The sequence below is a fragment of the Caretta caretta genome, chromosome 9 (assembly GCF_965140235.1).
Source record: "Caretta caretta isolate rCarCar2 chromosome 9, rCarCar1.hap1, whole genome shotgun sequence".
Lineage (NCBI taxonomy): Eukaryota > Metazoa > Chordata > Testudines > Cheloniidae > Caretta > Caretta caretta.
Window position 1 is genome coordinate 34470428 of NC_134214.1, and position 237405 is coordinate 34707832.

General features: G+C 42.4%; 5 protein-coding genes and 1 long non-coding RNA gene across 14 annotated transcripts; 2 read left to right on the top strand and 4 right to left on the bottom strand.

Moving 5' to 3' along the window:
- Positions 1-16073: 16073 nt before the first annotated feature.
- On the top strand, positions 16074-123101 carry SPHKAP (SPHK1 interactor, AKAP domain containing). 7 transcript variants are annotated; one of them, XM_048865132.2, is made up of 13 exons: positions 16094-16210; positions 34566-34737; positions 43562-43664; positions 63063-63173; positions 93381-93440; positions 96969-97103; positions 102766-103021; positions 103314-107121; positions 112781-112960; positions 115915-116001; positions 118041-118093; positions 118173-118372; positions 120868-123101. In XM_048865132.2, the coding sequence occupies exons 3-13, from the start codon at positions 43581-43583 to the stop codon at positions 121009-121011; spliced, it is 5118 nt and encodes a 1705-aa protein (XP_048721089.2). In that variant the 5' UTR covers positions 16094-16210; positions 34566-34737; positions 43562-43580; the 3' UTR covers positions 121012-123101. The 7 variants fall into 7 exon arrangements, with proteins under 7 accessions (XP_048721086.2, XP_048721088.2, XP_048721091.2 ...); XM_075132213.1 differs by lacking the exon at positions 34566-34737 and adding an exon at positions 28344-28459 and having other exon boundaries at positions 16098-16210; XM_048865129.2 differs by lacking the exon at positions 34566-34737 and having other exon boundaries at positions 16074-16210.
- LOC125643070 (uncharacterized) lies at positions 98198-109493 on the bottom strand. Its single transcript, XR_007358571.2, has 3 exons — positions 109182-109493; positions 100338-100429; positions 98198-98273 (listed from the first exon to the last, which is right to left on the bottom strand). It is a non-coding gene; the product is annotated as an uncharacterized LOC125643070 (long non-coding RNA).
- Positions 123102-126905: 3804 nt separating the features above from the next.
- DAW1 (dynein assembly factor with WD repeats 1) lies at positions 126906-160760 on the bottom strand. 2 transcript variants are annotated; one of them, XM_048865156.2, is made up of 14 exons: positions 160556-160760; positions 158362-158434; positions 154126-154270; positions 147733-147791; positions 146655-146777; positions 144535-144634; positions 140275-140382; positions 138971-139077; positions 133410-133512; positions 131634-131748; positions 130074-130150; positions 127976-128138; positions 127278-127323; positions 126906-127178 (listed from the first exon to the last, which is right to left on the bottom strand). In XM_048865156.2, exons 1-13 carry the CDS (start codon positions 160593-160595, stop codon positions 127289-127291), a joined length of 1248 nt encoding a protein of 415 aa, XP_048721113.2. In that variant the 5' UTR covers positions 160596-160760; the 3' UTR covers positions 126906-127178; positions 127278-127288. The 2 variants fall into 2 exon arrangements, with proteins under 2 accessions (XP_048721113.2, XP_048721112.2); XM_048865155.2 differs by having other exon boundaries at positions 126906-127323.
- Positions 160761-171048: 10288 nt separating this feature from the next.
- Positions 171049-173302, bottom strand: LOC125643067 (C-C motif chemokine 20). Its single transcript, XM_048865164.2, has 4 exons — positions 173173-173302; positions 172511-172625; positions 171887-171964; positions 171049-171435 (listed from the first exon to the last, which is right to left on the bottom strand). The coding sequence occupies exons 1-4, from the start codon at positions 173246-173248 to the stop codon at positions 171408-171410; spliced, it is 297 nt and encodes a 98-aa protein (XP_048721121.1). The 5' UTR covers positions 173249-173302; the 3' UTR covers positions 171049-171407.
- Positions 173303-177702: 4400 nt separating this feature from the next.
- Positions 177703-182052, bottom strand: LOC125643066 (C-C motif chemokine 20-like). Its single transcript, XM_048865163.2, has 4 exons — positions 179911-182052; positions 179520-179634; positions 178573-178650; positions 177703-178230 (listed from the first exon to the last, which is right to left on the bottom strand). Exons 1-4 carry the CDS (start codon positions 179990-179992, stop codon positions 178203-178205), a joined length of 303 nt encoding a protein of 100 aa, XP_048721120.1. The 5' UTR covers positions 179993-182052; the 3' UTR covers positions 177703-178202.
- A 33982-nt stretch (positions 182053-216034) lies between these two features.
- Positions 216035-235988, top strand: SLC19A3 (solute carrier family 19 member 3). Of its 2 annotated transcripts, none has more exons than XM_048865153.2 (6): positions 216035-216184; positions 220073-220233; positions 220662-221478; positions 227729-227859; positions 231171-231312; positions 234219-234353. In XM_048865153.2, exons 2-5 carry the CDS (start codon positions 220084-220086, stop codon positions 231276-231278), a joined length of 1206 nt encoding a protein of 401 aa, XP_048721110.1. In that variant the 5' UTR covers positions 216035-216184; positions 220073-220083; the 3' UTR covers positions 231279-231312; positions 234219-234353. The 2 variants fall into 2 exon arrangements, with proteins under 2 accessions (XP_048721110.1, XP_048721109.1); XM_048865152.2 differs by having other exon boundaries at positions 216037-216184; positions 227729-227921; positions 234219-235988.
- Positions 235989-237405: the final 1417 nt, after the last annotated feature.

The following is a 237405-nucleotide window of genomic DNA, read 5'->3' on the forward strand; positions in this document are numbered from 1 at the left end:
GGACGGTTGGTTGAATCCAAGCCTGAGTTGGTAGGCACCACAAGTGCTTACTGTCTGATGACTATTGGGTGATTTATTAAATGAATTGTCCTCAGTTTGTTCCCTGCTGGACTCAGTCCATCTCCAATGGACATCACAAAAAGGGATTTTCACAACTGACAACCTTATTGGCATCCTGAGCAGATATAAAATTCCGTATAAAGATACAGAGTTCAGCTACATTAGAGTAGCAGTGTGGCGAAGATTGCATGGCTGCTGACTGGGCTCTACCTGTTAGGTGGAAACATATTTCAATTTAAAAACTGGCTTTTATTATCACACACACACACACACACACACACACACACACACACACACACACAGCTATGTCCCCATTTCCACAGGTTTCCATTTGTAATTTACCTGCAGAAGGCACCAAAAGTATGTATCAAAACTTTCCCAGTTTGTGAAGACCTTCCTACGGCTACTGAGTTGATGAACTCAGAACAAGAAAGGTAATTGCTTCCACATGCAATTAAACCCTTTTGACTTGCATACGTGTTGCTGGCTTTTCATTGTTTCCTTGACAGTTTAGCAAGGTAAATCCAAAATTAGATCAAAGAGCATGTAGCATTGTACACTCAAGAAAAGAATTAAAAATGTGAATAACTCCTGCCCCTGATCTTTTCACACATCAGGAGTTGATTTTCAGTATATTAGATCATACAAACAGATTTCATTAACAACCCCTTGGTCATCTCATCTCATCTCATGAACACATAATGCACCTGGAAAATAAACACAAAAAATTAAATATGGGCTTGTAATAGTATAAAAAATTAAAGCAATTTCCTTTCAACTTTAATAGTATGTTCTATCTAGGTATTTATAATGTGTGACAAAGCTCTGTCCTTGTCTCCGTGGGTCCCACATTTCCTGGCAGATTTCGCTAGCCTCAGAGGCTCACTGTGACCCTCCACATAACCCTTCTCTCTCTAGAGACAAGGGTCACAGTCTACTGAGCCATTTTCATCATAAGCCAGCGAGGGAGGTGAGGAGAAGCTATCCTCCCTTGCACAGTCTCTGTTGTCTCCCAGTCTCAGTGATTAATCCGGGGTGGGACGGACGAAAGGGGGGAGCCCAGGCTCGCCCTCTACTCCAGGCTCCAGCCCAGGGACCCTAATAGTATCAGCTATGGTAGCTGACCTTTTAGAAATATGACACGTATAATTCCCTGGGCTACTTCCCCACAGCAACCCCCACTTCCTCAAGCTCCACTTCACCCTTACCTCAGGGCCTCCTTCTTTGTGTCTGATATGGTGTGTACTGCTCAGTCTCTCCAACAGCACAACTTCCTCCCTCAGCTCCTGACATCCACACCTACCTGACTAACCGGGAGGCTTTTAACTAGTTTCAGCCAGTCCCTGATTGGCTTCAGGTGTCCCAATCAACCTAGCGTTCTCCCTGCCTTCTGGAAAGTTCTTAATTGGCCCCAGGTGTCTTAATTGACCTGGAGCAGCTGCCATTTAACTTATCCTGGTACCAGGGATTTGTTTAGCCTATCTCCCACTACTTTTCTATAGCCATCTGACCTTTCCCAGTCACAAATGCCTCAATCACTATTTTAAGAAGGCACAGAATACATGTTTTTAGGACTGCAAAGAAATGGTCCAAACTGGATTCTCCTCTCTGCGCTTCAAATAGCTACTGTTCCTACATTTCCTCATCTACTTTTCTCTCTCCTCCTTCTCTTCTCTTCTTTCTACTTAGTTTTAGAAATGAGGAGGGCTGGGTAGTTGTTCAACTCAGTTAATGTTCACAAATTGATGTATTTTGATACATTCTCTGAACTTGTTCGTGGATGGATTCCATCTGAGCTTTTCTTCTAACAAGCTCCATAATTGAAGTCCTTCTACAGAGAATAATTTGCCTCCAGCATCTAGAGATTTCACCCCAGAGAACAGTCAAAATTACCATCCCTGATGAAGGCAGCTATTTTGGAGGATCACAGACAGACACTAAGGATAAAACTTTCAAGTGCTCCTAGGTAACTTAAGAGCCAAAGCCCCAATGTCTTTCAATGAGACTGAGGATTCCAAGTGCCTAAATCCCATTTTCAAAAATGATTGGAGACTACAGATAAAACTTTCCTAATATAGACAGACCAGAATCCCCTTATTGATAAGGCCCAACACCTTGAACTAATTCTAGGGTACATTTACACTGCAATCAGAGATGTGACTGTAACACATATGGACATACCTGAGCTAGATTTTATCTAGCTAGCTTGAAAAAGAATAGCAGTGAAGGTCTGGGGGCATCAGTAAACACAAGCTAGCTGCTTGAGTACATAACCAGGGTCCTGGGCAGGCTTGCAGATCCTGCGCCACCACAGCTTCAATGCTATCATCATCTGTGCTAGCTAGATCAAACCTAGCTTAGCTACATCCCTAGAATCACATAGAAGGCAAATGGAGCTTGCAGTGCACCTGTGTGATGTGTTCTCGTTGCTCATAAACAGGACCAGATTAAGGCCTCGACAAACTAGGTGTGATATATAGCAAGTTCATGTAATTTCCTTAAAAAACCTTATTGAATTAAGTTTAATTATCTTTGGAGTCCATTGTATTGAATACAAAGTTTATGTAGTACTGTGAACCTTGAGAAGTGTTGTGAACATCAAAGGACTATTTTGAACAATGGGCCAGACATGAATGGACTTTTGGAACAAACCATGTTAAGTGGTTTTTCTGGGAATCTCTACGTTCCCCACCTCTGGTTATGCAAAACCCCAGCCTTTTGAAGCTACACCTTGAATCATAGAATCATAGACTATCAGGGTTGGAAGGGACCTCAGGAGGTCATCTAGTCCAACCCCCTGCTCAAAGCAGGACCGATCCCCAATTAAATCATCCCAGCCAGGGCTTTGTCAAGCCTAACCTTAAAAATAACTAAGGAAGGAGATTCCACCACCTCCCTAGGTAACGCGTTCAGTGTTTCACCAACCTCCTAGTAAAAAAGTTTTTCCTGATATCCAACCTAAATCTCCCCCACTGCAACTTGAGACCATTACTCCTTGTTATGTCATCTGCTACCACTGAGAACAGTCTAGAGCCATCCTCTTTGGAACCCCCTTTCAGGTAGTTGAAAGCAGCTATCAAATCCCCCCTCATTCTTCTCTTCCGTAGACTAAACATCCCCAGTTCCCTCAGCCTCTCCTCATAACTCATGTGTTCCAGTCCCCTAATCATTTTTGTTGCCCTCCGCTGGACTCTTTCCAATTTTTCCACATCCTTCTTGTAGTGTGAGGCCCAAAACTGGACACAGTACTCCAGATGAGGCCTCACCAGTGTCGAATAAAGGGGAACGATCACGTCCCTCGATCTGCTGGCAATGCCCCTACTTATACATCCCAAAATGCCATTGGCCTTCTTGGGAACAAGGGCATACTGTTGACTCATATCCAGCTTCTCATCCACTGTAACCCCTAGGTCCTTTTCTGCAGAACTGCTGCTGAGCCATTCGGTCCCTAGTCTGTAGCTGTGCATTGGATTCTTCCGTCCTAAGTGCAGGACTCTGCACTTGTCCTTGCTGAACTTCATCAGATTTCTTTTGGCCCAATCCTCCAATTTGTTTAGGTCCCTCTGTATCCTATCGCTACCCTCCAGCGTATTTACCTCTCCTCCCAGTTTAGTGTCATCTGCAAACTTGCTGAGGGTGCAATCCACACCATCCTCCAGATCATTTATGAAGATATTGAACAAAACTGGCCCCAGGACCGACCCTTGGGGCACTCCACTTGATACCAGCTGCCAACTAGACATGGAGCCATTGATCACTACCCGTTGAGCCCGACAATCTAGCCAGCTTTCTATCCACCTTATAGTCCATTCATCCAGCCCATACTTCTTTAACTTGCTGGCAAGAATACTATGGGAGACAGTGTCAAAAGCTTTGCTTAAGTCAAGGAACAACATGTCCACTGCTTTTCCTTCATCCACAGAGCCAGTTATCTCGTCACAGAAGGCAATTAGATTAGTCAGGCATGACTCGCCCTTGGTGAATCCATGCTGGCTGTTCCTGATCACTTTCCTCTCCTCTAAGTGCTTCAGAATTGATTCCTTGAGGACCTGCTCCATGATTTTTCCAGGGACTGAGGTGAGGCTGACTGGCCTGTAGTTCCCAGGATCCTCCTTCTTTCCTTTTTTCAAAGATGGGCACTACATTAGCCTTTTTCCAGTCGTCCGGGACCTCTCCCGATCGCCATGAGTTTTACAGGATAATGGCCAATGGCTCTGCAATCACATCTGCCAACTCCTTTAGCAGGCTCGGATGCAACGTATCCGGCCCCATGGACTTGTGCACGTCCAGCTTTTCTAAATAGTCCCAAACCACTTCTTTCTCCACAGAGGGCTGGTCACCTCCTCCCCATGCTGTGCTGCCCAGTGCAGTAGTCTGGGAGCTGACCTTCTTCATGAAGACAGAGGCAAAAAAAGTATTGAGTACATTAGCTTTTTCCACATCCTCTGTCACTAGGTTGCCTCCCTCATTCAGTAAGGGGCACACACTTTCCTTGACTTTCTTCTTGTTGCTAACATACCTGAAGAAACCCTTCTTGTTACTCTTAACATCTCTTGCTAGCTGCAACTCCAGGTGTGATTTGGCCTTCCTAATTTCACTCCTGCATGCCCGAGCAATATTTTTATACTCATCCCTGGTCATTTGTCCAATCTTCCACTTCTTGTAAGCTTCTTTTTTGTGATTAAGATCAGCAAGGATTTCACTGTTAAGCCAAGCTGGTCGCCTGCCATATTTACTATTCTTTCTACACATCGGGATGGTTTGTCCTTGTAACCTCAATAAGGATTCATTAAAATAGGGACCTTTTTTGAGGAAGGGACCTTTTTCTACTGCCTACCTGTTCTTGAAGTCTCAATATCAAAGGCCCAAACTGCATAAAGGAAAGACTGAACTATTCATGGTTGTGCTAAGTATGAACTTATAACTACAGAAAAATACCAGTTGAAGGATTGATTCCTACCAGAGCCCTTGCTGGAGTTGGGGGCGATTTTTGGTAAGCTTATTATCATGCATGTAGGTTCTTTATTGTTTTTAATATGTTTTCTCTGTAATGCTTTCATCTTAAGAATAAATGTGCTTGCTTAGAAAGAGCTTTGTGGTAACTTGTTACTGCTGGCAATTATAGGTTTTAGGACTATGAGCAGTGCCCTGAGCAGCAGCAGGCTGAGGAGCTGGTTCAGAAGCATCCATAGCATGGCCATGATGAGTGTACCACACAGCTGTTTGTCATTATTCATAAGAAAGTAGGGGCCCATACATGTATTTTGCCTAGGGCCCTCTAATGCTTAATCTGGCTCTGCTTATAGGGCAAGCAAAATCTTGTAAGCTTGGTGGCTCAGAGGACAGTGATAGCCAAAAATGCTTTTCAATCACATATGCTTTGCCGAGAGATTGCGAACTTTTCTTTAAGATGCAGAACTCACCACAACAAATTCATGCCTTTGTCACCTCCCGTCTGGATTACTGCCATATGCTCTACATGGCACCTTACGACCCCTTGGACATTTCAGGTACTGCAGCACGTGCAGCTAATGCAGCTCTTTTGCGTGGCAGCACATTACACCAGCACTCCCTGATCTGCACTGTCTTCCAGTTCAATTCTAGGTGCAATTTCATGTGTTGTTTTTGACCTATAAGATCCTAATAAATGGTTTAATTCTTGTTTACTGAAGAAATACTATCATTATTTGTTTCAGAGGAACAGCCGTGTTAGTCTGTATTCGCAAAAAGAAAAGGAGTACTTGTGGCACCTTAGAGACTAACCAATTTATTTGAGCATGAGCTTTCGTGAGCTACAGCTCACTTCATCAGATGTGAGCTGTAGCTCATGAAAGCTCATGCTCAAATAAATTGGTTAGTCTCTAAGGTGCCACAAGTCCTCCTTTTCTTTTTATCATTATTTGTATTACTCTAGCAACTAGGAGCCCCAGTCATGGACCCGAACCGTGTTGTCCTAGGTGCTGTACAAACACAGAACAAAAAGAGAGTCTCTGCCCCAAAAAGCTTTCCATCTAAGAAGTTTTTGTCCCTGTGGAATACTACAGTAGTTGAGATCAGCTGAAAGATTCAATGTAACAGACCCCTATTTAGTCAGGAAGGCCGTGGAGGCAGAACATTTCCAGTGAAGAGTCCTCAACCCTGGAAATGGCTTGGTTGGTCTGCTGGAGTCCAAATGTAAGGTCTAGCTGCAAAGTTCATCTTTTTCCCCAGGCCTCTTCTGGGGAATGTGGATAGGCTGAGGGTAGAGTACTAGTGTGGGAGGATTTTTTTTCATTGGGCCTAATTTTGTATGTTTAATATTAAAATTGTATACATTCACCCAGAGATTTGGAAGATCTTATTTTAGGAGAAGTTGAAATATCTATCAATATGGGTACAGATGAGTGTAAGAGAGAACAACATGTACACCAACACACCATGGACAGAGTAGTGATCCGTATGTATTAAATTATGGAACCATATGATGCATTGCAGAGGGATGTGATAAATCATATGGATCTTTCTCCTTTGACTCTACCCATCTGTTTCAGATCACTTTCTTCTGAAGATGCCACTATCAGCGACAAGATACTAGACTAGATGGTTAACTTGTCTGTTCCCACAGGGATTGCCTTATGTAACACTTGCTTCCTTTAGTAATATGAATTTGATGGCACGGTGTAATTCCTATTAATGAATGTACAACGTATACACTATGGACAAAATCCACAACCAAATGAAGTCAAAAGAAAGGCTTCCAGTGATTTCAACTGAATTTTGAATCAGACACCAATAACTGCATGAAATGGGATAAGCACAATTATATATAGTGAGCGTGTGTCTGTCTGTCTGTCTATCTACATCTGGAGTATACTAAACATATCAAAACTAAAACTAACTCTTGTCCTACACACTTAACCTTAACCAGCAGAGTGTAACTTCACTAGTAACATACACTTAAAAAATTAGTAAAATATGCATATCTGTCTATACCATGTCAGAACTCAACAGCTGTAGCATCCAACTAAATAAAGGGAAATTACAAAACCTGATTAATAAATTCTGCAAACATCTGAAGTAATAAATTGTGCCTGGCAATCAACTACATATGCAAACACGAAACTACAATATCTGCAGCAGTAATCAAACATTTAATGAATACTGAACAAGACCTGGATCAACTTTGTCCATTTAATTTAAAATAGTTAATTAAAAAATTTAAAATAGTTAATTAAAATTAAGTGGGTAAGGTAAAATCTTTTATTGGCCCAACTTCTGTTGGTGAAAGAGACAAGCTTTCAAGCTACATGGAACTCTTCTTCAGGTCCATTTTTTAAACGGACTTTTATATTTTAAATTTGTATAGCTCCTCTGGTGCATTTTTTTGCAATTTCATTTGGAAGTTGAATTATTGCTGTTGTGTGGAAATTGCTACATAAGCATCAAGTTAGTAATTTGCATGCACACTTTATGGTAATTGCACAAGCAAAATGTAGGCAAAAAATTGCATCTGCAAAAGTCTACACAGATTGATTATTATTTAAATCATGGTAGTGGCCAAAGGCCCTGATCCGCATTGGTGTTTCATTGTGCTAGACACTGCATATTATGTATATAGTTCCTTACCCAAAGATTTTACAAAGTAAGGTCTGCTTCTGGAAACATTATGCACAACCTTGACTTTATACATAGACAGTACTATTAAATACAATGCTAAGCTCGAACTTGTCTAAGCTCTTCCTTTTTTAGGCCCCAAGCTTGCAAACACTTACCATGTGCTTCACATTACACCTTGCAGTAGTCTCATTTAGTAAAATGGTTCTGTAACAGAGCTGCTGTCATAAAAATAAAGGGAAGGGTAACCACCTTTCTGTACACAGTGCTATAAAATCCCTCCTGGCCAGAAGCAAAACACTTTCACCTGTAAAGGGTTAAGAAGCTAAGATAACCTCACTGGCACCTGACCCAAAATGACCAATGAGGGGACAAGATACTTTCAAATCTGGAGAGGGGAGAACAAAGGGTTTGTCTGTCTGTCTGATTCTTTTGCCAGGAACATATCAGGAATGCAGCCTTACAACTCCTGTTAAGTTAGTAAGTAATGTAGCTAGAAATGCATCAGATTTCCTTTTGTTTAATGGCTATTAAAATAAGCTGTGCTGTTTTTTTGTAACTTAAGGTTTTGCCAAAAAGGATTCTCTGTGTTTTGAATCTGATTACCTTGTAAGGTATTTACCATTCTGATTTTACAGAGGTGATTCTTTTACTTTTTCTTTAATTAAAATTCTTCTTTTAAGAACCTGATTGATTTTTCATTGTTCTTAAAATCCAAGGGTTTGGGTCTGTGTTCACCTGTACACATTGGTGAGGATTCTTATCAAGCCTTCCTCAGGAAAGTGGGTGTAGGGCTTGAGGGGATATTTTGGGGAAAGACGTCTCCAAGTGGTCTCTTTCCCTGTTCTTTGTTTAAAATGCTTGGTGGTGGCAGCATACGGTTCAAGGGCAACTCAAAGTTTGTACCTGGGGGAAGTTTTTAACCTAAGCTGGTAAGAATAAGCTTAGGGGGTCTTTCATGCAGGTCCCCACATCTGTACCCTAGAGTTCAGAGTGGGGAAGGAACCTTGACAGCTGCTCAGAAGACAAGCAAGGGGACCTCATTTTGAAAACACCATCCAGTATTGGGACCCACATGGACTAGTCCCCATCTAGATAGGCCTGCCAAGACATGTCTGACTGAACTGGAGTCATGCTTAAGCACAGCTTTCAAAGATAGTTCTTTGCCTAGAATGGGCAAGGCTTTGGTATCAAGTCAAGCTCCTGATGTAAGCCTTGTTCCCTCTGCCTTTTCAAGAATCATTGCCACATTTTCTGATATGGCAGCTACCGGGAAAGGGTCAACACGTCTTTTGATGCTGTTGTTTCAGTCTTTCTTTGCCAGCTCGAACTGACAGCATTGCAGCAGCTTACTCTATCAAACCTATCTTTCCAACCAGAAGGGCTACAATTTTTTTTTTAATGAAAGCTTAGATATTATAAACTGGCAAAATCCTCAGAATATGCATACATTCTATGTCCATGAATTTCCATTATCCCTAATGATGACTGTGTCCTAGACTGATGTGGTAAATGCAGATGGAGCTGGCTTTCCTGACATAACAATGTTTTTGCTGTTGCCTATTCAGATCTGGAAGCTATGGGGAAGATATGCTATGGATGACATACAGCTCTGAATGAAAAGGCAATGAGTGACAGTAATCAGTTTTGAGCTGTCATGTGGGGACCTGGGAAAGGAAGAGATTTTTAGCTTGCTTATTAACACTCTCAAACTACTGGACAGAAAAAGGCAAAGGGACAAGCCAGGCACTGCTACCTGCTTTAGAATACAGAGTTCAGAGAGTAGTTGATTTGGCTACCTGCACAATAAAAGAATGAGTCAAGAGTAGATTGTGAGGATGTTAATAATAGATTGAGAGAGAGAGAGAGAGAATAAGTAAATGGTGCTCTAACAGAGGGAATGAGTGAGAGAGAGAGAGAGAGAGAGAGAGATGCTGTCAGGGATGGATGATGGGGAGATGGAACCAGTGATTGTGCCAGTCAGAATCTTGAAGCAGTGTTTTCACAGGGTGACAAAGCCAAATAATAAGAGAATGACAAACTGCTGTCTAATACAATAAGAAAAAGGAGAAGAAAATCAAATTATTGGTTAGGAATGAGAGGGTTTGAAATTGGTTCTTAGGATGTGTTAAAAATCAAATAGTGTAATCTCAAAGCAATCTACTGGAGTAAGAGAGGGATGAGCGGCAGTCTGTGTGATAGAAAGCAGCATTTGAGATAACATCTTCTAGAACAGAGGCTAAAATAGAGGGGAGCCTGGGCACAGCAGAGGAAGAATTCTTCCCCCTTTCTCAGATTTAGGGGAGCTTTGCTGCTCCAGAGCTATCACTCCTCCCTGGCTCACCAGTGATAACACACCAGGGCAGAGACTCTGAAATGAAAGAAGCAGGAGAAACTGGCTGAGGAACTTCTGGTGCCCCCAGCTTTCAGGTCAGCAGATGAAGCCACAGCAGCCCCACCTGACTGGCAGTAAAAAAGATGGTAATAGGAAGATTTGTCCCTCTGCTGAGTCTCCCTCCCCCTAGGGGGTTAGGCAAAACCTCCCTGCTGATCCATGAAGCCCAGACACAGGAATGTGGAAGCTGTGGATAAAAATTCATGACTTCTGAGAGGTGAAAGAATGACAGTAGAAAAGCTGAAAGAGTGGGAATGACAGAGGGAGATGCAAGAAGGAGTAAAGAGAGAGGCAAACAAGCACGGTAGAGGTACAAGAACTGAGGAAAGCAATACACATTTATTTATGGAAAGGAGAGCATGATGGATGGACTTAAGGGGAAGACAGTCTGAAATAATCAAACAGATTGAGAATGGCCTTAGGCAAGTTTGAGTCTTATTTCTCACCCACCCCACATCTGTAAAAGGGGGGTGGGGAAGGTGTATAAAATATAATTCATAGCTCACTGGGCTTTCAGGGTGCTAAGTGAATGTTTAAGGCATTATTTTAACAAAATCAGAGAGGCTTAAAAGTGATTATTGTACAGAATGTCAAGGAAGTGAATGAGGGACAAATAGAAGGAAGAATACAAGAGTCATAGAAGTATGCATCTGAGGGAGTGTACCTGGAAGTTAATGCCACTGGAAGTTCAGGAGAGTATTAAGGAGGAGTTTTACAGATGATCACTGTTTGTAAGCGGAGGATGTTTGGAAAATAAGAGACAGATGGGGATAATATCAGTGTATGGAAGAGTCAAAGAGTGGAGGACTCAAACTTTGGGATTACAGAGGCGGTCTTGGGGACAGAAGGAAAGCCAGAGTAGAGAGAGAAGGAAGGGAAAGAGTGAGAAAGTTAGAGAGACAGAGGAACAGGAGAGATACTGAGTGCAGAAGAATGTAGGAAAGGTTAAGGAGTACAGCTGGTGACTAGAGAAGCACAGAGGCAGGGAAGACAGGATTAGGGGAAACTTAAAATACAGAGCAGGATCGCTGATGCAAAGTCAAAAACTAGGAGACTTAAAGAGGAGTTAGAGGGAGGGATGCAGTTGATGGGAGATATGAGATTTGGAAGCAGGGGTTATGGGGGAGATTTGAGGGGTGAGAGTGAATGTTGGAGAGTTGAAAAAATACTCAGGCAAGGAGAGACACTAGGGCTGGGAGTCAGCACTGGAAGCAGGGAATGTGTGTGGAGAATCAGGAGGGACATATGAGGGAGGGGCTTGTTTGAAGTGATTTGGGGGAATGAAGTGAGAGAGTGCTGAAGGGGCTCAGAAGAAGAAGACCATGAGATGGTCTTGGGGAAGTAAGAAAGGGCTTGTAGGAAAAGGCAGGAGGACATGAAGTGCTGAAGGCAATGGGAGTAAAAGCTGGATCTTGCCAAAAACTATTGGATCCTGCCAAATTTAATTCCAACCCTGCAAATTCCAGCACCTAACTAGAGAACACCAGCTGCACCCACTGCATCAAAGATCCAATGCACCCCAGAACATGAGCACTGCAAACACATGGTTCCTGCACCTGGATCCTTCTGGGAAGATCAAGTCCCTATCTTCTTAATGCCAAAGTACAGACCAAATCTAGCCATTCCTACTGCACCAAAAAATTCTGGACCCTCATGCATGAGTGCAACAAAACCCTGGATTCAACACATTCAGTATTGTCAAAGCTAGGGCTTTGGAGCGGAGCCCAGAGCTGGAGCACGGAGCAGCTCCGGAGCAGTGGAACTGCAGGTTTTTGCCTGGAGCTGGAGCGGAGCCAGAGCACAACTCCAAAGCCCTGGTCAAAGCCAAGCATTCAAAAAAACCAACCAAACAAAAAAACCAACCACTATATAAAAATAACCCCATACTATTGTCTTAAAAAACATGAGATTAAAAAAAAGTTGGGTTCCTTTTAAACGTTTTGAATTCTGAGACTTTAGAGTTCACATTTGTCAAAATATCTCCTTATTTGTGCGGACTAGAAACCTTTTTAAAAAAAATTCTTATTTCAATCACATAATTCCAGGAGTTGGGACTTCAAGAAGACACACTAAAATATTGTGTGAGTCGCAATAAAATCATGAGCTGGCAACACTACATGGATCCTGTTGGAACCACATAGTGTTTAGTTTCCACCTCCAAATTCTATGGCATGAACACAGAACAAGTATTGCAGCACCTTGTGCACCAAAAATGTGGACCCTGATGTAGTGATCCTTTTACATCAGATAAATCTGCAACCAATACACTGTTTCAGGGAATCCACAGTAATTCCGATCTGATGTCTTGATTTTTTAAATACAGCTAAATTTCATATCATAACACTGAACTTTTGCAGTGGAAGTGGTTTAGTAGATGTGAATGATCACATCCTCCTAGCTGATCAGGAGGAATTGGTGCATGAAGCACAGAAACAATAACAGAAATATCAAAAACACAAGACATAGTATTAACGGGAGATGTTAACTACCCAGACATCTGTTGGAAAAATAATATGGCAAAACTCAATTTCCAATAAGTTCTTGGAATACATCGGGGACAACTTTTTTCTTTCAGAAATTAGAGGAGGTAACCATGGGGACATGGTTTTAGACTTGATTCTAACTAACAGGCAGGAATTGGTTGTGAATCTGAAGGCTGAAGCCAATTGGGGTGAAAGTGATCATGAAATTATACATTTTATTAGCCCAAGGAAAGGAAGGAGTGATTAATGAGAATGGACTTTTAAAAAAGCAGACTTTAAGAAACTCAGAGAACTGGTAAATAAGGTTCCATGGAAAGAAAATCTAAGGGAAACAGAAGGTCAGGGGAGCTGGCAGTTTCTCAAAGAGGCAATACTAAAGGCACAACAGCAAACTATCCTGATGAGTTGCAAAGATAGAAAGAATAGTAAGAGGTCAATAGGAGCTCTTCAGTTAACTCAAAATCCAAAAGGAATCCTACTAAAAGTGGAAACATGGGCAAATTACTAAGGATGAGTCCAAAAGAATAGCACAGACATGTAGGGACAAAAATCAGAAAGGCTAAGACACAAAAATGAGTTCCACCCAGCTAGGAACATAAAAGAAAATAAAAGAGGGTCTATAAATATATTAGGAGCAAGGGAAAGACAAAGGAAAGTGTAAGTTCTCTGCTTAGCAGGGAAGGAAACCTAACAACAGATGCCATCAAGAAGGTTAAGGAGTTAAATGTCTATTTTGCTTCAGCCTTCACTAAAAAGATACATTTGACCTGATACCCAAACACAATTAATATTAACAGGGGGAAGGACTGCAAGCCAAAATAGGGAAAGAACAGGTTAAAGAATATTTAGATGAGTTAGATGTACTCAAGTCAGCAGTGTCTAAAGGTATTCATCCTATTGTACTTAAGGAACTACCTGAAGCAATAAGAACCAGTAGTAATTGTCTTTGAGAACTCATGGAGGACGGATGAGAACCCAGCAGACTGGAGATGGGCAAACATAGTACCTGTCTTTAAAATAAAGATAAATAAAGGGAATAAAGAGGACCTGGGGAATTACAGATCAGTCAGCCTAATTTCAATAGCTGGAAAGATAATGGAACAAATTATTAAACAATTGGTAAGCTCCAAGAAGATAACAGAGTTTTAAGGAATAGCAAGCACAGATTTGTTAAGAACAAATCATGCCAAACCAACTTAATTTCCTTCTTTTACAGGGTTACTAGCTTAGTGGATAGAGGTGAAAGAGTCGAGGTGATATATCTTGATTTTAGTAAGGCTTTTGATGAAGCCCCACATGACATTCTCATAAGCAAACTAGGGAAATAGGGTCTAGATAGTACCATTAGGTGGGTGCACAACTGGTGGAAAGACTGTACTCAAAAAGTAGTCATGGATGGTTTGCTGTTAAACTGGGAGAACGTCCCTGGTCCAGTACTATTCAATATTTTCATTCATGACTTAGATAATGCAGTGGACAGTATGCTTATAACTTTTGCATATGACACCAAGCTCAGAGTGGTTGCTAGCACTTTGAAAGACAGAATTAGAATTCAAAATGACATTGACCAACTGGAGAATTGGTCTGAAATCAACCAGATGAAATTCAACAAAGACAAATACAAAATTCTGCACTTAGGAAGAAAAAAGCAAATGCACAACTACAAAATGGGGAATAACTGGCTAGGCAGTAATATTATTGAAAGGGATTTGGGGATTACAGTGGATCACAAATTGAATGGAAGTCAACAATGTGATATGCAGTGTTGCTGTAGCTGTGTCGTTCCCAGGATATTAGAGAGACAAGGTGGGTGAGGTAATATCTTTTATTGAACTAACTTCTGCTGATGGGAGAGAGAAGCTTTTGAGCTATCCAGAGCTCTTCATCCGTTCAGACCTGATGAAGGTCAGGGCAAGTCAGACGTGAGGAAGAGCTTTCCATAGCTCGAAAGCTTGTTTCTCCCACCAACAGAGGTTGGTCCACTAAAAGATATTACCTCATCCACCTTGTCTCTCAAAAATGTGAGACAGTTGAAAAAAGGCTAATATTCTGGGGTGTATTAACAGGAATGTTTTATATGACACAGGAATTGTTCTGTTCCACTTGGCACTGGTGAGGCCTCAGCTGTATCCAGTTCTGGGCACCACACTTTAGGAAAGAGGCGGACAAACTGGAATAATCCAGAGGAGAGCACCAAAAATGATAAAAGGTCAGGTTTTCTAAACCTATGAGGAAAGTTTAAAAAAACTGGGCATATTTAGTCTTGAGAAAAGAAGACTAAAGGAAGGATCTGTTAGTTTTCAAATAAAAGGTCTGTTAGAAAGAGGACAGTGATCAATTGCTCTATATGTCCATTGAAGATAGGACAAGAAGTAATGAGCTTAATCTGCAGCAAGAGAGATTTAGGTTAGATAGTTGGAAAACTTTCTAACCATAAGGACAAGTAAGCACTGGAACTAGTTTTCAAGGGAGATTATAGAATCCCAGTCATTGGAGGCTTTTAAGAACAGGTTAGACAAACCTTTCAGGAAGGTTTATTTGGTCCCTTCCAGCCCTACATTTCTGATTCTGTGATCTCATGACAGAGATCGTCAAAGCAATCTAAGGGATTTATACTTGTATTTGGATAGTGCTCTGTGCCAGGATGCACCAGTGTTCAGATTTTTATAACAGACTAAGAGCAGCCACATTTGGACTCTACACAGGAGAAGACAGGAGTCCCTGGCCCGAAGTTTACGCTGGCAAGATTGAAATGCTCTTGCACTGGAACTTGTGGAAGCCTGGATTCTTCTGGTCATGTAGAAGTAGCAGCATCTGTTGTCTATTTTAATTGTACTATTTGAGAAGATAGGGGGCCAAAACGTGGTAGGATCCAGAAGGATCAGTGTTTTTATGGTGTTTACAACAGAGATGCATTGATGTCCTAAAACTGCAGCATCTGCACTTCCCTTTTACCACGTTTGAGTTTGTGCTCAGAAAAATTAGCTGGATTGCAGAGGATCCTGGTACCAAATACCACTTTTTGCAGTGCCAGCTTACAACACAGTTTGGATATTTTGGTACATCAAGGGCTACTGTTTATTTAGTGGAATTGGGGGAGAACTGGAGTTAAAAATCGGCAAGCTTCAGATGTGTTTTTTCCAGTGCTACTGGCTTGGGATGTATCAGGGGCAGATTTATCCACAGGAGGAGGAACAGCTAGCTACTCCTATTTTCACACAGATTGTACAATTCGGGGCTTGGGGCGAGATACACGTGTCAGAGCCCAGGTTTTGTGGCACTGGCATGCCAGGAGGCATGGAGGTCCGGAATCTTTTGGTGCAGTGAGAGCAACTCCATGGACTCTCTGACCTTGCCGTGAAAGTTGGGGCAGCAGCAGGGCCAAGGAGCAGCCGGGTGCAGGTGGCGGATTCCGGTTTCCGTGGCACCAGGGCTCGGGATTTAGGGGGCCGCCGGGGCCCGAACTCAGCGGGCGGCGGCGGCTCCGGCCTGCGCCCTTCTCCCGGGGGCGGGAGCGGGAGCGGGGGGAGGAGCGAGGCAGAGGGCGGCGCGTAGCCGGCCTGGAGCGGTGCGATGGCAGCGGCGGAGCGCCCTGCGCCCTCGCTCTTCCCCTGACACCGCCAGAGCCGGGGGCTCGTCTCCTCGCCATGGCCGGCCATTCTCTGCTGACCGTTCCCAGGTAGGAGCCGGGCTGCCCCCGGGTGGGACCGCGGGCCCCTGGCTCTGCTCGCCGGACACCTGCCAACGCCCCTGGGGCGAGGAGCGAGCCGGCTGCGGAGGGGGAGCTCTGGCCGGCGATTTGGGGCGCAGACTCCCCTCCTGCCTGCGGACTGTGGAGCGAAGCGCTCCGGGCGCGCCGCTGTAAACGGGCTGCCGGGGCAAGGGGACTGGGAGCAGGCTAGTGAGACAGCGAACGAGGAGAAGGAGCGGGGAGCTCGGGGCTGCCAGCTGCCCAGTTAAGTACTGCCCAACACGCAGCCCCCTTGGCTTGTGGAGCTTCCTGACCCCTAGCACGAAGGGGGCTAAGCTCATAGGAACCTGTAGCCACCCTCCCTCGGGTGACTTTCTCCAGAGAGCCCAGCGGAACGGCTGGCAGGTGCTCAGTGCCTCGCAAAAACTTTTGCTGTGAAGGGTCCTAGTTAACCTTCATAATAATTAACAGCAAAGCCGTGAGGGAACTCTGATTCATGGGGGATTTAAAATCTCTCCCCTCTTTGCCAGAGCAACACTGTCTCTGTAAAAATAGTGATACAGATCTTGAAAATTAACAGCTCTAAAGCAAGGATAGGGTATTAGGATGGCTTTGTAGTAGAGAAAAATCTTGCTGGGCAGTAGAGAAAGTGGGATTTCTGATAAATGAAAAGTGGGACATTAGAAAATTACATTTCATCCTAAATGTTCAGTGAGATGTAGGATTGTTTAACTAGCAGTTGTTTACTTTTAATATCTGCATCCAGCAGATTCTCTCTCTTAGAACATGATGTTCAGCCCCTTGTAATATAGTGTTGATTTCGCTTTGGCACAATATCATTTCTGTAGCAGTAGTGTAAAACTAAGTGCTATAAAAATGAAATGGCAGATCTTATCATGGCTTTCATGCTGATTAAGAAAATAACAGGTTGGGGCAAAAACAGTAAATAAAAGGTGTAGCATATAGCAGTGAATATGAATTGTGCATATGAATGTGCTAAGTGTAACTATGTGAAGCAGCAGTAGTTACATTTGCGGATTTGTTTTTTAAGCTAGTAATATTCTCTCAGATTTGGAGCGGTCTGCATTTATTTCACTAGTACACATCAGTCAGAGAGGCACTGCAGAAGAGAAGTATGCTTTTTTGAACAAATAATCATTTCATATATTGTGAAAACTGTTGAAGTAAAACAGTGGTGTCTAGAGTTTTAAAGAAATAGACCAGATAATGCATAATTTAGGAAGAGCAGAATATGGGTAGAAATCACTGTATGCAAAACTGTTATTAAATTGTATTTTAACACTGTACTTAGCATGTGATGGAATGTACTTTTACATTTTTCTGAATACATTTGTGTATATGCAAAAATAAAATCTAGAGATCAGCAAGATAAAGGGCTTTTAAAAAAAGCTGTGAATGTGGTAGTTTTGGATTTAAGTTAAAACATTAGAAATAAAAAAAACATTTAGGGGGCTTAAACACTGAACAGAAAATAAACATTAAAAACCAATCCGAATAAGGTTATTGGTTTTTCAGGAAAGCAATTAAAAAAAAATATCCTTGAGGCTTTTTCATCCCTTCTCACCGGACAGCCTGTGTGTGTCAACCGCACTCATTTTATAGTAATAGAGCAAAATGCAAGTACACCCTTCTTGGCTGTCTCAGTTCTATAGGTTTCAGAGTAGCAGCCGTGTTAGATGTAGATAAGGCATTTTTGAACAGCTGATCGTGTAAATGAGAGAATTTCCTTTTTAAGAGAAAATTGATGCCAAAAGGAAAATATTAAGGGTTGTTACAACAGGCTTCTCAGAGTAATCTTCAAAATGCAGTTTACTTTTGATTCTTGACAACAGATATTGTTTACTACTAGAGATCAAGGCATCTTATGTTTTAGCAGTGGATACAATGGGGTTTTTTTTGGCCTCTAGTAAGGCACTCTAAACAGAACTAAAATTAATGCTGATGTTAAGCATGCCTGCGGTTAAAAAGAGGGAAAATACATAGTGATAACTGACATGTGGAAGGTGCAGAGTTATCTCAGCTTCCAGTGGCTTTAATGGGAACACTTAGTGAATAGTAGTTGCAAGATAAGGGCTTTTGCCTTTATTTTAGTAGAGAAGACTGAAGAAAACTTGCTCATGTGTTTCTTATAAGAAACCCCAAAAGAAGGGTGCTGCTTTGCTTGGCAACATAACATTTCCTGGCAATTATTCAGTCTCCCCTCCCCCAACCTTGTGGGTAGCATCCCTACTGCATGTTGTTAAGCTTGTGACTTGGCTGCCCTGAAGATAGCCCTTCCTCTCCTCCATCAGGATGCAGTTGCAGGATCAGATCCTAAAATACACAAGTGAACTTAAAAAAAAAATCTATATAGTTTTCAAACATTGACTAGAGAGCTGTTTTTACAGTCTACCCTCATAACCAAAATCTGTCTTAAATTGAAAGGGATTCATTCTAATGGCCAGAAGGACCATTAGATCAGCTACTCTGACCTCTTGCGTGTCAGAGGCCATTACATTTCACCAGTTACCCCTGTATTGAGCCTATTAACTTATGTTTAACTAAAGCATATCTTCCAGAAAGGAATCCAGTTTTGATCTGAAGACTAAGATGTAGAATCTACCACTTACTTCCCGTGGTAGGTTGCTCTAAAGGTTAGTCACCCTCACTACTTAAAAAAAAAAAGTTGTGTTTAATTTCCAATTTGAATTTGTCTGGCTTCAGCTTCCAACCATTGGATCTTGTTATGCCTTTCAGTACCCAGTATATTCTGCCTGTGAAGGTACTTATACACCATAAATGAGTCACCTCTTGAATCTTTTTGTTGAAGCAGATTGAGCTTTAAGTCTCTCATGCTAAAGAGATTTTCTCCAGCCCTGAAGTCAGCTGTGGCTCTTTTCTGCCCCCTCTCCAGTTTTTCCAACAACTTCTTTAAAATTTTGACATTGATATTGTAATGCTGCATACAACTCCAGTATCACTAGTACCATATGCAGAGGTGATTTTCACCACTCTACTCCAGCTCACTACTGCCCTGTTTATACGTACAAGGAATGCATTATTAGACCTTTTAGCTACAGCCAGCACCACACAGGGAGCTCATGTTCATTTCCTTTTCTACTATGATCGCTAGAGTTTTTTTGAGAATCACTGCTTTCCAGGATGTAGTTCCCCATTCTGTAAGCATTGTGAGCACCCCTTGTTCATAGAGGTATGACCTTGCATTTGGTTGTATTAAAACTCATTGTTTGAATGCCCCCCCCCATCTTACCAAGTGATCAAAATAGCTTTGTATGGCTGCCTTGTCATTATTTTGCCAAGTTTGTGTCATCCAGAAATTTTATATTTACTATCAGGTAATTGATATAAGTGTTGATTAGTATTGGCTTTAGTACTGATCCTTTGGAGCCCTACTAGAAACACCCCCATTCAAAGAGGATTCCACATTAATAACTACTTGAAAACAGTTAGCCACTACTTAAACCATTTAATGTGTGCTTTGATGCTGTACGGTTCTAATGTTTTCAATCAGAACACCATTTGGTACTAAGTCAAAGACCTTACAAAAGTTTAAGTTTATTACACCAATGCAGTTATTGTTATTAACCAAAAAGTCAAAATAATAATAAAATCATGTTGCCAAACATTAAAGAATGAAAGGGTATGAGATTTAAATTATACTCCTAACAGCTATTCCATTATTTTACCCAATGTTGAGATCAAGCTCGTTACTCTGTGGTTATCTGGGTCATTTCACCTAACCTATCTCAAAACAACAAACAGTCTTCTAGAATTTCCCCAGTATTCCAAGATTTAATAAATATGAACATCACTATGCCAGCGATCTCCTACACCAGCTCTTTTTGAATTCTTGGATGCGCCTTATCCAGGGCTGCTGATTTAAAAATGCTTATCCCTGGTAGATACTGTTTAACATCATCCTTGTTTACTACTGGACTGGAAGGTACTTCATCATCCTAATGTGACACAAGTCTTTCATCTTGTTTCTTTCCAAATGCAGAACACTAGGTCTTTTCTGCATCATTAACAGTTTTACCATCTCCATCTACTATTGCGCCTATACTGTGATAGAATCTCTTTTGTTCCTAACATGGGGGGGGGGGGGGAATTCCTTAATTCCTCCCACCCCATAAGGTCTTTAGATTCTCTTAGCAATTTTTCATTTCATTTCTAATTTAGATTGCTTACTGTCAGTTTCATTCCCCCCTACCCCACCTCACCCCTTACAGGTTGCTTCCTCCCCCCCACCCCCACTTACTGCCTTCATTTCACCACTGAACCTGGATGGGCTTTTAGCCAGATTTGTTCTCTTGCTTGATTATGGAATCATGGCTTTTTGGTCATCTAATAAACTCTTCTTAAAGGGATTCTAATTTTCATCCCCCTGTTTCTATCTAGTGATTGAAAAAGAATAAAGATTCATCCTTTTAAATGCTTGATAAAACTTCATTTGGATTCAGGAGTTAAGAAATATACTTTAAAAAGAGAAAAACCACACACACACCTTGTGGTAAAGTCATTTAGAACCAGCTGCTGTAGTTCTTAAGCAAGTAAATTCCCAGCTGGTGAAATTCACTACTGTTCAGAGAGACAGCACAAGACCTGTGCATGCTTAAGCTGTCCCACAAGTCTTCAAAATAGGGGTTAAGTAAAGCTTGGGTGTGCCCAAGCCCACTCATGCATTTACACTGGCTAGTAGGGGACTATTCCAACAGTTTTTGTTTAGAGTTATTTTCTACTAGTTTTTATTTATTTAAAAACTTGCAGGACAGTTGAGATCATTGAACTGAGCACACTTTATACTGCATGTACTTGGATGACCACATATCCATGGAGAACAGAAGCACTTAGGTTATAACATGCATCTGTCACAAGGGTGTTGTGGGGATTAGTTAGCTAGTGGGCTCAATCCTTTAACTGGTTAATCAGTGAAATTCTCCATGCAGAGAGTCAGCACAGGGCCTGTGTGCTCCACTTAAGTCTGGAAAATGCAAGTGTAACTGTGCTGGCCCTCTACAGAAGCATGACTTTCACCCCATTCATGGGACTCCCATTGAAGTCAAAGAATGTTCCAGGCATTGAGCAGACACAGAATGTGCACATGCTTTGAAGATGCACTTTTTGAAATTTTTAGTCATAATTATGACTTTAAATGTAAGCCAGCTTCTTTATTTTTACACTACCAATGAAACAATCTTCATAGGTTGCGTATAGAGTAGTTGCACAGAAGATCAGAGGGAAATTTTATATTAGAATAGACTAAACAGTTCTGCAGTGTATTCAGAATGGTCTTAATCTCTTTCAATTTTACATGGTCTGTGCTATTTCAGTTCCTAGTGGAAAGACATCAGATTAGTGGGGAAATGGTCTAACATGCCTAAAAAATCAGCTTGTACATACACCGACAGTTTTATGCTACTATTGGCTTGTAGATGTGCCACCCTCTTAGTGCTAATGTAAGAAAGTTAATTGTTCTACCGATGTTGTTTACCTCTTCCGAATAAATTGTTCTAATGTTTATTAAAGGAAAAGACTGCTCTGCTAGTAACATCTGGATAGAAAGCTTGCAATCTGAAAAGAACTCTGAAATACAACACAGCCCTCCCCCAGCCCATAAAAAGTGGTGTCTTAGATTATCAAGAACTACAAAATTGTAACAATGTATTTGTTAAAAGGAGTTAGATTAAAAGGTCATGTAGTCTTTACCTCACATTATATACTGTGGTAATTATGAGCTTTTACACACACACACAATATAAATCAAGTGAAATTCAATGCAGTGTTGTTCATTTGTTTTCAAAAGCAAGTACCATGTTTGAACTATGCCAGTAGTGTGTGTGAAGTTGCAATCTACTGGATGTGAAATTGATTAGCATTTTAGAGTAGCACAGCCCTGGTTACAGAAATTACTCAAGCCATCCAGTGTGTGTTCCGGGGGTTGTTAAACGTTAAACAATACTAAGGCATGGGTTTGCATTCTATCAGCAGCTTGTTTTGGTTTAAAGTAATGGAAATGGAGTCTACATATTATGTAGTCTAAAGATATTTATATTTGTAACCGAATAAAATGGCTGTTTTTCACTCTTGGGAGACATGACCTGTGAGCATCTTAGGATAGGGTGCTTAGAATACAGTGTATTTTACATAGGGACTAATCGTAATCTGTACAAGAGTTTGACTATTAAAAAAAAAAGACTGTCATTAGAAGAATGTATTTTTTAAAAGAGGCCAGATTCCAATACCCTCCCCCACTGAGCGCCAAGTTAGTCCACAGCTAGAGTCCCCTGAAGTTGGGGGGTCAGGGAGTGAGGGTTAGTCATGGAGTAAGGTAGTACTTGTTGTGAATAAGGATATTGGGATCTGGCCTGAGGAGGACCTTGCTAACGGAGGCATTTCTCTCCCTGCCCCGCTCCATTTCATCTAGCTAAAAATTCAAAAAAGAAAGGAAGAAATGTGTTAGTCATTAAGGTCACATCTACATAGCATTTTGAGCCCGCCAGAGCGAGCCTCCCAGGCTGGTGGCTAGACTTCTGCTAGCGGGGGCTCATGCTCGTGCTCTGACAATAGCGATTTACACAAAACTTTGAAGTTGTGACTTAGGCTGGAGCTCAGGCTCTGAACCACCACCCCATCACCCACAGGCTTCGCAGCCCAGGCTGCAACTTCAAAGCCCTGGCTACACCGCTAATGTTAGAGCACTAGCCCCACTAACCCAAGTCAGTCAACTCAGGCTGGGATGCCTGCTCCCAGGGGCTCCCAAATACTGCACAGAAACCCTAAAATGGCTGTCAAAGTGTTTCAAGCTGATGCTCACTATTTGGTATATTAACAGGGCATTTCACAGGTAAGCAGTGAATTATAGTCAGGAGTTCTTGTTATTACTTGGCAATTGAAGAGTGCAATGGGACTACTTGTGTAAGTACCACAGAACAGAAGGAAGAAAGAAAAATTGGGCTCTAGGTTCTGACCCTGTAATTCTTGTGCAGACAAAACTCCCACTTGATTTCCCCATAACCTCTTACTACCTAAGAATTCTGGTTGACATTAGTCTTTTATATATACACATAATTTCTCCCTTAGAGTATAATAGTGTTCTTGTAATTCACTGAGTAGCTGAGTCATTCCTCTAAGGTATGAAAGCGATCCTTTGCCCAGAAATCAGCCTGAATAGCCAGGCTGGGCTCAGGTATGAGGGGTGAGAAAAAGGGCAAATACCCACCAACCAAGCACAAAAAACAGTTTCACAGCTGCTCCATGAAATATACTGCAGCCTAGTGGCTGGAATAACTCTTCAGTTATCAGAACAAGCTCATGCTCTGGCATGAGGAGAGAAAGTGAGGATCTTTAGCTCACCCTTCACCTTGAGCTGCTCCCAATTCATCCTGTGCATACTACCGAGAAAGTTCACTTTCAGCTGGGTTCCATGAAGTAGAGCTCCATGCACACCTCTCGTTATGCCACAGAAACGACTTTTTCTACTGCTACTGGGCCTTTGAGGAGGACACTGAATTTTACCCAAAATCTTTATTATGAAAGTTAAGATCTCAGTGATTTGACTATGTACCGTTGGGTTTAGTGATCTGTACAGTTAGGAACAGTGAATTTTAGTGTTTTTAGGAGAGAAACGGAGGATCGCTCTTACCAATGGTTTGTTGGCCCAGTTCCCGATTGCCTCCTGCCCTCTGTAGTCTTGTATATCTGTGCAAAATGAATGTAAGTCACCATCAAATCAGGCTGCTAGTGTTTTCACGCCAACTTTGCTCTGGTATGAAACAAACAGCAAGGCAATAGAGGATCGATCATTAGAAAAAGAGGAGCCCTGATACAAGCAAAGCACTAGGGAAGAAAAGCCAGGATTGCTGGGCTCTTGCTCTGGATACATGTGGTCTGGTGTAAACAAAGCTAAGATGATCACATGACTGAATGATACTATGCTACCAAAGGGATTAATAGTACTGAGCTGCCCTAACAAGGGGAGTAAAAGTTTTTCAGAAGTGATTTTAGAGCCTTGTTTGCTTTAGAAAGCACCACAGATTTTTGATCAATGAATAGTTAACTTCATATTGTCAGCAATGAAAATGATTGAATTCGTGTTTCTCTAGGATATCAGAAGGGAAATAGAGCTTCATTCCTACAGAGGAACTGAAAGTACCAGTCTCATGTAAATTTTTAAGAGAGATTTTCTATGAGCAAGTGATGACAGAATATAGTCTTTAGCGTCAAAATGATCACAGATTGTTCCTATACAATTTAGCTAACAGCTTAGTATAGTTTAGGAGCAGATCTGCATGTGGTCATAGAAACAGTCTCATTAGAGCAGTTGGAACTTCTGAATATAAATTAGATGCAAAGGCTCAATTTAGACCATTTTACTTTATCATTCCCTTAGATCAGAAATCATATCAGCTCACGTCAGTTCGTAATCAAATACTATGGAAGGCATCCATCTACTGCTTGAGAGTCAGGTTGTCCTTCCTTAGGGCCAAATGTGCTGTTACATGTTCAGTGGGAATTGCACCCATGGAATTTGGCTTTTTGTGGAATCAAGATTAGTGGCTATTGCTTAATTAAGTGTAACACAAACAAAATCTTACAGATAATCTTCCACCAGCTTTAGATTTGTAACAGAGTTAGATTCAGTGTGTGTTAGTTGCTCTGTGTGCTCAACTTTTAAGGTTGTACCTGATCAGAATAGGTGGTTTTATTTACCATAAGTAACTTGACTTACTGTCTCTTCCCCCTCCCCCCCAATAGCATCTTCTGTTAAGGATTTAGATCTCTCACCAGTTTTATATTTGTGAGATTCCATTTACTTCAGTAAAGTTATTGCTGACTTTATGCCACTGTAAGAGAAAGAAAAGGAGTACTTGTGGCACCTTAGAGACTAACCAATTTATTTGAGCATGAGCTTTTGTGAGCTACAGCTCACTTCATCAGTGAGCTGTAGCTTACGAAAGCTCATGCTCAAATAAATTGGTTAGTCTGTATTTGCAAAAAGAAAAGGAGTACTTGTGGCACCTTAGAGACTAACCAATTTATTTGAGCATGAGCTTTCGTAAGCTACAGCTCACTGATGAAGTGAGCTGTAGCTCACAAAAGCTCATGCTCAAATAAATTGGTTAGTCTCTAAGGTGCCACAAGTACTCCTTTTCTTTTTGCAAATACAGACTAACACGGCTGTTCCTCTGAAACCTGTAAGAGAAAGGTGATGAAGCCTTGTGTACAGAAATTGGAATATGTTATCAGTAACTTAACTGATGTAAAATTATTAGTGTATAGGATATTTTCTTACCATATACATGCCCTAAAGTTGATTCCAGTGTAACCGGATATAGTGACTGGAGTAGCATTAAAGTGGTTTGCAATTTCAATCACGGTGAACCTCTCTACAGATGTTACTGTCATTCTGTGACAATGAAGACTTCCCTATAAGTGTACTGTGTAAATCAGCTTTTAAAATTTGAAAGCTAGTAAAATTGTGTGTTAAACCATAGTCAATTCAGGCACTATTTCTGATAACTTAAGAGTCAAAAACATATTTTCTGTCTTTTAATAAAGGGACCAAGATCCAGAACTGGATGGAACAAAGAATAAATTTAGCAGATAACATTTTCTAGAAGAGTGGTTTTCAAACTGCGGGTCACAGTGAATGTAAGGCACTGGGTCACGGTGGCTCTGGTCAGCACCACTAACCAGGCTGTAAAAAATCCCGGCAGTGGTGCTGCGTGGCTAAGGCAGACTAGTCCCTACCTGTTCTGACACTGTGCTGCACCCCAGAAGCAGCCATCAGCAGGTCTGGCTCCTAGGCACGGGGGGCTCTGCGTGCTGCCCCCGCCCCAAGCACTAGCTTGAGCTGGGGGGGGGCAGTGCCTGCAGGTGAGAGACACATGAAGCTGCTTGTGTGCCTCCACCTAGGAGCCAGACCTGCTGCTGGCCACTTCCGTGGAGGACACAGCTTGGTCTGCACTGCCAGGACAGGCAAAAAGCCTGCCTTAGCACCCCCGCTGCGCTGCTGCCTGGGAGCCGCCTGAGGTAAGTCGGTGCCCCAATCCCCTGCCCCAGACCCCCCACCAAACCTGGAGCCCCTGCCTGCACCCCAAACCTCTCAACAATTTTCTTCAACTGGGTTGCCAGAAAAGAAGTTTGAAAACCACTGGTCTAGAACAGCCTTCTGTCCCACTGATAAATCACATTGATGCTCTGAATGTAGCAAATTGCATTACATTATACAGAGAATTTAGCAAAACAGGAACTGTGTCAACTTCCATTTTTAATATCAATTGAGTACAGATTTGCTATGCAGGAGATCAGCATTAGGTCTTGTAATTAGATAGGAAGTTCAACCAATTGTTTTGTGAAGATTTAAGTGAATTGCCAAAACCAACCCACATAGTGACCTGTGATAGAGAACTGAATGCTACCGAAGGTTATGAATGAAGTCTCAATAAGCTTGTGAGAGATGTTTTCACACTTAATTTTGCATTGGATAGTACTTATTTCTGGAAAGGAGGGGAAAAAAAGCTTGCTTAAAATCCAGCAGAATTAAAGCCTGATAGAATTCTAAACAACTGGTCATCCGAATTTGTTTTGGTAGTGTGCACCAAACTATGTCAGGCGAAGCCTGCTGATAAAGAGATCTTGGCACCCCAAGTATAAATTGTTGTAGGGATATAAGCCTAGACTATACATTGCAGGGAGATTGGGGTGGGGGAGGGGGAAGAGAGAAGACATGGCTGGGCCAGATCCTGAAGTCCTTATGCATCCATAATACAATAGGAATCTCGCTGACTCCAGATTCATTGAAGTCAAGCCGGGAGGGATTTTGGATGTTCAGCAACTCCAGGAGCAGGCCCAGATGTGTCAGCTACTATTAGCAGTCTAACTGAGGTCAGCGACAGATTGTCCCAGGCACTGTGCAAAGAAGGAAGCACTCTGAAGAGCCTAAAGTCTGCAAAGGCAAGAGAACGGGGAATTAGCTAGATGCATTATTGTTTTAAGTTGCCCCTCAAGAATAGACCACTTCAAAAGTGTTAACAAAAAAGGGGCCATTTACCATACGCTATGCCATGCCAGCCAGACACATTCAGGGGCATAAGATTTTATCAGTATTTAAGATATCTGGGGAGGGACAGGTCAACAAATTATTACCAGGCATTGCTGCTTCATCTGCCTTTTTGTAGCTCTAGTAGCAGTATTAATAGAGTTTCATTTAGGATTTCTGTAAGCAACCTTTGCTCATCATTACATGATTATTTTCACCTCTACATTTTCCATATTTCCTTTTCTATGGTTATTTTATTTAATATTGAGCACAGATCCGCATTTTATATCAATTCCATGCTGTGTGTGAGGTTTTACTATATGAAGGGGAGGATTTAGGCCCCGATCCTGCAAACATTTATGTATATACTTAACTTCAGGTGTGTGGGTAACCCCACTGATTTCAATTAAACTACTCATGTGAGTAAAGTTAAACATGTAACTAAGTGTTTGCAGGATCAGGTCTTACATTTATAACAGAAGTCTGCATAGTCCCTCCCTGGCACCATGCCCCCCCCTATTTTTAACTCTTCCCATCTCTCAGTGACAGCACTGGTGTTTTGTGAAGCCCACGGTTAGACAGGAAAGCTTAAAACAAAGTCACTTCCTGGTAGTGATTGCTCAAGCACTTATTGAATCTGGTCTCCCTTCAACCAGTTTTACACTGGTATAACCCCATTAGGCCCTTGACAGCTGCTTCTGATTTATATCAGAATCAGGCCCTATGTATGTAAACATGGTTATCCTTATTTTAGGAATCATCACCAAATAAAAGATAGGAGGAGATTTCCAAGGATACAGCATGTTTTTCAGTGTAACTTGCAGTTAAGTGGGGGGTGTTCTCCAGTAGTTTTTTTTTTAAATCCTGTTTTACAAATAAGGTTGAACATCATTAATGCCCACAATAAAGGCTTCCTGATTTTGAATAGAATTATTGCATTTGAGGAAGTGATGGCATGTGAGATCTGAAAATAAAACAGGTGCTTAGTGAACTTTGCTTTTTTTTTTTTTTTAAAGTGCATAAAACTAGCAGTATATCTTTTACTCATTTGCTTTATAGATCATATCAGCCTCCAGACCAGATTGAGGGGAGGTGGTCAGCACCCTCAATTCCCAGTGAAATCAATAGAAGTGGAGGGAGCTGCATAGCTTTTGAAGGCCCTTAGCACTGTACAGGTCAGACTTAGATGTTGTCCCATTACATTATGCATGGGTCCCACCTCCATAACAAAAACACCCACACATTTGTTCAAGGTATTTATAGATTATCTGTTTGACTAGCCATCTGTGCTCTGATTGAAGTACACACGTCAAGACTGATCAAAACGAGTTGTGTTAGAATAGTAATTTCAACAGCATCTAATCTACAGCTGTCACTGTAGAGTGACTATATTGACCCTTTTACATGCAAAGTTAAATTTTAAAACAGGGTACAAAATTCAGCAGATACCAGCAGCATTGGAAGGGCAGCAGGAGTAGTCTGTCTGTTAGGTTCTGGTTCAGAAAAGATTAAGTGAGGTAGGGCCTTACTTCCTTGGATGGTTGAACAACAGCTGTTGACTATCTACCCCTAAACTATGATCCCGCCATTGAACAGACAGCTATAGGAACTTGAAAATTCCATGTAACAGTTTTTAACTATCCCAGGGATGTTAAAAGCTTTTTACAAATGACAAGTGATTCTTAAATACTGTTTATTGGGATTTTTTGCAAAGCTTAAAAAAGTCTTTAAAAAGGCATTTAATTACTCCTCTTTGTATACTTCGATACTTACATGTATGATAATTTTGATAGTTCGCAACCTTTTGTCAGAGAGATAAAGCTTAAATGAAGCTCTGAGCACAAGATACCATAGTGTTTGGATTCATTTAAAAAAAACAAAACACATAGATGGGGCCATTATGCATATTGAATGTAGTAGTAGCAATGGGATAGTAAAGGGTGAATGATTGCTCTTGATGATACATTTTGGCTGACTGCTGGCAACAGCTCATTTATTCCTCTCTTGGTAGCCCCCATGGGGTACTATTCTCCTCTTGTACATTACACTTTTATAATGAAACCCAGTAATTTAAGTATGAATATTCTAAAGTTGCAAATAAGCCACTGGCACAAAGCCAGTGGTCTCTGTTGTGATGTTACATTGTGGAGCTGCACCCTCCCACTGGAAGCAACAGGAAATATTGCATCTCAGAGCTCCTAGGCATACCATGGGAATGCACCCACTGCTGCATCTCTTCAGGTGTGTAACATACACTCATTTGCATGTCCATCCAACTCCTTTGGAGTGTCTGCAAAAACACTAGCTCGCAGTCTCTGTCCTTAGGAGGATAAAAGAACAAAGACTATGGTCAGCCCCTGCTCTAGGGGTATAAAGTGGCTTAAATCCTTCTCTTGGGTACCTGCGCAGGGTCTAGTCACAGTCTGACCCAAAGAAAATAAAATTAGAATTACTACTAAAAGATGCTGAAAAACTAAGAAGTGATGTATTATCACAGGAGGCCAAAGGAATTCGGGTCTCTCTGGGTATGTCTACACTGCAATTAAAAGCCCATGTCTGGCCCAGGTCAGCTGATTTGGGCTAACGGGCTGTTTAATTGTGGCATAGATGTTCAGGTGTGGCTAGTGCCCAGCTCTAGGACCCTGCCAGGTAGTTTCCTTTATTCCCAAAATTTCCTATATTTATTAATGCAATAACTAATTTTTGGGAGCGGCTAAAACTCTCAGTTGTCTACACCCAGGAACATGAGATTTCCGAGAAACACTTAGATGCTGCAAAGGCAGGCTGGCAGTTTAGTAGCTGGCAGCCTTCCATCTGAATCACTGCTGGCAAATAAATAAGTAAATAAATAAAAACAGTTCTGGGTTAGGGAGGATTGTGTAAATGCCATCTTTTACCTAAGACGGGAAACTGAGGTGATAGAATCATAGAAATGATGACTTCTAGGGTCCCTTCCAGACCTACAAGTCTAGCCCCTTACCCTGTGGCAAGACCAAGTAAACTTGGACCATCTCTGACAGGTGTTTCTCCAACCTATTTTCTAAAAACCTCTAGTGATGCAAATGCCACAGCCTCCCTTAGAAACCTATTAATAAGGCTAACGACCCTTATCATTAGAAGGTTCTTCCTAAAATCTAGGCCATTACTTCTTATCCTATCTTCAATGGACATGGAAGACAACTGTCCTCTTTATAACAGCACTTAACATATTTGAAGACTTATCAGGTCCACCCATCAATCTTCTTTCCTCAAGACAAAACATGCCCAGTTTTTTTTAAAAAAATGTTTTCTCCTAGGTCAAGGTAATGGAGTTCTCTACTCACCCCTGGGGCATCTCCTTGTGGCTGCATCTGGGAAATAGTTCCACCCTGTCTGACACCCCCTTCTGTTGCCCATTCATTCTGTAGCCCCCTTCTTATGCTCCTGGAGTTGTAGTTCTGCCTCTTCGTTAGTTAGAATGCTCCTTCTTTGTACTTAGCCCTCTAGCCAGGTTACTATAGTTTTCCCCTTCCGGGGTATAAATCACATCACTGGACTAGTTTACCAGATATTCTGGTAGTCCCCCAGTTTAAAGCTATGCTCCTCTACTATGCCAGTGGCTATTAGAGGAACCATTCCTTCTGAGCCAGGATCCTAGGTCTTCTGCTCATCCTCTGGATCTTCCCTATGGTTTCTCTAAGCCTAGAGAGTAACTACAGGTTTTTATGCTACAAGCCCCTTCTTCTCTCGCTTCCTGGCTTTATACAAGCCCCCACCTATTCCAGCCCAGATGAGCTCCATCTTCAATTAGGGCTTGACAGTGAAGCCTAAATCTACCTCCATGTGCACTCTACCAGGTTAATTATCCCCTTCTGAGCCACTTTAACCCTTTCAGGGGTGATGTGGGGTGAACATCCCATTACAGTCAGGTTTTCTAAATGTTTTGTTATTTTCATAGCTCTCCTCTGGACTCCAATTTGTCAACATCTTTCCTAAAGTGTTGGACAGAACTGGACACAGTACTCCAGCTGAAGCCTTACCATTGCCAAGTAAAGCAGGACAATTACCTCACATGTATTACTTATGACAGACTTGTTAATACACCTGAGAATGATATTAGTCTTTTTCACAGCTGCATCACATCGTTGAGTCATTCAGTTTACAATCCACTATAACCTCCAGATCATTTTCAGCAGTACTAGCCCCTATCCAGTTACTCCCCATTTTGTGGTTGTGCATTTGTTTTTCCCCTTCCTTAGTGAAATACTTCTTTGCACTTGTCTTTATTGAATTCATCTTGTTGAATTCAGACCAATTCTCCAATTGGTCAAGATCATTTTGAAGTCTAAGCCTGTCCGTCAAAGCACTTACAACCCCTCTCAGTTTGTATCATATGCAGATTTTGTAAGCAAACTGTTTACTCCATATTGACTAGTACTTGACCTGGGATTGACCCATATGGAACCCCACTAGATACACCCTCCCAGTTTGATAGCAAGCCACTGATGACTCTGAGTACAGTCTTTCAACCACTTGTTCACCCACTTTATAGTAATTTTATCTACATCACATTTCCCTAGCTTGCTTAAGAGACTATGGGACTATATCAAAAGCCTTACTAAAATCAAGATATTACATCTACTCCTCCCCTCCCCCACTCCAGTTCCCAATCTACTAGGCCAGTAACCCTGTCAAAAAGGAAAGTAGGTTGGTTTGGCATGATTTGTTCTTGACAAATCCATGGGGGCTATTCCTTATAATTCTATTATCTTCTAGGTGCTTACACCTATATTGTTTAAGAATTTGTTCAGTATCTTTTGAGGTATCAAAGTTTGACTTGTTGGTCTAGAATGCCCTAGGATCTTTTTGTTCCTCTTTTTAAAGGCAATTACTATGTTTGCCCTTCTCCATTCCTCTGGAATCTCACTCGTCCTCCATGAGGTTCTCAAAGATAATTGCTAATGGTTCTTAGATTGCTTCAGATAGTTCCTTAAGTAGCATAGGGTGAATTTCATTAGGCCCTACTGATTTGCATATATCTAACTTATCTAAATATTCTTTAGCCAGTTTTTTCCCTATTTTGGCTTGTGTTCCTTCCCCCTTGTTGTTCATGTTTATTGTGTTGAGTATTTGGTCACCCTTAACCCTTTTAGTGAAAACTGAAGCAAAATATGCCTTAAACTCCTCAGCTTTCAGTCATCAGTTCTTTGATTTTTTTTTTTAGACCTACACTGACCTTCTTTCTCTCAGTCCTTATATGTTTAAAGAACCTCTTCTTATTGCCTTTTATAGCCCTTCCTCAATGTAACTCATTTTGTGTCTTAGCCTTTCTGAGTTGATTCCTACACGCTTAGGCTAATTTTTCGTACTCCTCCCTAGCAATTTGTCCATGCTTCCACTTTTTGTAGGATTCAGGTCATTGAAGAGCTCCGTATGGAGCCATATTGGCCTCTTACTATTCTCTCAAGCTTTCCAGAATAGTTTGCAGTTGTGCTTTTAGTGTAGTCTTCTTGAGAAACTGTCGGCTCTCCATTTTCTCTTAGATTTGCTTCCCATAGGACCTTAAACTCAGAGAGCTAGTAGGTAAAGTCTGTATATCTGAAGCCCCTGGTCTTTATTCTGCTGCTCTCACTCTTTCTTTCTCTTAGAATCTTAAAATCTATCATGTCATGATCACTTTCACCCAAATTGCCTTCCACCTTCAGATTCACTACCCATTACTCCCTGTTAGCCAGACTCAAGTCTAAAATGGCTGTCCCCCCATTACTTCCTCCACTTTCTGGTACAAAAAGTTGACCCAATAAATTCCAAGAACGTAATGGCAGTTTTGTGTTTTGCTGTATTACTTTTCCAACAGACATCTAGGTAGTTAAAAAGTCCCCTATTAGTACAAGCTCTTGTGTGTTGGATATTTGTTATTTCTTCTGGAACTGCCTCATCTACCTCCTCTTCCTGATTTGGTGGTCTATAGTAGATCACCTTCATGACATCAACCCTTTTTATCTTTACCCAGAGACTCACAACAGGTCTGCCACTCACCTTCTACTGGAGCTCAGAACAAGTGTATATATTGTGGATGCATAATGCAACACCTCATCCCTTTTTACCCTGTCTGTCCTTCCTGAACAAGACATACTCCTTTATACCAATATTCCAGTCATGAGACTTAGCCCACCACATCTCTATGGCAATTGTCATAATTTAGCTTAGGTATGAATACTTCCAGCTCTTCCTGTTTTATCACCCCATACTCTTTACTTTTGTTTATAGATATTGAAAATTGTTATCAGATTACCGCAATGATTTCCCTCTTGTTGTTGTTGTGATCCTATTGTGATCCCTGATCTCAACATCTAACCCTCTGTTGAGGTCACCTTTTGTATACCTATCTGTGTGCTTTTGGTATCTGCCCCCTTTGAACCTAGTTTAAGCCCTCCTCACTAGGTTGGATGTTGGTGTGCATAGATGTTCTTTCCTTTCTTGGTCAGATGGTCCCCATCTCGTCCCAGCATCCCTTCTTCTCAGAACAGCCCCTGGGCAAGGAAGTCAAAACCCTCCTGCCCACCTCATTTGAGCAGGCAAGTATTCATCTCCATGATGTGTCTCCTTGCCTGGGTTCTTATGGCTACTTATGTTCATTATAGTTTCTATGGTATTCTCCATAAATGTAGGTATATTATATAACATGGGTGTCATCGCTAAAGTCCAAGTTGTATTGTATTATGCTTCTCTAAGATCTCCCTGAAATTTTGATAAGAAGAGATATCTTTCACTTACTGTGCAAAACTGTTGGCTAGAGTTGCTATATACTACTGAACAGTTACTATATTGCACCCTCAAAGATGGTGGATGAAGTGATCCCTGTTTGTAAAGTGCTTTCGGATCCTTCTGGGTGCAAAGTGAAAGTAAGATCATGATCCTTTGACAGCTGGATCCCCAGAATGAAGTCAGAGGGACAAATTGAACCTGGGCTTATGTTAACACTAACAGATTTAGTAATGGATTTAAGTTACAAACAGATTCAAGTTTATTTATTGGGATATTTAAAGTTTTAAATTACTTTCAAAGTGACAAAGTTCCAGGTAGCAATAGGCACACATTGATTAGGGGCATGGAGGGGGGGTGGGGGGGGGACAACTAGGTCAAACACTAAATTATGCTCAACTGTTGCCTGGATTTAGGGAAATACCACTCTGACTTCTAATAATGCCTCTCTCTGACTACTCTGCCAAATTCAAGAAAGGGTTTAATCAGGTCTGGAAGTCTCTTCTCAGTTGCTGGTGGTCTCCATCTCTACCCTAGACTCAGAGGAAGACCATACAAGCTGAGGTTCCTCCTACCTTGCCAAGGAAGAGCGGTGAGATTTTGAAGACTTACCCAACATGGACTAGAAAAAAAAGTTGAAACCACAGAACATATGCAGCAAATGTTGGCGTCAGGAAGGAAAGAGACAGGCATAAGGAAGCATAAAAGGGTAATGGGAGTCATTGGGGTTGAGGGCAGGGGATTGTGTGTGGTTGGTCAGTGGGTGTGCGAGTATGAGAGTGAGAAATGAAGTCAGCCAGAGAGCTGATCAGGAGGCAGCGTTCAGGCGAAGTTTGGGTTAGGAGGAGAGGTGGGATAATGAGTAAAACAGTGGACAAAAGCTTCTAATGTTTTGATCAATTTTGGATTAAGTGTAGAAATCAGAAATATACGATTGGGAGGGACCTCGATACATCATCTAGTCCAGTCCCCTGCACTAAGTCAGAGCTAAATATTATCTTGACCACATCAGACAGGTGTTTGTCTAACCTGTTCTTCAAACCCCCAATGACAGATTCCACAGCCTCCCTAGGTAATTTGTTCCAGTACTTAACTATCCTTACAATTAGGAAGTTTTTCCTAATATCCAACTTAAATCTCCCTTGCTGCAATTTGAACCAATTACTACTTAGCCACAGAGAACAGGAGAACAGTTATCACCCTCCTCTTTATAACAATCTTTTATGGTCTTCAAGTCTTTTCCAGACTAAACAAACCCAATTTAAAAAAAAAAAGTTCCTTGTAGGTCATGTTTCCTAGACCTTTCGTCATTTTTGTTGCTCTCCTCTTGACTTTCTCCAATTTGTCCATGTTTTTTTCATGAAGTGTGGTGCCCAGAAGTGAACACAATACTCCACATGAGGTCTTATCAGTGCTTAGTAGAGTGGAAGAATTACTTGTGTCTTGCTTGCAACACTCCTGCTAATACATCCCTGGATGATGTTCACTTCTTTTGCAACAGTATTACATTGTTGACTCATCTAGTTTCTGATCCACTATAACCTGCAGGTCCTTTTCTACAGTACTCCTTCCTATGCAGTTATTTCCTACTTTGTAGTTGTGAAATTGATTGTTCCTTCCTAAGTATAGTACTTTGCATCTGTCCATATTGAATTTCATCCTATTTCAGACCATTTCTCCAGTTTGTCAAGATCATTTTGAATTCTAATCCTGTCCTCCAAAGCACTTGCAAAATACTATCTAAACTTTGATAGGCGTTTCTCAGAACTTTGAGGCTGCTGGCCCTCCAGTGTGGTACAGCTTGGAATTCTAATTCAGGATTCTTTTACTATCCATTTTTGCTAGTTTTCAGTTTCATCATCAACAGAACATTAGGAACATTGTATGCCATAGCTGGAATTTAATTGCACTAAAAAACTTCACTGCATTTATTCAATTCACTTACTATAACAAAGATTATCTTCTTTCATGGATCAGCATTCTGTACGTTCAAAGTGTTGAGATTAAGGATCATAATGAAAAGATGAAAAGCAGTAGGCTTTTATTGTACTAATCCTATTAAGAACTGTAATGGGCACTTAGTATTTATTGAACATGTTCCTTAAATAGGAACAATTACTGATCATCAGCGTGTTTTTGGAAGCTCAAGATGGTAGAAAATTGAAGTTTGTTGATACTGTTTCACAAGATTAATTTTCTTTAGCGATAACCTGGGGAATTCTTTAAATTACATCTACTTGTGTGATGTGTAGCACCATCTGCCAGTTCTGCAAGGAAGACAATTATTTTTAGGAGCAGATGTGTTTTTTGATTAAGCCTTGAGTCATCAAGGTCACTATTTTTGACATATTCAGTACAGCAAAATAGAAGCAATCATTTCACATTTTGGCCCATTATTTAAAAAAGAATGTGTTTTATTACTGCTAGCACTTTGATTCCTTGCAATTGCTTCCTGTACTCTCATGGAGGTAGCTATAATTTCTGAGTAGTTGACTTGCCTTCTCAGTGGAAGCATTATGGGATTTAGAACAGTCTTATTCATAGTCAATAGGGCAAGGTTTTTGGCAGACAAGCAGCCCCTGACAGACTCCTTGTGTCTTCCAGAGAGAGAAGTAGCGTATGACTTGCCTCTTCTCATCTCTAGTGTCTTCCGGTTAATTCCCTAGCTTTATTTTTAAAGGTAGCTTGCAGGGAAGGCAGTTTCACGATCCTCAAAGTCAAAGGAAGGTTCTTTCAGTGGGAAAGTGGTTGACACATCCTTCTCCTCCCCCATAGTCTTCTACAACAGGACCTAAGATACCTATTAGATTTTATGGTTGCACTGCAGCTTCAGTTCAGTAAGCAGTGAACATACTTCAATGCCAGCAGAATTCCTGGAAGAGGAATTCTAACACTGCACAGTCTGGGGTGTGTCATGGTAGACCAAAAGGGCTCTAAATCCAAACGTGTAGCAGCAGCTTACTCCAGGAGGCATTAAGATACAGGTGCTGCTTCAGTTTTGCCAAGGCTGTTTAGCAGACTTGCAGTTTGCTGGTAACATGGTCACCCAGCCAAAGCAAGAGAGTTTCCTATTGGAAGGAGGAGACAAGACACTGATGCCAACTTGTGATTTTAATCACAAAATTTCATGATAATTGGCATTTTCCCCTCAAACTCCAGTTTCTGGATTCTTGTAGTACCATGAGAATCTCAGCTTTCATTAAAAAAAATTCTAGCCCTCATGCTTGCAGAGGAAAAAAAGCTTGGAAAATGTGACAAGCATACCCTACTTTGTCAAAGTGGAAGGCAAATAAAATGAATCCCAAAATTGTTTCTAGAATCTCATGACTTAAGCCAAACCTATGATTTTTTGAATGCTTGGGAATTGACAATATTGCAAGTGTCCAAACAAACCCAACCTTTTAGCCCTTTCGTGGGCTCAGAATTCTTTCTTCAGCCCTACTGCACCACCTCTCTAGATGGCTCCATAGGATGGCCCATGCCCCCTTTCTGTGTAAAATCCCAGGATTTAAACCTTAAATTGTGGGCAACTATCTGCACTAAACCCATAACCATTCTGCTCTATAGCCTACAATGCCTGCTACTCTTGCTTCTTCTTCACACAGACTTTCCTAGGTTCCTTCTCCAGCTCCCTCTTAACAGGGAACCACTTTTGAGATTTCCACTGATCCCAGAAAGCTCCCCAGGACAGTACTGCTCCTACCAGCTAATCCCTTATGCTGAGACATGGTTGCCTCATATTTCCCAGCAGGCTTGCTCTCAGGTGCCTCCTCTTGGGTATATGAGTCCAGTGCAGGAGAGAAACCATGCACAGTTCAGAGCTAGGATTTGAACCTCTTAAAAACCCAGCTCATCCTGTGACCGAGTGCAAAAGGCCCTGGTCTAAATCCTGCACAGGATGTCATTGAGGCCTTGAAATTTATGGCACCTTTAAATTAAACTCTCAAGTGAATCATAGAATATCAGGGTTGGAAGGGACCTCAGGAGGTCATCTTGTCCAACCCCCTGCTCAAAGCAGGACCAATCCCCAACTAAATCATCCCAGCCAGGGCTTTGTCAAGCCTGATCTTAAAAACTTCTAAGGAAGGAGATTCCACCACCTCCCTGGGTAACGCATTCCAGTGTTTCACCACCCTCCTAGTGAAAAAGTTTTTCCTAATATATTGATATTGATGAGCACAGTGTGAGCGTGGGAATGGAACAGAAAGGCCAACTGGGGTAATGCGACTGTGCGGCTGCAGGAGAACCCTTTTGGATCTCGCTGCTGAAGAGCTGAGAAGGGCAGACAAGCTATGCACGCCCCAGAAGATTTTTCCTGGAAAGACTGTCCAGCTGGCTTTGCCACAGAATGAAGGTGGGAGAGCTGAAGAGCCTGAGGAGGGTGTCAGCCATCTGCTTCCTGTGTTGGGATGTAAAGCTCAAAAGGGAGCCCATAAGATTAAAAGGAGAACCAAAAAAAACCCACCACACTCAGAATTTTGAGGGATGAGGAGATCTTACAGAGGAGGTGAGCTAGCCTAATCTGACCCCATATTGAAAGAAAGATTTGTGAACCTCAGGAAACAGAGGCTGAGTTTCAGCAAAATCTGACCTCTTGGGAACTTTACTTTGATTTTGTTACTCTTTTAGGCTCTAGATCTTCTTTGACATGGGATGACCTACTTGAAGCAGCTTACTGGAAATGAGCCTGCACATGTGCATGTGCTAATGTGCACCTGCTTCACGTGCAGACTGCACTGACGGTGTACACAATGGCTAAATGGGGACCCACATACTATAGCCAATATGGGGATGTGCACTGTGTATCCAGTAGTGCATGGACAAAGTTAGTCATTGTCTTACTTATACAAAAGGCACATCCACAAGCTTACTGAAAACTAGGCATTAGAATCCTGAAGTTTTTGCCAAACCTTCTTTGTTGTAGCTGCCATGTTTGATCACCCTTTAAATAAGTCAACCAATCTGACCAATCCAGCAACTGACCAATCCAGATGAGTGATTCAGTACAGTTACTTATACCTAGGACCCTACCAAATTCAGGACCATGAAAAATGTGTGATGGACTGTGAAATCTGGTCTTTTATGTACTTTTACCCTGCACTATACAGATTTCACCAGCATTTTTCAAACTGGGAGTCCCAACACAAAAGGATCACAGTGGGGAGGAGGGTAGCAAAGTTATTGTAAGGGGATCGTGGTATTGCCACCCTTACTTTTGTGCTGTCTTTAGACCTGGGCGGCCAGAGAGTGGCGGCTGCTGGGCCACAGAGGACCCAGCTCTGCAGTCAGCAGCGCAGAAGTAAGGGTGACAATACCATACCATGCCATCCTTACTTCTGCGCTGCTGCTGGCAGTGGTTCTGCCTTCAGTGCTGGGCTCTCCAGGCACCCAGCTCTGCAGGCAGAACCACTGCCAACAGTAGCACAGAAGTAAGGGTAGCAATACCAGGACCCCCACTACAATAGTCTTGCAACCCCTCCCCCCCACAACTGCCTTTTGGGTCAGGACCCCAATTTCATCATCATGAAATTTCATATTTAAATAGCTGAAATTATGAAATTTTCAGGGTCATAAGATTTTTTTTAAATTGTAATTGACCAAAATGGACTGTGAATTAGGTAGGGCCCTACTTACTTATGCCTAACACTTACTCCTATGTTGGTACGACATGCAGCTCGATTTTAAAGTGTTCTGCTCTAATACCTCTGGAGACCAAGAACAGACACTTCAACACTTACAGCTTCATGTTCATTCTCAAATACTCCCAAGTATACTGTCAGATGTCTTCTAAAATCACTGCTATGCTGTCCCATGTGCACAAACTATCCAGTCTTACAAGGTTCACAGCTATAAACTTCTGAGTGTCTGACATTAGACATTAGCTCTTATCAGTCTCCAGTGACCTCAATGACAAGTGCTCCAAGTCTTTGAACTTCAGTCTGTGTTGTAGCCTGTTCTGTCTGATATAATTCATAACACACAGTGGCATTCTATTTCACTCAACACAGCTCCAGCAAGCCTTTCCATATTTGTACATGAAGATATTTTCCCTTTCACTTTAACCCTGTTTTCTTCTGGAAAATGTTGGAGAACTTTTGCCTTATGTGGTTGAAAAGACTGGTGTTGTGTACTATATCGGACTATGACCTGATCATATATTCAAAGGGAACAGATTTGTTAGTGTGCCATAAATATAACTCCAGGACTAGTTTTCCACATATACATTTTACAAATGGAGAAGTAGAACATCAAGTCCAATAAGTTCTTTGGTTTGTGGTCACGTTTATTGTTTGTTGATTTTTAGACTCCTCACGTGAACCCACCACAATGTGTCTGATTACATGCAGAACATACTGTAACAGATGATATTATCAGTGCATCAGCTTTCTCTAGTGTTAAACTGTACATAAGCCCCACAGTTATCTCCTCAGTTAAAAAGGTGAGCATATAGATGCTCTTGCACTCATACCTGAAATTCAGACTTTGACTTGAACCTTAGTTCTAAATTGTGAAAATGCACATAGCCTATAATAAGGGGCAATACAGCTGCAAACAGACTAGATAAATCCTGATCTTAATCCTCAGTTTAAGAGTAGAGACCACTTTAGATGCACAAATATGCCCATATATACATGCAGGGAAAACCTGGTTTAGTAAAGTCTTTCATCCAAACTTCACCACAAAATTCTTTACAGAACTAAAGAAAAAGGTTCTACAGTTAAAATTAAGACTAGAGAAATTAAAATGGCATAAAATGCACATTTTCTATCCATTTGAAGAAGTGGTGAAAGTCATATCCACGTGCATTAGGTTTGCCATCAATATGACATGAGATGTAAAATGGAAAGTCAAAATGAATGCTATAGCTGGTACAAGTGTGGCTTTAATTTTTATTTGGGGGGGGGGGGGGCTGAGATAGAGATCAGAATCTCACTGATTTAACTAACACTGAGAAACCAGAGAGACTCCACTGACTTTCATGGGGATACTCCACTTTTCCACCAGTGGATGATCAGAATCCATCCCATACTTTGTCTCGAGTTACAGAGGCATCCCCTATAATAATGCAATTTTTCCTTGCTGAATTCCAAGGAAATTGACCACAGATGTTCAAGTGTTTAAGGCTATTGATCCTTTGCATAGATTAGACAGGTGAAGAAAAGGCTGAAGATTGAGAACATTAAATGATGGTGTCACAAGGGAAAGGGGCATTCCAGCACTCCCCAGCAGGAGCATTGTGCTCAGCACCTCCTCATGTTCTTCTCAATTTCCCAGACTACACTGGTTCAAAACGTGCATCCACTTCATGAGGTCTCATTTATTAAGTCTTGCTACAAAATGAAACTCGCTTCATTAGTCACCCTAGTTCACATCCACTGAGTCCATATAAAAAAGAGTCCTGGTCAACTTCCTTGTCCCTGTTCAGGATGCCTCTCAGCCCCCTCCCTGGAGCTGGGATTTACTCTAAACAGTCACTCTGTTCCCTCCACCAGCTGGGAATCCCCAGCACTCCTCCTTGGAGCAAGCATTGTAACTTATGCCAGCTGTAAGGCCTCAGCCAGCTTCTCTTTCAGGTAGTCCCTTCTCCCCAGGGAGTCCTCAGCGGGTTCAGCAGACAGCCTTCTCCTGCAGGTGGCTGCCCTGCTATGTGGGAGGAGGCAGCATACCCACTAGTTCCCTTCTCCCAGCTCATCCACGATTGCTCGCTCGGGTGAGAGGGAAGTCTTGTCCTGTCTACTATGCAAGGCTCCTGGTCCAGTCCCTTAAAGAAACAGTAACCGACTTTCTCCCAAAGGCTACTTATTCCGAGGTCCACTTCCTCTCCAAAAGTACCTCTTATGTGTTTGTGTATATCAGAGCCTCCCACAATCTTAAAGGGTCATGCCATGTGATGCGGGGTGGTCTTACCCCTATACACCACTATGCTTAAGTAGTCAGTGATCATGCATGTCAGGTGAACCCAACTATTTAAGGATATTTGTGTGTTTACTGCATCTGTATTAATTCACTGTACTTCTATGCAATAAATACATTTATTAAAAATTACTTTAGCCTTAAATTTTCTTAATTAGCTATTTTAAATTCACTGTATTTAGACAATACTTTTTTTTTATTAATTATGGATCAGCTTCTGATACCCTTACACTAACTGAGTGGGTCCAGACCTCACTCAACAAATAGTCCCACTAACTGTAAGTCCCTGTTTGCAAATAAGTTCCCTGTTCTTACTCTCACTAAATAGCAGCAGCATCTGGCCCTGCACAGTATCAAGTAAAACATGTAAATATTCTGAGAAAACATGAACTCTTTAACCTATGAGATAGTGCAAATCCTACATTTGTGGCACACCATTTGACTGTACCTTGACTTAGTTCAGAGTTTTGGATGTGTAAGGAATGGAGGATCAAGTTCTCTATTTTGAAGATTTTCTATATTTTAATATGGGATACGCTTTCAGCTTGCCTCTCAGGAAACTGGACGCACAGCTCTGAAAGGGTACTGAGAACTGCGCTGAATTCACTAGGCAATAACCTGAAAACATATGACACTTATAAACTTCATCTAGTTAATACTGAAGTAATGATAATTTAGGGCCTAGTTCTGCAAACAAACACTTAAAACCAGGTGTAATGGGACACTTAATACACAGTGTAATGTTTACTATGGTGAGTAATGTTTGCAGGAATGGGCCTTTAGGGCTGTATGATCTTTAGGAACTCTGAAATCATGCATAAAGAGAGATGCAGGCTTATTTAGCTGAATTTACCTTGCTATAATTTGATTATTAATTATTTAGTTAGCAGTCTTTCTTCTATGTAAGAAATAATTACGCAAATCCAAAAGCAATGCTTTAGGATCGGTATCAGCTGCGCGTATAAATACTGTGACTGGAAGTCTGATTTGCATGACTTCATGAGAGGAAGATGCAGATGTGAAGGATAAATACAATTCAGCAGCACGCACACAACATTCAATACAGGGTGTGTGCGCAATTCTCATTTCTTAGTCTGCAATTATAAAGCTACATTGCCTGGGCTTTTGAGTTCAGTCACTCCCACTGTTTTCTTTGTGCTTTAATGACGACTATTCAACTCACTTCCCAGATCCCAGGCAGGCAATAGAGAGGATGAAGTACAGTATGAATTTTCTTTTATACTGGTGTCTACCAAGCTCAATCAACGTAGTGAGGATGGCATTTACTGCTCAAGACTGCTTGCTTAAGAAGAAAAGCTAGTACCACATTTTAGTATATTATTAAAGACAGGCAGACATAACTAGGTCCAGCTAAGTGCTATATTCTAGTCTTTAAAAGGCAGCAGTCTGCTATTTTGTATTCATTATAGGATAGTCCTCCAGAAATGGGGAAATTGGGGTAATCAACAGAATGGAAACATCAGCTAGGGAAAGTGGAGAGAGGTTGGTGCAATTTGAGTTAAGATGCATTTCTTTAAATTGAGCTGTATTTTTGGCATCATTTCATGTATTTATGTAGATGAGTCATTGGAAGGATTTTTGTTGTTCTCTTTCTTCAGCAACTTTGAATCCCCACTGATGTATGAAGTCTCAGAGCACCAACTCAGCGGCACAGACAGTTCAGAAAGCAGTTTGGGGAGCTCTGTCACAGCATGTAAGAAGGTAACTTCTCTCTAATCTTATTTTATTTTCCAAGGCAGATCTAGCTCTGCTTTAACTCATGCCTTAATGGGGATTATAAAAATCAATACATACACAAAACAAAGTCAATGATATGGAAACAGTATTAAAAGCTGAATGGTCTGGGTATTTTTCAGTTTTATTTGATTAGCCTGTGTTTGCCAATGATTTGACACAACACATGTTAAGTGTAGCAGTGATCACTTTCATAGGCAGTTTTCCCACTTTTCCCTTCTTACCAAAGCAGTAGACAGTGTATGAACAGTCTCACAATTGTGTTATAATAAGTTGTCAGGTTCTAGGACCTCACATAGAGGTCCAGAGCTCTTCTGCCTATTCTGGTGTGACTTAATGGGATTTTTAGTCCAAAAATCATAAAAGTGAGCGTTATTTTGAGGCAAATGGGTCAAGGGAGACAACCCTAGGAACAGCTAAGGTCAGAGAAAAGCTTAGACTAAGGTTTATGTTTAATTAGATAAGTTAAGGGTAAATTTTGACTAGAATGTGTATATACAGTTGACTAGTATGTGTCTATACACACACGGTATTAGGAGCAGGACAAACATTTATATGTACACTTTTTCACTGTGACTGAATATACCACTAAAGAATTTCTAACCTTAGTAGCATACATTCCGTGTACTACAGGGCCAGGTTGTGGCTGTTTCTTGTGTAGGAGCAGAAAAGGGGGAGAACTAGCAGAGCCTTTGAAGAGGTATGGGAGAGGAAGGGTCACAGCTCTGATCGCATTTTGCAACATGCGGGAGTGCTCTGGGGAGCTTTAAGAGAAATTGTGCTAAGCAGAGGCACAATATTAGAGCCGGTCCAAAAAAAGAAGTTATTTTTCCACAGGAAATTTAGCAAAATTCTCAGATTACTTTTTTTTTTTATGAACCCCCACCTCAAAAAGGTTAGTTTTCCATAACACTTTGTTTTTTTAAAAAACGACTGAAATTTGCTGAAAAGAATTTCATTCGTCAAATTCTGTTTTGGTCAAAGAGCTTAACTAGCCCTACCCCCAGCCAATGCTTTTGTTCTAGGGCAGTTCTAGCTCACTTCAGTGGGAGGCAGTAGCTAAGAGACACACTTAAGAGTGAACTGAAATGTTTCGTTTATTCAGGAGTGTGCTTATTTGCTTTTAAGAAAATAGAGCCAACAAATGAAAGGACAAGTAACTGGAACCTGACAGGCACTCCCTGTGTTTCTCCTCCTTATAATGAAAATATTAAGGGTAAAATGTTCCGTGACATTGGTTCCTCATGATTCTCTATTTACTCTTTGCTTCACATCAGCTTGTGGCACACTGGCAGATTCGCGAGGGGAAGATCATGTAGCCAATTGTATCTAATACAGAAGGCTTCACCTTTGGGGTGGGTCAACCTTGCACCTTCACAAACACCAGGTTAACGTTAAGAAGTTTTAAAGGAGGACACCACACCAGTAACTCAGAGCTGTTCCAGCTGCCTGGACCCTTACAGTTAAGATTTTAATAGTAAAGTATGACAATCAACTTCTAATACATCTGTACAATCAAAATTGAGCAATTCACTTCTGCATTTTGCCAACAGCAAAACATTTTGGGCACATTTGAGGAATTGTTACAGGATGTTTTAACATTGCTTTTAGCCACACAAAACCATACAGAAAGATCAGGTCAGTCCACCACCTTCTTTTATATTACATTCATGAAAAATAAGTTTAATTAAGATTTATAATTGCTGTTGGATTGGAGCCACCTTGGTCTCCCATTGGCAGGGAATGGTTTAAGCATTCCAGCTGATTCACTTGCCAATTTGAAGAGCTATTTTTATCATGAACAGCTACTGTCAGGCAGCATCTCTCATGGTGCCTGTTACTTCACAGACCAATCTGAATGAATGCAAGAGATGTGCCCCTTGATATCTCATCTTATTCTGCATGTACCTCTTTCATATCTTTTTGAAAAGTGGTAATTAACCAAAACAATTAACATGATCAGTCATAAACATGCAGATGTCTTGTTTGTAGAGCAGAGCCTCAGTGTTGTATGTATTGTAAATACATTTACTATATATTAATGTCTCAGAGCAGGAAGCTGTTACACTGAACTTGTGTGAAGTTTTTTTCCTCTGGGAAGGAGTGACTTTTCCACTCCACATTGTGCTAGAGGGTGATTTAGTTCATTGATTCACCACACACTGAGTAATGCTGACAGTTAAGTCTAGATGCAAGTGGAAAAACTTTTTTTAGAACCATGAATTACTGCTGATTTCACATTTAATGCATGATGCAGATTCATCCTGAATTATTTAAAATATGATTTCCACTGAGTACCCAATATATATCGGATGCATCTGATGAAGTGAGCTGTAGCTCACGGAAGCTTATGCTCAAATAAATTTGTTAGTCTCTAAGGTGCCACAAGTCCTCCTTTTCTTTTTACAGTTACACAATTGTAAGTCTGAAGTAACTTCATGGACTTCAGCAAAATATTATGGATGTACGTCAGAGGAACTTGAGCAAAATTTGGTTCAATACGTAATCATTCTGAGTATGAAGAAGTCTACAAGATTTTAGAGAAGGGAGAACCTATTTTGAAATGGACAGTATACAACAGGGGTGGGCAAACTTTTTGGCCCAAGGGCCACATCAGAGAATAGAAATTGTATGGTGGGCCATGAATGCTCACAAAATTAGGGTTGGTGTGTGGGCTGGGATGAGGAGTTTGGGGTGTAGGAGGGTGCTCTGAGCTGGCATTGAAGGGTTCAGAGGGTGGGAGGGGGATTAGAGCTGGGGCAGGGGTGCAGGTTTCAGCTGGGGGTGCAGGCTCTGGGTTGGGGCTGGGGATGAGAGGTTTGGGATGCAGGAGAGTGCTCTGGGCTGGGATCAAGGGGTTTGGAGAGCGGGAGGGGGAATCAGGGCTGGGGAAGAGGCTCGGGGTGCTCAGAGTGGTGCTTACCTCAAGCGTGGTGTGGCCTGACCCTGTGCCCCAGCTGGAGTGCCAGAGCGGGGCCAAGCTGCGTGGTCCAGCCCCTGACCCAGCTCCCCGGCTGGAGTGCTGCTGAGCCACTGGTGAGGCCCCCGACCTAGCGCCCCAGCCTTAGGTCCGGGGCAGGGCCGAGCCACATCATGCGGCTCGCAGGCCAGTTTAAAACGGCTCGTGGGCCGTAGTTTGCCCACCTCTGGTATAGAATGTACTGAATGACTGGTAACGTACACATTCACATTACTCATTACAGGTGTGCATTTGCTATATTGCAATGGATATAATCAATTGGTCCTTCTTCACAAACTTTCAAATACACTGCTGAAGCTACTAGCCTAAGAAGCAGGTGCGTCCAAATTACATTTGACAAACTAACTAGTGCCATGTAGAACTTGATCCTGCAAATTTATACACGTGTGGCTGAGATTCCTTATCCTCACAGCCACATGTTTGCAGGGAGAAGATTATATCTCAAAAATTAAATAAGATTCTAGGAAATGTAAGAGTATTTTGACCATATATTATCAGCATAGAGATATTATCTTGGGACATTGACATCCTAGGACAAACCTGCAATATTCCTTGCAAATGAAGGGAAAGTGGCCTTTCAGATATCATGTGACAACCTTTAACTTCTATTTATCAAGAAGTCCAACTGTTCATGCATTTTCTGTCTCTACATTACTGCATACGTAGCTATATACTAGTTACCTTTAGTCAACATTACCCTTAGATACCAAACAATGGTCCAGATTATCCCTTTCCATAGAAAAAATAATAGGAGGGGAGTTCTGAGCGAGAAGATAATATCCACCAGGATTCTGTTGCAGAGATTCCCTCCCTCGTATTGTTCATACGTGGCATAGAGTTTGCCCCTACCCCAAGGAAGAGTCTCTAGCAACTTCCATGCTCCCCCCACAGACTGGCATATTCTCCTACCCCCACACCACTCAGATCCATGGGAGGCCCAGGGCATCTGCATGGAAGCCCCCCATGCCTCCACATCAACTCTCTTTGCTACTAATTTCCACAGGTTTCAGAGGGGACGATGGGCCCACTCCTTCCCCTGGCCTGACCAATTTCCACCCCTTTCCTCAGCATTGACTCTGGAAAAGCCTCTAGAATATCTGAACTGACCGAGGGATGCCATAAAAATGGCAGAGCTCCCTTCCATGTAGGGCAGGGGGAATCCAGGCATGGATTTGGAGTGGAGAAACAGGGTGAACTGAGCTAGTGGTACTTCAGACCACATGATTATTTCTTATGGAGAAACGATTAACAATCCCCCCACCACCACACACACACACACCCTTACCTATTCATTAAATGACAAAAATCACACCACGGAGGTCATGCATTGCAGTGCTAACAGACCTTGGTCATCATCTGCTGGGATCAAACCTGGGACTTCCGGAGCTTAATATATAAGCCTCTATCACCTGAGCTAGAAGACACCTCTTAGCCAGGCTGTATCAGGCTCAACAATCTCTAGCTGGCCTAGCTGCCATTAAAGGGGAGCAGAGCGCTACAGCAAGCAGGCATGGATTACACATAAAATAGACAGACCTTTGTACTGCTTCAGAGTGACAACAAATGGGCTGTATGCTGGCTGGATCCAAGCCATAGTAGCTATGTTGGGAGTGTGGCCAGAATGCTGCTGCACCTTAGCTGTACTCAGCTGCCAGAGCAGGCCTTTGAGACCACTAATGTCAAGAATAGCATAGAACAGCCATGAGGCTGCTCTCAACTGCACTGGGGGCTGAACTGGTCATCAGGTGACTCAGGAATCCAGGAAGCAAAAAGGTAGCTTAAAGCCACCTTTGTCCCCTTCCCCAGGTGCAGTACCAAACAGTTTGGCTGCATCTGTGAATTGGAGGCATTGCATTAAGCATTATACAACAAAACAAGAGCAAACCATTGAAGCCAAAGGGAACAGCAAATCATCTGACTCTTTCCTCCTTGCTTTTGTCTTAGATGAGAAGCATTTATGCTGAAAATGTCATTTGTAAGGGAGGCCAGCTAGCATCATGATCCGCAACAAGTGAGAAGCAACCTCGAGCGGTTTATCAGTATTTCACCCAAAATTTTATTCTGGTCAGCCTCTCTCCCTCATGCAATCCAAACTGCCTCACTAATAGCAGTGATCTCAGGCCTCCTTCTACAACAGGAAGGAGAGTTAATCTTTGAGACTAGTTCTAGAAGTGGGCAAAAGCACCTGCATGTTGTACCCTTCTCTGCACTTCCGAAGCCTGGGCTAAATTCTGCCCTCAGATACATGCATACAACTCCAGTGGGAACTATGCATATCAGAGAGCAGAATCTGGCTAAGTGAGATCATCCCACTGATGCAATTTGCTCATAGCCAGCCTGAGGAGATAGAGTCCCGAGCTTGCTTCCCAACCAGCCTCCCATGTGATGGTGTCGGCTTTCTACTTGGTCATAGAGTTCACTCACCATTGGGTGCCTCCTTGTGGTTATTTCTAGGGACTCTCCATTCAGGTCAGATACTTCCCTCCTCACTCTCCAGGAGTCATGAAGTTCCCTCCAGCCAGGTCACTATAGTTTTCTCCTTCTGGGGTATCAAAATCCCACTGGGTCAACTGTCTTTATGCTGTTCCAGTCTTCTACTCCCAGGCCAGGTCCTATGCCACTATTCTGGGTTCCAGCTATTTTCCTAAACTCCTTCCTGCACCTCTCTGGGTTTACAAGCCAAAACACTCTCCTCCCAGGGAGTAACTGTAGACTACTCTCTTCTTTGGTTTCTTACCAGACTCTGTAACCAAGTACAAGACCCTTCCCCCAAAAAGCAACTACAGATTACTGTCCTTATAGCCCTCTTCTAGGCTCAGCTTGCTGGCTTTATACAAACTCAGCTTGCCCCTGCCCAGCTGGGCTTTGTTTGGCTCTCCCACAGATGCAGCCTATCATGTTAATTGTCCTAATAACCTGCTCTGCCTTGTGTGGAGGGACACCCATTACACAGCCTCATCCCCAAATTCTGTCATGAAAAGAATTATAAAAACAAACAAGTTGAATATACGTGAATAGACTCCTTGAATAGACAAGTTCATTAGACACCTGAACTATCCACTCATCCTGAGCCATCCTGTCCATGCCCTCAGGCCTAACGCATGTGACCTTTTCAAGCATTCATTCAGGAGCATTACCTATGATCATCATATGCTTTCACTTAAAACAGGGTTCCCTAAAAGGGGATGGAAGAATCATGTGCTCATTCACTAGCAGAGGGTTGGGTATGAGTGGAGCTTTAGGTCCCTAGCTCACTTTTTTGGGTTACTAAATTCATAAATGTTGCCACAATCCACAACTATTTTGTCACTAAAGGTGGGAAGCTACCCCTGGGGAATTTGGGGTGGGGGCAAGTGGGGGAAGAGGAGGAGTATATCCTGAAGCCCTAATTAGAACCTTGTTAGAAGGCAAGTCAGGGGTGCACTGGCTGTTGTTAAAGAATAAGAATAGCTCTTATCCAGTGCTTTTCATCCATAGATTACAGATTGCTTACGTATATACAGATGGCGCTACTGAATTATGGAAAGTTGAAATAACTTGCCCAAGATCACTTAGCAAGTCTGTGGCAGGGCAGGGTCAGGCCTTCTAATTCTGAGTTCCACACACTGTCCCCTAGGTTCTGAAAGAGGGGCTGAGTTAAGGGGAAGAAAGATCCAAAGTGATCAAATCTGAAATAGCATTAGCCATGATTTTAAAGGAAATTCAAAAAGAAAGTATGTCAGTTTACCTCTTGCAGGGCTGTTTAAGCTCAAAGAGGCAATTTCAGATGCACAGGAGAGTATCTCTGACAGGAGTTAGAACTTTAGTTCCTGCGGACAAGAAGTTGTAGAAATGGAAGAATTCTACAACCTATTACATAAGATACAAAAAAATTAAAAATAATGTATCTTGAAGAAAGACTTAGAAAATAGGAATAGAAAGTCAGGAATGTGTACACTGCAATTAAACACTCATGGTTGGCCCATGTCAGCTGAATTGGGCTTGTAGGCTCAGGCTGTGGGGCTGTAAATTTGCAGTGTAGACAGTTGGGCTCATCTGGAGCTCGAGCTGACATGGGCCTGCCACGAGTGTTTAATTGCAGTTTACACATACTCATTAATTGCTGTAATTTCTGATGACTCTGCAAAGGTGAATATGATTGACTTTGCCTTGGATTTTACTGAGTAATTTAGAGATAAAGATGGTGTCCTTTTCCCAGCTACGTCTAGCTTTGAGCAGGATCATAGCGTTCCCTTGGGTTACTCTGTATTGGCAACAGTCTAAGATCTAGAGTGGTGACCGTTTTAAAATAAAGAGGTTCCAGGGGGAAGAAACATTCTTTCAACAGCAATAAGATCTCTTTATTTCAAGATTTCAGCACAAATATATCAAAAAATGACTAACACTTTGCAAGAGGAGATGTGCTTCTGTGGCGTGCATGATGTTTTAGTTTATGCATCTAGTCTGAGTTAATTATGGTAGCAGGACTCTATTTTCACTGAGGCAGAAGGTATGGCATTTATCAAGTGCAGAGTCAATGAACTGATAAACAAGAGTAGGCAGCATTCCCCAAGGAAGGGATTGTTTTAAAATTCAAGGCTTTGCCATTCTCCGTACAAAGTCTTTGGTCACATTGGTGTATTTGTGATCACTAAACACACTTGTTTGAAGGTATTTGGCATAGATCTGTATTCCAGGGTCTGGATAGTCTTCTAGAGATTAGCATGTGGAAGGCCCCCTCCACAAACTAGATATTCCCCCTTTCTGCATGGTAGAGAGAAGGACCAGTACTTCTAAAGTACCATTCCACTCTATCCGGCCCAACATGAATGCCCCTCCCATAGATGTCTGTAAACAAGAGGCCTTGCAGAAGGCACTGTGACCTTCATGGCACTATGGTTTCTGTGTGGGGATTTAGGTGGGAGCTAATATCGGTAGGAGCTATATTATCTGGCTGCCTAGCTCAGTGTTATGATTGCTGGCTTATGGTAGTAAAGGTTACGGCCCCAGTCCCCATAGGGTAATAATAAGTAGTCTTCTAACTTCCCTCTGCAGCTTCATTGGGACCTAGCCAGTGGCAGCTTGGTTCTGTGAAGGGATCCTTGAACAGTTTTCCCCTTAGCTACTTCTAATGGGTTGTCCCCTAGAAAGATGATCTCGTCTCATTTTGTGGTTTGCACAATTTTCTTTTCTCAGTAAATATTCTGACGTAGTGAATTCTCACTTCTGCCATTGAATAGTAGTTCTGGGCTCTAGGCAGAATAACATGTTCCTTTTCTTTGCATCGCTTAGTCCCACCATCCTCATTCTATTTCTAGTTATATCTTGTAATTGAACTGTGGTGCTTATTGCCACAGGAATTGTTGAGGCCAAGAATTTAAGATTCAGAAAAAGGATTGGACATTTATATGGATAAAGACTACCCAAAGTTGTCATAATTAATTATATCACATTTTGGAAGGACATTTAGCCTTGTGCTTGAGGCTTTAAGCCAATCTCTCTTAGAAATCAGGATGAGACCTAATGTGGGAGAAAATTATTTCACATCTTCCTCTGAATAATCTGGTGTTGGCCACTGTCAGCCCTGGTCTACACTAGGACTTTAGGTCGAATTTAGCAGCATTAAATCGATGTAAACCTGCACCCGTCCTTATGATGAAGCCCTTTATTTCGACTTAGAGGGCTCTTAAAATCGATTTCCTTACTCCACCCCTGACAAGTGGATTAGCGCTTAAATCAGCCTTGCCGGCTCGAATTTGGGGTACTGTGGACACAATTCGACGGTATTGGCCTCCGGGAGCTATCTCAGAGTGCTCCATTGTGACCGCTTGGACAGCACTCTCAACTCAGATGCACTGGCCAAGTAGACAGGAAAAGAACCGCGAACTTTTGAATCTCATTTCCTGTTTGGCCACCGTGGCAAGCTGCAGGTGACCATGCAGAGCTCATCAGCAGAGGTGACCATGATGGAGTCCCAGAATCGCAAAAGAGCTCCAGCATGGACCGAACAGGAGGTACGGGATCTGATCGCTGTATGGGGAGAGGAATCCGTGCTATCAGAACTCCGTTCCAGTTTTCGAAATGCCAAAACCTTTGTCAAAATCTCCCAGGGCATGAAGGACAGAGGCCATAACAGGGACCCGAAGCAGTGCCGCGTGAAACTGAAGGAGCTGAGGCAAGCCTACCAGAAAACCAGAGAGGCGAACGGCCGCTCCGGGTCAGAGCCCCAAACATGCCGCTTCTATGATGAGCTGCATGCCATTTTAGGGGGTTCAGCCGCCACTACCCCAGCCGTGTTGTTTGACTCCTTCAATGGAGATGGAGGCAATACGGAAGCAGGTTTTGGGGACAAAGAAGATGATGATGATGATGAGGTTGTAGACAGCTCACAGCAAGCAAGCGGAGAAACCGGTTTTCCCAACAGCCAGGAACTGTTTCTCACCCTGGACCTGGAGCCAGTACCCCCCGAACCCACCCAAGGCTGCCTCCTGGACCCAGCAGGCGGAGAAGGGACCTCCGGTGAGTGTACCTTTTAAAATACTATACATGGTTTAAAAGCAAGCATGTGAAAGGATTACTTTGCCCTGGCATTCGCGGCTCTCCTGGATGTACTCCCAAAGCCTTTGCAAAAGGTTTCTGGGGAGGGCAGCCTTATTGCGTCCTTCATGGTAGGACACTTTACCACTCCAGGCCAGTAACACGTACTCGGGAATCATTGTACAACAAAGCATTGCAGTGTATGTTTGCTGGCGTTCAAACAACATCCGTTCTTTATCTCTCTGTGTTATCCTCAGGAGAGTGAGATATAATTCATGGTCACCTGGTTGAAATAGAGTGCTTTTCTTCAGGGGACACTCAGAGGAGCCCATTCCTGCTGGGCTGTTTGCCTGTGGCTAAACAGAAATGTTCCCCGCTGTTAGCCACAGGGAGGGGGGAAGGTTGAGGGGGTAGCCACGTGGTGGGGGGAGGCAAAATGCGACCTTGTAACGAAAGCACATGTGCTATGTATGTAATGTTAACAGCAAGGTTTACCCTGAAAGAGTGTAGCCACTGTTTTATAAAATGTGTCTTTTTAAATACCGCTGTCCCTTTTTTTTTCTCCACCAGCTGCATGTGTTTCAATGATCACAGGATCTTCTCCTTCCCAGAGGCTAGTGAAGCTTAGAAAGAAAAAAAAATGCACTCGCGATGAAATGTTCTCCGAGCTCATGCTGTCCTCCCACACAGACAGAGCACAGACGAATGCCTGGAGGCAAATAATGTCAGAGTGCAGAAAAGCACAAAATGACCGGGAGGAGAGGTGGCAGGCTGAAGAGAGTAAGTGGCGGGCTGAAGAGAGTAAGTGGCGGGCTGAAGACAGGGCTGAAGTTCAAATGTGGCGGCAGCGTGATGAGAGGAGGCAGGATTCAATGCTGAGGCTGCTGGAGGACCAAACCAGTATGCTCCAGTGTATGGTTGAGCTGCAGCAAAGGCAGATGGAGCACAGACTGCCACTACAGCCCCTGTGTAACCAACCGCCCTCCTCCCCAAGTTTCATAGCCTCCACACCCAGATGCCCAAGAATGCGGTGGGGGGGCCACTGGCCAACCAGCCACTCCGCCACAGAGGATTGCCCAAAAAAAAGAAGGCTGGCATTCAATAAATTTTAAAGTTGTAAACTTTTAAAGTGCTGTGTGGCATTTTCCTTCCCTCCTCCACCACCCCTCCTGGGCTACCTTGGTAGTCATCCCCCTATTTGTGTGATGAATGAATAAAGAATGCATGAATGTGAAGCAACAATGACTTTATTGCCTCTGCAAGCGGTGATTGAAGGGAGGAGGGGCGGGTGGTTAGCTTGCAGGGAAGTAGAGTGAACCAAGGGGCGGGGGGTTTCATCAAGGAGAAACAAACAGAACTTTCACACCGTAGCCTGGCCAGTCATGAAACTGGTTTTCAAAGCTTCTCTGAGGCGTACCGCGCCCTCCTGTGCTCTTCTAACCGCCCTGGTGTCTGGCTGCGCGTAACCAGCAGCCAGGTAATTTGCCTCAACCTCCCACCCCGCCATAAATGTCTCCCCCTTACTCTCACAGATATTGTGGAGCACACGGCAAGCAGTAATAACAGTGGGAATATTGGTTTTGCTGAGGTCTAAGCGAGTCAGTAAACTGCGCCAGCGTGCCTTTAAACATCCAAATGCACATTCTACCACCATTCTGCACTTGCTCAGCCTGTAGTTGAACAGCTCCTGACTACTGTCCAGGCTGCCTGTGTACGGCTTCATGAGCCATGGCATTAAGGGGTAGGCTGGGTCCCCAAGGATACATATAGGCATTTCAACATCCCCAACAGTTATTTTCTGGTCTGGGAATAAAGTCCCTTCCTGCAGCTTTTGAAACAGACCAGAGTTCCTGAAGATGCGAGCGTCATGTACCTTTCCCGGCCATCCCACGTTGATGTTAGTGAAACGTCCCTTGTGATCCACCAGAGCTTGCAGCACTATTGAAAAGTACCCCTTGCGGTTTATGTACTCGGCGACTTGGTGCTCCGGTGCCAAGATAGGGATATGGGTTCCGTCTATGGCCCCACCACAGTTAGGGAATCCCATTGCAGCAAAGCCATCCACTATGACCTGCACATTTCCCAGAGTCACTACCCTTGATATCAGCAGATCTTTGATTGCGTGGGCTACTTGCATCACAGCAGCCCCAACAGTAGATTTGCCCACTCCAAATTGATTCCCAACTGACCGGTAGCTGTCTGGCATTGCAAGCTTCCACAGGGCTATCGCCACTCGCATCTCAACTGTGAGGGCTGCTCTCATCTTGGTATTCATGCGCCTCAGGGCAGGGGAAAGCAAGTCACAAAGTTCCATGAAAGTGCCCTTACGCATGCGAAAGTTTCACAGCCACTGGGAATCGTCCCAGACCCGCAACACTATGCGGTCCCACCAGTCTGTGCTCGTTTCCCGAGCCCAGAATCGGCGTTCCACAGCATGAACCTGCCCCATTAGCACCATGATGCATGCATTGGCAGGGCCCATGCTTTCAGAGAAATCTGTGTCCATGTCCTGATCACTCACGTGACCGCGCTGACGTCGCCTCCTCGCCCGGTATCGCTCTGCCAGGTTCTGGTGCTGCATATACTGCTGGATAATGCGTGTGGTGTTTAATGTGCTCCTAATTGCCAAAGTGAGCTGAGCGGCCTCCATGCTTGCCTTGGTATGGCATCCGCACAGAAAAAAGGCACGGAACGATTGTCTGCCGTTGCTCTGATGGAGGGAGGGGTGACTGACGACACGGCTTACAGGGTTGGCTTCAGGGAGCTCAAATCAACAAAGGAGGTGGCTTTACATCAAGGAGTATTTCAGGCAGGACTTCACAGAGGGTTCCAATAAGAAATGGTGCACCTAAGTTATTGTTCTTATTGGAACAAGGAGGTTAGCCTGGCCTTTGATTGATACAAGGCTAGATTTACCTCGCTGCACCTTCTCTGTGAGTGACTGCAGTGTGACCTAGAGGAATGAGTCCCCTAGACAGGGGAGGAGGCAAATGAGTACAAAAACAGATCTGGTCTGTTTCTTGTTTTGATCCACTCCATCTATCTTTTACATCTTTGGCTGACAGCAGACGGTGCAGTAGGACTGCTAGCCATCCTCATCTCTTGCCTGCCCGGCAGAAGATGATGCAATAGGACTGCTAGCAATCCGTATCACCTGCCTGCTCACCATAAGACAGTTCAATAGGACTGACTGCAGGACTAAAGAGAATGACCTGGTCAAGTCACTCCAAATTTAGTCCCTGCACCAATGTCTGCCCAGGCGCTCCCAGCCGAGGTGGCCAGGAGCACCTCGCACATGATGAGGACGGCTACCAGTCATACTGTACCATCTGCTGCCAGAAGGCAATGGGTTGCTGCTACTGTGTAGCAATGCCGTACCGCGTCTGCCAGCACCCAGGAGACATATGGTGACGGTTACCTGAGCGGGCTCCATGCTTGCCGTGGTATGGCGTCTGCACAGGTAACTCAGGAAAAAAGGCGCGAAACGATTGTCTGCCCTTGCTTTCACGGAGGGAGGGAGGGAACGGGGGCCTGACAATATGTACCCAGAACCACCCGCGACAATGTTTTAGCCCCATCAGAGTGCTCCATTGTGACTGCTCTGGACAGCACTCTCAACTCAGATGCACGATTGTTTGCCGTTGCTCTGACGCAGGGAGGGGCGACTGAGGACACGGCTTACAGGGTTGGCTTCAGGGAGCTAAAATTAACAAAGGAGGTGTCTTTACATCAAGGAGTATTTCAGGCAGGACTTCACGGAGGGTTCCAATAAGAAATGGTGCACCTAAGTTATTGTTCTTATTGGAACAAGGAGGTTAGCCTGGCCTCTGATTGATACATGGCTAGATTTACCTCGCTGCACTTTCTCTGTGAGTGACTGCAGTGTGACCTAGAGGAATGAGTCCCCTAGATGGGGGGAGGGGGGGAAGCAAATGAATACAAAACAAATCTGGTCTATTTCTTGTTTTGATCCACTCCATCTATCTTTTACATCTTTCGCTGGCAGCAGACGGTGCAGAAGGACTGCATGCCATCCACATCTCATGGCTGCTCGGCAGAAGATAGTACAGTACGACTGCTAGCCATCCTCATCTCTTGCCTGCCCGGCAGAAGATGGTACAGTACGACTGCTAGCAATACGTATTGCCTGCCTGCTCACCATAAGACGGTTCAATAGGACTGACTGCAGGACTAAAGAGAATGACCTGGTCAAGTCACTCCAAATTTAGTCCCTGCGCCCATGTCTGCCCAGGCGCTCCCAGCCGACGTGGCCAGGAGCACCTCGGACACAACGAGAACGGCTACCAGTCGTACTGCACCGTCTGCTGCCAGAAGGCAATGGGTTGCTGCTACTGTGTAGCAATGCCGTACTGCGTCTGCCAGCACCCAGGAGACATATGGTGACGGTTACCTGAGCGGGCTCCATGCTTGCCGTGGTATGGCGTCTGCACAGGTAACTCAGGAAAAAAGGCATGAAGCAATTGTCTGCCCTTGCTTTCACGGAGGGAGGGAAGGAAGGGGGGCCTGACGATATGTACCCAGAACCACCCACGACAATGTTTTAGCCCCATCAGACATTGGGATCTCAACCCAGAATTCCAATGGGCAGCGGAGACTGCGGGAGCTGTGGGATAGCTATCCACAGTGCAACTCTCCGGAAGTTGACTCTAGCCTCGGTACTGTGGAAGCGCTCCGCCGAGTTAATGCACTTAATGCACTTAGAGCATTTTCTGTGGGGACACACACACTCGAATATATAAAACCGATTTCTAAAAAACCGACTTCTATAAATTCGACCTTATTCCATAGTGTAGACATACCCTTAGAGACAGGGTAGTGGACTAAATGAACCTTACATCTGATCCATTTTGGCCGTTCCTGTGTTCCTAGTTAGTTACTGGACCATTCGTAATTGCCCATAAATGTAGTTAAACTTTTTTTACCCTCTTATCTATTGTCTTGTCATGCCAATCAATTTTCTTCACGACTTCCCCCTTGTATTTTCCTAATCTCACACATATTCTGCTGCTTGTGGCCATTATTATTTTATCCAATTTATTTTCTTTGCTTTTCTGTAGAAATCTGTATTTTGGAAAAGCAGACCGACCACCTTTTTGATATTAGGGAAGGATATCTGCTTTCTGTGACTCTATCCCAGAAAAAGTGGCCTTAGAGGGCACAAGGAAAGTTTCTCTATGGATTTAAGATTCCTTATACTTCAGGTATAGGTATTTTGAAGGCCAGGATTTCTTGTGAAGTTTGGACACACTTACTTCTTCATTCCCCTTTCCTGGACAGACCAAAGACTCCCAACTATTTGGCCTCTTTTGCCATAGAGGTAGCTCTTACTTTACGCTCTTCTCTCTGCTAAAAACATGAGGAAGTGTTATCTGTTGTTTTCATAAACCAATATCAAATGGAAAGGGTGAAGTTAATATCCCTGTGTTTTGGAAGCCAGGAACCTTTTATGTAAATATATTTTTTCCTGAAGAACTTGACTGGATTGCTAAATATAGTGTCCAGTCTTCAGATGTAAAATCAGCATTTGCACCTTGAAGGAGCAGTCTATAAAGCCTGTACATACCCCCCGACCCCAGTGCCTTACATCTAGTGTAATCGTTTACAGCTGTATGAAGGAGACAGACTGTTACCAAATTCAGAATGGGAGCATTTTACACCTGCTAAGCATGTGCTATGTGTATGCAAGTGACTATCCAGAGTGCAAGAAAAGCAATGGAGAATCAGGCTCAGAAGGTTTTAATTGTATCATCTAATTTAAAATGTAACATCCTTGAGATTTCAGAGGAACAGCCGTGTTAGTCTGTATTCGCAAAAAGAAAAGGAGTACTTGTGGCACCTTAGAGACTAACCAATTTATTTGAGCATGAGCTTTCGTGAGCTACAGCTCACTTCATCAGATGTGATACATCTGTCATACATCTGATGTCATACATCTGATGAAGTGAGCTGTAGCTCACGAAAGCTCATGCTCAAATAAATTGGTTAGTCTCTAAGGTGCCACAAGTACTCCTTTTCTTTTTATCCTTGAGATTGTGACCACATCATAGCCACAGTATACAGCACTGAGCACAAGGAAGACTAATACTCTCTTCAGTAAAATGGAGGTGAATAACAACAACCACTCAGTCTCTCAGTGGTGTTGCCCGGGCTCACATAAAGAACTGAATTTGGCTTTCAGAGTCTAGTTATCAGAGGCAGTTTTGTATTTATTCCTCCCCTCTATCTGCCCCTGAGTCAAACAAGTAAGTGGAGTCTTCTCAGTGGACAGTAGCTACTATAGGCCAATATCAATTAAGAGCATGTGTCCTCCGTGCTGCCCCCATGCAGAGCCCCCCTGAAGTCACTGGGGCTCCATGTGGGTGCAACAGGCTGCCTGCTTGCTAACAAGTGCATGATATTGGCCACAGGTAGGAGTTCTGGTAGTGTGGTGTCATACTGCCCAAGACTACTTCAGTGAGGCTGTTGCAGACACATGGAAAGCATTCCAGGGACCATTCACAACATATGGAGGGGACATTTTACTTAAGCAAAGCATAGTCCCGAAAACCTCCCAGCCTACATGAAGACAACCCTCTAGTTGCCACTTAGTGAATGTTGTCAGTTGAGTATCATTTGGAATTGCTTGTTACCAAGTGATTTTTGTAATTGAATTATTGATGTATTTGCAATACAGATAAGCACAGTTCATCACAGAGACGAGTCTTGCTTTTGACTCTCTCCAGGGTGACTTTTTGTAAACAAATATACAGCATACTCACCATATCCAGTAGTACAGTACCTGCCTACGACCTTCTTTTTGTCTTTAGTGGGGCATCAATATAAAAGGCTACACAATAATGACAGAAGCTATTAGAGCTCAGAGATAGCTCTTGTTTCCCACTGAAAGAGTATTATTAGAGCAGAATTCACAAGGTTCATACCCAATAAGGTTGAAAGTCAAGCACTGTTTTATAATTTTATCCCAGCACAGTGATAAAGCAAGATACTTGCATTTTGATTACTTGAAACATGGTAGTAAATGTATGGTTTTAAAACATGGCACTTCATTGTTTCATAAACAAGAGTGAGGAGAAGTTAGTGCATAGTTCGTGTTATGCAAGAATTGTAAGAAATCAGAATGAAACATAAATCCATTTCACAAAAATGCTTTCTGATATCCCTACAGGGTGAAGATGATTAACCACACAAAGTGGTTTATAGCTAGTGTCACTTCTTGCTATTCTTATTCCTGCAATTGTCCAATCCTTGTTAAAGTATTACGGCCAGATCATCCTTTTCCATGGAAAAATCTGCAGATGGGGAAGTGTACCAGGTTGATGGAGCAGGAAATTGCATGCATGCTCTAGTATAGGCATTTTCTATGTGAGGGATTCTTCCCACACTATGCCCCAGTATTCTGCTGCAGCAGCATATAAAGGATGAGGAAGGACCTCAGCCAGCTGGGAAGAACTCCTGCTTGCAAGCAGTGTGCAAAACTGCTGTAGACAGCTGTACTCAGGCCCCTCACAAGCACCATTGTAGGAGTGTAGCTAGGGATGAAAGGAGAGTTCCCACAGGTCATCTCACCAGGATGATTGACCGCTCCATCTTGTGGAGCAGCATGAGCAGTGCAGGCACCAGCCCCAAATCCAGAGGGTGCAAATGTATCTACCTGGGTTGTGTATTGTGTGCTGCATCTCCAGGACTGAGAACAACAGAAATGTGGTGGTAGCCTAGAATAACGATTCAGCCCCATTTTTAAAGGTAATTGAAAAGTCTCCTGCTTTCTCATTATTATTTGCCAGGCTGGCCACATTTAAAGCATTGGCAAACGAATTAATCCATCCTGCTACTCAGAAATCCTAGCCTATTTTAAATAGTAATAACAGCGTTTACCCAGATAGAAGCCACCACCATCCTCCTGTGCTGTGGGAGAAATGGAGCTAGGCAACTTATGGTATAGTCTGTGCATAGATGACGAACATATGAAAAATTGTCATGATATAATTCTCCAGTGCATGTGATATCTTTGTGTTCTTGCTAATGAATTTTATGTTGTTTTGTGTCTATTTCCTCCTATATTTCACCTATAAAATCCAGAGTATCCATGTAAAACAAGTGCTCACAACAGTTATCCCAGTCCTTCCTTTTAAACAGAGTTTTATTATGTTGCCAGGAAGTTCTCATAGGTACTGTATGCATAAGGAGTGCAGTATCTCTAGCATGAGATCAATCTTCCCAAGGAAGTTTTGTGTCTGCTATTACTGAAATATCTGAATGGGAGGTAGGAAAGTGCTATTATCCCCATTTTACAGATTGGGAACTGAGGCACAGAACGACTAATTGACTTGTCCAAGATAACATAGACTTGCTATGGCAGTGAGAAATAGGACTCAGTTCTCGTGCATCCCAGGCTACGACCCATGCTGCAGGACCGTTCTTTCTCCCTAGATGGAGCATGTATCATGTGGTTTGTTCTGTTCCCTTTCCATGGAAGAGTGACTGGAGATCCCGCACATTTTCAGCCACTCCCCCAGTTTATGTTAGGATACTTTCTGCAGCTAGCCAGTAAGCTTACTGCAGTATCAGTCCACCTATTTTCAAATATAGCTATTTTGGCCCACACAAAGTGTGAAGCAAATGAGAACATACTCCTAAACACATACTGGTGCAATTCTTTGGCACAATCAGCATGTGTAATGTGAGTCACAGTTTCAAAACAATTTCAGTCTTACAAATCTGAGGCATTTCAATAAATTATGTCATGCCACATTCAGAAAGAAAATACCCTTTTTTGTTATGCTAAGTGTAATAGCTTGCAAATCTGTTGTAGTAATGAAAATACATAATATAGCAGAGATTTCTTTATCAAAAAGATTATTTGGCTCTGTTGGACATTGTGTTCCACAGATTTGTCAAGGAATAGCAACATAAGGGATTAAATTACTTCTAGAGGCTGCACCACCCACCTTGTAAGATTGTAGACTAGAAAGAGTCAAAGCCAAACATTGGAAGTGGTCTTTAGTGACGGGGCAAAGATAGGAAGAAGAGGCACAGTAACTTGGTCTTTACTTTGCCAAAACTCCTAATGGGGACCATGGGTCTGAGTAAGGGCTGCAGTGTTGAACTCATAAGGGGAACTCTTAGGGTATGTCTTCACTACCCGCCGGATTGGTGGGCGGGGATCGATTTATTGCATCTAGTTTAGACGCAATAAATCGATCCCCGAGCACTCTCCTATTGACTCCTGTACTCTAGCACTGCGAGAGGCGCAGGCAGAGTCCACGGGGGAGTGGCAGCAGTCACCTCACTTCGGTGGAGACACCACGTTAGTCTTATTGGAGTCAATGGCAAAACCCTCACTGACTTCAACAAACACAGGAGTGAGTTCAATATTGACTAAAATGATACTTAACTACTTCCAACTTCTCAAGTGAGCACTCAGATATGAAAATGATATGCATGGTACACTGGCAGCCTCCAGCCCTGAGACCGCCAGTAGAATTAAAATGGTATGTTACTTCCCTCTAAAGGCCTTTTTTTCAAATTCATTTTTTGCTATTCATGTCCACCAGTTTAAAGCCCCCGCATCTGTATTCCAGTAAAAATGTGGGTGTTTGATAGTCAAAAAATATCTTCAAATATCTTCAAGGCCTTCACTTCCGAAGTGAACATGATACGACTTTGAGGGAGGTGTAAATTTCTGTAATCTCATTTTGATTAAGTATATATTTTTCCAAAAGGAACAAAAGTCTCAATATTGTCCCAAATGAAACTCACTAGCAAGACTCCCATTTACTTAAAAGAGTGAAAATCCAGGCCATTATTTCAAGCAAATCAGAACTAAGTAAATTCATCTATTTTAACAGGTTCTCTGCAGCAACAGTCTACTAGAGTCAACTGACTACTGGCTACAGAATCAGAGGACACCATGCCGAATTGGCTTTGTGGAAGACAAATCAGAAAACAAATGTGCTTCAGTAAGTACACAGAAGCATTACACCCATGTGGGGAAAAGTGAGGGAAGGGAGTTGTCTCAATGAAGGCACAAATTAATCAGCCATTAAAAAAATATCACTGCGTGGTAGCAGAAAAAATATGTAATCAGTTACTTAATCTAAAACTGGAAATCCTAAACTTCAATCTGGATTAAGACAGTTAAATAAACAGGCAAAGCAAGAATACAGGCATAGATTTGTATACAATAGACACTGAAAAGATCACTTTGGAAGTTTGCCTACAGACTTAGGACAATCATATTGGTCATCATATGGACCATCATAGTCCACAGCAGAAAGATAAAGCTAAAAAATAAGCATACAGAGAATTCTTCCATGTTTTAAATGAAATTTCCATCTCAATATTGCATTCTCAACCATTCCATGCTAAGGGTCTGATCCTGCAAGGTACTGAGTTCCCTCAACTCCCATTTCAGTCAAGGGGAGCTGGGCTTTCAACATCTCTCAGAACTGGCCACTAAGAAATATACCATTTTAGGGTAAGTCCACACTGCAAAAAAAGCCCTGCAGCAGCAAGTCACATAGAGTGGGGAAGCTGACTTGGGATCGCCCTAGAGGGCTAAAAATAGCAGTGTAGACTTTCCTGCTGGGGCTGGAGCCTGGGCTCTGAGAGCCTCCCCTTCACTGCACATGCCCAAGGCAGTTGACCCAGGCTCTGAGACTGTCTCCTGCATTTTTTGTTTTGTTTTGGCTGTGTAGTTGTCCCCTTTGAGTAATAGAAACTCATTGTAAGTCTGCTGTTCTGAGGCACACACCCCACCAAATTCTTGTGTAAACGTGCAACTGACCAAAGTTGCTACTGCAGCCTTGATGCTGCAAAACTCTGCAATGCCCCAATCCCTCCTTTCTTGGGAGGAGGCTATTAGGATCCTTCAGCCCTGCCCTGTTCTTCTTATGGCATACTCTTGCCCACCCTGCATGACAGGTCCCCTATAGAATAGAGGCATGACCCTTGCCCCCTTCCCTCCCATCTCTGCACAGAAGAAGCTTTTGCAGCCTGCATAGTAGAATCTTGGTGCCTAGCTGATATTCATTGTGCAAGAAAAACGGAGAAGGGGGGGAAGCAATTCCATTGAGTTGTGGCTTGATTGTTCAAAAAAAAAAAAAAGCTACCCTTTAAATAATACTCACTATTATTAGACATGGAAACAACTTTATACTCATGAGGGATAAATTGTGTATACCTAATTTTAGAAGCTCTTTCAAATACAATAGTTAATGCTAGAAAACAAAAGCAAAAGCTTACTTCTGTGATGGCCCAGAATCTTAGGTCAGCTTAAATTTTAGAAGGTGGCATTAAATCTTGCTACTGAAATGTTTTAGTTATGATGCTGATATAAGCAGAATTGAAGTTTTGTTTATATACCTGATTGACATACTCCTAAAAAAGCATAGGCCAGAGTTTCAAATGTTGTTGCCTAAAGTTAGGCAATTAATTTAGGTGCCCAAGTATGGGTACCTAACTTTAGGCAACCATTTTCCAAAGTTTTTGTCTTAGTATTCAAACTTTGAAGTGGGACAGAGAATTTAAATTACCGGTAATAGTGTTTGTTTAAGGTGCCCTCCCCACTGAGTTACCTCAGCAAGATTGTGTTTGGTCCTACAGAGGTTCACCAGTGTGATAAGGGAACACAACAAAACTGCACTTGGATGCAAAGAATGAGCATGATCCCAGCACACATGCCAAAGGAGTGCAAAGAATCTCGCCTTGTGCCACTGGCATGACAGACATTCCAAAAATAGTGGAGGACTTGGGGAGTGGGACAGAGACATGAGGATGCCCTCCTCCATGTCCTCCATTAACCAGTGGAGTAGATCCTACTTAGGAGAGAGTACATACTACCCTCTTGCAAAGAGGGGAGGAGAAGCTGCTCTTCCCAGTGCTCTGAGCGGTACTGTGTCTGCTTTAAGCACACTGCCTTTGCCCTAGTGGGAGCTTCCAATGTCCCACTGAATGCAGCTTGTGTCTGTAAAACCACTATGGTCTTTTGTATTTAATACACTCTTGTTATTGTTTGCTTTTACCAAAGGCAGACGGTAATATTTTTACCTATTGAGTATTCAACTTTCCTTTGAATGAATGAGTTTTCATTTTAGGTGTCTGTGGTCTATGGTGTCTGGTTGTTAATACCCACAGCTCATCTCAAAATTGTCTTCCATGAATATTGGTTGCTGTCATCACATCCCATTATGGATTAGCACAGTTAGTACAAATAAAAATAGATGTGTGGCTGCCCTACATATGCTGGCAAGTACATTAACATTAATCTTTTTAACTAAACTGTGACAGGCTTCCTGCTCACAGAGAGACAACGAGAATGATTAAACAGAATTGGTCTTTCTGATATATGTGGGACCCCATTATTTTTTAAAGTGGGTTAAAAAAAAACTTTCACACAAAGGTTTTTCTTCCTTACTCTAAATGAGAGATTGTGAACTCTTGTGTGGACCAGTGTTGTAAACGCTAGGAGGTCTGCTGATTCCTAGCATACCCTGTACCAGGTACCCTCATTTAAGCTTGTTTCCATCAAGCCATCATTTGCTTTGAAAATTTGTGTAGGAGGCTTGTGCAATTGCAAAATAAATGGAACCTGCAACATCCTGCAGGCTGCCTGTCTAAATCCAGGCTTGCCTTACTTGAACCTTGTATGAGTGGTCGAACCATCTGAGAGCAAGCAAGGTGTGTAGATAGTCATTGGAGGATCTGTTCACTATGATCATCTACAATAGTTGGTGTGTACAGGAATCACAGCTAGAAGTATATCACTGCTGTCCATTCTCTGGTTATATGGTGACTTTTCATTCAGCTGACAGGTAGACAACCAATGGACATAAATTACCTCACATAACTTCATGCTAAAGTCTATTGTTGTGGTCCTGTAGAATAGGATGTAGTGGCAGTTCATATAAAACAGGGGAGGGTGAACTATGGATTGACAGCCGCATGGTGCAGTGGGGCTAAGGCAGGGTCCCTGCATGCCCTGACCCTGCGCTGCTCCAGGAAGCAGCCGGCACCAGTCCATGTGGCTCCTGGGGGAGAGGAGGGAGAGGGCTCTGTGCGCTGTCCTTGCCTGCAGGCACTGCCCCCTGCAGCTCCCATTGGCCGGGAAGTTTGCCCACCCCTGATATAAAATCTTTCATCTTTAAAGAAAATTTGAACAATAGCACTGACACTAAATTAAACCTAGCTTGATCAATAGTGATTTGTTTTGTAGTGGTTTCCAAATGGATTAGAAATAAAGTAATATGTAGCTTTGCCATAATGTTGAATTTTAGCAGTGTAAATTAGAAAGTGTAGCTAATTACAGAAAGCCTTTATTTTTTGGCAAGGAATGAAGAACTAGTCAAAAGCCATCATACAATAAAATATATGGATTCATTGGGTGCATCTTGTGAATGAGCAGCTCAAATTACTATAAAAATATACTGAACTTTAATGAGAATGTCTATAATGTTGCTGACTTGAAAAGATTAATGAGCTCTGTTTAACCACACACCTCTTTCCCTCTGTGGGGTGGTGATAGCCATCTGATAAAGGGCATTTGTCAAAAAACCTTTGACCACTCTACCATCTTCCTCTGCAGGACTACATCTAATATTACCAACATTGGAACAGTTTCCAAACAAACCCTGGTTAGAAACAGAAACCTGAAGAGTTTCCTTCTCTCCCTCCACCACTTAAATTACACTGACTGCAGACCTAGGGTGGATAATTTTCAGTGTTGAACCTGCGATTGGTTTGTTATATCATAGAATCTCAGGGTTGGAAGGGACCTCAGGAGGTCATCTAGTCCAACCCCCTGCTCAAAGCAGGACCAATCCCCAATTTTTGCCCCAGATCCCTAAATGGCCCCCTCAAGGATTGAACTCACAACTCTGGGTTTAGCCGGTCAATGCTCACTGAGCTATCCCTCCCCCCCATATCTTTAAGAAGGAAGCAAGCTGCCTCTAGCCCTGGAAGCTCCTGAAACATAGGACCTTAATATCATAACATTATGCAGAGGAAAGACATTTTAGGAAACTTTTTGGAGGTTTCTAAACCATTACTCGGAATTTTTCTCCTACCTTCAAGGCCTGTACAGTTAGATTCTTGAATCTAAGGGCTTTACTACCAAAGGGACACAAAAGAATCTCAACAGGATTTTTAAGAACTCTCCACATTATTTCTAAATATATTTTTTTTAAAAGAGGGAGGTGGAGGTGTAAAACAAGATATGTGATGCTATTGTGCAAAGGATTAATCAGCGCTCATTTATCATAAGCTGCATAAATCACACATGATTTTCCCACTTGAAGTAATGAGGCTTTCTACAGGTACCATTTATTTATTCATTAAATTGTCTTGCCTGAGAAATATTCCCCTTCTTTTTCCAAGCACAGGCCAATGTGTTTTTCCAATGGGGGGTGAGAGGATTCCAGTATAGGTAAAATTAAGCCCTGGACCAGGGACTGCTTTTCTAGACATAAAACACTGTATATTTAAGGTCAGGTATTTTCTGGCCCTGCAGGACTAGACACAGAAGTTGTATACCATTGAGAAAGGGGGTTGGAAGCATTTCCCCGCTTCCCTATACCACCCCCTCCCCCCGCCCCCCCCCGTACTCATTTCTAACTTTAAAGTCATGGCACAATGTATAGAAAAGCTCTTTTTAAGGTCATTTAAAGAGTATTTATGGCTCCTTCAGAGACCTATACGGTCAGACAGGACATTCAGATACCTGGCTTTATAGGTAGTGGGTTGTGGGAACAGTTTCAGTACAACGTTTAAAAATGTAACCAATCCTGAAGCAGTTTTTCTGCAACATATACTGAACTCACAGACTACGTGATGGTGTAGGCAGTTTAAATGGTTTAGCAGTACTCTTTTTGGGAGTACATTTTCAATTCATCCAAGTTTCATAGAATCATAGAATCATAGAATATCAGGGTTGGAAGGGACCCCAGAAGGTCATCTAGTCCAACCCCCTGCTCAAAGCAGGACCAATTCCCAGTTAAATCATCCCAGCCAGGGCTTTGTCAAGCCTGACCTTAAAAACCTCTAAGGAAGGAGATTCTACCACCTCCCTAGGTAACCCATTCCAGTGTTTCACCACCCTCTTAGTGAAAAAGTTTTTCCTAATATCCAATCTAAACCTCCCCCACTGCTACTTGAGACCATTACTCCTCGTTCTGTCATCTGCTACCATTGAGAACAGTCTAGAGCCATCCTCTTTGGAACCCCCTTTCAGGTAGTTGAAAGCAGCTAACAAATCCCCCCTCATTCTTCTCTTCTGCAGGCTAAACAATCCCAGCTCCCTCAGCCTCTCCTCATAACTCATGTGTTCCAGTCCCCTAATCATTTTTGTTGCCCTTCGCTGGACTCTCTCCAATTTATCCACATCCTTCTTGAAGTGTGGGGCCCAAAACTGGACACAGTACTCCAGATGAGGCCTCACCAATGTCGAATAGAGGGGAACGATCACGTCCCTCGATCTGCTCGCTATGCCCCTACTTATACATCCCAAAATGCCATTGGCCTTCTTGGCAACAAGGGCACACTGCTGACTCATATCCAGCTTCTCGTCCACTGTCACCCCTAGGTCCTTTTCCGCAGAACTGCTGCCTAGCCATTCGGTCCCTAGTCTGTAGCTGTGCATTGGGTTCTTCCGTCCTAAGTGCAGGACCCTGCACTTATCCTTATTGAACCTCATCAGATTTCTTTTGGCCCAATCCTCCAATTTGTCTAGGTCTTTCTGTATCCTATCCCTCCCCTCCAGCGTATCTACCACTCCTCCTAGTTTAGTATCATCCGCAAATTTGCTGAGAGTGCAATCCACACCATCCTCCAGATCATTTATGAAGATATTGAACAAAACCGGCCCAAGGACCGACCCTTGGGGTACTCCACTTGATACCGGCTGCCAACTAGATATGGAGCCATTGATCACTACCCGTTGAGCCCGACAATCTAGCCAGCTTTCTACCCACCTTGTAGTGCATTCATCCAGCCCATACTTCCTTAACTTGCTGACAAGAATACTGTGGGAGACTGTGTCAAAAGCTTTGCTAAAGTCAAGAAACAATACATCCACTGCTTTCCCTTCATCCACAGAACCAGTAATCTCATCATAAAAGGCGATTAGATTAGTCAGGCATGACCTTCCCTTGGTGAATCCATGCTGGCTGTTCCTGATCACTTTCCTCTCATGCAAGTGCTTCAGGATTGATTCTTTGAGGACCTGCTCCATGATTTTTCCAGGGACTGAAGTGAGGCTGACTGGCCTGTAGTTCCCAGGATCCTCCTTCTTCCCTTTTTTAAAGATTGGCACTACATTAGCCTTTTTCCAGTCATCCGGGACTTCCCCGGTTCGCCACGAGTTTTCAAAGATAATGGCCAATGGCTCTGCAATCACAGCCGCCAATTCCTTCAGCACTCTCGGATGCAACTCGTCCGGCCCCATGGACTTGTGCACGTCCAGCTTTTCTAAATAGTCCCTAACCACCTCTATCTCCACAGAGGGCTGGCCATCTCTTCCCCATTTTGTGATGCCCAGCGTAGCAGTCTGGGAGCTGACCTTGTTAGTGAAAACAGAGGCAAAAAAAGCATTGAGTACATTAGCTTTTTCCACATCCTCTGTCACTAGTTTGCCTCCCTCATTCAGTAAGGGGCCCACACATTCCTTGGCTTTCTTCTTGTTGCCAACATATCTGAAGAAACCCTTCTTGTTACTCTTGACATCTCTGGCTAGCTGCAGCTCCAGGTGCGATTTGGCCCTCCTGATAACATTCCTACATGCCCGAGCAATATTTTTATACTCTTCCCTGGTCATATGTCCAACCTTCCACTTCTTGTAAGCTTCTTTTTTATGTTTAAGATCCGCTAAGATTTCACCATTAAGCCAAGCTGGTCGCCTGCCATATTTACTATTCTTTCGACTCATCGGGATGGTTTGTCCCTGTAACCTCAACAGGGATTCCTTGAAATACAGCCAAAAAGTTTTTGCCATTAGGGATGAAGTAATACACCCCTCCGATAGTGATGCTGAAAAAATGTTTATATATACTACATCATCATGTGTGTATATAAGTTCAGGTGTGTACATAGACACATGTGAATGGTAAAAGATATTATGGATGTTTTTGAGCAGCAACATTCAGAAAAATCCATAAGTGTAATCTATATGGTTCATAGCTAAAGAAGCCATTTTGTTGTGATATTTTTAAATGAAAGTTAACAGTTTGATCATAGTAAAATGGGAAAAATCCACTTTATGCATTTGTAGAATTCGTAGCAGCTTTGTTTAGGCAGCCCTAAACGTTATGCACATGTACAGCTTTACTCCTACAATTGGGCATCTAGACTGGGAATTAGGAGAGTGTGTTTATTTTACCTTTCAGTCCCATGGTTATTTGAGCATTTTACAGAACAGCATTATATCTTTCACAAATTGAAATCCAGCCTTCGTTTTCCAGACCTAAGCCATAATTAGCAGGGGTATTTTTAGTCCTAAGCCCTATCTTACTGTTCAGTTTGACAATACCTTAATTATATCTTGACAAGGAATAGGAATCAACAGCTGAGGGCTCAGTTGTGGCATAAAACCACAGTCCTGTCTTGGAGGACGTTGTCACACTGCCTCAGTAGGGAAGCAAAGGGCCTCCTAGACGGCCAGGGATCATGCCACTCTTAAAGGGGTGCAAGGTGAGGCTTCACCCCTCCATGATGGGCGTGGAAAGATAGGACCACCAAACCCATTCCAGCTCATATCCTCCTCCGTGATTCCTCTGATCTTTTTAAGGTAATTTTAAGTGTATTTATGGCTCCCTTTGAGACCTATACAATCAGACAGGTCACTCAGATACCTGGCTTTATAGGTAGCGGGTTGTGGGAACAGTTTCAGTACAATGTTTAAAAATGTAACCATTCCTGAAACAATTTTTCTGCAACATATACTGAATACACAGACTACATGATGGTGTAGGCAGTGTAGTTTAAATGGTTTAGCAGTACTCTTTTGGGAGTGAATTTTCAATTAATCCAAGTTTTTGCCATTAGGAACAGAAGAAATATACCCCTCTGATAGTGATGCTGAAAAAATGTTTATATATACTAAATCATCGTGTTTGTATATAATTTAAGGTGTGTAAAGAAACACCAGAGATTCCAGTGAATCAGTAGCTCTATGTGGATTAAGTGATTCACTGAAATCTCTGGTGTTTCTTTATGCATGGTCCAGTTATACTTTATGCTGAAAGTATATGGAAAATCATCTGCAGCACAAAGGGAAGTGTTAATACCATTATACAAAGCGCTGGTAAAGACCTCATCTGGAATACTGTGTGCAATTCTGGTCTCCCATGTTTAAGAAAGATTAATTCAAACTTGAACAGATGCAGAGAAGGGCTACTAGGAGAATTCGAGGAATGGGAAACCTGCTTTATGAACAAAGACTCAAAGAGCTTGGCTTGTTTAGCCTAACCAAAAGAAGGCTGAGGGGAGAGATTATTGCTCTCTATAAATACTAGAAAGATAAACACCAGGGAGGAAAAGGAGTTATTTAAGTTAAGCAGCAATGTGGACACAAGAACAAATGCATATAAACTGGCCATCAACAAGTTTAGGCTTGAAATTAGATGAAGGTTTCTAACCATTAGAGGAGTGACATACTGGAACAGCCTTCCAAGGGAAGCAGTGGGGGCAAAAAACCTAACTGGCTTCAAGGCTGAGCTTGATAAATTTATGGAGGGGATGGTATGATGAGACCTCCTACAATGGCATGTAGCCTATCTGTGACTGCTAGCAGCAAATATCTCCAATTGCTGATGATGGGACACTAGATGGGGAGGGCTCTGAGTTACTACAGAGAATTCTTTCCCAGGTGTCTGGCTGGTGGGCCTTGCCCTTGCCCACATGCTCAGAGTCTAACTGATCACCATATTTGGGGTCAGGAATGAATTTTCCCCCTGGTCAGATTGACAGAGATCCTGGGGGGTCTTCCTCTTCCTCTGCAGCATGGGGCACGGGTCGCTTACAGGTATACAATAGGTAAATGGCAGATTCTCTGTAACTTGAAGTCTTCAAATCATGATTTGAGGACTTCAGTAACTCAGCCAGAGGTTACGGGTCTAATACAAGAGTGGGTAGGTGAGGTTCTGTGGCCTGCAATGTGCAGGAGGTCAGACTAGATGATCATGATAGTCCCTTCTGACCTTAAAGTCTGTAGGTCAAGATCTTCCTTTATGTACTGATCTTGCATGCATTTGCTTTCAGAAGGAATTACCATCGTATTTAACTGCTGTCTTTATATTGGCTTTGTACACTTGCTAAACATTTGTTTGTCAGCGCTTTCTAACCAGCGCTACACTCATTTTTATACAGAGCCCAGAATTCTTTTGGTAATCTTTTTTGTGGGGAAAGAAGAGACTGACACTAAACTTTGGATTTTAACATCTGGTTTGGTTACCCTCTGGGTCTTCAACCTGGAGCTGCCATCTTCTCTTATCCCCTGTGATCCACCCACCTAACTTACCACACAGTAAAAATAATAGCAGTTCTTGCATACCTATCAGTGGAAGAATTGAGCCCATCTCTGGCAATGCTATAAATACTGCTCCAAAGAGCTGGGAGGTTTATGTGTAGCAGTACAGCCAATGTCCCCCTCAGGATCTTAAGATGTCACTTTCATAAAGCACCAAGATCTAGTTCCTTAAGAAATGGGAAACCTGATGTTACTTCCAAAACAAACCTCTTGCCCAGGTCTATGATAATTTCCTGCTGTCATAACCACAGGGCTCACTGTAACATAAATTACAGCGTGAGGTGAACAGAAATGTGTTAAACTAATTATTAACATATTTTATATACAGGACAGCAAAAGGGAGCAGATGGCACACATGGCATAAATATTTATTGGCATATTTTCTTTAAGTATAAATCATAAGTGACAATTAATTACATCAAAACCAAAAGGAATAACCCTTAATGAGAAGAAAACAGTCACAGCTGTCGCTGAAGCTGTGAAATATGGAGACAGGACTCTGGCTGATTCACAGATGCAGCCATGCCATTAAAATAAGGGCAGTCTTTAACATATCAACCCATGGTTGGTATAAACCCACCAAGATATCTGAGTTATGGACCTTCTCAAATATAATTAGGACCAAATTTCAGATGTATTTTTTCATCAGCTCTTGCCAAAGTGCACTAAGGCCTCTTAGTACCATAAACACATGTTTTGAAGGGATTTAAGTTTGAGGGGAAGAGAACAGCTATTGAAGGCCATATCCTGGGCCCAGTTCACATGAACGGGAGGGAATCAGAAGACTCAGGAGGTCATGGAAGTGATCTGTACTGTGGGCTGACTGCTCCTGGGGACAGTCAGCTACAGTCAAGGGGAGCAGCGGAAACCTTCATCTGCTCCATTGGCAGCACTGTGGAGCTACATGGGGTGGGGTGGGGGGATCCCACGTAAATGAGCTTCCTGAACACTGTATGCAGACAGGAAGAACACTCCCCTTCAGGGAGAGAGGTTATTCCACATTCCTGTTGATTGATTGCAGAGAGCAAATATTTATACCGACAACCCTCTTGCCTCTGATTGCCTGAGAGTTTACAGTTATCAGGTGGGTGGGTTGTCATGGGCTATGTGGCCCATTCAGTCAACACATAACACATTAAGAACACAAAAGTGGTAACTATATAACATACTGGCCACCTACGCCCAGCTGCTTTGTAGCTGGTGCAGAGGATGGCCATCAGCAGCTGCTCCTAACTGTTGAGATACTCCTTGAATTCAAGTGGTAGAGGTTTGTGCTTTCAGGTTCAGTCCCTACTGACAACTTGCACAGGGTTGTTAGAAGAGGTGGTTCATTTTGAAGATCTGAACTATTGAGGATCTAAGCTACTGAGGTGTGCAAAAGCTGTACATGTTATAGGACATTGGGGGAGGGCAGAGAATTTTTAAAAAGCCACTGAACTGAAAACCTTACTCAGACATTTTGCATTAATTTGAAAGGGGTTGTTAACAATAGAGAATCATGTCTCAGTGAGTTACTGAACTATAAGGGTAAATGGTTTGTACCGTACAGCACTCCGATGAAGCTCCATATAAGTGTCTGAAGAAGGGAGCTATTCTCTTCTTAGTGGGGATGTTTATTTTTCTATAGTTGCTATGTTTTAAGTGAAGTTAAAATGAAAAGATAAATACAAAATGAAGAAAAGAGAATGCTCTTTACTGTTCTTTTGCTCCCTGTATCTATTGTCCTTACAACAGCCCTCTGCCACAAGAACGTAAGCACAGCACAGGATGCCAGGAAACCATAGTTCTAATCCCACTGCTTAATCTCTGTTTCCCCATTTGTACAAAGGAGATAATACCTATCTCACAGGCAACTGTGAGGATTAGTTAGCTCATGTTTGTGTTTCACCCTGAAGATACACAGCACTAAGTATTGTTTTTACATCAGCAAAAAAACAAACAAAAACCCCTTTTCCACTCCTGCCCCAAACCAGAAGGATATTATTCAAGTAGTAATTGCCCATCTCAAGATGAATCTGACTGTATATCAGATGAGTGAGGCAGAGAAATAAGATAGGTCCATTGACATTAATGAGTTATACATGCACACTGAACAGAATGAGACCCTGGGTATTTGAGAACCTGACAGGGCTAACAGATTATTTACATGGCCCCAAGCTAACAAAGATTGAGGTAGAGGAGAGGGAAAGCAAGTGTCTAATTGCCTTCCACTCTCACGCCCAGAAGAGGGCAATTGTCACTTTCTCCAGTCCTGTGGATAACTGAGGAGAAAGGGAAGGATCATGCTAGCTTTGAAGTTGCTGTGTCCCCACAGGGCTCTCCATCTTTGCTGATTTGCGTGGACTTTAAGGCCAATGCTGAATTCTGCTGTTGATAGTGGAGCCTTCATGCAAACTAGTGAACTCCATTGACTACAGAGGAGATGCTCATGATTTACATTAGTACAAGCGAGAGCTAAGTAAGGCCAGAGAAGTACCCACTGCAAGTATGTATTAGACATAGGGCTGGCCAAAAAGCAAGAATTCCACTGAGTGAAAAATTGAGGTTTCAGAATCATTTTTTTGTTCCACATTGAAATGAAACTAAGGCCTTTGCAAAATTGGTGAAAAATCAGGAGAGAAAGGATAGTCAATTGCACGGTGCTTAGGGTGCTCACGTGAGCAAGTCCATGATCTGAATCAGGCAGTGTAGGAACATGAACCTGAGTCTCTCACATCCCCAGTGAACATCCTGACCTTCAGGCTATTGACACACATCTCTCTTCTCTCCCCGTGACTTCTTCCAATGGATAAGGCCAAAGCATTCTTCTTCATATTTCCACTTATCTCATCCTGCATCCACTTCTTTAGAAAATCAAACACCTTCCGCCCAGCATTCTCATTTCTACATTTTACAGCTGGTTTCTCTGCCAAAGGCATGTTGGCAAGTATGGAATTTAAACACAAGCAGCACTACATTTAAATTTGTATGGATAATTAGTTCAAGTACCTTCCAAAAGCAAGTCATTTTTATTCTGTGTAAATAACCTGCTATTCCAAATACTTCACTTGCTACACTCAGTTTCACATCTCCTTTAATCATTAACTATTAAGGAACAAATTCTGCCATGTATGGGGTGAGCAGGGGTGCTTAGTGGAGTTGGGCCCTACAATGCTACTGTCATCAATACATAATCATAACTCTTAATGACATTAATGGGAGTGATGAGAATCAATATCCGGAAAATCAGCCTAAATTCTGCCAAAATTAAGATTATGACAAAAGATGATACATCTAAATGCAAATAATTTTTCCATTTCTGAGTTGCCTTCTTCCAAGAATCTCCAAGCGCTTTACAAAGATTACTGTGTTAATCCTCATAATACCCTGTGAAGTAAGGAAGGCATTATCTCTAGATACAGATGGGAACACTGAGGCACATTGAGATTATGTGATTTACACACACGCCACAAGATGGCTCAGCAAATCGGTAGTAGAGCAGGGAACAGAACCCAGAGTTCCCGAATGCAAGCCTCATGCTTTGAATACTGTCCTGTGCTACTGCTGAGATGGAACCACATGGACATATCATAGAATCATAGAATATCAGGGTTGGAAGGGACCTCAGGAGGTCATCTAGTCCAACCCCCTGCTCAAAGCAGGACCAATCCCCCATTTTTGCCCCAGATCCCTAAATGGCCCCCCTCAAGGATTGAACTCACAACCCTGGGTTTAGCAGGCCAATGCTCAAACCACTGAGCTATCCCTCCCCCCCCCGCCATGGGCAAAGCAAACATTATTAGTCAAGAAAATCAGGTGAAAACTCCCCAAAAGATTTCCTTTTACACTGAATATATTTGAGTTGGCAATTTATGTTGGGTACAGTCAAGGTCTGTCTCGAAACACCACCAGGAAATGTACTTTTTCTTTCTACCAGCCTGCTGAAATGTCACAAGCCTCACCTCCTCAGCATGAAGACATTCATAAGGAATTAAGTTAAAAAGATCATCCCTTGAAAAGGAAGAATTGAATGGGGGGGGGAAGGAATGTGTTAACTATTATCAAACTGTGGCGAGGGGTGAGCCAGACGTAATGACACAGACATCAATTCTGTTACTCTGTTCTGGTTCTGTAGTTCAGTGATCTATTGGCTGCAAAAATAAGCTTCTGTCTATCTAGTAACAGTCTGTAATCAAATATATATATATATATACACACACACACATGCCCGATAAGAGGTTTAGATACAGTATAAGTGGGACAATAGGAAAGAAAATGTTACTATTGAAACCTAGCCGCCTCTCTGCGGAAAAAGCCAGCAGCAGAACTTCTCCCCATGACTGTGCCTCAAATAAACCAATGCAGTATTTCAGGGGCTGTAGAAAACTGGGCTTTTCCTCTCTCTTTAAACTAGAGGTGCATATAACAATAGTACTCAGAACAAATATAGCACCCTTCAGTCAGGAATTGGCATACCCTACAAAGCTGGCTATTATCATTCCCATTTTACAGACATGGAAGTGACGTCCAGAGGTCACTACAGAAGTCACTGGCAGAGTTAGGAACAGAAGCCACAACTCCTGGTTCTCCCAATCCATTCACTAAATACTAGGGTAGGCTGCCCATTCCTGCCACCACCCTTTCAATACTGTCAATTAGAATCAGTCCTCTATCTACCAGATATTGTCCAGCTAGCCATTACAGTTTGCATTGCTTTGGCTGGCTCATTACCCCAATCTAGTTTGACAGAGGTCTACAACAGAATAGTATATAGTGGCTCTGTCCAGTGGATAGGGCACTGGCTTAGGAGTTAGTAGACTCAAATTCTCTTCCTGGCTTTCATATTGACAACCTTTGGGACATTAGGCAAGTAATTTCACTTCTGTACTTCACTTCCCTCCTCTGTAAAATGGGATTGGTACCATCCTTTGTAAAGCATCTTGAAATATGTGGATGAAAAAATATTTAAGGGCTAGGTATCATTAAATGTAAAGTCTTCAGATGGGGTAAGTGAATGAAAAAATGCCAGGAAAACAGAGATGTAGACTGCTTTCCTGAAACCATAGGAGCTAGAATCATAAAGTACTTCCTGGAGAATCTAATCCCTCTTGCTATACTAGTGCAGGGCAGTCCTCTGCCCCAACCGCTAAAACATTTACAGTATGGATCCTGGCTTCAGATGTCAGCAACATAGCCTCTGCTTGAAGCTGGGCATGCATATCTTGATACAAAATCTTGCCCTGTTTGGTCTGGCCAGCTTTTAAATATCTACAGATCTTGCATATGCAAAGTACTGTTTTTGTCATTTTACACATGAGATTCATTACTACTACTATCCACACGTTGTCTGCTTTATGGCTGTATTATTTGTATACAATATCTTCTAGTTCAGCTACTTCTCGTGCTTATCTTATTAAGAAGCTGTCACCCTCTACCAAGAGAGGTGCTTGAAAAGTGCTTTGTTTTGAAAACCTCAATAAGAGATTACTAAGAAGATATGCTTCGTTCCAGATAAATATGAATTCAATTTATATATTACCTCATGTAAACACCATGGTCTTGGCCTAATAATTTCAGGCTTTTGCTAAAGCAGTGCAAAAATAAATCTAAGTAATGGGAACAGCAGATAAAGAAAAAAAAATAATTTCAAGGTGCAGCCATGCCTCCCTTCCTAATTATGCAGTGGCATTTAGGGTTTCGAGTGCATATATTTAAGATGTCAAATTGACTGAATTGATGAATCTTTCTAATGCAGCTGTACAACAAGTTCTATGAGCATTGGAGTGCTGGTGATTCATGATTTCATTTTCAAGCAAATGTATGGGATCAGAGAGGTGCCTTTTGCCATTCCTTTACAAATCCACTGAAATCTGGCCAAGCCTCTGGAAATAGTCACTGCTTGCACATGCTCAGCAGAAGTTTTTTACTACATTATCCAAAGAATCCATCTGTGCTCAGCAGGGTTCCAAAGCCTAGGGCAGAGCAGGACTTTTCCAGGCAATTGCATAGGGAGACATTTTCTCCTATACCCCCCTTCTACCCCAGGAAGAAACAGCCTGGCCCCAGCGCCCAGGGATGAGGAAGAGCCAGGGACAGGCTGGGGCGAGGGACCTTAATTCTGCTTTCCCAACTTTTGGGTGCTTGATTTTGCACCCTTATTCTTGTTTGTATATAATAGTGAACATTTATCTTACAATGAGCCCAGACAAAGCCCTCAGACCTCCAGGTTTCCCAGGGTTTTTCCTTTTTAGGTTTCTGCCTCCTTTCTCTCAGAGAAATGAACTTGCCATTCAAGGCTTACACTCTAGCCAATCTCTTTTATTTTCTTTAAAAAGAGGACTTGTCCTAAACAAAGCATGCATAGGACCCAGTCCTGCAGCCCCTTTTCCCTGGAGTAGGAAGTGGAATAATTTGCCTCACAGTAGCCCCATAATAGTGTTGATGCTCCTTCCTCGTTTTTTCAGCTCTTCACTCTTAACTGGAAATCCCAGCATATGACCCTGAAAAGCTGCAGCTGATAAAACTATTTATTTATATTCTTGTATCAGGGAGTTGAAGAGCTAAATGTTGTCGTTTGGTTTTCCTGGAGGAAAAGATATTGTGGTGCCACCTACACATTGTATTCTCTTATTCCAAATCTGTGCCACCCTAAAAATTAAGGAAGTATAATATAAACCATTCCTGTCATGGAAGCCATCAGTTATCCCCATACTGCCACATTATACTCTGGAATATTGGTTCTCAACCTTTAGGGAACTTTACCAGTGTAGTCTACTGCAACTACCATTTCCCACTCATTTCTACATGTAGTAGCCCACAATGAAGATTTCGAAGTAGGGCTGTTGATTAATTGCAGTTAACTCATGCGATTAACTCAAAAAAATTAATCATGATTAAAAAAATTAATTGCAATGAATCGCACTGTTAAACAGTAGAATACCAATTGAAATGTATTCAATATTTTTGGATGTTTTTCTACATTTTCAAATATATCAATTTCAATTACAAAACAGAATACAAAGAGTACAGGGCTCACTTTATATTATTTTTTATTACAAATATTTGCACTGTAAAAATGATAAACAAAAGAAATAGTATTTTTCAATTCACCTCATACAAGTATAATAGTGCAATCTCTTTATCATGAAAGTGCAAGTTACAAATGTAGTTTTTTTGGTACATAACTGCACTCAAAAACAAAACAATATAAAACTTTAGAGCCTATATGTCCACACACTTCTTGTTCAGCCAATTCCTCAGACAAACAAGTTTGTTTACATTTACAGAAGATAAGGATGCCTGCTTCTTGTTTACAAGTCACCTGAAAGTGAGAACAGGCATTCACACGGTACTGTTGTAGCCGGCGTCACAAGATATTTACATGCCAAATGCGCTAAAGATTCATATGCCTCCTCATGCTTCGGCCATCATTCCAGAGGACAGGTTCCATGCTGATTATGCTTGTTAAAAAAATAATGTGTTAATTAAATTTGGGACTGAACTCCTTGGGGGAAAATTGTATGTCTCCTGCTCTATTTTAGCATAATTCTGCCATATATTTCATGTTATAGTAGTCTCAGATGATGACTCAGCACATGTTCAATGCTGCAGATTTGACAAAACACAAAGAAGGTACCAATGTGAGTTTTCTAAAGATAGCTACAACACTTGACCCAAGGTTTAAGAATCTGAAGAGCCTGCTTTCAGAAGTCTTAAAAGAGCGACACTCTGATGCGGAAACTACAGAACCCGAACCAACAAAAAAGAAAATCAACTGTCTGCTGGTGGCATCTGACTCAGATGATGAAAATGAACATGCGTCGGTCCTCACTGCTTTGGATCATTATCAAGCAGAACCCATCATCAGCATGGACGCATGTCCTCTGGAACGGTGGTTGAAGCATGAAGGGACATATGAATCTTTAGCACATCTGGCACATAAATATCTTGCGACACCGGCTACAACAGTGCCATGTGAACGCCTGTTCTCACTTTCAGGTGACTTGTAAACAAGAAGCAGGCATCCTTATCTTCTGTAAATGTAAACAAACTTGTTTGTCTGAGCAATTGGCTGAACAAGAAGTAGGACTGAATGGACTTGTAGGCTCTAAAGTTTCACATTGTTTTATTTTTGAATTCAAGGTTTTTTTGTACATAATTCTACATTTGTAAGTTCAACTTTCATGATAAAGAGATTGCACTACTGTACTTGTATTAGGTGAATTGAAAATTACTATTTCTTTTGTTTTTTACAGTCCAAATATTTGTAATCAAAAATAAATATAAAGTGAGCACTGTACAGTTTGTATTCTGTGTTGTAATTGAAATCAATATATTTGAAAATGTAGAAAACATCCAAAAATATTTAAATAATGGTATTCTATTGTTTAATCGTGTGATTAATGTTTTTAATCGCTTGTCAGCCCTACTTCTAAGCTCAGTGGCCAGGGCTTCCAACCATCCCAACTCCACTGAGTGAGAGGATACAAAATTGAATAGGAGATGCATGTCAGTGTTATGTTAGGAAGGAGAAGCAGCTTGGAGTATCAGTTCTGGAAGTCTAAAGTGTACTTGTAATTGCATGACCACTGGTTGGGAGGTACTACTATATAGCAGAAGTGCGCTGGGAGAATGGCACTCTTGTAACCTTTCTGAGATAGTCACACTTTAACTTCAGATGCAAAGGCACAAGTATAATGCAGCACCTCGTGTTTCCATCCAGCTGAAGTATGTGCTTATGCTTTGTTACCACTTACTTATGCACACTGGAGAACCAAAAGAGCTTGAGGTTATTCAACATCCCTGCCTGCCAGTGTGTTGGAATGTTTTCCCTTGACATCTTTGTTTAGTGAAATCATTAGCATAAAATTAGGCTTAACATTTATTCCGTCATTCTTTTGAGTTCTAAAAATGCTGTTAGTGCACTGTAAAACTATTTAATATGCACAGATAAGGGGGACGGATTTAAATACTTATTTTTTTTAATTATCTTCCTTTGCCTCTCCATGACTGTTGCTAATGTTTTTTTATTTGTAGTAAATTATAATTTAATTTATTTATAATAGTTTAGAGCAGCACTTCATAATCTATGACAGGTGAGAATCTATGACATTTTCATAATATTTGAACCCAAAGAGGGAAATTTCAAAAATTTCCACAAAATCTTCCCTCTGTTTTTTCAGCCATATGGAAGCATTTTAAACTTTGGACACATTTGCATGAAGTCTCCTGGATGGTTAACTTATTGTAGATCAGATCTGCCAAGAGTCTTGATGTTTATGTTGTAGGATGAGGGAGGAACCATAATACCATAGAGATCAGGGGAGCCAAGAGGACCCTCAACGGATCTCAGATCTAAACTCATTCCTGCTCTTTCTGTTGAGAAGCCAGCTCCTCTGTGACCCCAACACACTATGAAACAATCAGAGGAAGACAAAAAAGTTTCCAGCACATGGGTTTTCCATGGCAACAGTCTGGCCCTTTTTTTAGTGTAAGCTTCTGTATAACTAGGAAGAGGAAGACGTTTGGAGATAAAATTAATGTTAAAGTTAAGTGGTCGCATCTTCTTTTGCGCCAGCATTGGTTCAGTTCAGCCAACATCATATTGAGAGTGGCCCAGGAATGAGATTTATTGGTTTTGTTAAACATCATAGATAAATTATTTAGTCTCCAGAGACTGCACTTGACATTTAAATGGTTACAGAAGAAAGTCAGTAGGTAGAAGGGCCCACAATTGAGTCATTTGAGCAGAAATGGGTAATATAGACATAAGCTTTTATAAAGAATTATATTAACATGATAACCAAGTTTCAGTAATAAGTCAGAAATAATAAAAGGGGAAACAAAATTAAATACTAAAAGTTTATCAGAAGTATTCCATGAAAGAGTGGACATAGGGAGATAGGTCAGTTGGTGCTACTCAAATGAATAGTGCATTTGGTTTCAGTTGTTTTCTGTAATAATTTTCTTGTCTTCATTCCTGACTGCATTATTTTAATAAAAAACAGTGTTTGACTTTCAATGCCTGACCTAGATAGTGTTTTACTTCTATAATGCTAGCCAGATGTGCATAAAAAAAGTTGTTTCTTGCAGTTGGCATGGGTCTGAGCCATGCAAAGCTCATTGAATTAGAAAGTCTCCCTTCGAAATAACTCCAATTTAAATCAATGGGCTTTGAGTCAAGCCTCAGGTTGCTAGGGCTCCAATCCTGCAACTTCTAGAACAGGAATGGACTGAGACACAGAGCCCCATGACCCACAGTGGAGCCCTGATTGGTCTGTTGGGCACAGAAATAAGGAGTAACCAGTACTGCCAACTCTGATTATTTTATTATGACTTTTGGAGTATTTTTTACTTGTCTCATGAAAATGTGATGAAAGACTGATAAATCACCAGGTTTCCCTTATTCAAAATTGTCACCATCTCCTATTACTGTCAGTGGGGTTGAAGCCAGCAAGGCCACCATTCCCTTACTATCTATCTGCATGTGGAAGTGAGGCTGCCCTTGATAAAGTTGGCTGCCACATTCCACTGTTTTCACTGAGATTGAAGCCATGCCCACAGGCAAAATGGCTGCCACTTTATAATGGGGAGGAGGGCTAGTCAGGACCCAGGGACTGAGAGGAGTAACAGAGATGCTGTGAAAGGCAAATGGGGAGAATGAGGGAGAGCAGAAGGCAGATTTAGTATTTGCAAGGGAATGGGATGCAGAGGGCAGGAGGGAGGCTGAGGGGTGGGAGATGGAGGAGATAGAATGGCATCTCCCCGAGCCTGGGGGTAGTGGTAGGTACAGGGAGTCCTCTCTGAGCAGCCAGCGAAAGGCAATGTTGCCAACTCTCAGTAATTGATCATGAGTCATGGGATTTTGGCACCTGTAGGAGGAGTTCTAATGATAATGGAAGAAGCTCCTCCAGTCCCTTGGTTTTCAGTACATGGGCAGAGCTCTGCACAAGAGCCTTGGGGATGAGGACACAGATCAGCCCCGACTTCATGTATGGCCCTAGAGTACAAAGAGGATCCTGGGGCAGTGGGAGGCTGAGACACGTTGCTGTTGGATCAAGACAGTAATAGGTAATAAATGACAGTTCCGCCTTTTCAGGGATAAGGGGCTGGGGGCAAACAGGAAGATTCATGCATTTTTATGTGCATTAAAGGTCAACTTTTTAACCTGAAATTATCACACCACACACACACACACACCCCTACAACAGTAGAGAGGAGTTGTAGAGTCAAAAAATTCAAATCATGTTTTTTAGTGTTTTTTTAAAATATTTGGGGAGGGGCAGTATCATTATTTTTTCTCTCTTGAGTTTGGCAATACTGAGCAACTGTTTCAATCATATTCCTAGATTTATTTATGTGGTAATGTTGACATAAGGCATTAATTTTGAAAGCTTTGCTTTTGTTGGAGGTTGTGGTGAACTGAGCAAGACCACAGATCCCCCAGTAAGATCCATATGGGTAGGCCCTTATGCCCGTTCAGAAAAGGCATAGTCCAGGGGTGGGAAAACTTTTTGGGCCAAGGGCCACATCTGGGTGGGAAAATTGAATGCAGGAGCAGGGTAGGGGGTTGGGGTAAAGGAGGGAGTGTGGGAGTGGGGGCGGTGTGCAGGAACGGGCTCAGGGCAAGGGATTGGGGCAGAGGAGGGGTACGTGGTGTATGAGGGGGCTCAGGGAAGGGGGTTGGGGTGCAGGAGGAGTGCGGGGTGCAGAAGGGGGCTCAGGGCAGGGGTTTGGGGTACAGGAGGGGTGCAGGGTGCCACAGGGGGCTTAGAGCAGGGAGTTGGGGGGCAGGGTGCAGGAGGAGTTTGAGCTCCGGCCCAGCGCCACTTACCTAAAGCGGCTCCGGGGTGGCAGCGGCGTGCACTGGGGCCAGGTCAGGCTCCCTGCAAGCCTGCCCTGGCCCCATGCCGCGCCGCTCCGGGAAGCGGCCGGCACCACGTCCCTGCGCGGCCCCTGGGGGAGGGGTGGGCACAGGGCTCCTCGCGCTGCCCTTGCCACACCTCCAGGTGCCTCCCCCGAAGCTCCCATTGGCTGCGGTTCCCCGTTCCCAGCCAATGGAAGCTGCAGGGGGCGGTGCCTGGAGGCAAGGGCAATGCATGGAGTCCTCTGCCCCCCGCCCCAGGGACGGGGTGCCAGCTGCTTCTGAGAGCGCCTGCGGCACCACGGGGGGCAATCCCGCTGGCCAGATCCAAAGCCCTGAGGGGCCGGATCCGGGCCATAATTTGCCCATCCTTGGTGTAGTCAGTATTGCCAGCCCCAAATGTTTAAAAAAAGAAAATCAGGAGATTAACTTAAAAAAACATCATACCTTTTAGGTTTGGGGTTCTTTGTATGTGTCTTTTTTTTTCTCCTTTTAAGCCTTAAGAGTACACTCATGTTACATTTTAAAGCTCTTCTCCACAATCATGAAAGCTAAAATTTTGTTTTGTCATGAAAGCTGAAATTCTCATGTAATCACGTCTCCAGAAGCTGGAGTTTTAAGAAGATATACCGAATTCAAGAATCACTCCAAAAATCACAAGAGTTAGCAGCACTGCCTAGGGGGTCCATGCAGGAAGGCATATACTGCCTATTAGGTCCCTGAGTGTTTGGCATCTAAATGTTACTTTAAATTGGCAGAAATCTTTCAAGTAGAAACAATGCAAGTTTCTATTTAGAAGCTTTGTGAATCAGCATTTTGATGACCATCAAAAACAAATGATCCTGCCATAGAGACAGAAAAATCAGATGTCTGCATTGTTTGAATCAGCTGAAAAAGGCATTTTATTCTAGTCTAATAGAAGTCAGAAATATGTAGATGTAGTTGACCATTTTCAAAGACACAAAGCTTAAAACAAAATTTCTGGGGAAAGTTTGCCATATTGCTTTTCCTTTAATATTTCCTATGGGTTACATTTTGCTCTGTCTCAAAGATATATAAAGTGATTTTTTTTCCTTTAGGCTTTATCTAACTTCAGCTCCCAAGGGAGACTGACATGCAGCTGTATATTTATATCATCCTACTGAGTGAAGGCTTTGAGTAGTTATATTTGGTTATTGTGCTATGCGAAAATTATGGTGATTTAAACCATCTTTCCTAAAGACAGATGGAGATTCTGATCTCACTTGCACCACTAAAAATTGGGAGTAACTCCATTGTTATTCCATATTTGCACTAACAAAACTAGATCAGAACGTGGCTCAATATTCTGAAAATTGCTATCACATGAGAATATTATTCCTGAGGGCAAAAATGAATGAGGAGAGACACTATATGAGATTGTTTTAAAACATTTTTGACTCCATTAAAAATCTTTACAAGTGACTTTGCAAGTAATTAAAGTGATCATGGAATTATATATTGCCTACAACCGTAACTTTACAGTTTTGCTTTTACAAGTAGACAAAACCGTTAGTGGTTAGCACTAGAATACTTAACACACCAGAAATCATAATAGGCTTTCTAGAATCAGCAATTCTCCTTACAGTACAATATGAAAGAATATGGGGAGAATACACATGGGTAATCTTCAGTATACTAATAATCTTAGCATGAAGTGCTTCCCTGAACAATTACAATATTATTAATGACAGGTTACAGAGTAGCAGCCATGTTAGTCTGTATCCACAAAAAGAAAAGGAGTACTTGTGGCACCTTAGAGACTAACAAATTTATTTGAGCATAAGCTTTCGTGAGCTACAGCTCACTTCATCGGATGCATGAAGCTCACAAAAGCTTATGCTCAAATAAATTTGTTAGTCTCTAAGGTGCTACAAATAATATTAATGCATACCACAAGGTCCATGCTTCATAGTGCACAATGAGCAAGAAAAGGTACAAACAATGTACTCATTGAACATTAAAAGGTGTCATAATTGCATCATCCTGGCTAGGGCACAGCTGCAATGGCCAACCCATACCTCTCTAATCCTGTCACCCATGTAGACTTCTTTCCCACTCCATATGCTGGACTTCTAGAAGAGTAAAGCATTAGTTGGAAGACTTTTAACACAATAATTGCTTACCAGCAGCACAAGAGATCTCCAGTAAAAGGGACAGCATAGTACTAGCTGGCCACTCCACACCATGGAGATGCAGTCACAGGCTTAATTTTTCCCCTTCTCAAGGGCATTTCCAGGCTGGTAGACTGGTTTTGGGTTTAACTATTTGACCAAACACATTAAGAGACCTCGCCTTTCAGGGTAAGCAGAATTCCAAACACAAAACAACCTTCAGCCTTTCCCTAGGCTCAGTAGTCCATCAGCCCCCCCTAAGGCAAACAAACATGGGCCTACCCAGCTTGGGTAGCTTAACTAGCTCTTTCTCCCAGGGTCTGTGTTCTGTCTGCTCCCAGGTCTTTTCCACAGCTCCTCCTGGGTCTGGGGCTGAGTGCTTCTCTAACCGCCCTGGGTGGAAAGCCTTACATCAGTTTGGGGGGCAGCAAGCAATTACTATCCCCCACATTTTGACGTAGGCTGATGAAAGGCTGGCCTTTATATGTCCCAGAAGGCCTGGCTCTTAGTTACCTGCTCTCTCAGTTATGTGATTGGAAGAGAGTGGGAGGGAACCAGGCATAGGCCAGAGCTGGGACTTGAACCCCTTAAAGGCCCAGCTTACTCTGTTAGAGACTGTATTTACATTTTAGCAGTCAAGCATATTTATAAAAGCCCCCCTTTGTGGGTTGGTACTATGGGTGAAAATCACCTGCACAGAGAGGGCACACAGGTCGAATGCATCAATTAAGCCTAACTAAGGGCTTAATTAGAACTTAACAGGTTTCATGCTGACCCTCTACATAGGTGAATTTCAGATTTCATATGTTTTAAAAGTTCTATATTGGCTCCGTTGCAATAAGTTACACATTGTGCACAGTGTCCTTAGAGGCAGTGAAAATGTGAATACACAGCTCCTGGAGAGAGACTTTAGCTTTGCTGGAAAGGTAATACATAGTTAAAGTCCAAGGTACATTCAACCTGGGTTTTTTTTAATTATTGTTTTTATTTCATAGGAAGCTCTACATCTTTTTGCCAAAGTTGACAAATAACTGAAAAGAACCTCACAGTAGCATTCATATATGTCACCTCTCTGGCTTGTATATACAAAAAATATACAAAATATACAAAAAAAAAACTACATTACCATAAGAGAACATCAAGACTGCATAGTTAAGCTCCTAAAGCAGTGGAACAGCAAAGTTACGGTTTTCCATGCAACTGGAACTCTGTCCCACCTCCCCTTGTGCATTAACAAGCTTTAAAAATATGATCATAGGTTATTAAGTCTTACAGTCAGGGATCCTGTAGGGGGAAAAAACATTAATATAATTAACAACTATATTTTAATGCATATCCACAAGAGGGCTGAATTAAGGTCGCACAAGCAACTGTATATCAAGCATTTCCTAATTTTCAGGTGCTTGCCTTTACAACCAAAATAACATTCTTGTATTAAAGATTTTATTCATGTATTTTTCTAGTGTTTTAGAAGGAAAAGACAAAACATACTCTTTGTGTGCAACTGTAACAATTTCCATTATGAATCTTCAGCAGGTTTTGAATCCTGAATTTTCAGGATGGCAGCACAGCCTGCTACCACTTAAGCTACAGGTACTTTACAAGTACTTTAGCTAGCCGCAAGAGAAGGCTGTAATCCCAGAGAATGGTTGGGCTGGTGGGTGCAGTGTGCTGAAGATGGTTGGTGGGTGGGGTGAGGAGTTCAGCTTGTCTCAGTGCAACTCTTGCTCTTCCACTATAGGTTGGGAGAGCTCCAGCCCCATGTGTCACCCTGAAAAGGCCATTTAATGGGGGTGGGGAACCCAACCTCTCTCTCTTCCCCTTTCCCCCATAACTGCTAGGGCAGTTCCCAGGTTTTCCCAGAAAGGTGTCAGCAACAGCCAGAGCAGCTGCAATGTTGGTCAGCCTAAGCTTAGAATGATTGTGTTTAGTTATTATTTTGGCAGGCTGCCAGAATTGGCCTTAGGAACACAAGCAACAGAAGGTAAATGGTGAGTTTTAACAATTTTTTTCTCAGCAAAAGCTGAACAGAATTTCATGGGACAAAGAAAAGGCAATTCCTTAGCCCAAGGGATTTCCCTTGCCAAATACCAAAGGTCTGCTGAAAACAATGGCGGTATTAGAGCTTCTCAAAGAAAAGGTCACAAGAATACCTTATAATGTAAAGTGCTAGGAAAGCTAAATATAGGGGTTGCTACTAGGTCACCCTATTGTATATAATTAGGAAAAGGTTACATAATTTGAACAAGGGGAGAAAAGAATTAATGTACAAGGTAGAAGGATGAAGAGTGTCTGGTACAATATCTTTGTTAATATCAATCATTAAGCTTTTCTCTTTAGGGGGCATTAAGTACTGTCTATGTCAATTTTGGTTTACATACCCTGTAACAGAACAATGAAGCAAATGTAGGTACTAATACGATCCTTATTTACTAAGCTGTTTGCTAGTGTCAGCACCATAAAGCACTCTGAAATTGTTTGACTGTTCCAAGGTGTGAAAATAAAAAGTGTTATGCTTACAGCAATTCCCTGAATTTAGCATTCCATCTGTTAATAAATAAAATAAGTAGAAATATGTATATAATGCATTATCTCTTCAAAGGACTTATAAGCATAAACAAATTATTGTCATAACATGTAAATTTACTAAGTATCGTTATTCCTGTTTTACAGATGGCAGGCGGGGGGAGGGGGGAGAGCATGCGAGATAAAGGCATTTGCCCAAGGGCTACAGTGTGAGAGCCAGGATTAGATTCAGGAGTTTCTGGCTCCTTGACACTGTTTTCCTTGAAAATTTCCTTTACAGTGTTTTCCTTTCTTTCCCCCTTCCCCCAAGCAGTTCCAGTAATAAGCATTAGAGAGGATATGAAGTCTACCTCATTTCTTCTGCGAGCCATGGAGACTAAAAATCCTTCAATGTCAAGTTTAGCATGCTAGTGGGCCAGTTCTGTTTGATGATGCACACAGGGATCAGTCTGAAGAACCTGCCCCAACAAACATCATAAAAGGGTACCATGAGGTAGGGCCTGTAGGAATAACTGGCAACGAGGCAGAAATAAGGATGGTGTGTAAGGGAGGTGCACACAGGAGCAGTTTGGTATCTAGAAGTATTGGGGTGCTCCCACATTGAGCTGAAGTTGGAGTTAGGCTATAAGGTCTTGCTAAATTATAGTTAAAGGTATTAACCTGCACCTACATTAGAGAAAAGTTCATGGTTAAATTGGGGTTAGCTAACACCAACCTAACTTCAATCTCTTTTCCTAATCTGTACAGTTAAAACATTTTTTTTCAAATTATCAATTATACCTCAGTGTCCGTTTACTATATTATGACAGAGGTCTCTCAGTGATAACAGTCATATGCTTATCAACCAATATAAGTCAATGCACCTAATATATTTCATTAATATCAGGCAAGCCGAAAACCATGAGTGATTTTTAGATTCAGTTTTCTCCTTTCATGTCCGTTAAATTGAACAGATATACTCTTAATGGGTCTCCTAGAATCTGGCAGTACTTTGGGGCCAGTTAAAATAGCAAAAAATCAAGCAAATTCAAGCAAATACATTTCAATAACCACTGGGGCACAACATTTATCTTTGCAGTAGTTGCCTATAGCTTCACATCTGAAAAGTCCACGCAAGTGCAGAATTCCAGGAGATTTCAGTAATAAGGCAATGTAATAAATCAGTTTCTATGAAATTTGCACCTGTCAGTGTATTCAGATATATAGGATAAAGTACTGCTTTAGGCATATATATAATAAATGCATTTGGATATCAAATTAAAAAAATAACAAGAAAACAAGCTGTGACTTTAAATAATGCATATACCTGCACATGATTCTACTTCTTCTACTGAGGCATAAAAGAGCTAAATATATACCATCCGCTCCACATGAAATGGAACTGACGATTTCACCGCGTGCTTGGTAGAGGCATATTTTAAGTTGGCAGCTGATGTCACTGTTACAAGAGACAATAGATATTTCAGGTCAATCATGTGCAGCACCACATCAGTATTCAGGCATGCAGTAAATTACAAAAACAAGGATTATTGGAAAATAATGTCTTTGAGTAACACTGTATGTATGTATGTGCATACATACATAGAGAGAGAGCAGAGCCAGACTTTTTTGGGTTTTTTTGGCACATAAAAAACTCCCATTGAATCCAGTTTTGGGATAGAGCCAAAATGGCGTTAAGAAATAAAGCACCTTTTCCTTAAGTCCCAGAGTAAAATTTTCAAAAGCACTTAAAGTGCAGGCACTTAAAAGCCCAAATCACATCTTATCTCTCAGAACAGGAGCTGAAGCATGCTTGAGAAGATAAAAAAATGGAGGTATACATTTTCACCAGGTTTTCAAAATGTCTCCTGACATCTATGCTGAATTCATTATGGCCATTCACCTATGTATATGTATGTGTGTATATATATATATATATATATATATATAAACATACCCATACACACACACATTTATATGGTTAGGAACATATTATCATTGTGGACACTTGCAAAATTCAAAGTTGTATGTGCTAAACAAAATCTGGCACCAATATTTTCTAATGGTTTGTTGTATACACCATCTGCCTCCGTAATATACAACTCCTAAGAATCAACTAAAAGAAAGGGAGATTTTGTTCCTCTGTACAATTAACTATAACAGGCTCAGGAAATTATGTAACTATAGTATGTATTGCTAAAGGGTATTTTTATTACTTTATGGATTTGACATGTCCATTTCCTAATAAGTACATCTTAAAAGTTAGCCATGCATAAAACCCTGGTGACAGTGACACATTCTTCTGGCTGACATCCTCAAGCACAGAAATACTTTTCTTTGAAGTGTAATGGTGGAAAATATGTTTTTGTATTGGTGTAAAGAAGTTACATTATTAAAATAAAATAAACTCTTTTAAAGAGCAAAAAGTATTCTTCTTTGCACTTTTTTTGGTTCACACTGGGAGGGCTGAGTCTTTCCATCTGCTATGCTTGCTGTTACTACAGATGGTCATAATCTGTACATATGGTATGTACATATATAAGCTGAAATGAGTGCTACGTTAGGGTGGAACTGACATATAATATGCAGCAGAATGTCTAACTTCAGTATATTGGTGAAATGTACCATTTTCATTTTTTTAAAACTTTATACCTTTCTAAGTGAGTTTTACAGCTTATGGAAGTGAAGTAATATTGTCTAAGCCTAATGATAATGTGAGCAGGTGCTGAGAAAGCATTTCCCAAAGAGTCCTTCATGATCTAGGATAATCAAGTCCTTTGACTTCTGTTGGAAAAAAGAAAATGTTTTGTCTGTTGTAATTCATCCAGCCATGTTAGCATTCAAAAGATGTCAATGTTCAGCCAGTTACTGTATTTTTTTTGTCTAAGAAGCCAGTGCCGTATGAGGTTTGAGCAGTCTTCCTGCGAGGTGCTACTCCCATTGACTGCAACAAAAGTTGAGGCACATAGGTCTTCAGTTGAATCAGACAGGGAATTTGTTCCTCCTCTGATTATTACAGAGCAATTGGCTGAGCAAATGAAGTTTGGCGCTAAACCTGGGGATTAAAGGTTAGTGTAGGATTTGGACTCTACCCTGAATCTGGACTGGAGTTTAGGTCAAGATGTATCAGCATTTAAATCTCAGACTGTTCTTCTGAGATTTCTGCCACATCCAAAAATAGGAGCAAGTCCAGTTTTGGGGCTTTTGCCTTGAATGCAGCTTACCACCAAAGCGGAGGATTCAGAATTGGCTCTCTTCTCCCCCACAAAAAATCCCCAAATTAAAAAAGGGTTGGATTTGGGGTTCCTGTTTTGGCCAATCTCTAGTATTCTACAGTGCCAAGTACGCTGTTGTTGCTTAAACAGATGATGATCAGAGCTGGTCAGACAATGGAAAAAAATACCCCTCTTTTCACCGTGAAACTGGCACTTTCCACAGAACCACGTCTAAAATTACCAGATGTTTTACTAATTCTGGCAGCTGCAGTGCCTGGTTAAGGCTACAGAGAGCCCTTGAGTACCATTGGTTTATGAACCCTCTTCCCAAGATAAAAATATTCAGTTTCCATAAAGTTATTAGGTTCGTCTGGACATGCTAGAATCCTTTTGAGCCATGTGATCTTAAACCCATACACCACAAACTTAACCTGTTCCCAGCTGGTTGATTACAAATGTTTAATTTCCATTAGTTTCCCTTTTCCAACCTTCCAGCTTTCTAGTAAATGAACTAAAGCTACATGCTGTAATAGGAAGAATTATATCTTACCTAATAGTAGTTGCTATGTAGTGCAAGGTGTCCTGTGTTGTGGCCGTGGGAGTCATGCGGCAGGCAATGTGGAGGAGCATCATTACGCTAGCCGTTGCCAGATTTCCTCTCTGTTTTCCCATATCCATTACATTCTAGTGTAATGGCTACATTTGGCAATTTGACAAAGAGAATTTGTGTTGGAAAGATACAATGATTGCTCTTAATTCTCTTGCCTTTTCTTCTCCCATTTTAATGTCAGTACATTACTCCCATTTGACCTTATGACAGTTCTTTTTGTGTGATGAAAAGGTGCCATATCCAGCTACAAGTGTAGGAAATGTATTTATATTAATTACCTTTAAATTGTTTGCTAAATTTCTTAAGAAACCTTAGACTACCTTTTTTCTCTCTTTTTTTATTACAGGTTTGCTTTGTGAATGTAGATGCAAACAAAGATGACTGCAGTGATGAGCACTTAAAACAGGTATCAAATTAGGAAAGGCCTAATAATGTGCACAATACATATGTTCATGTTATTCACAGGATGGTGTGATGAGAACGAGAGAGAGAGGCCCAAACCATATTCCTCGGCCCTATTCTCTCTTGTCCCCTCTCAAACTTTGCCAGGATTTGAAACCTAAACATGGATCTAAATTTTACAAATGGACACTCATTTTAATGTGGGCTGAATCAAAACTCTGGATTTGAAACCCCTCAAACAACAGTGTTTGAAATTCAGATTTGGATACAGTTCTACACGTGTGGCTTTATGCCCAACTCGGATGCCAGCTACTAGAATTTTGTGGTCTAAATTCACAATGCCTGTTTTGTAAGTGGAGTTTCTGCTAAGTCTTGGTTTTATAAAAGAAGTGTTTGTACATGTGTAGTAGTTGTAGTAGTTTATCTTGACACTGCAGTTCATAAAATAGTCTCATGACGTCTTTTCCTCCTATCATCAAGCAAATCTTGAGGCCCTTTTACTCAGTTATTTACGTTTTACTCAGCTGCTCAGTCTTATTCAGGCAAACTCCAGACTTTGGAGACTTTAGAGACTGGTTAAAAAAAATGTTTAAGGGCCTAAGGATTTGACTCATTGGATTTCTGCTTATTTACTGAGCAGAAAACCAGGACACTCTTTAGCAATTCATAAAACCAGCTGCACAGCTGGACATACAACTGAAAATGTGTGAAAATCCTCCTGAAATGCTCAAGTCAGTGGTTATGGGAAGAAGGGACATTTTGAAAGCGTGGCACAAAAATGAGCTTTTATATAGGGCCACAGAATGGAAGCTTAAACCTTCCCTTACTGCCTCCATCATCCCATGCTGGCATCAGAAATACATGACAAGTGAACACATTGAAGGAGGGGGGTTATTGGCCATACTCAAAGTGTTCCTCAGTGAAATACTGAAATTTGTTTGCTGGGGCCATTCTCAGTTCAGTTGAGAACTGCCACATTATTTTCCTAACTGCCGTCTGCCAGTGATTCGCGAGAAGGAAGTCTTTCTACAAGCAGCTGTCGATAGCCTCAAGCTGTGGAAACTTAAACATCAAAAATATATACAGCTTCCATAGGCAAATGGATTTTTCTGTTGAATCAGTTGGTTAAGTGTGGATGCCAGATTGAAAGTTTAACTTCACTGAATCCACAGAAGTACTAAATTATTTTATTTATTTATTTACAACCTCAGTATTGTTTTTTAAAGAACTGATGCTATGTCAGGTCATGGGGATTGATTAATGAGCAAGAGAGCCTTGATAAAGGCCAGATCCTGACACCTGCACAAAACCCAAGTAAATGAGCTTTACGCAGCACATATTTGCAAAGGGCTAGAGTTAGAATCCTCTCCCACAAGCACAAATCACCATTGGAGACTCCTCACAGCAACATGGGGTTTGACCCATAGATCTACGTAGTGGTGCCTTCACTGGCCACGTCCCTAAGCTATCCACAGGCCCCTCCAGTACAATGGTACAGAGAGAGTGGAACCTTACTTTGCAACATTCCCTCTCTCCTTGCATGGCCCCTCCACATCTGGGATACCCCATGCACTGAAAAATGCCAGGTCTGTTACCTCAGAGGCCCTACATATGTGGCCTTACATATGTTGCCTTTCTACAGACCACAGGATTTAGCCTTCTAGAAATAGAGTTACCAGTACGTAGTCTGAATGTTTCTTAGGTATAAGTGAAAACTAGTGGGTTTTCCTCTGTGGTTAATGAACATTTTAAAATATGTGCCACCAAGATAAAAGTTTATATATTATCTAACAGCCTCTAAAAGGAAGATCGGTCTGTATGCCTTTCTTTGTATAATTTACAATGACTGTAAAATCTACTTTTGACACTATGGATTTAAACAACATGCTAGTGCAGTGAAAATATTTAATAGAAGTATATAAAAGATCTTGGCATAACTGTGAGGCACAAAAATGTTTATATAAGTTGTACAGTGCCATGTGTTACATATTGGTGCTGTCTGTTAGCATTTCAAATCATCCTTTTGTCACCTATAAAATAGAGTCTATACTGTGCTATAGAATATGTTACAAGGGTTTCTTGGTTACAAATTTAAGAACATTCTTCCCAGACCTTTCCCTTTGATTCCAAGCAGGGGGAAAAAAAAAAGATATTTAAAATGTCATGGTTTTCCAGCCTAAGTAATCTGATAAATATGGTAATTTAAGCAAGAGAAAATACAGAGAAAACACTATGATAACAGAAAAATTATCATGAAAAAAAGACAAGTACTTTTTGGGTACTAGACTAAAAATGTCAAAATGAATTGAAGCACCGAATTTAAGTTTTATATCAAATATTAATACTTGGTCATATCTGCAGATCAATGTACTGAGAAGTAGATTGTTCCCCGTAACTGAATTAGGTTTGCCAAGCCAGCCATTGGTATTAAGTCTAATTTAAATCAGTGTAAGGAGAAATGTCAGTACTGTAACCTTATCATTTTGAAGATAAAGAGGGGGGAAATGAAGTATCTTTGAACTGTATTGTAGTTAAAGCACAGGACTGGGTGTCAAGGTTCTGGATTCTTTTCATGGCTATGCCACTGATGTGCTGTACTTGGTCATGTATAAAGTGGAGATAATAATGGTTACGTGTCTCAGAGACACTGTGATGTTTAATTACTTATTGTTCATACAGCACGTTAAGAGCTTTAGGTAAGCTCTTTGGGGCAGGGAGTCTTATTTTGTTCTGCATTTGTACAGCACCTAGCACAGCAGGGTCCTGATCCATGGCAGGGGCTCCCAGGCGCCACTGCTATACAAATATTATAACAACAGAGCAACGTATCATCATCATTAGTAGTTTATCTTTGTTCAAATGTACTGTGCATATATGTAAAACACATGCCATATAGAAAGTTACTCTGTTTTCACATCACAAATGATAGGTTATGAAACCAAAGTATCTACAGAGTATATTAAATCTAAGAAATGGATGTTTAATTCAAATGGTGTATTGAATACATCATTGTAAATATAGATTTAAAACGGAATTAATTTCATAGGGCAAAATCCAGCAGATCTTTTTCCAGTAAAACTCCTTTTGATTTCTTGTTAATCATAAGCCTGAGTAGGAACTACAAGATTTAGCCCATACCAATAATTATTTAATCCTTTTGTATTTTACATATTAACATTGTGTACACAGTAGTTCCGTTCACTCAGGAGCTATTCATAGTACAAAGGCCAAGACTTTTTATGGGCATGGGGACTGAACTGACCTCTGATCCCTAATGCTGTCATATTTCTAGGGCAGTGTGGGGACATTTGCACTGCCATTGCTGTAATTGTTTGGTACATAAATAGAGGACCTGCATTTTCAGTGCTGCCAATTCTAGTTCTGGTATGTTCTGAGAATTGAGTTCATTTTTAAAATGCATTTAAAAGGAATGCCTACCAAGTGTCCTTTAAATATTTACGGATGCAACAGGGTAACTCTGACCGGGGTGAAGTAGAGTGGTGTTATCTCAGCCATAATTTTCTTATTGCAGAGATTGATGAGTGTCTCTCCAAATCTCCCAAAACTTATCAGCTCTATGAATGTACAACCACCAAAAGAAAACGAAATAGTCCTGCTGAGTGGATTAACTTCAGGAAATCTACAGGCTGATTTTGAAGTTTCTCAGGTAGGCACTATTCATTTATCTTTAGGAACACATCGCAGCCATCAAGGATAGTGTATGCAATCTGAAAGAAAAGAATCTGCAAGCACAGAGCCAAGTGCTGGCTTGAGAACTACACAGGTATGTACACATAAAAAGAACAAGCTTAGCTGTTTAAACACCATTTATGCAGCTACATAGTTAAAAGTCCAAATCAGGGGGGAATTGGGGGCTGAGCTGAGATAGGAAGGGGTGGAGCCAGGGATCAGCCTGTTCCCCTCCAGATCCTATGGCTATCTAGGTGAGAGTTAATACTGCCGTAAGCATATTCACTCAAACTCTCATTCAGGACCCCTAATAGCTACTTCTGTGCAGCATCCTGAGAAAGCAGCCAATGGTGGCATAGCTCATTCAGGATCCTGCTTCCAGAGACAGTCGGGGCAGAAGGGCAGCATGGACAGGCAGGGGAGAGGATTTAATGCTTTGGATTCATGGGGGAGAGGGGGAGGGTGGGGCGTTAGAGCAGAGCTGCTGCAGATTCCCTTTTAAGTAAGGTCTTGCTCCTTCTTCCCACTGGCCAGCCTGCTCTAGCAATCCTCCCTGTCTCCATCCCCGGCCATACTGGCCTCATTAGGCACCTTTGAAAGGAATTCATGATGGTGCTTTAATATCCCTTGGGCTAAATTGTCTCGGGAATTCATTTGCCTGTGGGTACATTTAATTGCAGAATGGAAGAGCCTGAGAGCTATTAACCCCGTCAACGCTTGTCCCTGCTTTATTCTGCAACAGTAAAACTAATTGATTACTTTCTCCAACTAAGATACAAAAGTAAAGATTAGCATCCAACCCCTTCACTCCGATAGCTCTGGAATGCTCCAATGGCAGCAATGACTTGCATGCCAAGAATTCCCAACTTCCAGCACCACATATAGATAGGAAGCAAATGTTAAATGGTAAATTAAAACAATTTTTAAACATAGATTTTAAAAGTGTAGCTGCTTGTTAGAGTGACAAATTTTTTGTGGCTCTATGTTATTTCATAAGACTTTGTGCCTTTACATTCATACCTGTGCCAAGGGGAAAGGATGAAAATAGCTCCGTTTATTGGGCCTGATTCTGATCTCATTTATCCATGTGTAAATCAGGAGCAACTTCCTTAAATCCGTAGAGCTACACAGCAGGTGTAAAGCCTGTCTAAGTAAGATTAAAATCAGAACAGGTTATCTTCACTAGCAATGAGCAGCAGGGCCTGTGCACCCCTGTGAAATTAATTTGTGCACATAAATCTTTGTGAGAGTGCCCTGTAATCTCTGTTACGAAGATCATTGCATTTTATGTCCTACTAATGTGCTACTTTTTAAAGACAAAATTGGTTGTTTATTGAGTTTACTTGCTATTTATACCTAATGGCTGCATTTAAAAAACATAAATAATGGCATGGTGCATTTTAAATACCAAAGAGCTCCATTGCACCAGTAAGGAGCAACGAACAGCCACACCACTTCATAGTTGCTCCAGAAGGCGCAGGAGATCTGATGTCTGTTTGATGTCTCTGTGGAGATAGAGGTGGTTAGGGACTATTTAGAAAAGCTGGACGTGCACAAGTCCATGGGGCCGGACGAGTTGCATCCGAGAGTGCTGAAGGAACTGGCGGCTGTGATTGCAGAGCCATTGGCCATTATCTTTGAAAACTCGTGGCGAACCGGGGAAGTCCCGGATGACTGGAAAAAGGCTAATGTAGTGCCAATCTTTAAAAAAGGGAAGAAGGAGGATCCTGGGAACTACAGGACAGTCAGCCTCACTTCAGTCCCTGGAAAAATCATGGAGCAGGTCCTCAAAGAATCAATCCTGAAGCACTTGCATGAGAGGAAAGTGATCAGGAACAGCCAGCATGGATTCACCAAGGGAAGGTCATGCCTGACTAATCTAATCGCCTTTTATGATGAGATTACTGGTTCTGTGGATGAAGGGAAAGCAGTGGATGTATTGTTTCTTGACTTTAGCAAAGCTTTTGACACGGTCTCCCACAGTATTCTTGTCAGCAAGTTAAGGAAGTATGGGCTGGATGAATGGACTATAAGGTGGATAGAAAGTTGGCTAGATTGTCGGGCTCAACGGGTAGTTATCAATGGCTCCATGTCTAGTTGGCAGCCGGTATCAAGTGGAGTGCCCCAAGGGTCGGTCCTGGGGCCGGTTTTGTTCAATATCTTCATAAATGATCTGGAGGATGGTGTGGATTGCACTCTCAGCAAATTTGCGGATGATACTAAACTGGGAGGAGTGGTAGATACGCTGGAGGGGAGGGATAGGATACAGAAGGACCTAGACAAATTGGAGGATTGGGCCAAAAGAAATCTGATGAGGTTCAATAAGGATAAATGCAGGGTCCTGCACTTAGGACGGAAGAACCCAATGCACAGCTACAGACTAGGGACCGAATGGCTAGGCAGCAGTTCTGCAGAAAAGGACCTAGGGGTGACAGTGGACGAGAAGCTGGATATGAGTCAGCAGTGTGCCCTTGTTGCCAAGAAGGCCAATGGCATTTTGGGATGTATAAGTAGGGGCATAGCGAGCAGATCGAGGGACGTGATCGTTCCCCTCTATTCGACATTGGTGAGGCCTCATCTGGAGTACTGTGTCCAGTTTTGGGCCCCACACTTCAAGAAGGATGTGGATAAATTGGAGAGAGTCCAGCGAAGGGCAACAAAAATGATTAGGGGGCTGGAACACATGAGTTATGAGGAGAGGCTGAGGGAGCTGGGATTGTTTAGCCTGCAGAAGAGAAGAATGAGGGGGGATTTGATAGCTGCTTTCAGCTACCTGAAAGGGGGTTCCAAAGAGGATGGCTCTAGACTGTTCTCAAAGAGTAATGGTCTCAAGCTGCAGTGGGGGAGGTTTAGATTGGATATTAGGAAAAACTTTTTCACTAAGAGGGTGGTGAAACACTGGAATGCGTTACCTAGGGAGGTGGTAGAATCTCCTTCCTTAGAGGTTTTTAAGGTCAGGCTTGACAAAGCCCTGGCTGGGATGATTTAACTGGGAATTGGTCCTGCTTTGAGCAGGGGGTTGGACTAGATGACCTTCTGGGGTCCCTTCCAACCCTTATATTCTATGATTCTATGATGGCCTGTGAGTTTGGTGATCTCAATCCATTCTTCAGGATCCCAGTAAACAAGCGTTCATATCACAAAAAAACACAGCTCCCTTGCTGGGAGGTCAGGACTGAAACAGAAATGGAAGCTGACCTAAACTTCTCACCTGAGAGGTGCTCTCTCCATGTCAGGATGAGGTGAAATAGCATTGGCATCAGGAAGCATTGTGCTAATTCGGTCCTTGTCATATTTGTCTATCTAGAAAAAGAATTTCAGGGATGTCATTCTTTTCACGTGCATTAAATTCACACACACACACCTACCTCATTTTCACTTTGGTTCTACTCTGTTTCATTTCCTGACCCTTAAACACTAATAAAAAGAACGAGGAGTACTTGTGGCACCTTAGAGACTAACAAATTTATTTGGGCATAAGCTTTTGAGGGCTAAAACCCACTTCATCGGATGCATGCAGTGGAAAATACAGTAGGAAGATAGATAGATATATATACACACACACAGAGAGAACATGAAAAAATGGGGGTTGCCATACCAATTCTAATGAGTCTAATCAATCAAGGTGGGCTATTCTCAGCAGGAGGAAAAAAAACTTTTGTAGTGATAATCAGGATGGCCCATTTCAAACAGTTGACAAGAAGGTGTGAGTAACAGTTGGAGAAAAATTAGCATGGGGAAATAGTTTTACTTTGTGTAATGACCCATCCACTCCCAGTCTTTATTCAAGCTTAATTTAATGGTGTCCAGTTTGCAAATTAATTCCAGTTCTGCAGTTTCTCGTTGGAGTCTATTTTTGAAGTTTTTTTGTTGAAGAATTGTGACTTTTAGGTCTGTAATTGAGTGTCCAGGGAGGCTGAAGTGTTTTAGCCCATGAAAGCTTATGCCCAAATAAATTTGTTAGTCTCTAAGGTGCCACAAGTACTCCTCGTTCTTTTTGCTGATACAGACTAACATGGCTACCACTCGGAAACCTTAAACACTAATGTAACACTGCAGATTGTGTACTGGGACATTTGCAGAGGAATGTTTATATCTAAACATACACCTGGTTTTATTGATTTTTTTGCTGTGTAAATTTCAGGAAAACGTATTACATTTTCAATCTAAAACTTACATTTTCAATCAAAGCTGACAGCGTCCTAATGAAGTAATACATACGTCTTTTCTTCATATTTTTATATTTTGAAGTAATACAAATTGACTCTCATTCACTGTTTCACATTACTTTATTATTTTGCATTTTTTCATAGTACTCTTTGTACTAAATTGGAATTCAATGGTAGCTTCTTAGCGACAAGTAATCTCAAAGCCTGTCAATCTTGTGCCCTCTCAGGTGCTAACAAATTTATTCATGCAGTTTTTCCACTCAAACATATTGTGTAGCTCGAAGGGGAAAACAGACCAGTTAAATGTGCTGTTACAGTATAACACTAATCCCAAGACTTTTACACTTAGATACTTATCTTACAGTGGCACCCAAAGGCGAGTCAGGACAGGGCTGTAATGTTCTGTACAAACCCATAGAAAGACACAGATACAGCTCTGAAGAGCTTTCAGTCTAAGGTCCCACTCCTGCAATCAGAGCTACACAGGCTGACTCCTTCACTCACATGAATAATTCACTCCAACTGAAGTCAGAAGAGAGGACGGAGGGTCTTGTTGTTAAGGCATGTGGATGGGGACTTGAGAGCTGGCTTCACATTTTAGCTCTGCCACAAACTCTGTATATGAGCTGGAGCAAGTTAGTTAGACCCAGCCCTCAACGTTATTTTGGTACTTAACTCCCATTAGGCATCTAAATATCTATGAGGATCTGGGCCTTAATCTCGCTGGACCTTAGTTTCCCACTGTACTTTCTTTCTCCCATCCTTTGTCTTTGGCTTCCATGGTAAAGCTCTTCACTGTCTCTTACTATGTAGTACTTAACAAATCTCATTTGGGGTTCCTAGGTGCTAGTGTAATATAAATAATTAATAATGGTGCTTTGCACAGGCACAAGGCTAAGGGAAAGGAATACAGAGTATATACAGTTTTAAAATATTGTATTTTAATATTATAATAGGTAAATAGCCCCATCCCTAACTACCTTGCAAACTAGTCATCCACAAGGCTGATTTGTTATACGCATCACAGTAGAAATGGTCTTGAAGAAGAATGTAGAACCTACACAAACCATTCCTTAAATAGCTTAATAACATTCAGAAACACGTGTATGTTAATAATGGAGAGGGTTGCTAACTTCGACAGAGCCAAAGGCAAGTAGAACAATATGCCATTAAAAGGACAAGAAACTGAATTAAGGGTAAGCGATTTGGTAACTTTAAAAAAAAAAAGTAGTCTGACTACAGCAGAGTGCTTTCTTACACCCGATTTACGTAAAACACTTTTGTAACTGAAAATGTCATGTCAAACAGTCTCATATTTGGCATAAATGTAACTGCACAGTATGTTGAAAACATCTAATTCACAAGTTTTATTGCTTCTTTACAACAGACTGTCCTGTATAATTATAAGGGGAAAAGGGAAAAAAAATCATTTTCAATTAAATAACTGTTTGATATTATTTTTCCCTCTAGTGTCCTTGGCTGGCAGATGTATGTTTGGTTCAGTGTGCAAGGGGGAACAGAAAAAACAGCATAGGCTGCATCATCTTTGAAATAAACAAGTTTCTGATTGGACTGGAGCTTGTGCAGGAGAGACAGCTGCAGATAGAAACTAATATCTTAAAGCCTGAGGATGATACAAACTGTTCAGTGTCCTCAATAGAAGAAGATTTTCTCACAGCATCTGAGCACCTTGAAGATGAGAATGAGGCTGATGAATATAAAAATGGTAAAAGCAATGTAACTGACCATAAGTTTGTTATTGTTAAGTACTGCAAAATACTTCGGGTAATGCCCATATAAATTGCACTTGACATTAATTGATGCATACATTTAATTGCAGTATAGAAGAGGGATAATTGGAGAGATAAAAGTCATTTATTTTTTTTAAATTTTTGCTCAAGAGATAGGGAACATGGTATTTGTATGCTAATTGTACAGTACAACACATTAATACAATCACCTTTTAGAAAATGACAGCTGGTTATCTAAAGGCTAATGTGTCATTTTTATTTGTACAGGTCATGAAAATGTACATCTCACAGAACCTGCATCAGATATCAGAAAGCATAAAGGAAAGGGACTTGAGCACCTACATTATAGGAAGACCACGCTGCCATTTGCCCTTGATGACAACTGCTTTAATAAAGAAAACTTAACTTCTGCTAAAAACTCTGCTGATTCAGAAGACGCACTGAATATTGTGGCTGAAGACAGCATCTTACAAACTGTGGATAAGTCCATCCAGCAACTACAGTGGAAGAATGATTTAGCTGGAAGAGTTAGGTCATCCCCTAATACTAATAGCCTGGAAAGATCCCTTACAGATAAGACTGAAAATTCCTATCCAGTATGCACTTCAGAAGGTGTATCTTTGACCAGAATGGCTAAGGAAGAACAAGCTTCTCAGTGTGTCACAATAGCAAAACAAAACAATAAGCTAGACACAGAGGAGCATACGGGTGAAAGGAAACCTCATCTTCCTTTGCAAAATGAGCAAGCAACGACAGGTCAATATGCTACAAATTTAGCAGAGTCTGTTCTGCAAGATGCATTTATTAGATTGTCCCAATCTCAACCTACTTTTACCAAGGAGGCTGCTATTAGCATCTCTGTAGGAAACTCCTTAAGTTCAGCAACTTGTACAACAGAAGACATAACTTCCCAATCATGGAATGAACTTCCAAAAATTGTCATAGTTCAAAGTCCAGACAGCTGTGAAAATACATCAGAATGGCCTGGGTCTGGTTTCCCAAATCTGTGCCATTGGTCTGAGTCAGAAAGTTCTGCTGAAATTTCAGATTACCTGCAGGAAGAGAATTCCAAAGGACACACCCAGAGTGCACTGGAAGTAGCTTTGGCTTGTGCAGCCACAGTTATTGGAACCATTTCAAGCCCCCACGCTGCAGAAAGACTCAAAAGAGAACAAGAAGCCACAGACTCTAAAACCAAAACAGTTGATAATGAAGAGGAACAGATAAAATCTTCACGAGTACTTGATAACTGTGCAGATACAGAATATTCATTTCCATCTGCTTTGTGTGGTATGACTCAAGTAGCAAGTGCTGTAGCAGTCTGTGGTCTTGGTGAAACAAAGGAAGATAAATACCCTGCAACTTCAAGTGGACTCTTATCTGCAGCTGAGACTTCTGCAGCTGTTACCCTTCATTGTAGTATAGCCATAGGAAGCAGCATGGAGAAGTTGAACAAGAGCATTGCAGAGGCATTGCTCAAAGAGGCATCCATGATTTTGACAAAGCCCAATATATACAGAAATGTAGGGGACTTTATTGAGTCCGTAAATGGAAAAATTATTGAAACAGCAACAAGGCCTCGGATTTCACCCTTAGATGAAGTAATTTGCGATGAACTCTCACAAAATGTATCAAATGTTATTCTGCGGCATTCTATGGAAGAAGTTAGGAAGAAAAGACAGCTACATCCTGGTTCAGACAATAACTCAGACTTCAGTGCACACGACATGTTTATGGAGACTGCCAATGAACTGCTTTTTAATGTGATATATTTCACTTGCAAGAAGATGAGAGAGATTGCACAGGTTGGTGAGTGTTCACTTCTCTTCTCTGAGGACAAAGACAGATGGAGGGTAACAGAAACAGAAAGCCACGCAACACAGACAACAGCTACTCAACCATCACAGCAAGCCCCAGATCACACCAGTGAACCACTTAGTACTTTTTACAGTGCTAATGCTGGCAAAGATCTTGTAAATTTGACAAATACAAAGAAAGATAAGGAGGAAGGCGTGCCAAATACCATGGAAAGTGCCACACTGCATTCAGACCTGCTGTGTAGTGTCAGTGGGCATAACTCACTGGTTGTCAAAACATCCCCCAAGAAAAGATATCTGAAAAGAGCCACAAGAGATTGCTACAGATCCCTATATCAAAGCAAGACTGACCTCAGGTCTTTTTCAGACAGAGAAAATACACTTACAATCAATGAATGCAGACATGGTTTTCAAGAGCAGTTATCTTCTGATGTTATTGTGAACACAGAAAACCAGAGCAAACATAAGTGTGATACTGTGCTAAATAATGAAGTCCAAGTTAGTGTGTCTTTATTAGGTAATCACATCTTGCTTCCTTCTCAGCCTGTGCTACAGGTAAAACATCCAAGGGATACATACTGTGTAACAGATTTTGCAGAAGAATTAGCAGAAACCGTGGTCTCCATGGCAACAGAAATAGCTGCCATTTGTCTTGAAAACTCAAATGGTAAGCAACCTTGGTTCTGTGCATGGAAAAGAGGAAATGAATATCTGGTGACCCAGAGTTTATCATGCAGAACTATAAAAAGGAAGAAGGAATCGCAGCCCAATGGCTCAGTTGTTAGGAAGCACAGGCCACCTAGACTGAGTGAGATCAAAAGGAAAACAGATGAGCATCCAGAACTAAAGGAAAGACTGATGAACAGAGTAGTGGATGAATCCATCAACCTTGAAGATACTCCAGAATCTGTCAGTATCTTTGCAAATGAAGTGGCTGCTAAAATTATGAACCTAACCGAGCTATCCATGGTTGATAATGTCTGGCAGGGTCCAAACCATCCCAGAAACAGGTTGCACTGTGAAAGATGGGGCCGTGCCAAGGGGTCCAGCTGTGAGAGCATACCAGAAGAGGATTCAGATTCCAAAAGATCTATAAATACTTTGGGCCCAATTAATATTTTAAGTCAGCCGGGAAGCCAGACTAGTTCTGTCTCTAAGCAGTCTAGTTGTGAAAGTATTACAGATGAATTTTCAAGATTTATGGTGAACCAGATGGAAAATGAAGGGAGAGGGTTTGATTTATTACTGGACTACTATGCAGGAAAAAATGCAAGCAGCATTCTAACTTCTGCCTTGCAACAGGTATGCAGGAAAAACGGCCACCTCAACGTGAGACCAAGCTGCCCATCCAAACAGTCTAGCACAGAAAGCATCACAGAAGAGTTTTATAGGTATATGCTAAGGGAAATAGAAAAGGAAAATAAAGATGACGCTTCTTCCATCAGGAGTTCAAAGGAGTGGAGTGGAAGCTTGTTACCACCTTCTCCACGATCACCATTTTGTTTTAGACAATCCTCTATGCCTGACAGCAGATCATCTAGTTCCAGGCTAACAGTGAATGCACCAATCAAAGCAAAATCTTTAGATGGCTTTGCTCACAACAGCCACCAGGATTCCTTAAGTGTACAGCAGGTCAGCACTGTGTCTTCTTCAGGTCTTTGCAAGTCAGACTCATGCCTATACCAAAGATGTAGGACTGACCAGGTGACAGACATGCTGATTCATGAGACGTGGGCAAGCTCAATTGAATCTCTAATGCGTAAGAACAAGATTATAGGGGATGAGGCAGAGGTTACAGATGCTGATCAATTCCCCAGTGATTCCCCACTGCATGTAGAACAATATGCAAACAGACTGGCTGCAAATATTGTTGAAAGTGGGAAAACATTAATTGTCATCCATCAAGATTCCTTTGACTATACAAACCAGGAACATGTAGCAGAAGGCAGATCTCTCCCAAGTGTGACTCAAAGTCAGTCTAAACCCACAAGGGACAGAATAAATTTAGATGGGAAAAAAGAACAACTCACAACCCATGGATCCCTCCAGGGAAGCCATATAGGCTCTTCTGCTTTCCTGAGGGAAGTGCCTTTGATTCAGATAGAAACTGATCAAAGAGAAGAGCTGAATAAAGACTTAGAGCCCTTAACTTCTAGTATCATCCCCACTGGGGAAACAAAGGAGCATCTGAACAAAGAAAAACCTCCAGCAGCATATTCTGGGAAGCACATGGTTTCAAGCTCTGTGATAAATACCAGGTAAGTGACAGAAAAAGACAAGTCAAGACACTGCTTTGTTTTTAAACTTTAACAGTATACAGTGGTTTCCGGGAGGGGTCTGGTGGGAGGAACTTAGCTTTTTGAAATATATTGGAGTTAATTTCCTATTACAGCAAACCTAATGAGGGAAACAAATTGAAATACTATTAATTGCCAAAAAAGACCTGTGTGTACAAGGACAGTAATTATATTACTGAGGTGCGCTTCTAACACCACAGGACACATAGAGCTGAACTCTGACTGTGAAATGGTTTATGCCTGAAAACCGAAGGTGGGAGGGAGTAAAAGGCTTAAACTATTTCAGCCTGGTTTGCACTGCTCTCCAGACCCATAGAGTTGACATTGTCCATGTCCTCTATGTTTTGAGTCACAGACAAGGCCAGATCTAGGAATGTGTGTTTTAGTGTGGACCTTATTGGTTCACCTGATGCCACTCTGCCTTCTCTCCTGTACCGATTAATCCTGCCTTGGCAAAAATCATCTTCACAGGTAACCATGTGGACATGCACAGCTGGCTAACACCTAGGCTTAAACTAATGCTGCTTTTGTAAAAACAAAGAGAGCAGAATTTGGCCTTGAACTGTCTGTTCTGTTCATTCACATAACTAGTTACTTGTGTGCCTGGAAAGAAGAATTAGACCTCTTACAACTAGATAGTCAGCTCTGTGATTACATCTGTAGGGATGGGTATCTTGACAAACCTTGAGCAGGAAACAGGCCTCATTGAGCTGCAGCTCTTCTGTAGTGAAATGAAAAGCTTGGCTTCTTTGGTTCAAAGCATGGTTTTTCCTCTATTGAAGAATGCTAAATCTGCTTCTGACATGGTTTAGGAAAAATACAAGTCCTGCTATCTTGTAGCACAATCCAAAGGTAGAGAGCCTAATTTTAGTGTGTGTTGATCCTAGTTTCCACTGGCAATAAAGCAGCTGTATACTTTTACCAGTAACTGCCCACACAAACAGGTGATTCTGTGGCAGGAGTGGAGACAGTGTGCAAATGTGGGTTGCACTCACTCAGTTACCACTGCATAGTTCACAAAAGCACAACTTGAAACCTGGTTTTTGCAAACTTAGCCCTAAATAAAGTCTTACAATGGAAGACCTAATTATTTTCTTGGCTGTCCAGAAACAAAAGATAAGAGTTAGTCACTCATATGAGTCAGCAGAATTTTGCAAGGCTGTCTTGATGTAACTTGACATAACAATTGAATGATGAATTGGATGCTCAAGAGTTGCTGAATAGAGGGGATTTTCATCCACTGAATTGGCTCTGGATTTCAGGAAACTCAGAATACCCAGAAGCCTGTAGTTTTGGAGATTAACTTCAGAGGGAGTAAATTCAGGGTCTGGTTGAATGTAGTTACATATTTATTGTTATAGAGTTTTAACACCCAGTTTTCTGCAATGGGTAATCCTATGTTTTGACCAACTCTATCTGAACTGCTCCTTCTGTACAGTACAGAGATTTAAAGCACTAGACACTGAACTATTATGAATATCTTGGTGGACAATCCACTCAGCAAATGTGTGCCTGCTTCTGATGTGGTTAAAGATACTGTTTGCTCTTTCCTCAGGATGAAACCTGAGTTTTGTAAGGTTCTCCATGAAGACAGATGTGGGAATTTTGTGACTTATGTAGCTCATCTGTGGTTATAACAGGACTTGTTAATGGAGAAAGGAATAAGAGACCTTGACTGAAATCCTGGATCCATTAAAGTAGATGAAAAAATTCCCATTGACTTCAGTGAGGCCAGGATTTCACTCCTTGTCACTGTGGGCAGAGGAGATCAGTAAGCTTCCAAAGCATAGAGATGCAGGGGTCGGTCATGCAGAGCTCACCACACAGGCAGGTGGGCCCCATATTTTTCTTTCTTGGTATGTAGAGTGGGTGGGGAGAAGATACCACTGGAGCTGGGGAAAGGAAGATGACAGAGCAAAGCTGTATGCATCTGCACACTTTACATATGCTTGGGGGTGAATTCCGTTTGTGTGCAGAAAGTTTACATGTAGGTAGGTGAATTGAATGATGAGTTGACTTACCTGCTGTAGTCAGACAAATATGCCCTGGTTCATCTGTGCCTTTGGTGAACAATTCTTGATGTGGCCATGTGAAATGTACTGTCGTGGTACTGATGAAACAGTGTGGTTCAGTAACCGATTGATACACACGTTTCAGCCCAGATACCCCACCAGAACACCGAGTAGCATGTTCTCGTTGCCAAGAAATACAAGCTGTACAATACAGACCTTGAATGAGCCTCTGCAAAAGGAAATGATAGAAAAGCTGAGGTTATATTACTGAAGTATTCCTCTTTCAAGTCTACTTCTGTTTTGTTTAAAAGCAGCTAAAAGAATGTCATTGTTTCGCTAACATTTAGCACTTGATATAACTCTTTAACAATATCTTGTTTCACTTTTGGTTAGTTAATACAGCAATGGAGAGAGAAAATAGTTGGAAGAGAAATGTAACGTATGAGAAGCTGGGGGTGGTAGGGAGCTCCTATGTAGGGAATACATTGGTCCCAATGCTGATCCACACAGAAAACTCCTAGTGATTCTAATGGACTTTGTGTGTGTGAGGATCAGGACCACATGGAAAGACTGGTCAGGCTGGGAAATTGCACTTGCAGTATCTAATTGGTTAATGGCTCTAAAAGAAAATGAAACACTTTATAAACCCAGAAAGCTACTGTTTCACCTTGGGTTAATTGTAATTCAGTTCTTGTAGCTGTTTCATTGCTCTTTCTTATCATGCATTCATTTGAGGTCTCTTTTACGGTCCTTATAAAACAGAGTCTCCATGTAGAGTAGATACCACAGTGCCCAGGGCAATTCTCTTAAAGTTCAGTTCTGCTCAGAAAAGTGAGTCCCTAAAAATGTCATTGTGGGGGTCCACATTATTGTTCCTTAGGAACTCCACATCAAGTATGCAGAGTTTTAAGAAAAAACATTTTTTTCTAATCACCAGTGCTCCAAGCTCAATTTGGGTTCAGGGAGTCAAGCTGCGTTCATTCCATCTCATGTACAATCACCAAAAAAAAAAAAAAGTCCTTCATGCCTAATTAGTCCTCCAGGGTATGTCTACACTGCCTCTGGGAGCAAGCCTCCTGGCCTGGGCCTACAGACTCGCCGTAGCGTAAAAATAACTACAGTAGAACCTCAGAGTTATGAATTGACCCGTCAACCACACACCTCACTTGGAACTGGACATACACAATCAGCAGCAGCTGAGACCAATAAAAAAAGCAAATACTATACAGTGCTGTGTTAAATGTAAACTATTTTTTAAAAAAAGGGAAAGTTTAAAAAACAACTTGACAAGGTAAAGAAACTTTCTCTGCTTGTTTCATTTAAATTAAGAGGGTTAAAAGCAACATTTTTCTTCTACACAGTAAAGTTTCAAAGCTGTATTAAGTCATTGTTCAGTTGTAAACTTTTGAAAGAACCACCATAACGTTTTGTTCAGAGTTATGAACCACCTCCATTCCCGAGGTGTTCCTAACTCTGAGGTTCTACTGTAACTTTGTAGATGCTGGAGCTCGGGCTCTCAAGTCCACCCCCCTCAGCCCCAAGCTTAAGAGCCCAAGCTCCAACAGAGCTGCAATGTCTATGCAGCTATTTTTAGTGCACTAGCATGAGCCCTGCTAGCACAGGTCTGTGGACCCAGACTGGGAGGCTTGATCCCAGATGCAGTGTGGACATATTCACAGTGGCTTGTGCAACCACATAGTCTTCAGTGGCATTATGCTTATGCAAGTGAGGGCCAAATCTTTGCCTTATAATTAATCTATTGATGCATAAACTAGAATACTACCCAGCTCACCCTTCCTACATTCTGTTGGCTCTGCAGTGCTAGCAGGAATACAAGGAGTAAAAGCATGTTTAATCTATGGAGCTATATGACTGGATACACACATGGAGCAGTTCTGTAAGATGCAGCATTTCAAAGACATGTTTCAGAGTACAGCTGCACTTTGAGAATAAGGATCTGACACAGCATCCTTGGGAAAAATGTCCTCTTACTTTCTGTTGTGCCGTCACCCCATCTGTCCAACCAAAAGATAGCTGGATTTCAATGGTAGCGTGAATAAACAGTTAGGGAAGCACTTTGTAATCCTTCATGATGAAAGGTGCTATTGTTTATTTTATTTCCTCTTTTCATTTCCTAGGAATAGATTTAATGTTGCCTTAAAGGTTGAATGTTAGATTTTTGCATGTCATTTTGAAATAGCCAAATTTTGGTCAACAGCTATTGAAAATTTGCTGGCTGCATTTTGAGTTTTTTAAGCAGGGTGTTTGCATTGTAAATAATTCAGACACTTTTTCATTAAACATGAAAGAGAACTTTGGGGAGTAGCACAGTCAGTAGCTAGAATGTGTATGAGATGGCTTTGCACAAAGCACCTGTATTTTCAGTGGCAGAATGGACTAGGGAAAGAATGCGTGTATCACATACGAACATATGCCTTTTCCAATTAGAGGTCCTCCAGAGACATTTAAGATGAAATGGGACCCACATTTGAGCATAAATTTGGTATGTTTCACTTCTAAATATGTTTATAGTGTTTTTTTTATCATGTGTGCACTACACTTCTTTTCAGGGATTTTTATTTGACTCAGATATGTATCTCGTTTTTAATACTTTTTGATGTCTAACACAATTTATTTTTTACTGTTGCACTTTAAGAAATTTAACACCTCTGTTATGCAACTGGAAATACAAAAAGAATAAGCATCCTTAAAATACTTATTGATAACAGGATTAATTTGTTTATATTTTCAAACCACTATACAAACAAAAAGTGCTGTCCCATATAATTGCTAAGAATTATTGGTATTCTAAGGGCATACAAAGAGATGAGTCCCTTTCCTCAGGTGATGCCTGGAGTGGATTTTATCTGATACCTCTTTCCCAATCCCTACTCAGCCAAAGGACATATTTTTACATGTGTGGGTTTAAACATCCAATTGCAATTAAGTCATGATACAGGCCCATAATTTGTCAGTTTGAACATTTATGTGATGTGGCATTCCCAAAATAATGGAAAGCCTCATTTGTTTTGTTTTTATATAATAAAAGCCATTTTAAAGAGAATCTTAGACCAGATATTTAACTGGATTTTGTGTAACATGAAATGGTCTAGATTCTGATCCTGCACCATTTTTACTGCTGAACATTACAGTGATAAATTCATGGAGGAGGATAGGTCCATCAATGGCTATTAGCCAGGATGGTGTCCCTAACCTCTGTTTGCCAGAAGCTGGGAATGAGCAAGAAGCGATGGATCACTTGATGATTACCTGTTCTGTTCGTTCCCTCTGGGCACCTGGCATTGGCCACTGTCAGAAGACAGGATACTGGGTTAGATATACCTTTGGTCTGACCCAGTATGGCCATTCTTTATTGACTTCAGTGGATTTGCCCTAAATTTACAGTGAATGGGAAATGAATCAGTCCCCACAAGTATCCCCACTATAGCACAGCCAGAAATTGTAATACAAAACTTGAAGCTGACTAAAGTGTCCTGCTGCTATTTGGCTCTTTGGAAATCAAGCTTTCCACTGCCTGAAGGTTGGAGACTCTAGTTTAAACTCCTACATTTTTTCACTTACCATATCAATAATGCCTTTTCTTGCAGTGTTGATACTAGAAGCAAACCAGATGCTGAAATCATGGTGGAAACAAAAACAGCTGAAGACTTTCCGAATCCTCTCAACAGCAGCGATGAAAGCACAGGCAGCTGGTCCCAGCTAGTTAATGATGAGGACAATCCTGATGATACAAGTAGCTACTTGCAACTCAGTGAGAGATCCATGAGGTATCTGCATTCTGTTTGTGTCTGATGTACAATAGGGACTAATCACCAAGCTAAAGGTTTGATGATTGTTTGTCAGGAACATGAGAGACACGCAAGGTATAATCAGAATGTACAGAAACAGAACTAGCTACAAAACGTGTCTTTCATTTTTCAATGCATGTTCTGGTTCTTAGCCAGGTCTTTGTATACATTAGTAGCTGGCATCCTACACAGAAAGAACTACCCAACCCCAAGCGACTGCATCATGCCCCTACAATGAAAGCACCACCTGACAAACTAATTACTGTAAACCATGAATTGTTTTATCTACTGCTGCTTGCGAACATGCTTATTTGGGCATTTTCGTGGGTAATTTACATTTTAGGATGTTGTACAGAGCTCTCTGTTGATTGGGATGAACACAGAGTAAAAAATTAGAGCCATTTTGTGTCTGGGCCTGTATGGAGGCACAGGAAGTTTCTCCTTTCCCTAGAGTCCCTAGATAGGGACAGCTTTGATGTAGCTACAGGGAGTAGAGGGTCTGGACTAGACCAGCTCCACTGGTGGCATTAGAGTTGCTGGCCGCCTCTGTACCCACACCCAGCTGACTAGTACAGTGGGAACAAATTCTTAAAGGATGACGAAGTTTCTGTTATAGTGTGCCGTTTTCTGAGTTAGCAGGGGCAATTGTGACAGACCTGGCGTATTTTTTTCTTGGGATTGCCACTACAGTGCCCCACATTCCGCGTCCCTCTCAAGGCCGGACTTGTCAAAGAAGTCATCTGGTCCTTAGAGCTTATATACAATGATGTTAGTCTGACTGACCTCAGCCCTTTAAAGATTTACTGTTTACTAAAAGCTTTTCTCGTGAACTCTTAGATAAAACTAACATTTTTGCCTGTTAACCACACCACTCTCCTCCGCATTGTGAAGACAAAGGGAAAAGTACTATATTGGGCCGGGGAAAAGCAGAGTCTATGAATGTCATATAGCACTGCTGGGTTAGTTGAAAGAATGTTTAGCTGGGCTATGTATATGAGTTTGAGTGAATGTGCATCTCATTATGTACAGGACCCAGCCTTTAATAAATTCTTAAATGTGAGAAAGCTAATATACTGTGCCTCATGGCTCTCCCCACTGAGAAATCATAGAATCATAGAATATCAGGGTTGGAAGGGACCTCAGGAGGTCATCTAGTCCAACCCCCTGCTCAAAGCAGGACCGATCCCCAATTAAATCATCCCAGCCAGGGCTTTGTCAAGCCTGACCTTAAAAATAACTAAGGAAGGAGATTCCACCAGCTCCCTAGGTAACGCATTCCAGTGTTTCACCACCCTCCTAGTAAAAAAGTTTTTCCTAATATCCAACCTAAATCTCCCCCACTGCAACTTGAGACCATTACTGCTTGTTCTGTCATCTGCTACCACTGAGAACAGTCTAGAGCCATCCTCTTTGGAACCCCCTTTCAGGTAGTTGAAAGCAGCTATCAAATCCCCCCTCATTCTTCTCTTCCGTAGACTAAACATCCCCAGTTCCCTCAGCCTCTCCTCATCACTCATGTGTTCCAGTCCCCTAATCATTTTTGTTGCCCTTCGCTGGACTCTTTCCAATTTTTCCACATCCTTCTTGTAGTGTGGGGCCCAAAACTGGACACAGTACTCCAGATGAGGCCTCACCATTGTCGAATAAAGGGGAATGATCACGTCCCTCCATCTGCTGGCAATGCCCCTACTTATACATCCCAAAATGCCATTGGCCTTCTTGGCAACAAGGGCACACTGTTGACTCATATCCAGCTTCTCGTCCACTGTAACCCCTAGGTCCTTTTCTGCAGAACTGCTGCCAAGCCATTCGGTCCTTAGTCTGTAGCGGTGCATTGGATTCTTCCGTCCTAAGTGCAGGACTCTGCACTTGTCCTTGTTGAACCTCATCAGATTTCTTTTGGCCCAATGCAGTAAACTATAGTGCACCAATCATTAACACTCTGACTTCGTCAAAGTTGATGGCAAGAGGTACTGTATAGTCACTACTTTGGTGTGAGAAAAATACTATAGGAGTTTTAATTGAAACAGACTGGTTCAATTTCACCCCTACTACATAGGATAAAAAATTCTCCGTTGTTGGTGTTAATATGCACTGGGGTCAGTAAATACACAGCATCTTGGTTGTATAGGTATGTGGACAGATTGATAATCTAATTTATCATGGTGTCATACAGTAAACAGGCGTTATCTTATCAAACATCCTGAGATGAAAAGATTCATTCTTGCAATGTAACCAAAGAGAATGCTTCCAAATATTATTGATTATTGATACTGAAAACACTGGGCCTGATTGAAATCTCAGTCTATATTTCATACTGGCCAGCAAGACAAGACAGGTTGCCATTATATCTGTAAGTTCCATCAGATTCCCTGCAGTGTTCAGATAGTATGATTTACTGCACCAAAAGAGCTGCCTGTGTTATGGCTATGGCGTTACCCAGAAAGTAAGTAGTGAGGCAGGCAGACAGATACCTTGCCTTACCCCACCATGTTCAGAGGTATTTGAATCTCTGCAGGTATACCCAGGACATCTCTAACTACTTGATAGTCATGCTGTATAAAAACTCATGCAGCTTGTTTTTCTGTCAAAGGTTAGATGTTGTACTAAAATTCACATAGTACTGCGTAAGCCATGAACAAGATTGGGTCCGTTTTTTTTTTTTGGTTTTTTTTTTTTTTACAGTTCAGAGCATCACTGGATGCATGACTCATCTAGAATAATTTTTAGCATGTCAGTAGCCTTCTTCCTGGGAATCATTTATTGAGCAGGATTGGAGTAATATGCCCTGGTTTTGTGTAACCTGGGTTTAGAGCAGTAACTCTGTATACCAGAGGGACATCCCATTCACTTTTCTTTGCACATTAATTAGAAAATGTATGGATCTGTAGTAGTGCAGATTAGCACTAATATTTAAACTTTTGCTTTGTCAGCAATGGCAACAGCAGTACCACTAGCAGTCTTGGCATTATGGACCTGGAAATTTATCAGGAAAACATGCCCTCTTCTCCTATGATTAAGTAAGTAGCCACTAAAATGAAGTCTAATATTTAGAAGTGCTATTCCAATTTCAGCTGAAAATCATTTATATCATCCCAAACATGCCAAACGCCTGCTTATCAGTGCTTCTAAGATGCTGTTTAGGCTGTCATTAGGCTTAGATAAATGCACATGCAGGTATCCTTATGCAAAGTGACAGTACTAGCTTATGGTTAGGCTGTTCCTGGTGGACACCTTGAAGGATATATTTCCACCATGTACTCTGTTTAAAGATAGAATTAACTAAGTTATCCACTTCTCACTATGTGAACACACCTCAAAGAATAACTTTCTCAAAGGCTTCTTCTACTAGCAGTTAAAATCAGCATAGCAGAGTCAATTAATTTAAGCCAAGGAAAGAGAAATCATAACGTTCTTTACAAGATGTATAATTTGGCCCAAGACACTCCTTATCCACTGTCTCTGGGCATGATTCTACCAAGCTTGCTCAAGAGCAATAAAGAGATGTGCAAGTACCTGCCTAAAGATTCTGGTACCCTGAAACATAGTATAACCTACTGATAAATGGTAGAATGCAATGGTATAATTGTAGAAATGAGTGTACTGTACATCATGCAGAGAAGATAGGCGCTTTGCAAAGTCACTGTGAGCCCCAGAAACTCCTCACAATCCACTAATGGATCACAACCCATTTTTAGATCACTGAGGATCTAGCTTCTCCTGCTCGCCAAAGGTTCTGACCTTTTCGATATATACATAGGCCAATCACCTTTCTGTAGAATCGTAAATATTCTGTTTCAACTGTGGACTGAGGATGATAGCCATAATAAAACATTTATACCTTGCTGCCAGCACCATAGAGTGCTGGCTGCTGCTCACAGACACTTCAAGCTGACAGCTTTCACTTAGTTCTACAGGCACTGCATATGTAAGTGTTCTCAATCACTAGCCACCTACTGATGAATTTACCAGATGCCGGCCAAGAAACTTGAGATTCTGTGAAGACAGAGGTCAGGAAAGGCAAGAAAAGGAAGGCAATCTGTAACTACAGAAAGCAAGCATCAGACAGAGAACAGTTTGATACTGAAATAGAAGATCTAAGAAGATTTTTAATTGTAGATTCATGAATGGTGTACATATGCCAAGAACTGCCTCACATTCATGATAAACCATGCAGTGAACGCTGCCATTTTAAACTTTCCCCCATATGTAGCAGCAGCTACCAAAAAAAAAAAATGTATATGATCTTGCTTCCATGTAATTTTCCATTTAAGACTGGGATTCTGCAGTCTTTTTGAGGGCGACAATAGAAGTTCTTCCAGCCAAATGCTACACATGCACAATTTCCCTTGATTAAGTACAGGATGGGATCTTATGTAAATCGAAACAGTGGATGCTATACCTCTGCAAATATCACGGGGCTGTAACTTTAGTACCAGATGTACAGCCTTCTGCAATATGTAGATAGGTGGGGACCTACTCTTCCAAAAGGGAGGACGCGGAGGTTCTGACACACTGAATCTGGCGTTTCCCCCCTGCTGTCTATCAGGAAAGCACAGTGGTACATATGAAATGAGGACCTCTTGACATTTTTGGAAGTTATTGAAATAACCCAATTATCAAAACAGAGCTGATATGCTAAAAAAAATGACAGTTTCTGAAGATACTTGTTCATTATAGTTACATAAAGCTATGGCAGGCATAAAAAGAAGGCGAGATTTAAAAAGATGCAGCATGGGTGGAACATTGTAGTATGTGGCCATGTCACAAGACTTGTAGTTTCTTATCCTAATTACACAATGGGAAACAGTAATGATACATTGATTTTCATGAAGTGTAAGGTACAAGGCACTCTGCAAGCAGTATGTCATACTGGGGTGATAACATTGTGAAGCATGTACCCTGATTCACATCTCTCCCCATACTGTTTATCTTTTTTGCAACATTATAGATTAAAATTTTACATGATAAAACAAATTTGTCACCTCAACTCTAATGAAACAATGCTTTACACTGTCCCTAATATTACTAACAGGCTTTGTTGTTGTTTGTTTCTAAGTGAATTAGCAGAAGAAAAGGCTTTCCTTGAAGAAAAGCCAGAGAATGTAGAGGGTAAGTTGAATGTATCAGTTGTGACATGGAAATTTGACTTGATGTAGGGCTTCTAAGGTTAATACACATAATTGCATAGCGACTGCTTTTTCAGAAAGCACTTCTGGACTATCAGAGGAAACAGCCAATTGTCAAAAAGACCTACTGGTGATAAACTTTGACCTGGAGCCAGAGTGCCCGGATGCAGAGCTACGAACCACTCTTCAATGGATAGCTGCTTCTGAACTTGGAATACCAACCATCTATTTTCAGAAAACTCAGGAAAACAGAATTGAAAAGGTAGTATTTACAGTGTAGGGTATAACATCAATGTACTTAAACCTCTGAACTGTAAATCCAAAATTTGTAATGACAACAAAAATTCTTCACAGCTGAGGTATATAGCTCAAAAGAATAATCACTTAAAATGAGACCTCCTCAAATAGAGTACAGTATACACCAGTGAAGCAGATTTCACCTATTCAGGTCAGCCATTCCGTTGCATGAAAGTGACAGCTGCATAGATCAGGACAGAGTTAACAAAAAAAGATCCTTAATGAGGATGTCCTTGGACAGTGCCAAGTGGTTACATGGAGTTTAACAAGCGCCATGCACTGTCTTAGTCTCCACTTAGGTCCCACTTAAGCCAGTTGGGGAAAATCCTGTTCCCACTGATGTCAGTGGCAATAGGAGCAGAATTTGACATGGGACACAGAGTAGTGCATAAGACTCTGCATGGATCCCATACATTGAGGTGCATTTCACTTCCAAAAACTGAAAGAGGGTCTTGTTTACCAGTGCTCCACTTGGCATTGGTCCCCTGATAGTGGCTCTACGCCAACTTTGAACCTCCCCTATTCCAGGGCCACGCTGCTTCAGCCCCAGCACGAGACCTACCTCAGACATGACTGAGCTCGTGACTAGTTGCCCAAAGATCCAAGGAGCAATTCCTGCAGATGGGAAGAGTTGGAGCACAGCTGTGTGCTGAGCCTACCTCCTTTTCCACAGCCACCCACACTCAGAGAACTTCCCCTGTGGGCAGATCCATTGGCTTTATAGACCCTTTGTGCTAGTGAAGCTGCAGGACAGTGAAGACCTGGACCCCCAGATTTCAAATATACAAGAAAATATACTTTAGTGACTAGAACTTTGATTTACTATTTATTCTGCACAATGATTAGGTTTTTTCCAAGTCTTTTTCAGACTGTTTTATAAAATCCATAACAGCCTCTCCTCTGAATATGAGTGTTTAATTGCAACAATCAACTTTCCACAAGAGTACCTACCCCAGTTAAAACTGATAGTCCTGCAGGACTGGGGCTTTAGCTACTAATTAAACATCACTTTTGCCAGCCACATTTGTGAAGACATAACTATCTTTAGATGGTGAAGTGAACAGATTTTAAACCCTTTCAAGTTTCATTACGGTGTTTTTCCAAAATATCAAAGCATGCAAGCTCAAAATGGCCTCCAGCACTATGGGCCCTCAGCTACATGGAGGATATTTCATATTCCAAGGGCTTCCTTACTCCCCCTTAATGATAACCACAGGATACCATTTCAGACAGTTTTTGACTGTCAAAACTGTCCGTTTCCCAGAGTCAGCTTTAAAGGTTGTATCCAGCCATCAGGTTTACAGAAATGTCAGGGTATTTAAATAAATCAATGAAAGAAAAAATATTACAGTCAATATTTTGGCATTTTAAAATAATATCTATGGGAAGATCATTTTATGTAGCAGAGCTATAGTTTGGTATTTCTTGAGTACATGCATTTGGGAATCATCAACATAATTTAAAATGCATTCAGCAGCAACCGTCCAAATTGCATCTTATTTAAGAAGCAGCTGTCAGCTTTACTCATGTGCTTTTGCAAACAGTTAATTCAATTGCTAAAATGCACTAGAGAATAATGAAGTACATCCTGCCTACAAAGCTGCTCTTGGAAATCACATGCTTATTACATATAATTAAAATACATATTAAAGTTTAGGACTCAGTATGTAAATAGCAAACAGCTACACCAGCTACAGATACACAATATTTTCTTGTGTGGTTTAAAACTGGAAGATGTATAAAAAGGAGCCTAATTAGTTATTGATTGTGAAATTCAAGGAAATGAAAAGCTTTGATTTTCATTTCCAAGCCTGAAAAAAGATAGGCCAGATGCATGACATTATGAAGTCCATTATTAAAACAGGAAAACACAAAAGTGGATACAATGTAGGATTTTTTTCCAACTGTTTAAGACTATAAATGAAATGTAACCAAACAAGAATACTGACTATGATAATGAAAGAGAAACGTATTTTTCCTTCAAATCTAAGATCTTCAAGTTGGATCCCTGGGGTTGTACAAGATACAGTACCTATTATTTTGATAATGGGCTGTCAATATCATGGAAGGTTGTAATTATTTATCAGGGTTAAAGATCTCACATAGCTGTAAACAGGAATAACTTCACTAATTACAGCAGAGTTGCTCTTGATTTATCTGGTGTCATTAAGAACAGAATCTGGCTCTCACAGATTATAGACTTTCAGAAATGAAATGCAAAGTTTCCAGATGTCCAAATCCATATTTTAGATGTTTCAGATCCATAGTGTATAGACAGAACCCTCGGCAGATTGCACTGCTATTGTGTATGCAGTGCCTGAAACAGTGGAGTTCTGATCCCTGGCAGGGCTGACTCAGTAATGTCCTCATACTTGGAAGAGTTATTTGCATGTATTTATTTAACAAAAGCTGGTTAAGAATACACAATGAATGAAACCCTAAATGTGCCATTTTATCTAGTTTCTAGATGTTATGCGGTTAGTTCACCAGAAGTCCTGGAAAGTGGGTGATATCTTTCATGCGGTGGTACAATACTGCAAGCTACATGAGGAAAGCAGAGAGAGGACACCTAGCCTCTTTGACTGGCTTCTCGAATTGGGATAAGAAACCTCTTAAATGTTTGGCATTTTCATTTTAATCCAGCTTAAGTGGCAGTGGTTTGTGTAATGCTCTAATTTTCAAACATCAGTGCATAAAACAAGCAGAGATATAGAAACTCTGCGGACAGTCCACACAACTGTACACTGAGCAAAGTGAAATTAAGGTGCACCATATACTGTTATATCATGTGGGGGAACTTTGACATATTGTACTTTCGGATGTACTGTATTAGGAAAGGATGGGTTTTTTGCCTTTAAAGTGAATGGATAATATGAAGGATGGATGAAAATAGGATATATTTCTATAATCAAATATTCTATTAATATCGTTTGATATTATTTCAATCAACTAAAATAGAATTATACACTAACAACATTCAGTTTTTAAAACATGAAAATTTGTACAGGTTAACTGTTAGAACACTAGTGTTTTCCAGACGGACAGCCAAATGAATGCTTAGGGGGATGTGCATCTTTAGATAAATAATATAGATATCTAAGTATTTTTTAAAATCCTCACCGTGTCTAAAGGGGTTGAAGACTTTGAGCTATTAGACCTTTACAGGTAGACGATACAACAAGCTGCTGAAAATGCATTATAATTTCCGCATATGAGGCCATTTATTTCTTCTCCATAGCCTTTCACCATTCTTGTGTTTTTCTGGAGGAACTGAAATCCAGACTCTCAAATATTACTCTTTAAAAACATTCTGATTCCTTTCCATTTTAATCAGAGGCAGTTTGGACCAGTGGATAATCAGAAGATATGGGTTCAATCCCAGCTCTGACCTGCTGTGTCACCTTGGGCAAGTCACATCACCTCTGTGCCTCAGTTTCCCTATCTGTGAAAAGGGGGTGATGACAGTTACTTTCTTATGAAAGTATCTAATGCTTTAAGATCTATGGATAAAGAAAGAGCATATTATATGATTTTAGTCTAATTAAATTGATTATTAAAAAGAAAAATCAACTGAACATAGTCCTACCTGAAAAACTGATTGTATTGTCATACATATGCCTAAACTTTAATTTTGTTTTTGTTACTTACAAGAATACAAAATGAGTCTCAGCACATATAAGCATATGTTTACCTTAAGGCTACCTGCTCATTTTGGATATATATGTTTGGAATACAGATGATAGTTCATGTTATTACAGTAACATTGATATAACTACAGTAGACTGCTGTTGAGAAGAACAGTTAGTATTATATACATAATTATAAATTCTCTTGACTCTGCCAAAGAGATTGGATTTTAATTTAAAGGGGAAAAAAAGTTTATTGCAGTAAAGCTCCTATTGTTTGAATTTCACATATACTGTGATTTGCTTCTTTGAAAACACAAACATTCATTTTTTGTTTTCTCCTACACTAAATGATGTAATTGAAATTCTACCTGTATTTCCCTAAAAAAATGATTTGAAAGATCATTTATTTTCCTTATATCGGTATATGCTTCTGTATTTTTCCTGAAATAATTATCCTTTTGCACTAGATATTTTTGAAAATTTTGAAATAGTTTTAAATAAATTATGAAAAAGAGCCATACGATCAGTGTTACCACCATTAAATCCATTTCCACCCTCTCACACTCATTTGTTAGGGAAAAAATTTGTCAGTGAATCGACATCTATATCCATGTGATAAAGGTACATGGCTAACTCTACATTTACTCTACAGTATACACAAAACAGTAAAGATCACTTTACTGCCAGTATAAAGGTTGATCTACTGTATACACTAAATTTAACTGTACAGCTATTGGGCCTGTTCCTGAGAAGTGCTGAAGCTCCTATTGATGCCAGTGGAAGTTGTGGGTACTCAGCATCTCTGAGAGGCTGACTGTTAATAACGTAAGTATTGAGTGTTACAGATTGAAGGTACTTTGTTCTTATAAATGGGAAAAGGTATTTATTTTTAGACCAAATCCAGTTAGTTGTCAGTATACAAACTTTTGCTGTGCTAGAATAAATGTTTACTTACCTTACAAAGCACAACTATCATGACTGGGTTGTAACAGTGTGATGAAGTTACTTCTGTACAGTAGTTCTTTATGTTGCAAATCTAATCAGAAATAAATTTGTGTTACAGTATGTGTCCCCTTTGCCTTTCTAAAAGGTGTTGATGTGATTTTATTGCATACTGGAAATGGAAACTGTGTAATACATTTTATTTGACCAACTAAACATTATTCATGACAATCATTTAGCCTTCCCAAACCTGCTTTTGCTGAATGCAATGTCTCAGAACAGGTCCTTACACCAAAGGCAGCGATGGAAGTTGAGGTCACTCATCACCTGAAAGGCTCATGCCCTTAGTTTTATTTATTTATGGTCTAATTTTCAAAAGGGCTGCTCTTCTCTAGCGCCCACTGACTTCAGTGGGATTTGTAGCTGCTCAGCACCTCTGAAAATCAAGCCATGGCTCGCATCTCTACTTGTAGCTCTGTTTTTAAAAAACTATGGAGTGGGTAATTAGATCTTAACAGATATCAAAAGCTAAACAGGGTCAGACTTGGCATTATATTGATGTATAATTTTGTAAGAGGATCAGATGCAATAGGAAGTGAATCAGTAATAAACTAATATCCCTGCACAGTGTGAGAAGGTGCTGTTCTGCTGGAGGTACTGTCCTGCTGATAAAACATTAACCTGTCTATACTAAGGTTATATGCAGGGTAGTTGCAGCCATGTCGGTTCCAGGATATTAGAGAGACAAGGTGGGTGAGGTAATATCTTTTATTGGACCAACTTCTGTTGGTGAGAGACACAAGCTTTCAAGCCACACAGAGGAGATCTTCTGCTCTCTTCTGTTGAGCCAGTAAAGATATTACCTCACCCACCTTGTCTAGACTAAGGTCACATAAGTCTGAAAAAGGAATGGTTAGATCCACAGAGTGTGTCTAAATTCTACCCTGAAATTTCAGTTTGGTGAATAATTAGCCTCACTCCTCCAGCTCCACACAACTCTAGAGCAATGAGCTGGCAACAAACTAGCTAACAATATTAAGATTTTAATTTAAGGTTTAAATCGTTAACAGAGGGTGAACTTGAGTAACTGTCACTAACTTGTACATTGTTTCTAACATGCTTAGAGACCCGTGTCAATGACATGTTATATTGATGTTATACCGTTAACTTCTCATTTGAGAATGGGTTCATTTTCATTCAGAGAGCTGTGGCTTTGCTGAGGTTCCAAGTTTTATTCAGATGACATGGGACCTGATCCTGAAATGCTGAGCACCTGCTCCTCCGTTGAAATATATGGGAGGTAAGTGCTCAGTGGGTCTCAGGATTAGGCTCAGAATAACCACAGCTACACTCTCTTTTTTGCTCAGTGCAGGAAGGATGCAAGAGCTAAAGCAGGTTCTCTATTGTCATTGGTTAAGCAGTGCAGAAATGCCCGAGCTTTTAATTGTCACAAATGCTGCACACTCCTAATGGTCAGGTGTAAAAAAAAAGCCTTTCCCACTACTGAACAGAAAAGGAAACCCAAGGTTAGGCTTAACTGGGTTGGGAAATCAGAATGATGGGTGTGGGGCGTCCATTATCAGAAAGTGTGCTACAAAATTACAGTGAATTTTAAATGGAGTGAGCAATGATGAAATTCACCAGAAATGACCACCATATTTTTTCAGTTTCAGATAATGTCAGGAGCCTACACTTTGACTGAGATCACTACAGCTCCTCAGCATGTGGCTCTGCCTAATAATTCTGCCTTACCCGTACAAAGGTTTGAGGGGGAGGATGCTGAGGGGGAGGAGTCTCCTTATAGCTAACTCTTCCATTCAGTCTACTGCACACCCACATAAAGAGGAGGCAGAATCTGGCCAGCACTAAGATTCAATGAAGTTTATAGTACTCTCTATATGAGTATAGTAGTAACTCCTCAACGTAAATAAGGGTGGCAGAATTAAGCACTTAATTTCTTACATGCCAGATCTTGCTGCAGCACTGGTAGTCCTAACATTTGCATGGGAATTTAATTTTCACTACTATGTAGGGTCTGTTTTTTTATGTTTAGCATTATTAGTTTCTGATAACCCATAATCTTCCTAATACATTGTACTAACATCAAAGATTGTCTTCTCACAAATCTTTGCTAAATTAACCAAGGCTGAAAACATTTTACTGTGGTTCAAGGTATGAATGATTATGATCTGCCTACAGTCAGCCTGTTAAATTCAGGATTTATTTGTTTCTGGAGAGCTAGGTTTTGCTGCAGACACAGCCTGTTTATCTTGCATGGCCTTAGTACAGGGTTGTATAACTTGCATCCAATAAAGTGAGCTGTAGCTCACGAAAGCTTATGCTTAAATAAATTTGTTAGTCTCTCAGGTGCCACAAGTACTCCTTTTCTTTTTGTGGATACAGACTAACACGGCTGCTACTCTGATACCAGAGAATGACTGTTACCATGAATCATGTATTCTAGTTTTCAGAATGTCAGGGAGACTGGTCAGGGATATGATCAGAGACCATGAGAGCTATTTAATAAATAAAAATTATCTCTAGCTTAGAAGGAAAGCAGCCAGTGTAGGAAGAGATTTAATTCAAGGCAGAGCCACTACTCTGAGGCTATACTAAGCCTTTGGCAACTACCAGTGAACTCATAATGCCACTGGTTTTAATGTTTCATATATCTAGTCCTGCAGCCATTTCATAATTGGGAATAGGCCCTTAGAAAATAATTTGATTGCAGCTGTAAAGACGTTAGCATTTAGCAGGACAAATAGTTAAATGAGCCATCTGGTCTACCAGGCTAATTAAAAATGATTAATAGGAAGATAGTGTCTGCTATTTGTGAGACTCCTGCACACATACCCCCAATACACACACACCAGCTGTGGAAGAAAGTGAGATAGTGGAGAAAGCCACAGGAAAGCAGCACAGAGAGAAAATATGGTTAAGTGGGTGCTCCTCCTATCCCTCCCCAAAAGGTCTGAGTGGCCCCAAAGTGACAATAACCAAGGAGCGGCACAAGAAGTTGAAGAGGGGGCTCTCACTAAATAATAAACCCATCCTTTCTCCTCTTTCTGTTCCGCACAACTGCTTACCTACCCAGTGAACATGGAGGAGAGTTAAAGCTTTAATTCCTGCTGCATAATCCATCCACCTGCTCTGAGAGGTCAGAGCTCATCCATACAGGCTGGCAGCCAGTGATAGCCCTGATACTGTTCAGCTGCAGTGCTATGACTGGTTTGGGGTTCTGGAGGTTGAGGAGAGGCAGAGTCCGTGGTATAGCTGGATGGGGCAGCAGGGCTGTGATGCTGCTGTCCCATGAATCTCTCTCTCTCACACACACACGCATACACTTCTTTTGGACGGGGTGGGAACAAATGCATTGGCTCTGCAGTTGCTTTAAAGCTGCAGAGTCCTTGTATTGCTGGATCCTGTTTCCTTACATTACTACCCAGTTGCATTGGAGGGGAACACATGGACATGGCTCAGTGAGATGTTATATTGTTTGGAAAATACAGACTGCACACAGACACACACACATACCCTGATTTGATTCTGTCCCCCTCACACACAGACACACTAATGCCCTTCCCCCTTTCAGGACTTTGATTCTGCCCTCCTTACCTCTTCACAGATTCGGTTACTGGTGACTGAACTGTCCAGCTAGGTCCTAGTCTCTGCTGTTCTCCAGAGAAAGAGCAGCCCTTCTGGGCAGTTGAGGGAAGAAAGTGGCAGCCACCACCAGAGGTTCTTCATCCACCCCACCCCGACCCCCAGGTGAAGAGATGAATGGGGGGGGGAGAAGCAGGGGGGGTTAAATGCAGCATGCTCCATATTTAGTAATAGCAATGTAACTTATAAACAATGACTAATACATGTTTTCCTCAAAAAATATGCTAGTAAGAATATTGCACTACAATTAATACAACTTAGCACTTCAGTGAAACATTTTATTACATACAAAAAAGTACATGTAGTATAGAAACACACACAGGAGATGTGCAAATGATGCCCTTTACGCATTTAATAGTTCCATGATGCTATTTTTTTATTACAAATGTTACATGTAAAAACAAATATGCCTGTCAAAACATGCAGCTAACCTACTGTATTAGTGCTAATGATACAGATAACTAGCTGACTTCAGCAGTCCAAAGAGTCAAACCTGTCAAAGTCCAGGGAACTGCTCTACTTCAGCAAGACTGAAAACTGGCAAAGAGGGCAAAAGGAAAACAGAGTTCTGAAAGACTGCTGATTTTTGACTACTCTTATGATGTTGATCAAAGCTTCTAGCAAATTGAGCCATACCTCATCTTCAGTCAGCGCCATATCCTACAGGTGTTATCCTTGCTTCCTAGTAATAAACACATATTATGGGCCATTACTTTTGCCCCTACCATATATATTTTCCTTGTTAATTAATACTTAAATAACTAGCCTGTAGGCAGATCTGTATAAATAGACTTCTCTTGCCTGTGTCTGTAAAGAGATACTAGAGCCATTCTGCAGCTGCAGTACTCTATATGGCTGCTGCCCTCCTGCCCCCCCATGTGTGGAGTTCAGAAAGTGGGTCCAAGCAGCTGTGGATCCACTGTTCGTGCTTGATCCTTTCACAAGACCCCCTCTGTTCTAAAGTGGATGGAGCTTGCACAGAAAACAGCTCCAGAGGCACAGACAGTTCATCCCATTGCAGAGGTTCTCTGCATCCTGCCCATCTCCTATCCCCTCACAGTGCATGCAGTATGTGAACTGGACTGGGTCAGCTGTTTTGTAGATAGTACATCCCATGGAAAAGGTAGCAGGGTTTAGCCTAAAGCTTTGTCCATGCCTACATTCAAATTTGATCATAGCAGTATGAAATTGAGCCACAGTTCTTAAGTGCATTTCTCTTTCTACCTTGGCTATGTGTTGGAAGTCACTGGTGCTCTCAACATGTGTGAGATGGTCCAAGTACATTTTTTAAGTTTCAAAATATAAAACTGTATAAAAAAATCCCAGAAAATTACCTGTAATGATTATATCGCCTTTGTAATTGAAAGCACATGAGAATATTTCATCAGTGTGTCCCTCTAATATTTGAATGCATTGTCCTGTATGAGGGTCCCAAAGTCGAGCTGTTTTGTCAGAGCTGGCTGTTAGGATACGACTACCTTGAGAATTGAAGCAGATCTTTAAAACAATGACAAGAAAAGTGACACCAGTTAGCATTCCAGCCTATATAATTGGAAGAGAAAGCATGATTCAGTGGTTAGCACTTACAACCAGGAGCCAGCAACTCCAGAGTTCAATTCCTAATATAAAATTAAGGCACAATCCAGCAACTGGATCCATACAGGCAGACCCTTGCCTCTGGGGCTGCGTGTGCAGTTGCAAGGTCCATCCACATTGAGACAATTACAGGATCAGGGACCCTGGATAATAACTCCCCAATTGCTCTGACATTATACGCATGTTATTTACATACTGTAGCTTTCACTGTATGTATATTTGAGAGTGTTTTATGTGAAATGAGGTAATTCCCCATAATAGTTTAACTCCCATTAAAGGCCACTTACTTTACATTGCCAGGTTTGCATACATTTTTAACTCCTCATATATAGTTTAAGGAGCATAACCTCACTATATTGGGTTTATTACACAATTTAAAACATCATCACACAGATTTGTGAATTATTGACTGGTAACAGTGCCCAACATATCCTGACTCTTCTCCCCCACCCTGAAAAAAATGAACCTGCAAAACAACAGACTCCCCAAATTATCACATCGTTCCATCTGATATACGTAAAGACAGAGCACCATTCAGTATGTCCAAAAGGCAAATTCTGGCTCCCAGGTAGGGAAGCTAGTTCCAGAATTAGGGCTCTTGATGGAGAATGCCCTGCCAATGGCCCCTTCTCTTTTAAACCTGAAAGAGCGAAGTATTGCATAGAACATTGTAGGTAAAGTAAGGTTATCCCTTCTGAATCTAACTTTCTCTCGCTACAGAATTTTAATAATCAAATGAATGTAGGGAAACAGTGTAGCAGAGCAGTCTGCACCTTTAAGGTTCTATAGAGCAAGGGAGCAGAAAATCCTGGCCTAAGGAGAAGCCCAGCAGCCAACTGATCCAACTAATGATTGGTTCTGATTCCCAGACGGAAGACATAAGTGAGGATCTAGGTCTGTAAGAGGAGGAGGGCCAGGAGATACAAACACTTCCCTGAGCAACAGGGCAGGTAAGCCGTGTGGTCACCCGGAGAGTAAGAGAGAACTGGGAACCTTGAAGTAGTAGATGGTAGAGGACTCTGCAATATTGGTCCAGGTCAGGACTATTACTTGTTCATATTTTCGTTTTTGTGTAAGAGAAGAATAAAAGCACCTGTTCTGAAGGCTAAAAACAGAATTGGGTGTGGCCAATTGTTTTGTCCCCAAGCTGCTGGACAGACCCACCAAACTACAAACAGCAAGGCTTCATTTTTTTGCCAAGAACTAGCCTAGCTCCTAAAAAGTTAATATTTCAAGCTTGGAAATCACCAAACAATTAAAGCATCATGGGCCTGCACGCTAGTTTGGGTGTTCACGTAAATCATGAAATAATGATCCACTTGAATGACAAGCAGGAAGAATTGCAATAATTAAACAACAATATTTGCCTTTAGGGTAAAATTTCAAAAGCACCTAAGTCAATTAGGAGCCTTGGTTCTATTTTCAAAATTGACTTGGGCACCTGACTTTCAAAGAGGCACAGCCTTCTACGTGAATATGTTCTTTTGAAAATGGATCTTAGGCACTTGGAAAATTTTACCCTTAGTGTGTTTCACCTTAGAGACATGGGCCTCCACCCCAGCTGCACAGAGGAACAAAACAGAGTAAGAAGGTGTTCAAAGGCCCCTAATTTGGTAAAAGCAGGGAAGCAGCTTGTCTGAGCCATGCTCCCCATCCCAACAGGAGGCTGGAAAGTCTTGGAATACAGCATCCTAAGTAAGCACTCACCAATGAGCTATAAAAATCCATGCTTACATTTAATTTTGAAACTTATGCCAATGATATGTAATAATTGCTGGTAAGCATGATGTCACTTAGAAATAAAAAAGAGCAGGCAGAAACCACCACACAACTCACCTTAGAAATTTCACCTTCATGACCTTCCAGCTTTGCAATGCATTTTTTTGTTTCAGCATTGTAAACTCTTGCTGATCCTGTATTAGAACAAAAGTCATATGTTTTGCTTAAGTCTATATATAAAGTGTGCACATTCATTGGTAATAAGGACCTCAGCCTGGACGCACGGAAGTCAATGGAAGTTTTGCCACTGACTTCAGTGGAAGCAGAAAAAAGTCCTGTATTAGGAATAACTAAGTTAAGGCCTGATTCTTCAAATACAAACATGAGTAACTTTTCTCACACAAGGAAACCCACAGACTCACATGCTGGTTTTCAGGATTGGGTCCAGGCAGTGGTTGCCTGTAAAAAGTCATGATTTGCCAACATTTAAGTACATGGTGATATTTGAAATCACCACAGGTTTCCCTTATACATAAAGTAGGCCAGGAAAGATCTGTGATATGGTAGGAAAATATTGACTTTTTAATGGCTTCCACTGTATAATCTCTGAATATACACTCACAATTTGTATAAAACCTTTGCACTTTTGTGTAATCAAATATTGCATGTTTGCTAGTGTTTTGTCCAATCTAGTAAGTGTCCCAAGTGATTGGGCTTCTGTAGGCCTACACTGTCAGTCATAAATTACATTATTTTACTTCCTAACATAGGAACTACCCAAACCAGATCAGACCAGTGGTCTGATATCCTGCCCTGATGGTGGTTGGTACCAAACGCTTCAAAGGAAGATGTAAAACACATACATAATGAATAAACATGCAATAACATATAGCATCATTAATATGTGCTAATATTGAAACAAAAAACAAAGGGGCTGTAATATAGAAAACTATTTATTTTGACTAATGAGAATTAAGAACTATGCAGAACACCTGAAATGCTATAATCTGCAGATGCAGCCTAAATGAGAGAGAGAAAAATCTGTGGCTATTTAAAGGTAATCAAGAGACAATTTTATTATCAAGGTAGCTAATGTGCAATCTGCTGAACACAATCATAAAACTTAATTGCTTATTTCACCCCCTCATTGTTATGTATTTTCATTACATATTAGGAAGCCATAGTAATAGTTTAATTTTTAAGCATCTAACTAGTTTTCTGTTTAAGCCCAAATTTGAGCCACTCAGACCTAACTTAATCCAAAAGCTATTTTCTCCCTGCAGTCTCTCATGCACTTTCAACCACAAGAGAATTTATTTCCCCAGAAAGCTTGAGGTTAACTGGACAAGGCATCTTGAAGAAGATGAAAGTCTGAAAAATGAGAGAATTTTAACTTTGGGAGAAATCATTTATATATATATATTATATATACACACACACACACACACACATACACACACACACACACAGATTCTCTCTTTCTCTCTAGATACCTTAAATACATCTTGATCTGGATATTCTAGCCCAGATTTTCTGGGTTTGGCCTAGCGGCACCCAGCACAGAACCAGAGCAGAAGGGAAAATACTGTTTATGCTACCACTGCATTCTTCTGCTCTAACATTCACTCAGCTGCCAGTATATGAAAACAAAGTGCTAGCCCCGAGCAATTCACCTACCATCAGCTGAGGAAGTTGCAATACGCTGGCCAGTATAATCAAAACACACATCTAATACTTCATCATCATGACCTGTTAAAGTTGCCACACGTATCCCGGTCACAGCATTCCACAGCTGCATGTGGATAAAAAGCAATAAATAAAACCCTATCCAAGTAATTACAGGCAATCATAAGCAATCTTACTATTTATTTTGACTTGAGTTGCTGGATGTGTATATAGTCAGTCAATCAGTATCGTGACTGACTACATACAAATCATATATGCACTGATTTAGTGCATAACAGAATGTAATACCTTAATAAATGTATTATTGCATGACTACCCTGGATTTAAACCAGTGGAGAGGAAATGTATTTGCTTAGCCAGTGTAATGCACAGGAAATGTTGCATGTCTGATACATTTTGTGCTTCATTTCTACTAGTTTAATGTGATATCACTTAAGCAGAATTCTCTATTGAAATCAATAGGGAGGTTCCTGCTTACAAATTGATATAAGTGTCACTACCATAGTCAAATCTTTACTGAATGATATGTACTAATTAAATAATGTGTCATTTACAAAAAGTGCATTCTTACACCAAGGACCTGTGAGTAAGCTTCAGTGAAAGTTCACTGAATTCCAAAAACTGGTGGAAAAAATGAGAGAGAGAATCCATATGTGAGGAAAGAACCAATTTTCATCTGAAATGCTATAATTTGCATATGCAACCTTAAAGAGAGACAGAAAATATGTAGCTATTTACAGCTAATCAAGAGAATTTTATTATCAAGGTAGCTAATGTGCAATCTGCTGTACACAATGTGCAGGATCTGGTAGTGAATCTAACCAAATTAGTTCACTTCTGCACCTAGCGCATGTGCTCCTCTCAGGAAGTAAAAAGGCTCTCAACAGTCAGATAGAATGGCAGGCTTTTGATAATACTGCCCTAGCTATTTTTTGTATTCCTGTTTTAATACAGCCTGTACTAAAATCCCTGTTAATTTTAGTTCTGTGTTCAGTATGGGACAAACCATGAACCTACACAAAAAAATCCACTTGGGACAAGAAAGCTCCAGGAGATTTTCCTGTGGAGTTTCCTTCAACTTCTGCCAGGGTGCAAGTTTTCCTATCACAAAAGAAGCAGGTGGGTTGGCACCCAGATCACATGGATTTGATCTATCAGAGGCCATATCTCTCCACCCTGCCTCTTATGCCTCCCTCTTAATTATCAGCATGACTTCCTCTTCTCCTGGTAGCAGCTGACCCTTAAGAAGTGATACAGCCTTATTCCCATATTACAGATGGGAGAACTATGGCACAGAAAGTTTAAGACCAACATGATGTTCAGAGTTGTGGTTACTCATCCCCTCCAAAAGTCAGGCCACTGATTTCTAAAATTTGGCACCGAAAATCACAGGCACTCATTACTAGAGGCCAGTTTTGAAAATCTGTCCCTTAGTGACTTGCCCAAGGTCACCAATGAAGTTGGAGCCAGAAGCAGAGAACAGCTCTCCTGAGTAACAGTCAAGGGCCTCAACCACAAGACAGTATTTTCTCTTTTTATCAAACAAATTAGAGGAAATTAGCTGTAATGGAGCATCAAGTCCTGCCTTCCAGTTTAGCTATACTGGGTGACTGCTACAAACCAGCCATCAGTTAAAAGGTTCATTATACAAAATGGATTCTAAATAAGTTACAAAGATTGTGTCCTAAATGAAATCTTACAGTGAATTATTTGTTGGGTAACAGACAGACTATACAGGTGGTTTTTGTAGAGATCCAATGATCTTACCATGCATGTTTTGTCCATTGATCCAGTAACAATTAGAGAGCAGTCCCAGTTGAATTGTGCACTACTAATCTCTGCCCGATGACCTATTAAAATATGCAACTTCCTACCAAAAGAAAATTAAAATTCATATTTGTGCATTTGCATCAAAACTGAGATAGGTATAAAGGTATATGTTTATAAGTACGCTAGAATGATAGTATAGTTAATGGGACAAATCCTTTCTGCCTCATCCACTAGTTATCGAAGTTCCTGGTGTTAGGCGAGCAGGGTTTGGCTGACTTTGTCTAAAACAGAGTGAGGCTGGTTCAGCATTCTAGTGGCACATCAGCACTCATTTCTGTTCTCCTATACCAAAAGTGGCTAGGAGTACTGTAGAAAGAAGTCCCATTTGTACTACTTTCTCCTTTAAAAAAATATTTGACATGAATTTAAATTGTAGCGGACTGGAAACACTAATGAAGTCTTCTGTTCATTCACAGTGCAAATAGATCCCAGACAGAAATAGAGCAAGTTTCTCCTCACTGCTCTGCCAACATGTCCCATCAATGACCTTGAAAGAAGTAGCTCTGCAAGACCCCAAGTCAGCAAGGAACTTAAACAGATGCTTAACTTTAAGCACTTCTTTAAGTGCCATTGAAGTCAACAGGACTTAAGGGAGTGCATGAAAGTTAAGAATGTGTTTAAGTACTTGATGAATTGGGACCAAATTGATAGATTTCTAACTGTGAATAAATCTGAGCTGCTCTGTTGAGCCTACCAATAAGGGAAACATTTAGTGAAATGGATATGTCTGTTATAAATTCAAGTGTAACCCACTGGCTCATTTCACAATGGACACATCATAGTTACACTTTTTGATCACTTGTAGCCAGGGCTGGATTCCAGCCGGTGACCTAATGGTAAAGGACTCCATGTCCCATCACCAGTCTTCTGAGTCGTTAAGGTTCTCTCTTTATGTCATTCTCTAATATGCTCTGGTTCAATAAATGTGCTTCAGAAGAAAGGTCACATCAAGAGTTAAGGGATTCTTTGAGAATCCCCTGGACAAAAAAAATAGGGCTAGGTTTTTGTGTTTAAAAATGTTTGATAAAAATAGCTGTAATGTTCAGAATATACAGTATTGTGAAAGGAACACAATGTAATCATGTAAATACATTTAGTACGGTCACCATCACTTTCATATCTCCAAAAATCATTTTTAAAATAATGTTTCAGATTCACCATAGTAAATAGCTGATTTATTAATATATATTTTAATTAACAAAATAAATATAAATCTCTGCAGATGACATTCCCAAAGAAGGAAACAAAAATCTACAAAAACCAAAAGCCATTCTAATACCAAAATGTGCACAACCATGGTCCCAATTGTAAACAAAACCCCTGTTTAAATCATTCTTAGTTTTGCCAGTGTTATTAGTGCAAGATCAGGTTCTATATAACACACTCCAAATACTAGTGGGGACTCCACTGTATTTAGACCCTGTTTTGACTAAAAGGACAACCATTATAGTGATACAGAACATGTTAAGTGCAGCATTCATTATTTAAGACAATGTATAAAATTGGCAACACGAGTTATCTGTTAAACTTCTTCAGACAGCTTTGATAAACTGAGCTGAGTAATTAGTCATCAATGCCCATTCTAGATTAATGGAGAGCTATAAAATACTGAGCGCTGGAAGAGACTTATTGATAAATATATTAGAGGGACTGTAAATTAGGGGATATATCACAATTATTGTTAATAGAAAACAGCTACAGGTTTAACAATTAATCAAGTTAATGACCAGACAAGCAACAAAATGAAACTAAGTAATTCAGAATACTCATTTTTTTAAAAATGATTAGACAAGAAAGAGAGAGGCCTCTATTATTGTATACACTAAATGAAAGGTTCAAAAAAGCAAATCTTCTGAGTAACTGAATCCAATTTTGTTTACTGTAACAAAAGAAACCTATTACATTGGTGTCCCTTTAACAGATTACTCTATTTATTTCCTAATTATGTGTTTCCAGTTCTGTTGTGATGATGTTGACCTCTTTACAATAACTAAATTGTGGGGAGTACTTTGGTTTTGTGAACATATTATTTGGCCATTTGTACTATTGTCATTTTGTTATGCAGCACCCAAAATCCCCAATCAGGATCAAGGTCTCTCTTTACAAACACAGAGGAAGAATGGTCGTTGCTTCAAACTTTTGTATACGTAGCCAGATGGGATGGACATGTAATACATCAATATACTAGATGCTTAAATAGCAGAATATTTGAACATATTTCACATAAACTGTGATTTGTCAACAATTCAATTAGGAAAAAATCTATATAATAATCAGAGTTGGGGAAATACCATGAAAAAATTTTCATTCAAATTTCATTTTTGCCCATTTTGTGCTCACCTTCCATGAACTTTAGAGCCACATTTACTGGCACAAATGCTCATGGACAGTTAATTTTAAGCTTGGATGCTCAAGTATTCACAACAGAAATGATATCTTTTGTATGATGGGACACTGACTATTAACATAGCAGTTGCACAATGATTTCATAGTCCCTCACCAAACTCAAATTATAGGCAGTTAAATGAGCCAGACAAGGTTCTAACTGCACCATTCTCAGCTACAGCTAGAGCTGGTGGAAATTTTTTTCATTGAAACTCTATGAAAAATGGGTTTACATATTTTCCACAGAAAAATGAAAACCAAATTTTTTCAGTAAAAATCTTTAAGTTTTGGTAAAAATTTTCATGACAGAAAAAAATTTGTCAGAAAACTGAAAATATTCATAGGAAAATTTAAAAAAACAAACAAAAACAAACCACACACACAAAGTTTTGAAATTTCCCACAAAAAATATTTGGCATTTTTCAACTGGCTCTAACTAGGACAATGCACACAAGTACATTTGTGTGACTATGATGAGAGAAAAATGTAATTAAATTAAAATTTTGATTTTTTTTTCTAGGAATCTGCCCATGGAAAAAGGTCTCTGGGGACCAAAGTTAAAGGTTTAACATTTTCTAAAACTCCCTAATCCTGTTTATCTGCTATGTCTCCTTTAGGGATTCAACATGCTAGTACCGTCTTCAAATTTTCCTCAGGATGATAAAGTATGCCCATCTAGTCAGATAGCAGAAACAATACCATGCAATATTGGGACCAATCACAACTAGCCAGAACAACTGAAATTTGGAATTATCAAATACAGCATATCGTCATCATGATCCCTACAACAAAAACCAAACCCCACAAAAAATTCAGAGTATATTCAAATAAAATAGCCTTGAGGAAAATGTGATCTATTTATGAATATTCCTCAAGCACAAAGAAAGGCAAAATTAGTTGAGTTCATTATTCATGGTTAAATTATTAGCTCAGCTCTAACAGTACTCTAAATGTGTGTGTCTGTCCTCCTTTAATAGCATACATATGCATCACTGCCCTCTAACAGATAAGATACCAGACCTAGACAGGAGGGCATGACTATATTGCCCTCTAGTGACTGCAGCCCACACAAAATAAACTAGATTACCACTGCTGCTCCTAATAATACTACATGCTCTACTGAACACTGCCAGCTACTGCGAACACCTCTAAAAAGACTAAAGCCTATGTGATCATGCCACTCTCTGGTGCTTGCAGCATTCATAGGAGACAAGTCAAATCACTGGTGAATGTTTCACCAGTTACCACTAGCCTAATGACAAGTTATATATCAGTCACTTCTTAGCAGTTTTACTGAGCAGGTTCAACTCCACTTCTGTAGCTGCTTTTTGCTGATGTTATTCCACTGAGATCAATAATTAATGTTAATAATTACTCTGATACATCCAGTGGGACTGCATGTGTTTCAGAGACATGAGAATAAGCTCACAAGTGACTTATATCCTGGGGAAATTTTTCAAGCATATCAGACTTAAAAAAATCCATTTAACTTTCACATTTTTTAATTCTTTCCACACTAATTACCAAAACTACTGATGTTTAAATAAGAGCTTCCTCCTTCACAGTCCATCTCCTGCTATTTGATCCTGAAGTGAAGTCACAATGCTGAATCTGTAACACCTCAATCATTTCTGCGGAAAAAGAATGCAACATTAAAAAACTAAGACTTTGACTTCACTACAGGATCAAACAAGAAGAAGCTGGAAGAAAGAGCTGTTCAAAAACAAATATCTGCAACAACAAACTGAACGCAATAACATTACTGTCGAAGGGCCCAATCTGGTGAGGTGCTAAGTGCCTCTGAGCCTGAGGCACTGACTCTCAACTCTTACTATTGGGAGCAGAGGGTGCTTTCCATGATCAGGCCTTAAATGACCTAGTATATGCATATTATTTTTTCTCGCAGAAGAGATGATATGGTCTTCGTGGTCTTGATGTTACATCATCATGTTTCGCAAAAAGAAAAGGAGTACTTGTGGCACCTTAGAAACCAACCAATTTATTTGAGCATAAGTTTTCGTGAGCTACAGCTCACTTCATCAGATGCATTGGTTAGGAATGCATCCGATGAAGTGAACGGTAGCTCATGAAAGCTTATGCTCAAATAAATCGGTTAGTCTCCAAGGTGCTATAAGTACTCCTTTTCTTTTTGCAAATACAGACTAACATGGCTGTTACCCTGAAACCTATCATCATGTTTGTTATTTCAACTGTATCCATGTGATGTATGCATTCACCCTTCATTTTAATAATTCCAAAGCATACTAATTTTATAGATATTCCATCTAACTTCATGGAGAGAGAAATCTTCCATGAAAATGGAATGGAATGTTTACCTTAACAAAAAGCCACCTTTATCACTAATCTGGACAACTGGTTCATAATATTATTTATACTGAGTCCTCAGCTCAAAAAACAAGAGGACCTGGGAGAACAATATTAACAAGCCAGTATTCAGCCATTCACATTTAAATTACACAAATACTTTAGCCATTATTAAATGAAGAAGTGACCCTTCTTACTGGTATGATAATCTTAAAATCTTGAACTCTGTAGTTAGAAGGCCAAATTCTCCTCTCACTGAACTGACCTTGAAAGTCAATAGATTTATACTGATGTAAAACCAGAGTGAGAAGAAAATCACACTCTATATTTATGAAGGAGAAACTGGCAAGATTGACTGCTCATAATTTAACATGCCCTAAAAACACCTTTCCTTTTTAAAACTGTCTCTTGCTTCTATAAAAATGTAGCAATTCCCCAAACCAAGTGCTTCAACACAGATTACATCTTTCTGGTTGGATGATTCATTAATAACAAAATATAGGGCCCTTTTACTCAGCCTGCATGGCTCAGTTCTTGCGAGCAGGTGGAGTTTTAAAAAATATAAGCCTCTTTTACACTAACGCATTTGGAGAGCCAGTTTTTTTGCATATTTCAGTACCCTGGCTACTCAGAGCAAAGGTCACAGGAGAAACAAAGTAAAGATGAGGTCAGGTGTGCCCAAAACCAAAGCCCAATTGGAAAGTCTAGAATTTGTAGGCCTTGACAGTCCCCTTTAAGATGTCTAAAAAACACACAATACAAAAACAACCTTATGAATGCTTTAGTACCTGCCAGTGCCAACATCCCACACTGCAACTGTGTGGTCAAAGGAGCCAGTGATGATCCTATCTCCTGTAGTATTAAATGACAATGCAATAATTTCTGCTGAGTGCCCCTAAGAGAATATTAACAAAAAGGTACTTCAGAATATAAATGATACATTTAGGTCCAATACCTAATTTGTACAGTAGGAATACAAAATCACAGAAGTGATTGTTTCCATTAGGCCATATAGTCCACCTCCCTGACAAAGTAGTAAATTTTCTTGTTTCTTGTCTAGTCTTGCATAACTTTGACTATTCCACAGTATAATCTCACTGCCCATATTACAACAGCATTTAATATCATATGCCACTTAAGTACTAGCAAATAGAACACTGGGAACAATCCTGCAACGACAAGGAGAATGAATTAGAATTGTGATCTAATAGGTCTTTTTCATATCAGATTTCTGCGGAACAGTAGTTATTCACCATTAAATGAGAGGATGCTTTTATTACAATAAACTAAGAGCCAAATTGTCACTGCCCCTTGTGTGTATGCATGAGAGAAAAGGCATACGGAGCCTCCTGCTCACAGGCCAAGGACAATTGCAGTCTCTGCTGTTCCCTCCCTATGTTCCCCCACCCTGAGGCATGCAGAGGTAGAGAAGGGTGAGGAGGAGAATGTCCCTTGTCTACTCCATGGGCCAGGAACACCAAAGGAGACAACCTGTGCGCTGCCCCTTACTTTGAAAGGGATAAGGATGTGATTTTAAACATTTAGGCAGAAATATTTAAACAGTGAAATCCTAGCAAGCCAAATACAGAGAATAGAAATTGCACTCTAGATGCACTTGGTGACTTGACTGAATTCTCTATATACACACATCATGCAGAAAATGAATGATGCAGCTAAAAGGAACATTTATAGCTATAATACTAGGCATTAACATTTTTGAAGTTACTTTATATTAGCTCTCAGAGTTGTAATTATATTAGCACAGGAATTACAGTTCAGTACTTATAATGATAAACCACGTTAATGAGAGCAGCAATATTTTTGGGCCTAGGACAGTAGTGACATTGAATTGGGAAAGTCTGACATTTGATTAAAGTGGGTTTTATGATTTTAATAAAGTAGCATAGCTTTCTTAATCCCTTTATGTTTTCTTAATCAATTATTTAACTTCAGTCACTAAGTGACTCAGCTAGTAATAGAAATTCTTTGTCTGAAATGGATGATTAAGAAGTCTACTTATACCCACATCTTACTCAGTTAGGAACTACAAAAGCACCAAACACCTTCAGAGCAATAAAGAATGCAAACATACAGTTAACATGACCACTTCCTCTCCATTCTGGATATCCCATAGTTTGGCTGTCGTATCCATACTTCCAGTTGCTATCAGAGTGCTTTGAAGATTAAATGATAAACAAACCTGTAACACAAACATTGGGAAACAATAAGCTTCCTATGATTTTTTTTTAAAACTAACTCGGATCAGGGTCAGTATTTGAAAATACAGCAATAATACAATTTAACAGTTTGTGACCTACAAATACAGTCATGGCACTTGAATAATGTGACAGCTGCAGTGCCTTCTAGAGATTTTGTTAGAGAAGCAACAAATCCTTACCACACAAGCTTTGGAGGACAGCTTATTGGACTAACTAACTAGTTGCTTTAAAAACGATTGTGTGTGTTAGAAAAGGCTTATTGGAACATATGTTAACCCTATTATCAAACAGCCTTTTTTACATACAGCCTCATTTTTATCACAGGTATATATTTGAGCAAAAATGCAACAAAGTCCCCAACTCAGTCCTCACATTTGACTGATGTAGCCAGCTTCCAGTCCTCAGTAACTATATGATATGGTTGTTCTCCTAATGAGGAACACAATGTCTTTGGAAAAAGGAAAACATTTGCTGGGAACTTAGTTGCATTTTCAATTATGATATTCCATTTTTCATTATTGAACAAATCTACATAGCATAGACCTGTGGCAGCAGTCAATGTGTAATAAACATCTACTCTTTTAGAAATTATTGACGGTTATGGGCCTGATGTTGAGAAACACCATCTGATTTTGTAGGTATAATTCCTATCAGTTATTTGCAGGTACAATTCATAGCACTCTGGGCCTGATCCAACTACCACTGAAGTCAGTGGAAACTGATCAAGCCCTAAGACCTCTAATTACCTGATTTGTAGGCACAAAACTGGTAGAGACAGAGTTGAGACCCTTTTAAAAATCAGGTAGTTCATGTTAAGAGAAATAATTTCAAAATGCTCAGAGAACAAACAAATCACTACAAGACATACCAATGCTACTGTACACTGATGCAAAGCAGCAACTTTTCAGGCCCAGTTTTCACTTTTGCAACTTACAAATTAAACTGCTGCACCTACAATGCACACGCACAGTTTCTATAATTTTTTTACTCTATTGAATGACAAATCAAAAGGCAATTTTTATAGAAAAATATAATCTGAGTGTTTCAGTGGGGTGTTCTAGTACATATAATTTTACAAGCCAAATGTAAGAATCAAAAAGAAAAATCATGCTCCAGAAAAACAAGGGTATTGTTTCAAAAATGTAAACAAATTATATGAGAAATCATAACTGAAATTTTCTAACATGTAATCAGGTAAAAATATCAAATTTTAAATAGTCAAAAATAATTCTTAACATTTGGAAAAGAGGGAAACTGTAACCAGTTAGAGACAGAAAATAAATTATTTTAATTATACTCTGCTAATTGGATATAAAGTGTTTTGTTCTATTCCTTGATGGTATGCCTTTTTGTATATGCTCAAATAGTTTGATCAATATGGGTCAGTGCAGGGGAAAATTAGCCTCTATTGTTGCTAGTTCATGGAGGCTTTACAGACCTCCCAGAATACACAGCTATACTTGAATACACAGCTATACTTGCACTGAATTCAAAGGCATAAGAAATGCTCTCCAGTGGGAGGCATAACAGACATCAATCAGTGTATTCATGATATGTGATACTTCAGTTCACTGAAATAATGGGACAAAAGAGGCAAACATTTATTCAGACAGGAATGATGTTAAAAGGCCATGTAGAACAAAGAGAGAATAGGTTCTTAGGCCAGGCAGGAGCTGATCTGTCTGTCCACTAGGATATTGATATAAGCTAGAGTCATGGGAGAGAGGGAGTGAAGAGCAACAGGACCAGAACAGACAACAGCAGAGTGCAAGAGAAGATGGAAAAAATGTACTGTACAGAAAATGAATGGTGTAAAGAATGTGAATCAGAAACTTCTGTTCTCCCTGTCTCATAAAGAAGAGGACATTCAAAGAAACTGAAAAGAGCCAAATTCAAAACTGATATAAATAATTACTTTCACACAATTCATAATCAGACTGAAACTCATTGCCACAGGTTGTTGAAGCCAAGAATTTAGCGAGATTCCAAAAGCAATGGGCCATGTACATAGATATCGAGAATATCCCCCAAAATTATAGTAGTAACTATATGTAACCCCCAAGGAGACTACCTAGATTCCTGGGGCTCTGTCTGCTGGCAGCTCAGGGAAAGGCACACTGTCCCTGGTAAGGAGGGGGAGCCATGGCAAACTCAGAGTCTGCCCGGCAACCAATAGGAAGTGAGATGCCCCTCCCAAGGAGTTCAGGAAAGGAAAGCCATTTTTGAGTGAGTCTGGAGCCGGCAAGGGCAGGACTGGCTGTGTGGGGAGCTGGTGAGTCCGAGGCCTGCATACAGGGTTCCCCCTGAAAACTGGCCTTTAGGGACCTGAAAGCAAGATCCCTCAGCTGGGCTTTTCCTTCTCTACTGACGATTCCCAGTTTGTAAAGTTTTGCTGGGAAACTTCCCCAGCCAGGCTGAGTTAGCCCTCCAGCTCCCTAGGTGAGACCAGTCACCGCATGGTCAGCTCTGCTCTGTCTGCTAGTCCAGGGCTGCTGCCTGCTGTGTGTGTGTATCTGGACGCTGGGCTAGGAAACTACAGTCTGGATTTTAGTAGAGTTGTGTAATCTGCACCTTGAGCCCTGCACCCCTTTGTGGTGAGGGGAAATCCTGGGACCGAAGCAGCCTGATTCCTGCCTGAAGAGGATCCCGCCAGCAGAGATCAGCCCCTCTGTAGTGACTGAGGAGTCCAGAGTCATCTCTGAACCTGAGGATCATACATGGAGTTTGTGAGGGCACTATCTTTTAGTTAGTCAGTCAGGGAATTTGTTTTGGGGACTCCCGATTCCCTGAACCTTGTCCTCAAGCCAGGGAATAAGGGTTTGGGGATTTTATAACCTGCTGCATATTAAACCTGTGGAGGGATTTACCACCTTCTCCCACTTGTGAGACCTTTGGGCTGTACTGAACCCAATCAGCCACACTGCTAAACCACTGCAGAGAAGAAGTTTGTTGGGGCCCTTGATGACCTATGACCACAAAGTACGCATACCAACGGGACACTAATCTTACATTTGCTACATTAGATCCTGTGACTGGGGAAAGTAACAGGTATTATCAGTGTGTGCACTGGTGACCCTAAAAATAGTGTTTTACCCTGTTATGTATATTTGTCTCCTGTTTAATATAATTATTGTGTTGAATATATTGTATGTGTTTGTGTTATTTCTTGGAAGTCTCCAATTATCTGGCAAGTAAGTGGGGATTACCCTGTTAGAGTTTTCTTCCCAAGCTGCCCTGGTGACCCTGCCAGGAAGGAGCGAGGGAGGTGCAAATAAATTCATAGAAAAAAATAAAGAAGATACACTGAGTGGGTGGCGGGATCCAGAAGAACCCAGACCTGCCCATCAAAACCTAAGCAGATTGGCATTAAAGAAGGTAACCAGGTAGAGAGGGGGCACTACAAATATTTTTAAAAAAAGAGTTTCAGGTTGGCTTTAGCCAACCTTTACATAATAGGGGTTAAGAGGAGATTCCCCTGGGAGCCAGATTATCCCACTACATATTGCTGGGTTTCCTGCATCTTCCTCTTAAGCAACTGGCACTGGCCACTGCTGGAGATAGGATACTGAACTAGATAAACCATAAACCTGATCCAGTATGGTAATTCCTATGTTCCTAAGAGATGGGTGCTCCTTTGGTTTAGCTCTGTACGCTGCAAGCTGTCCCATAAATCCCCAGCATACATAAGTGGATTCTCTTTGGATCCAGTTCTCCCATACAGTCAGTGCCTCAAGACACCCACAGCTTGCATAGAGAGAAAGGCTACTTACACACTGTGTTGAATAGGGAGAGAGTTAACATTGTTAATTACAAAGATCTAGATGCAGGTTTTTAAAATAGTAGAGTTTTAGCATCATGGGAGTTTGAATACAAGAGCAGAAGCTCTCCCACCTCACCCTAGTAAAGACACACCATTATGAGACAATCTTGATTATACCAAGGTCCTAGATGACACCGAGAACTTTTGGATAATCAAGGTTTTTTTTTCCAGTGTAATTAACAAACAACAGAGGAAATGACCCTCTTATGAAGTAGTAGTAGTTTGACTTATTAAGTTCTGGAAAATCAAGGTTGTACTGCATATGAAAATACAATTGGATGCAAAGGTTTAATATTGTAAGGCAGGAACTCACTATTTCTGCGGTGTGTCCCCTGAAGGTATGATAACATTTTCCTGTTTCTGCACTCCATAATTTGCAGGTTTTATCAAAAGATCCAGTGGCAATCTTATCACTAAAATGGAAAAAGTCATTTTTATTTAGAAAAAAAATAAATAATGTTAAAGGCAGTAGAAGGAGAAACTGAAGAATTCACAAAAATATATGATCCTTGATATGCCAAAGCAGTATATTTTCAAATCATCTCATGAACAAGCCTAGAGTTTAGCGATATATTTATTTTATGACTAAATTGTGGCTGGCACTGTAGAGATTTGCACTCCTTGGGTCAGTTGTAAACACTCTACAAAGATATTCTGTCCTATTTCCACACCAGGTGTCAGACCAAAATCAATGTGAGAGAGAGGACATGATGTAGTTGCTGTGTTAGCATAAATTCCCTCAGTGCACACAGATGCATTCTGCCAGATTATTTGATCTTGCAACACACCTTTTAGAAACTGAAGTTTTATTAAGGGAAAAACAAACAATTTGCTGGTGCACAATTCTTTCTTTGCAGCCTATTTAATTTATATTTTCAAATTAAAAAGACAGGGCCAAATTCCCTAGTACATTGGGGCAGGTTTGTGCCTGTCCACCAATGCAAAGCTGTCAAAGCTGGCCACTCTAATTTACACCACAGGCTAGACCATCTGATGAACATCCAAACAGACTTATTAAAAGTCACAAAATGTCTGCAACTTACAAAGTTGTTTCATATACATTAGCATTGCACCTCAGTAACATCTCTTAAATTACTGGTATAGTAGGTTTGTGTGTACACGGCATCTCCCTCTGGCTTTCTTGGGACTCATTCCATACCCAATTTGTATTTAAACCTAACAGAGTGGAAGGTCAATAACATGGAACTCCCCATATATGTCTGTTTCTTTGATAAACCACTCAAAGTTACATTAAGTATCTAATTATCCTCCCAGTGAAGGCAAAGGGAGTATTGTCATTGACCTCTATGGGTATGTCTACACTGCCATTAAAAACCTGCAGCTGGCCGTGCCAGCTGACTCAGGCTTGCAGGGCTCAAGATAAGAGGCTGTTTTACTGCAACGTAGATTTTTGGGCTCAGGTTGCAGCCCGAGCTCTGGGACGCTCCCATTGCACAGGATCCTAGAGCCCTGGCTCCAGCCCTAGTATTTACACCACAATTAAAGAGCCCTTAGCTTGAGCCCCTTAGAACTGGCCAGCTGCAGGTTTTTAATTGCAGTGTAGACATACCTTATGAGATCAGGTTTTAAATGTCTGTACAACCTTCTTTTTCTCTTGCAATTATACAACCATTCATTTTGCCCAGCTGAAGCGACTGACCACAAATAATTGTTAAAATAGTCTCGTAATGAGTCCTATTAAGTGCTCACATGCTATAGTGATGGACATAGTATAGAAACCTAATGAATGGTGTTAAACTAGTTCTTTTTCTTTGGAAATAGATTTCTAGCTCAACTCTAGCTCAAGGTTGTCAACAGGTTCATTTTCTCTTATATATGAAAAAAATATCTGCCATCCACCACTTCTTCATTATCTGGTTTTGTACACACACATCTTAAATATGTACTTTTAACTGTACATATATTTGGATGATGGAAATAAGAATTCCTTTCTACCTTCTCTTGTAGAGTGTGGACAAAAGCATAACAGAGAAGAGAACGGTTTACTTTTTGAAGAACAAAACTCTCTCATAAAAAAGGCGGCTCTTGACTAATGTAAACTTGTGTACATGACATCATAGTCTCTCTACACTACTGCTGCTAGCTCTTATATAACCCAGACAACTTCTGTAGAAAATAAAAGATATGGAGATTCACATTGGACACTGTAACAGCACCCTCAGGATCTCCTATCAATTACTCACCAGTTCTGACCAGTTTCTAAGTCAGATCCTTGATAATAATGTATGAGTAGTACTAAATGGATTAACCCACTTAAAAAGGTGGTTATGCTGGAAAAGCTGATCATTCTAACTAAAGCAACACAAGCTGTCATTACTCTATTTTACTTTAAAGTTTATAGGATAACTATATTTGCAACATAGCAATGTTGGCAATTAGAAGGTGTCTCAAAGACTCTGAAAACCTATTTACCCATAAGGATTATTGAAAGCTATTGCATAGACCACATTTCTGTGTCCCTCCAATGTATGTAGCTCCTCTCCTGATGCTGTGTCCCATATTTTGCATGTTCTGTCGTAGCTTCCAGTGATAAAGCTAAAATGAAGAAAGATAAATGAGTTACAGGACTGTAGAAACTTTCTCAGGGTCTGGGTCCACAACCTAGTGAAGTCAAGGGGAATCTTTCCATTGATTTCAGTGGCCTTTGCATCAGGCCCTAAATGCTTTTCCCGCATTCCATGGTATCCATGAGAATATCAATCATGGCAAAGATTCTAAATCAAGCCATTTTCAAAACTTTACTAAATATTATATTTTTAAAAGATAACATTACCAGGGCTCAATGCATTCTCTCCTACTAAAAAAACTAGGCTCTCCTTTAGAAGAGATTACAGAGAAAAAATAGTTAGTCTAATAAACTAACAATTAAGTCAATTACAGCTCAACTTCACTTACAGTGAAAGTCCCAAAGTGTTTAAACGTATTTCAATGGACTTGCACTCCACTTATATTGAAGCCTCACCCCATTGTTGAGAATAGCCCACTTCCACCTTAATTGAATTGGCTCGTTAGCACTGACTCCCCACTTGGTAAGGCAACTCACATCTTTTCATAAGCTGTGTATTTATACCTCCCTACTGTATTTTCCACTCCTTGCATCTGATGAAGTGGGTTTTAGCCCACGAAAGCTTATGCCCAAATAAATTTGTTAGTCTCTAAGGTACCATAAGGACTCCTCGTTGTTTTTACTATAATGTGTGTTTCTTTCTGCTGATCCTGCTGGAATACAGCAGCTATCATCAACATATGCGAGAGGGGAGAGTGCCATCAATTGAATCACATCCACCATTTTTTGCAGCCCCCTTGGTTTTTCCTTAGAAGCCTGAAATCCAGATATGGGAAGTGCTTAAATCTGCGTAGATACAATCATAACACAAAGGGATTTTTGTGCAGGATAGATAGGAGCACTGAAATTCACTATTTAATTTCCACATTAAAAATCTTTTTCCATTAGTAATTATGCATTTTGAATTTAAAAATGAAAACTTACCAGGAACCAGATTTGTTAAATGCTACATTGGTCAGTGGCAATATATGTGCCCTTAGCACCTGAAATACAGGAAAATTAAGATTTGGTGCATTTTCAAATAAAAATCAAATTACTAGGAGTTTTTGAACTAGCTTAATATCTACTCTTCTCAATATTTTCTTCCCATTTTAGTCATGCTAACTGAGCAGTTATGACAGCAATACATTAACCCCCAGCCAGAAGAAAGCATGTGTGAGCAATTACCACTGTAGAATTCATGCAGAAAATTTCTGTCTTCACTAGGAATTGCAGTGGTGCAGCTATGCTACTGATTGCCTGGCCACAAATGGCTGTGACTGAAGTAGATCCTCAGTGTTTATAAGGCCTGAATGAGCTGTCCTCTCTCTGAATTTCATTCTCTGCTGCCTTCTCTGAGAACAGAGAAGGAACCCTAAGAGTTGCAGGAGGGGTGGGGGAAATAAATGGGCCCTTATGGACCATGAGTGAGGGCTTTCTTGGAAGGTGCTCCAACAACTGCTCTTCAGTGTTTGCTGTTAAGCCATATACTACAAACCACTCCATCCACTTGCAAGAAATAATTTTAACTTTTACATTGTGAGATGCTTTCAACAAGTATAAGATGTTGTTTTAAAAAAATGGGGAGAGAGAGAGGCAATGTCAGAGTTCCACACCCAAAAGTTCACCACAATAAAAGCCTTATCATTGCTGATTTGAAATACACTGGTGGAATCTCTAAAAAGCAGACGTAAAAATGGAGAAACTCGTCAAGATGAAATTCAGAGAGGAGATTTCAAATATACCACTGCCTGGATCATTTAGATCCAGGAACCAACTGTTTTCAAACACACGTTGTTAAGATCTTTTGGTCAGAGACCATTTGTCTTTATTCTTTCTATAAACTGTCAGACATACCTATGGCACTATATGCAAAGATTTATTAAATAAGTAATAATTATTAATAGGGCCCTACCAAATTTACGGTCCATTTGATCAATTTCACGGTCATAGGATTTTAAAAATCATATATTTCATGATTTCAGCTCTTTAATTCTGAAATTTCACAGTGTGGTAATTGTGGGGTCCTGACCCAATAAGGAGTTGTGAGGGGATCGTAAGATTATTGTAGAGGAGGTTGCGGAACTGCTACCATTACTTCTGCACTGCTTCTGGCAGCAGTGCTGCCTCCAGACCTGAGCACCTGGAGAGAGGCAGCTGCTGGCCGGGAGCGCAGCTCTGAAGGCAGAGCCACTGCCAGCAACAGCACAGAAGTAAGGATGGCATGGTATAGTATTGCCCTCCTTACTTCTGCGCTGCTGCCTGCAGAGCGGGGCACTTAGTCAGCAGCCACTACTCTCTGGCCACCCAGCTCTGAAGGCAGCACAGGAGTAAGAATGGCAATCCCGCAATCCCCCTAAAATAACCTTGTGACCCCCTCCCGTACAACTCCCTTTCGGTTCAGGACCCCCAGTTTGAGAAAGGCTGGTCTCACCCATGAAATCTGTATAGTATATGATAAAAGCACACAAAAGACCAGATTTCACATTCCATGATGCATTTTTCATGGCCACGAATTTGGTAGAGCCCTAATTATTAATAATACCAAATTAAAATCAATTTGCCATTATATTTAAGAATAAATTAGTTACATTGCCAACAACTTTCTGTATTTCTCTGGCTGTTTTTATACATGACTTGCCTTTCAATAAAACTTTTATCCTTTACAAGCCAGCTTCTGCTTGATCCTATTATATAATGACAACATAACTAGGACCCTACCAAATTCACAGCCATGAAAAATGCATCACCGACTATGAAATCTGGCCTCTCAGGTCTTTTGTGTGCTTTTACCCTATACTATACAGATTTCACAGGGGAGACCAGCATTTCTCATACTGGGGGTCCTGACCCAAAAGGGAGTTGCAGAGGGGTCAGAAGGTTATTTTAAGGGGGTTGCAGTATTACCACCCTTACTTCTGTGCTGCCATCGCATCTGGGTGGCTGAAGAGCGGTGGCTGTTAGCCGGGTGCCCAGCTCTTAAGGCAGTCACCCGCCAGCAGCAGCACAGAAGTAAGGGTGGCAATACTATACCATTCACCCTTACTTCTGCACTACTTCAGTGCTGGGCGACTGGAGAGTGACAGCTGTTGACTGAGGGCCCAGCTCTGCAGGCAGCAGCATAGAAGTAAGGGTGGATGGTACGGTATTGCCACCCTTACTTCTGCAGAGCTGCTGCTGGAGACTCTCCACTCTCCAGCTGCCCAAAAGTAAGGGTAGCAGTACTGCAACCCCCCCCACACACACACACCCCTACAATAACCTTGCAACCCCCAATTCCTTTATGGGCCAGGACCCCTAAAATTACAACACTGTGAAATTCAGATTTAAATAGCTGAAATCATGAAATTTATGATTTTTAAAATCCTAAAACCATGAAATTGATCAAAATGGACCGTGAAATAGGTAGTGCCCTACACATAACCGTACTTGTGAAAATCACACCATTTGTTGACATTGAAACGAAGGGATGTCAGGAATGCAGCAATTAGAACATCACTGCAGGACCAAGGAGGAGAAATGGGTAATAAGCAATGCTACTTAACCTCTGGCATAAAGGCAGAGCCTCCAGCTTCCTGCTGTTATCTCTGGCTTCCTATGAATCTGTCTAACTCCTCTATCTCAACAGCCAGCCATAGGTTTCTTTGTTTTTTTAATAGCTTGTCCTCCCAGTTGCCTCTAGTCTCTTTCTCTCTGCTGGTTTTCAGATTCCCTCTCACCCCTTCCATGTGTAAGGGGACTGTTGCCCCCTTACTAACATTCAGTGGGGGTGTTTTAGTTGCTAGCTCCCAGTACTAAAAGGGGGAAGGGTTGATGGGGAATCAGGACCCTGAGACTGACAGCCCCCAGGAACAATGGGGAGAGGCCAATGCTCCAGGTCAGCCTGAATGATAGGGCAGGCAGGCTAATCAGGGAGTCAGGAGGCCAGGGAGGTCCCGTCCTCCGTGTGAGCTGGATTTGCCTGGGTCAGACCAAGTGGGGCCGAGCTAAGGAGAAAGCAGGGGCTCAAGCTGAGCTGGGGAGCAGAACTATGCCAGATGCAGGGGAACCAGAAAAGCAGCCCAGAGAGAGCAGACCCTGTCCTGGGAGCAGAGCTGCAGCCCCAAAGCCAGAGGCACAGCCCAGAGAGAGCAGATTTGCCCTGGGAGGAGAGCTGCAGCCACCAGAGCCAGAGGGGACAGAAAAGCAGCCCAGGAAGCAGGTCAGTGCTGGGAGCAGAGTCACAGAAGCAGCCTGCAGAGCAGACCTGTCCTGGGAGCAGAGCTGCAGCAACCAGAGCCAGAGGGGCCAAAGAAGCAGCCCAGGGAGCTGGAGGCAGAGCAGCAGCAGCAGTGCAGAGACAGAGTGGTGCAGCTGGGGCTGGAGCGGTCCAGAGCTGGGTGCGGTGAGCAGCTGGGGAGAGCGAGGGGGGCCCTGGGCAGTGGGCCCAGCACAGGGAGACGCCTCAGCCAAGAGGTTCTGCGGGCCAGGCTTGGATCGTAACCCCAACAGGGTGGGGGGGCCACTGTGAAGAAGGGTCCTACCACTTAGAGCCTGAGAGTGTGTGGCCACCACCAGAGCAAGTGTCCAACCCACAGCATCCCTGCAGCAAAGCCAGGGCCTGAGAAGAAGGCCTGAGACTTACAAGGAACAGACTGTGAACTGCCCTGACATTCCAGAGACGTTTGTGATGTTCCCTGCCACAGAGCGGGGTGATGTGTTTCCTTTAACCTTTCCCATTTTTCCTTATTCTTTTTTAAATTAATTATTGATTAAATAACTTGCATTTGCTTTAACTTGTGTGTAATGGGCAGTGGGTCAGAGAAGTGCCCAGTGCAGAGAGAGTACCCCGGAGTGGGGACACACTAGCCCCTGTCCTAGGTGACCACAGCAGAGTTGGGGGTCGAGCCCCCCAGGAATCCTGGGCCCAGCCTTGTTGGGGTTATGAGGACTTTGCCAGACAGGAGAGTGGAAGGGGAGTCCTCAAGGGCAGGGAGGCCTCTGGGTAAAGGAAGTGGGACAAGGACTCAGATCCTTTCGCTAGCCCACTTCACCGGGGTAATGCAGAAGCAAGGAAAGTTCCCCACAACAGCAGGACTATTACGCTGCTTACACATGGCATAGACACTTGTAGGGAATGAATGGGCCATCTGAAGAAGGGAGAGCCTCCAAGAGAATCAATGTAGAAAAGATTAGTAAATTGTGGGCAGAGAATTGACTGCTAACAGCTAAGGAGAGAAAATGGAGAGGCAGAGATAAAAAGGGGCAAAAATGGAAGCAGTGTAAGATTGGCCAGAATATTGTCACAGAACAGAGAAGACAGAGGGATGCGGAAAATAAAGGGGGCTCAAAGATCTTAGAGGAGCAACTGACAGAAATGGAGGAGAAATAGTTGTGGAACAGCTCAAGGGGGGAGAGAGAGGCTATTTACCAGTTAGAGAGATTTTGCCCTTCAGGGAAAGTAAAGTAGAGGGAGCTGTCCATACAGTTGCTGCAGTGGAAATGGGCCATGAAGATGTGGAAATTACAATAATTTGTTGTTGTTTTTTTCAAACACCCGCCAGCATATAAATATATGTACATTAGCATAAATAATTATGGAAATATATGGAGATTTGATCTCAAGCTTTTTTAAGGCCCCATACAGGCACTACTGGTCGTGAGAAATAAACTCTTTGTGAGAGCATAAATGTATCTGATAATTAGCAACAGAGAGAGGATGCTAGATAGATTTATGTTCAAGTTCAGATCCTAACATTTTTCCCAGTACCAACACCCTTTTTGTAAAAGGCCCAGAGACATAACTGCTCCATCTGCAGAACCCATCTGAAGTCAATGAGAGTTGCCTGTGCAGAATGCCAGACTCTAAAGTGATATCAGGGAATGTGTGTTTCAGTACTGTAATTTAGGCTACAGCAGTCCACACGATAAATCTCCAGAACAGTGCAGCCATCAAACAATCTCAAATGCCTAACCAGTTGCTACAGTAGCATGCTGCTCTGCTGGTTGTCTAACACAAAGTCATGATCACAATTATAGGAAATAACAAAGAAGACAGGGATGGGAAATGAGCCAATGCTGATCAGATTTGCCTGGCTCTTGTATTTCCCTTATTTAGCAATTACTATCTGTCCCCAGCAAAGACGAAATTCATTCTTTCTGTGGATATTTGTGTCATATACTAGAAAGACAAAGTGTGTAAGGTAATAACTTTTATTGAACCAACTTCTATTGTTGAAAGAGACAAGCTTTCAAGCTCCACATAGCTCTTCTTCAGACCCAACATTGTCTCTCTAGAATATGATTGACCAACGTCTTTTTGTAGTTGCACAGTGCCATCTGCTGATATGATGAAGACACAACAATAGCCTATTGCAAATGAAAAAATGTAACATTTGGGAAGTAAATTCTATTACTGACTCATTTACAACAAAGTACAGCTAAATCACTCCTCTTCTTGTGACTTGTGGAAAACATTGGGTTATTTAAAGCAAATTTAGCAAGATGCTGTATGTAGCAAAAGCACAAAAGTTAGTTGTTCTAACTTTTTGTATTTAAAAGGTGACAAGTTATTCAATACAAAAAAAAAATCGAAATAATAAACTACTAATTCCAAATACTCAGAAGAAAGACCAAGTGGAGGTGAGGAAAATGAGAGATGTAGAAACTAAATTTCTACAGCAGACCTATGCCTTAGCAACCATAATTCTTATACCTCACAATAGACCTGGCTGAAAGACCAGCTTAAGAACTGTTTACTGTCTAGCCTTAGGATTTCTGCACAGATAACATTTTTGCTAGGGCTGGGAGATACTGGTATTATTAAAAATTAATTATTAATGGGAAAGTTAACAGGCTAATCACAATTTTGAGATCATTTGTAAGAACCCACAGCAGGGAAGCCAGATCCAGATTCAGTCCTGTTTGCGCTGCCAGAGCAATGCAAAAGTTATGGAGCAGGGCAGAGAATTCTTTAGGGCCAAATTCTGTTCTCAGTTGATCCAATTACACCTGGTCTACATTTAAAGCTTAAGATGACATAGCTTAGTCCACACCTCCGAGTACCATAGCTACACCAGTCAAACCTCAGGCATTAATACAGCTAGACCAACAGAAGAATGTTTCTGTCAGGTAGCTGCCACCCATCACTACAGCGACAGAAAATCCCCTTCCATTACTAAGTCTACACCTACACCACCGGGTTACAGCAACATAGCTACGGTGCATTAACTATGCTCTTGTAGAGGCGGCAGAGTAGACATGGTCTCACACTAATGCTGACGCACAGCTATTCTGGATTTATGACAGTGTAACTGCGATCAGAAAACACCCAGAAATTATTTTCAACATGCCTCGTACCTTAAAAAGGTAGAATTTGTGGTCCTCTTGTTGTCCAAGCTTCTCTTGTAACCTTAGTATTAAATGTATGACCTGCTCTTTGCGCGAAGCTGTGATGAGAGGTTCTGCTTTTCGGATTTCTTCTACTAAAGTGCCTACATCTGTACTAGAGTGCATGGAAAAAACATGCATCATCCACTGACAAACAGTTATGGTAAACACATTATTTACTTACAGAGAGTGAGAAAATAATCAGCCAGATGCTACACTGCTATTTTATTCTGAATAAGTTTAAGCAAAGCCAAAATATAAATACTTTTAAATATGTTTTACTGGTTTCTAATATCTTTTTTACCTTTCAGAAAAAAAATTATATTTGACTTTTTAAAACTGTAGTTTTGCAGAGACCCTTCACTTTTCAAAGGATTCCACAGAGGGTGTAATACAGCCAATACCCAAATGACACTTTCAACCTTTAACACGAAGTTAGTCTTAAATCGAAGCTAGAACCCCTTGATAGATAAAAAGCCCAACTAACAGCAACAACATTGTTGTGAACAGTATTAAACCTTGTTATGGGCTGAATTAAATCCTCATTGAAACTGATGGGTATGAATGTGCCCTTCATTTAAGAGACAGCTAAAGGGCTACACCTAAAATAAAGTCATGGAGTCTGCCCAGAAACTAGTACTATGTGGGTGGAGGCTTCCACTGGGTATTGTTTTCGTATTCACGGGTCGCTGTGGAAGAGACTAGCTGGGGTGCAACAAGAAACTGAGAGATTCAGAGGAAGAGCGAGCAGTGGCGGATTAGCCACTGAGCCAATGGGGCCCATGCCCAGGAGCCTTGGCCAATTGGAGCGCCAGGTGGGCAGAGTGGGGCAAGCCCCCGCACCCCAACCCCATTTCCTCAGCAGAAGTATTAGAGGAATGCGGGAGGCTGCAGGCAAAAGGGGTAGGAAGGGGCCCCGACTTTGCTCTGTCCCAGGGCCCCACAAAACTGTAAACCACCTCTGAGAGTAAGAAATGCCAAGCAGCAGTCTCTAAGCACATTGAGGCCCTGGGAGAAGCCTGGAGAGATTCCGGTTTGGTGGTGGTGGCTGAAGGAAGCTTGGGCCTGGACACTAAGAACAACTTTAGGGTTTGGTTCCTCCTGTGTTCGGAGAAGGACTTTGTACGTTCTTTGTAAATAAACAAGATTGTATCAAAGAAAATACCAGACTCCATCATCAATTTCTTCTCTCATCTGGAGTAACCTACAAGGCCCCAAACATTGACTAGTCACTCAGGTCAAAAAGGGGCAACAAGATGAACAAAAAACTAGAGTTCACAAACAGAAATCATGTTTATAAAATGTAACTATTTTTACATGTTTTCCCAAATCTAAGGCCTAATTCTGCAGCTCTTACTGCTGTAAGTAATCCATATGTCCGTGGGCAGTCTTACTGGGTAGGCTTAACTTCTGTTGGTAAATAAACCATCAGGTTCTACAGGAGATTTTGCAGCTGGGTTCTTCTAAGACTACTGTCCTTTCAATGTGTATGCTGATGTTGGCTCAGATGAGACATCTATATCTTTCTGTAAGCAATGTGACTTGTTGGATTTTATCCAGAGTATTGAGAAAAGTTCCCAGAGGTTCAGTCATACACTCAGCCTTATCTTTGAATTTGGAGTGAAAATTATGAATGTGCAGGCCATCCTACCCATCAATTCATGCGTTTCAGTTGAGACACTATTCTACCAATATCAACACTAGACCCGTCTTATTTCTGTGTGGACTAAATCTAATGAGTTTTGTGGATTTTGGTGTCCTCCTTACTGGTGCTGGGGCATATCTGACTTCTGTCTCTGTACCACTTCCAGATAGAGTCAGCAGATTTCAATTAGTTCACTGGCAGCTACCATCAGTAGTGTAATATGGCCCTTGGCTCTCATAATACATTATTTCTTGTGCCTGGCAGCCACCAGATTTAACAATGATCTGAGACACATGAAGCAACTGAAACAGATGGGAGAGAAAATTTCTGAAATCTGCATGAAGGCTGATTATCTTCTCTATAGGACTCAATGGCACACAGAGGTGCTAGCACTCAACCACAGATTGCACAAATCAACTGAAGATCAGTGGGCAAAACTACCAACCAGAACAGTGAATAGCCCCTTGTGCATGGGTTTGTGGAGCACCTTTCTACCTCCTCACAGTAGCATCCAGTAGAATTCTCTCAGCGTGAAGTCTAATGCAGACTGATACCTTGCCAGACTAGTATGTTCTTTTAATTGATCACTGTGGTGAATGTGTCACATTCTTCACAGAAGAGACAGATCTTCAGGCTGGTGTCTTCCATCCTTTGAGAACCAGAGCTACAGGCTCCTGATGATCTGTCTACCTGTAGTTAGGTTCCATTTGGCCTCTGATAAGGATATCCATGTTCCCTGTGTTACCCAAGAGCCCTCCGCCTTCATTCTAAACTTGGCCATGAAACAGACTTCCTTTGTAGTCATAGCAATGGCCCTATTTTCAGAGGTGCTGAGCACTGACAGCTCCTACTGACCTCTGTGGGAGTTGCGGGTGCTCAGCACTTCTGAAAATCAGGCCATACGCCTTTCTTCCATAGGACCCACTGCCACTGGCTAAACTCCTTTTAACTTCAACAGGAGCAAGCACTCAGTTTACCCTTCTGGATAAATGGGGATTATTAATAGTATTTTACTTACCTATATCACAGTATTGTTGTGAGGATTAATTAATTAGAGAGACTGAATCTGAACTCATTTATAAAAGTGTAATTCAAATGTCTTCAGTACAGCTGATTTCAATCAGCATAACTGAGAGCAGAATCAGGCCCATTGATGGGAAACATTCTGAAGATAAAAGGTGCTACTGTAAAGAAGTGCTAAATATTATTAATTACAACATTACAATTTGTGCCACCAGAAAATTCTGCATTTTTGCTGGTTAGTAAACACAATTTGTGGATGTGCCTTGATGTGACAGGTCTTTAAACAAAAGAATTCCCACCTCCACCTCCTGACACTGCGCTAAGAATTGCAACGGCAGAATGATCAGTCAGAATGTAGGATTTCTTAATGCCCTCAAATTATCAGAAATATTGAGAGAACAAAAGTTAACCCATGAGAGAAAAAGTTTGTCCCAAATCACATTTACAACTGAACAGAGTTGTACATAACCTACTATTAAGTTGTCCTGTAAAATAAGGTATACTTCTGCTGTCTAAAATAATATAAAAAGAAAAGGAGTACTTGTGGCACCTTAGAGACTAACCAATTTATTTGAGCATAAGCTTTCGTGAGCTACAGCTCACTTCATCGGATGCATATTGTGGAAAGTGTAGAAGATCTTTTATACACACAAAGCATGAAAAAATACCTCCCCCCACCCCACTCTCCTGCTGGCAATAGCCCATCCAAAGTGACCACTCTCCTCACAATGTGCACGACAATCAAGGTGGGCCATCTCCAGCACAAATCCAGGACCCAACAAGAATGCCTGGGGGGGGGAGGGGGTTCCTCAGACGTTCTTGCTAAACCCTGGATCCGCGCCGGAAATGGCCCTTCCCGACCATCACACACATTGCAAGGAGAGTGGTCACCCCAGACAAGCTATCACCAGCAGCAGAGTGGGTCTGTGCATGTGGGGGGGGGGGGTATTTTTTTAATTTAATAAATTGGTTAGTCTCTAAAGTGCCACAAGTACTCCTTTTCTCCTTACAATGTGTATGGTGGTCAGGTTGGGCCATTTCCAGCACAGGTCCGGGTTTTCTCACCCCTCACACACACACACACAGACCCACTCTCCTGCTGGTGATAGCTTGTCTGGGGTGACCACTCTCCTTGCAATGTGTGTGATGGTCGGGGTGGGCCATTTCCTGCGCGGATCCAGGGTTTAGCAAGAACGTCTGAGGAACGCCCCCCCCCATGCGTTCTTGTTGGGCCCTGGATTTGTGCTGGAGATGGCCCACCTTGATTGTTGTGCACATTGTGAGGAGAGTAGTCACTTTGGATGGGCTATTGTCAGCAGGAGAGTGGGGTGGGGGGAGGTATTTTTTCATGCTTTGTGTGTATAAAAGATCTTCTACACTTTCCACAGTATGCATCCGATGAAGGGAGCTGTAGCTCACGAAAGCTTATGCTCAAATAAATTGGTTAGTCTCTAAGGTGCCACAAGTACTCCTTTTCTTTTTGCGAATACAGACTAACACGGCTGTTACTCTGAAACCTAAAATAATATAATACTTACCCAGGACTGAGATCAAGTAAATCTATGGATTTGGTCTTCAATTCACCATCTTGAACATATTCCAAAATAATGCCTTTGAAGAAACAACAAAAAATTCTAAATTAGATGTTCATCATGGCAGCTGGCTTTTTTTGGGGTGCACACTATCTGACATTTACATTGGTATAACCACATTGACTTCAAGCAGAGATACTCCTGCTTTACACCACTCTTATCAAAATCAGAATCAGGATGACAGCATTTCTTTCTTTGGGATTGGCAGAGTGCATCTGCTATGTTAAATCCTCTATTTGCAAAAATCTGCATAAAGAACTGCATATAAAATTGCATATCCAGGTCTGGGTAGGCTCTGGCACTTTTAAAAGATGTATTTTGAACTTTAGAATTAAGATGTTTGGCCACATTACTTCCTGTTTAAAGAAGATATTTAGAGCATTCTGTTGCTGTCTAGCATTCAGCAGGAAGGACTATTCTACATGAATTTTTATCTACTTGTGCATTTTGCAAGGTTTGCGAACAAATGTTTAATTTGGCAGAAGGATTTGTCCTTTCCTGACATTCTGAGCCTCCTCTCATCTCAATTTTTCACTTTTAACTATTTATCAGAAAAACCTGATCCCAGAAAAAGAAAGGAAAGAAGGCTCCTAAACAGACTGAGACCAAACTTTATACTATTGTCAAATTCCTGGCAAGATTGTTTCCTACAGTAAACCGTATATTACCTCAATGCTTCTGTCATGACTACATTTGATAATACATACAAAAATTTGTAATTCTTGAATTTCCTACAATAGGTTTACATTTACTTTGCAGCTGTTTCCCTGGGGCCTGGTTCTTCTTTCACAACAGTTTGACACAGGTGTAATTCCACTGGGCTCAGTGGTATAAACCCCAGTTAATACTGGTATATTTACACCAGAATTAACAGGGGTTTGTATTTAGTCCATAACATCCCTTTAGTTATGTTATGACTCAAAACCTCCTGCAGCTAAGGTAATAAATCTCTTCAGGATTGTTATGCAATCATTGGAAATATTTAGGGAAGGGGGAAAACATATCCAAAACCACACATTATGAAAATTTGCAGAAATGCAAATATTTTTAATTGCAAAAGCAAAAAACAAACAGCACTGAGAAGATTTTCCCCTTCAGACATTTTGCAATAGATGGTCACAGCAAAGCTGCTGAGAGTCAGGGTACGCAGGATAGGCTAAGCTCTTAGGACCAGGGACCATCTTTTGTTTCGTATGTACAGTGGGGTTCTAGTCCATGACTAAGGGTCCCAGTGCTACAGCAATACAAATGATACATAACAGTCCTATGAACAGGCACAGAAATGATTGCTCAGGAGATTCGGATAAAAGGTAGAGGGAATAGCTAAACCATCTTCATAGCAGGAGAGATGATAAGTACAAAGGTTTCTGAGAAGTACTGTGAAGGCAGCCTGGAGCGGGACAGCCCTACCACAGTCCTGTGCTCCTCCTCTGCTACCCATTCATTCCTGACTCCTTCTCGCATCTGCTTCCTCCTCCTCCTCCTCCCATCCCAACAACACTGAGCCCTTCCTCTGTTCCCACCTACCCAACCCCATCAGCCCCTCTCTACTCTCCTGCTCCCCATCCTGGGGCTCTTCCCCCCAGTAACCCCTCTTTCCCTCCTCCCCTATCCTGGGGCTCTTCTCCCCCACCACCCCTCTCTGTCCTCCCCCCATCAGCCCCTCTCTGCATCCACCCCCCGCCCATCTGGGGCTCTTCCCCCTGTCAGCCCCTCTCTACCCTCCCCCCATCCTGGGGCTCTTGCCCCCTAAGTCAGCCCCTCTCTGCATCCACATCCTGGGGCTCTTCCCCCCCATCAGCCCCTCTCTACCCTCCCCCAAGTCAGCCCCTCTCTGCATCCACCCCCCCAATCCTTGGGCTCTTCACCCCCCCCCATTCTGGAGCTCTTCCCCACAGTCACCCCTCTCTACCCTCCCCCCATCCTGGGGTTCTTCCCCCCCCCCAAGTCAGCCCTTCTTTGCATCCACATCCTGGGGCTCTTCCCCCAAGTCAGCCCCTCTCTGCATCCACCCCCCCCCATCCTGGGACTCTCCACCCCCCATCCTGGGGCTCTTCCCCACAGTCGCCCCTCTCTACCCTCCCCCCAGCCTGAAGCTCTGCTCCTCATAGCACCCTGTGCCCTCCGCCCCGCTCCGCACCCGGCGGGTAATATCGCAGCAGGAGTCGCTTCAGCTTCATCGTCTTCCCGCACGCCGAAGCCCAAGCGCCGGCTTCGTTACCACAGAAACCAGCCAAACAGAATCACCCGCAGTGCGCAGGCGCGGCGGGGTGGCGAGTGCTTTGGGGACCAGACTAGGGCGGCACCTCCCAGCCCCGATCCGCGCCAGGGGACGTTAAAGTGCGGTTGTGCCCGGGACGCTGGGCTGCGCGCGGGGCACGCACACATCGGGGAGGGGGCGGGGCCTGGGGAGCAGCGGGGTGAGGGCCGCGCTCTGCCCCACAGGAGCGCCGGGGGCGGGGCTCCAGCCCCAGCCGCCCTTACGGTGCTTACGCCCTCAGGCGGCAGCTGATCCCTGCCTCCCCATCGCACCGTGTCACCTCCCAGGCCGAGCCCGGAGTTGTCCTCCAGCCCGAGGAGCTGCTCAGCCGCCCCGCGTCACCCCGGACTCCCCGCAGCTTTTCCTCCTAGGACACAAACGGTCCCAACGCGCCGCCCCGCCGCCAGCGCCATGGCTCCTGTAGCGTTAATGCTCCGGGGTTTTAGGCAGACCTTTAAGGGCATTTTCTGCCCAGCTTTTAGTCTGGCTTTCTGCACCAAGACATTTGGGCACAAAAAATACTAAGGACAATAAAGCGGCCTGCTAAATTGAAAGCTCAGACAGGATGCCTCGTCCAGGTACGAAAGTTACTGGGAAGGCTGATTGTAGAGGATCCTGCTCTTTCTTTGTCCCTAACGCAAAAAAAAAAAAAAAAAAAAAGCATATTACAGGTAAGAAAAACAAACGAATAAAAAAGCATAATAGAAATTAGTGTGCCAGATTTTGTCATCTTTCATACCCATGCACCTAACGGACTTCAGTGATGTCACTTGGGTAACCAAGGATAAGATTGGGCCCTGTATGTTTATACCATTGCTTCAAGGGTGAAAACATATTTAAAACTAATTTAAGGACAGAAGAGAATAACAGTGTAGAAAATAAAGATGAACTGATCATTTTAAAAGGATGCAGGACATTGTATTAATTAATTTCCCAGTTTTATTTTGTAGTTGGCAATGTAACAAAGTAAACCTGCACAGAAGAGAGAAAATTACAGTTGCTTAAACCAGATACATTAGATAAGAACATAACATAATGACTATACTGGGTCAGACCAAAGGTCCATCTAACCCAGTATCCTGTCTTCCGACAGTGGTCAATGCCAGCTGCCACAGAGGGAATTAACAGAGCAGGTAATCAGAAAGTGATCCATCCCATCGCCTATTCCCAGCTTCTGGCAAACAGCCTAGGGACACCATCCCTGTCCATCCTGGCTAGCCATTGATGGACCTATCCTCCATGAACTTACCCAGTTCTTTTTTGAACCCTGTTATAGTCTTGGCCTTCACAACATCCTCTGGCAAGGAGTTCCACAGGTTGACACTGTTGTGTGAAATAATACTTCCTTTTGTTTGTTTTAAATCTGCTGCCTATTAATTTCATTTGGTGACCCCCTAGTTCTTGTGTTATGAGAAGGAGTAAATAACATTGCCTCATTACTTTCTCCACACCACTCATGATCATATAAACCTGTATCATATCCCCCTTTAGTTGTCTCTTATTCAAGCTGAAAAAGCCCAGTCTTATTAATCTCTCCTCACATGGCAGCTGTTCCATACCCTGAATCATGATGAGTACAGAGTGAGTGATACTTACACTATTCCATCACCCGGATGGAGGGACAACAATGAATTTAAAAAGGAAGAGAAAAAGGAACTTAGGCTCACACCAGAACTAGGGTCCAGTCCCACACAGCTCATTCACTCACACAAGCATTGATTAAAGACAATTGGACTGTTCCGATAGTGACTGCTGGATTGGGCCGTGATGATGAAGAATTAGATACTTTTATCACTTTTCAAACCAAGCTACTTGCAAACCAAGAAGCTACTAAATGCCTAAAGAAAATTCCAGTAATTTAAGAAACCAAGTAAAGCTCAAAAGTCAAAACCCTGGTCAGAGACAGAAGAGGAAGACTTTAAAATATATAGTATGAACAGAGATAATCAGCAAGGAATCATGAAAGGATGATGATTTGTAGTAAATATGGTAAAAGTGTTATGTAGAAATAACTCAGAGCATCAACAGGGGGAAGCAGTGGACATGTTTTGCTTTAAAAAAAATATTTCATAGCACATGAAAGGCCAATCTAATATGTCAGCATAAGTATAGTATAGGTCAGAGTTCAATAACCCATGAATTTTTCAAAACATCCTTACAGCTCCCTGCAGTTTATCCTTTTAAGACAGTCCTTTGGTGTATGAAAGTTAGGAAATATGATACAATAGCAAATTCCAGGTTTACGTGAGTGCCTGGGGTTTCTTTGCTTTTTGTTTGGATTTGTTTGTTTTTAATATTTTCCATTGTCTTATTTGTATTTAGAAAGCCATTTATTGTGGGGTGAATAAGAAGATAATTTCAATAAAAACAATAATTTTAGATTTATCGGAAGCAGAGTCTCCTTTCAATTAACTCTTGCCACATAACTGTATACAGTGAACTTTCTTTGAACAGCCTCTATGTCCCCCTAGGTTCTCAACATCCTTTTCTATTTACTTATCAGTTGCATTCTATCCAAGTTTGCATTTTTACATTTAAATGTTTTTGCTATCCTTTCAATAGAAATGTTGGTTCAATATTAAGTATAAGCAACACTGTCTCCCAGATTAACTCCTCCCACTCTGCTCTCTCCAAGACACCCACTTATATATCCTTATTGATACCTACAGTATTTGTTAACACTGAGGATCTGATTCTTCTCCTCCAATGGTGTAAGTCAGGAGTACTTGGAACTCCATTGAAATCACATAATGCAAACATCTCGGGCCTTTTTTGAATCATCCTCATTCTGTTGTCACCTCATTACTGTGTTATTCTTGAGAAATATGCTTGTTTCAAGATGCTGTGTGTCATATCACCTCAGTCTGCCTCACCTCAGTCCCTGGAAAAATCATGGAGCAGGTCCTCAAGGAATCAATTCTGAAGCACTTAGAGGAGAGGAAAGTGATCAGGAACAGTCAGCATGGATTCACCAAGGGCAAGTCATGCCTGACTAATCTAATTGCCTTCTATGACGAGATAACTGGCTCTGTGGATGAGGGGAAAGCAGTGGATGTGTTGTTCCTTGACTTTAGCAAAGCTTTTGACACGGTCTCCCACAGTATTCTTGCCAGCAGGTTAAAGAAGTATGGGCTGGATGAATGGACTATAAGGTGGATAGAAAGTTGGCTAGATTGTCGGGCTCAACCGGTAGTGATCAATGGCTCCATGTCTAGTTGGCAGCCAGTATCAAGTGGAGTGCCCCAAGGGTCGGTCCTTGGGCCGGTTTTGTTCAATATCTTCATAAATGATCTGGAGGATGGTGTGGATTGCACCCTCAGCAAGTTTGCAGATGACACTAAACTGGGAGGAGAGGTAGATACGCTGGAGGGTAGGGATAGGATACAGAGGGCCCTAGATAAATTAGAGGATTGGGCCAAAAGAAATCTGATGAGGTTCAACAAGGACAAGTGCAGAGTCCTGCACTTAGGACGGAAGAATCCCATGCACCGCTACAGACGAGGGACCGAATGGCTCAGCAGCAGTTCTGCAGAAAAGGACCTCGGGGTTACAGTGGACGAGAAGCTGGATATGAGTCAACAGTGTGCCCTTGTTGCCAAGAAGGCCAATGGCATTTTGGGATGTATAAGTAGGGGCATTGCCAGCAGATCAAGGGACATGATCGTTCCCCTCTATTCAACATTAGTGAGGACTCATCTGGAGTACTGTGTCCAGTTTTGGGCCCCACACTACAAGAAGGATGTGGAAAAATTGGAAAGAGTCCAGCGGAGGGCAACAAAAATGATTAGGGGACTGGAACACATGAGTTATGAGGAGAGGCTGAGGGAACTGGGATTGTTTAGTCTGTGGAAGAAAAGAATGAGGGGGGATTTGATAGCTGCTTTCAACTACCTGAAAGGGGGTTCCAAAGAGGATGGATCTAGACTGTTCTCCGTGGTAGCAGAACGAGGAGTAATGGTCTCAAGTTGCAGTGGGGGAGGTTTAGGTTGGATATTAGGAAAAACTTTTTCACAAGGAGGGTGGTGAAACACTGGAATGCGTTACTTAGGGAGGTGGTGGAATCTCCTTCCTTAGTTATTTTTAAGGTTAGGCTTGACAAAGCCCTGGCTGGGATGATTTAGTTGGGGATTGGTCCTGTTTTGAGCAGGGGGTTGGACTAGATAACCTTCTGAGGTCCCTTCCAATCCTGATATTCTATGATTCTATGATATGTCTATGCAAAAGTTAGCAGAGGATTCAGTGCCATTGGTATTACAATCTTAAATCTTAGTCAGAATTGAGGGAGATTAGCTAGATGGGCTAGTTGATATGTCGCATCAGGGGCTAGATTGGCCTGAGAAAAACAACAAACAAAACAAACTTTAGTAACTAGAAGAACCCTAACTAAGCAGCAACATCTTCACTGCTACTCCACAGGCTGGATCTACCCAGCACACAGCTCAGCTAGCTGAAGTTTGTGTTGGGGGCAGTACTGTATGCATATAGCATCACAGAAATGCAGCCGCCTGTGGGGTGGAGGCAGGGGTGCAAGTAACATTCAACACTTACCGGTACAGGGGCCGGCGTTGGGCCCCTTTAAGGGGCGGGGCCTCGGGCAGAAGGGGCAGGGCTGGGGGTCTGCATCCCCCAGCCAGCCCATCTGTGCTGCCTGACCCGTGCCACCTTGGGCTCCAGTGGCAATTTAAAGGACCCGGGGCTCCGGCTGCCACTACCGCAGCAGTGGTGGCTGGAGACCTGGGCCCTTCATAAATCGCTGGTCCCAGGGCAACTGCTCCTTCCCCATCCCCCGTCAACGGCCTGGGGGGGGGGCAAAAGGGGGCAACGATGTTAAAGTGCCGGGGCAGTGCTCTAAGGACCCTGCTTAAAGCGCTGCCGTGGCAGCACTTTAACATCGCTGCCCCTTTTGCGCCCCCCCACCCCGTCCCCGGTAGGGCCGCCAACAGGGGTGCAAAAGGGGCAGCGATGTTAAAGTGCTGCTGTGGCAGCGCTTTAATGTCAGCTGTGTACGGGCCGGTACTGGCAGCCACTTTTTACTGACACACCGTACCGGCCCATACCAGCTTATTTGCACCCCTGGGTGGAGGGCAATTGCTAACTAATGCACAATATTAGGAGAAGAAATTTTAGCTAGAAACACTTGGCAAACTCAGTGCCATGGGGTTTTTAGTGTCTGCAGAGAGCCTCTTGGTATATAAAGCCAGTTTCAAAAGACCCACATACATTGCACGGAATTTAAAATACCTACACTGGAAGGAAGTATGCACTGCTGAGACAACCTTGAACTAGTTTTAATCTATGGATGAGGCGATCAATTGTTATGCAGAGAGATCAAAAGTATTGACATTATCAGCATGCTAGATTAACTTCTTGTGCATGGCTTTTGCACTTTAGCCTGTGTTAGCAGTGCTTCAGGAAAGGCAAAAAGCTTGATAAGCCTTGTCACCTGTCAGTATTTAAAAACTTTTGAAAGGCTGCAATAAACACATCTAGAGCACTGGGAACAAACTGAATTTGACTGTATGAGGGGGAAATAATACAACTACAATGAGCAATACCCCCCGAGGCCCAGAACCTCTTTAACTCTCTGCCAGTTCAGTTCACATTACAAAAACAATCTCTCTGTACTTAAGCCAGGGTGTCACTCTAAGGGGAAAGAAGAAAGTGTTTCTTACTCAAACAAAACCTTGCTTGTAGAGAAGGGTGGTTTTTAGGCTTCCTGATTTAAACTTGTATCATGACCCACTTGTTCTCAAGTAGGTCACTCTGTGGTATTCTGAACTAAATCATGAAATCCCTTGGGTAAATTGAGCAAGGGGAAGATTTAAAAAAGCCACTTCCTATTTCTGCTGTGTTAGTCATGGGCATAATGAGCTTTTTCCAGGGCGGGGGGTTAGTAGCCTGAGTGGAAGAACATAATGGGCCATCCCCTTCCTTCTTTATCTGTATGTTGTCCCCTCCCATATGAATTCAGAAAGATTGCATAATGACACTTCCGTATTTCTGCCCGGTTAACTAAAATGGCCAGAGGGGGTTTTGTCCAAGGAAATGTATAGTGCTGTTTGTTTGGGAATGGAATTCCCCACTTCCAGTGCCCTCTAAACGCACACACACAAACACTTCCCTTGTGCCCCATCCAGAGATTCAGGAAGTATTCTTAGTCTGTTCACATTTCAGCTATGTTAATCATGGCTATAACCTGTATAATTAACAGTTGTATTTCTGTATAATGCACCTTACAATTTCTAGGCATCTGCTGTCTGCATAGGTAGTTGCTATTATGTGCATCAGAATAGATAGCATGTTAAACAGGAGACAAACTGTGCTCCATTCTGGACACTCAACTTCTGTTGTTTATGTGCTGTTGTTTCTTCTAATCTAAAATAAGTCAGTCTAAAAATATGTTCGCTCTTTGTGTACAAAAAACATAACCAACTTTTTCTGTGTGTGTAAACGCATCCATGTGTGGTACAATTAGCATGCACTAGAGCTAGTCCTCTCAAAAGAACGTCATGCTATCCCCTTCTGCGCTTCCCACTTCCTCCAGTCCTGGACACTTGTTCACCCTTCTCCACCCAGTCAGACTAGTTCAACAAATTCCTAGTTCCCGCCCTCTTTGCTTGGTTTCTCAGGCAGCTTCCCTTTCTAGATGCTTTTGTATAGGGAAGCTTCCTCCCTCTCTTAATCCCACCTGGCTGCTAAGCAGAGGGGCAAGGAGCAGAGAAGGCTTTGTGTCACCAATAAGATACACAACTTACCTCCTCCTATGACAATTTATAGCTTCCTTCCTTGTTCCTTCTATCGTCCAAATCAGAAAGGAATGGACGCTCCTGCTCAAGGGGAGCTCTGTGCTACGCACTCAGGATATCAAGGCTGGCACACTAGGCCCGGCTCCAGAGTGTCTGCTCAGGCATTCCATGGTTGGAGCCTGTGCAGGCCCACGACAGGGAAGATGATGGTCGATGAGCAATCCTGAGGCACTTTCTAAATAAGGAAAAGAGATGGTTGTTACACACACTGGGTATTTTGCCTACGTATGCATTGGCAGTATGAGAACTGCAGACCCCTTGTGGGAGGCACCAGAGCTAACTAATTCATGAAAGGCCAAAAAAGTTTCAACAAAATAGTTTTCTGTCAGAAAATGCAGTTTCATTAAAATCAAAATGGAAATGTGTCAATTGCGATTAAATTTTCAATAGTCAAAACTATTTGTTTTTACTTTTTCCTATCATTTTGATAAATTTCATTGAGACTTTTATAGTATATTAAAATATTAATTGTAATAGATTATACTAATCTATTTTTGTATAATTTTATAGTTTTTACATTATAAAAACAAAACATTCCAACCTTATCAAACCAAACAATTCAAATATTATTAAACACAAAATATTGTAATGTCTCAATCAAAGTTATTCAGAATTTCTGTCCTGTGAGAAATTATGAAATTTTGACTTTTTGTTCTGTTTGGGAATTAAATCAATGTCAGAATTTCCCATAGAACAGAAATTGTTTTCTGACCAGCTCTAGTGTATTCATACTTTGGCTAAATCTGTTACAGCCATAGTGTAGCATGGCAAAGCAGGCATTTCTGGAGCTATGCATGACCATTTTGATATCTATTTCTGACATCCTGGTCTATCAAAAAGATTCCTTCTGCAGCCAGTAACTGCCATGTTTGAGTGAGTAGTGAAGTTTACCAAGCTAATGTCTTCTGCTCTCCTGATACAGGGCTGTGTCTTTTTATATCTTTCAGGCTCCCATTTCCCCACTTGGTAGGTGATTTCATTAGACTTGTCCCAAGCCTACTGTGTTGCAAAGATATCGTTTCTGGCTAGACATTGACACATATATCTACTTTCACTTGAAAGGTTATTGTATGCATACTCGATGAACAATTTATCTACCGTTTCCAACAGCAGACTTGGGCACAGTTCACAGCTACTCATTTCAGAGGAAACCTGATAACCATAGGAATTAGCCACATTTTTACTTATCTCTACCATCCAAAAGGGAATGAGGAGATAGACTTTGAAATAAGGTCAGATTGTGCACAATACCCAAGGACTTTCTTGTCCTATGGCTTTAGGACAGGCATTACTCCACTGTGGAAGAGATTATTATTTGTATTACATGCGTGCCTAAAAGCCCAAGGTAGCATCAGAGGATTCCAGGAGCTGGGGCTTTAAGAAACATACCAAATATTGAGGGACACAATACAATCATAAGAGTTGGCAACACTGACTTATCAGTCAAAGAAGCCATATGAACAGCCCACTGGGGGCTCTGAGGTGACCTGCACAGTCCCAAGGGCAATAACGTTTTGTATTGTTCTTCCACATAGGAAAAGAAAGGATGGGCTCCTTACTGTACTAGTAACTTAGATTATAGAGGAAGCATGAACATGCTTAGTGGGGAACTAGTGGCAGCACCACAGGAAGTCCTCTTGCACTTCTGCATCTGACAGTTAGCCTTTAGCTTGATTAACAGCCCCAGGAATAGAAGTCTTCTATCCACAGAACAGGTACAACACACCTTCTGGGACCACCTCTTGTGATGGGTAGGTAACTATTTCCATGGCTAGTCACACCTTAGCCTCTCGGCTGATAGTGCATGTAAAGATCTGCTGTGCTTCCCATTCCTGAACTTTTGTGGCACAAACCAAATATGATAACAGATAAACTCCCTCTGTTTAACTGAGGCACAACTGTGCCCAGAACAATTTATTATGTGGAACAAATATACAGTAGACATCAGTTCTTCTGGAAGATTCCCCCCCACCCCCACCCATAATGCCCACTGCCTTCATGAGGCAAATAGAGTGGGTAAGAGGAGGAGGAGCCATTGTTTTTAATTTACAGTTATGGATGCACAGCAATGAGCAATATAATTCCAGGAGCATAGGAACAGTGATCTGGATATTCATGAACAAAATATGTTTTATTTCAGGAATATGAATTCATATCAGCAACTTTTGGGGAGGGGTTGCTAATGCAATGTTTTATTATCACATTCATGATCACCATGGTTTCCTTCTCAAACCTTTGCATTTTAATCATACAATACCTACTCCTGAGGGCATTCTGCACAAAAAAATTAAAAATTCTGCACACAATATTTTAAAATTCTACAAATTCTGCAAATTTTATTTGTCAAATAAATGTGGAGGCTCCAGCATGACAGTGGGGAGCACAGGCCACTAGCTGCACAGAGGTGGGAGATCACTGTGCAGCTCCCCCCAGAGACACAGACTCAGCAGTGAGGCTGCACCCAACCCTGACACAGCACAAGGACCAGTGCCCTGCCCCTCCATGTCAAGTGCACCAGGTGTGGGCAGGCAGGCAGGCTCAGCAAGGCAGGATCCAAGTATAGAGGGGCTTAGTATGGGAGGATCCAGCTGTGGGTCAAGAGGGTTCTGTGTGGGGCAATCTGGGTGCGGGCGGCTCAGTGGGGGATCTGGATGCACAGGGGCTTATTGGGGGGTTCTGGGTGCAACAGTAATGGGACTCTGCAGGGGGGTCAAGGTGAAGGTAGTTGGGGCTTAGCGGGGGGGGAACTAGGTGTGGAGGATATAGAGCTCAGCAGGAGGATCTGGATGTGGGGGGCTCAGTTGCAGGTCCAGATTCTGGGGGGGGGGAACCAGGTGCAGCTGGTTGGGGCTCAGTGGAGTGGGGATCTGGGTGTGGGTGGATCATCACGGTGGTCCAAGTGCAGACCAGAAGGAGTGGGGCTCATCATGGGGGGTTCTGAGTGCAGTGGGGGGTTCTGAGTGCAGGGGGTGAGGCTTGGTGAGAGGGTCTGGGTATGAGGGGGTCTGGATGCACAGGGGTTGGTTGGATGCGGGAGCAGCTCCCCGTACAGTGATCCCTCCCCCTGCAGCTGAGGAGCGATGGGTGCAGAAAGCAGGAGTGGGAGAGTTTTCAAAGCTTCCTGCAGCCTGGGGGGTGGGTCTGACTCAGTCCCATATGCCATGCAGGGAAAGAGGAAGTCCCATCTTCCCTACCCCAGCCGGATCTAGCAGCTGAGCCCGGTGCAGGGTATGAGCCAATAGCCGGGTCTTCCCCAGTCCTGCCCCCTGCCCCACAGTGATTTCCGTCTCTGCTGGCTGCCCTGGGCACCCAAAACATACTGGCGGGGAGGGTCGCATGACTGCTTTTGTGGCTTCCCTTTGTTTCCCAGTCAGAAAGTCATTTTTCTGTGGGGAAGCAAAGAAAATCTGCAGGGGACATAAATTCTGTGCATGCGCAGTGGCGCAGAATTTCCCGCAGAGTAAATACTTAAGTTTTATCCATTGTCTTTATATTAAACATTCACTTTAGCCTATGTTATTTTTCAACCACACTAGAAATTAAGGGAAACTCTTTCAGACAAAAAAATGAAATGAACAGAATACCCTGTTTTATTTATGCTAATGTGCATGAATACACTGTACACTAAAGCGAGTAGGGCACACAGTACCCAATACATGTGTATCATATTCTATTTTACACAGTAATCAAACATGATTCTATGATTCTATGTAATATATATGGTAGCAAAGAAAGAGAAACTTTTACACAGTGCTTAAGTCAAGCAAACAAGTGATGCAATATGAATCAACTTCAGTCGTTCAATGGTTCCAAAGAAGCAAGCAATAGGTAGATAGCAAGCACACAACAGTGTACAATGAGATGATTCTAACCTAGGTTAGGTTCTGCAGCCCACCTCTCTGTCTAGTTCCATTTCAGAAACTGTCTTACATTGACATCTTCTTGAGCTTTTTGCTGTAAAAATATAGAGAAAAAGCATGGATAAGCTTCAGGTTCTACTTTAGTCAGAGGGCCAAATGCATTGCTGGTGTAAACAGGTTCAGTTCCACAGCACTCACTAGTGTTGCATGAATTTACATCAGCAACTAATTTAGCTAAAGATTTGAAATTTGCATTTCTCTTCTCCATTCCAGTATTTGCAATTTATGGCATTTATCCTATCTGGGGTGAGGGGCAAATGGAACACCTGTCTCCATCCTGACCCTATCTGTCCTAAAACAAATGTGCTCCCAACACCCGCTTCTCCTCTGCACAAGAAAAGCAAGAAGCGAAAGACACGTTTTCAAAATGTGCCCAGCCATGCTTGTACACCCCGTCCCCTGTAAGAGCTTAGATCTGCCACTCTGAGTGGATACTTAGTCACACTCAGTTTTGGCCAGGCTAATAGATTTGAAAGTATTCCTACCTCAGCCAAAGAAGACGCTTCTTCACCCAATTGTCTTCTGGATTTGCACATGCTTTCAACCCACTCTTTGTGTGGAAACTGGAAGGAAAGGTAGAGGGAATAATGACAATAAGGTTCTGCTACTGAGCCATAAAGAGCTGCATTCAACCGAACACTAATTCAATAGAACAAAATGCATGATATGGGTGCTCCACTCAAAAGTAAAGGCAGAAGAGTTGAGTTTAACTGTGAAAGGACAATTTAGATAATGATCACTATTTCACAGAAACTCATTTTCCAGTAATATGAAGTATGTCTTATATTGCCAACGTGCAGGACCTTTGCCACTGTCTGTACCTTTACCTAGCATTTCAAAACACTTGGGACTTAAATGTACAGCATACAGATACTGTGTGAGAATGTGAGTCAAGCACTTTCCTAATAATTTATGCCCTATAGGTATAAAAGTTCTTTCTACTTTAAATTAATTTTATAGGATTAGATTTCATAGATCCAAATAAGGAAATACAGTTTATTTATGATTAAAGCCATTTCCCCTTTAGTCTAGGTTCAAAGGCCAAGTCTTCTGACATAAGTACAGATAGTGGTCTATTGCAACTAAATCTCTTTCAGCTGGTAACTTACACGATAGCACCGATGTCACAGATTTCATTTGATAACTGTTCCGTGTAGCCATTGATGGCCCGACGAGGCAGTTCAGTTCTCATGTAGGAGAGGCAGCAGTCTTGGTTGCTTTGGGCTGGAATGGGGAAAAATGCATTAAAAATGAGTGGAATAGAATTAATTTTCATCCTGTAGGTGGGACAAAGACCTCAAATTAAGGATGTGTCATAATCCCCTTAGTGGAGGCTAAGCCAGATCTGTAGCGATAGGAAAGCTCATCATTAAAAAAAAAAAAAAGATTTAAAAGTAAAAATAGCAGCAAGTAAACCCCCAATGGTCAGAACTGACACCTCATCTGGCATTGTCAGCTGTGGTGACTAAGATTAATTATGCACAGAGACTGAGCTACAGTACCTAAGAGGGGATACACAGAATAGGTTGAGTATGGCTTTCATACTTCATACTTTCACAACCACCTTTCATACTATATCTGTTCTCTGGCACTTTTCATTACAAAATAAAATTAAAGAAAGAAGGAGGGAGGGGAGAGCCCTGCACAATAGTGTAATGCCCTAGGAGACCTGCTGCTACCCTCACAGCTCAAATTACTCAACATAATTATCATACTCTCTACCAACTTTTCTGCCTCTAGACACATGGCTCCAAAAGCAAACATTACTCACCCTCAGAAGTGCAGAAGAGGCACAGCAGCCCCACCAAAGAAGCCATGATAAAGCTCATGCTGCCAAAGCCTGTCATTTTCAGCTCAACAGTTGAGTTTACTTAAAGCTTCACTTAAGGTATATCAGAAAATCAGCTGCTCTGAACTGATTGCTTTGGCCATGGACAACCTGCTTATATAATCTGCTCATGACCTCAGGAAATTCCTACAAGTGTGTGTTCCACTCCCCTTTCAGAGGGTATTTCCTTCCACCGTTCCTTTAGGCTGGTTAACCTGCTTCATGACGTCCTAGGCATCAACTCTCTGGGGACTTTTTTCTCCAATCAGGATGGAAAACAAATTCAGCCGAGAAGGAAATAAAAAACCCTGTTAGTTCATGGTTATTTGGGTGAAGCACTTGAGCACTTGTGGGTGTGGGACCGTGAGCGACAGCAGACGAGACAGAGAGCCCACACTGAAATGAGCTAGTGCTCCGTTTGCTAAATTTTCACAAACCTCTACTCAGCTCATGTCACCACTGCTTTGAATGCCTTTCCCTGGACTCCTCTTCCTCAGAAAGCTCTCGCATCGTGCTCTCCCCACCAAGGCCCTGTGCAAATCTCCCCCACCAACATTGCTCCTCTTATTTCTCCTCTTCTCCCTCTGGCTGCCCATCCTTTCTCCCAAGCCTTCTTTCTAATTGCCCCACCTCCATGCTGGCCTCTGTGCCTTCATCCAGGTCACTCCTTATATTTGAAACTCTGTTCTCAAGCACCAAATATTCTCCCCCTCTTCATTTAAATACTCTCAAAATATACTTCTCACATGAGCCCTCCCCAGACACATCTGTGTCACTTTGTTCTGGGTCCCTTCCTTGTATCTAAGCTGCTTGGGCCAGAAACTGTGTCTTCCTCTAAAGCTTCAGGTATCACTGTTGGCATGTTCTCCTTTTTGTCTTACCCCCACATTAGCAAGGGTTGAAATTCTGCAGGGAGTGTCCATCTTAACAGACCTCTGAGGGTAAATGTGGCTAGTTAGGGTACAACCTGAAACAGAGGGAGGTGGGATTATAACCCACTGGGAGCTTTTAGCTCCAATGGAAAAAAACAGCCCTAAAACCAGTTTCAGCAACTCCTTGAGGATTACCCCCACATAGAGCTGCCAATCTCCAGCTACTTGGACCGTAGGCAGCCAGCATAAATCAAAGCAACCCAACTTTACTTTATTCCAGAGATGGGGCCAGGATGATGACCACCACAATGGCCACCCATTGGACTCCTTCCTCACCGCCACCAAGCAGCATTTGGCTGCAGCTGAGGTGCCTAAAGTTATGCACCTAACTCCATATGTAGGCAACTAAATGGTTTATTTTCTTAGAGGTGCTCAGCACACACAGCTTCTGTTGCTTATTATTTGTACAGCTACCATAGTATTCAAAGACCCCGGTCAACAGTGAGGTCCCATTGTACTAAAAGGTGCTGTACACACACACAGGAAGATGCTGTCCCTGTCCTGAAACCAATGTAAAATAACTCACTCCTCATGATTCCTGAACCAGAGTTACCAAAATTACATTTAACTCCTACATTGGGATGGCCTCCAAAATGCTATTTAATGCAGCCTCTCTCTGCCTCTCAATTCTCCATCGGGGAGGAGATGAGAGAGAGAACAAAACTACCCATGACAGATGTTAGTTACAATGTTTAATACGCAAAAAGAAAAGGAGTACTTGTGGCACCTTAGAGACTAACCAATTTATTTGAGCATGAGCTTTCGTGAGCTACAGCTCACTTCATCGGATGCATACCGTGGAAACTACAGCAGACTTTATATATACACAGAGAATATGAAACAATACCTCCTCCCACCCCACTGTCCTGCTGGTAATTTATATGAAACAATACCTCCTCCCACCCCACTGTCCTGCTGGGAGGAGGTATTGTTTCATATTCTCTGTGTATATATAAAGTCTGCTGTAGTTTCCACGGTATGCATCCGATGAAGTGAGCTGTAGCTCACGAAAGCTCATGCTCAAATAAATTGGTTAGTCTCTAAGGTGCCACAAGTACTCCTTTTCTTTTTGCGAATACAGACTAACACGGCTGTTACTCTGAAACCAATGTTTAATACACTACTCTAGTGATGAGGGCACTATAAGAACCTCTATAGACTAAAATAAATAATAAAATCATCATGAGGATGTTCACTAAAAGCAGTAATAGCCCTTGTCTCATTGGTACCTTGCTGTGAAGGGAAAACCAAGGATCTCAGTTCCCTTTCTTGTATCCCATCTCCTTTAGAATCACAGACAATAAATTTTGGGGGTAAAAATGTACCCAGCCTATACTTGGGAGCCATTTAAAAACAGAGTAAAAGAAAACAGTAACAAGTACGTACAGTGACATATTTGGATTTCAGTAGAACTTTGAACATAGAACCCCATAAAATTATAGCTGAAAATGTCATTCAAATAGGCTTGGATAAAGCCATTGTAATGGGAACTGAAATCTGGGTAAAGAGCCTTAAACAAAGGGCAATGATCAATAACAGACTTGGAGGAGAAGTGTCAAACTGCCACCAGCTGCTTGTGGTGGTTTAAATAAAGCAGTGGTTCTCAAACTTTTTTATTGGTGACCCCTTTCACATAGCAAGCCTCTGAGTGTGACCCCCGCCCCCTTATAAATTAAAAACACTTTTATATATTTAACACCATTATAAATGCTGGAGGCAAAGCGGGGTTGGGGTGGAGGTTGACAGCTCGCGACTCCCCATGTAATAACCTCGTGACCCCCTGAAGGGTCCCAACCCCCAGTTTGAGAACCCCTGAAATAAAGGAATCTCTGAGGTGATATTTCGTCAGAAGACTGAAATTCAGGGAAAGGGAATGTGGTGCTATTTTGGTGGCCAAGAGTGAACAGATGAGGCAGGACTGAGACATAGGATTAGCATTCAGGGGAGGAAGCAGAGGACATAAATAGAGATGTGGAAATGAAATAATGGTTAAATTAACCAAAGGAAACTGTTAGAAAGGAAAAGTCTAGACAGAGAGACTTCAGATAAGACTTAATTAAAAACAGGAACTAGAAATATAATGAAGAAAAAACCAAAGTATCTTTAAGTAAACCAAAAATTCAAAGTCAACAGTGAAGATAGGTTTCTTAACAGTAGTAAGTTAGGACCAGATCATGGTCACAGACTCATTTATAGCCAGAAGGGACCATTGTGATAATCTTTTCTAGTTTCTAAGAAGACTGAAACACAGGAGATCTCTGAATAAAGCAGGCCAAACAATTCACCCAGCAACTCCTGCAACTCGCCCCAGTAACTTGTGATCCCACTGAGTTCAATGGGAATTTGCTACTGATATCAACAGGGTTTGCCCCTGAAAGCAAAGAGTTTCCACACCTTGGGAAGAATTATCCCACCACCACTGAAGTTTCAACTGAGGCTCCTGTCAAGGACTGTTACAGTCCTACAGGCTTTGTCTACATAACCATTCTTACTCAGCCTTTTAACAAGTTAGCGGCATGATGGGCTCTAACTAATGGCAACTATATTTTAATTATTCTGACTCTGCTCAGTGCCCAAGAAAGGTGCTTATAATTATTATATCTCAAAATAAATTAATAAATCATTGAACATGGCTTGTGTCAACATATAACAGGCTTAATACTCATTTAGTAACTGGTGCCCTTGCCCAAGCCCTAGAATGGTACATGGGTCTTGTCCTGTAAGCAGTTTATAGCACAGGGCCCGATAACCCACTGCAGCACAGCAAACCTGTGGAGTGAGCTAAACGAGAGGAAATATCTGCAAAGTGCTCTTTACAGGGACTGCTTCCTGGTCAATCCACTGAGGAATAGGTCTTGCCACCCACCCCTAACCAGCAAACAAGCCATGAGACTGTCCTGTGAAGATATGTGCACTGCTTTTTTTAAAACTATAGCAGAAAGCCAGGCAGGAGGGAGCAGGCAGAGGCCAGTAGGACTGCTCCTGTGCATAAAGTTACACATGTGCTTATGTCTTTGGTGGATTGAAGCCTGGTACCTCCCAGAGAGCCAGCTCTGAAGAGCTGCTGCTTGGACTAAAAAGGCGACTAGTTACATATGCTTTTTGATGTTTGGCTGGTTTGGTTTTCAAAGCCTCCTCAGGGGGCGTGGCAGCATCCCCATTACATTATCAAGAAGCAAAGATCAATGGTAGCCTCCATCCCTGAGGTGTTTTTTTTTCCCTCCTAAATATATTTAGGGACTGGCAGAGGAACTCTCTCAGTTTGACAAAGGCAAGATCAGACCAAGAACAGCTTGTCACGTGGAACTAATATGCAGTAGATAGCTGCTTTTTTTCTGCCGGGGGGAGAGAGGGAGGGTTCATATACACCGTGATGTCTACAACTTTCCTAATGCAAATGTAGAGTGAAACAAAAGAGGCATCCAATGTCATTTACAGATGTAGGACAGATAAAGAATGGTCTGGCCTGGATGTTCTGGAACACAAGGGCTTTTGATATCCATGGTATACAATAAATTGCCAATAAAACAAGTCTCATTTTGGATTTTTAATGTAATTTTTAAAGTTTCCACAGACTCCACTTTCTCTCAAGCACATGTTTTTACAATAGTCCAAAATATTTAATCCATTTTTTCTTGATCACATTACTTAGAATTAAAAGGGAACAGCTTTTGGCACAAAAAATGCCTATGATGTAACAATAAATAGAATAAATTATCTATTTTACTTATGCTAAATAGCACAAATGACATCCAAATGCTCTGAACCCAATAGGGCACATATTTTCTATAATAGTTTAAAACAGTTTTCTTCTTTACACAGTAATCAAATATTGTATATAAGCAAAGAAAAAAGCAACTTTGACAAAATGCTTAAGTCAAGCAAACAAATGATGCAATATGAATCAACTTCAGTAGTTCAGTGGTTCCAAAGAAGTCAGGAATAATGGTCAGTAAGCACACATCGTGTACAAAGAGATGATTCCAACCTAATTTAGGTTCTGCAGCCGCCTCTGTGTCTAGTTCCATTTCAAAAGCCACATTACAGTGACATCTTCTTGAGTTTATGACTATGAAAAACAACAAGAACACATGAATAAGCATTGAGGACCACTTCAGTCATGGTGTGAATTTTGGATTTCTCTTCCCCTGGTACAGCTCTTGCTATCAGTCAATAACAGGGTATCAGGTGGGAGAGGCCAGTATATGAAACTTCTATGCACTAGGAGGGCTTAAAAGTTTTTCAACCAGGTCCAGCAGGAGAAGGGAGGAAGTGAGATTCACACATTTTCAAAAATGTATTCTACATGCTGGTCCCCTCAGTGCCAGCAAGAATATAGCTCTGTTACTGCCAGTGGATACTCAGACACATTCTGTTTTGACCAGGTTAATAGGTTTTAAACTATTCCTACCTCAGCCAAAGAAGATGCCTCTTCACCCAGCGGTCTTCTGGATTTGCACAAGCTTTCATTCCATTCTTTGTATGAAAACTAGAAGGAAAGGTATGGTAAACAATTATAGTAACTTCCTTCTATTAAATCCCTTAGGGCTACAGTGAGCAGAATAGAAACATATTCTATGGCTGCTCCATACAAAGCAGCAGCAGGTTTCATAGAGGAGGCCAATTAGGTGTTCCTTTTCATCCTCACTCATATGGGTACAAGGAGGCATCCAATTAAATTAAAAGGAAATTATTAAAACTGATGAAAATTGATTTCTATGTTTTTAAACATAGTGCACAATTATGTTGAACTTATTGGTACCAGATATTGAGGCAAACAACTTTGCTAAATACAAACAACAATTAGATATTTCTCAGAATTGTGGGAAGAGCTACAATTAAACTAGATGGTATAAAAAATAGGAGGGATCTCAACCCTCATGTTTCAGGATGTAAGAGATCCACTAACTATTTTGAGTTGGGAAGAAACTTTTCCCACAAGAAGAGCATTGCTTAAGTGTCCCTTATGGGATGGGATGGAGGGGAGAGGTGTTAAATGTTCTTTTGAAGCCATTGTTGGAGGCTAAATCAATCTGGATTAAATGGACCACTAGTCTGATCCCATGTGGCATTTCTTAGATTCCTAAACAGGCAGGTTTATATTTATTTTGTACAGGCAACCTGTAAGAATGTGAGTTAATGCTCCCTTCCTAATAGTTAGGTTTTATAATGTACTAACAGTGTTTGTATATTAAGTGAACTTTATAGGACAGTTTTCCTTTTGAAAAAGATAAAGACAGTTTATTTATGGTGATCAAACCATTTCTGCTTTCATCACACAAAAGTCCAAAGGCTAATTCTTGCCTGCCAGTGAAAGTACTGATGGTGTGACTGAATTTCTTCTGATTGGTAACTTACATGATAGCACTGATGTCGCAGACTTCACTGGATAGCTGTTCTGTGTAGCCCTTTATGACTCCTCGAGGCAGCCGTATTGTGGAGTAAGAGAGGCAGCAATCTTGGTTGTTTTGTGCTGAAATGGAGGGGGGGAAGGGAATACTTATTTAGGAATGAGGAAAATAAAATTAGGACAATAATTTAATCCCGCCCAGGATACAACATTGACAAATCCCTGAACATTGAACTCCACTAGAATTGGAAGGAAAGTCCTGACCACCATATAGTTTAATTCTCTGGGAGACCTCCTACCACCCTACAGGCACACCTCAGTTTGCTTGACATGCTCCAGAGCAATATTCTGAGCCAATGAAATCAAATCAGATGAATGAAAAAATCAAAGAACACTCACCTTCAGAAGTGCCAGACAGGTACAACAGCAGCAGCCCCATCAAAGAAGCCAGGATCAAGCTTCTGCTGATAAAGTTGGTCATTTTCAGTTCAGTAAGGTTTTACTATAGTCTACACTTAAAAAGTATCAGAAAACCGGCTGCTCTGATCTGCTGACTTTGGCTTCAGACAACCTGCTTATAATGCCAGCTGGAGACCTCAGGGAATTCACCGTTGGGTGTGTTCCATTTTTCATCATGGGGTTTTCCCCTCAGCAGTTCCATTGTGGCAGCCACTTTTAAAAGTTAACCTGACCCATGCTGTTGTCATAGGCAGTAGACCTCTTTGGGGGTTTTTTCTCTAACTAGGTTAGAAAGAAAATTCAGGCCAAAAAAAAAAAATAAAGGAAATACATAGTTCTGTGGGTGAAGCACATGAGTACTTTGTGGGGGTGAGACTGGGTTGCAAGATGAGGAAAATGAGAAAGTCTGTTGCAGATAGGAGCTGTGTCTTTGTTTGCAGAGTTCTAATTTAATAAACCTAATTTTTGAAAAGGCTAAGAGGGTCTGGCTCTGTTTAGAGTTCTGTTTTGCCTTACAGCACTGCCTTTATCTTCTGCCAGTTTATTGTCTGTCTAAACTGTTCTACCTGCATCAGATTTAGATTGAAAGCAACTTGTGCGTTATGTCTTCATTTATGTCTGGAGCTCAATAAATAATAATTGTGTCCGACAACCTTTCCATATCTAATCACACTATATATTTCAATGGCTCCTGAATATCTACATGGGACAAATAAAACCTGAACAGCATTTGGAGAGTGTCCTACAGAGTGTCTAGGTCAACAATACAAAATAAATCCAATACAGGTGAGTTATTACTGAAAGTTATTACGTTGCCAAATGACATGTTACATTAATTTTGTGGTCTCCATCCATTTCCCAATCACTAGGTGTTCACCTCAGTGGTATCCCACCACAGCTGAAATGTTCAGTAGCAGAGAACACTGTACTGGCATGCAGACTAGACTACAATGTTACCTGAAGAGATGCTCTCTCCAAGTTAAAGGTAAGGGATTTTGGCAGGCACATAGTAACATTCAAGGAAACTTGCATGCTCATCCTGTTCATTCGATACAGTCCTTCCAGTTTCCAGGGCCATCAGTCCACCACCTTCCACGAGCATTAAATTAACATTATTTTTTTTAAATCTGAAAAGCTGCACCCCCTCCAGAATATTTTTTAAATCTTCCATTTTTCTTTTTAAAATGCCTGCTCACTCCTAATGTGAATGCTTTCTCCTTCATTGGGCCAATACTATTACCATCCATAGCAGGAGCAGATCTTAGACTGCATTATGGTAGCTCTGCAATGTGCGTGGAGATCTTCGCGTGTAGCAGTCAGCACAGCGGTATGCCAGGCAAAGGGATCACGACTATGGTGATCTCTGAAACATAAGTGCTTTATGGGGCTCAGTCAACTGCGATGACAATAAAACAGTATTACTGCTCCTGCTGAATAGCGGGAGCAGTATAGCTCCCTCCATGAATACCTCCCTCCATGGGATGTTATATCAGAGTGACAGACAATCAGCACTAACCAACACTATGATGCAGTTTTACTAAAACTGCAACTTGGGCACTGCACTTGAGAGGATATAAATCCAGCTAGTAACACTGACCAAATCTTTAGGCAGATTGGATTGTTTAACATAAGAACAGCCATACCAGGTCAGACCAATGGTCCAACTAGCCCAGTATCCTGTCTTCCAACAGTGGCTTCGGAGGGAATGAACAGAACAGGCAATCGAGTAATCCATACCCTGTCATCCACTCCCAGCTTATGGCAATCAGAGGCTAGGGACACCCAGAGCATGAGGTTGCATCCCTGACCACCTGGCTAATAACCATGAAGGGACCTAAATATGCCACCTATCTGTGAACCACCAAACAATCCTGTATTCAAGATTAGGATAATCGCAGGTATTGACAAAGAGCATGTATGTGCAACAAAGTTTGCTGGGTTTCATACAGAAGTGAAAGTAAGCCAGTACGCCCCAGTATGGCGTACTGGCAAGAGCCGGTGCACCGTACCGGGACCAGCTTTCCCAGATGGCAATTTAAAGCCCTAGGGTAGCGGTGGCGGGGCTCCGGAGGGGATTTAAAGGGCCAGGATGGTAGCGGCGGCTGGAGCCCTGGGGCCCTTTAAATCCCCAACGGAGCCTGGCCGCTGCTACCCCAGGGCCCGGGCAGCAGGGCTCAGGCAGGGATTTAAAGGGCTCAGGGCTCCGGCAGCCGCTACCATAGCAGAGCCCCAGGCCCTTTAAAGCTCTGCCAGAGCCCAGAGCTCCAGGGTAGCGGTGGCAGCCGGGAGTCCCCAGGGCTCCTCAGTGATTTAAAGGGCCCGGGGCTCCGCTGCGGTAGTGGCAGCTGGAGCCCTGGGCCCTTTAAATTGCCCCCGAGTCCCGGGGCTCCCAGCTGCCTCTGCAGCTGGTAGCTCGGGGGTGATTTATAGGGCTCGGGGCTCCCAGCCGCCACTACCGCAGCTGGAGCCCTGGGCTCATTAAATCAAGATTTAAAGGGCCCGGGGATTTAAGGCCCTGCCTCTTCCGTTTGAGGCCATACATCTTCCGGTTGAGGCCACGCCCCCTGCTCAGGACTCTGGCATACTGCCTGGTTTCATAGGATTCTGCAGATCTCTTTTTTTAATGGTAGTCACACAGGTTCCATGAAATTTGCACACACTTTTCTGTAAGAATCTGCTAGGGTTTTTATTTGTTTTTTGTTTGTTTTACTGTTAGTCACTAATCAGATCTCTCCCAAGCCACCTCTCTAGGGCCAATCAATCAAAGGAAAGGAAATTTTATTTGGAGCATTCCATGCAGCCTAAAGACTTAGAACACTAACACCCATGTGCTTCTTAATGAGCTTTGCACCTTCATTCTACTTTAGCACAAGAAACAAATGCACAAAACTTGTGAGTCTAGACTGACCACACAAAAAAGCACATATAACTATACCAAACAAGTGTTAGCAATATACAAACTGGGTGTGGAAGCAAATCATGTTTCAACCTTTAATCCAAAATCTGCATCCTAAATGCAACCATTTATGCTGGCGGGGATGGCTTAGTGGTCTAAAACTCAGGCTGAAAATATCTAGAGTGCCTGGAATAACAGGTTCATATCCTAGTAAGGCGGATTCAACATATCCTTTTGAAATAGAAATCTTGAGTTCCATTAAGTTAACTATTAGATATGGAAGGGCCTGCCCAACTTCAATAAGAACACATAGTAGTGTTTGCTCCAGCATCCTTGGCCAAAATTCCCCACTCTCCCAAATGTGGTGCATGGAAGCCCAGAGCTGGGTTTCAATAGTGCTGTATAGATGACAGCTGAAAATCAGGTTGATCATTTTTAAAGTACTTTGGGATTGATGGCATTATATAAATATCAGATGAAACAGAATAAGCCATTCTATCTTTGCTTTATTCAAGAAGTTCACTACTATTAGAAAAGACTTTGAACATTAGGTATTGAACTAGCAATCCTCATCCCCTAACTCCATTTCATTCTAGTTTTCATTATAGAAAAGTGAAGTCTTCGGTTATTTTAGGCATTTCCTAAGCACCTTATTTTATCAGGAACCTTATCTTCTTACTCATCTATTAGAGCCATGCAAATCAACAGTACATAGTAAATAACAATTAAAACATTTCCTAACAAAGCCTACTAAGCAACCCATCAGATTTATCACTGGGGAATATTCTCTTTCCTGGTAATGTATTTTTTTTTCAATATGGCACTTGTTTAACCTAACACTTTAGATTAACGAAGTACAGCGACTCACAAATAGGATAAATGACCCTTTGAACATGTACACTTGTGTGCAGGGTATTTATAATGACTTCAGTGACTTATTTGCAAAATGTCGGGGATGTTGGAAACAACACAAAAGGGAATTGAAGCTGCAGGCCAAGGTAAATAGCATGTCAAGGTACTGTTCTGTGACAGATCTGGCACTATCTGAGGTTTGCAAGTTCAACAATGCAAACAGAAATTTATCAAAAAGAGGAAGTGGTGTTGAACTGTGGAAGAAATACTTGTATGAAAAGACCCTCTTCTCCCCTTTTCAGCCCCTCACCCTTCCCACACACATTCTCACCTCAAACCCAAAGTTCTCCCTTCTCTCCAACACCTTCGTCATGGTTCCGTCACAGGCTTAAACTGGATTCCGCCACCTCAACCTACCCTTGCTCTTTTTGTCTGTTTTCTAGCAGAAACATGAGAAAATATTAATAGAAGACATTTTATATCCTTCAAGTTGTGTGTGTTCTTGTACTCTTTATATTCCTCCCCTCCCCTTGCTTTCTTAATAATTTTCTTCTGTTCTCTCGTTTCTGCAATATTTTTTCCCCTGTTATTCTGTCTTCTCTCTTTATAATTTTTTCTCTTTACCTTTTTGGTCTCCTATTCTCTTTCTCTCCCTCTCATCTCATTCTCCCCTTTCCTTAATTCCTTCATCTGCCTCTCCCCACTTTCCCTCCCTAATAGTCTCTCCCCTTTCCTCGCTCCACATTTTCTCTCTCTTCCCACACAGACCCTACCAAACTCTGATTTTCCTTGCTATTGCCCCAAGGTATACCAGATTAACAGTCTGCAACTCTGCAGGGTCTTCTTCCCCCTCTTGAACTTTCCTCTCTCTTTTGTTCCAGTGACTAATAGGAGGGTTGGTGAATGGGACAGATCCCCAGACCCTCTGCAACAACACCTCTCCACCATGCAGAGTCAAAATGAAGAGCCAATACATACAGGCGATAAGTGCTAATGTCCTATACCAACTCAGTTCGAACTCTAAGAAGAGGGAAAATGCATTAGAGAGAAGTAGTCATTTCCAGTTGGGTAAACAACTTTAAAGTAAATAGTGGGGTACAACAGAGGATGATTGTGGCGGTTGGGAGGTGAGCAAGTTTGGGACTCTTGCCCAGAACAATTCACAATCCCCTCCTGTCTTCCCAATGCTGGAAATATTCCTTGATTCCCAGAACACTATTCCCACGTGATCCACATCCCCTCTTTAATCATGGACAAGAATTCAGTTTTTACTACAGAAAATGACATGGTGAAAGAAAACCCAACATCCCAAATTTCTAACTCTCACACATGCATGCTTGCTTTTGTATAAGACAGGTAAAAACTGATCTATCAGAAACACCACCACTGATTCCTCCAATGTCTGCAAGACAAGCTATATTTTTAAACACCAAACTTCCCAAAGCAGCTTCTGAAATTGTGGCTGTAATTTTTCATGTACAAATTTTTGCTCGCATAGGCAAATTAGATAGACCTGTAACTACTCTATTTGCACACACAAATGCAGTTTCTGTAGGCAAATCCACATTTGGGCCCATGAAGAATGGCACTTGCAAAAACTTAAGTGCACAGGCCCGAACTTGTGATTTTAGAGAGCAGTTTGAGGTCCCTCTGAAAACATGGGCAGTATACTTGACTGCTTTGCCTTGTTATAGAATCCCAAGACAAAAGTCATCCAGATCTGAGGCTTCATGCATTACGTTAGCTTCTTAGGAGAGAGATGGAGGAGAGTATTAATGATGTCTATCAGTTTGTTTGACAGTGTGTAGCTATGTACCTCTACAAAGGCTCTTTGGAGTTACTATGCACTTGTAGTATCTATTAATGACCTCCTTTGATTATACACAGTTGTGATAACTTGATCTATATGCTAAATAAAGATTAAAAACCTGCTGACAAGCTGATTTGGCTGCAGCAGCTTGCCTGACCTCCTGTAGTATGCTTGTTTCTATTGCACACTTCCACACCCTGAGCTGCTGCAAATAAAACTCTTTTGCAAGGTGTATAGTAGACCAGGAAGAAGGGAAGCAGAAAGGGGAGTTTCCTACTGTAATTTCCAAGTGGCCTGTTTATGATTGCTTTATTGCACAAAGGCCAAATAAAGTGAGTTAATTATAAACATGATGACGATGAAATCTGGAGCAGGTTTCAGGTCTGAAATTCCCCAGCCCTTTTCTCAAGAACTCTCTCATGTCAGGTGTTGGATAATTTAGTTCTGGCGCTGTAATAGAATAATTATAGTAAACTAGTACCATAGGTACTAGGCTCTCGGTATTTACATAGCCCCATTTCAATAGGACCTGAGCACCTAATCATTAAACTTACCTTTCTAAAGGAGAATAAAGTGTTATCACATCAGAGAGGATTAAAATAGGATTTACATTAGAAATACTGTGAGACAACATGGGTTTGATGCAGTTTTGGGATAAATTCTGTTTGTTGGGAGGAATTCTCACTATGTCAAAAGAGAAGGTTATGAAATCAGTGACGTCCTAGAACTGAGCGGACATCCCAGAGCTCTCAGGAAGCACCACTCGACAATGATCTGCACATGTCAGGCACACAAACTTCCAGTGCTGAGTGTGAAACTTCTGGCAGCTTAGCCCCAGATTATGCAATATCCTGCTGGGGGATTTCAGAATCTCTGACACTCTGAGTCTGGTGAAAAACCCACCCAGGCCTGCAAAATATAACAGTATAGATGTTGCACTTTAGTCCAGAAGAGATTTTAACGAGTTTTGGATGATGCTGAGTAATGGCCTTGTTGCCGGCACCCAGTGCCAAGAGGCTAAATAACAGCTGAAGTTGGTTCGTTACCCGGTGTGCTACACCCAATTATCACAACAGGGTGGAGAAGCAGAAAAGTTTATTTGAAGCTTCAAAAAGGTACAGGGAGATTTGAATCTCAAATCCTGTACACAGAGCAGGAAGTTACACAGGCTTTTATACATTCTTTTTTTTAGCATACTTATTTCATAGCAAGCTGCCCCAAGTATCCATATAGCTAGCCAATCCAGTTCCCAGCTAGTTCCCTGTTGTCTGTATTATTTGTTAAACTATACATAAAGCTGCTTTATTCAGCATTGTTTTTCCATATCTCCCCTGTTTGGCCTTGCTTAGTTTCAGGCAGTCTGACTCTGCAACATATTGTTGCAGATTCTCAGCATAACTGCTGCGAGTGCCTCCAGGCGGGAGGGGGGGCCAAGGACACCTGGGCCTAGTGCGAGGGGGCTTCATTGACACTCATGGTCTTCCATCCCCTCGAGTTACCTAGTGGCCATGCCCCAGTGTCCCCAACAGCCTTTTTTGTATAGATGCAACTGCAGAGAAAAAGATTTCCTTTCGGAGGAGGCTGAGCGAACACATGATGCACTGTTCTCAGGCCACAATAAAAGGTTTTACATTTACAATTAATGAAGGAATTTTAGGGGTTGATCATGCAATCTGTTACACACTGGAGTAATCCTAATTCATTTTCGTATCTTCACTGAAGTCAATGAAACCACTCACAAAGTAATGACTATTTGCTTAAGGAAGAGTATACAGGACTGAACCCTTATTGATTAATAATGGATGACAGGAAAAATAATTCTGAATGGAGTTTCACATAACTCCCATTTACTGCTTGGAAAATGTGTGCAACTGCCACCAGAAAAAGGAGAACCAAAGATGTGGTTTCTTATTAATAACCTTGTACCTTCAAAAGAAGAGTATAAACAATCTGTTTACGTTGCAGGCCCTGCACAACACACCTCAGCTGATATCTCAAATTTCTCTCTCTGACTTCACTCCTCTCCTTCCCCGCATCTCAAGGCAGAGTCCCAGGCCTAAAAATCCTTCTCGCAACCCAAGAATTATCTCCTGTTTGCTCCATCCCACCTTTAAAGGTCTATCCCTGTGGCCAAAGAGTGTTGGGTGTGACTTCTTCTGGACACAAATCAACACCAACCTGGCAACTAGAACAATTAAACCTGTGAGGCAAAAGGGGAGTGTTCCCACATTCCAGTGGCTGAGTTCGTACTTCTGCCGCATTCCCAGCACAGGGCATTATGAAAGAAACATGAAGCCCAGAGATGGTCTTGGAAAGAAGATTCTCTAGAGACAAAGAGTTCATACTACTCTGGATGAAACCTAGACAGTCTGTGAAACTACTGGTACGATCTATTTTTAATAAATGAGAAACTGTATACTTGAAAATACTGGAGTCTCCATCCAGGAAGCCCAGCAAGATAATGCTGATAAAAGCCACAAAATGCTAATCACATGCTGCAGATATTTAGCCAGAGAGAAAGGGCAAGGAGTTCACAAGAATTATAGCTTTTCTGCATTTTGAGGATTTTGTCAGCAAACACCCAGGAGCCATCATTTCAGGGGCATCTGCGGGCCAGAAGTGGCAGACTGCCAAAGATACCAGCCCAATGGTGTCCCTAGACAATGTGGCAAAGTCTGCTTTAACAGAGGCTTTTACCAGGATCACTATTAATTTCCATGTTCCTCTTTGAGTACAATGTTGAAATGTAGTGTACTTTCCCTTATGGAATGCTTAGTAAAGGGAGAAACAAGTTTGGATCTGTGGGTTATGTTACGCGAACTTCAATCTAACAATTTACAGTAAAAAATCTATTACGTTATTCAGTGAAACAATCATTTTGAGGTTGAAGCCTTCAATTAGGAGAAATTAAGAATCTTTACTCACCAGTACTATTTAATGGAATTTAGCCAGGAAGATTGTCAAAAAGGAGCAAGAGGTCCACAGGTGCCAAATCCAATAGCCAGGTCCACCCAAGAGACAGACTGCCGTCCTGTAATGACAAGAAGTGGTCATTGTAACAAGTGGTCACTGTGGTTTTCCAGTAGTTAAGTGTGGCTTATGATCAGGGCTGCTTTCTGTGATACAGAAACACTGAACTGCAATTCTTCAAACAAACCAGATGAGATGATTTCTTCTGAGATTTCAGAAGGAGATTAACCTCAGATATTCGGATTTAAAACTCTGGGGCAGTGGCTTTCAACCTTTCCAAACAACTGTACGCTTTTCAGGAGTCTGATTTGTCTTGGGTACCCCCAAGTTTCACCTCCCTTAAAAGTTCCTTGCTCACAAAATCAGACAGGCACATCGCCCTATTACTGAAAAAGTGCTTATTTTCTCATTGCTACCATATAATTATAAAATAAATCAATTGGAATATAAATATTGTACTTACATTTCAGTGTATAGTATATAAAGCAGTATAAACAAGTCATTGTCTGTATGAAATTTTAGTTTTTACTGACTTTGCTGGTGCTTTTTATATGGCCTGCTGTAAAACTAGGCAAATATCTAGATGAGTTGATGTACCCCCTGGAAGACCTCTGTGTACCTCCAGGTGTACACATTGAGAACCACTTCTCTGAGGTATCACACTGTATAATTGGAAGCATGAATGAAGGGATATTTGAGGGAGGATGGAGGAGTTCCAAAGAATTTTCTTGGAACATTTGGTGAAATTCCATTATCCACAAAAGGACTTCACACAGTGCTGTCTGTTTGAAAGTGGTGCTGCTTTGGGGTCTGGTCTCCAGGCCCTGGTAGTGAAGAGCATATTAAATCAGATCCTTCCACATAGCCAAATAATATTAGCATCAGAAGAACTGAGAGTGTCTTGCGGGGCACACACTGACTTTTAAACAAACATCCCAGCCAATCTGAAGAGGAATATAGTGTGGTACAATACTACTCATGTCTCACCCTTCGTAGCCCTTGTAATTTGGGACACTGGGAAAGAAGGTGTGATAGCAATAGATACATGTCCTCATTACAGCTCTGGTGGCTAGCCCACTACGTGCACTGCGTCAGCCAAAAGAACGGTCACCCTACTGCCTTCTTCACTTCCTGAGTGCATGCATGGTGAATCAAAGAAGCTATTTGCCTCCATGTGTTTAATATTGAAGATTCACCTTAAGGCCAAAAAAGACATACAAGAAGAGGTGCTAACCTCAAATTCCACCTACAAAGGTGTTTTGCGAATCCAGAGAGTTCCCCTACCTAATACTAAGTGCCCTGGATAAAAAACAGCACATTTTGCCAGGGTTGGTGGGTATGATGAACAGATGAAGGAACACACCCACACGCACAATCTGTCAGCAAGAAGCTTTACTTAGGAACTTTATCACATTTTTCCTACCACCTCACTCCTTTAGCATGCAGGCTTAACAGTCCACAAGTCACTATTTGTGACTGATCACAATGAACTACTTTAGGTACAATTTTCTTTTAACCTAGTTATCATTTCCTTTCACTGCCCTTGTTTAAAATTAGATCAAGACAGCACGTAGCCCAAACTAGTCTGCAAAAAGATATAGTATTCCTGTAATAGATACTCATAAGGTGGCATATGCCACCAGGCTCAGCTATAGAGCAGAGATCTCCAGCAGGAAGCATTTTGTTGCCTTTTCCCAAATCATAATCCACACCCTATTCTAGAGCTAGCAGGACTGCACAGGAGAAGTAGCTATTGCTGGCCCCCTACCCTCCTCTGCAGATAGCAAGTTTATAGTGGGAAAACCACTAACAACCCTCTTCTATCCATTGTGGCAAATTGCCGGCACTACTTTGATGGGTCTCGTGCTTTCTCTTCTTGGGGAGGGTTCAGGGCACCATTTCTCGCCCCTGAACTGGGGTATTAACTGCCCCACTAGTGTCCTAGAGGAGGGGAGTGGAGAGGGATGGACCCAGGTCAGCCCTCTACTCCAGGTCCCAGCCCAGGGGCCCTAGGGATAGCGATAAACTGCTTGAACTAGCGGTTCCTTCCCCTGGGCTACTTCCCTCTCCTGCCCTTCAGCTTGTGGGGCTTCCTGCCCTCCCTCTGCACAAACCCGGTGTCCCTTTACCTAGGGTCTTGGTCTTCTTAGTCCACCACAGCGCTTCTCCAAACTCTCCTCTTCTTCCCCCCAAACTGCTCTCTATTCCAACGCCAATTCACTCTGCTTCAACTCCTTCCTTTGTCTGATTGAAACGGGTGGGGGGGGGGTTATCAAGTGACTGGCTTCAGGTGCTTTAATTAATCTACAGGAAACTTTCTTCCCTCTGCAGGGAATAAGGCTCCCTTCTAACACTCTCCTGCTGCCCTCTGGCCATGCTGTATCACACCATCTATAGCTAGGAATTTTATACCATGCTCATCCTCATGATATCTTGAGTACCTGACAAATTCTAAAAGCAAACACAAGCAATTCCTCATTCCCTCTCTACCCTACCCAAAGAAACACATATTTTGTTTTCCTATTTTTTGTTGTGATGTTGTGGGAAGGCTGAGTTGAAGACAGAAATGATTTGGTATTTCTACCCAAAGTAGGGAGATTCGTGGTGATTCCTTAGAGCTGCTGTTCATAGGATTCTCTAGCAATTCGGAATAAAACATTTTCCAGCATCACGAAAGCCATATTTATCCTTATATAGAAATTATACATTATGTGCATTAGCACATAAAGTGACCCACTATCACCAAATATGACAGCCATAGTCCTCACCCCACTTGCAGCCACTGAACACAAGCAAAACAAAGAAGCTAACCTAGCTGTATTCTCAGCTTCCCCCTGAGCGGGCTATTCTTCAGGAGCCCGAGGTCTTCCGTTCTCCCGTCTTTCTGAAGAGTTAACTCAGACTCTTACTCAGGTGTTGCTGTAACTCTCCCCCACATCCATGCACAGAATCCTCTCACTCATATACGGGTCGATGGGGAATCAGGACCCTGAGACCTCCAGTCCCTAGGAGCAATGGGGAGAGGCCAATGTTCAAGGTCAGCCTGAATGACAGGTCGGGCAGGCTAATCAGGGAGTCAGGAGGCCAGGGAGGTCCCATCCTCAGTGTGAGCTGGAATTGCCTGAGTCAGACAGAGTGGGGCCAAGCTAAGGAGAAAGCAGGGGCCCAGGCTGAGCTGGGGAGCAGAGCTGTGCCAGATCCAGAGAGAGCAGACCCTGTCCTGGGAGCAGAGCTGCAGCCCCAAAGCCAGAGGCACAGCCCAGAGAGAGCAGACTTGCCCTGGGAGGAGAGCTGCAGCCACCAGAGCCAGAGGGGACAGAAAAGCAGCCCAGAAAGCAGGTCAGTGCTGGGAGCAGAGTCACAGAAGCAGCCTGCAGAGCAGACCTGTCCTGGGAGCAGAGCTGTAGCAACCAGAGCCAGAGGGGCCAAAGAAGCAGCCCAGGGAGCTGGAGGCAGAGCAGCAGCAGCAGTGCAGAGACAGAGTGGTGCAGCTGGGGCCGGAGCAGTCCAGAGCTGGGTGCAGTGAGCAGCTGGGGAGAGTGAGGGGGGCCCTGGGCAGCGGGCCCAGCACAGGGAGACGCCTCAGCCAAGAGGCTTTGCAGGCCAGGCTTGGATCGTAACCCCGACAGGGTGGGTGGGCCACTGGGAAGAAGGGTCCTACCACTTAGAGCTTGAGAGCATGTGGCCACCACCAGAGCAAGTGTCCAACCCACAGCATCCCTACAGCACAGCCAGGGCCTGACAAGGAACAGACTGTGAAGTGCCCTGACATTCCAGAGACACTGTTTGTGATGTTCCCTGCCACGGAGCGGGGTGATGTGTTTCCTTTAACCTTTCCCATTTTTCCTTATTCTTTTTAAAATTAATTGTTGATTAAATAACTTGCATTTGCTTTAACTTGTATGTAATGGGCAGTGGGTCAGAGAAGTGCCCAGTGCAGAAAGAGTACCCCGGAGTGGGGACACACTAGCCCCTGTCCTAGATGACCACAGCAGGGTTGGGGGTCGAGCCTCCCAGGAATCCTGGGCCCAGCCTTGTTGGGGTTATGAGGACTTTGCCAGACAGGAGAGTGGAAGGGGAGTCCTCAAGGGCAGGGAGGCCTCTGGGTAAAGGAAGTGGAAGCGAGGACTCAGATCCTTTCACTAGCCCATTTTACCGGGGTAGTGCAGAAGCCAGGAAAGTTCCCCACAATAGCGGGACTATTCCCCCGCTTACATGAGTCAGCTGGCCCAGGCCAGCCATGGTTGTCTACTTGCAGCGTAGACATACCCTTAGAGATGTGTGAAAGTTCAGCTGGAGAGAGCGAGGAAGTCTTGTGAACTTTTTCTCTGGAATCCATGATTCAAACACAAATACAAACAAACCAAATACAAGCAAAAATTCCATCAAAACTAAGAGTTCTCTTTAAAATGCTGCAAAACCTACATGCTCTCATTTCAAATCCACGTCGGTCCAAATTTTACTCAAAGCTCAGCCCTGGCTTGTTTATATTGAACTAACAGTGGCTGAATTTTGATTGTGTGACAGATCCTAGAAACCAGTCAGGTTTGCACAGTTTGGCACCGATTTACAGACCTGTCCTACTGTTCTACTTACCATTGTTTAGCAGCTGTACTTTGTCTCCACAGAAATTCTTGGCTTGATGCTGCAGTCCTTTCTCAAGCAAACAAGCCAGTCTCCAGCTCCCTTTACCTGGGGACTGTCTGAAAGAAAGTGAAGAAAAACCAAAGAAAACCCATAATAATAAATATAACTAAAAGTGCACTGTCAATAATAATACAGGTATTTGAAAGAACACCTTCTGCTGTGTAAGCTGCAGTACACCCCTTACTAGTTACAGAGATAACAAAATTGCTTAATTCAGTGTTTCAATCAGTTAAGGAAGAAGAATGGAAATTATTTTTTAAAAATACCACGCATTGAATTCAGAGTAACAACTGAATGATAGGTGCAATATCTGGCCTTAATGGAAAATATTCACCTACTTATGTATCTCAAAATGCTAAAACCTACATTTGCACATAAATCTGAAAATTATTTCAGTTGAATTTATTCCCCATTTTACCTCTCAAAAACAAATGTGCCGAGACTGGCTGGCTGGATATTTCGAGGCTCAGTTAGCTACTTTGTATAAAGCACTTTCACAAGTTTCATCTGAGGTTCTTAAAGTGCAACGTATGATTATTTCCACATCTCGATATGTATCTTATGCAAAACACCTTGTGACTTTAAGGATATGTCTATACCTGGAACTGGGGTGTGAGTCCCAGCTTGCACAAACATGGTCATGCCAGCTCTCATCCAAGGCAGCACGCTACAAACAACAGCACAGCCACAGTAGCACAAGCAGCAGCAGCCCAGTTGCCATCCTGAGTGTGCTCCGTCCCACCGCTCATTGCTACCCCTGCTATTGTCGCTACGCTACTATTTTTAGCGTGTTAGCTCATGTCAAGGTTCCTTCCCCACTCTGAACTCTAGGGTACAGTTGTGGGGACCTGCATGAAAACCTCCTAAGCTTACTTTTACCAGTTTAGGTTAAAACTTCCCCAAGGTACAAACTATTTTACCCTTTGCCCTTGGACTTCCACTGCCACCACCAAACTTTATCTGGGTTCCTGAGAAAACTTTGTTTGGAAACGTCTTTCCCCCCAAAATCCTCCCAACCCTTGCACCCCACTTCCTGGGGAAGGTTTGGTAAAAATCCTCACCAATTTGCATAGGTGACCACAGACCCAAACCCTTGGATCTGAGAACAATGAAAAAGCATTCCGTTTTCTTACAAGAAGACTTTTAATAGAAGTAAAAAAGAATCACCCCTGTAAAATCAGGATGGTAAATACCTTACAGGGTAATTAGATTCAAATCATAGAAAATCCCTCTAGGCAAAACCTTAAGTTACAAAAAAGACACACAGACAGGAAGTTATTCTATTCAGCACAGCTATTTTCTCAGCCATTTAAAGAAATCATCATCTAACGCATCTCTAGCTAGATTACTTACTAAATTCTAAGACTCCATTCCTGTTCTGTCCCCGGCAAAAGCATCACACAGACAGACACACAGACCCTTTGTTTCTCTCCCTCCTCCCAGCTTTTGAAAGTATCTTGTCTCCTCATTGGTCATTTTGGTCAGGGGCCAGCGAGGTTACCTTTAGCTTCTTAACCCTTTACAGGTGAGAGGAGTTTTCCTCTGGCCAGGAGGGATTTTAAAGGTGATTACCCTTCCCTTGATATTTATGACAGCCCAACAAGAAGAAATGGTTACTCACCCTTTTTATAGCTGTTGTTCTTCGAGATGTGTTGCTCACATCTAGTCCATTTCGGTGTGTGCGCACACGGCGTGCACGACTGTCGGAAACTTTTCCCTAGTAGCAACCCGTTGGGTTGGCTGTGGAGCTCTCTCGAGTGGCACCGATATGGCGCTCTATATACGACCCTGCCGGCCCGACCGCCCCTTCCGTTCCTTCTTGCCGGCTACTCTGACAGAGGGGAAGGTGCGGGGGAATGGACTAGATGTGAGCAACACATCTCAAAGAACAACAGTTACAAAAAGGGTGAGTAACCATTTTTTCTTCTCCGAGTGCTTGCTCGTATCAATTCCAGTTAGGTGACTTCCAAGCCTTATCTTGGAGGTGGGGTCGCAGTCAAGGTATTGCAGACTGAAGTACCGCTCTGCTGAAGGCCGCATCGTCCCTAGGTTGGTGGACAATGGTGTAGTGCGACATGAAGGTGTGCACTAAAGACCACGTGGCAGTTCTGCAGATCTCCTGGAGCGGTACATGGGCCAGGAAGGCTGTCGACAAGGCCTGCGCCCTTGTGGAGTGAGCTGTGATGGCAGGCGGAGGAACCTTCACCAAGTCATAACAAGCGTGAACACACGCCACGATCCAGGAGGAGATCCGCTGAGAAGAGACTGGCAAACCTTTCATCTGCGCTGCTAAAGCAACGAACAACTGAGTTTCATAGATTTATAGATATTTAGGTCAGAAGGGACCATTATGATCATCTAGTCTGACCTCCTGCACAACGCAGGCCACAGAATTTCACCCACCACTCCTACAAAAAAAACCTCATACCTATATCTGTGCTATTGAAGTCCTCAAATCGTAGTTTAAAGACTTCAAGGAGCAGAGAATCCTCCAGCAAGTGACCCGTGCCCCATGCTACAGAGGAAGGCGAAAAACCTCCAGGGCCTCTTCCAATCTGCCCTGGAGGAAAATTCCTTCCCGACCCCAAATATGGCAATCAGCTAAACCCTGAGCATATGAGCAAGATTCATCAGCCAGATACTACAGAAAATTCTTTCCTGGGTAACTCGGATCTCACCCCATCTAATAGCCCATCACAGGCCATTGGGCCTATTTACTATGAATATTTAATTACCAAAACCATGTTATCCCATCATACCATCTCCTCCATAAACTTATCGAGTTTAATCTTAAAGCCAGATAGATCCTTTGCCCCCACTGCTTCCCTTGGAAGGCTATTCCAAAACTTCACTCCTCTGATGGTTAAAAACCTTCGTCTAATTTCTAGTCTAAATTTCCTAGTGGCCAGTTTATATCCATTTGTTCTTGTGTCCACATTGGTACTGAGCTTAAATAATTCTTCTCCCTCTCTGGTATTTATCCCTCTGATATATTTATACAGAGCAATCATATCTCCCCTCAACCTTCTTTTAGTTAGGCTAAACAAACCAAGCTCCCTGAGTCTCCTTTCATAAGACAAGTTTTCCATTCCTTGGATCATCCTAGTAGCCCTTCTCTGTACCTGTTCCAGTTTGAATTCATCCTTCTTAAACATGGGAGACCAGAACTGCACACAGTATTCCAAGTGAGGTCTCACCAGTGCCTTGTATAATGGTACTAAAACCTCTTTATCCCTACTGGAAACACCTCTCCTGATGCATCCCAAGACTGCATTAGCTTTTTTCACAGCCATATCACATTGGCAGCTCATAGTCATCCTATGATCAACCAATACTCCAAGGTCCTTTTCCTCCTCCGTTACTTCTAATTGATGCGTCCCTAGCTTATAACTAAAATTCTTGTTATTAATCCCTAAATGCATGACCTTACACTTCTCACTATTAAATTTCATCCTATTACTATTACTCCAGTTTACAAGGTCATCCAGATCCTCCTGTAGGGTATCCCTGTCCTTCTCTAAATTGGCAATACTTCCCAGCTTTGTATCATCCGCAAACTTTATTAGCACACTCCCACTTTTTGTGCCAAGGTCAGTAATAAAAAGATTAAATAAGATTGGTCCCAAAACCGATCCTTGAGGAACCCCACTGGTAACCTACCTCCAGCCTGACAGTTCACCTTTCAGTAGGACCCGTTGTAGTCTCCCCTTTAACCAATTCCTTATCCACCTTTCAATTTTCCTATTGATCCCCATCTTATCCAATTTAACTAATAATTCCCCATGTGGCACGGTATCAAATGCCTTACTAAAATCTAGGTAAATTAGATCCACTGCGTTTCCTTTGTCTAAAAAATCTGTTACTTTCTCAAAGAAGGAGATCAGGTTGGTTTGGCACGATCTACCTTTTGTAAAACCATGTTGTATTTTGTCCCATTTACCATTGACTTCAATGTCCTTAACTACCTTCTCCTTCAAAATTTTTTTCAAGACCTTGCATACTACAGATGTCAAACTAACAGGCCTATAATTACCCGGATCACTTTTTTTCCCTTTCTTAAAAATAAGAACTATGTTAGCAATTCTCCAATCATACGGTACAACCCCTGAGTTTACAGATTCATTAAAAATTCTTGCTAATGGGCTTGCAATTTCTTGTGCCAATTCCTTTAATATTCTTGGATTAAGATTATCTGGGCCCCCCGATTTAGTCCCATTAAGATGTTTGAGTTTCGCTTCTACCTCAAATATGGTAATGTCTACCTCCATATCCTCATTCCCATTTGTCATGCTACCATTATCCCTAAGATCCTCTTTAGTCTTATTAAAGACTGAGGCAAAGTATTTGTTTAGATATTGGGCCATGCCTAGATTATCCTTGACCTCCACTCCATCCTCAGTGTTTAGCGGTCCCACTTCTTTCTTTGTTGTCTTGAGGAATGGCTTTGTGCGGTCGATATAGAAAGCAAGCACCCTCCTGACATCCAGCAAGTGCAGCGGCTGTTCACAAGGGCTGGCATGCAGTTTTGGGTAGAAAACTGGCAGAAAAATCTCCTGGCTAACATGGAAGCAGGACACGACTTTGGGACGGAAGGCCAGGTGAGGTCTAAGCTGCACCTTGTCCTTATGAAAAATAGCTTACGGAGACTCAGACATGAGGGCCCACAGTTCAGACATGCATCAGGCCGAGGTGATGGCCACCAAAAAAGCAACCTTCCAAGAAAGGTAGAGGAGTGAACAGGAGGCTAATGGCTCGAAGGGAGGACTCATGAGGCAAGAAAGGACTAGGTTGAGGTCCCAGGTTAGAACAGGGGGCTTCATCGGGGGATGAATCTTCTCCAAACCTTTTAGGAAGCATCCCACGATGGGGTGTGCAAACACCAAGCGCCCGCAAATGCCCAGGTGGAATGCCGAAATGACCTCGAGATGAACCTTGAGAGAACCGAATGCCAGGTGCTGGTCCTTCAAGTGGAGGAGATAATCCAGGATACACGAGATTGAAGCCTGGAGCAGGAGCACCTGCCTTTGGGCACACCAGATAGAGAATCTTTTCCATTTCGCTTTGTAAGTGGCCCTGGTAGATGGCTTGCAGCTTTCCAGAAGCACCTGTCTCACCGGGTCTGAGCAGGCAAACTCTGCCTGGTTCAACCACAGATACTCCAGGCCATGAGATGGAGCGACTGAAGATCCGGGTGAAGGAGACGACTGTAGTTCTGCGAGATGAGGTCTGGAGTGAGAGGTAAACGTACCAGTGACTGGACTGATGGCTCCATGAGGGTGGGGTACCAGCACTGACAAGGCCAAGCTGGGGCCACCAGTATGACATCCACCTTGTCCCTGCAGACCTTGAGAAGCACCTTGTGGATGAATGGAAATGGAGGGAAGGCATACAACAGTTGACCAAACCATGGAATCATGAACGCATCTGTGATCGAGCCCGGGATGTGGTCCTGGAAGGACCAGAAGGTTGGACACTTCCTGTTGGCCCTCATGACAAACAGGTTGATTCGGGGAAACCCCCAGCTGTGGAAGATAGAGTGAATGATGTCCGGAAGAATCAGCCACTCGTGCGTGAGGAACGGTCTGCTCAAGCTGTCCGCCAGTACATTCTGAAACCCCAGCTGGTATAAAGCTTGGAGAAGGATGGAGTGGGCTAGACAGAAGTTCCACAGTTGGAGGGTTTCCTGACAGAGAGGAGACGACTGGGCTCCGCCTTGCCTGTTTATATAAAACATGGCTGTAATATTGTCCATCAGTGCCACTATGCAGTGGCTCTACAGGCGGGACAGAAACACTTGACACGCAAGGCAGATCGCTCTGAGTTCCTTGATGTTGATATGCAAGGCCAGTTCCTCTACCTGCCATAAGCCCCGAGTCGTCAGGCTCCCGAGATGTGCTCCCCAGCCCAGCGTGGACGCGTCCATTACCAGAGTCAAATTGGGCTGGGGAGGGTGGAAAGGAACCCCAGCGCCCCCATCAGGGGTCCAGCCACCAACGTAGGGAGTCGAGGGTATGCCTCCGAACGGTCAGCACCATGTCCAGACTGTCGCAGCCCGGGCGGTACACCTGAGTCATAACCTGGCATGTTGCACCATGTAAGTGCAGGATGCCATGTGACCCAGCAGCCTGAGACGTTGCCTTGCCGTGGTGGTGGGGAAGCTGCAAAAGCTGCTGATTATCTGTGAGAGGGCCAGTTGCCGTGCCTCTGGGAGGAATGCTGTTGCTTGATTCACATTGAGCACTGCCCCAATGAACTCTATTCTTTGAGTCGAAATAAGGACTGATTTGCTGACATTGAGAATGAGGCCCAAGCATTTGAACGTGTCCCTGACCATCTGCACCCTACAATTCACCTGCTGGCAAGAGCGGCCTCGAAGGAGCCAGTCGTCCAGGTAAGAGTAGACATGCTCGTGGTGGTGGCAAAGAAAGGCTGCCATGATGGCCATGCATTTGGTGAAGATGCAAGGAGCTGTGCACAGCCCAAATGGGAGGGCCGTGAACTGATAATGCACCTTGTTCACCACAAAGCAGAGGAACCGTGTGTGAGACGGGGTGATAGATATGTGGAAATAGGCGTCCTTCATATCGAGGGCGGGGTACTAGTCTCCCGGATCCAGGGAAGGGATGATTGTGCTCAGGGAGACCATGCAGAACTTCAAGCTGACGATGCACTTGTTGAGTTCCCTCAGGTCCAGAATGAGCCTTAGGCCTCCCTTTGCTTTGGGGACGAGGAAGTAAAGGGAGTAGAAACCCTTGCCTTTGAGCTCCTGGGGAACCTCCTCCACCGCTCCTAGAGCGAGGAGGGTCTGAACCTCCTGGATGAGAAGTTGCTCGTGAGAGGGGTCCCTGAAGAGGGATAGGCAAGGGGGATGGGAGGGTCGGAAGGATCAGAAGTGGATAGAATATCCCACCTCTACCATGAGGAACACCCACCGGTCCGACATAATAGGGGAACATGCATGGTAGAAGCGGGATAGACAGTTCAGGAAGGGAGGATGACTGGCTGGGTTGTGGACTGGTAATCCATCCTCATGCACACCTTCAAAAGGGGCACGCAGGGCCCGGAGGGATCTTGGACTGTCCCTGTCCCTCCCCAGGAGGAGGGCGCAATGGCCTTCGCCAACTATATCTGTTCCTCCTGCGGGAGAAGTCCTGCCTGGGCTTAGCAGGGAAAGACCACTGCTGAGTGGTCTGCGGTTTGAAAGGCTTCCTTTGGGTCACGGAGTATGCATGCCAAGGGACTTAGTGGTGTTCCAGGAGTCCTTTAGGCTACGCAGTCTGGAGTTAATCTGTTCAGCAAACAGGCCTTGACCGTCGAACTGAAGGTCCTGAATAGTTTGCTGAACTTCCGAAGGGAGACCCAAGGATTGGAGTCAGGTGTTGCGTCTCATGGAGATAACAGACGCCAAAGTACACGCTGCTGAGTCCGCAGCGTCCAGAGAGCCCTGGAGGGAGGTCCGGACTATGACTCTTCCCTCTTTGGTGATGGCTCCTAATTCTGCCCGTGACTCTGGTGGGAGAAGCTCTTCTTCTTGAACTTCTGGACTGCAGACCATGAGCTGTAACTGTACCTGCTCAGGATTGCGAGCTGATTAGCAAGCCAGAGAAAGAGGCCCCCTGTTGAATAGGCCTGCATCCCAAGAAAGGGGAAAAAATTCATAGGCAGGAGTTGTAGACCAAGCTGGATGAGCAAGCATCTTAGAGAGGTAATTAAGAAAAAGCAGAAAGCATATAGGGAGTGGAAGAAGGGAGGGATCAGTAAGGAAAGCTACCTTATTGAGGTCAGAATATGTAGGGATAAAGTGAGACAGGCTAAAAGTCAAGTAGAGTTGGACCTTGCAAAGGGAATTAAAACCAATAGTAAAAGGTTCTATAGTCATATAAATAGGAAGAAAACAAAGAAAGAAGAAGTGGGACCGCTAAAAACTGAGGATTGAGTGGAGGTCAAGGATAATCTAGGCATGGCCCAATATCTAAACAAATACTTTGCCTCAGTCTTTAATAAGACTAAAGAGGATCTTAGGGATAATGGTAGCATGATAAATGGGAATGAGGATATGGAGGTAGACATCACCATATCTGAGGTAGAAGCGAAACTCAAACAGCTTAATGGGACTAAATCGGGGGGCCCAGATAATCTTCATCCAAGAATATTAAAAGAATTGGCACAAGAAATTGCAAGCCCATTAGCAAGAATTTTTAATGAATCTGTAAACTCAGGGGTTGTACCGTATGATTGGAGAATTGCTAACATAGTTCCTATTTTTAAGAAAGGGAAAAAAAGTGATCCAAGTAATTATAGGCCTGTTAGTTTGACATCTGTAGTATGCAAGGTCTTGGAAATAATTTTGAAGGAGAAGGTAGTTAAGGACATTGAAGTCAATGGTAAATGGGACAAAATACAACATGGTTTTACAAAAGGTAGATCGTGCCAAACCAACCTGATCTCCTTCTTTGAGAGAGTAACAGATTTTTTAGATAAAGGAAACGCAGTGGATCTAATTTACCTAGATTTTAGTAAAGCGTTTGATACTGTGCCACATGGGGAATTATTAGTTAAATTGGATAAGATGGGCATCAATAGGAAAATTGAAAGGTGGATAGGGAATTGGTTAAAGGGGAGACTACAACGGGTCCTACTGAAAGGTGAACTGTCAAGTTGGAGGGAGGTTACCAGTGGAGTTCCTCAAGGATCAGTTTTGGGACCAATCTTATTTAATCTTTTTATTACTGACCTGGGCACAAAAAGTGGGAGTGTGCTAATAAAGTTTGCAGATGATACAAAGCTGGGAGGTATTGCTAATTTAGAGAAGGACAGGGATACCCTACAGGAGGATCTGGATGACCTTGTAAACTGGAGTAATAGGAATAGGATGAAATTTAATAGTGAGAAGTGTAAGGTCATGCATTTAGGGATTAATAACAAGAATTTTAGTTATAAGCTAGGGACGCATCAACTAGAAGTAACGGAGGAGGAAAAGGACCTTGGAGTATTGGTTGATCATAGGATGACTATGAGCTGCCAATGTGATATGGCTGTGAAAAAAGCTAATGTCATCTTGGGATGCATCAGGAGAGGTATTTCCAGTAGGGATAAGGAGGTTTTAGTACCGTTATATAAGGCACTGGTGAGACCTCACCTGGAATACTGTGTGCAGTTCTGGTCTCCCATGTTTAAGAAGGATGAATTCAAACTGGAACAGGTACAGAGAAGGGCTACTGGGATGATCCGAGGAATGGAAAACTTGTCTTATGAAAGGAGACTCAGGGAGCTTGGCTTGTTTAGCCTAACTAAAAGAAGGTTGAGGGGAGATATGATTGCTCTCTATAAATATATCAGAGGGATAAATACCAGAGAGGGAGAGGAATTATTTAAACTCAGTACCAATGTGGACACAAGAACAAATGGATATAAACTGGCCACTAGGAAATTTAGATTAGAAATTAGACGAAGGTTTCTAACCATCAGAGGAGTGAAGTTTTGGAATAGCCTTCCAAGGGAAGCAGTGGGGGCAAAAGATCTATCTTGCTTTAAGATTAAACTCGATAAGTTTATGGAGGAGATGGTATGATGGGATAACATGGTTTTGGTAATTAAATATTCATAGTAAATAGGCCCAATGGCCTGTGATGGGTTTTTAGATGGGGTAAGATCCAAGTTACCCGGGAAAGAATTTTCTGTAGTATCTGGCTGATGAATCTTGCCCATATGCTCAGGGTTTAGCTGATCGCCATATTTGGGGTCGGGAAGGAATTTTCCTCCAGGGCAGATTGAAAGGCCCTGGAGGTTTTTCGCCTTCCTCTGTAGCATGGGGCACGGGGCACTTGCTGGAGGATTCTCTGCTCCTTGAGGTCTTCAAACTACAATTTGAGGACTTCAATAGCACAGATATAGGTGTGAGGTCTTTTTTAGGAGTGGTGGGTGAAATTCTGTGGCCTGCATTGTGCAGGAGGTCAGACTAGATGATCATAATGGTCCCTTCTGGCCTTAATATCTATGAATCTATGAATCTATGAATAAACCTTTCTCCCAAACAAATCAAGGCATTTACCATCTCTTGATTTGGGTGCATGCCCCTGTTGACCCTGCCTCTCTTTCTCATTCACCACCTCCACCACAAAGGAACATGGAGGAGGGTGGGTGAAGAGATATTCGTACCCTTTAGTGGGGACAAAGTACTTTCGTTCAGCCCCTTTGGCCGTAGGGGGAATGGAGGCAGGCATTTGCCAAATAGACTTTGCATTAGACTGGATGGTCTTTAGCATGGGTAAGGTCACCCAAGAGGGCCCCTCTGGTGCCAGGATGTCTACCACGGGGTCCTCGTCCTTGACTGCCTCCTCCACCTGGAGGTTCATATTTAGGGCCACCCATCGGAGGAGCTCCTGCAGGGCCCTGTAATTCATGGGTGGCAGCCCGGATGTGGGAGGTACCTGCCACCGCCTCGTCAGGAGATGACAAGGAAGAAGCCACTGGCAGGATTGGTTCCGTGACGGCCTCTTGATCCTCTGGGACCAGTTCTTCCGGAACACTGGGTGTAGCCTCCACTGGGGGTGGGGTTGGATCTGGGTTCTGTGGTGGGTCCTGAGGCAGGCGGCTGAGGGTTGCCTCTGGGAGCAAGACCCCAAACAGGATGGTGGGGGAACGCCAGGAGGGGTACCTTGGGCCTGATGGTATGCCCAGGGGTCCAGCATTGCCACTGGGGCGCTGAAGCGTCCTATCTAAGACTTCCTGGCCCTGATCTGGGAGCTTCTGAAGCCCCAATGCCCTCCCCGACCTGAGGGAGGGCGACCTCAAGTGGGACGGCCAAGGGGGAGCAGTGCAAGACTGCACCACAGAGGCCTCCTCCTCAAATGGACGGGATGGGTGCTGTGAGGAATAGCGAGGACCAGACAGTGACCAGCAGTGCCACTGTGAGGAGGTCAATCGGCACCGCAAAGTGGAGCCTCGCCTCAGTGGGGAGTGACACCACGATGTAGATCGGCACCAGGATGCAGAGCGGCGGCACGATCGAGGCCAGTGCTGAAGCAGGGACTGGTGCCTGGAGCGGGATCTGGAATGGTGGCGTGAACAGAACCAGTGCCACGTTGGGGAGCGGTGCCGAGATGCGGTGTGGTGCCATGACATAGAGCGGTACCGTTGTGTAGAGCGGTGCCAGTCCGTCGAGCGATGACTGGAAAGTGAAGTCTGAGGTCAATGCAAATGGTGCCACGAGGTCACAGAGTGGGACCTGGACCTCGAGCGGGACCACGACCTATCAGCCGACGACCACCTCAAGAGGGAGTGGCTCAGAGGGTCGTGAGGGCTGTGAGACCAGTGCTGCGAGTCAGACTGGTGTCGCGAGTCAGACAGGTGCAGGGCATAAGTGCAGTGCCGGGACTCAGAACGGCGTGGACATCCTGGTCAAGGGGCAGGCGGCCTGAACATAGCCAGTTTGCCTCTGGACGGTACCTGGCCTCGAGGTAGTGGGCGGTCTTGAGACTGGAGACTTGGGTGCCATCATTTCAATAAGCCCTCTAGTGGCCTCGAAAGTGTCCAGTGTGGAGGGTAACATGACCTCCTCCACCTGCAGCCTTGGGGAGTCCAGGAGTGCGGGACTTCCTGGGGAGACGGGGGCCCGCGAAAGTTGAGCCCAACCGGAGGGTCTGTCGGCTGTAGGCCCACCTTCCCCACTGTGCTGTGCTGGAGTTGCAGTGTCCATGACAGGCTGTTGTAGAGGCTTGTCCTTAGCCTCTTTCTTGCGGGCAGCCAGCGAGTGAGAGCAGTGCCGAGGGGAATGCTTCTGGGGCCCGGGAGACCATCGGCCCCTGGGTAGGCGTGCCAAGTCCTTTTTCAGTGCCGCAGACAGCACAGCCGGAGGAGTGCTCCACTCCAAGGTGCTCGGGGCCAGGTTCTGCTGTGGATGGAGGGCAGACTCCATGAGGAGTTGTTTCAATCAAATGTCCCTCTCTTTTCCGGTGCGAGGCTTGAAGGTCTTGCAGATCTTGCACTTGTCCGCCTGATGGGCTTCTCCCAGACACCAGAGACAGAAGTCTTCAGGGTTGTCCGTGGGCATGGGCATGGCGCAGGAGCTACAGGGTTTGAAGCCCTGGGACGGCATGCCCCTGAGCCCCGCGGGGCACTCGGTGAAGGGGAAATCTCCCCAACCATTAAAGACTACAATTCACAACTAGAAGAGAACAATTAACTAACAATAGGTAACTATATACAAAGATAAGCAGAACAGCTAGGGATTAGTGGAGCACTTGTGAACAAGAGACCACTGTTCCAACAACCGTCACTGGAGGTAAGAAGGAACTGAAGGGGGCTCAGGCCAGCAGGGTCGTATATAGAGCACCATATTGACACCACTCCAGGGGGCTCCACAGCCGGCCCGATGGGTAGGTACTAGGGAAAAGTTTCTGACAGCCGTGCACACGCACACACCTAACTGGAATTGATATGAGCAAACACTCAAAGAAGAACTAGCAATAGCATGTCTGCATGAGCTGGGAATCTTTCTCTCTCACTCTCTCTCTCTCTCACACACACACACGAGTTCCAGGTGTAGATGTAGCCTAAGGCGCTATGTATAACTAGACTTATCAGGGTACGTCTGCCCAGGGAGCGGAAAGCAAAAGTAGCAGGTGGTTGTGAGCTAGACTAGAAAAAGAAAGGAGATATACTTAGATGGCTCATCACCCAGAGACATAAAAGTAGCTTTCACATGAGTAAAAGCATGTGAATTTGTTTGGGTCTAGAAAACCTAGGGAAGGGGCAGTTGAATCCCCATAACCAGTAGTTTGAACCCTAGTTGCCTGGCAACTGCCTCTGTGTGGGCCCATACAATCTTCTGAGGCACTAGAACTACTGGGCCTTTGGTTTAAGTGTAGGGTTCCCAGGCATCCGGTTTTCAACTGGAACACCCGGTCAAAAAGGGACCCTGATGGCTCTGGTCAGCACCGCAGGGCTAAGGCAAGCTGCCTGCCTGCCCTGGCTCTGCACAGCTCCCGGCTCTGCACAGCTCCCAGAAGCAGCGACATGTTTCTCCAGCTGCTAGGCCAGTGGTGGGCAAACATTTTGGTGCAACGGCCACATCTAGGTGGGGAAATTGCATGCAGGGCCATGAATGTAGGGCTGGGGCAGGAGATTGGGGTTTGGGAGGGGGCTCAGGGCAAGGGGTTGGGGCAGAGGAGGGGTGAGGGGTGTACAGCTCAGGGCAGGGGGTTGAGGTGCAAGAGGGGTGCGAGGTGCAGCAGGGGGGCTCAGGGCAGGGGGTTGGGGTGCAGGAGGGGTGCAAGGTGCAGCAGGGGGCTCAGGGCGGGGGGGGGGTGCGGGAGGGGTGCAGGTTCTGGCCCGGCACCACTTACCTGGAGCTGCTCCAGGGTGGCAGTGGTACGCACCAGGGCAGGCTCCCTGCCTGCACTAGCCCCGCTCCCAGAAGCGGCCAGCAGCACGTCCCTGCAGCCCCTGGGGGAGGCGGAGCAGAGGGCTCCGCACGCTGCCCTCACCTGTGGGTAGCTCCCTCAAAGCTCCCATTGGCTGCAGTTCCCCATTCCTGGCTAATTGGAGGTGGGGGTGGTGCCTGCAGGTGAGGGCAGAGCACGGAGCCCTCTTCCCCCACTCCAGCCTCCCACAGGAGCCACAGGGACGTGGTGCCGGCTGCTTCTGGAAGTGGTATGGGGCAACCCTATTTAAGTGAGAGGAATTGGTGACTGGGCATTCTTTATAGGAGTGGCTTTTGGCTTTGGAATTCTGTCCCCCAACTCTTGGCCACTCAGATCCCACATTTATTAACCCCTTTCTTTTTCCCAGGGTCTTCAGTAAGAGAAGGGGGCTTGAAGGATGTGGGTGGCTAGGTGGGGGGTTCTTGCTACTTTATTTATTTTGCGGGGGATGTTGTTTCAGTGTGGATTGTTTTAAGTGGCCAATTCATTTGCATTTTGTGAAACTGTAAAGGTCAGGAATCTCCAGTTTGTCAAGTGCACTTTGTGCTGTGTTAAAGCAGCCATAGTTTGCCTTTGGAGAATTCCCCCTGCCTAGGGGAAGTTTCTGCTAGCATAAAGTTCTGTTCTAGATCCCTCAACCTTGGAGTAAGGATATGGAGAAGGCAAAGGGGACAGAGAAGTGAGAGCAAAGAGTATAGCCGAGGGAGGCTCCACTCTACCCAATTCTCCACTGACACATCAATAGCATCAGCTGAAGCTAACCCTCTGCTTTAATTTACACTGGTCCTGTGGGGCTGAGAATCAAGGAGCTGTGACCAGTGTCCTTAACAGTCCCATCCTCCGCTCCCCCACCCCACTTGTTACTGTGCCCGAGCGGAGCTTGGACAATGAAGCCCCAATAAAACCAATGGATAAATTCTTGTATGCTTTACTGCTGAACAGAACAGAAAGAGAAGTGCACAATTCAAATGGGAAAATTAGAAGAAAGTCACCTGAATGGCAGCCTTCTAGGCCAAAATAAGTCATTGGTTTCGCTTCATTTTGATTTGGCCAGTAGATGTGCAAGAGCTGTCCACTGTATTAACTGATCACTATGTGTTCTGCTGGAAATACTGTTACTGGTTCTAGAAGCAGTTTTCCTGCATGTAAAAGTTCAGTCTGATTACATACAAGCAACATTTTCACATTTCACTCAATAATTAAACCCTGTAATGTATTGATTTTTTTTCTTGCCCTTTGCTTTCTCTGATCCTTTGTTGCACAACAAACATAATTAACATTCCTTCCTAGGTTCAGATTCCATTTTACATATGCACCATTGCACCCGAACCAAGTAGCTTCTCTGTTAACCCCATAGTCTACAACTACACCTGCTTCTGTTATCATTCATACTTCCATTATTCAATTCACTAGCTACTACTGTTCACCAGACTCCTTAGAAAACGTGAGGCAAAATTCAGCAGCAAGACACCTGGAGGTGTACATTTTGCTGTGGGTAATGTGATAGACCCAGGCCAGTTGGCTATAGCAGAGTAGTCCTGTTGGGATTCAGGAAGTGGACCCCACAGTCACAGGAAACCTCGTCAGCCAACCTCCTCTCCCTGGTTTTGTAGACGGCCATTTTGGCCAGGGCTAGGAGGAGGTTGACAAGAAGGTCCTGCGACTTTGCGGGGCCACGGATAGGGAGTGCGTAGATGAACAGGTGAGGGGACCAAAAACGTAATAATATATCCAAGAGGAGCCAGAATAGGGGCTGCAATCTGGCGCACTCCAGGTACATGTGCACCAGAGTCTCCCTCATGCTGCAAAAGGGGCAGGTGTCTGGGAGGGGAATGAACTGCGCCAAGTACACGCCCAGGCTCACAGCTCCATGATGGATCCACCAACAGACATCCCCTGTGGGCCTCGGGACCAGGGTGGAATATAGGCTGGCCCACCGGGGCTCCTCACCCTCTAGAGGTGGCAAGAGGTCTCGCCAATTCGTGTCACGGGCAGGACATGAGGGTGAAGACAAAAAGAGTGTGGAGCACGAGCGTGTACTGATGTTTTCTTGGCGCGGTCCAGAACTGAACCGGCTGCAAATCATGCAGCCAGCTCGCGGTAAAGGGGTGGGATAGCCTGGCAGGTCCACAGGGCAAGGGTCCGATGAAAAGGTCTGGAGGGCCTGGGGTGGAGGGTGTGCGGGTCATGCTTTCTCGCAGGACCCGGTCAAGGAAGACCCGAGCAGTGGGCGGTAAAGCGCCCCTCACCTCCTGAAGTACGTGCCAGGGAGTACAAGGCCTGGAGAGCCCCATGCGCCAAGCAAGAGTCAGGGGATCCAACTAGTCTCCCCGGTCATAGTCCAGGAGGTCTCCAACTCTGGTGACTTCCGCCAGGACCAACCTCTGGTGTACCGAGGGGGACTCAATCACCTGTACACGGAGCTGGGGGTTGTGTAGCAGGAGCTCCATGAGATCTACCCCCTTGGTGGCCGCCACGGACCTGGTCACCGAGAGCAGCTTCCAGGTCGAGAGGAGGTCCTGGTAGAAGACCGGCAGCCTGGAGATGTCTCATGGAAGACCTCTCGGATGGAGATAAAGGAGCTGCCGGTCATATCGGAACCCTCGGAAGCGGCGCAGGAAGGCGTGTGTCAGTACGCTCCATGCCGGACTACCTGCACCATAAAGGAGCCTCTGCAGGGCCTGGAGGCGGAAGACATGGACCTGAGTGCCCAGACACTTCAGGCCCTGCCCTCCCTCCTCCAGGGGTAGATGGAGAACCCCTGCAGAGACCCAGTGCAGTCCTGACCAGACGAACTCCAGAATCAACGTTCGGAGGTTGGCCAGGAAATCTGGGGCCGGGACCAGGGTGTTAAACCAATACCAGAGCATGGACAAGACTAGTTGATTAAGCACCAGTGCCCTCCCTTGAAGGGAGAGACACCACAGTAGTCCTGTCCATCTCTGGAGCCACTCTACCACCCTACCCTCTAAACTGTGCCAGTTCTCCGGTGGAGACGGATGCGTGGCAGAAAGGTAAATGCCTAGATAGAGCAGCGGACCCACGCTCCACCAAATGGCCTGAAGTGCGGGTGGGAGGTAGCTTGCCTGCCACCAGTCCCCTACCACCAAGCCAGAGCTCTTGACCCTGTTGACCCAGGCGGAGGAGGCTGCCAAGTAGACGGCCTGGCAAGCCTCCACCTGCAACAAGTCGCCCGGGTTCTGGACGATGAGGAGCATGTTGTTGGCGTATGCCGACAGGACCAGCTGCAGCTCTGGCTCCTGCAGCATCAACCCAGTCAGCCTCCATCGGAGGAGACAGAAGAAGGCGCTCAATCACCAGAGCGTACAGCGTATGGCCCCTGCCGTACTCCCTGCCCAAAGCTGACAGGCTCGATCAGGGTCCAGTTGAGCCCTACCAGACACTCACGGAGGTGTACAGCACCTGGAGAAAACCCACAAACTAGGGTCCGAAACTGAATGCTCACAGAGTGCCCAGGAGATACCCGTGGTCCTCCCTGTCGAACGCCTTCTCCTGATCCAGGGACAGAAGGGCGAACGACAGATCATTTCCACACCCAAGTTCCAAGAGATTACGGAGCAAATACAGATCATCAAACATGGTATGTCCCGGGACGGTGTAGGTCTGGTCGGGGTTGACCACGTCTGCCAGCACGGACCCCAGCCACAGCGAGATGGCCTTCGATACGACTTCGTACAGCAGAGTAGTAGAAGGCAGATATACTGGCCACTGGATAAGCAGTTTTCTGTTCCCTGACTGACCAGAGCGGAGGCTAGGGTGAATACATGATTCCAATTAGCCTGCAAAGCGTCGATTGAGGCTGTTATGCTAATGAGAACACCCGACTCCAATTAATCTGCAAAGAGTCAGGTGAGGTCGTTAAGCTAATGTGAACACCTGACTAATTAAGGCTCCTCTAATACTGTAAAAGAATTCCAAAGCCAAAAGCCACTTCTATAAAGAATGCCCAGCCACCAATTCCTCTCACTTAAAAGAGCTCACTCCAGTCAGGCTGGGGGAAGGAAAAAGGGAGCCAGAGGAAAGGAAGTGCGGCTGAAGGGCTGGGTAATGAAAACATTCTCAAGCCACTGGAAAGGGAGCCCTAAGGTAAGAGTGAAGAAGGCGTTAAGAGAGAGAAGCGGGAGAGCTGTGGGGAAGTGGCCCAGGGAAGTGTAGCAGCTCTGGCGACGAAAGGTTGGCTGTCAACAGCTGCTGCCATTAGGGTCCCTGGGCCAGAACCCAGAGTAGAGGGCGGGCCCGGGTTCCCCCCACCCGCCACTACAGAAACACCTCCTGGGACGGGAAGACAGGACCCTGTCAGGACAGGAGGCTAAATTGTTTGGGAATAAGCCCATAAGGACAACAGAGACTGTGGGAGTTCTCTCACCAACCTCCTTGCTGGCTTATGATGAAAAGGCCTCAGTAGACTGTAACCCTGGCCCTAGAGAGAGAAGGGCTACGTGGAGGGTTGCAGTGAGCCTCTGAGGCTAGCATATACCGACTGAAAGTGCGGGAATCATGGGGACAAGGTTGGAGCTCTGCCACAGTAAGTAGATTACAACATGGATGATGTTGGGTAAATCAGTGTAACTTATCAATGAGTGTTTGAACAGAACCTGGCACAATGGGGTCCTGGTCCACAACTGGTGCCTTTAGGGACCACGATAATACAAATAAAACAATAATAATAGTTCAGTAGGGATCTGAAATAAGTGTAATTTACCCAGAAAGGGTGATAGCAGGAAAAAGTAGCTAACAGAAGGGTGTAAAACAAATCCTGCTTTTCTCTTAGTCTATGTACATAGGGCTGACTTCTATACTGACACATGGTGTATAAAATGGTTGGCCCAGACCACCTTTCCTCTGAAGATCAGAGGCATTCTTTCAGGGCCTCTTCCTCTGGGACACCCTGCAAAGCAGCAGATCTATATTAAAGATTCTCCTAGGATGGATAGAATGGGTTATGTGCCTTATTTCCATACCACCATTCCTACCCCCTGCTGCTGAGGCGTGGCAGGGGACAGTGGGGGCAATTCATAGCTGTTGCAATAGACCCTTGGGGTCTTAGGCAGCTGGGAGTCAATTTAGAACTACCCCCTCCCCCCAGACACATTCTCCTGGGCTGTGCAAGCACAACTTTCAAGTTGAAGGCCTTAGCATTTACAGAGCCACCCTGCAGAAAGAAGCCTGACTTCTCCCCTACCTCCAGTTTGCACACCTGGCAGGCAACGATGGATTAAGACTAAAATCTGCAAGGGGGCAGGTGGAACAGCTGCTCGGGAATGATCATCGACAGCAATCCCAATGGCCAAAGGCAGAAACTGCTCCAGAGAAATAAAACCCCTGCAGCCAGGTAACTGAAGTTCCCTGTAGCTACTCCAGTGGGTGGGGCAAGCTTGCCCCTGTCAAGCTCTCAAAATGATTTACAAATGTTAATTCATAAAGATTCAAAGCACCCAAGTGTGCCAGGCCTCTGCACTAACCACTGCATGACACTGCTTCCCATAACTAACATCATAGCTGCTCAATGGTATGAATGATTAGCCAATCCATCCATCACAGGCAGCATAACGTTTTGCTATGAATCCATCCTTTGCATTGCAACAGATGAATACTGCAGCATGATATAATGGGCTAAACTCACAGCTTGTGTAAACAAGTGCAACTCCCATGGAAGTCTCTGGGCCAAACTGAGATGTGATCTATCTATTGCCTTAAAGTATGTGTGACATAGGGTTCAAGTTGGCCAGGTAATGGTGAAGTAGTGTAACTTGCACTGATTGGGCATGCAGTGGACATGTAAAACTAGGGTATCATACATGATGAGAGGACAGAATAAGATGTAGGCTGTACATCGTGCTGACAAATATTGTCTCATTGTTCATTTGTACTCCGCATCTGTCTGTATCAAGCTGTTGTTTCTTGTTTTATGCTTAGATTGTAAGCTCCATGAAGCACAGACAATCTTTTTGTTCTGTGTTCATACAACACCTAGCAAAACAGGGTCCCCGTCCACGAGTAGGGTGGTTCAGTCCTATAGTAATAGGAATAACAGATTATAACCAACAACAACTAGCAGGAAGGCAAAAGACAATGTATATGAAATCAGAATAAAAATGTAGATAACTGAAAATAAGTATGTATACCACATCTTCCAATTATTACATTAGAGGATGCTGTTTTTGCAGTATCAAAGACCTTGGGTTAGATTCTGATCTCAGTTAAATTAGTGCCAATCTGAAGTAGCTCCACTGAAATGAATGGAGATATTCTGCATTTACATTAGTACATCTCAACTGAGATGAGCATCTGGTCCTTGGGCCAGATCCTCAGATGGTATAGATCAGTATATCTCCATTGACTTCAGTGGAGCGACATCAATGTATCCGCTGATGATCTAGCCCTTTATCTTCCCCTCAGTTTAAAGTTTTTTACTGATCAAATTACAGGAAAATTGAAAGTCCCAACTGGGCTTACATCAACATCAAGCTGGACTTATTACACAGACATATAGCCCAGAAAATCATGACATCCTTAACGATTTTGTCCAGCTTCTTGAATAGAATAAAAAGGTTAACTCTTAAGTAGTAAGAACACATGTGCGCATTAGAAACACTTCACCAGGAACCTTTCAAAAGACTTATGGAACAGTGGATAAATGTGCATGATTGCTGTGTTGTGCATTTATGGACTTTCTGCTAAGATTAGACCAGACGGCTCATCTCTCAAACTAATTGGATCCTATAAATATTCCAGTGTCGCACAGATAACAAATGTATTTTTAAAATTGTAAATATTAATGATAGTTATGATTGTGAATGAGTTTGAAACACTTAGCATGCAGCCTATTTCCTCTGAATCAGCCAACAATCTACATAATGTAATTTCTTCCTGCAGACCACTGTTCCCTCTAAACTGTGTGCGTGTGCACGCACACAGATCCAAAACCCCGCGCACACAGCGAAACACCACGCACACAAAAAGTTGCACAGAAGCACAAAAATTTGCACAGACGAAATTTTTTGTGCACACGGCCTGTCAAAAATTAGAGAACATTGCTCCAGACTTGTAAAAATATTTATTATCCACAAAATCAAGAATTTAATATTTTCTGCTCAGTATGCTGTAGTTGAAAAATTAGAGTACTGAAATTCCTACGTTATCTAAATAATTCCCAATACAATTATTTTATTACACTAATGTAATAAAAAGAAATTACACTTTCAAATTTTTAATTTTTTTAAATGACCATTTTAATCAAGTATTTTCTTAAAAAGACACAGCCCAATACTGACAATAGTCATTTGTTTCCACTGAAGGTTTAAAGATTGGTGGATAAGGTCTAGAGTTCTCATTTCTGCAGATAACTTTTTATTCAGAAAAGGGGGAAGACCTTTCACAAACACAATACAAATGAAGGTACAGATCCTGTGTTGTGTCCATCTGAGATGCTTGACACAGCTGGCAGGAGCTGGGGAAGGAGATGTGTAAAGGTGGCATTAAGCCACCTTTACACTTCACCAACCGCAGTTTTACAGCTTTCTGGCTGCTGGGCCAGATACCAGTGTAAAGTGGAGCAACCTCAGGACTGCTCTTTGTCTTGCTGCCTACATTCCCGAGGAATCATTGTGGCAACTAGGAATTGCTGAGGTGTATGGATGCTCCAGTCACCTCTGTACAACAGTGTGTAGGATTGGTGGGTTATGCATGAACTGTTATGGATGCCCTAGTTCACCAAAGGATTCCCCTGTGCGGGCAAAGTCCTTGAGTGACCAATTAAAATTACTTAAAGGCTGCAGTTACTGCATTTATGAGAGCAAAGAGACTAAGTGTGGTTAACAACTGCTGCATGCACCTTGTATGTTCTACACCTGCAGAAGGGCTACCCATTATCTGAGAACTCAAGGATCAAGTAGCTGTGCCTTTTATGGAAATAATGTATTTGTTTTAAGAAATAATTTATTCCTGAACTACTCTCTGCCCTTAGAAATGTAACATTCAATTTTCTTTGAAATTTTCATTCTGTGGCAGCTCCTTATATCATGGCTGTCTCCCAAACAAGCTTCCCTCTTCTCACCCAACCCAACTGGTAGCCGTCTCTCAGTTGCTTTCTCTAGTGCGTGTATAATTCTTTTTCAATGCTGGGGCTGCCTCTGCTGAGCAGGCTTGATACAGTCATTTTATATCCTTTGTAATTTAAAATACGCTATAAATACTTCCTGTATCCACCAATCTTTACTCTAAACCTTCCATTACAAAAAAATGAGGACATTCAAGGGCGCAGTTGAGAGTTTTCAGGCTCAACCCTGGCATGCTTTCTTATGGGTTAATTAGAACGTGAAAAATGCCAGTTCTTTCAAGACAGTGAATTACTTCTAACCCTTGAGGAGAATCAAATATTTGATTGATGGGATAAAAACCTGTGCAGCAACAGCATTGGTTACTTTTTGGAAATATTATATACTGCAGAGAACGAAGCAATGGATGAATTTGACTGGAATTCTCTTTGGCTTTCATTTAACTACAAATCCCTTAGTTCTCATTTTAACCTCTCTGCAAATGCTAAGAAATGGAAAAACTGAGGAGAGCTTCTGAAAAAAAATATGTATGGCTAAATTCACAAGTCCCACACCTGTCCAACATGAGAACTGCAGGTGGCCAGCCTGTCTCACGTTGGGCACCCAACAATTTAAGCACTTCTATTAAAAACAAAAAGGGTTTCTTGGTTTAGCAATACAGTGCTATTCTCCACAGCTCCCCCTTCTCCCTGGTTGGAGCACTGAGAACGGAATCTCCTGGGTCCATCTACTTTGCAGACACAAAAACAGCAGTGGCTAATGTTTTCAAACTGTAAATTGGCAGTTAGAGAACCTAACAGACCTATGCTAACCTAGCCCACTTGCAGATCAGGTCACCTGGGAGGTCTCAGAACCTTCAAACTATACAGTGTACTTATATGTACACTTCATACATTTTTGTGGGCTGACTTAATTATTCTCCCATTCACTAACCTTCTTCAACTCTCTCCTCCAGACTCACATCTGTTGTGACCTCCTCAGGAAATTAGCCCAGTCAGTGACCACTGTGGGGCAGTTGGGAACAGATATTTCCTTTTGTAAACCATTGGAATGATTTGGAACATCAAACTGTTCAGTAACTGACCCATGTCGCCTCATTACACTTGTCCTCCATCACTTTGTTAATCCACACACACTTTGTCAATTAGATAGCAAGATCTTCAGGGAAGGAATCATATTTATAACCTGCAGATTTGCACAGAGACTAGCACAGTGTGTCCCAGTCTTGACTGACTGGTGCCTTTTGGCCCAGCCGCAATGCAAATAAATAATACTCCAGAATTAAACTACTATTCCTTTAAAACGTTTGAATTAATTCCAATGAAGCCAACTGGGCGTACTTTCAGGAAGGCGCCTGGTAAAACAACTTGAAAGACAAGTGCAACAGGAAGGAGGCCAAAAACAAACAGGAGTACAGTAGCTGGAATAAAAGGGGAACAGGGTTGAACTAAGAGGAACAAAAGAACATGGAATATTAAAAGGGGAACTCTACCAAGGCGGGGCAAAAGGAAATCAAGAACAAGCCACAACAGACAAGGTTTGATTGCATCTGAATTTAAGAAACCTACAATCCAATAAATGCAAAGGAAAAAGGGAGAAAAGAAAGAGAGGGAAATCAGTGCTATTAGAATATGAGGGACATAAGGGAATGAGGGGAAAGAGAAGCAGCTCTGGAAAAAGTGAACTGAGATTAGAATCTGGGTGGGTAAATGGGAAAACAAAGAGGTGTTGTTGCTGTTTGACAATCAAGGGAGTTTAGCAACTTTCCAAAAGAAGTGCAGAGAAGCATTAGCATAAAAGAAGGGGTGGCAATAAAGAGAAAAGTGAAGAAGACTGGTAACCCCCCCCCCCAACTGAAAAAGGAAAAATCTTGTTAAGAATGATTGTGGATCATATAAGTTAGGTGCAAAAAAAAAAAATCACTTATACTCTTGGGTAGCAGACTTGAAGAAAGACTCCGGGGAAGAGAAAAGAGGGACACAGTTGTAAGAAACCTGTGCCTGGATTGGGAATTAGCCTGCGTGTGTGCTACAGTGGCTCTGGCTGTCGTCACTGGGGTTGCTAGAGTGTAAAACAAAAGGTTAGACTAAGATTTGCTGGAACCTGAAGAGGATGATGTTCATGTAGCTCAGAACAAAGATTACTGTGTTTGATTTGATGAAAGGACCAGGCGGACGTGAGGCACCTCAGAGACTAACCAATTTATTTGAGCACCAGCTTTCCTGAGCTACAGCTCCCTGCATCCTTTTCTTTTTGCGAATACAGACTAACACGGCTGCTACTCGGAAACCTGTGTTTGATGAGATACTAGCTGTCAAGCCAATATGCCTGGACACTTGACTTGGATATTAACTGTGGGTCACATTGTGCCCCGCTGCTCCATGGATCCACATGAGAGTGGGGCGTACAAAAAGCACCCATTTAAGCCCCTGCTCATTGCTAGCACTCCTAGCAGTGTAAGAAAAACTCACAAAGGGGATGGGGAGAACGCAGGAGTCCCCAACCCCTTGCGTTGGTCCACATAGCTGGCCAGGCATGCCGTGCGGGGTATTTCATAACTCTTGAAGGAGCGTAGTGGCAGATTAACTCTGAGAAGCAAACCCAATGAGGAGCAATTGCAGCCTGGGTTAACCACGCAGGTAACATGAGCTTTGTTAAAAACGTTCCTGGTATACTGTTAAGTGCACATTGAAATCCATTCTTTGCTGTTACTGTTTGCAGTCTCTCAGTATCATGTGAAGTATATTTGTTTATTTACAGGCTTATCCATGATGTTGTATCTTAGCAGCAATAGTGGTATAGCTTCTCTTCAAGAGAAAAGAAGGTGAGGAATAGGGTGACCATACGTCCCATTCTGGCTGGAATAGTCCCTTTTTTAAGCCCTGTCCCAGCTGTCCCGACTTCCCCCGCCCCCCAAAGGAGGCATTTGTCCCGTTTGCTCTTGCCAACTGATCAAGTCCGCCACAGCAAACAGGACAAATGCCTACTTTTGGGGGAAAAAGTGGGGTGCAGTGTGAAGGGGACAAACAGAGATGCCAACCCCCCCCCAGGGGGAAGGTAGGGCTGGGGGGCGGAGGGAAGCAGCATTCCAGCATGCGGCGCCCCCGCAGTGTTCCAGCTACCAGGCAACAGCCTGGCGCGGCGTTGTTTCCAACAACAGTTGGGGGGAACGGTGGGGGGGGCAGGCAGCTGGGGGGTTTCATGTTTTCTCTTTGGGAAATATGGTCACCCTAGAGAGGAAAGGTTATTGTGACTAAATGGGTAGGGTAGAAGATGTGGCAGGGTCAGAACATGCTGCTGCCATGGCTGCAACCTCAGCAGTGGAAGCAGGAATAGTGGCTGCAATGACAGGCATAGACCGAAGCAGGAGCAGAAGTTCAGTAGTAGCAATACAGCTCTCTTGTACAGTGGTGCAGGCATGTGCTCTTCTGCTCTCTACTTTCTCATCTGCTCAAGTGTTGAAGATGCTGGGATTATCTTGCCCCCTAGTGGCTACCCTACAAAATTCACATAGGACCAAATTAATCCCGGTGTAAATCCACTGAAGTCAATAGACTATGCCAGCGGTTCTCAAACTGTGGGTTGGGACCCCAAAGTGGGTCACGACCCTGTTCTAATGGGGTTGCCAGGGCTGGCATTAGACTTGCTGGGGCCAGGGCTGAAGCCTGAGCCCCATCGTTCAGGGCCAAAACCGAAGCATGAGAGCCTCAGCCCTGGGTGGAGAGGCTCACGTTACAGGCCCCCTGCTTGGGGCTCAAGCCCTTGGGCTTTATCACCACCCTGTACCTGGAGTGGTGGGGCTTGGGCTTCCCCCACACACACACACCTGGGGCAGCAGGGCTTGGACGGGCTCAGGCTTTGGTCCTCCTTCCTGGGGTCACATAGTAATTTTTGTTGTCAGAAGGGGGTTGCGGTGCAATGATGTTTGAGAACCCCTGGACTATGCATTGCCTCTGATTTTGAAAAGTGATGTAAATCAGAATCCCTACTTACTGCCCTGTCAGGGAGCCTAATCAGGTGTGATGGAAGAAGGTATAAATTAAAGTTGCCTTTAAATCCCTTACTTTACTTTATATATTTTACATACACACCCTGTAAATCACTTTGCTTCCTACAGTAACTCTTCTGGCCCATTAGTATGTGAGTTAAACAATCTGGACTCCCTTAGATTTAGTAGATGTAAGTAGAGCAATTTAGAAAATATTGTATCTGCACAGAAAAATGTAGATAATGGGATTTTTTTTGTTGTGGAAATTTCAATGGAAAATTTTGACTTTTCATCCCTAAATTTAAAATGTTGAGACTTTCAGGTTTTCCAGTGAAAACTGAAATTTGACAAAAGCGTACATTCCACACAAAAATCTGCCTAGTTGAAAAAAAAAATATTTTCCATCTAAAAAATTGATGGAAAATTTTCAATCAGCCCTAGGTATAAGTTATACATTGGCAAGAGGGTGAAAGCTGAAATAAACCTATGGGGATCTAAAATGGTTTAACAGATGCATTGAGGTGACTGAAAACGGTACCAGCTTAGATTCCCAATAGATTTACCAGCTCAAATTTAGAGGTCATATTGAAGATGGTGTAAGCTACCGTCGGACTTCCTAAGGGAATTTAAGTTAGGGAATTTACTTCCATTGACACATCTCCTCTGAATTATGCCTGAGTTGGGGGCCAATGGATTTAAACTGGGTGTTAATTTGTTCCATAAACCCCAACCCATGAGAGTGCAAAAACATCTGTTTTTCAGTTTCACTATGCCCTATTTAGGGATAACTAACAAATAACAACAAGAACAACAACAGTAGTCACTTACATTTTAAATAGTTGGACAGGATCCAAAGCTGACTTCTGTGGAATCCTGCCAATTTACACTCACAGAGGATCTGGTCCAATGTCCTTTCCACAGTTTACTACTATGATCCTTCTCCCCTCCCTTGGTAGCCTGACCTCCCCTGTGCTTTGGGAGATCTGAACATGAAAGTAGGAAAAGTTGGGAGGAGACGTTTAATAAATAGACAAACTATGCCCCATTTTGCTCTCAAGTAGGAAATGGAAGTTAAAATATTCCTCAAGCATTAACTGACTGAGAAAAATTTTCTGTGGTCAATTTGGTTGCCATTCAACACTTGAGAGAATAATGCAACTGAATTCCATAGCTAAAACTCTTACAAGCAGTCTTTTGTAGGCCCTTAAAATCCTGTAAAACAACAACAAAATGAATGGAATTTCAGTGTGCATTTCAACAAGAGATGTTCACTTACACATTTTTAACAGGAGGAGGCACTTGTTTTCAGTGTTCAAGAAAGTTTCTTTAGCTTCTGGACCTTTTAAAAATAATTAACTGAATTTTAAAATAGCCTTCAGTTCCAGTGAAGAGCACCTGTCTTCTATTTAACACACCATTTCCTTCACCATATTTTAGTTGGCCAGGCCATGGCTTGCTGGAAGAAAATACGAAGCAGCAGCTGGATTTATCCTACCCTGGTCCTCTGCATTTATGGGTTTTTCTCCCTGATGAGGCCATCAGAACCTTTCCTCACCCCTTATCTAACAGGACCAGATAAAAACCTGACCATTGATGAGGTATGGCTATACACTGCTTTCTCATTATATGGAATAACAAAATACTGAGTATGCTTTATTCTTCAGAAAGAAAGTATCAGACAATCTCATTTACTCTCCAACATTTATTACAGAAAGATACATGCATGATATTTCCCCTGTGAAAGATTAGGAGCTCAATCCTCATTTCTGCCCTAAAGGGCCAATTGAGAATTCCCTGACAAAAGGTAATATTCAGGGGGCACGTAGACAGCATATGTTTTAAAACGTTAAGGGAACAAAGATAAAACAAAGATTTTCCTATTAAGCAGCGAACAGGGCAGTATAAGATCTGTGCATCATGCATACTTATATTGCTATATTTTATGCACTGAATTAACAGCAATGAGTGTGATGCTTTCTCCAAGTTAATTCACAAAAATCACAGGATTCCTTCCTTTCCCTTCCAGGTTACAAACCAGATTTTACCAGTTTGGACATACTCCTATCTGGCGTTGCTGTTTCCTGTTTTCTTGATTACGGACTATATGCGCTATAAACCCATCATTATTCTACAAGGCCTTAGCTTCATTATTACATGGCTGATGCTTTTGTTTGTCCAAGGAGTGCTAGCCATGCAGCTGATGGAGGTTTTTTTTGGGATGGTAACAGCCACTGAAGTTGCCTATTACGCCTACATTTACAGCGTTGTCAGTGTTGACCATTATCAGAAAGTGACTAGTTATTGCAGAAGCATCACACTTGCTGCAACCACAGTTGCGGCAGTGCTTGGGCAACTTTTAGTGTCTTTGGCAGAGCTATCCTATTTTTATCTAAACGTCATTAGTTTGGCTTCTCTGTCCTTGGCCCTCCTAGCCTCATTTTTTCTACCAATGCCAAAACATAGTATGTTTTTTCACAAAAATCGTATCCCTGAAACTCCCCAAGGAGCAACGGATCAAGACACAAAGTCAAAAGCAACCAGCATTAATGAGCAGCCAAGTTGCCAAGAGGACAAAGACACTGCGAAATCATCCGTCCTTTCCAGGACCTTGCCTGAATGTCAGTCTGACAAGCATCAGTGTCACATGCTTGTGCAGTTATGCAAGGATGTAAAGGAATGCTATTCCACAAAGAAGCTTCTTTACTGGTCCCTCTGGTGGGCTTTAGCCACTGCGGGCTATAACCAGATTGTGAATTACGTCCAGGTGTTATGGGACTACAGAGCACCCGCTAAGAATAACAATGTTTATAATGGGGCTGTTGAGGCAGCAGCAACATTTCTGAGTAAGTAAACAACATAGTATTAAAGTTTCAGAGTAGGAGCCGTGTTAGTCTGTACCCACAAAAAGAACAGGAGGGCTTGTGGCACCTGAGAGACTAACCAATTTATTAGAGCATAAGCTTTCGTGGGCTTCAGCCCACTTCATCAGATGCATAGAATGAAACATATACTAAGAAGATATACACACACACACACAGAGAAGGTGGAAGTTGCCATACAAATTGTAAGACGCTAATTAATTTCTACCTTCTCTGTATGTGTGTGTATATATATATATATATCGATCTTCTTACTATGTGTTTCATTCTATGCACCCGATGAAGTGGGCTGTAGCTTATGCTCTAATAAATTTGTTTGTCTCTAAGGTACCACAAGCACTCCTGTTCTTTTTATAGTATTAAAGTATTTCCTCTAGTAAATTCTAAAATACAAACTATACCAGATATACGTTTTAAATCATGTGTGCTCCTATGATGTGGTTTAAGTCCATTTCATGCCTATTAAGCATTCCACAGTAGGGGTAAGCAGGTTGTACATTCAAATTATAATAGTTCATGTGAAGAACGAGAAGCCTCAAATTTAACACCATGTGTCAGGGTTCCCTCCCCACTTTGAACTTTGGGGTACAGATGTGGGGACCCACATGAAAGACCCCCTAAGCTTATTTTTACCAACTTAGGTTAAAAACTTTTTCAAGGCACAAGCTTTGCCTTGTCCTTGAACAGTATGCTGCCACCACCAAGTGATTTAGACAAAGAACAGGGAAAGGACCACTTGGAATTCCTATTTCCCCAAAATATTCCCCCAAGCCCTTACACCCCCTTTCCTGGGGAGGCTTGAGAACAAACAAGATGAGTACAAACCAGCCTTGGATTTTTAAGACCCAAAAAACCCAATTAGATTCTTAAAAATCAGAACTTTATTAGAACAACAACAAAAAAATAAGAGAACAACTCTGTAAGATCAGAATGGAAGATAATCTTACAGGCAGTCAGATGCAAAACATAGAGAATCCCTCTAGGCAAAACCTTAAGTTACAAAAAGACACAAAAACAGGAATACACATTTCCTCCAGCACAGCGAATTTACAAGCCAAAACAAAGAAAACCTAACGCATTTTTTAGCTAGATTACTTACTAACTTTACAGGAGTTGGAGGGCTTGCATCCTTGATCTGTTCCTGCAAAAGGCATCACACAGACAGACAAAAGCCTTTTTCCCCCCCTCCAGATTTGAAAGTATCTTGTCCCTTCATTGGTCATTTTGGTTAGGTGCCAGCGGGACCACCTTAGCTTCTTAACCCTTTACAGGTGAAAGGATTTTGCCTCTGGCCAGCAGGGATTTTATAGCACTGTATACAGAAAGGTGGTTACCCTTCCCTTTATATTTATGACACCATGCCATGTATTTCTCAAGGGGGCTGACTCTCAAAGTGTAGTCTTTAGCTCGATAGAGTTTTGTGCAGTACTTGGTGGTCTGTGGAGAGCGCACTGATCACATGGACCTTGTGTCCAGCTGCTAAATTCATTCTAAGGAGCTCAAAATGCATTGCTGCCCTGTTATTTTTCCACATGGGCCTTGCTATGTTTGGCACTGGAATGTTATTCATTCATGAATGGGAAGGGACGCTTGTGTGAGACACTCCCTAAGACGACATGGATCTCACTGTGAAAAGTTAAAGAAGTCCTTCAATAGAGTATGGTGCACATTTTGAACGTATTGTTGTGTACGTTACTTCTCTTGATGAGATCCAGGCCAGTGTACTTATTAGAATTAGCTATCAAATGATAGGAAGATCAGTTAATATCAAACTTAGTTTTCAGACGTTTAATACATTCACAGTCAAATTTCAGACTGAAGCATGGGTTTTGGAAGTAATATAGGGTGAGGTAGTAGCATCCCAGAGTTAAAGTGCACACCTAGGATTTCATTAGCGGTCCATCGCTAGTTAAGCCTTCTCTCACACATAACCTTGTTGCCTCGCTACTCATACGAATAAAGGATGCAAGACAGAGCCAATGGTCACCCTTCCTTTATAAACAGGAACTTTAAAAAAAACTCTAAGCCCTAATAAGAAATTTCTAAATCCTAATTGGCATGTATAATGTGGTGCTAGAAGAGAATTTTTTCACCAAAAATTTTAAGCGAACTCTACACTCACTATCCTGATGAAGTGGATTATAGCCCATGAAAGCTTATGCCCAAATACATTTGTTAGTCTCTAAGGTGTCACAAGGTCTCCTCGTTGTTTTCGCTATCTTGAGATACCGGAGTTTTAAAAAGGAATTAGGGACCTGGGTCCATTGCTACCCTGCAGCTGGAATAGTTATTTATCCCAGTGCAAAACGAATGCAGAATGCTACCATCCCAATCCAGCAGTGTTTTACACTCACTTTGCACTGGGGTAAATGGCTGCAAGGCAACAGTGAATCACTCCCAAGGTGTTTCCTCAGATAAATTCTCATAACTATTCTGTGTCATGTCACATCTCCAAGAGCCCAGCAAGTTCACACATTGAGCACTAGGGTCTTTGGCCCATCATTTTCCAGAAATGATGGTATGTAAGCAATTGTGATACTTTGCCTGATTAGGAATGAGAGAACACTGTTCTCTGTTGGCACACTATAGATTTTTCAAGACCAATGAAAGGTCTGGCTGGCCTAGCAAGTTTCACAAAAGGTCTGTGGGCTTGGTAAATTCAGTCAGTCAAAGGATTTGCTTCAGGATTCTGACTAAGCTTCTAAAGCCACAAAGGAGTTTGGTAGATTTTAAAAGGACATGATCAAAGCTCAGTGGAATTAGTAAGCTCCCCAGGAAACCCTAAGGGTATGTCTATACTACGAAATTAGGTCAATTTTATAGAGGTCAATTTTTAGAAATCAATTTTATACAGTCAATTGTGTATGTCCCCACTAAGCAAATTAAGTCGGCGGAGTGCGTTCTCACTGCCCTGGCTTGCATCGACTCACGGAGCGGTGCACTGTGGGAAGCTATCCCACAGTTCCTGCAGTCTCCGCTGCCCATTGGAATTCTGGGTTAAGCTCCCAATGCCTGATGGGGCAAAAACATTGTCGCGGGTGGTTTTGGGTACATGTCATCAGTCTCCCCTTCCTCCTTCCCTCCGTGAAAGCAACTGCAGACAATCATTTTGCTCCTTTTTTCCTCTTTCTACAACAGACCTGGATCGATTAGATAGGCAGTGGGATGCTCTGTGCCACCGTCCAAGCTCTCTGGAGGCTTTCATCTGCTTCCAGTTCCGTTTGGAACTGTTCCCTTGGCGCTGGAGACATCAGTTCCTCATTGGATTGTAGACCTAGGCTTGGTCCCTCTGGAAGCGATGCAGTTGATGGGGCTGTTTCCGTTGACTGTGAACCGTTCTCTGCTGGTGCACTATGTTGGCGTTCAGGCTCCAGCTGAGCCTCTTGTGTAGGGTTATAGGCTGCTGCCGGTGCAGGTTCGGTGGGGCCCTCTGATGTTGGGGTTGCAAGTACTGGATTCAGTGCTGGCAATGGTTCTGGTGCTGGTTGTTCTGCCGGTTCTGGTTCTGAGACTGGCTCTGTCTGGGTCTCTGTGACTGGATCCACTAGTGCTCTTGCAGATGTTGGCATGGGGTCCAGTTCCATCACCTCTGACTGGGTCCTGATAGAAGTTTCTGGAATAGAGCTAGGTGTGACAGCTTGCTTAGCCGGGCCGCGGGTGACCATTCCCACCCTCTTGGCTAGCTTCACATGATTAGCCAAGTCTTCCCGCAACAGCATGGGGATGGGATAATCATCATAAACTGTAAAAGTCCACGTTCCTGACCAGCCCTTGTACTGGACCAACTTGACTGTAGGCAAGTCAAAAGAGTTTGACTTGAAGGGTTGAATCATCACTTGGACCTCTGGGTCGATTAAATTGGGATCCACAAAGGAATAGGGATAGCTGACACTTGTGCTCCAGTGTCCCTCCACGCGATGACCTTCTTCCCACCCACACTCACAGTTTCCCTCCACTCTGAAAGTATCTGGGAGGTATCTGGGCTTGAGGACCTCTGGTGTGATTCTGGTGCAATGAACTGTCATCTGTTGGGGTTCTTGGGGCAGCTGGCTTTTACATGCCCCAGCTTGTTACATTTAAAACATTGCCCAGCTGACGGGTCACTGGGGCTAGGTGGGTTGCTGGAGAACAGTCTGGCGGTACAATAAGGGGTCTGGAGTGTTCCTTGGGGTTGGGGACTTGGGCTGCCCCCAGTAGTAGGGTGTGGTCTGAGGGTGTCCCTTCTGCTATCCGCTCCAACTGCGACTAGAGTTGTTCCTCTCTCCTCCCTCCACCCATTTTGTTCCAGCTTGCCCTGCCTCTCTGGCGGTCTGGGACTGCTCGTATTGATCAGCATAAGCAGCAAGACTTTCTGCTGAGTCCATTTTCTTATCCCATAAACATTGTTTTATATCCTCCTTGGATATATTCAGGAATTGCTCCTGTATCATCAAATCCCGCATTCCTCCAAAGTTAGTTACAGCCCATCCATTGAGCCATTTATTAAACCATCTGTCATCTGGTTTACATAAGCCACATTACTTAGTCCAGGTCTTCTCTCAAGGGCTCTAAATTTTACTCTGTAAGTTTCAGGTGTAACTTGAAATTGTTTTAAAACCAAATCCTTGAATTTATTATAGTCAGAAGCCTCCTCAATAGGCTTCTTATTGAATATGTCCAGAGCTCTTCCAGTCAATTTTGTGACCAATGTGGTCATCTTGTGAGCTTCAGGAATTTGATGGAGTGTGCACAGTCTCTCAAGGTGAGAAAATATTCAGCAATATTACTGGATTCATCATACTGTGGACATAGTCACTCCCATTTGTGGATTGTTGGGGAAGGATTGTTAGGGTTATTCGGTATATTCTGCTGAGCCTTTGCCTTCTCCATCTCCAGTGCATGCTTCCTCTTTTTTTCCTTCTCCTCCTTTTCTTTTTCCTTTGCCTCCGTTTCTCTCCTGTGGGCAGCCTCTCTTTCTTTTTCTTTGGCTGCTTGTGCATCCATCTCTGTATGTCTGAGTTCTACCCGTCTTTCATGTTCCTTTTGTTTTTCCTCAGCCTCAAATCTGGCTAATTCCAGCTTCTGTTGAACAGTGTAGTCTGTCATCCTGCCATTTTTGTTTTTAACTAACTGTACACCTAAGAGTTAGAAAGGAAAAAAAACCACACTGGCTTGTAAAATTTTGCTGTACTGTAACCGGATACTTTTTTTCCTCTGATAGCTGTTCTCAGCCTACAGAAAAATCCTTTTGTTATGCCTGCTGCTCTGTCCCCCAGGCAGAGACACAGAATCTACAGCTGCAATCACCTTTTACAAAACCCTTTAAAATCTTGCTGTGCTTCTGGTTCAAAATGATCCCACTGCTCTGCCACCATGTCAAGGTTCCTTCCCCACTCTGAACTCTAGGGTACGGATGTGGGGACCAGCATGAAAGACCCCCTAAACTTATTCTTACCAGCTTAGGTTAAAAACTTCCCCAAGGTACAAACTTTGCCTTGTCCTTGAACCGTATGCTGCCACCACCAAGCGTTTTAAACAAAGAACAGGGAAGGAGACAATTTGGAGACGTCTTCCCCCAAAATATCCCCCCAAGCCCTACACTCCCTTTCCTGATGAAGGCTTGATAAGAATCCTCACCACTTGGTACAGGTGAACAAAGACCCAAACCCTTGGATCTTAAGAACAATGAAAAATTAATCAGGTTCTCAAAAGAAGAATTTTAATTAAAGAAAAGGTAAAAGAATCACCTCTGTAAAAACAGGATGGTAAATACCTCACAGGGTAATCAGATTCAAAATGCAGAGAATCCCTCTAGGCAAAACCTTAAGTTACAAAAAGACACAAAAACAGGAATATACATTCCATCCAGCACAGCTTATTTTACCAGCCATTAAACAAAAGGAAATCTAACTCATTTCTAGCTAGATTACTTACTAACTTAACAGGAGTTGTAAGGCTGCATTCCTGATCTGTTCCTGGCAAAAGCATCACACAGACAGACAAACCCTTTGTCTCCCCCTTTGTCCCCTCATTGATCACTTTGGGTCAGGTGCCAGCAAGGTTATCTTAGCTTCTTAACCCTTTACCGGTGAAAGGGTTTTGCCTCTGGCCAGGAGGGATTTTATAGCACTGTATACGGAAAGGTGGTTACCCTTCCCTTTATATTTATGACAGTTACTATTTATTTTATAGTGTGGCAGATATAAAACGCAACATTCTTATATCGTCTCTCTAGGTTCAGTAACCTCCCTGGCAGTAGGATACGTGAAAATTAACTGGGATCTTTCAGGAGAGCTAGCACTGGGAATCTTCTCTGCACTGGATGCTGGTTCTCTATTTCTCATGCATTTTACTACCAACATCTGGGTATGCTATGCTAGCTATCTAGTTTTCAAGTCATGTTACATGCTCCTCATAACAATAGCAACGTAAGTACAAACCATCATCATGCTGAATTGTTTATGCACAGACTTCTTAAACAATAAAAAAAGTCACATTAGACATTCCTTCAGTTTAAAAATAATGAAGTTAGCATTAGATTGATTACAGCTCATTAGCTCCTTGAATTAAATCAATATATTCCCCAATTTTCATTTTAAGGGGTTGTTAGAATAGTTTGGTGGACTAAGACAAGAAAACAAGGACAACAGCCAACCTGTACAAACATATCCATTTTTCCTCGCACAGTTACAAGTACAACACTGCCTTCAGCTGGGTGGAACGTCAAAGGTGTTTGAAAGATGTCACCCACAAGTGACCACAGAATGCAGAAAGAATAAGCCATAATGTTTCTACATAACTGGGAATGTTTCAAGGAATTCAGCAATTAGTTATATTATGCCCTCTCTATTTCAGCTGGTTAGGGATATCCGGTGGATATTTATTGCTTTAAGTACATTTGAGATATGATATAGCTATGTCACAGATGGGGTTAAGAGCTACTAAATTAACCTACAGCTATACTTAGGTATATTTACAGCTTGCTGTTAGGTTAATTGGTGCTTTTAAAAAGAACAGACTGATAACAATAAACCCTCAAACCTTTGTTTTTAAGAAAGGGGGAGAGAGAGAGAGAGAGTGTCATTGAATTCAAATGAATTTTGCTTCTGTTACATAGCAGCTATATAGACATCTTCTCAAGGAAAAGCCCATTAATGGATCTCAATTCTTTCCTGATTACTTGAAAGCCATTAGAGGAGTTAAACCTAACACATTTACAAGAACCCTGGCACCCCATTTTTCTACAATCAAGTAAAATGTACAAAATGAACAGAATTAAATAAAGAATGTGCGAAGAGCAGTATTCCTACATTCCCATATGGTAGATACGAAGCACGCATCTGTCTACACAACACACACTCAAGCTAGTGAGGAGCTTTCAAATTAAAGATTTTTCATCAGAAGATCCCAATTCATCAAAACTGAAACTGATCGAAACAGGCCCTTTCCCATTAACAATCTCCCAACTAAAAGAAATGTTGAAAAAAGTTTCAAAGTTGTTGAAATGCTCATGTCAGCATTTCCAAAATTAAATGGTTCATTCTGTGGTTCAAAACAACTTTTATTTTGACATTTTAGTTATTTTATACTAAAAAACAAAATATTTAATCAATTGAAACATTTCAAAATCATCAAAACAAAATGTATCAATTGACCCAATCTGAGGTTTTTTTCTTCCCTCCAGATTATCAATTTGTGAAATTTTTCAACATTAACTTTTCATCTCAATTTAGGACACGAAATTTTTTCAAAATCTCAAAACTTCTCACAGGATAGGAAAACCATTTCACACCCATCTCTCTCTCTCTCTCACACACACACACACGTTTGACACATCTAACTCACTATTCAATCCAGCCTTCTGTTGAGATTGCTTTTTTGTGAATATGGCACAATAGAATTTTGTTCATACAAATATTTGGAGAGGATTTTTTTCATGCAAATACAGCTGTTGATGCATGAATTCGTGCATCCATGCGCACACAAAAGTCAATTTGTACTGAAAGTGCTTTCCGAGCCATCGTTGATTATTAATCCAGCTAGATGGATTAGGTCAGGGCTTAAATTCAGCCAGAGCTGCCTGGAGCAGAGCTTTGGTAAACATTTTCAACCCCCCTGGAGTTTTCATAGCATGTTGGGGGAGGAGAGGGAGAGTGCATGGGGGGCACCTGGAAAGACTCTGAGGATTTAAGCCCTGTCTTAGGTAGGCTAGTGTATGTGACAGGAAAAAAACGAATGTAAAATCTGCTGAACAGCAAATAAATCCAGTCTATTTCTTTCTCTTCCGCAGTCAAGAAGGAATCCAGCTGTTTTTAAATCTGGAGTCTATGAATATGGCCAAACCTAATGCTCATTCTTTGCACAAAATAGACAGGAAACAAATGTCCGAAGATTTCCTAGACCACACAATGCTCCCCTCTGAGAAATTCAACATCCCAATGATTTCTTCAGGCGTTGCTCCTGGTTTTATGAATGTTAGCTCACCCATCGTGTGACTTAACTGACCAATCTCACAGCCCACATTCTCAGTGCTGTAAATTGAGTACTCACCATAACGGTTTCCAAAAAACCCATAGGCCCAAATATTACTAAACATACACTGAGGTAGTGCCAAAACCTGCTCCCCAATTTGCTATATGCTGTAGAGACTTACAGAAGGCAACAGTCTTAAATATTATGGGTTCAGCAATAGCAAACAATGAACAAATTCTCCAACAGAGGTTGGTCTAACAACAGACATTATTGGACCAACCTTCTCTCTCTCATATCTGGGACCAACACGGCTACAAACACTGCAAACAAAAAACATCCTGACAGGTACATGGACAGTTCACAAACAGGAAAATGGGGGAAATCTGACAGATGGTTTGCCATGAAGTTCAACCAGCTCTACCAAAAAAATGGAAGCCCACAATAAACCTAATAAACCTATCAGGAACCTAATAAATATCCTATGTCCAATAAAAAAAATAATCGACATACTATACAATGTATTGCTAGAATTACAAGCAAACTTTCTGAGTAGAAGACCCAAAAGATACAATTTTACAAAGAAAAGTTTAAAATAAATGCAAAGAAAAAAGTTGAAGGGAGAGAAAAAACTTACAGGAATTCAGCAAAGATAAGAAGTAATCAATGCCACTCTCAAACCACAGACCTTACAAACCAACTGGCAAGAGAAACTCTGTTCTTAAGAGGTTCTATTAGATCCCATAGGGCTCATCTGAGCCAAGAATGGAAGGATAATCCAGAAGTTTGGTGATAGCCTAGGACCTGGGAGACCCAGGTTTAAATTCCCTGCTCTCTCATAGCCTTCCTGTGTAACTCTGAGCAAATCACTTATTTCCTCTGTGCCTCAGGTCTCCATCTACAAAATGGGGATTATAGGCGATACCCTGATTCTAGAGGACAGAAGGTGAAACCTCTCCTCAGAGATTATGGTAATATGGGAGGAGGGGGCATGTAAGGACAGAGAATGATAGTCAACATGTTCAAATATACCTTGCCTTGTCTACACTAGGGTGTTAAAATATGTTAGTAACACATTGTAAAATGACACCTTTTATCCTAGCCGAGACATACCATTCTGTATGTGAATCGTCGCTCTTTCCCAAGGAAAAGGAAAGGGAATACATTCATATTCCCTGCAGTTTAACTAACCAACCATTTAATTTTAGGTTTCAGATTGCTGTCAATCTAAGCATGGAACGCTACGCTTTAATGTTTGGATTCAACAACTTTGTCGCACTGGTGATTCAGACTATTATAACTGTAGTCGTAGTTGATTCAAGAGGTCTGGGATTGAAGATAGTCACCCAGGTAAATAGTATTATTCACTTCACATTTACTGTTTAGTTAATTCAGTTAGTGTCACATGCATCTTAAACCTGTAAAAGGAATCCTTTGACATCGCAATTTCCAGTTTAAGCAATCATAATCCACTCTTCTTTTGTCCTTTCCCTTGTGTAGACAGCACTGAAGATGTAACTTGGTCACCAGCTTTGAAAGTTTGCCACTGTGTTTTTACATAAAACTCATAGGTTAGTCATGGTCCCTTCCCTCCACCCTTAGTAGCCCAGATCCACACTCTAGGATCCCATTAAACTGACCCTTTGATTTTTTTTATTTTTTTTTTTTGCAGTATTACCTGACCCCAGACCAATTCATGACTGAGGAGGTAATACTGTTGGGCTGCTGCCAACTTCCTCTCAGTTAATACAACTAACCTAGCACCCACCCTGCTGAGAAATCAACATAATCTCTAGCCACAAGGTGTCATGGCAGTTCAACAGCATAAGAGGTAGCCTGGACCAAGCACAAAACTAAGCACAAGAGGCTCCTGCATTCTAATTCCATCTCTGCCGCAGACCTGCTCTGTAGCTTAAATCAGATAACTCTACCTTTCTGCCTCGAGTTTCCCCATTTGTAAACTGGAGTAGTAATACCTACTTATTACATAGGGGTGTTCACTGCGCTCATTAACCCAGTCCTACTTCTACTAATGTCAACTGAAATTTTGCCTTTGAGTACAAGGGCAGCAGGATCTAGCCAAAACCTTGGTAAATTATTTTTCCCTCTTTGAAATCATCACCATACTTTCGAGTTGACTGAAGAGACGTAGAAAGGAGCCTTCAGTAACTTGGCAGGAGAAGGTGGTGGTGAGAAGAGCGACAGAATCAGAGTACCAAAGTGGGAAAGTAAAGAAAGGGTAGAACTGGCTAACATGCACACTTTGAGTGGTTGACAAAGGGGGCAAGACACTTTGAATCTCTGATGGGGGAACCTGTATGATAATTGCTGTACCCTTGAAGCTCACAGCCACACCACACAGAGTAGGAATACATCCAACAGCACAGAATACTTAGGTATATAGAGTATAAAGCTATTTGAGTGGGTACCCAGCCTCTTACAAAGAATGCCATGGGATCTTTAATGACCCCAAGTGGCCAGAAACTTGGTTTTATATCTCGTCAATAGACTTAATCCTCAGCTGGTGTAAATTGCCGGGCACCATTGAAGTCACTGAAGCTCTGACAATTTACACAAATTGAGCATTTGACCCTAGAGGCAGCAGGTTTAACAAGGTAAGAAATGCTACTCTGGAACTTGCACGTCTGTCAGACTAATGCTTTCATGATGCCAACTATAGACACGATACACATTGACAAACATAATGGAAAAGGCTTAAGCAAACAAGTGCTCCCCATATTGTTACCTAAAGTCATCAGATGCTTCAGTAACACAAGAAAGTCCATGGAGAGCTCGCTTTTGAATATGGAAAAGAAAACAAAAACATCTGCTCTGTTAGTTCCAATCTTTACCATGTTCCCAGGTGAATGTAGAGAGTTCCCTCAATGACATCTCAGACACAGCAATTCCACATCACTTTTGCTGGCCCTCTGGGCTCCAAGAATACCAAAAAGGAGTTCAGATACCATTCAGCAGGGGTGTGACTTCTGAGTTTAGATATATTTTTATTAGATGGCCTTGAGGTCTCTTGGTTGGTTAGCACAAGCAGGCAGAGTTCCTGGAACGATGACAAGCACGCTGCAGATTCCACCACCACCACCCCTTTTGCTTTCCCAGAGCATAGAGCACCCCCTCCTGATCTTCCCCTCAGGGTTACTTCTGCACAGTAGCTCGATAATACTATTTACCTGCCAGGTGGTTTTAGCAATGAAGCTACATTATTGCCTGACAAAACTGATAGAGGAAGTAATATAATAAACGGGTGGAGGACTCAAACAGGGCATTATGGAACAAAATATTGTCCAAAATGCTAAAGACCCCTTGAGAGTTTCTTTTCACAGCCATTGAATGAAAACTTCAACAATATAGAGGCACAAAAGCAGGCTTATGATGTATTACTTTAGAGTCATTTCTGTTGATTTTAATAAGTTCTCAGAGCTTTACATTTTTCACAGTATTAAAAGCACTCCTCCCTCCCCATTCACTGTGAAAGGCAAAAAAAAATTGCTTCCTGATGTATTAAATTTTGATCTACTGTACGTTCAAGGTAATAAGTGCTCTAAGACTCTGTACATCTTGAGATCCTGAAATGAAGATACATCTACAGTACACCTTTGATTGTCTGCATATCACGGGGGAATGAAGAAGCAATCAATCACTTTTGGATAATCAGAGTTATCAGTGTAATTTATAAATGTTTGATGTGTATAATATTTGTTTCAATTAACAGTTTCAGCAACTGAGGTTTGTATGAACAAGGTAGAACTGTATCATTTCCAATAATCCTTATACTATAACAGGATAGAATATCACTGATGATATGCAAACAAACAGATCTTGTGTTCTCCCAATCCTGGACCACACTGATACTAGTCTAGTCTCCAGCATAAACTAGTGACTCTCTGAAGGCTGCTCGCCCTTGGCTGTCCATACCCCCAAGGAGCCATTCCAGTAGCTGGACATTGCCAGAGCCTAAGGAAATATTTGGTCATGCCTCTTTCCCTCACCACACCTTTATGATGCCTGCCAGGAGGAGCAGGGGGTTGGTGTAGGAGCCAGTATGACACCTCTGCATACCAAGCATCCACTGGTATCTGGCAAGCCATCCAAATGAAGTTTGTGCTTGCAGAAATTTAGCTATGACATGGGTGAACGAATTGGTAGAATCTATATACTTAATAGTTCAGAAAGATGTGGGTATTTCTCCAATACAGTATGTGTGTTTTACCAGTTCTTCTGCATTCCTTTTTTTCCAGTTCCTCATTTATGGCAGTTACTTTGCAGTCATAGCTGGGATTTTCCTGATCAGAAGCATTTACACAATTGTCTCAATCAAATGCAAAAGGGAAACACGGAACTTCTGCAATGGACCTCAGAACATTATGGAACAAGGATCAGAAACCAGATTATAACTAGCTATGCAAAGATCTGTGGCTTTAATGACCTCTCAAAAATGCCCCTGCTTGCAAAACTCTTACTGAAGTCAATGAGAGATTGCAGTAAGGGGAGCAGCACTTCGTCCTTCATGTATGCCCCTGCTAAATCACAACAAACTTACTCCAATCAAAAGAATTGGCTGATATAATTGAACACCAGATCTTCAGCTGGTGTAAATCAATATTGTGCCACTGATCTGCACTGACCTACCCGAACGTTATACCCTTCTGAGGGACTGGCCCATCATCCTGATATTTTGCCAAAAAAAAAAGGAAGAATCTGGTTTGATTGGATTCTGATTTATTTACACAACAGCATAACAATCTCAATCTATGTGTTATGCAAAAATACCACGGTTCTTTTTCCCTCCTTCACTCAGGCTTTTGAAAAAATTGTAAATGGGCTGCTTTCCATTCCAAAAGGCTATTCCATTTGGCAATTCAGCTTTGCTGCTCCAAGTGGGATGAGGGTTTTGCTCATACCTTCATTCAGGGTAGATCCTTGTAGCCTCCTACCTATGTATATCCCTGTAGGAGTGGGGTTTTATATTTGTATTTCAGGTTTAATAATGTAGTAATGTATTTCATCCTGCCAGCCACCCATTTTGAATAGCAGAAAGGAACGACTCTCTGGAGGATTGGTAGAAATGCATCTGACTGACTGCCAGTGACTGTCAGTGTCTGTACTGATGTTAAGGCAGGGACAGACCAGAACAATCCTCATGACAGATTATGGTCACCCTTTTGTTTTAGGATAAGTTATAACATCTACTATGGTTTCCTACATGTATTATAAATTAGGCACTATAGTTAAATATACATTTCTTTGTTTTAAGGTTTAGTAAGTAAGAGACAGGATCTTGTATTGTGTCTATGTTAATGAGAATAGAGGAATGTTGAAGGTCTGGGCCACAATGTGAACTGTTTTGATTACAAGATTTAGTAAGGTTTAATTTACAATGCCTTTCTTGCTCAACATAAAGACTGCTGTATACCTTTGAAGGTCTCTGTAAAAGACTGTTTGTGTGAATGAGGAATGCATGCATCAGGAAAAGATAAGGTGTGAAGGCCATTGTTAAAGTCAGATGGTCAAGAGAGGAAGAGTGAAGAAACTTAAGGACATTAGACAGAACCATCAACACACATCCATAATGAAGGAAGGGCAGATGACAACCCTGAGGTAGAGGCTGACACCCCTAAAGACAAGACAACTGATTAAATTGAAACCAGGACAGGATGACCCTCTTGGAGGTGTTTTGGAATGCTAACATCAAAAGATAACACCAATTAAAACCGGTTAAAAACTGACACAGCAAAATCCATGGATTTCGACAGAGAAAAACAGGGTGCTTGGCCATGGGACTTTGGGTTCATCTTGCCACAACTCCAGAAGCATCGGATCGCAACTGACAGAGCCCAGCTCCCCTCTGCGACCAATCTGGCTGACTACTAGATTGATCCAGACTCTGGACTGGTAACTATAATCATCAACTGGCTGGAGGGAGGGAGAGAGAGAGGGAGAGAGAGAAAAGTATATGCTAACTGCTGTAATCTCAATAAATGCGGTGTATTGCCTTCTTCCCTGAAAAAGATCCCATGTGCTTCTTATAAGCGTAACACCCCATCCTATGCCTGTAGAAGAATTACTGCTTCTACACCCCTATAACATTCCTTCTTAGTTTTGTATCTGTAATGCTGTTTCCTCCCCTCTACCTTTAAGATCACTCTTGAAAATTGGGCCTTTCACTCATGATGGTTGTAGAAGCCAGGTTCCCTAGAACAACTGTGGAGGTTAATTGTAAAAACAGTCAAGTCGTCGTGACTTGCATTTGAAAGAAGTTGCTTGAACTTCATGGTGAATCCATGGCAAACTTGGACTGGAAGAAGAGGAAGAAAATTTAAGAATCAAGGCAAAAGATAAACAGAGAACCCCACTCATTTGCTTGCGCCTAGATGCATAGAGTTAATTTAAATTAAGGGCGTGTCTTTCACCATATCTCTAAATTCAAAGAGATTGTCCAGTAATCAGTATGATCAGGATAGGTGAAGTGTGGGGAAATTTGGTTGGTGCAATACAGGAAAATTCCGAACTAAATGGGTGAGTCAGGAAGATGCATCAAATAAAAATAAACACTGCAGGTATGTTCCTTAAGTACCAGATCACAAGGTCCACTGATCTCAGATGAGGATTTTCCTGAGTAAGGACCTCAGAATTTATAAAAGGCTTGAAGCCTTACAATTCAGTCAAGTACTGAGAGAAATTCATCCTGAATGACAAGAGAGAGATTCAGAAAGCACAGATCCACTTGGAGGATGGCCAGCCTCACGTAAATTATATCAATTTTTTTTCTGTAACAAAGTTTTGTTGCAGTTTCCAACCATTTCTCAAAGCCAGACTGTAATAAAAGAAAATTATAAATACTTCAAATTCACAGAGTAGTGCTTCACTCAAAGCAACTTATCTAGTTCTCCCAATGGCCATGTGAAGCACATGGGGTAAGTATCCTCTTTCTCCCCAAACGTTGGAATAGACAAAGATGAAGGAAAAATGTGGACAAATTGGAAAACATCCAGAGAAGAGCAACAAAAATAAGTAATGGTCTAGAAAACATGACCTGCAAGGAAAGATTGAAAATACTGGGTTTGTTTAGACTGCAGAAGAAAAGACTGAGGTGGGATGTGATAACAGTTTTCAAGTATGTAAAAGGTTGTTACAAAGAGAAGGGTGAAAAATTGTTCTTGTTAATCACTGAGGATAGGACAAGAAGCAATGGGCTTAAACTGCAGCAAGAGAGATTTACATTGAACATTAGGAAAAACTTCCGTCGGGGTGGTTAAACACGGGAACACGTTGCCTAGGGATGCTGTGGAATCTCTGTCATTGGAGGTTAAGAACTTGTTAGACAAACACTTATCAGGGAAGGTCTAGTCATTACATAGTCTTGCCTTGGGTTCAAGGGACGATGACTTATTGAGGTCACTTCCAGTCCTACACTTCCGTGATTCT

Bases quoted from the DNA above. Each gene is read 5' to 3' on its own strand.
- DAW1 (XM_048865156.2), bottom strand. From the start codon at position 160,595: ATGAAGCTGAAGCGACTCCTGCTGCGATATTACCCGCCGG. The intron at 131,749-133,409 runs GTAAGATCATTG...ATCCACATGCAG, and splicing joins CAATGGACAAAACATGCATG to CTGTGGAATGCTGTGACCGG. The intron at 128,139-130,073 runs GTGAGTTGTGTG...ATTGTTTTAAAG, and splicing joins ATGAAGGTGAAATTTCTAAG to ATCTGCTTCAATTCTCAAGG.
- SPHKAP (XM_048865129.2), top strand. From the start codon at position 16,179: ATGGCCGGCCATTCTCTGCTGACCGTTCCCAG. The intron at 43,665-63,062 runs GTAACTTCTCTC...CTATTTTAACAG, and splicing joins CTGTCACAGCATGTAAGAAG to GTTCTCTGCAGCAACAGTCT. The intron at 63,174-93,380 runs GTAAGTACACAG...TTTTTATTACAG, and splicing joins CAGAAAACAAATGTGCTTCA to GTTTGCTTTGTGAATGTAGA.
- SLC19A3 (XM_048865152.2), top strand. From the start codon at position 220,084: ATGGCTTGCTGGAAGAAAATACGAAGCAGCAGCTGGATTTATCCTACC. The intron at 220,234-220,661 runs GTATGGCTATAC...TTTCCCTTCCAG, and splicing joins AAAACCTGACCATTGATGAG to GTTACAAACCAGATTTTACC. The intron at 231,313-234,218 runs GTAAATAGTATT...CTTTTTTTCCAG, and splicing joins GATTGAAGATAGTCACCCAG to TTCCTCATTTATGGCAGTTA.
- LOC125643067 (XM_048865164.2), bottom strand. From the start codon at position 173,248: ATGACAGGCTTTGGCAGCATGAGCTTTATCATGGCTTCTTTGGTGGGG. The intron at 172,626-173,172 runs GTGAGTAATGTT...TCCCCATTCCAG, and splicing joins CCTCTTCTGCACTTCTGAGG to CCCAAAGCAACCAAGACTGC. The intron at 171,965-172,510 runs GTAAGTTACCAG...CTTTCCTTCCAG, and splicing joins TGTGACATCGGTGCTATCGT to TTTCCACACAAAGAGTGGGT.
- LOC125643066 (XM_048865163.2), bottom strand. From the start codon at position 179,992: ATGACCAACTTTATCAGCAGAAGCTTGATCCTGGCTTCTTTGATGGGG. The intron at 178,651-179,519 runs GTAAGTTACCAA...CTTTCCTTCTAG, and splicing joins TGCGACATCAGTGCTATCAT to TTTTCATACAAAGAATGGAA. The intron at 178,231-178,572 runs GTAGGAATAGTT...TGTTTTTCATAG, and splicing joins AGGCATCTTCTTTGGCTGAG to TCATAAACTCAAGAAGATGT.